Source organism: Homo sapiens, chromosome 4 (assembly GCF_000001405.40).
Source record: "Homo sapiens chromosome 4, GRCh38.p14 Primary Assembly".
NCBI classification, from domain to species: domain Eukaryota; kingdom Metazoa; phylum Chordata; class Mammalia; order Primates; family Hominidae; genus Homo; species Homo sapiens.
In genome coordinates, this window is record NC_000004.12 from 25,690,870 (window position 1) to 25,963,152 (window position 272,283).

General features: G+C 43.9%; 2 protein-coding genes, 3 long non-coding RNA genes and 4 pseudogenes across 17 annotated transcripts, besides 15 other annotated features; 2 read left to right on the plus strand and 7 right to left on the minus strand.

The window, feature by feature from the left end:
* Positions 1-23,094: 23,094 nt before the first annotated feature.
* Positions 23,095-172,697, minus strand: SEL1L3 (SEL1L family member 3). 9 transcript variants are annotated; one of them, XR_007096387.1, is made up of 25 exons: positions 172,565-172,697; positions 156,425-156,995; positions 144,328-144,454; positions 142,579-142,700; positions 142,126-142,241; positions 139,229-139,287; positions 131,127-131,259; positions 128,939-129,071; positions 127,269-127,409; positions 113,672-113,883; positions 111,414-111,593; positions 99,586-99,705; positions 97,355-97,495; positions 93,359-93,421; positions 91,373-91,549; positions 88,207-88,334; positions 85,408-85,491; positions 76,871-76,961; positions 76,656-76,740; positions 74,457-74,566; positions 68,072-68,199; positions 66,819-66,921; positions 66,665-66,737; positions 30,956-31,112; positions 23,095-23,997 (listed from the first exon to the last, which is right to left on the minus strand). XR_007096387.1 is itself a non-coding variant. In NM_001297592.2 (24 exons), the coding sequence occupies exons 1-24, from the start codon at positions 172,641-172,643 to the stop codon at positions 57,556-57,558; spliced, it is 3,294 nt and encodes a 1,097-aa protein (NP_001284521.1). In that variant the 5' UTR covers positions 172,644-172,697; the 3' UTR covers positions 56,564-57,555. The 9 variants fall into 9 exon arrangements, 5 of the variants coding, with proteins under 5 accessions (NP_001284521.1, NP_001284523.1, NP_056002.2 ...); XR_007096388.1 differs by lacking the exon at positions 172,565-172,697 and adding an exon at positions 171,806-172,119; XR_001741182.3 differs by lacking the exon at positions 23,095-23,997 and adding an exon at positions 24,975-28,306.
* Positions 27,213-28,876, minus strand: MTND4P9 (MT-ND4 pseudogene 9; annotated as a pseudogene).
* MTND4LP22 (MT-ND4L pseudogene 22) lies at positions 28,886-29,161 on the minus strand (annotated as a pseudogene).
* On the minus strand, positions 29,230-29,562 carry MTND3P5 (MT-ND3 pseudogene 5; annotated as a pseudogene).
* Positions 29,647-30,187, minus strand: MTCO3P44 (MT-CO3 pseudogene 44; annotated as a pseudogene).
* Positions 34,166-35,365: an enhancer, noted in NCBI's record as "CDK7 strongly-dependent group 2 enhancer chr4:25726657-25727856 (GRCh37/hg19 assembly coordinates)". NCBI's record gives its function as "activates an origin of replication core promoter dependent on BRD2, BRD4, P300/CBP, MED14 and CDK7 cofactors, with strong dependence on CDK7, by STARR-seq in HCT116 cells {active_cell/tissue: HCT116}" and the evidence as "EXISTENCE:reporter gene assay evidence [ECO:0000049][PMID:35650434]".
* Positions 104,311-105,082: an enhancer, noted in NCBI's record as "H3K27ac-H3K4me1 hESC enhancer chr4:25796802-25797573 (GRCh37/hg19 assembly coordinates)". NCBI's record gives its function as "activates a minimal SCP1, AML or CMV promoter by ChIP-STARR-seq in naive H9 embryonic stem cells {active_cell/tissue: H9 hESC(naive)}" and the evidence as "EXISTENCE:reporter gene assay evidence [ECO:0000049][PMID:30033119]".
* Positions 119,859-120,423: an enhancer, noted in NCBI's record as "H3K4me1 hESC enhancer chr4:25812350-25812914 (GRCh37/hg19 assembly coordinates)". NCBI's record gives its function as "activates a minimal SCP1, AML or CMV promoter by ChIP-STARR-seq in primed H9 embryonic stem cells {active_cell/tissue: H9 hESC(primed)}" and the evidence as "EXISTENCE:reporter gene assay evidence [ECO:0000049][PMID:30033119]".
* Positions 152,664-153,432: an enhancer, noted in NCBI's record as "H3K27ac-H3K4me1 hESC enhancer chr4:25845155-25845923 (GRCh37/hg19 assembly coordinates)". NCBI's record gives its function as "activates a minimal SCP1, AML or CMV promoter by ChIP-STARR-seq in naive H9 embryonic stem cells {active_cell/tissue: H9 hESC(naive)}" and the evidence as "EXISTENCE:reporter gene assay evidence [ECO:0000049][PMID:30033119]".
* Positions 155,038-155,332: a silencer, noted in NCBI's record as "tiled region #8438; K562 Repressive non-DNase unmatched - State 15:Elon". NCBI's record gives its function as "represses a minimal TATA promoter and a strong SV40 promoter by Sharpr-MPRA in K562 cells {active_cell/tissue: K562}" and the evidence as "EXISTENCE:reporter gene assay evidence [ECO:0000049][PMID:27701403]".
* Positions 170,258-214,819, plus strand: LOC102723733 (uncharacterized). Its single transcript, XR_427503.5, has 2 exons — positions 170,258-171,284; positions 213,419-214,819. It is a non-coding gene; the product is annotated as an uncharacterized LOC102723733 (long non-coding RNA).
* Positions 171,118-171,412: a silencer, noted in NCBI's record as "tiled region #7924; HepG2 Repressive non-DNase unmatched - State 4:PromP, and K562 Repressive non-DNase unmatched - State 1:Tss". NCBI's record gives its function as "represses a minimal TATA promoter and a strong SV40 promoter by Sharpr-MPRA in HepG2 and K562 cells {active_cell/tissue: HepG2 | K562}" and the evidence as "EXISTENCE:reporter gene assay evidence [ECO:0000049][PMID:27701403]".
* Positions 171,683-172,142: a silencer, noted in NCBI's record as "silent region_15326". NCBI's record gives its function as "represses an Ori minimal core promoter by ATAC-STARR-seq in GM12878 lymphoblastoid cells {active_cell/tissue: GM12878}" and the evidence as "EXISTENCE:reporter gene assay evidence [ECO:0000049][PMID:35858748]".
* Positions 172,193-172,352: a silencer, noted in NCBI's record as "silent region_15327". NCBI's record gives its function as "represses an Ori minimal core promoter by ATAC-STARR-seq in GM12878 lymphoblastoid cells {active_cell/tissue: GM12878}" and the evidence as "EXISTENCE:reporter gene assay evidence [ECO:0000049][PMID:35858748]".
* LOC124900688 (uncharacterized) lies at positions 174,339-179,205 on the minus strand. Its single transcript, XR_007058092.1, has 3 exons — positions 179,117-179,205; positions 178,842-178,900; positions 174,339-174,537 (listed from the first exon to the last, which is right to left on the minus strand). It is a non-coding gene; the product is annotated as an uncharacterized LOC124900688 (long non-coding RNA).
* Positions 187,965-188,044: an enhancer, noted in NCBI's record as "active region_21380". NCBI's record gives its function as "activates an Ori minimal core promoter by ATAC-STARR-seq in GM12878 lymphoblastoid cells {active_cell/tissue: GM12878}" and the evidence as "EXISTENCE:reporter gene assay evidence [ECO:0000049][PMID:35858748]".
* On the minus strand, positions 209,941-223,224 carry LOC105374538 (uncharacterized). Of its 4 annotated transcripts, none has more exons than XR_925502.3 (3): positions 223,142-223,217; positions 215,811-215,965; positions 209,941-210,366 (listed from the first exon to the last, which is right to left on the minus strand). It is a non-coding gene; the product is annotated as an uncharacterized LOC105374538 (long non-coding RNA). The 4 variants fall into 4 exon arrangements; XR_001741633.2 differs by lacking the exon at positions 209,941-210,366 and adding an exon at positions 221,864-222,198 and having other exon boundaries at positions 212,735-215,965; positions 223,142-223,224; XR_925500.3 differs by lacking the exon at positions 209,941-210,366 and adding an exon at positions 212,735-214,633.
* Positions 222,638-223,187: an enhancer, noted in NCBI's record as "H3K27ac-H3K4me1 hESC enhancer chr4:25915129-25915678 (GRCh37/hg19 assembly coordinates)". NCBI's record gives its function as "activates a minimal SCP1, AML or CMV promoter by ChIP-STARR-seq in primed H9 embryonic stem cells {active_cell/tissue: H9 hESC(primed)}" and the evidence as "EXISTENCE:reporter gene assay evidence [ECO:0000049][PMID:30033119]".
* Positions 222,638-223,256: a biological region, named in NCBI's record as "H3K27ac-H3K4me1 hESC enhancer GRCh37_chr4:25915129-25915678".
* Positions 223,077-223,256: a silencer, noted in NCBI's record as "silent region_15328". NCBI's record gives its function as "represses an Ori minimal core promoter by ATAC-STARR-seq in GM12878 lymphoblastoid cells {active_cell/tissue: GM12878}" and the evidence as "EXISTENCE:reporter gene assay evidence [ECO:0000049][PMID:35858748]".
* Positions 223,297-223,396: an enhancer, noted in NCBI's record as "active region_21381". NCBI's record gives its function as "activates an Ori minimal core promoter by ATAC-STARR-seq in GM12878 lymphoblastoid cells {active_cell/tissue: GM12878}" and the evidence as "EXISTENCE:reporter gene assay evidence [ECO:0000049][PMID:35858748]".
* On the plus strand, positions 223,351-238,943 carry SMIM20 (small integral membrane protein 20). Of its 2 annotated transcripts, NM_001145432.3 has the most exons (3): positions 223,351-223,553; positions 237,444-237,500; positions 238,285-238,943. In NM_001145432.3, exons 1-3 carry the CDS (start codon positions 223,445-223,447, stop codon positions 238,320-238,322), a joined length of 204 nt encoding a protein of 67 aa, NP_001138904.1. In that variant the 5' UTR covers positions 223,351-223,444; the 3' UTR covers positions 238,323-238,943. The 2 variants fall into 2 exon arrangements, with proteins under 2 accessions (NP_001138904.1, NP_001381059.1); NM_001394130.1 differs by lacking the exon at positions 237,444-237,500.
* Positions 223,467-223,596: an enhancer, noted in NCBI's record as "active region_21382". NCBI's record gives its function as "activates an Ori minimal core promoter by ATAC-STARR-seq in GM12878 lymphoblastoid cells {active_cell/tissue: GM12878}" and the evidence as "EXISTENCE:reporter gene assay evidence [ECO:0000049][PMID:35858748]".
* Positions 235,044-235,093: a silencer, noted in NCBI's record as "silent region_15329". NCBI's record gives its function as "represses an Ori minimal core promoter by ATAC-STARR-seq in GM12878 lymphoblastoid cells {active_cell/tissue: GM12878}" and the evidence as "EXISTENCE:reporter gene assay evidence [ECO:0000049][PMID:35858748]".
* Positions 238,944-272,283: the final 33,340 nt, after the last annotated feature.

Below are 272,283 nucleotides of genomic sequence, written 5' to 3' on the forward strand. Positions count from 1 at the left end.
ATATATTTTATATTGAGTACATGTTAAAATGGTATTACTTGGGATATATTGGGTTAAATAAAATATATTAATTAAAATTAATTTTACCTATACTATTTTATTTTTTGAGACAGAGTCAAACTCTGTCACCCAGGCTGGAGTACAGTGGCACGATCTCAGCTCACTGCAACCTCCACCTCCCAGGTTCAACCAATTCTCCTGCCTCAACTTCCTGAGTAGTTGAGAGTACAGGTGGATGCCACCATGCCCAGCTAATTTTTGTATTTTCAGTAGAGAGAGGGTTTCACCATGTTGGCCAGGCTGGTCTCAAACTCCTGGCCTCAAGTTTGGCCCTCAATGCTGGGATTACAGGTGTGAGCCACCGAGCCCAGCCATATCAGGGGAACCAGCCCCCAGTATTTCAACGTAGTTTCTTTTCTATTTTCCCTAAGTGTCAGCCGGTCCGGGAAATAAATGAGAATGAGTACAAAGAGAAGAATTTTACAGCTGGGCCACCGGGGGTGGCATCACATATCGACAGGTTCCATGATGCCCACCTGAGCCGCAAAACCAGCAAGTTTTTATTAGGGATTTCAAAAGGGGAGGGGGTGTACAAATAGGGAGTGGGTCACAGAGATCACATGCTTCAGTGGGCAACAAAAGATCACATGCTTCAGTGGGCAATAAAAGATCACAAGGCGAAGGGCAGAGCAAGATCACATGGCAAGAGCAAAATTAGAATTACTGATGAGGGTCCATGTCCCGCTGGGCACGCATTTCTTAATAAACATCTTAACAGGAAACAGTGTTGGAGAGCAGACAACTGGTCTAACTAGAATTTACCAGGCTGGAATTTCCCAATCCTAGTAAGCCTGAGGGCACTGCAGGAGACCAGGGTGTATTTCATCCCTTCTCTCAACCGCATAAGACAGACACTCCCAGAGCAGCCGTCTATAGACCTACCCCTGGGAATGCATTCCTTTCCCAGGGTATTAATTATTAATATTCCTTGCTGGGAAAAGAATTCAATGATATTTCTCCTACTCACACATCCATCTATAGGCTTTCTGCAAGAAGAAAAATATGGCTCTATTCTGTCCTATCCCACAGGCAGTCAGACCTTATGGTTATCTTTCCTTGTTCCCTGAAAATTGCTGTTATTTTGTTCTTTTTCAGGGTGCACTGATTTCGTATTGTTCAAACACACGTTTTACAAACAATTTGTACAGTTAACGCAATCATCACAGGGTCCTGAGGTGACATACGTCCTCAGCTTACAAAGATAATGTGATTAAGAGTTAAAGACAGGCATAAGAAATTATAAGAGTATTAGTTGGGGAAGTGATAAATGTCCATGAAATTGTCACAATTTATGTTCAGAGATTGCAGTAAAGATAGGCATAAGAAATTATAAAAGTATTAATTTTGGGAACTGATAAATGTCCATGAAATCGTCAAAATTTATGTTCTTCTACCATGGCTTCAGCCAGTTCCTCTGTTTGGGATCCCTGACTTCCTACAACATGGCCACCTTTTTATTTTTTTAATCATGGCTACTAGAAAATTTTAAATAACATATGTAGCACAAAGTAGATTTCTCTTGGCTGTCAATGGTACAGAAGTTCTGAAAGATATAATTAACAGTTAATTTCATAGATATATATTTAACTCTCATTTTCTTCAAACATAACATAAAGTTTTGCCAGGCGTGGTGGCTCAAGCCTGTAATCCCAGCACTTTGGGAGGCCGAGGCAGGTGGATCACGAGGTCAGGAGTTCTAGACCAGCCTGACCAGCATGGCAAAACCTGATCTCTACTAAAAATACAAAAAATTAGCCAGGTGTGGTGGTGGGCACCTGTAATCCCAGCTACTCAGGAGGCTGAGGCAGGAGAATTGTTTGAACCTGGGAGGTGGAGGTTGCAGTGAGCTGAGATTGCGCCACTGCACTCCAGCCTGGGCGACAAGAGCGAAACTCCATCTCAAAAAAAAATAAAAAATAAAAATAAATAAAGCTTTTCTATACTCGTAGATCACTTTAATTATACAGTTGACCTTGAACAACACAAGTTTGAACTTCAAGGGTTCACTTACACGCAGATTTTCTTCCACCTCTGACACCCCTGAGACAACAAGACCAACCCTTCCAGGGCTGGGCATGGTGTCTCATGCCTGTAACTCCAGCACTGTGGGAGGCTGAGGCAGGAGGATTGCTTGACCCCAGGAGTTTGAGACCAAACTGGACAACATAGCAAGACTCCAATCTCTACAAAAAATTAAAAATTAATTGGGTGTAGTGGCTCATGTCTGTAATCTCAACTACTTGGGAGGCTGAGGTGGAAGAGTTGCTTGAACACAGGAGTTCGAGACCAGTCTAGGCAACATAGTGAGACCCTTTCTCTATAAAAAATTTAAAAATAACTAGAATTAATGAAAAGAGTGTTGGATTAAAAACAGTGACAAAATAGATAACATTTTACTTGTATAGGAAAGAAAAAAAAGTGAAAAATCTCAAATGCCAAATATTAGATATACAAAAATAGCCCACATTTACCAAATATTTCCTCTTTGCCAGGCACTGAACTAAGTACTTGTCTTGCCCTAGCTCACCTCCTAGTTCAGTGTCCTTATGTGGTCCGAGTATTATTATCTCTGTTTTACATTTTCCATTTCAGGAAGCCAGGCACAGAGAAGCTGCAATAACTTGTCTAACCAAGCTCATCATAAGAGTGAGTGGTAAACTGAGATTTTAACCCAGATCCTCTGGATTTAGATCTTGCCATTTTAAATCTATACACTGCAGGGAGTAGTAGCTAAAATTACACATACAGGCCAGGCATGGTGCCTCACGCCTGTAATCCCAGCACTTTGGGAGGCTGAGGCGGGTGGATCACCTGAGGTTAGGAGTTCCAGAGTAGCCTGACCAACATGGTGAAACCTCATCTCTACTAAAAATACAAAATTAGCCAGGCGTGGTGATGTGCACCTGTAATCCCAGCTACTTGGGAGGCTGAGGCCGGAGAATCGCTTGAATCCGGGAAGTGGAGGTTGCAGTGAGCTGAGATAGCACCACTGCACTCCAGGCTGGGCAGTAACAGCATACAGATGGGCCGGGCATGGTAGCTCACGCCTGTAATACCAGCACTTTGGGAGGCTGAGGCGGGCTGATCACTTGAGTCCAGGAGATAGAGACCAGCCTGGGCAACATGGCAAAATCCCATCTCTATAAAAAAAACACAAAAATTAGCCGGGCATGGTGGTGTGCACCTATAGTCCCAGCTACTTGGGAGGCTGAGGCAGGAGAATCTCCTGAGCCCAGGAGGTGGAGGCTGCAGTGAGTCGAAATTAGCCAGGTGTGGTGGTGGGCACGTGTAATCCCAGCTCCTCGGGAGGCTGAGGCAGGAGAATTGTTTGAACCACGGAGGCAGAGGTTGCAGTGAGCTGAGATTGCACCATTGCACTCCAGCCTAGGCAACCAGAGCAAAACTCCGTCTCAAAAAAAAAAAAAAAAAAGGTGGGTTCACTTCATTATGAACTTGTCCAAACCCACAGAATGTACAACACCAAGAGTGAACCTGATGTCAGCTATGCTCTTTGGGTGATAATGATGTGTCAGGTAGGCTCGTGGATTGTAACAAGCATGACTCCCAGGAAGCATGTCAACTCGGAAGCTGGATTTTGCTCAGAAGTCTCCTCTGCTCAGGGGAAACACATCATCTCCTTGTATCTTATCTCAGTAATCAGGGGCATGCTTCTAGGAATCCAAAGAAACATCCCAAGTGATAGTGTGTACTCAGGACAGGAAGTTCCTGTGGTTTGGGGCTGCTGAGGTCAGAGCCTGGAAAGGGAAAGTGTACTAGAGGTTAAAGAACATTTGCTTCCCAGGTCTGCAGAGCAGGTCATTTTCTTATCATTCCCTGTCCTTCCCTCTCTATCTCCCGCCTTCCTACCCTCTCCTGCCCCACCCTCCAACACATCTCTGGGGCCTTTCTGGCCTCCTGTCAGTTTGATCCTACACTGCTTTTCTCTTAGCATGAAGGCAAGACTCATTATCAGTGCTCTCTCCTGTGAAATATAGAAGAAGAATAATCATATTTTCTACAGAAGGGTGTTGGAAGAATTAAATAGAAATGCTTGTGTGGCTGGGAGCGGTGTTCACACCTGTAATCTCAGCACTTTGGGAGGCTGAGGTGGGAGGAATGCTTGAGCTCAGGAGTTCGAGACTAGCCTGGGTAACATAGGAGACACCATCTCTACAAAAAATTAAAAAAAAATCAATCAGGTGTGTGGCTCATAGCTGCAGTCCCAACTACTGGGGAGGCTCAGGTGGGAGGATCACTTGAGCCCATGAGGTCTAAGGCTACAGTGAGCTGTGATCACACCACTGCACTCCAGCCTGGGTGACAGAGCAAAACCCTGCCTTAAAAAAAATAATAAAATAAAATAGATAAATAAATAAAGGCCGGGCACAGTGGCCCACGCCTGTAATCCCAGCACTTTGGGAGGCCAAGGCGGGCAGATCACCTGAGGTCAGAAGTTCAAGACCAGCCTGGCAACATGGCAAAACCCTGTCTCCACTAAAAATACAAAAATTAGCCGGTCGTGGTGCCGCGTTCCTGTAGTTTCAGCTACTCAGGGAGGCTGAGGCAGGAGAATCGCTTGAACCTGGGAGGCAGAGGTTGCAGTGAGTTGAGATTGTGCCATGCACTCCAGCCTGGGCGACAGAGCAAGACTCTATCTCAAAAAAAAAAAAAAAAATGCTTGTGAAACTGCTTTGTAAATTGTGCACAGACAAGCCACTGGTCCCTCCCCCTTGCAGTCATTCATTCTTTCTACAGAATCCTAGTAAGTGTGACTGTGTGCCAGCAAGTACTCTAAGCACTAGGAATCCCACAAGGCATGAGATATACTGACAATTAAGCACATTCTAGTGAGGAAGACAGAGAAGTAGACAGTTCCCAGGGCGTAAGTTTTGCTAGGAGACTGGGCAGAAGAAGCCACCCCAACTGCAGATCCTATTTATACCCGCCACTTAATGGTTCTGTATGTTTAGGAAAGTTATTTCACCTTTCTGACCCTTGGGTTTCTATCTCAACAATGTGAACAAGATCTCTATTTCACAAGGTTATTGTGAGGATTAAATGAGATTTCCCTAAATCTCAGGTATTAGCATTCTCCCTTAGAATGCTTGCTCTATCTCCCTGCAGCCTCTACAATTGATTAACATTGCCACCTACTTTTGCTTCATCTTGGGTAATAATATTTGTGAATCATGGAGTTAGTGTTCAAGTCCTCTTGTTTTCCTAATAAACAGTAAAGCAAATGCTTAGCTGTTAGCATTTTAACAGTTCAATAGGGTCCCACCTAGAAATAGCTCATGTGCCCCAAGGTTATAAGTACTGAGATCCATAATTAAAGCATGATCACATTGTATTGCTTGGTGTTGGTAAGGCTTAAATATACACAATTTTATTGATTCTAAGAAGTAAGAATGGAGTAGATGACAGGACCCAATGCATAGAAGGAGGATGAGGGGAGGGAAGAAAGAAAGCCTTCCATCGGGGGTTGGGAGGTGGCTTCGGAGCTTAGCCCTGGAGCCTGCAGATCACCTGGCAGGTAGAAAGGGGTTGAGGACTGAAATGGGTGAAAAGGAAGTGCTTTCTAAGAAAAGAACAAAGATCAACTGGGCTCGGTGGCTCACGCCTGTAATCCCAGCACTTTGGGTGAAGGATGAGCCTGGGGCTATAGATAAGCTGAGGTCAGATAAAGAAAGGCTTGCATGCTCTCTGGGGAGTTTGGACTTGATCCTGATGGATATGGTGAAATTCAGCAGGTGTTTGAGGCCTGAATGTCACGTGTTCCAGTTATAGCCTAAGAAGATCTCAGGAAAATTATTTAGAGTGGGTCAGCACAAGAGGTACACAAGGATGCATGTACCAAGGTTTCGAGCCTGATGCATTTGTAAAAATACCTCTTGTGCTTCTGATTCTCACTTCTTTGTGTTTTCGCTCCTTGTTCTTTAATAGAGTCTTCCAAATAAATCAGTCCGTATGGAGGTATACATTTATTTCAGTAGAAATAAGCACTATGTTTCTGATATAAGCCTCTTATCAGAAAGATAGAGGCTTTCTGATAAGCCAGAGCTCTTTGAGAAATCGGAGGCTGATGAAAGTCAGAAACCTGAGATCTGTCTTCAGTTCCTTCCGCTGCCCACCCTCCTGGGGAAGACCAGGGTTGACAGGCCTATCAACTACACCTCTCTTTTTTTAAATTTTTTTCTATTTTGAGGTGGAGTCTCACTCTGTCACCCAGGCTGGAGTGCAGTGGCGCGATCTCGGCTCACTGCAATCTCCGCCTCCCAGGTTCAAGCGATTCTCCTGCCTCAGCCTCCCAAGTAGCTGAGATTAGAGGTATACACTACCACGCCTGGCTAATTTTTGTGTTTTTATTAGAGATGGGGTTTCACCATGTTGGCCAGGCTGATCTCAAACTTCCAACCTCAAGTGATCCTCCTGCATTGGCCTCCCAAAGTGCTGGGATTACAGATGTGAGCCACCGAACCTGGCCTCAACTGCCCCTTTCATTACCGATCAGTTCTAGTCCTTCCTCACTGCTCACTACCCCTGCAGTTCCTACCTTCATTGTCTCTTATCTCAATGCTTTGTAATGATCTATGAACCAGTCTCAATGCTGGTTTTATCTCAATTCCTCGACTTAATAGCTAAGAATTCTGAGTAGCTAAAGGATCCTAAGCAAATCCTTTAATCTTACTGTCTCAGCTTCCTCGTCTGTCAAATAGAGATAATAAATGAATATATCTGCCTCATGGGTTGTTGTGGGGATTGCCAAGACCAGCTTGGCTGGGGAGACCCAACCCAGCGGCGCCAGAGGAATTAAAGACACACACAGAGAAATATAGAGGTATGAAGTGGGAAATCAGGGGTCTCAAAGCCTTCCAAGCTGAGAGCCCAGAATAGAGATTTACCCACGTATTTATTAGCAAACCAGTCATTAGCATTGTTTCTACAGATGTTAAATTAACTAAAAGTATCCCTTATGGGAAACAAAGGGATGGGCTGAATTAAAGGGATAGGTTGGGCTAGTTAACTGCAGCAGGAACATGCTATTAAGGCATAAATCGCTCATGCTATTGTTTGTGGCTTAAGAATGCCTTTAAGCGGTTTTCCGCCCTGGGCAGGCCAGGTGTTCCTTGCCCTCATTCCTGTAAACCCACAACCTTCCAGCTTGGGTGTTAGGGCCATGATGAACATGTTACAGTGCTGCAGAGATTTTGTTTATGGCCAGTCTTGGGGCCAGTTTATGGCCAGATTTTGGGGAGCTTACTCCCAACAGGGATTATGTGAACTACTGAGTTGAAACACTTACTATATTACATGGCACACAGTAGAAGTTCAGTAAAGGCTTGGTATTAATATTATCACTCCACTCCCACCTCCCATTCTGTTCATTAGAGCTGCCTAAAAAAATAAAATAAAATAACTGCCAGGCATGGTGGCTCATACCTGTAATCCCAGTGCTCTGAGAGCCCAAGGCAGGCTTACCTGAGGCCAGGAGTTTGAGGTCAGCCTGGGTAACACAGCAAGAACCTGTCTCTACAAGAAATAATTAAAAAAAAAAAAAAGCTGGATGTGGTAGCATGAGCCTGTAGTCTCAGCTACTTGGGAGGCTGAGGCAGGAGGATTACTGAGCCCAGGAGTTCAAGGCTGCAGTTAGCTATAATTGTGCCACTACACTACAACCTCGGTGACAGAGCAAGACACTGTGTCTAAAAAAAAATAAAATAAAATAAAAAATAGAACCAGTAAGCCAGTAGTATTATTAATTGAGTGTGTGGTGGCTCACACCATAATCTCAACTCTTTGGGAAGTCAAGGCCGGAGGATCACTTGAACCCAAAAGTTTGACACCAGTCTGGGCAACATGATGAGACCCTACATCTACCAAAAGAAAACAAAATTTAGGGCTTAAAACAACAATGATCATTGAATATTATTATCTCTCAGGGCTCTGAATGTTGACTGGGCTTAGCTTGGTTGTTCTATCAGGGTCTCAAGAAGTTTCCAGTCAGACGGTGGCTGGGATTGGAGTCAGTGAGTAGGCGAGTCAGTCTTGCTTGCTCACATGTCTTGTAGCTGATGTTGGCTGCTGACGGCCTAGAACCTTCGCTGAGGCTGTTATTCAGAAGTGAATGTGGCCTCTCCTTCTGGCCTGGACTTCTTCACTGCATGGTGCCTGGGTTTCAACAGACAGTGTCCCAAGAAAGAGAGTCAGATGGAAGTTGTATCACCTTTTGTGACCTAGCCTCAGAAGTCACGCAATGCCACTTCTATTACTTTTGAAGACTGAGTTCTGATTTTTTTACCTTGCCCAAATTCCTACCTAAAGGGGTCTAGGGAGTCATGCCTTATAAACCATAAATTCTCATCAGAGGGGTTATTTGACCCTATATATCGTGACTTAGTTTTCAGTCTGACTCTGGCATAACATTATGAGACAAGGAAAAATATTTAACCCCAAAATATATTTCCTTGCCATACCTTGAAATTGCCCTGCAACGTCTCTTGGGGGAAATATCCACATTCTATAGAGAATCCCCTTTCCCCTTTGTTTTTCTTCCTTTCTTTCCAGATCCAGGAGATAATCAGCTAAGAGCCAGGCACCCTTTTAGGTTCCATAAGAAATATTTTACGGCTGGGCGCGGTGGCTCACTCCTGTAAGCAGACTTCAGGGAGAAAGCAGGTTGTAAAATGTTTCTTTTGCTGGGCACAGTGGCTCATGCCTGTAATCCCAGCACTTTGGGAGGCTGAGGCGGGTGGATCACGAAATCAGGAGTTTGAGACCAGCCTGGCCAACATGGTGAAACCCAGTCTCTACTAAAAATACAAAAATTAGCCAGGTGTGGTGGCATGTGCCTGTAATCTCAGCTACTCAGGAGGCTGAGGCAGGAGAATCACTTGAACCCAGGAGGCGGAGGTTGCAGTGAGCCGATCTTGCGCCACTGCCCTCCAGCACCCGAGTAGCTGGGACTACAGGCGTGTGCCACCATGTCCAGTTAATTTTTGTATTTTTAGTAGAGATGAGGCTTCACCAAGTTAGCCAGGATGGTTTCGATCTCTTGACCTTGTGATCCACCCGCCTCAGCCTCCCAAAGTGCTGGGATTACAGGCATGAACCACCGCGCCCGGGGAAAAGAAACATTTTACAACCTGCTTTCTCTCTGAAGATTGATATCTGAGAGATTCCTCTACACAGTAAAACTTGGTCTCCACAATCCTTTATCTTAACTTGAACATTCCTTTCCATAGATCCCAGGTCTTCAGATAAACTCAACCAATTGTCAACCAGAAAATGTTTAAATTTACCTATAGCCTGAAAGCCCCTGCTTTGAGTTGTCCCACCTTTCTGAACCAAACCAATGTATTTCTTAAATGTATTTGACTGATGTCTCATGCCTCCCTAAAATATATAAAACCAAGCTGTGCCCCAACCACCGTGGGCACATGTTCTCAGGACCTCCTGAGGGCTGTGTCATGGGCCATGGTCACTCATATTTGGCTCAGAATAAATCTCTTCAAATATTTTACAGACTTTGATTCTTTTCATAGACACTTTCTTTCTCTCTCTTTTTTTTAATTGAGATGGAGTCTCAGTCTGTTGCCCAGGCTGGAGTGTAATGGCATGATCTCAGCTCACTGCAACCTTTGCCTCCCGGGTTCAAGCAATTCTGCTGCCTCAGCCTCCTGAGTAGCTGGGACTACAGGTGCACACCACCACACCCAACTAATTTTTTTGTAGTTTTAGTAGAGGTGGAGTTTCACCATGTTGGTCAGGTGGTGTCGAACTCCTTACCTCAAATAATCGGCCCACCTCAGCCTCCTAAAGTGCTGGGATTACAGGCGTGAGCCACCGTGCCCCACCTTCATTGACACTTTCTATTCACTGGTGGGTAAATCACTAAAGCCAGCCCTTATTCAAGGGAGTGGAAGTAGACTCTAGTGCTTTATGCAAGACTGTCTACAAATTTGCAAATATGTTTTAAAACCACCCAAGTTCACCCTCTGGTCACAATTTATTTACATTCCTCCCACATGCAAAATACACTCATGTCCTTTCAAGACCTCTGTAAGACCCTTGTACTACAACATCAGGCCAAGGGATATAGTTCAGGATCTTGTTAACTAAACCAGGACCAGGTGTGGATGCAGCGCCTTGGGTGTGATTTCTTGGGTATAGCTCCTGGCATATCATTCCTCTCAATCTGAAGTTCTGTGAGCTAAATAAACAAGTTGTCTGCCCTTTACACACCCAATATACAATGACAACACAGGCATACATTTTTATTTTTTTGAGACAGAGTGTCACTCTGTCACCCAGGCTGGAATGCAATGGTGTGGTCTCGGTTCCCTGCAGCCTCTGCCTCCCGGCTTCAAGCAATTCTCCCGCCTCAGCCTCCCTAGTAGCTGGGACTACAGGCACATGCCACCACACCTGGCTAATTTTTGTATTTTTAGTAGAGACGGGGTTTCACTATGTTGACCCAGGCTGGTCTCGAACTCCTGACCTCGTGATCCGCCTGCCTCGGCCTCCGAAAGTGCCAGGATTACAGGCGTGAGCCACCATGCCCGGCCAACACAGGCATAAATTAATAGACCCTCCCATTCGAAATGGGGGAAAACAGGAAGCACACACAGTCACTGATCCACAGTAACTCTGAAATTCAGCTGGTTACATGCTGCTGGTTTGTTGATCAGGGTGCAGTTCCCCTGCTGGGGAGTTATTCTCCATAGGTCTTGGCTCCACTTTCTGAGCTCATGCTTCTGTCCTCTAAATTAGTTTTCCTTTTCTTTTTCTTTTTTCTTTTTGAGACCGAGTCTCACTCTGTTGCCCAGGGTGTAGTGCAGTGGTGTGATATCGGCTCACTGCAATCTCTGCCTCCCGGTTCACACGATTCTTGTGACTCAGCCTCCTGAGTAGCTGGGACTACAGGGTATGCCCAGCTAATTTTTGTATTTTCAGTAGAGACAGGGTTTCACCATGTTGGCCAGGCTGGTCTCAAACTCCTGACCCCAGGTGATCCGCCCGCCTTGGCCTCTCAAAGTGCTGGGATTACAGGCATGAGCCACCTTGCCTGGCCTAGATTTCCTCTTCTATAAAACTTAGCTTTGGGTTGAGAGCAGTGGCTCACACCTGTAATCCCAACACTTTGTTTGGCTGAAGTGGGAGGATCACATAAGGCCAAGAGTTCGAGGCTGCAGTGAGCTATGATAGTGTCATTGCACTCCATTCTGGGCTATAGCACAAGATCATATCTCTAAAAATAATAATAATAAATAAAACATAGCTCATTTTTGCAACTGAGTATGCTTCCTCCCTGAAGATATTTGACAGACCATAGTTTTCTCTTTTTTTTTTTTTTTTTGAGACAGAGTCTCACTCTGTCACCCAGACTGGAGTGCAGTGGTGTGAGCTTGGCTCACTGCAACCTCCACCTCCCTCGTTTCATCAGTTCTCATGCCTCAGCCTCCTGAGTAGCTGGGATTATAGGTGTGCGCCGTGATGCCCAGCTAATTTTTTGTATTTTAGTAGAGATGAGGTTTCACCATGTTGCCCAGGCTGGTCTTGAACTCCTGACCTCAGTCAATCCACCCGCCTCAGTCTCCCAAAGTGTTGGGATTATAGGCATGAGCCACTATGCCTGGCTTTCTCTTTTCATTCCCAAAGTGGGAGGATTGCTTGAGCCCAAAAGTTTGAGATCAGCCTAGGAAATATAGTGAGACCTTGTCTCTTAAAAAAAAAAAAAAAAAAAAAAAAGTATAAATAAATAAAACAATACAAAAACAAATTTCTTCTTTTTATAAGGACACCAGTCATATTGAATTAGGCCCAGCCTAATTACCTCATTTCAACTTGATTGCTTTTATGAGGACATTATGTCCAAATAATATTACATCCTGAGATACTAGGGGTCCGAAGTTCAACATATCTATTTTTTTTTTGGTTGGTGGGGTGAGTGGGGAGGTGGATAAAAATTCAACCCATGACAGCTACGCTCAGTTAGGTGGTTCTCACTCAGCATCTCTCAAGCAATTACTGTCAGATGCTGGCTTCAGCCGGCATCATCTCAAAGGCTTGCTTACTCACATGGCTCGTGGTTGATTTTGGCTGTTGGCTGGGATCTCAGCTGGGCTTTCAACCAGAATTCTTACATGTGATCTCTCCACATGGTATGGGCTTTTTCAGAGCAAGGCAGCCGGTGGCAAACAATCAGACTCTGCCCCTTGAGGGGAGAAGTGTCAATAAATTTGCAGACAGATTTTAAAATCACCACATCCTCCATCTCCTAATCCTTTCACGGTGCTGCTGACAGCAAGAGCCTGGTTTTTCTGAAATGCAAATCTGACCATGCTATTTTTTTTCTTGTAACTCTTTAATAGTGCCTGATTTCTTTTTCTTTTCTTTTTTTTTTTGAGACGGAGTCTCACTCTGTTGCCCAGGCTGAGTGCACTGGCGCAGTCTCAGCTCACTGCAATCTTCGCCTCCTGGATTCAAGCGATTCTCCTGCCTCAGCCTCCTGAGTAGCTGGGATTACAGGTGTGCACCACCACGTCCAGCTAATTTTTGTAGTTTTAGTAGAGATGGGGTTTCACCATGTTAGCCAGGCTGGTCTCCATCCATTCGGCCTCCCAAAGTGCTGGGATTACAGGCGTGAGCCACTGCGCCAGGCCTTGTTTCTAATGAGATAGAGGCCAACCCCCTCAGCATGAGCTTCAAGGCCTTCATTTCTGCTGTCCTCTCTACCAAGAACCACACTGATACCTGGGAGCCTGTCAATATGAGGCCTCCTTTCAGGGCATTGGAAGCCATGGAGTATGATTGCTGTTCAAGAAAGGTAAATTTGCAGATAAATACAAAATGAAATTGAAGCAGAGATGTGCAGTCACCCAAAAGAGACAGATTGGCTTCCAGGCCCAAATACTTTGCTGTAAAACCAACTGAAAGGGTTGCCATGTCCAAATTGAGATTGTGCTTATCAAAAGTGGAGCTGGGCAGCCACAGAGGCTGTCAGCATCCACTCCAGCTTTGTCAGGAGACAGGGAGCCCTGGCCTGAGGGCCTGGCCTGATGATTCTGAAATTTCTACTGTGGAAATAAACTATTTGAATACCCTAACTCATTGGGACTAACTTCCTTGTTCCAAATATGCATCTAGCCACTCTTTGATTATGATCTGGCTTCCCATGTAGCTTATTATGGGAGAGAATTAGACTGCTATGATGGTTCACATCCTTCTATAAATGAATAAACTAGCCTTCTGGGGTTAGTCATCAGCTTCCGAGATTGCATTAATGGGAGTCTGTCATGCTCTGCGTGCTCAGCTGATTTCTGAGCTCATGTGGCTAAGGATAAAAAAGGGTGAATGTAGGGTGGGGCAAAAGAGGCACCTTGGACACAAAATTTAAGAAGGCACTCACTCTCAGGGTCTTGCAAGTGTGTTTTACTCTGTTTTCCGTTGCTGTAACAGAATACCTGAAACTGGATAATTTATAAAGGAAAGAGATTTTTTTTAGCTCATGGTTTTGGAGGCTGGGAAGTCCAAGATTAGGCACCCACATCTGGTGAGGGCCTCAGCTGCTTCATAGCACAGTAGAAAGCAGAAAGCAGAAGGGGAGAGAGGGCATAATGCAAGGGAAAACAGGGCTGAACTCCCCATAACTAAACCCATTTCCTTGAGAAGGCATTAATCCCTCTTAACGACCTAATTACCTCATAAAAGCCCCACCTTCCAGCACTGCCACAGTGGCAATCCAATTTCTACATGAGTTTCAGAGGTGACAAACCATATTTAAACCATAGCAAATTGCTTTCTTAAACTTTGTGCCCTAGGTGCCTCTCTTGCCTCACCCTAGTCTCAGCCTGATATATTCAGAAAAGCAGGTGCCATTTTAGGGAATCACCTTTATCTGATCAGAACCTAAGTTCCTAGTTCCAAAGGTGACATTATAATCTGCTTGCTTTTCCTCTAGGCGAGTGTTCCTATCTTTTTTCTTTTATTTGAGGCAGAGTCTCGCTCTGTTGCCCAGGCTGGAGTGCACTGGTGCAGTCTCAGCTCACTGCCATCTTCGCCTCCTGGATTCAAGGGATTCTCCTGCCTCAGCTTCCTGAGTAGCTGGGACTACAGGCATGCACCACCACGTCCAGCTAATTTTTATAGCTTTAGTAGAGACGGGGTTTCACCATGTTGGCCAGGGTGGTCTTGAACTCCTGACCTGAAGTCAGGTGTGAGCCATCATGCTGGCCAGGTGGTCCTTTCAATAGAGAACCAGACTTTCCAGCTGTGAGTAAAACGCAAGCAAGCTCTAAGACAGCCTCCCAGCGACATGAGACCCAAGGAGATAGGAGCAAGAGGGGAAAGCATAGGGGAGGTTTAGGGTAACAGTAACACTACTTTAGAGGGAGTAGGGTTTATGCTGATTGGGGAAGAGATTAGTATCAAAGTCCTAGGCATCCTAGGACATTGTCCCTGTGGACACTGTTCAAGGATACGAATTTGCCCTCAATCCCATAGACACAGGCTGACTAATAGACTGGTACCTTTCAGTACCAAAATATGTATCATATTTTCTCCCACCTCCAGCTCAACCTTCTATTAATAGCAAGCAAGTAACCGCTCCCTCTCATCCCTTGGTTAGCCCTGGCCCTAAGAAACTAAAACATATGCTGATTAGCTAAGGTCATTTTTTCTGTCCCCTGCCAGCTTTATATTGCTGATTACACAGGTAACTCTAGATCCCACTGGGCAAGATATTGGGATTTGGGGGGTTAGCAGAGAGCAGGGACAAGGCATCATCCTATCAGGGGCAAAACAGCCACCTCTATCTTGAACCCCTCACACCCAGCATAAATAGCATCCTCTTATGCAGTGCTGGAGATATCGCAAGCTTGAGTTAGGAGTGGGATGAAAGTAAAGGACAGAGACAGGTCTCAGATTTCCCACGCATCTGTGCTGGCCAATATTTTAGAACTCCTTTCAAATCAGTAGGTTAATGTAGCAAGGCGAGACCACATCAGGTTGGTCCCAATCTGGTACTTGGGATTAATGTATCATGAAAGGAATAAGGCATGTGGCTGTGGCCAATTAGAAAGCCAGTGATGTTGGGAGTACTAGTTGGCAGAGTTCGCACTCCAAGCGAGCGGGGCTTTCCCTTTGTCCTGCAGTTTTTCCTTCTGTCTTCACCTCTCACCCTCGGCCCCCTCCAATAGGCTTGGCCTAGAAAGTTACTTTGTGCAGAGAAAGCAATGCAGTAGAGTGAGGGACTCCAGTCTTGGTAAAAGCCAGACCTGGCTTTGAACTCTCAATCTGCCACTGACCATCTGTGAGGTATTGGTCAAGTCAGTTAACCTCTTTGAGCCTCAGTTTCCCCTGCTGCAAAATGAGGACCATATACCTACCCACAAGTGTCACAGTATTTGCAAAGTATTTGACAGGTAGTAGAGTCCAGTGATACTAGTTATATTGAGGTCAGTTCTTTTGCATCTTTTTTTTGAAATGAAAAAATCATCTGAAAAAAAGATTTCATTTTTTTTATTGATTTTTACAATCTTAATAGGATTGAAGGAGAAAGTGATTGCATTAGAATTTTTTGAGAAAGCTTTCTAGTGGGTTCTTTGGGCAAGAATTTATAACAATGATGATAGATAACATATATGGAGCATTCACCATATGTATGGCCCTCTTCTAAGTACAATGCATGGGCCAGGCACAGTGGTTCATGCCTGTAATCCCAGCACTTTAGGAGGCTGAGGCGGGCTGGTTACTGGAGGTCAGGAGTGTGAGACTAGACTGGCCAACATGGTGAAACCCTATTTCTACTAAAAATACAAAAATTAGCCGGGCATGGTGGCGGGTGCCTGTAATCCCAGCTACTCAGGAGGCTGAAGCAGGAGAATCACTTGAACCCAGGAGGCAGAGGCTACAGTGAGCCGAGATTGTGCCACTGCACTCCCACCTGGGCAACAGAGTGATACTCCATCTCAAAAAATAGTAATAATGATAATAATAATAATAATAAACTAAGTACATTGCATGAATTAATCATTTATTATTCTACCAGATCTGTGAAGCGGGACTACTGTCATCTCTATTTTACAGATAAAACAAAATACCAATGTCTCCTAGACAGCATGTTTACCTCTTTACTCCTTCTGTATTGTTTGTTTGCTAAAGAATAGCTTTGTCCCTTTCCTGATTAAAAAAATATATATATTGAGGGGATGGCCAGGCGCAGTGGCTCACGCCTGTAATCCCAACAATTTGGGAGGCAGAGGCAGGCGGATCTCTTGACATCAGGAGTTTGAGACCAGCCTGGTCAACATGGTGAAACTCATCTCTACGAAAAATACAAAAATTAGCCAGGTGGGGTGGCACACGCCTGTAATCCCAGCTACTCGAGAGGCGGAAGCAAGAGAATTGCTTGAACCCAGGAGGCGGAGGTTGCAGTGAGCTGAGATCATGCCACTGCACTCCAGCCTGGGCAACAGAAACTTTGTCTAAAATAATAATAGTAATAATAAATACATATATATGAAATTTCGTAACACAAAATTAACCATTTTAAAGTGAAAAATTCAGGGGCATTTAGTACATTCACAACGTTGTACAATCACCACCTTTATCTAGGTTTTATTTTTTTATTTTTATTTTTTTGAGACAAGGTCTCACTCTATCACCCAGGCCGGAGTGCAATGATGCAGTCTTGGCTCACTGCTGCCTCAACCTCCTGCGCTCAGGTGATTCTCCCCTCAGTCTGCCAAGTAGCTGGGATCACACGTGCGTGCCACCATGCCTGGCTAATTTTTTTTTCTTTTATTTTTTTTTGAGAAAGAGTCTTGCTCTGTCGCCCAGGATGGAGTGCAGTGGCGCGATCTCGGCTCACTGCAACCTCCGCCTCCCAGATTCAAGTGATTCTCCTGCCTCAGCCTCCCGAGTAGCTCGGATTACAGGCATGTGCCACCACGCCCAGCTAACTTTTGTATTTTTAGTAGAGATGGGGTTTCACCATGTTGGTCAGGCTGGTCTCAAACTCCTGACCTCGTGATCCGCCCGCCTTGGCCTCCCAAAGTGCTGAGATTATGAGCATGAGTCACAGCACCCTGCCTATCTAGTTTTAAAACATCTCCATTACTCCAAAGTGATACCCCTTACCCATTAAGCAGTTTCCCCTCATTACACATTTCCACCTCCTCGCCCACTGGCAACCACCAATCCATGTCTGTGTGTATGGATTTATCTATTCTGGATATTGCATGTAAATGAAGTCAAACAATATATGACTTTTTGTTTCTGGCTTTTTTCACTTAGTATGATGTGCTTGTGTTTTTGCTGTTGTTGTCTGAGACAGAGTCTCACTCTGTCGCCCAGGCTGGAGCGCAGTGGTACGATCTCGACTCACTGCAACATCCGCCTCCCGGTTCAAGCGATTCTTCTGCCTCAGCCTCCGGAGTTGCTGGGACTACAGGTGCCTGCCATCATGCCCAGCTAACTAACTATAATGTTTTTATCTACATTTGGATAATAATAATAAACTAATTACATTGCATGAACTGTCATTTATTATTCTACCAGATCTGTGAAGCGGGACTACTGTCATCTCTATTTTACAGATAAAACGAAATACCACTGTCTCCTAGACAGCAGGGCCATTTGCATATATTCTTCGGGGAAATATCTATTCAAGTTCTTTGCCTATTTTTTAAATTGGATTGTTTGTCTTTTTAAATTCTAAGAGTTCTTTAATATCCACATTTGGATAAAAACATTATATTAAAACAAACAACCCAATAAAAACATTATATTAAGTGAAAAAAGTTTAATGTTCACCTAGTATAATGTGTTTATCCACATTGCAGCCTGTATCAGTACTTTTTTTTGGCTGAATCATACTCCATTGTATGCATATACAACAACTTGCTGAGCCATTCATGGGATGAGGAACATTTGGGCTCTTCACACCTTTCGGTTATTGTGAGTTGTGCTGCTATGAACATCCATGTTCATGTACTCGTTAGAGTGCCTGTTTTCAATTATTTGGGGTTTAGATCTAAAAGTGGAATTGTGAGATTTAGATCTAAAAGTGGAATTTAGATCTAAAAGTGGGTTGGGCACGGTGACTCATGCCTATAATTCCAGCACTTTGGGAGGCCAAGGCAGGCAGATCACCTGAGGTCAGGGATTTGAGACCAGCCTGGCCAACAAGGTGAAACCCCTGTCTTTACTAAAAAAAAAAATACAAAAATTAGCTGGGCATGGTGGTGGGCGCCTGTAATCCCAGCTACTTGGGAGGCTGAGGCAGGAGAATCACTTGAACTTAGGAGGCAGAGGTTGCAGTGAGCCGAGACTGCACCACTGCACTCCAGCCTGGGTGACAGAGTGAGACTCTGTCTCAAAATAAATAAATTAATTAAAATAAAAAATAAAAATAAATACATAAAAGTGGAATTTTGGGGTCCTGTGGTAATTCTGTGTATAAATTTTTGAGGAACCCCTAAACTGTTTTCCATGGTGGCTGAGCCACTTGACATTCTCACCAGCAATGTATGGGCATTCCAGTTTCTCCACATCCTCCTCGACACTTGTGATTTTTCTTTTTTTTTTAACACCATCCTGGTGGTGTGACGTGGTAACTCTTTGTGCTTTCTATTTGCACTTTTCTAATAATGAATGATGTTGAGCTTCTTTTCATGTGCTTCTTGGCCATTTGCATATATTGTTCGGGAAAATATCTATTCAAGTTCTTTGCGTATTTTTTAAATTGGGTTTTTTGCCTTTTTAAGTTGTAAGAGTTCTTTATATATTCTGGATACTAGACTCTTATCACATATGCAATTTGCAAATATTTTATCCCACTCATAGATTATCTTTTCACTTTCTTGATAATGTCTTTTACTTTTTTTTTTTTCTTGAGACAGAGTCTTACTCTGTCTCCCAGGCTGGAGTGCAGTGGCACAATCTCAGCTCACTGCAACTTCTGCCTCCCGGGTTCAAGTGATTCTCCTGCCTCAGCTTCCCAAGTAGCTGGGATTACAGGCACAGGTCACCATACTTGGCTAGTTTTTGTATTTTTAGTAGAGATGAGGCTTCACCATGTTGCCCAGGGTCGTCTTGAACTACTGGACTCAAGTGATCCAACTGCCTTGGCCTCCTAAATTGCTGGGATTACAGGCATGAGCCACTGTGCCCGGCCATTTTTTTTTTTAATTAAAAAATTTTTATTTCTTTTTTGAGGCAAGGTCTCACTCCATCTCTCAGGCTGGAGTGCAGTGACATGATCACAGCTCACTGCACCCTCAACTTTCAGGGCTCAGGTGATCGTCCCACTTCAGCCTCCCAGGTAGCTGGGACCACAGGCATGCACCACCATCCCCAGCTAATTTTTGGTATTTTTTAAGAGACAAGACCTTGCCATGTTGCCCAGGATGGTCTCAAACTCCTGGGCTCAAGCCATCCACCCACTTCGGCCTCCCAAAGTGTGGGGATTACAGACATGAGTCACCATGCCTGGCAGTTTCTATTTTTCATAGTGATGAGGTATGGCTTTGTTGCCCAGACTCTTCTTAAGCTCCTGGGTTCAAGCCATCCTCCTAACTTGGCCTGCCAGAGTGTTGGTGAGGCCAGAGAATAGAGTCTGGAGGCAGGGAACTTGAGAACAATTTGTGCTGACTTCCTAAAGCTGAATCAAGGGAAAACATCAAGTTCTGGGGGCCAGGAATCTAAGCCCAATTCATGAAAATTTCCTAAGGTGAAATCAGAGGGGAAATACTTGGGTCTGGGAGCAGGAACCCTAAGGCCAATTGGCAGGAACTTCCTAAAGCTACACCAAAAGGAAAAACTCAATCTCCCCAGGCCCAAGTAACAAAGGATCAAAGGCTACTTACTCTCCTACAACTTCCCTCCTTCCCCCAGGATAGAGAGGGAGAGTGCCCTGGAGCGGAAGGGGACTGAGGAAGCACTACCCCTTCATCTGCATAGGGCATCAATCTGCTCCAGCCTTGGGTTAGCCACCGGCCAATTCACCTCAGCCTTTAATTAGCCACAGGCCAAATCTTTCATCCAGATAAGAGGTAGCTGATAGGAACCTCAAACGGACTACTTAAACCCCCACAAACTTTGTAGGTGGGGTCCTTGAGCTGCTTGCTTCATTCTACTCCTACCCTATGGAGTGCTTTCTTTTCTTTTTTCTTTCTTTTCTTTGAGATGGAATCTCGCCCTGTCGCCCAGGTTGGAGTGCAATGGTGCAATCTTGGCTTACTGCAACTTCTGCCTCCCGGATTCAAGCGATTCTCCTGCCTCAGCTTCCCAAGTAGCTGGGATTACAGGCATGCCCCACCACACCTGGCTAATTTTTTGTATCTTTAGTAGAGATGGGGTTTCACCATGTTGGCCAGGCTGGTCTCAAACTCCTGACCTCGTGATCCGCACACCTCGGCCTCCCAAAGTGCTGGGATTACAAGCCTGAACCACCACTCCAGGCCAGAGTGCTTTCTTGCTTTAATAAATCAGTGTTTTTGCTGGGTGCAGTGGCTCACACCTGTAATCCCAGCACTTTGGGAGGCTGTGGCAGATGCATCACTTGAGGTCAGGAGTTCAAGACCAGTCTGGCCAACATGGTGAAACCCCCATCTCTACTAAAAATATAAAAATTAGCTGGGCTTAGTGGCTCATGCCTGTAGTCCCAGGTACTCAGGAGGCTGAGGCAGGAGAATCGCTTGAACCCGGGAGGCAGACGTTGCAGTGAGCTGAGATCATGCCACTGCACTACAGCCTGAGTGACAGAATGAGACTCTGTCTCAAAAATCAATCAATCAGTCCCTGCTTTCGCTGTTTCATTCTTTTGTTACTTTGTGCACTTTGTTCAATTATTTATTCAACCTGGACATCTCACAATGAATGGCTGCCTTCCGGTAATACTGGGATTACAGCTGTGAACCACCATGTTCAGCCGATAATATCGTTTGATACGCAAAAGTTTTTAACTTTCATGAAGTCCAATTGATCAATTTTGTCATTTGTTGCTCATGCTTTGGTGTCATATCTAAAAATTCTTTGCCAGCCGGGTTCATGGTGGCACACACTTATGGTCCCAGCTAACCAGGAGGCTGAGGCAGGAGGATGGTTTAAGCCCAGCTGCAGTGAGCCATGATCACACATGGTACTCCAGCCTGGGCAGCAGAGCAAGACACTGTCTCCAAAAAAAAAAACAAAATGAAACCATTGCCAAATCCAAGGTCATGAAGATTTATTCCACTTTTCTGCTAAGAGTACTATGGCTGTTATATTTAGGTTGTTGATCCATTCTGAGATTTATTTATTTATTTATTTTTTAGACAGTCTTGCTCTGTCACCCAGGCTGGAGTGCAGTGGCATGATCTTGGCTTACTGCAACCTCCGCCTCCCGGGTTCAAGAGATTCTCTTGCCTCAGCCTCCCGAGTAGAGTAGCTGGAACTACAGGTACACGCCACCACGCCCGGCTAATTTTTGTATTTTTAGTAGAGACGGGGTTTCACCGTGTTGGCCAGACTGGTCTCGAACTCCTGACCTCAAGTGATCCGCCCAGCTCGGCCTCCCAAAGTGCTGGGATTACAGGCATGAGCCACCGCACCTAGCCCTGAGATAATTTTTGTATGTGATATGAGGAAGGGGTTGAACATAATACTTCTGCATGTGGGAATTCAGTTGTGCCAGAACCAATTGTGGAAGAGCCTATTCTTTCCCTACTGGTGGAGAAAGATCCTTACATGATTTTAATCTCTGTGGAATATGCATGGAGGCAGGTAAAGAAAAGTCAGCCACTCCAAACCCTGGTCTGGAAACAAGCAGGGAGCCCAGGACAAGTTGATCAGTGCTTCAAACAAAGGACAGGGAGGAGGAAAATTTCCAGAGTCGCAGCCCTGCGTGTAAGTGGAGGAGCTGTTCTCTGTTTATGATTTTATCAAATGTAAGTTGAGTGGCACTTTCAAAATAATTTAATTTATAAAATGCAGTCAATAGAATGAATGTTGCAAACCATGTGGTAACATTTAAATCCCATAGTTGGAGCTCAGTACATTCAACATACCCACACACAAGGCTAATCTTTGTATAGGGGAGCTGAAAGATTTCTATCATTTAGGTAATTTACTTCCTCTGTTTGCTTTTTTTTTTTTTTTTTTTTGAGACAGTATCATTCTGTCACCTGGTCTGGACTGCAGTGGCATGATCTCAGCTCACTGCAACCTCCACCTCCTGAGTTTGAGTGATTCTTGTGCCTCAGCCTCCCAAGTAGCTGGGAGCATGTCATCATGCCTGGCTAATTTTTGCATTTTTAGTAGAGGCAGGGTTTTGCCATGTTGGCCAGGCTGGTCTCCAACTTCTGACCTCAAGTGATATGCCCGCCTCGGCCTCCCAAAGTGATGGGATTACAGGCATGAGCCACTGAACCGGGAAACTTAGTAGGGTTTTTATAGAGATAAATTAGTTAAAATATGTGAAGTCCTTTGAGTAGTCCTTGGCTATATAAGTGGTAGCTATTTGCCATCAAGATGATGATCATGATGATGAATGATGATGATGATGATTATTTTATCATCTTCATCATTATGTTCTCCTGACTCTTTAAGGAAGGGGAGAAAAGAACAGTTTATAATATCCGCAAAACAGCAATATATCAAATAATAGTTTTTTTGTTTTTTGTTTTTTTTTTGAGACGGAGTCTCGCTCTGTCTTCTAGGCTGGAGTGCAGTGGCTTGATCTCGGCTTACTGCAACTTCCGCCTCCTGGGTTCAAGCAATTCTCCTGCCTCAGCCTCCCGAGTAGCTGGAACTACAAGCGCCCACCACCACACCCAGCTAATCTTTTGTATTTTAGTAGAGACGGGGTCTCTCCATGTTGTGCAGGCTGGTCTTGGACTCCTGAGCTCAGGCAATCTGCCTGCCTCGGCCTTCCTAAGTGCTAGGATTACAGGCATGAGACACCGTGCCCGGCCAAAGAATAGATTTAACAAAATATTTGTTAAACCTTTAGGATAGAAATTATAAAACTTCATTAAAAGCCTTAAAAAAAGATGAGGATGCAATTTATCTATTTATTTTTCCCACACGTGAACCACCAGTGATGATGCAATTTAAATGATTTGTCTGATAAGGCAAGTCACTCCTCTTTGTCTTTCTCCAAAGTTGTCTTAAGTACTTTTTGTCCCTTTGCTCTTCCAAAAAAATTTTAAAATTAGGTGAGTTTACAGATGAATTTTGGGGGGACTTGAAATCTTTATGAGATTGAGTTCATGTCATAAAGTGAGGGGGCCTGCAGTAGCTGAAGCCCCATGGGACCACCAGCCTTTTTCATATACTCCAAAGTACCTTGCGAAGATGATCATTTTCTATGTGAAAATGATGTACAAAGGTTACTAAGCACTGGAATGGACCAGAGGGCTAGAACAGGGAACTCAGAAATAGAGCCTCATATACATTGCAAATTTCATCATCTCCAAAAGTGCCATTACCAGTCTGCTGGGATGAAAAGGATTATTCAATAAATGGTACAGCTACTTATGTATATGGACAATAAAATAAAATTGCTTTCTTTCTTTCTCTTTCTTTCTTTTTCTTTCTTTCTTTCTTTCTTTCTTTCTTTCTTTCTTTCTTTCTTTCTTTCTTCTTTCTTTCTTTCCTTCTTTTTCTTTTTTTTTTTTGAGACAGAGTCTTGCTCTCTCACCCAGGCTGGAGTGCAGTGGTGCAATTTTGGCTCACTGCAACCTCCATCTTCTGGGTTCAAGAAATTCTCTGCCTCAGCCTCCTGAGTAGCTGGGATTACAGGCATGCACCACCATGCCCGGCTAATTTTTGTATTTTTTAGTCGAGATGGGGTTTCTCCATTTTGCCCAGGCTGGTCTTGAACTTCTGGCCTTAAGTGATCTGCCTGCTTCAGCCTCCCAAGGTGCTGAGATTACAGGTGTGAGCCACCGCGCCCTGCCAAGAATGCAAAATATTACAAAGTTTTTTGAAATGTAGGATAATATTTTGATGACATCAGATCAGGAAAAAACCTAACAAAAGCAGAGAAAGCTCAAATCATAAAACAAAAACAAATAAGTTGAATCATATGCATGGGAACAACCACTACAACTTATGTCACAGACAAAGAGCTAATTTCAACAAGAAAGAACATTTTCAAATCAATAAAGTAGCAATAATTCGATAGAAACAGATAGATCACAGAAAAGTATACATAAGTGGTCTTAAGAATCTAAAAATACTAAATTTTTGCACCCTATGTTCAACTTCGTTAATAATAACAGAAATACAAATCAATGGTCAGGCATGGTGGCTCACACCTGTAATCCCAGCACTTTGGGAGATTGAGGCAGGACCATCACTTGGGTCCAGGAGTTGGAGACCAGCGTGGGCAACAGAGCAAGACACGCTCTCAATTTTTAAAAATTATATTTTTTAAAAAAGAAATGCAAATAAAAACTACATTGAGATCCCATTTTTCACCTATCGGGTTGGTAAAAATCCAGAAGTCTGACTTATGTTATTGTCCATGGTAGAGGAAATAGACCCTTTTACAATGCTGTGGGGAGCAAATTTTTACAACCCCTATGGTGGAAATTTGGCAATATCTGTCAAAATTACAATTGTACCTACTCTTTGGCCATTTCCATATCTAAAAATGTTTTCCCTAGACATCTACACACGCGTGTGCCATGATAAAAGAACAAGGTTACTCAGTGCACCATTGTTTGTAACAACAAAATATGGGAAAGAAGCCACTAAATATTAATCTTGTTAAATATAAATTATAGTACATTCATATTATGGAATATTATATAGCTATAAAACAACAAAGAAACTCTCTTAAATATATTACTGGTGTGGAATAATCTCCAGGTTATATAGTAAAGGAAGAAAAAAAAACCCAAGATGCATAACAGTGTACACTAATATTTGGATTAAAAAAGTGAAAATATTTATTGTATTTTGCTTTTATGTGCATAATTCTGGGAGGACACTAAAGGGAATTGGGTGATTTGAAGAGGCAGAGAATAGACCTTTTACTATATGCTCTTTTGTACCTCTTGAAGTTTAAGCTATGTGCTGTATGCATTATCTTTCAAAAGAAAGAGCAATATATTAAAATTGAACACATTTGCTACATTGAAGTTAAAATTTTTGATATAATAAAAGGTATCATAAGAGGTTAAAAGACAGTAGGAGAATATATTTTCAATACACGTAACTGAGAAAAGATTCGTATCCAGAGTTCCAAATCAATAAGAAAAAAAAATCCAATATGAAAATGAACAGAAAATATGATCAAAACACTCACAGAAGAAGAAATGTAAATGGCCAATTAACATAATAAGAAAGGCTTATTATAGTGATCAGGAAACTATATATTAAAATGAGCTATCATTTTACTACAGTTGATTGGGAAACGTTTTAAATTCTGACACATTCAAGTATTGGTGAGGATATAGAACATAGAGAACATTCATAGCTTGCTGGCAGGAATGTAAATTGGTATTACCACATTGGAGAACTACATGGCAATAAAGTAGAAAATATGCATGCCCTTTGACACAGTAATTGCACTTTTGGGTACATAATCTAGAAAACTTCTAGAACATTTGCTTTAAAAGATACGTACAAAATATCCATTGATATATTATTTGTATTAACAAAAATCAACAAGAAAATGAATAAATAATGTTATTACAAAATTGAACATTATATAGCAATATTCCTATTCCAAGATTCCTATATGTATCAATGAGAATAAAGTGTAAACACGTAAGCTGGAGTTGAAAAGCAAATGGTTTAAAGAATATTACTTAAATAAAATTTTAAAACATTCAAATAATTCTATGTAATTTTTGTGCTAATCTACATATGTAGTAAGAGTATGACAAGTACAATGGAATTAGAAACACTAAATTCAAAAAAAGGCCAGGTGCGGTGGCTCATGCCTGTAACCCCAGAACCTTTGGAGGCCAAGGCAGATGGATCTCTTGAGCCCAGGAGTTCGAGACCAGCCTGGTCAACATGGTGAAACCCTGTCACTATTAAAAATAGAAAAATTAGCCGGGCATGGTAGTGCATGCCTGTAGTCCCAGCTACTTGGGAGGCTGAGGTGAGAGGATCACTTGAACCCAGGAGTCAGAGGTTGCAGTGAGCCGAGATCACACCACTGCTCTCCAGCCTGGATGACAGAGTGAGACCCTGTCTTGAAAAACAAACAAAAACAAAAACAAAACTCATGTAATCCATAAATATATACACCTACTATGTAGCACAAAAATTAAAAATAAAAAAAACCCCATTAAATTCAAGTCATGGTTACCTCTGGGCATAGAGGGAGGATGAACCTTTTCCTGGCTGTGTGACAAGAACTAGGTTTTTTTCTACCACGATAGGAGTAGGGAAGAATGGTTATGGGATATTTTTTGTGGCTATAATATTTTGTTTTATAAAAACCAATGATTGTGCAGGGCACAGTGGCTCACGCCTGTAATCCCTGCACTTTGGAAGGCTGAGGCAAGTGGATGACCTGAGGTCAGGAGTTTGAGACCAGCCTGGCCAACATGATGAAACCCCATCTCTACTAAAAATACAAAAAATTGCCGGGCGTGGTGGCAGATGCCTGTAGTCCCAGCTACTTGGGAGGCTGAGGCAGGAGAATCACTTGAACCCGGGAGGTGGAGGTTGAAGTGAGCCAAGACTGGGCCACTGCACTCCAGCCTGGGCGACAGAGCGAGACTCTGTCTCAAAAAAATAAAATGAACAGAGGAGGAATTTAGCATAGAATGCTAAGAAGCAAAGATGTTTTTGCCAGGGTTTACTTTCAGTTCTACCATTTGTAAGCACTGTGACCCTGGGCAAGTCACGTAATCTCTTTAAGCCTCATTTTCCTCAGCTGCAAGATGGGGATAATTATAGTAGCTAGAAGATTAACTAAGATAAAGGTTAAACAATCTTATGAATGCATGATCCTTGTACATAGTAAGTGATAAGTCCCTAAGACCAACGGATGACTCTAATCCTTTAAAAGTTGAGAAAACCATATTATCAGGCATGGGGGCATGAGCTGTCAGTTCTTGCATACTTTCTTGATAGGTAAGAAGTTGCAGGCTTCTATTGTTAGATCCACAATCTAATGTTTTGGTTGAACTATAGCTACAGCATGCAAACCCTATAATAATTTTAGGGTTTAAGGATAATAGGAAGATAGGCTCAAGATGTATAAGTATTAATGTATTTTCTCATGTAAAGGAAGGTTTAATACTGTTAATATAATATGCAAGTGTCCCTCATTGTGTCTTGATTAGCATATACAGGGAGGAAAGGGCTGTAATTAGTATATTAAGTCCTATAAGCATAATAGTGACATTTGATCAGGAGAATGAGGCCATAGTCACAAAGAGTTCTCCTGCTAGATTAATGGTAGGGAGTAAGGCAAGGTTAGTAAGATTTGCTAGAAGAGGCTATTAGTGGGAGCAGTGTTTGAAGCCCTCGGGTAAGTAATATGGTTCATCTATGGACTCGCTCATAGTTTGAATTTGCTAGGCAGAATAGTAAGGATGAAGTGAATGCGCGAGCAATTATAAGGGTGATTGCACCTATAAAGCTTCAAGGGTCTGGATGAGGATAGGCATAATAACAAGTGCTATGTGGCTTACGGAGGAGTAGCCAATACGTGATTTTCGATCAGTTTATCGTAGACAAACAGAGCTATTCCTCATAGGGACAAGATGAGGAACAGACAGGCTATCTATTCTGTTAGGGGGGTGAGGATAAGAGTAAGCTGTATCATACCGTAACTGCCTAGCTTTAGGAGTACTGCTGCAAGAACTATTGAGCTTCTATATGAGCTTTGAGGAGTCTTAGGTGAAGTCCATATAGAGGTATTTTTACTATACAAGCCATGATACATGCTAGTCATATAAGATTATTGGATCAGGAGGTTAATAGCTCTTGGGTAGTAAGTATTATTACTAGGCTGGGCGTGGTGGCTCACGCCTGTAATCCCAGCACTTTGGGAGGCTGAGGCAGGCAGATCACCTGACGTCAGGGGTGTGAGACCAGCCTGACCAACATGAAGAAACCCCGTCTCTACTAAAAATACAAAATTAGCCTAGCGTGGTGGCACATGCCTGTAATTCCAGCTACTTGGGAGGCTGAGGCAAGAGAATCGTTTGAACCCGGGAGGCGTAGGTTGCGGTGAGCCGAGATCGTGCCACTGCCCTTCAGCCCAGGCAACGAGAGTGAAAATCTGTCTCTTAAAAAAGAAAAGAAAAGAAAAGAAAAGTATTATTACTAGCATATTTAGTGACCTTGATATCTTTTGAGTATAAACGAGTGTTACAAGTAGAGGAAGGGATCCTACTAATGTGTAAAATAAGAAGTATGAGCTTGCATTGAGGCGTTCTGGTTGGTTGCCTTAGTGGGTGATGATACTTAGGGTAGGAACTAGCGTGGCTTCAAAGAGGATATAAAATATAATTAGTTCTGTGGCGGTGAATGCTATGATTTAAAAAGTCTGTAGGGAAATCAATATAGAAATATAGAGCTTTTTTTCGGGGGTGTGATTCATTGGACAGGTGATATTGGCTTGCTAGAATTTTAAGAGGTAGTAGTCAGGCTGTTAAGATTAGAAGAGGTGATGTCAGCGGGACAGAAGAGAAGACTAATGAGAAATTGGATGAGGTATTGTTGAATTGGTTAAAAAATAGTAGGCTGATGAGGCTGATGAGCAGGCTGTGGATAACCAGTTGATTCAGATTACAGAATTTTTAGAGAATCATGTCATCGGTAACAGTGTAATTGTTGGAACAATAATATTTAGCATTGAAGCAAACAGATTTTGTACATAATCTAGGCCATACGTACTGGAGATTGAAACTAGTAAGGAAAGGCCCACGGCAGCTTCGCAGACAGCAAATACTAGGAGGATAATAGGTATTATGGATGCTAGAGCGAAATGTATATTTAAAGTTATGAGAGGATTTATGATAAATATTGATAGTATTATGCCTTTTAGGCATCATAGGGATATTAGGTGTGATTGATAGACTAATACTCCTAGTAGTGATATGGTGTATGCTAATATAATATTAATGTAAATAGAGGGCATTTGGTAAACACGGTCTATCATAATCTAATGAGTTGAAATCATTTATTTTGACTTAAACTATTTACCAATTCAACTCAGTCTAACCCTTTTTGGGCTCATTCATAAGTCAAGCCTGGGATTAAAATGGTAACTAATATAAGGGCTGTGCTGATTATTAGTGTCAGATTGGTTGTTTGAAGGGCTCATGGCAGGGGTAGTAGTAGAGTGATCTCTAAGTGGAAGAAGAGGAATGTGGTGGCTACTGGGAAGAATTTTAAGGAGAAGGGGAAGCAGGCGGAGGTTATTGGGTCAAATCCACATTCATAGGGGTTGGATTTTTACATATAAATATTAAGTTGTGGGATCCACAATGCTATTATTAGTAGTAATAGGGCCAGTGAGGTGTCGGTTACTAGGCCTAGTGTCAGGTTGATTACTGTCTTTCAGATAGTATCGAAACTAATTGATTGGAAGTCAATGGTACTGTTTATGCTAAAAGAGTAGGATCCTCATCAGGAGATAGAGACGTATAATAATAGTCATACTACATCTACGAAGTGTCAATACCAGGCAGCGGCTTCAAAGGGAAAGCGGTGGTTGGATGTAAAGTGGAATTTTAATTGGCAGAGGAGACAGTGAGAAATGTTGATCCAATAATAATGTGAAATCCGCGAAAGCCTGTGTCTGTAAAGAATGTTGAGCCGTAGAGCCCATCAGCGATAGTAAAGGGGGCCTTGAAATATTCCTAGACTTGTAGAAAGGTAAAGTAAATACCTAAGGCAATTGTGATGGATAGTGCTTGAAGTATCTGCTTTTGACTACCTTCTATCTGTCTGTGGTGAGCCCAAGTATTTGAAACTCCTGATGCAAAAAGTACAGATGTATTTAGGAGAGGACTTCTAAGGAGTAGAGGGGAAAAATGCCTGTTGGGGGTCAGCGTCCCCCTAATTCTGGGACCGGGGCTAGACTAGAGTGGTAGAATGCCCAGAAGAAACCATCAAAAAAGAATACTTCTGAGATAATGAATAGAATTATTCCATATTGGAGGTTGCAAATTAATCAGTATTAGTATAATCTTCATCTGACCAGGAAAAGGACATTTTTGAATCACTTTGACTCTCATCTCTTGACTCTCTTTAGAAGGTGAGATTTTGGTCTCAGATTTGCATGAGAAGTAACTGAACATAAGGATATAAGCTTGGAACTTTTTTTTTTTAATGTCTAGTATTAAGAAGCTGAGTTCTGATAAGGAGCTGCTAATTAAGTCTGCAAGGATATGGTGCGGATTAACCCAGCTGTACCTGCTGGTAGAAATCCTCTGAAATAATGAAGAGCTGTCAAATTCCTCCAGCAATGTGGGGCCACAGGTACAAGCTCAGCTCTTTTGCGTTTGTTTTCATGTAATCTGCCAGGATACCCACAGCGGCACTTACTGCAGGCTTCTCGGTAGAAAGATAGAAAAAAAATACACCTGACCAGTCCTTCCACAATGACTTACCGTGTACTTTCTCTGTGTCAGCATTGTACGAATGCTGGGGGTGTCTCAGAATTGCCCTTGCCTTAATAATGCAAAAATTCTATTGGGGAGACAAAGCAAATACCAAAGAACTAAGACTTGGACAAGATGACAAAAGTACATAACTGTTTCATGGAGTGGTCAAGTCAATGAGCCAGGGAAATTCACAGGAGGAAGGCTTCAGCGAAGGCTGCAAGGCGGCAGCTCCAGCTTTGGTGTAGACAAATGGAGGTTGAAAATAACCCACCTCCCACTTCCATGGGAAGCCTACACTTCTCTGTCCCTTGACTTTGACTTACCCATGTGACTTGCTTTCGCCAGTGGGATCTCAGTGGAAGTGACATGATGGACGTCTTCAAATGTGTTTGCACAGTTGTGCTTTCGAGCCTTTTTGCCATGAGATTGCTGGAGAGGACAAACTTTTACACTACTCTGTTATATTTTGTTCCTGGGGGTCTGCGAATTAAAGTAACAAAAGACAGGGGAATGGGAGAAAAGGCATACAATTTTTATTAATGTTTGTGTGCACACGAGTTTACAGGAAAAAAGTAAAACTGAAGTGGTTAGACTCAGGGCCTTATATACCATTTTAACAAAGGAAAGGGGCTTTGAGCTTTGAGAAATAATGAATCATGGGGAAAAAAGTGACTAGGAAATATATGGCAAAGGTAATGGAAGATGAGTTATTTTAGCAAAGTTTGTTTATGCAGACTCATTTAGGTGCTATCTCTGATGATAAGAGTCTCTCTTCTCTTGGTACGAAAGAGGACGTTACCTTCACAAGATAAATTTATATCCTACTTTTAGGCAGAAAAGGGGAGAGTAAGAATTCTTTTGCAACTACTGAGTCTTAATCATCCTTATGTCAAGGTGCATTTTTTGGTGTGGCATACTCTGATCCCATTTAAGATGAACATGCCTCACTTGCCCACTGATCCCAGAAGAATAAAAATACATAGAGCAAGTGTGGATGTTGTGAGCTGCGCAAAGTCAGACATAACCAGGTCCACACACATCTGAGTCTTTCCATAAGGTAAGACTTTTACTGACACCATTTCGATCATAAGAGCCACAAGATACATGCAGCTCCAAAGGAGGCTTTTTTTTTTTTTTTAGAGATAGGGTCTTGCTGTATTGCCCAGGCTGGTCTCCAACTCCTGGACACAAGCAATCCTCCTTCCTCAGCATCCCAAAATGCTGGGATTACAGACATGAGCCACCGTGCCTGGCTAACAATTCTCTTGAGTATTACCTGTTTACTCAGTAGTCAGAGCTGTGGGCACACAGGTTCAAGCTATTCCACAGTCAGTCAATATTGCAAACCATAAATAATAATAGTATGCTTAATCAATATATAAATGTTCTAGATTAATATTTCACACAAAACAGAGTAACATTTAACATGAAGAGAAAAAGGAATAGGAGAAGGGGTTAATGAACCAGTCCAAGGAGAGTTACGTGGACAAGGAGAGTGTCCCGGCCTGACCCCGACAGTCATCAATGTCTGGCAAGAACAGTCCTTAATGTGGGCAGAGCCTTCAGCAGCAGATGCCAGGTGCTAATAATGAGTGACAGCAAGACAGAGTCTGTCAAGAAGGCCATTCCTAGCTGGTGATGTTCTGCTCATTTTATGGCCCTGGAGTCCTCTGCTGAGGACTGATAGTAAAAGGTTATGCCCTTATCTTTTTGGGTGTTATCTCTGTTGATTAGGAGAACATCTGAGCCCAGCTGGCTTGATGCCTTTTGAAAAGTAAGTTGAAGTATTTTTCTAAGATGGAGTTACTTACATCAAGGGTGCTGTATACACTGGACCTACTGCAGAGCCTGGAACCCAGCCCAGCTGAGTCCAGCTTAGATGAGCTAAATCACAGCCAACCTACAGGTGCCCAAGTGAAATATAAATGTTTGTGACTCTGAGATTTTGTGGTTGCTTGTTCCACAGTATTATTGTAACAGTAGTTTATTTATCCATAAAATCAGGAAATGTATACCTCAACTTGCAGTGGTATTATAAGAATTCAGTGAAATAGAAGCCTAAGGTCTCAGATTTCAATACCCTGAGAATGCAATTGTGGTCATGTCAATATTGCTATCTGATTTGCAATGGTTCCTGTACTCATGAGGAAATTCCCTTCCCAGAAGAGGGTTTGTAAATAATCCTGATGTTGCTTAGTGTTATGGCATGCCCCTCATCACCACCACCAGCTGCTGGTCCTCACAGCTCTGCCAGGGCCCCACTCTAAGTTCAGGCTCAGCACCTATTGATCGACTCAGGCTGGTCATCTGGGGAACTGCAGCGGAGATTCACCAATAAATAACAGTGAACTTGAACTTCATGATGCAGGACAGCTTGACTTATTTATTCACATAGCAAACATCTATCATGTTCCTATTACTCGCCAAGCAGTGTATTTAGTGTACTAAGCAAGGTTCTGACTTACAGCAGTTGCTTTCACAAGAGGAATGAGGATAGAAAATATTCTCTCCCTCATTTATACTCAATTAGTGAACTCCACAGCCCGGTAGGGCCCCAGAGAGTCACAATTTAGTGAAACAGTTCTTTCAATTTTGAAATGTTTCCAGAATGGCAGGCTCAAGAAAAGATCCTCTGGACTGGGCCCGGTGGCTCACACCTGTAATCCCAGCACTTTGAGAGGCCGAGGAGGGTGGATCACTTGAGGTCAGGAGTTCGAGACTAGCCTGGGCAACATGGTGAGAACCCATCTCTACAAAAAATGCAGGAATTAGCCAGGCATGGTGGAGAACGCCTGTAGTCCCAGCTACTTAGGGGGCTGAGGTGGAAAGATTGCTTGAGCCCGGGAGGTTCAGGCTGCAGTAAGCTGTGACTGTGCCACACTACACTCCAGTCTGTGTGACAGAGGGAGACCCTGTCTCAAAGAAAAGAAAAGACAAGGTAAAAGAAAAGAAAAAAAAGGCCAGGTACAGTGGCTCATGCCTGTAATCTCAGCACTTTGGGAGGCCGAGGCAGGCGGATCACGAGGTCAGGAAATCGAGACTATCCTGGCTAACACAGTGAAACCGTCTCTACTAAAAATACAAAAAATTAACTGGGTGTGGTGGTGGGCACCTGTAATCAGCCACTCGGGAGGCTGAGGCAGGAGAATGGCGTGAACCCGGGAGGCGGAGCTTGCAGTGAGCCAAGATGGCGCCACTGCACTCCAGCCTTGGCGACAGAGCCAGACTCCAACTCAAAAAAAAAAAAAAAAAAAAAAAAAAAAAAAAAAAGGAAAAGAAATTAAAAGGAAAAAAGAAAGAAAAAGAAAAGATCCTCTGGTAGTTATAACAGTAAACCCAACAGTTCTCCCTTGCAGCCCTCAGGGCTGGTGGATCAGCATGGGTCACAGCTCCCTAGGGTCAATATCCTCCTCAGCTCCTGTAAGCCCTTCCCCACCAGTGGCCCTCAAATCTGTCGGGCATGTCTGTGCATGAGTCCCACTGAACAGCAGTCAAGATATCTTCCCAGAGGACATTTCAGCCCCTGTGCACATGCTAGTCTGCAAATGGCTTCCTGGGAGGTGGAGTATTCTCCGACTATTTCCGGTGCATAGATGGGGACTTGCTAGGATCCCTGCTTACAGAATAACAAGGAAAGTGTTACCAGAAAGGAGTCCCAATCCAGACCCTAAGACAGGGTTCTTGGATCTTGCGCAAAAAAGAATGCAGAGCGAGTCCACTGATTAAAGTGAAAGAAGTTTGTTAAGAAAGTAAAGAAATAAAAGAATGGCTACTCCATAGGCAGAGCAGCCCAAGGTCCCAAGGACTGCTGGTTGGCTTTTTTTTTTTTTTTGAGACGGTGTCTCACTCTGTTGCCCAGGCTGGAGTACAGTGGCACAATCTCGGCTCACTGCAGTCTCGGCCTCCCGGGATCAAGCAATTCTCCTGCCTCCGCCTCTTGAGTAGTTGGAATTACAGGTACGTGTCACCACGGCTGGCTATTTTTTGTATTTTTGGTAGAGACGATGTTTCACCATGTTGGCCAGGCTGGTCTTGAACTCTTGGCCTCAAGTGATCGCCTGCCTCGGCCTCCCAAAGTGTGGGATTACAGGTGTGAGCTACTGCGCCCGGCCCTGGTTGGCTATTTTTATGGTTATTTCCTGATTATACGCTAAACAAGGGGTGGATTGTTCATGAATTTTCTGTGAAAGGGGCTTGGAATTCCTGAAACTAAGGATTTCTCTTCCTTTTAGACTCTCTTAGGTCTCTCTTCCTTTTAGTTCCATGTGGGGTAACTTCCGGAGTTGCCATGGCATTTGTAAAGTGTCACAGCACTGGTGGGAGTGTCTTTTAGCATGCTAACGTATTATAATTAGTGCATAATGCACAGTGAGGACCACCAGAAGTCACTTTCATTGCTATCTTAGATTTGGCGGGTTCTGACTGGCTGTTCTACTGCATCCTGTTTTATCAGCAGCGTCCTCGTGACCGGTATCTTGTGACCTCCTATCTCATCCTGTGACTAAGAATGCCTAACATCCTACGGATGCAGCCCAACAGGTCTCAGCCTCATTTTACCTTGCCCCTATTCAAGATGGAGTCCCCCTGGTTTGAACGCCTCTGATGAAAGTACCAGGTCAGAGTATCAGTTCTCATCCACTTCCTGAAGGAGAGGAAACCTGAGCTGGGTTTTGGAGCATTTGGAATGAATAGGGAAGGGGCAGAAGTTTCTGTGCCCATCTTGGGTTAAAAAAAAAAAAAAAATTTGGCCTGGCACGATGGCTCACACCTGTAATCCCAGCACTTTGTGAGGCCAAGGCGGGCAGATCACGAGGTCAGGAGTTCAAGACCAGCCTGACCAACATGGTGAAACCCCGTCTCTACTAAAAATACAAAAATTAGCTGTGCGTGGTGGTGTGCGCCTGTAATCCCAGTTACTTAGGAGCCTGAGACAGGAGAATCACTTGAACCTGGGAAGTGGAGGTTGCAGTGAGCCGAGATTGCGCCACTGCACTCCAGCCTGGGTGACAGAGCAAGACTTGGTCTCAAAAAAAAAAAAAAAAAACCCAAAAAAAAACCTGTTGTACTTCAGACTCTGAAGACAGCCTGAGATGACAGATTTAGGCCAGTGAAGTGAGTCTGGCTTCTGAGAGTTACACGATGCCGGGAACGGGCCAGGTTTCCCTGCTCTGTGGACTTTCAGACTTCGAAGTCCCAGATACCCTTTGGGTGGTGAAATTATTACAACAAGCCTTCACAGAATTCCTAGAAACATTCCCTAAGTCTTAATAAGTACTATTTTTTCGCCTACATTTGTGATTCTGTTATTCGCTTGTGAGACGTGCTACAACAAAATACCACAGACTGGGTGGCTTTTCCATGGCAATGGAAATTTATTTCCTCACAGTTCAGGAGGCTGGAAGTCCAAGATGAAGGTGTTGCCAGGTTTGGTTTCTTCTGCAGCCTCTCTCCTTGGCTTGCAGACAGATCTTTCTCTCTGTGTTCTCATGTGGTTGGTCGTCCCCCAGCGCCCTTCGTGTCTCTCTGTGTGTCCAAATTTACTCTTCTTTTTAATTTTCTTTTTTTTTTTGAGACGGAGTCTCGCTCTGTCACCCAGGCTGGAGTGCAATGGTGGGATCTCGGTTCACTGCAACCTCCGCCTCCCGGGTTCAAGCAATTCTCCTGCCTCAGCCTCCGAAGTAGCTGGGACTACAGGCCTGTGCCACTACGCCCAGCTAATATTTTGTATTTTTAGTAGAGATGGAGTTTCACCATGTTGGCCAGGATGGTCTTGATCTCTTGACCTCGTGATCCGCCCTCCTTGGCCTCCCGAAGTGTTGGGATTACAGGCATGAGCCACCATGCCTGCCCCAAATTTCCTCTTCTAATAGGGCCATCCTGTTGGAATAGGACCACCCTAAAAACCTCATTTTATAATAAACCCATCTTTGAAGGCATTGTCTCCAATGTAGCCCATCGCACTCTTGAAATGTTAATCGACATTATTCATCTAAAATGGTTACTGATCCCTTACTAGCTTTTGGTCATTGCATTTTTATTTGGAGGTGAAGGCAGGACCTTCATATATAACCAGTGTGGAAAACCCCCTTGCAGGCTCCTGGGCTTGTCCTGGCTGCCTTTGTCTGTGATCCTGCCCAAAGTCTCCTCTTCCTGCTTTTGAAAGCTGTGAGTCTGGCATTTACAATCTCTGCGCCATGTTGGGGAAGAATAGGACAGGGGCTTCACAAACCAGCATTTCCCTGAGACACGCTGGCACTCCAGGTGCAGACAGGACACCTGGGGTGCATCCCAGGATGGGAGGCCAGAGTCAGAGGGGAGAGATTGGGTGCCTGTCATGGCTAATTAATTAAAAACAGTGTCGGGAAACAGGCTGTGCCCACGCATCACAGCCCACTAGTTAACACCCTTCCTGATTCTGTGGGCCCTCAGCAAGATGTTCTGCCTGGCTGAGCGGCTTGGCCACAGGAGGTGACATGAAATATGAACTAGGCCGGTTCTCAGAACTCAATCCAGTACGTAGTCTTCATGGAATGAACAGACACTAGAAAATAAGAGCTCTCCTTACAGGGTGCCAGCCATCTTTTGTTTGAAGTCCCTCGTTTTCTTATGTTGACCACAATGAGAATGACCATTAGTGTTTCTAAGGCCCCAGGTTTGTCCCCTGAAGAATAATCTGGGTTTCCGTAAGTGATGCTCAAGCTGTTTACTGCTCTGCAAGCTATCAGATGGCCACTTTCAGTTTCTTGACCCATGGAGAAATCAACTGACATTCGTTCTGGTGGCCACATTCTCTGGCTTTCTATTTGCAAAGTTTCCAGAAGGCAAGTCCAGGCCTGTAGAGAGGCTGCCTCTTCTGAGCTCCTTCACAGATAATTTCCTGGGTCATGCTAACCACCTGGGCACCATGGGCCATTCTCATCAACAGCAGCCCTCTGCTCCTTTCTGTCTCCCACTGTTCCCTGAAACACCATAGGCACATCCTCACCCCCATGCCCTTGCTCATCAGTTCTTCCCACCTGGCATGCCCTTTCCTACCTACCTGTCCAAAATCCTGCCCGTCCATCAAGGCTCAGCCCCCATACCTAAGGCTATCTTGCACTTAATACTACCAGTCATTCCCCTTGTGAAATAAAAGTAAGATCCAGCCAGGCATGGTGGCTCATGCCTGTAATCCCAGCACTTTGGGAGGCTGAAGCGGGAGGATCACTTGAGGTCAGGAGTTCAAGACCAGCCTGGGCAACATGGCAAAACCCCGTGTCTACTTGGGAGGCTGGGGCAGAAGAATTGCTTGAGCCCGGGAGGCAGAGGCTGCAGTGAACCTGCCACTGAACTCCAGCCTAGTCAACAGAGACTTGTGTCAAAAAAAAAAAAAAAAAAGAAAAGTAAAATCCTAAGCCCCCTGATCAACTGAACAGACTCTTACTGGCCAAGGAGACCTTAGAAAAACTCTTCACAAATACTACGTTTCCAACCATGACAAGATGGAAGGTCAGTCACACTTCAGTGAGTCCCCTTCCTCACTGTCACCAGACGTTTTTTTTTCCCCAACCATTAAATGCAAAGAAGCCTTGGAAAAAAAAGAATGGATGATTCCTCCACTGACTTCAATTAACCTCTTGATGCCAAGGCTGGACTCCCCTCTCGTTTTGAGATTTTGACATGACAGCTGACTGGTTTACAAAGCATTCCTTCCTGATAAATGACCACCAACCATGCACTGGTTCTGGCTGGTCTATGGAAGCTGTGCACAGAGTGTCTTTGTTTCACCTTTTGACATATAGACCTAATTTTACTGCATTTTAATGTTAAGTCTCCACCCCAAAGTGAACATGGAATGTATATAACACATGTTTGCTTACCACGCATGCACGTGACCACCCTTCATGAGTATTTGTAGCTTCTCCTATAACCTGTTAAATACATATATTTAGGCTGGGCACGGTGGCTTGCACCTGTAATCTCAGCACTTTCGGAGGCTGAGGCGGGCAGATCACCTGAGGTCAGGAGTTCGAGGCCAGCCTGGACAATGTGGTGAAACCCCTTCTCTACTAAAAATACAAAAATTAGCTGGGCGTGGTGGCACATGCCTGTAATTCCAGCTACCCGGGAGGCTGAGGCAGGAGAATCGCTGGAACCTGGAAGGTGGAGTCTGCAGTGAGCCGAGATCGCGGCACTGCACTTCAGCCTGGATGACAGAGCAAGACACCTTCTCAAAAACAAAAACAAAACAAAACATATATTTAGCCAACCCATTTAGCATAAAACCCGGTCCACCCTTCCTCTGGTGACGTGCCTGTGTTCAGTATCAATCGGAGGCTCCACTTCTCAGCTTGCAATGTTGCAACCTATCATAAGAAATCAAGTTCTCCTTTATAAATTCATAAATCTTGTGATTTTAAGTTGACATCTTTCTTCTTCTTCTTCTCCTTCTTCTTCTTCTTCCCCTCCTTCTCCTTCTTCTTCTTTTTTTTGAGACAGAGTTTCTGTTGCCCAGGCTGGAATGCTGGAGTGCAGTGGCATAATCTTGGCTCACTGCAACCTCCACCTGCCAGGTTCAAGTGATTCTCCTGCCTCAGCACCCGCCACCATGCCTGGCTAATTTTTGTATTTTTAGTAGAGACGGGGTTTCACTATGTTGGCCAGTCTGGTCTCGAACTCCTGACCTCAAGTGACCCGCCCACCTCGGCCTCCCAAAGTGCTGGGTGAGCCACCGAGCCCGGCTACTGAATGCCTTCAAATATTTCTCGTATTATGTTGGTAATGGGGTTGCAAATTTATTTCCACTACACTTGGGTGTGCATTTGGAATGCATTTCCTTTATTTTGTCTATGAACTAACTTTTATTATTTTTTTTTTGAGTGAGCATCTTCTGGATATCGATGGGGATGCATAGAGGAGTAGGGTGAGGAAACTAGTTAGTCCGATATAATAAATTTACACAGTGCCTTTGGCTAATGCTCCATTTCTCTAGGTAAAATGCCATCTCTCTCAGAATCCCTCCAACACATACGCACAATTCCTCTGTAAGTAGATGTAAGGGTAGAGCCTGCCAGCTGCTTGTGGTGATGTGTATAATGTCTTTATACTACCTAGTCGTTGGGACAGCCTCTGATGCTAACATCTGCGCTCAATAAACCTGTAGTCCCTTCTCTTGGTTTTGACTTTGCTTCTGAGCACTTTCACCCATTTCCTCTCTCTCACAGGCCCCACTTCCGGCTTTCATGGGTGTTAAAAGATTCCTCTACGGCCAGGCACGGTGGCTCACGCCTGTAATCCCAGCACTTTGGGAGGCCGAGGTGGGCAGATCACCTGAGGTCAGGAGTTCAAGACCAGCCTGGCCAACATGGCGAAACCCCATCTTGGCTAAAAATACAAAAATTAGCCAGGCGTGGTGGTGCATGCATCTGTAATTCCAGCTACACAGCAGGCTGAGGCAGGAGAATCACTTGTACCTGGGAGGCGGAGGTTGCAGCGAGGAAAGATCACACCACTGCACTCCAGCCTGAGCAACAGAGCGAGACTCTGTCTCAAAAAATAAAATAAAGTCAGGTAACAGATCTTTTCAGCTCTCTAGTTACAAGTGTCAGGGCTGTCTCCAAGAAAGCTGCAAAGGAACATGAGTTCAAAGGGACATTAAAACACATTGCTTTAATATTTACAAATATTATCTCCTGTTTCATCTTGTTTAACACTTGTGCTTTTATTTAGCTTTTAGATTTGTTGGCCCTATCTCTTTAAGTGAGTAAGATGTTTGTTTTACTGGCCATGGAGTTTCACAAACTATTGTATACAGAGTAAACTCATACAAGAACATTACAAATAAAATTGTACAGCTTCATTAAGGTACAATTGACCCACCATAAGCTGCACATATTTGAAAAATATGATTTGATGAGTTTTGGCATAGGTCTATGCCTATAAAATCCTCACCACAATCAAGATGGTAAGTGTATCCATCACACCCAGAAGTTTGAAAAGCATCCTTCCCTCCCTGCCTTCTACCCCCACACTTCGCCCAAGCAATCATTGGTCAGCTTTCTGTCACTATAGGTTAGTTTGCGTTTTCTAGAATTAAATAGAATCAATTGATAGGTACTCTTCTTGGTCTGGCTTCTTTCACTCAGCATAATTATTCAACTGTGTTACGTGTGTATTAATAGTTCATTCCTTCTTATTGCTGAATAATATGCCATTGTATGAATATACCATAATTTTTTTATCCAGACTTCTTGTTCATGGGCATTTGGGTTAGTTCCAGTTAGGGACATATTACAAAGAGAGCTGCTATGGGCTGGGTGCAGTGGCTCATGCGTGTAATCCCAGCCCTTTGGGAGGCCGAGACAGGTGGATCACCTCAGGTCAGGGGTTTGAAACCAGCCTGCCCAACATGACGAAAACCCATCTCTACTAAAAATACAAAAAGTTAGCTGGGCATGGTGGTGCGTGTCTGTAATCCCAGCTTCTTGGGAAGCTGAGGCATGAGAATCACTTGAACTTGGGAAGTGGAGGTTGCAGTGATCGGAAATCACAGCACTGCACTCCAGCCTGGGCAACAGAGTGGGAGTCTGTGAAAGGAAGGAAGGAAGGAAGGGAGAAATAAAGAAAGAGAGAGAAAGAGAGGCTGCTGTAAACATTGGTGTACACGTGGACATATTTTTATTTCTCTTGGGTAATTACATGGAGGTGAAATGTCTGGGTTGTATGGGAAGTAGATTTGCCAGATTTAGCAAATAAAAATACAAGGCATCCATTTAAACTTGAATTTCGGATAAATAAGAAGTAATTTTTTAGGATACATATATCCCATGCAATATTTAGAGCCTATATTGACAAGTTATTCACTATTTGTCTAAAATATGTCCCTTATCTGACAATACTAACTTGGGAAGTGTATGAGTAACATTGAAGAAACTGCCAAACTCTGTTTTCCAAAGTAGTTGTGCCATTTTACATTTCCACCAACAGTAAATGAGAGTTCCAGTTGTTTTAAGTCATTGCCAACGCTAGTCTTTTTAACTTTAGCTATGATAATGGATATGTAGTGGTATCTCAATGAGGTTTTAATTTTCATTGAATGATGACGTTCAGCCTACTTTCAATGTACTTTTTTGCCATCCTCATGGCTAGTTTGGTGAAGAGCCTGTTCAGTTTGTTTGCCTCCCGCCCCACCACATTTTTTTTTGTACTGGATTGGGTCTTTGGTCTTTTATTATTGAGTTTTAAGTGTTCTTTGTGTGTGTGTGTGGTGGGGAGTCGGACAGAGTCTTGCTCTGTTGCCCAGACTGGGGTGCAGTGGTGCCACCTTGACTCACTGGAAGGCTTACCTCCACCTCCCAGGTTCAAGAAATTCTCCTGCCTCAGCCTCCCAAGTAGCTGGAATTAAACAGGTGCACACCACCAAGCCAGGCTAATTTTTATATTTTCAGTAGAGATGGGGTTTCACCATGTTGGCCGGTATGGTCTCAAACTCCTGACCTCAAGTGATCTGCCCTCCTCTGCCTCCCAAAGTGCTGGGATTACAGGCATGAGCCACTGCGCCTGGCGAGTCCTCTAACTTTGTTATTTTTTTTTTTTCCCAACTGGGCTTTAGCTATTCTAGGTCCCTTGTATTTCCATATAAATTTTAGAATCAGCTTGGAAACTTCTACAAAATAGAAAAATTTTGCCAGATTTTCACTGGCATTGCATTGAATCTATAAAATCAATTTGGGGAGAATTTACATCTTGAAAATATTAAGTATTTTGATTTATGCAGATGATATATCTCCATTTTATTTAGGTTTTCTTTAATTTTTCTCAGTAATACTCTCAGTTTTTAGAATACAGGTCTTGTAAGCCTTTTGTTATCCCTCAGTATTTCTTATTGTGTGATGATCTAGTAAATAGTTGTTTTCTTAATTTTTCCATTCAATGGTTTATTGCTAACATATCAAAACATAATTTTTTTAATGTTGACTTTGGATTCTACAACATTGATAAGATCATGTAGTTGTTATAGTATTTTTTTTTTATATTCCTTAGCTTTTTTTTTTTTTTTTGAGATGGAGTCTCACTCTGTCACTCAGCTGGAGTGCAGTGGCGCAATCTCGGCTCACTGCAACCTCTGCCTCCCAGATTCAAGTGATTCTCCTGCCTCAGCTTCCCCAGTAGCTGGGACTACAGGCGCGCACCACCGCGCCCGGCTAATTTTTGTATTTTTAGTAGAGACGGGGTTTCACTATGACTGGTCTCGAACTCCTGACCCCATGATTTCCCTCCCACCTCCGGCCTCCCAAAGTTCTGGGATTACCGATGTGAGCCACCGCGTCGGGCCAGTTTGTTTGTTTTTACAAAGGACTTCCAGTACAATGCTGAGTAGGACTGGCCATAGCAGACATCCTTGCTTTGTTCCAAATCTTAGGGAGGAAGTGTTCAGTTTGTTGCCATTAAGTATAATGTAGCTGTAGGTTTTGTTATAGATACTTTTTATCAGATTGAGGAAGTCCCTTTCTCTTCCTAATTTGCTGGAGTTTTGTTTTTTGGGCTTTGTTTTTTTTGAGACAGAGTCTCGCTCTGGCTGTCGCCCAGGTTGGAGTGCAATGGCGTGATCTTGGCTCACTGCAACTTCTACCTCCCACGTTCAAGCCATTCTCCTGCCTCAGCCTCCAGAGTAGCTGGGATTATAGGCACATGCCACCACGCCCAGCTAATGTTTTTTGTTTGTTTGTTTGTTTTTTGTATTTTTAGTAGAGACCGGGTTTCATCATGTTGGCCAGGCTGGTCTCAAACTCCTGACCTCAGGTGATCTGCCCATCTCGGCCTCCCAAAGTGCTGGAATTACAGGCATGAGCCACCGTGCCCAGCCTGCTATGTGTTTTTAATATAAAGGAACATTGGATTTTGTCAAATGCTTTATCTGCGTCTATTGAGATGAAGTTTTATCCTTGTTTAGTCTGTTAATACAATTAATTATATCGATTGGTTTTAAATGTTAAACAACCTTTATTCCTGAGATAAACTACACTAGATCATAACGTCTTCTTTTCATTAATTGCTTGTTTCAATTCGGTAATATTTGGTTAAGGATTTTTGTATCTTCTTTTTTTTTGAGACAGTCTCACTCTGTTTCCCAGGCTGGAGTGTAGTGGCCTGATCTCGGCTTACTGCAACCTCTGCCTCCCGGATCCAAGTGATTCTCATTCCTCAGCCTCCTCAGTAGCTGGGATTACAGGCGCCCACCACAATGCCTGGCTGATTTTTGTGTTTTTAGTAGATACAGGGTTTCGCCATGTTGGTCAGGCTGGTTTCAAACTCCTGACCTCAGGTGATCCGCCCGCCTCAGCCTCCCAAAATGCTGGGATTATAGGTGTCAGCCACGATGCCCAGCCTTTTGTATCTATGTTTATGAGGAATATTGATCTGAGTTTGTTTACTATTTTTGTAATATTTTGTCTGATTTTGACATTAAGGTAACACTAACCTAATAAAATAAGTTCAGAAGTATTTTTTTTCTTTTTTTTCTGAGTTTGTGTACAGTTGGTATATTTTCCTAAAATGTTTCATAGATTCAGTTTGTGTACAGTTAGTATTATATTTTCCTGAAATGTTTGATAGATTCACTGCTGAAGCCATCTGGGCTTAGAATTTTCTTTTTAGGAAAAGATTTTCATAGATTTTAACTATGAATTCAATTTCTTATAAGCTATAGGCTAGTCAAGCTATCTATTCTTTTTTTTTCCTTCCCTATGAAGACAGGGTCTTGCTATATTGCCCAGGTTGTTCCTGGACTCCTAGGTTCAAGCAATCCTCCTGCCCCAGCCTCCCAAAGTGCTAGGATTACAGGCGTGAGCTACCACATAATATTCTCTTATTACTCTTTTAATGTCTGTGGGATCTGAAGTGATGGCTCCTTTTTATTCTTGATATTGGGAATTTTGTGTCTTTTCTCTAGAGCTTTTAAAATCAATGTTACTGATTTTTTTCACAAATAACCAGTTCTTGATTTTATTGATTATCTTTATTTTTTTCTGGTTCCAATTTCACCAATTTCTTCTCTTTTCTTTATTATATTTTCCTTCAGTTTTCTTCAAGTTTAGCTTAATCTTCTTTTTTTATGGTGGACGTTGTATCATTGATTTGAGATATAACTTGTTTTCTTATAAACATTTAACGTTATAAAATCCTACAAACGTTGATGTTGTTTTTATTATCTTTCAGTTCAAAATATTTTATTTTTTTTTCTTTTTAAACCCAGAGACAGTTCAGAATATTTTCTAATATCCTTTGTGATTTATGTTTTTGACCAGTGGATTCTTTAGCAGCAAGTTGTTTATTTTCTAACTATTCTTTTTTTTTTTTTTTTTTTTTGAGATGGAGTCTGGCTCTGTCGCCCAGGCTGGAGTGCAGTGACCCGATCTCAGCTCACTGCAAGCTCCACCTCCCGGGTTCATGCCATTCTCCCACCTCAGCCTCCCAAGTAGCTGGGACTGCAGGCGCCCGCCACCACGCCTGGCTAATATTGTGTATTTTTAGTAGAGACGGGGTTTCACCGTGTTAGCCAGGATGGTCTCCATCTCCTGACCTCGTGATCCACCCGCCTCGGCCTCCCAAAGTGCTAGGATTACAGGCATGAGCCACCGTGCCCGGCCAGTATGTTCTAACTATTCTAGCTGTTTTATTTTTGTTGATTTTCAATTCATTTCCGTTGTGGTCAGACAATATATGCCATAAGATTGTGTGTCTGTGTGTGTGTGTGTGTGTGTGATGGAGTTTTGCTCTTGTTGCTCAGGCTGGAGTGCAGTGGTGCGATCTCAGCTCACTGCAACCTCCGCCTCCTGGTTTCAAGCAATTCTCCTGCCTCAGCCTCCTCAGTAGGTGGGATTACAGCGGCTCACCACCACGCCTAGCTAATTTTTGTATTTTTAGGAGAGACAGGGTTTCATCATGTTGGCCACGCTGGTCTCGAACTCCTGACCTCAGGTGATCCACCCTCCTCGGCCTCCCAAAGTGCTGGGATTACAGGTGTGAGCCACTGCACCTGGCCAGATTTCTATAGTTTGAAATTGAATGAGACTTGTTTTATGGTTCAAGATATTGTCCATCTTGGTGAGCGTTCCATGTAACCTTGAAAAGAAAGTGTATTTTGCAATTGTTGGGCATGATATTTTATAAATGTTAGTTAAGTTAAGGATGTCAATAGTGTCTTTCAGATCTTCTGTAAACCTACCATTTTTTTAAGTTGTTCTATTACTGAGAGAAGTGCATTAAAATCTCTAACTTTGTAGGTTTGTCTATTTCTTCTCATTTCTATCAAGTTTTGCTTTATACATTTGTCATACGTTGTTAGTGGGCATATATATATATTCCATCCTACTGCCCTTTTCCTTTTTGTCTCTTGTAGTACTCCTTATCTTGAAGTCTATTTTATCTAATATTAATAGCCACTGAAGCTTTCTTATTGACTATTAGTACCTTTTAATAATATGCTACTCTTTTTTTTTCTTTTTCTTTTTTTTCTTTTTTTTGAGACAGAGTCTCACTGTCACCCAGGCTGGAGTGCAATGGCACAGTCTCGGCTCACTGCAACCTCCGCCTCCTGGGTTCAAGCGATTCTCCCACCTCAGCCTCCCAAGTAGTTGGGACTACAGGCACACGCCACCACGCTCAGCTAATATTTGTATTTTTAGTAGAGATGGGGTTTCCCCATGTTGGCCAGGCTGGTCTCGAACTCCTGACCTTGTGAACTGCCTGCCTTGGCCTCGTAAAGTGCTGGGATTACAGGCGTGAGTCACCACGCCCAGCCTCAGACTAGGTTTAAACAACAGAACTTTATTTCTTACACTTCTAGAGAATGAGAAGTCCAAGATGAAAGTGCTAGCAAGGTACCTTTTATCCTGAAGCCTTTTTTCTTTGTTTCTAGGTGGCTGCCATCTTGCTGTGTGCTTGCATGGCCCCTTCTTGATGGATATGTGGGAGACAGAGCAAGCTCTCCAGCCTCTCTTTTTATAGGGGCATTAATCCTGTCATGAGGGCTCGAACCTCATGAACTCATCTAACCCTAGGCCTCTCAAAGGCCCTAGCTCTAAATGCTATCCCATTGGAAATTAGGGATTCTACATTTGAGTTTTGGGAGGACACAAACATTCAGTCCATAACAAAAATACAGTAGTGTCTCTGTATCTGTGGGGATTGGTTCCAGGACCTTCCTCAATTCTTTGCATGCTCAAGTCCCTGATATAAAATGACATAGTATTTACACACAATCTATGCATATCCTCCCATATACCTTAAATCATCTCTAGATTACTTATAATACCTAATACAATGTAAATGCTGTGTAAATAGTTGTTACACTGTATTGCTTAGGAAATAATGATCAAAATAAGTTCGTACATGTTTAATACAGTTGCCTTTTTTTTTGTTTGTTTGAGACAGAGTCTCACTCTGTCAACCAGGCTGGAGTGCAATAGCACCATCTTGGCTGACTGTAGCCTCCCTCTCCCAGGTTCCAGTGATTCTCCTGCCTCAGCCGCCTGAGTAGCTGGGATTACAGTTACGTGCCGCCACACCTGCCTAATTTTGTGTTTTTAGTAGAGATGGAGTTTCACCACGTTGGCCAGGCTGGTCTTGAATTCCTGATCTCAAGTGATCCCTCCGCCTGAACCTCCCAAAGTGCTGGGATTACAGGCATGAGCCACCACACCCAGCTTGCAATTTTTTTTAATAATATTTTTGACCCAAGGCTGGTTGAGTCCAGAGATGCGGAACCCATGGGTATGGAGGGGATGACTATACTATTTATTTTTAAAGGCATCTTTCTGGCTGTTTCTAATTGGAAAATCCAGGTTAAGTCCCTTGGGGCTAATCTTGTTTTCCAGCAGTGTTTGCTGTCTGCTTTACTGAACGCTGCAGTACAGGTTTTGTCTGTCTGTTGGTTAATCCAACACAGTCTTCCTGACACTAGAGCTTTTGCACCCTTCAAAAATTGCTTTCATACATCTCATTAAAGAAACACCAAGGCTTCTTCACTCTATCTAAAGTCACAGTGAAAGCAAAAGTGCAAAAGATTATATTGTGCACTAAATTTCTTTGCCTTCAAAGACACTCAGGTTGTGGCTGACTGAATACCAATAAACATTCACCAATTCAGAGGATTAAGGCCAATTTTAGTTTGCTTTTATTTCTTGTATTTGGACCTCAGCTACCCATAGTTGAGGTAATCATTGTCTTCAGTTCATGGCACATCATAACCATTGTGTGCAAGACTCTGCTCTTGTTTTATTTTAATATTTTTCCTTTCCTCACACAGTCCCTCTCACAACCCCTGCCTCAGAACCTAAGTGGTCACACTAATGCATTTGACATATGGTTTAGATGAGTTGTTCTTAACCAGGGCAGTTTGGCTCCCTCTACCACAGGAGACATTTAACAATGTCTGGAGGTTGGCTGGGCACAGTGGCTCACGCCTGTAATCCCAGCACTTTGGGAGGCCGAGGCGGGCAGATTACAAGGTCAGGAGTTCAAGACCAGCATGACCAACATGGAGAAACCCTGTCTCTACTAAAAAAAAAATAAAAAATTAGCCAGGCATGGTGGGGGCACACCTGTAATCCCATCTACTAAGGAGGCTGAGGCAGAACCATCACTTGAACCTGGGAGGCAGAGGTTGCAGTGAGCAGAGAATGTGCCACTGCACTCCAGCCTGGGCGACAGAGCGAGACTCTGTCTCAAAAAAGAAAAACAAAAACAACAACAACAAAAAAACAATGTCTGGAGGCATTTTTGGTTGTCACAACTGAGTGGGTGCTACTGGTATCAGGTAGAGAGAGGCCATAGAGATGTTGCTAAACATCCTACAATGTACACACAGCTTCTCACAACAATGAACTATCTGGTCCAAAATGTGAATAGCACCAACGATGATTTAAAACCATGTGTGTATTCTGGCCAGGAGTGGTGGCTCACGCCTGTAATCCCAGCACCTTGGGAGGCCGAGGAGGGTAGATCACGAGGTCAAGAGATCGAGACCATCCTGGCCAACATGGTGAAATCCCATCGCTACTAAAAATACAAAAGTCAGCTGGGCATGGTGGCACGCGCCTGTAGTCCCAGCAGCTACTCGGGAGCTGAGGCAGGAGAATTGCTTGAACCCAGGATGCAGAGGTTGCAGTGATCCAAGATCGCACCACTGCACTCCAGCCTGGTGACAGAGAGAGACTCCGTCAAAAAAAAACAAAAAACAAAAAAAAAACCCATGTGTGTATTCTGAAAGAAAAAATAATGTGTGTGTGTGTGTGTGTGTGTGTGTGTGTGTAGAAACACAAATCTGTATATATACATATAAGCGTACATTCACACATGTACATATGTAGTATCCTTTAGGGGGTTGGTTTTTAACTTATACAACTAGTATTGAGATATAGCTCTGATTCAGTTTCTTTTTTTTTCATTCATCAATGTATTTTTTAACTGAATTAATTAATTAATTAATTTATTTAATAGAGACGAAGGTCTCACTATGTTGTCCAGGCTGGTCTCAAACTCCTGAGCTCAAGTGATCCTCCCCGCTCAGCCTCCCACTAAGTGCTAGAATTACAGGCGTGAGCCACCAAGTCTGGCTATTTCTAACCTTTTCAACATATCTGTTGCTGTGCATAAATCTAGTTCCTAGTGGCCGGGCATGGTGGCTCATGCCTGTAATCCCAGCACTTTGGGAGGCTGAGGCGGGTGGATTACCTGAGGTTAGGAGTTCAAGACCAGCCTGGACAACATGGTGAAACCTCATCTCTACTAAAAATACAAAAATTAGCTGGGCATGGTGGCCACACCTGTAATCCCAGCTACTTGGGAGGCTGAGACAAGAGAATCACTTGAACCCAGGAGGCAGAGGTTGCAGTGAGCTGAGATGGTGCCATTGCACTCTAGCCTGAGCTACAGAGTGAGACTCCATCTCAAAAAAAAAAAAAAAAATCTAGTTCCTAGCTTTCTTACTGGTGCATGGTTTTCTATGACAACCATCGAGCACATCCGTTCTCCTACTGATGGACACATCCAGGATCCAGGCTGCTCCAGCTTGCTCTCTCAAACAGTGCTGTTTGCATCACCCTCCTTCATCCATAGCACCTATTGGACCTGTGCAGAGTTTGGGAAGCTCATACTTGGGAGTGGGCTTTCTGACCCCTAAATGCTTTATTTCATTAAGTACTTTACTGCCACATTGTTCACCTGTTTACTCTGCCACCTGTGCAGTGAGACTGGAGAATTTGTTTCCCCACATCCTCAGGGTATTACATACATTTCTTTTCTTTTTTCTTTTTTTTCCTGAGATAAGAGTCTTGCTCTGTTGCCAGGCTGGAGTGCAATGGTGCGATCTCGGCTTACTGCAACCTCTGCCTCCTGGGTTCAAGGGATTCTCTTGCCTCAGCCTCCCAAATATCTGAAATTACAGGTGCCCCCCACCACGCCTGGCTAATTTTTGTGTTTTTAGTGGAGATGGGGTTTCACCATGTTGGCCAGGCTGGTCTTGAACTCCTGACCTCAAGTGATATGCCCACCTTGGTCTTCCAAAGTGCTGGGATTATAGACATGAGCCACTGCACCTGGCCATATTACCTATATTGCTTTCTTTCTTTTTTTTTTTTTTAGATGGAGTTTTGCTCTTGTCACCCAGACTGGAGTGCAGTGGTGCGATCTCGGCTCACTGCAACCTTCACCTCCCGGGTTCAAAAGATTCTCCTGTCTCAGTCTCCTGAATACCTGGATTACAGGCAGCCACCACCACACCCAGCTAATTTTTGTATTTTTAGTAGAGACGGAGTTTTACTATCCCTAGGCTGGTCTCGAACTCCTGACGTCAAGTAATCCGCCCGCCTCAGCCTCCCAAAGTGCTGGGATTACAGAGGTGAGCCACTGAGGCTGGCCATATTACCTGTATTTCTAATGTTTATGATGGGAGTGAAGTGACATCTTTGTATTTTAATTTGTATTTCTTTGACTTCAAGTTAGGTTGAGCAGCTCTTCATCTACTTTAAGTCTTTAGATTTTCTCCTTCCATGGATTGTTCCTGTGCTTTGAATATTTTTTCTACGAGGTTCTGCCCCTTGTTGTGGTTGATTAACATACATTCTTTGCACATTCTAGATGTTGATACTTCAGGTGTGGGATGTTGCAAATCTCACACCTAAATGCACCAACTTTGACAGTGGTGTTCTTTCTTGAACAGAAATCCTTTATTTTTGAAGAAGAGAAATCTGTATTTTTATATACTGCTTAAGAAATCTTTTGTCATTCAAAATGTATAAAATCTTCTTACATTTTCTTTGATTTATTATATTATATTATTATTATATATATTTTTTTTGAGATATTGCCCAGGCTCAATTGCAATGGCGTGATCTTGACTCACTGCAACCTCTGCCTCTTGGGTTCCAGTGAGTCTCCTGCCTCAGCCTCCCAAGTAGCTGGGATTACAGGCACCTGCCACCATGCCCGGCTAATTTTTTTTGTAGTTTTAGTAGAGATGGGGTTTCACCATGTTGGCCAGGCTGGTCTCGAACTCTTGTCCTCAAGTGATCTGCCTGCCTCGGCCTCCCAAATTGCTGGGATTACAAGCGTGAGCCACCGTGCCCGGCCAAATCTTACGTTTTCTATTACTAGCCTTGTAGTTCTGCCTTTCACAGTTAAGTCTTTAATTCATTTGAAGTATTTATTTATTTATTTATTGAGAGACAGTGTCTTGCTCTGTTGCTCAGGCTGGAGTGAAGTAGCACAATCTTGGCTCATTGCAGCCTCGATCTTCTGGGCTCAAGCAATTCTTCCACCTCAGCCTCCCGAGTATCTAGGACCACAGACATGCACCACCACAGCCGGCTAATTTTTGTAGTTTTTGTAGAGATGGGGTTTCACCATGTTGCCCTGGCTGGGCTCCACCTCCTGCACTCAAGCAATCTTGGTGCAATCAGGTGCGTGCCACCACACCTGGCTAATTTTTGTATTTCTAGTAGAGATGGGGTTTCACCACGTTGGCCAGGCTGGTCTCAAACTCCTGACCTCGTGATCTGCCTGCCTCAGCCTCTCAAAGTGCTGGGATGATAGGCGTGAGCCACCGCACCCGGCCAAGGAGTAGACTTTTTAAATTTCCTTGATAAACATCTAATGAGTTCATAGTTTGGTTAATTTCTAGACACTTTACAACTGTGTCATTACTGTAAATGAAATCTTACTTACATTTAATATTACTTAGTATTTAATTTTCTAGTTATTGCTGGTGTAGGAAAACACTAATTTTTTTAAATTGGCATTTTGTCTTGCAACTTTGTTGGATACTTTACTGAGACTCCAAATGACCTACTGCTTGGCATCTCCCTCTATCAGGCAGCAGAAAGAAAGACTACCAGAGTACCGCTTCCCCAGCTCCCAAAAGCTTGGAAATGATTAAGCAGTAAATGAATTTGGAGATCTCTCTCAGACTTGTCACAATGAAGTCATTAAGAATGAAGAGAAGGAGTTTCAAACCACGAGTTATGAACCCAAATGCCTGCATAAAGGAATAAATGGACTAGGTGTAAAGCAATAGGGAATGGTGGTGACTGCGGCAAATCGGAAAGGACAGACTCTAACTAAAAAGGGCAGACCTAGTCAGCCTCAGCTAACTCTTGCCATGCAACAATGAAAGCCCAGTTTTTTCACATCATTAGAGTTTTTAGGAGAAGCCCCAAATCCTTGATTTTACAATGTTAGCAATTAATTGAAAAATTTAAAAATATTGAGTGGGCCAAAAAAATTATATCTGTAGGATGGATTTGTTTCAACCTACTGGTCTGCAACTTATGGTCTAAGAATGTCCAAAGTGGAGGGGACAATAGGGAAGTAACTGAATATCACCTCTGTACCCTACCCTCTGTTAACCCAAAATATCTGAGACAGGTCTCAGTCCATTTAGGAAGTTTATTTTGCCAAAGTCAAGGATGTGCACCATGACACAGTCCCAGAAAGTCGTGACGACATGTGCCCAAGGTGGTCAGGGCACAGCTTGATTTTATACATTTTAGGGAGACATGAGACACCAATCAATATATGTAAGACGAACACTGGTTCAGTCTGGAAAGGCAGGACCACTCGAAGTTGGGAGGGGGCTTCCAGGTCACAGATAGGCGAGAGACAAACTGTTGCATTGTTTTGAGTTTCTGATTAGCTTTTCCAAAGGAGCCAATCAGATACGCATTTATCTCAGTGAGCAGAGGGATGAGACTTTGAATAGACTGGGAGGCAGGTTTCCCTTAAGCAGTTCCCAGCTCGACTTTTCCTTTTAGCTTAGTGATTCTGGGGTCCCAATATTTATTTTCCTTTCACACCTCCTACTTCCTTTTTCCTTCCCTCCTACCCCACGTTGCCTTTACTGTGCAGGGTTCTATTCCAGCCAGCTTGGACACTAGGCTTGTGGAAATTCAGTTTAGAATTTAAAGAGAGAAGAGGGAGCTTGGGGCTTGAGAAGGTGTGTGCCGGACCCAGATCATACAGCCTTGAGAAATCCCCAGAGGACAGATGTCTAAGGTGGGACATGAATTGACAATTAGCTTACCAGCTTCACCTGAACCCAGGTTTGACCCTAGAACCATGTCAGCATTTCCCAACCTCATTTGGAGCTGAGCAGACCAGGATGGCTCCCGTGAATGAGTCCATATGCTGGACCAGAGCCAGCCTCCCATGGTGTAAGGGCTGTTGGTGGTAAGGGCTGAATTGTGTCCTGCCACCAAATTCTCAGACTGAAGTCCTAACACCGAGTACCTCAGAATGTGACAGTATTTGAAGATAGGGCCTTTTAAGAGTTAAGAGTTAATTAAGGTAAAATGAGGTCATATGTGTGAGTCTTTTTTTTTTTTTTTTTTGAGACGGAGCCTCGCTCTGTCACCCAGGCTGGAGTGCAATGGCATGGCACGATCTCAGCTCACCGCAACCTCCACCTCCCAGGTTCAAGCGATGCTCATGCCTCAGCCTCCTGAGTAGCTGGGATTAGAGGCGTGCACCACCACGCCCAGCTAATTTTTGTATTTTTAGTAGAGACGAGGTTTCACCACGTTGGCCAGGCTGGTCTCAAATTCCTGACCTCAAGAGATCCAGCTGCCTCTGCCTCCGAAAGTGCTGGGATTACTGGTGTGAGCCACTGCGCGCTGGCACCCATGGCAGGCATTCATTAATTAGAGGCCAGGGGTACTGTTTAACATTCTGCAATGCACAAGACAACCCTGCACCCCAACAAATGTGTGTGGGTCTTAATCCAATGTGGCTGGTGTCCTTATGAGAAAAGACTAAGACACAGACACACGCAGAAGAGACACCAACCATGTGAAGACACCGAAAGGTGACGGCCATCTACAAGCCAAGGAGAGAGGACTTAGAAGGAATTAATCCTGCTGACGCCTTGATCTTGGACTTCCAGCCTCCAAAAGTGTGAGAAAATAAATTTCTGTTGTTCAAGCTACCCAGTATTTGGTACTTGGTTATGGCAGCCCCAGCAAACTAATACATTAGGGTTTTTGTTTGTTTGTTTGTTTTTTAAGAAATTGAGGTACAGAGTTGGGTGTGAAGATTTCTGGGGATCAGTGTTGGAAAATCCTATAAGAACACGAGGAAAGGCCAGGCGTGGTGGCTCAAACCTGTAATCCCAGCACTTTGGGAGGCTGTGGTGGATGGATCACTTGAGGTCAGGAGTTCAAGCCCAGCTTAGCCAACATGGCGAAAACCCACCTTTATGAAAAATACAAAAATTAGGTGGGCATGGTGGCACATGCCTGTAATCCCAGCTACTTGGGAGGCTGAGGCTGGAAAATCTCTTGAGCCTGGGAGGCAGAGGATGCAGTGAGCCAAGATCATGCCACTGTCCTCCAGTTTGGGTGACAGAGCGAGACTCAGTCTCAAAAAAAAAAAAAAGAAAGTGAGGAAGGCAGAATTGAGCAGAGTGAGAAGCTGCATTCAGTGAGGTTGCAACCAACGTAGAGTTTTGGAGCTGGGATGCCCTGCCGTTCAGCACTGTTCCAAATTGAGGCAAGGGACCTTTGTTTTCCTACATCAGTCATTCTCAAGGTGAAGGGAGTGTGATTTTGCTCCCAAGGAGGTGTTTGGCTGTCACACTGGGAAGCAGGGGTGATGAGTGCCCACTGCAGCATTCATTAGAGGCCAGAGATGCTGTTTAGCATCTACAATACACAAGACAACCCTGCCCCACAACAAAGAACCATCCAGCTCAAATGTCCATAGTGCTGAGATTGAGAAACTCTGCCTACATCAAGGAGCCACTGGCCACGGGCTGCTCTTGCAAGGGTATGCCCTTGGGCAGATCCCAGCAGCTTAGGGCAATTCCCAGTGTGGCGTGTGGCTGTGAGCAGTCAGCAGCTCATGTTCCCAACAGATTGGAAATGGGTGTGTTTGCCATGGAGAGAGGATCTCAGCAGAGCAGAGTCACTCTCTGGCCCCTCAGACTGCTCTTTCTTATGTTATAAAAATAATGACCTACCATATTTAGGACCTGATATAGTTTGGATATTTGCTTTGCTCAAATCTCAGTGTTGAAATGTAATCCCCCATGTTGGAGGTGGGCCTTGGCAGGAGGTGATTGGATAATGGGGATGGATTTCTCATGAATGGTTTAGCACCGTCCTGTTGATGCTGTCCTCATGATAGTGAGCTCCCATGAGAGCAGGTTGTTTAAAAGTGTGTGGCAAAAAATATAAAAAATAAAAATAAAAAAGCATATAATAGGCCAGGCGCGGTGACTCACGCCTATAATCCCAGCACTTTGGGAGGCTGAGGCAGGCGGATTGCCCGAGCTCAGGAATTCAAGACCAGCCTGGGCAACATGGCAAAACACTGTTTCTACTAGAAATACAAAAAATTAGCTAAGCATGGTGGCACATGCTTGTAGTCCCTGCTACTCGGAGGCTGAGGCACCAGAACCTAGGAGGGGGAGGTTGCAGTGAGCCGAGATCGTGCCACTGCACTCCAGCCTGGGCGACAGAGCAATATTATCTAAATATATATATATATATATATTTAAATATATATATTCAAATGTATATATTTAAATATATATATTCTTTCTATATATAGATAGATATAGATCTCTATCTATAGAGAGAAACAAAAATAAAATAAATAGAAGTCTGTGGCACCTGCCTCAGTCTCTCTTGCTCCTGCTCTAGCCACGTAAGACATGTCTGCTTCTCCTTCGCCTTCTGCCATGATTGAAAGTTTCCTGAGACCTTCCCAGAAGTCAAATAGCTGTCAGCGCCTTGTTTCCTGTACAGCCTACAGGACTCTGAGCCAATAAAACCTCTTTTCTTTATAAATTACCCTGTCTCAAGTATTTCGTTATAGCAATGCAAGAATGACCTAATACAAGACTCTATCCTGTAGGCTTTACATATATTATCTCGTGTAAGCCTCATAAAAATCCCAAGAGGTAGTTTTCATCGCCCCATTTTATAGTATGGGAATCTGAGACTTAGAGAAGGTTAATCACTCACCTAAGATTACTGAGCTTGTCAGTTACAGGACCAGAATTTGAATCCAGGACTGTCAGCCTTCAATCTCTGGCTTTTTTGCAAATAGGAGGGACAACATTTGCTAAAACAAGAGCAACACTCATAGGAGAAGGAGGAGGATGAACTACAAGCTTAGCCTGGAATGAACATAGAGCCCAGGCTCAGAGCAGCACAAAGCCCTGAAACAATGTCTGATACTGTGCGAACATTCTAAGGCCAGACCTGAGCTCAGGATTCCTGGAGAGAAGCCTCCTGCCACCTTCCTATCCACAAATATTAATGGGTTATGAAAAATAAGCCCTCTCACCAGGAGGACTTTTCTTTTTTCCCTCCTCAAGGAGAATATATGGACCTTTAGACTTTATATGGTGACAGTAATTATAAAAAAGGGGAAAAAAAACCACTTTCTGGTAGTCAATTGTATAAAAATAATTTTATTTACTACTGTAAATAAAGTAGTGCAAAGAGTAGTTTGGACCCACAATATTGCATTACTGATTTATTCACTACCTTAGCAGCATGTAGTATACAGACATTCTGCTCTTCCTCTTCCTCTCTAACACACACACACACACACACACACACATATCCCTGTACAGACTCACGCAGGCATGAGGGGTAGGGATGAAACTATAAGCTAGAGGCTTACTTGCTGCATATTCCGTTGCTGCCAGTCTATTCTAACGTGTAATTCATGGAGAAGACTACAGTTAAGTACTAAGAATCTTCTAAATGTAATTTCATGGATTGCAATTGAAATGTAAAAGATATCCGACAATGCCATTAAATGATTCGGAAGCACTAGGACCCTAGAAAAATTCAAGGAGAAAAATGTAAACCAATTTACAAAGCTATTGCCCTCCCTGCATTTCCAGGCACAAACAATTTATTTCAAGGTGCCTTATAACTGCTAGGTCTTGGAAGTCAAAGAGAAATCTATCAATTCAGCTTTGAGGAACAGGGCTGTGGCAAGCACAGGTACCAAAATATTATCCACCTTGTAGAGTAGTCATAATTTTCTGTTCTTCAATAAAGGGATGAAGCACGCACTGTGATTCTTAAGACACATCTTAGTGTATAAGAATCCAGATCTGCCGTAGGGCATGCTATGACTCCTAATACATACAATCACTAGAACAAAAGTCTGTGATGGCCCAGTAAACTTCCCCACATGCCCTATGATCAAGATGTTCCTTGTATGTGTTTGATGACCTTTGGTATTACCACTGCCTGATCTGGGTACTTCCTTGTAATTTGACTTTAAAAAAAATGACACCAATTGCAAAATTTGCATCCAGTTGACAAGACATTTAAGGTGTTTATCAGGATCATGCCCTGGCCCCAGCTTCCCAATACCAGCTGTTGAAAAGATTCTCTCTCATCTGGAGAGAACTGGAGTGCACAGTTCACCCACGTGGCTCCGGGTTATTAGTTACTGTGGGCTGGTCTTGGTCAGAGGCATCTGCAGCTGGAGTCACAGCTGGACTTGCAGTGGACGTGGCAGTGTCTGGGGAGGCCTGGGATGGTCTTGGAGGGGGATCGCTTGCTGCAGAGACACATGCACAACAGGTGCTGAATACTCAAAACAGTGCATTCAGAATGTACAACCACACCTAGAGACTCTGGCAAGCCAGGAGAGATGCATCTAGTCTAATGAACCTGACACTAACTAGCCAGGCAACTCTGGACCCGTTATCTAAGTTTAAGAAGATGCCACCACATGCTGACAATCTGATTTCTAAATAAAAACCCTTCAAGAGTTTCACCTCCAAGTGCCGATGCTCATTCCTAAGGGGACATTCTAGGAAGTTTAAGAATGGGTCCCCAAACTTCTGGCTTTTCTGGATATATGCGGGAATTCTTCGGGCCCCTTCCAGTACCTACAGAAGAGGTCGTGGATTCCAACACTCTTCTGAAAGAATAGGAGAGTGATGGGGAGGGGCAGGATGTTGTAGAATGATGTACCCTTTCTAAGGTCATTAAAGCCACTACTCTGGCAGGTGATCTAGTGATTAGAGCCCCAGTGATGAGGTACAAAGACCATTTTGCAGCAGTCAGGAGAACTGGGTTGGACAAGCCTCATTTATCTGCTGCTAACAAGGGACCTTGGGATAGGTACAGATGGCAGACATTTTGGTTGTAAAATGTTTGAGTCTCCCGGGCCTCGGTTTCATCACTTGTGAATTGAGAGTCTTGGATTAGATGATCTTGAAACCCACTTTGATCCTAAGATTTACCTTCCTGATGATCTCTGAGGAAGTTAATGAAGTACTAAGGCATGTATTTTCAAGCTCAGGGAAATGTTTAAATCACCATGGTAACAAGATAAATCAGCAATGAGTTTTCTGATTTAAAAAAAAAAAGTGCCAATGTGTAAATGTAGAAAGAATGCATAATTAGCATTGCCACCATTTAAATCTTTGGTAAGAGCATAGTAAAAATGTTTGATGTTTCTACAGGAAGTTAGTCATTATCTGTGTGAGGACTCCCCTTCTTCCACTGGGGGGTTTGCAATCACTGCACAAGCCCCCCACAGCCCGGCCTAATTTTAAAGTGGCCTCTTTGTCTCTGCTCATCTGGAATGTGTGCTAATTTTATTATTGGACTAGAATCAAGGTAACCAGGACAATAAGCATGTTGTTTAAAAAATTACAGAGTATATTCCAGAGCCAAATAGGAGTGATTTGTGAATTATTTGCTGCCTGGGGGACCATTTTCTGTACATTAGTGAGAAATATCACGAACTGGCCCAAACTGCAGCCCATGGGCCAAACGTAGTCATTGCTTGTTTTTGTACGGCTCGTGGTTTAAAAAACAGTTTTTACAATTTTACACAGTTGAACAGAAAAAGAGTAATATTTCGCGACATGTGAAAAATATATGAAATTCAAATTTTGCATCCATAGTAAAGATTTATTAGAAACCCAGCCACAGGCCGGGCGCCGTGGCTCACGCCTGTAATCCCAGCACTTCGGGAGGCCCGGACGGCCGGATAACCTGAGGTCAGGAGTTTGAGACCAGGCTGGCCAACATGGTGAAACCCTCTCTCTACTAAAAATACAAAAATTAGCCGGGCGTGGTGGCACGTGCCTGTAATCCCAGCTACTCGGAAGGCTAAAGCCGGAGAATTGCTTGAACCTGGGAGGCCGGAGGTTGTGGTGAGCTGAGATCTTGTCACTGCACACCAGCCTGGGCGACAGAGCGAGACTCCATCTCAAAAAAAAAAAAAAAAAAAAAGAAAGAAAAAAGAAACCCAGCCACAATGGCTGCTTTTCAGCTACCGGCTGAGTGGAGTAGTTGTGACCAAGACAGCCCCGAGGGCCCAAAATATTTATTATCTGGTCCTTTACAGAAAAAGTTTGCTGATCTCTGCTGTTAGGAAGAACATCTGCTTGCCGACTGACCAGATGGAAGCAAAAAAGAAAGAATACGTGGGACTATGTTGGATTCACATGTGAAATGAGAGAATGTTTGCACAAAGGAGGTATACAGGGGAAAACCCTAGAAATTGTATGCTATAAGTAAGATCATGCCTACTTCATCTGGGCCTCTGGATCTAGCAGGGACCAGATTTGTGTCACTGAAACACTCTTCAGGAGTGGAGATACTGGTAAGATGTCAAGCTAATGAGACAGGACAGAGTACAACCTCCTCATGAAATCTCTCTGACTATAAGGCTACTGCTTTCTTCATAAGCACTACTTTGTGACATTTTACTATAATTTTAGTAGAAACCTCATTAGCTGGAAATGTAGATGACAGGAAACAGCAGGAAAAGGTTTAATTAATCTTATACATATCACCATACTCTTTTTAAAAGAACATTAGGCTAACCACTTAGCTGGAAGGAATGAGTTGTCTTAAATTATAAATGTATTGAATAGGCTGACGTTGGTTTAAAACGTTACCTAGTTGTACCGAGGAGCTAGCAGTTCTGCAAATCTTGCTCTATATGGTGTATTCTATTGAGACATAAAGTTGACATGATACTAGTAAGACAGGGCTCTTTCTTTGAAATAGTGACTTCTATTTTCCACTTCTGTTCTTGCCTTTAGCTTCCTTCAGGCAGCTGACGGTCAGGCTCTGTGATTTTTTGGTCTCAGGGGAGGTTTGTGGCCAGGCAGAAGTGGAGATGGCTCCAGACATATACTTTGGGATTTTTTGTTTTTCAAAAGCCTGATCCATTAAGGCAATTATGCTTGGTGTACCCTCCCAAAGAGTGGACAAGGAGAGTGCTTTTGAGATGCAACAGGTGAGGAAAGGAGCTTTTTGGAGTCCTTGGGTTGTACCCACAGTACCCTTGGGTGCCCCATCAGCAATCAGAAATGAAGACTTGGGAGAAGAAGGGCTAATGACGCTTGGCTTTGGCAAAGATGACGGAGTTCCCAGGTGACCCAGAAGCTGCAAAGCCAATGGACCTAGGGGAACAGTGTAGGCCCAGGGTGATGTGTGTTCTGCTATCAGGCTGGTGACTATCTGAGTGACCCTAGGACCACCCAGACCCAGGGACCTTTCCACCACCGTGGGAGGTATAAGCAGCAAGAAAGACTGAGCTGCCTGGTGGAATGCGAGCCAGGAGTCAAACACAAGTTCCCTTGAAGGAAAGAATACATATATTTATATGTATTCTTTATATATATAAATAAATATATGTTCTTTATATATAAGTATATATTCTTTATATATATAAGTATATATGATGAAGATCAAGACATTGACTAATCTATTGAAAGTATCAATTGAGCTATCTTGGTATTTTTTATTGATCAGTCAATGTTTTTGTTGAAATGCTTTAAAAAATAGTTGAATGGGCTGGGCACGGTGGCTCACGCCTGTAATCCCAGCACTTTGGGAGGCCAAGGCAGGCAGATCACGAGGACATGAATTGGAGACCAGCCTAACCAACATGGTGAAACCCTGTCTCTACTAAAAATACAAAATTTAGCTGGGTGTGGTGGCGTGCATCTGTAATCTCAGCTACTCAGGAGGCTGAGGCAGGAGAATCGCTTGAACCCGGGAGGCGGAGGTTGCAGTGAGCCGAGATCATGCTACTGCACTCCAGCTTGGGCGACAGAGTAAGACTCCATCTCAAAAAAAAAAAAAAAATAGTTGAATGGGCAAGGTGCGGTGGCTAACGCCTGTAATCCCAATACTTTGGGAGGCTGAGTCGGGCGGATCACTTGAGGTCAGGAGTTCAAGACCAGCACAGCCAACATGGTGAAACCCAGTCTCTACTAAAAATACAAAAATTAGCTTGGTGTGGTGGCAGGTGCCTGTAGTCCCAGCTACTCAGGAGGCTGAGGCAGGAGAATGGCATGAACCCCGGAGGCGGTGGTTGCAGTGAGCCGAGATAGCGCCACTGCACTCCAGCCTGGGCAATAGGGTGAGACTCCATCTCCGAAAAAAAAAAAAAAAAAAAAGTTGAATGTTTTAGAAAGAGTCCTAACAGCAAAGAAAAACATACTAGGCTTTGGTCATTATGTCTGTTTCTGAGGTAAATCAAGCTATTTATGTGTGGGTATTACCTAGTGTCAGCATGCTTTAATTACAGGTCCAGTGCCCCAGAGGACATACTCCTTGAGAACTACCAGCTAACATTTGTGGTTTTGTTTTGTTTTTGAGACAGAGTTTCACTCTTGTTGCCCAGGCAGGAGTGCAATGGAGCAATCTGGGCTCTCTGCAGCCTCTGCCTCCCAGCTTCAGGTGATTCTCCTGCCTCAGCCTCCCAAGCAGCTGGAATTACAGGCATGCACCACCATGCCCCGCTAATTTTTGTATTTTTAGTAGAGATGGGGTTTCACCATGTTGGTCAGATTGGTCTAAAACTCCTGATCTTAGGTGATCTGCCTGCCTTGGCCTCCCAAAGTGCTAGGCGTGAGCCACTGCGCCCAGCCCATTTGTGGAGTTTTAAACACTTTACATTGTGTTACCTCATTTGGTTATCTCAACTACAACAGGCAGTGGATGTACTACTATTTCTGCTATTTACGGAAGAGGGAACTGAGGCACAGATAGGCTCCTTCCTTTGCCCAAGGTCACATAGCTAGCTACTGGCAGGGCCAGAATCTTAGCAGTGTGCCTCCCACACCGATGCTGTTAACCACCGTCCTGCGCGGCTAGCCTTCTGAATGCAGGACAATTTAATGTGGCAAATGCCATGATGTGTCAACTATATATCACAGAGCATATAAACTCAGGAGGAAAATGAAGGTAGTTGGAGCTGAACGCAAAATGGATGGACAGCTCAACTGCAAGTCTTGACTATAAATCATTAATTTTTAAATACAACTGACTGGAAAAAATGCAAATCACAAAATGACAAAGCTCTCTAACTTATAGCAACAATCCTCACCCAAAGCTGCTGACGGGAGGCTCCTAACTCTCAAATACATTTCCTCTTTTTTACAGTCAGTCAGCACCCAGAGTTCATTATTAAGTTTGTTTCACAACGCCATGGCTGCTACATGCACCCATCCCTGTCTTCCCCCAGCTGTGGGGCAGGTCTCAGGACCTTGTGCACCAGCTCACTGGGGAGACACCAAATGGTAGAAACTTGGTCTCTGAGCAGCATCGCCTTTGCAGCAGCTTCTCCTCACCTCCTCCATGCCTCGATTTCCCTGCCCCATCATCCCATCAGCTTCACTGTACTGCTGGAGTAACTTCCTACTTAAAAATTATTGATAGGCCAGGCACAGTGGCTTATGCCTGTAGTCCCAGCACTTTGGGAGTCCAAGGCAGGTAGATCCCTTGAGGTCAGGAGTTCAAGACCAGCCTGGCCAACATGGCGAAAGCCCATCTCTACTAAAAGTACAAAAATCAGCTGGGGGTGGTGGCGTGCACCTGTAATTCCAGCTACTCAGGAGGCTGAGGCAGGAGAATCACTTGAATCCGAGAGATGGAGGTTGCAGTGAGCTGAGATTGTACCACTGTACTCCAGCCTGGGCGACAGTGAGACTCCGTCTCAACATAAATAAATAAATAAATAAATAAATAAATAAATAAGGTCAGTTGCAGTGGCTCACACCTGTAATCCCAGCACTTTGGGAGGCTGAGGTGGGTGGATCACCTGAGGTCAGGAGTTCGAGACCAGCCTGACCAACACAGAGAAACCCTGTCTCTACTAAAAACACAAAATTAGCCAGGCGTGGTGGCGCATGCCTGTATTCCCAGCTACTCGGGAGGCTGAGGCAGAAGAATCACTTGAACCCAGGAGGTGGAGGTTGTGGCGAGCTGAGATTGCACCATTGCACTCCAGCCTGGGCAACAAGAGCGAAAGTCAATCTCAAAAATATATAAAATAAATAAATAAATAAATATAAAAATTATTGACAACTTTTTTTTTTTTTTTGACACAGGGTCTCACTCTGTTGCCCAGGCTGGAGCGTGGTGGTGCAATTTCAGCTCACTGCAACCTCCGTCTCCGGGGTTCAAGCGATTCTCATGCCTTGGCTTCCCAAGTAGCTGGGATTACAGGAGTGAACCACCATACCCGTCCCATATTTCAACTCTTAACATTAGTTCTAACAGGGCTGGCAGGTACCACTGTCGGGGCACATTTTGGAAATGTGTGGAGTTTTTTTCTTTTTCTTTTTTTTTATACTTTTCGGCCCTTACTACTCAAAGTATGCTCTTACTAAACAGCAGTGTGGGCATCATCTAGGAGCTTGCTAGAAATGCCAAATCTCAGGGCTTACCTACTGAACCAAAATCTACTGAACTAGAATCTGCATTTAATAAGAATGCTGGATGATTCATATGCACATTAAAATTTATAAGCACTGGGCTAGAATGTACTTATTGAAATCAATATTATTTTATTACAATTAGTTTCTTTTTATTTCCCCTTTATATTGCTGTTAGGGCCCTATATTGATTTTTAAAAATGTGTGTAGATGGGTTAATTATCATGAATTTCATTTCAAGGTACTAAAAAATATGTTTCAAAATATTTCCTATGTGAGAGGCAATGGGTTTGAGGCAGATGACAATCACTGTTTTAAAGTATTGTGATGCTGAAAAGAAGTTCGAAATTCTGCTGCCCTACATCTATTCTTAATCTTTTTTTTTAACTTCTACTTTTTTAGAGACTGGGTCTCATTCTATTGCCCAGGCTGGAGTGCCATGGTGTGATCATAGCTCACTGCAGCCTTGAACTTCTGGGTGCAAAAAATTCTCCTGCCTCAGCCTCCCTAGTAGCCAGGACTGCAGGCATGTGCAATGACACCTGGCTAATTTTTATTTTATTTTATTTTATTTTATTTTATTTTAGAAATGGGGTCTCGCTATGTTGCCCAGGTTGGTCTCAAACCCCTGAGCTCAAGTGATCCTCCCTCCTGGGCCTGTCAAAATGTTGGAATTATAGCAGTAAGCCACTGCGTCTGGTCTCCTGGTCTTTATTTCTTTATTTGGGCAAGCTACTTCGCCTCTCTGCCTCAGTTTCCTCATCTGTAAAGTAAAGGGCATAGAATTAAATAATTTTTATGATTGATCCTATCCAGACATAGCCTTCTTTAGGCTGGTCAAGCAGGAAGTAGGTATGTGCTGGAGAAAGCAATTGAAAAAGTTTGAGAAAATGACGAAAATGTATGAAAGAACTATGGGGATATAGGAAGAGCAAAACATCACAGGACAGGAGAGACACGGAGACAAGAATGTGGAGAGACTGATAATGAAGGCATGGAGACAGAAAAAAGAGATGACTTCTGATCAAAGCAATTCCACCCGCCCATGAATTTTCATGGCTACCAGCTGGCATAAAATCACAAAGACAAATTTCAGCTCCTCTAACGGAACTGCATTTGTAATAATCATCACAATATTTCTACAGAGTAAAAATGACAAAGACAATTTGAAATGGAAAACACTGACAAGATGCAAAATAAATGACTATACCTGGCAACAAATTTAAGGATGGGACAGAATTTGCATGAGTGAAGTTTATTAACCAGCAGACTATGGGGCATCAAGCCTGGAAGGTTTTGATGGGTCCTTGTTAACCTCCTCAGGTAAATCAGAGAGAAATGATTTCGCATTAGCTTCTTGCAACAGTGACTTCCTTCTCACCGTGGAAGAGACGCTGACGTGCACCCCTTTCACTTTCCATTATCTGCTACAGAAATAACAGCTACGCAAATGCTCCAATGCCATGTCCAGTCCTAATCTACCCATTTGTAAATGTCTCTGTTTGCCTTCATGAGTTATTATACCCTTTTGTAGCCGTCCGAGATGGTAAAAAATCAGTTTTCTTGTCTCTTGAGAGACCGGAGTCGTCTGTGGGTGTGAGTACCTACTATGCATGAGTTATCACAAATGACACGACTGGGGCCTTCCTCTTACTCAGCTTATGGTCTAATAGAGGAGTAAATGTAAGAGCTAACATTTATTGAGAAGGTTTTATATGCCAGATAAATATAACAGCTAACGTTTAACTACAGCCGTCATTTTGGTAAGTATCTTACGTGCATTTTTTTTCACTTAATATTTTTTTCATTTTATGTTCCTAGGAAGTAGCTACTCTCATAACCTCATTGTATTGATGAGAAATTTGGGGATCAGGAAGGTTAAATAACTTGCCATGAGTCATACAGCTAATGAGTAGCCAAGCCTGGACTCTAAGCCCAAACAGAAGCAAGCAGGGCTCCCTTGTCCTTAACTATTCTATACTGGCTCAGAAAAATAACAATGATTAGTGGAAACCATGCTCAGCTAAATGCCCACTTTACGATTCCTGCTCAGTCCCTCCCTCTGAGTCCGTGTGGCCGAGGATTTTTATTCATTACGAGTGTTTGTTTATCCTCTTACACATCTGATTGCTTGACTGAAATGAAAGGGAAGACTTCATGCTGCCAGGAGCTTTGGCGCTGTGTTTTCAGGCACACAGAGGCAGAATTCTGACAGATAAATTTTCAATGGAAGAAATTGTATTAGGTCAGTTTCTTAGGCTTTTTAAAGAAAGTCCTTATTTTGAGGCTGGGTGCAGTGGCCCACGCCTGTAATCCCAGCACTTCAGGAGGATGAGGCAGCCAGATCACCTGAGGTCAGGAATTCGAGACCAGCCTGGCCAACATGGTGAAACCCCGTCTCTACTAAAAATACAAAAATTAGCCGGGTGTGGTGGCGCACACCTGTAGTCCCAGCTACTCGGGAGGGTGAGACAGGAGAATTGCTTGAACCCAGAAGGCAGAGGTTGCAGTGAGCTGAGATCACACCACTGCACTCCAGCCTGGGCGACAGAACGAGACTCCATCTCAAAAAAAACAAAATAAAATAAAAAATAAAATCCTTATTTTGAAAAATACAATAGTAACTTTGTGGCCTCCCACCGGCCAGGAATTTCATACACCTCTAGAAGGATTCCCACCCTGTGAAGACCACCCTAGGGATAGGAGATAGCATGACCAACAGCACCAGGAGGGAAAACACAATTTTTCCAGTAGACCAAAAAAAAAAAAAAAAAAAAAAATCCCTGCTTTTTTTTTTTTTAATATATTGCTTTCGCTTTTTATAAATCTTTACCTGAGACAGACTGGAAATACTGCACAGTCCAGGCGATCAATATGGATAGCAGAAAGGTTCCCAGAAAGTAGATCTGCAAACATCAGAAGCACGCATTAGTGACTGACAAAGGGCAGGGGCCACAAGGGTGGGGCCGGTGGGACATGAAACCTACCAGGGCTGAGTGCAGGATAGCACCCCAGAGAAGCCGCAAGTGCAGGTAAAGCCAGGCCAAGGAGCAGGGGCTGAAGGACTCCTCGTTACTGTGGCTCCAGCACCTGCAGACAAAGCCCAGGGCATCTTGACGTGTCAGCCAACTTTGGTGGCACGACTCAGGACTGGCATTTTCAGATCCACAAACCTACATTCTTCTGCTTTTGGACAAATGAGCACACTCAACTGACAAAGATGAGAGACAAAGAAATAAAGCCAGTGGCCAAATAAGTGGTTTGGCCTGATCTGAAATTCTAGAATCCCAGTAGAAATTTTAGAAAAAGGTCAGTTTTGTGCTTAATTAAGAGTCAAGTCTGTTCTGCTGTGATGACAGCAAAAACTTAAAAATAAATAAAATAAAAGTCAAGCAAGACGCTGAAGAACAGGACCCACTAGAACAGTATTTCTGTTTAAAGCACAGATGTAGGAATGCCTCATCTTTCAAAAAAGCATTGGCTATTTACGCAGGGCATGGTGGCTCACACCCGTAATCCCAGCACTTAGGGAGGCTGAGGCAGGTGGATTACTTGAGGCCAGGAGTTCGAGACCAGCCTAGCCATCATGGTGAAACCCTGTCTCTATTAAAAACACAAAAATTAGCCTGGTGTGACAGTGCACACCTGTAATCCCAGCTACTTAGGAGGCTGAGGCATGAGAATCACTTGAACCCAAGAAGTGGAGGTTGCAGTGAGCTGAGATCGCACCACTGCACTCCAGCCTGGGTGACAAAGCAAGGCCCTGTCTCAAAATAAACAAACAAGAGACAAGCATAGGCTAATCGGATTGTTATTCTTTCCATTCTCGTGGAAATTTCTGGTCAGCCCTTGAACTTCCGATCAAGTACCTTCTATATCTTAAACTTCAGATATTAGAAAAGAGAAATACACTCGGGTCTGGCTGAATGTTTTCTAGTAGAAGAAAATCCTGGGCTTTTTCTTTCTTTTCTTTCTTTTTTTTTTTTTTCTTTTAGTAGAGATAAGGTTCTGCCAGGTTGGCCAGGCTGGTCTCGAACCCTTGACCTCAAGTGATCTGCCCGCCTCAGCCTCCCAAAGTGCTGGGATTACAAGTATGAGCCACGGTGCCCTGCTTTTTGTTTTTGTTTTTTAAATAACAATTTACATTACAATATAAGGGTAAAGCTAACTTTAACCAAGAAGCGAACATCATCTACTTGGGTTCCCTCAGATTCCACAGTTCTAGAGGCTCTGAGCTCACCTTTCGTACAGTTCCTGGAGAATGGAGATGTTATTAGAATGGAGAGTTGAGTCAATTTCCAAGAAATCCAAGATATGGTGTGGGATTATCGTACCTTCCTCGATTAGCAGGGCCAGGTTAAAAAATCCCTAAAAACAAGCCACAAACCAAACTCATCAAATCCTTGAAATAAAACCTAGACACACACTCTTCATCAGAATGTAAATGTTTACAACCTCTAAAATTTTTTTTAAGTCTCTAGAGCCAGATGGTTTTGTCATCTTCATTGATGAATTGTTTCCCTAAATATATGCATCTGAGAAATTTATTTGCAGGAGAACCAGGAGGCTTTCAGAAGCTGCTGTGTCCCATCTGCTCCGAAGCCAGTCAACCGGGAGATCCGTCCTTTCTCGCTCACTCTCTCAGAATAGAACTTACTGGAAAACGTGCCCTTGTATCATAAACGAAACAAGAATACTGAGTCGAATACCATGTCCATTGCCTACAGACTATGCCCTCAGTTGCCATAGCCCTGTTGGAAATCTGACAAAATATTTCTGTGGCTAGGGCGGCTTCCAATGACTGACAACCCAAGGCGGTGCCTCCCTTGCACGGGATCACCTAAGGGCACTCATCTCAACTTTCCTAGGCTGGTGCAGAAACCTCTTCTCATGACTCCTCTTGGCACAGATTCCCACTATGGTATATTTTCCTACCTCTTCCTCTGACACCTTGTTCTTGATCCTTAGAGGTAAGACCTGTCTTATTGGGCTGTACGGATCCAATAAAATAAACACAGTTAGAGGGCCCGACCAAAGACATGCTTCATAAAGGATGGGTACTATTACACTGCCTGGAGAATGCACACCCTCCATCACAAGCCGAGCAGGTGGCCAGATTAAGAAACAAGCAATAAACGATGTGGTACTTACCATTAGAACTTGACCAATTAAACTGGATTGTTGCCATTGAAAGAACTCAGGATCATGTTTTTTGTGTTTTGTTTTTAACTTCTGTTTCAACTTTAGGGGTACATGTACAGGTTTGTCATACAGATTATTTTGTTACGTGTTATGGGGGTTTGTTGTACATATTATTTTGTCACCCAGGTACTAAGCCTAGTACATATTTGCTATTTTTCGTGATCCTCTCCCTCCTTCCAACCTCCACCCTTAGGTGTAGTGTCTGTTGTTCCCTTCTATGTGCCCATGTGTTCTCATCATTTAGCTCCCACTAAGCGAGAATATGTGGTGTTTGGTTTTCTGCTCCTGCATAGTTTGCTATGGATAATGGCTTCCAGCTCCATCCATGTTCCTGCAAACGACATGATGTCATTCTTTTTTATGGCTGCATAGTATTCCATGGTGTATATGTACCATGTTTTCTTTAACCAGTCTACCATTGATGGGCATTTGGGTTGATTCTATGTCTTTGGTATTGTGAATCATGCTGCAATGAACATACATGTGCATGTGTCTTCATAACAGAACGATTTATATTCCTTTGGGTATATACCCAGTAATGAGATTGCTGGGTCTTGAGGAATTGCTACACTGCTTTCCACAATGGTTGAACTAATTTATACTCCCACCAACAGTGCATAAGTGTTATTTCTCTTTGCAACCTCACCGGCACCTGTTCTTTTTTGACTTTTTAATAATAACCATTCTGACTGGTGTGAGATGGTGCCTCACTGTGGTTTTGATTTGTGCTTCCCTTATGACACGATCACATCTAATGGCTTATATCTTCCCTCTGACCTTGCCTCTGACCGCAATCTAAATGAAAATCATCATTTACCAGGTTGCATACTCCAGGACTTTCACAACCATCGTATGTCGCAATCATGATAAAAATACCAGCAGCTCACGTTTTGAGTGCTTGCCATATGCGAGGCATTGTTCTGCTTTTTATATTTATTCATTTAATCCTCATAACAACAAATCGATATAGGTAGTCTTATCCTCCCTGTTTTATAGATGAGGAAACCGAGGCACAGAGTGGTTAAACAACTTGCCCAAGGTTACACAGCTGGAAAGTGGCAGAGCTGGAGCGTCAAACACAAGAGGACAGGGTGCAGAGTCTCAAATCTTAAACTCCACCATGGTGCCAAGAATAACCTCTAAATAGATGAAGCGTTAAGTATCTTTAAGATGCACACACACACTCACACAACAGCAGAAAATAGACTATTTCTGCACTCTTTGAAAGGAAGGCACTCTTAAAATTTGAGATATTAAGAGAAAAGAAAAAAATGGCTTTATGATTTTTTGTTTTGTTTTGTTGAGTGCAATGGTGTGATCTCGGCTCAGTGCATCGTCCGCCTCCTGGGTTCAAGTGATTCTCCTGCCTCAGCCTCCTGAGTAGCTGGGATTACAGGTGCCCACAGCCACGCATGGCTAATTTTTGTATTTTCAGTAGAGACGAGGTTTCTCCATGTCAGCCAGGCTGGTCTCGACCTTCTGACCTCAGTTAATCCGCCCACCTTGGCCTCCCAAAGTGCTGGCACTACAGGGTTGAGCCACCGCGCCCAGCCAGCTTTATGAAATTTTAAAGTCTCTAATCAATGGAATAATACCAAGATTAAAATAAGTGGGAAAATAGAGTAGGGGAATAGTCGTATGCAATGTAATAGCTTAAGGTTCCTTATCTGCTAGATAAATATATAAAGAACTAATTATGGTTTAAATTTTCAAAAGTGTCAAAATTCCAACAGATAAATAGGCAAAGAATAAGAATACAGAATTTACAAAAAAGAAAATGTAAAAAGTAAATTATCACAAGCTAGTATATGTAAAAGTGTCCATCATCACTAGTAATTAAGTAAATGCAAGTTAAAAACAGTAAGAAAGTATCAACATATCATTATTCAATTAGCAAAATTAAATCATGAAAGCATCCACTTGCTGGAAAGATTTCAGTCATCCTTCTCTACTTAAACACTGATCGGTGAGGTATTAAATGGAAAGCCCTTTCAGAAAGCAAAATGGCAGCATGCTATCATGTAGTCATAAAACCATTTATTTTTTTTTAATTTTTACTTCTATTTTTTGAGATGGAATCTCACTCTGTTGCCCAGGCTGGAGTGCAATGATCTCAGCTCACTGTAACCTCCACCTTCCAGGTTCAAGAGATTCTCTTGCTTCAGCCTCCCAAGTAACTGGGACTACTGGTTTGCACCACCACGCCCAGCTAATTTTTGTATTTTTAGCAGAGATGGGGTTTCACCATGTTGGCCAGGCTGGTCTCAAACTGCTGACTTCAAGTGATCTGCCTGCCTTGGCCTCCCAAAGAACTGGGATTACAGGCATGAGCCACTGTGCCCGGCCTCATAAAACCATTTAGACTGTCTGACTCAATAATACTATTTCTCAGATTATAAGGAAAGTATTCAAACTAAGAGAAAATATGGAAATATAAAAATATTCATTGTAGCACTAGCTGTAATTCCAACACAAGAGGAAACCACCTCCAAGTCTTCCTTGGTAGACTATAAATCCCATATAGGCAACAGTATGATCTATCTTTTTATCTTATGTCCCCACCACTAATCACTGTCTAAGACATGGTAGGACTCTATAGATAAATATGTGTCAAATCAATAAATAAGTTAGTAAACAAAAGGATAAGCATCCACCAATAAGGTAAAGCTTAAGAAATTATAATGTATCAGCTCAACAGAATATGGGGCAGCTATTAGGGTTAATAATTAGAGACTATGTAATAAAATGCACACAATCCTACAATAAATGATAAGACAGATTTTAAAAGTGACCGGTGGCCAGGTGCGGTGCTCACCCCTCTAATCCCAGCACTTTGGGAGGCCAAGGTGGGCGGATCACGAGGTCAAGAGATGAAGACCATCCTGCCCAACATGGTGAAACCCCGTTTCTACTAAAAACACAAAAATTAGCTGGGTGTGGTGGCGCGCCTGTAGTCCTAGCTACTCGGGAGGCTGAGGCAGGAGAATCACCTGAACCTGGGAGGCGGAAGTTGCAGTGAGCCGAGATCATGCCACTGCACTCCAGCCTGGCGACAGAGTGAGACTCTGTGTCAAAAAAAAAAAAAAAAAGTGACAGGCACACTATAGATAACATGACAGATACATCTGCTTGTGGGCAGGGACTGCAAGGGAACATGAAGACATAAAGGAGTAAAACCCCTGCCATAGAATTGTCAGTGCATTCTTTGGTTTATTTTTCTTGAAAAAATTATCCTTTATTGTTTTTGTAACATTGGCTTCCCAAACAGTAAAAATAAAAATTGAAAAAAAAAAAATCCAGGCCCAATTTTAAGTGACAGGAAATATGACCTAAGGGAGTTTATTTCTATAGCAAATGCCTTTAGCAGTAACTCCTTCTTTTCAGAAGAAATGATAACAGAATAGATCATGTCCACTGAGTGTACTTGGCACTGGGCTTAGAGCTTTACACTGAACATCTCATTTAATCCTCACGATCTATGAGGCAGATGCTCTTATTACCCCCATTTACATTTACACATGCACAAATAGAGATTCAGAGATTTAGTGACTCGCCATGAACAAAGAGCTATGGAGTGAGAGAGATGTGGGATTTTAACCCAGGTACATGACCACTGCGATGTTGTACCTCCATTAAAAAAATAAAATAAAAATAGAAAAGATTGGCTGGACACAGTGACTCATGCCTGTAATCCCAGCACCTTGGGAGGCCAAGGTGGGCAGATCACTTGAGCCCAGGAATTCAAGCCCAGCCTGGGCAACATGGCAAAACCCCATCTCTACAAAAACTACAAAAATTAGCCGGACATGCACTTGTATTTCCAGCTACTTAGGAGGCTGAGGTAGGAGGATCGCTTGAGCCTGGGGGACCAAGGCTGCAGTGAGCTGAGTGTGCCACTGCATTTCAGCCTGGGTTACAGAGTGAAACCCTGTCTCAAAAAACCCCACAAAACAGCAACAACAAAAAAATCCCACCAAAGATTGATACAGGGATAAGTTTCCAGTTTTTGCTCAGTGGTCAGACTGTAAAGCACAACACCAGAAATACGTTGCAGCAGAGGGTAACAACTATCCAAACCTCCATCATGAAAATGATTCTGAGGTTCTCAAAAGAGGATTCCAAGTAGCAAATGTAGAAGGAATAAGGGAAATTGAGAATCATCGTTAGAACAGCATGGTAATAATCGTAATAGGCAAAATTCTTGCCCAAAATGTATAACCTCAATCTATTCAAGAGAAAACAGAAGACAGACCCAAATCAACAGACATTCTACAAGGTACCTAACAAGCATTCTTCAAGTATCAAGAGTCATGAAGATGAGAAAAGACTGAGGAACTGTCATAGATTGGAGAAGATTGGAAAGAAATATACAACTCAATCTAATGTGGGATCCTGGATTGAATCCTGGAACAGAAGAAGGATATTAGTGGAAAAACTGGTGAAATCTACATGAAGTCTGAAGTGTAGTTAATAATACTGTCCCAACATTAATATCTTAGTTTGACAATGGCATTGCAGTTATGTCAGATGTGAACATTAGGGGAAGCTGAATGAAGGGTATACAGAAACTCTCACCTCTTTTTGCAACTTTTCTACAAATCTAACATTATTTTCAAATAAGAAGTTTCCAAAAAAAATCACTGAGGGAAAAACTCTGTCGCTTAAGCAAAGCCCAACAGTACAAGCAAAACACTTCCTACTGTGGATGCACTGCTAATTTCTTGAGTTTCTACCTGGTGAGTGAGTTTGATGTAATTTGGTAGAAACACCCTTCTGTTTGGAGCCAAAGATCCAGGTTTAGGAGCTGGGCATTTTGCTTACCATTTGATTATTTGGTCTTGAACAGTTCATTATCTTTGATTATAAATAGGGTATAATAATCCGCACCCCCACAGGATTATGTGAGAATGGCGTGGGGGACACAGTAGGTGTTTAATAAAGGCTCACCCTTATTGTTAGTGTCCTCATAGAGTTGTTTGAGGGGCATGTGAAAATGGATGAACAATGGCTTTGTAAACTGTGTAGTGTATACACACTGAAAGGACGGTTAGGAAGAATTCTGGTTTTGCAAATTCACAAATGGATGTCACCAAGAGCTGAGTTTTTTTCTGAGACAGGGTCTTGCTCTGTCACCCAGGCTGGAGTGCAATGGTGTGATCACGGCTTGCTGCAGCCTTGACTTGACAGACTCAAGCAATCCTCCTGCTTCAGTCTCCCAAGTAGCTGGGACTACAGGCGAGCACCACCACACCCAGCTAATTTTTGTATTTTTGTAGAGATGGGGTTTCGCCATGTTGCTCAGGCTGGTCCCGAATTCCTGACCTCAAGTGACCCGCCCCCGTCGGCCTCCCAAAGGGCTGGGATTACAGGCATGAGCCACCGTGCCCGGCCAAGAGCTGGTTTTTGTTGCGGTTGCTGTTTACCTGGGAGTCTCCATCCAGGGCGGCTTGGGCGTACATCTGCACAGACAACTCCAGGTCTTGTGACTGGTTTTGGTGGCCATAGTAGTAAAGGTCTCCCATCTTCAAATATGCTGCAGGAAATAAAGCACAGATCCATTTGTCAAGTGGTTTTTTTTATACCAACATTTTAAATTATTGGCGCATTCACATGAATGCAAGTTTTTCCTATTAGTATCTGAATACAGAACATCTTTATGTTTCCCTGATGTGTCAAGAGAGAAACAAGCAAAAAGGCTTTTTGCCCAGAGCATCCCTATTTCTAGACATATTTTTTTTCTTTTTTTTCTAAATTTTTTGCGATAGGGTCTCCGCTGCCTAGGCTGGAATACAGCGGTGAGATCAGGGCTCACTGCAGCCTTGACTTCCTGGGCTCAAGTGATCCTTCCACCTCAGCCTCCCATGTAGCTGGGATTACAGGAGTGTGCCACCACGCCCGGCTAATTTTTGTATTTTTTATAGAGACGGGGTTTCACCATGTTGTCCTGGCTGCTCTCGAACTCCTGGACTCAAGCAATCCTCCCACCTCAGCCTCCCAAGGTGCTGGGATTACAGGTGTGAGCCACCGTGCCTGGACTCTAGACAGTTTCTTATTTGGCCAGGTAGCTCTCCTGAATAGCTAAATCTCAGTCTACAACCTTGCTGCCCAAATCAGCCAAGGTTGTTTTGGGTGTTTTACTTCACATCTGAAATTTTGCTGTTCATCTTTGATGTCTGTTTTTGGTAACTCTTTGCTTTAGCCATGTATTTTATTTTTCCTCTGAAGAAAAACTTGTGTTTAAGAGTATATGTATCGGCTGAGTGCCGTAGCTCACACCTGTAATTCCAGCACTTTTGGAGGCTAAGGTGTGCAGATCACTGCAGGTCAGGAGTTCAAGACCAGCCTGGCTAACATGGTGAAATCCCACCTCTACTAAAAAATACAGAAATTAGCCAGGAATGGTGGTGCGTTCCTGTAATCACATCTACTCAGGAGGCTGAGGCAGGAGAATCGCTTGAACCTGGGAGGCAGAGGTTGCAGTGAGCCGAGATAGCACCATTGCACTCCAGCCTAGGCGACACAGCAAGACTCCATCTCAAAAAAAAAAAAAAAAAGGGTGTATGTATTAGTCAATGTCCAATAAGGAAAACAGAACCCGTTTCAAGTGGTTCAAAAGAGGAATTTCATCATGGGGAAGTAGTTACTAGGATGTTGGGAGAGCTGAAAAGGCAAATGGAAAACAATAGGCAGCCCAGAGATCAGCAGTGAGAAGGCTACTATCATCCCCAGGACTTGGGGACCAGAGGGTGCCTGTGATGTTACCAGAGACCCAGAGCCTGGTGCTGAGATCAAAGAGGGTGGAGCTGCCAGGCAGGGGCTGGAACCATGGAAATGTAGCCACTGCCAGAGACACAGTCCAAAGCAGAGAGACAAAGGTAGAAGTACTTGGACTTCTTCTCCCATCCTGCAATCTTCTGCCAGTGCCTCTTATTGCCTGAAAGGAATCAGAAGCCGGTGGGTAGAGGAGTCCAGGAACTGTAGTTCCTGGAGGCCAGTCCCCCACCATGCAGAGCAGCGTAGAGGAATCCGCACAAATGACTGGCCCAGAGAATTGCTCCATAATAGCGTTCTCTTTTACATTTTCATTGACTCAGAAGAAATGTTGGGGGCCAGGTGCAGTGGCTCACGCCTGTAACCCCAGCACTTTGGGAGGCCAAGGCAGGTGGATCACCTGAGGTCAGGAGTTTGAGACCAGCCTGGCCAACATGGTGAAACCCTATGTCTACTTAAAAAATACAAAAATTAGCTGGGCGTGGTCGTGGGCACCTGAAATCCCAGCTACTCGGGCAGGAGAATCACCTGAACCTGGGAGGTGGAGGTTGCACTGAGCCCAGATCATTCCACTGCACTCCAGCCCGGGGAACAGAGTGAGACTGTCTCCAAAAATAAAAATCAAAAAATAAGAAATGTTGGGTCCAAGCACTCCACGGGACAATGGGTGAGGAGTAGTGCATTGTGTGAGGCTGAGAGCAGAGTTTAGCGATCTTAATAGCAGAGATTTTTCACTTTCTTTTCTAATTATTTAGAAATACCTCACTTCACACAAAGCTGTCAGATGTTCCCTGTTACTAAAGATTAAAAACACCTAATGCTTCAATTTTGCACCGTTTTTCTATACATACCAAAGGAAGGAGCATCGATTTGAAAAACAGAGAAATTATAGTATCTCCAAACACAGTTAACACCCAAGTATCTCCTGGCCAGGTCCTAAGGGGTAAAGGGAAGAAAAAGTTAATTCATTAATATTTCGGCCAAGTGACCAACGTTGCCTCCATAAAACCCAATTCATTATCCTTAACCTCAGAGCTTCTACTCTGAGAAGAATACATTTACTTACTGGCCTCTCCTCACAGATGTGTGCTAAATTTGTCTGTGACACTTCAATTCCAGTTTCTGCTGCTAAAACATAATACAGCAAAGCTTCATGCCTAAAAATAGATGATTAATAATAAATTTCATATAGTGGCTCTTACTAATATTCACAGAGAGCTTTACATTCAAACATAAGAGGGCACAAAATAAGCAGTTTTTTTAAAAAAACCACAAAATCGTGAGTTTTTTTAAAAATAAATATTGTTAAAAATACTGCATGCACTGATTTATTTTCTGTCTTAAAGGCTGAACTCACAGACAAGGCTGGGGAGCTAGTTGATGCAACAGCTACCTCTACTGGCTGAAGGGCATGTCGGATGTTGGCTGGGGAGTTGTCTACTAGCCTTCAGTTCTTGAATCCTTCTTGCATCCTCGCTTAGAGGAGATAAATGGTGTTAAGAAAAACCCCTGTGCTTTGGAGTCCTCTGTTTTATAAAAAGCTTTATAGGGCTTAAGATTCTGAACAAGCTTAATTAAAGCTGAGCTTTTGTTGTGCATTAGAAGTTTGGCAAAGGAAAGGCAGTTCACAAGGGAGTTGATACATCAATGGCCAAAACACGTATGAGAAAAGAAACGTTTGACACCACTAGCAATCAAATAATCCCAAAATGAGTGACCACTTTTCATCTGTTGAAAGATTGGTACAAGATTCATATTTGGAATAATGGCAAAAGCTTGGGGGAATGGACATACTCTACAACTACTGCCAGCTTGAGGGCCAATTAATTCAACGGTTCTGGAAGGACAGGCGGGAGGAGTCTTAAGAATGTACATACCATGTGGCCCTACAGTTCTCCCTTGTGGGGGTTTATTCTAAAGAAACAATCAGAGATATGTGCAAAGATTCTGTTGCCACGGAGTTCATGGTAGAGCTGTGTATATGAATAGCAACAAAAAACTGGAAACAAATGTCTGAAAATCAGAGACTAGTGAAATTAACCCATAGTGCAGCCACTTTCAGATGTGGCCATTAAAATGATGTGTGGCAGGGTATTCAAAAACATAGCAAAATATTTATGCAAAAATTTCCATTCAGTGAAAAAAAAAGCAGAGTATAAAACAATGCATCTTATTTTTGCAAAACAAAAATATAACTGAACACACACATGCACACACATATACATGCAGATACAAATAAGCAGAGAAAAAAAAAACCCTAAAAATTATCACTAAAATGCTAACAATACTTATTTCTGGGTGGTGAGAATGCAGGTAATTTTTATTCTATTCTTTTTACTTATCTGATTTCCTCAATTTTTATACGTTACCTAGCTTAAGAGTAAAACTCTATTTTATCCAGAAGTAGTTTCTTACATCTTATTTTTCATTTTAAGGAGTTGATATTAATAACTCTTTTTTAATTTTAGCTCCACCTAGGAACTGGTTTAGGAAACGGTGGGGAAAGGTTCGGTGAGGGGGAGTAAGGGAAGCAGATTCTGAAATTATCTTTTCTAAACTGCTAAAAGCAGCTTCTGGCAGGCAATCCCTTGGAGACCGAGAGGTGCTGGGGGACAAATTAGGATAGTTAGACCTTCAGTCAGACATGCTGCAGGTCACAGGCCACGTGGCTGCTGAGGGAGCCAATTCGCAGGCTCTGAGATACCTAAGGCAGCTGACCAATTAGCCATGACTCAGGCTAAAGAGGGACAAAGTCAGCTAAGCAGCATCCCTTGCAGAGGCAAGCCAGATAACAAGCCTCCAAGTGCAGCTGCAACAACGTCCCAAAGGATGCTTGGGGATTAGCTAACATAGCCTGCAAAATCTATGTTTGGCTACAAGAATCCTCAGAGCAGACCCAAGGCCCCAGACAGAGGGCATGCAAGGGAGGCCCAGCAGAAAGTCCCCCTCATTCTGACACAAGGTCCTCTTCCTAAGGTCTTAGAATTCTCAAGTTTCTTTAGAGACACTCTGGCCTGCACTGGTGTCTCAGTTTCCACCAGGGATTGATGAGGAAAGGAGACAGTGTAGACCTGCAAACCAAGGTCAAATATTGGACCAGTGCCCTCTAACCGTAACTGGCTGGGATGTGGCTCGTGTTTACTAAAATGTAACAAAATGAGGTTTTTTCTGGCCAGGCGTGTGGTTGCTCATGCCTGTAATCCCAGAACTTTGGGAGGGTGAGGCGGGAAGATCGCTTGAGCTCTGGAGTTCAAGACCAGCCTGGGCAACAGTAGAAACCCTGTCTCTACTAAAACACAAAAAAATTAGCTCGGCATGGTGGTGCATGCCTGTAATCCCAGCCACTCGGGAGGCTGAAGCAGGAGAATCGCTCGAACACGAAAGGTGGAGGTTGCAGTGAGCCGAGACTGTGCAACTGCACTGCAGCCTGGGCGATAGAGCCAGATTCTGTCTCTAAAAAAAAAGAATTTTTTCTTAACTGCAGAAACCAATAGGCTGGTTGTCAGAATGGGTGGGGGAGATGGAGGTTGATACTCTCTGCAAGAACATTCACAATGATAAGCTTTATAAAGATAATATCTTGTGTCTAAAGTGATCTGGTGGTGGGGAAGGAAGGGAGGAACAAGTTTTATAGACTTCTATCGTCCAATCATTGTGTAAACCAGGAGGAAGTGTTACAGAATTCTCAAACATTTCCATTGAGGAAACACTGAAATCCATCAGAAAGAGATGTCTAAAAAGGCATGTGAGATCCATAGAAACACTGAACAGAAATCTACCTCTGGGCCGAGCACAGTGGCTCATGCCTGTAATCCTAGCACTTTGGGAGGCCAAGGCAGGTAGATCACTTGAGGTCAGGAGTTCAAGACCAGCCTGGCCAACATTGTGAAACCCTGTCTCTGCTAAAAATATAAAAATTAGCTGGACTTGGTGGTGGGCGCCTGTAATCCCAGCTACTTGGGAGGCTGAGGCAGGAGAATCATTTGAACCCAGGAGGCGGAGGTTGCAGTGAGCCGAGATTGCACCACTGTACTCCAGCCTGGGCAACAGAGTGAGACTCTGTCTCAAAAAAAAAAAAAAAAAAAGAAAAGAAAAGAAAAGAAAAAAAAGAAAAAAAGAAATCCACCTCTATTTTTCATCTTGCACAATCAATCACCCAATGCGTGTACCACCACCATCCATGTTCACATCTACTGAGCAGTGAGCTCTAGGTGGGGGCTAGCCACTCAAGACCAGATTTCTTTAGCTTATTAAAACTTCTGAGACAATGCCTCTGCAGAAACCCTGTCCACATTTAGCCTTCCAGCACTTTGCTCTTGCTTAACTGTGTTTCAACAGCTTATTAAAACTTCTGAGACAATGCCTCTGCAGAAACCCTGACCATATTTAGCCTTCTAGCACTTTGCTCCTACTTGTGTTTCAACAGACGCTATCTGAAAGTATTAATTCCAGATATTCCTACACTTACATTCATAGAACAAACATTTACTCAGCATTTTTTAATTGCAGGAAACCCAAAGACAAGCTGCAAAACTATTGTCCTTCCTTGAATTTCCTCAAGCTTTAGAAAGTCAACCAGAGCTTCAAGCTTTATTTCCAATGCACTCAAGTAAAATTGTCCCTTAGACAGCCATTTTGACAGGGAGAGGGGAATGGGTGCAGAGAGGAAGGGATTGAGAGAAAAGAAAGAATTTAAGGACACATTTGCTATCCTCCTTTCAGACCCAGCAAATGCATTTCTAGAACTTTTATAATGATACATCTTAATAATCAATCCTTTGGCTGCTTGCTGTGAATTACAAATTTGAGTACCCCTGAGCAGTTTCTCCACAATTATATTATTTTGCACGTGCTCTTTTCTGCCAATGGCTGAAGCAGCTCAGACTATAAGGATGAAAAAAAAATTCCTGGGGTCTCAGTGGAATTCAGGACCCCAGCTCTATTGCAAAAAGGTGAATTTCTTTCACCTGGAGCTATGTATGCTTACTTGCCTTGCCTCAAGCCCACTATAATCTGGCTAACCTCCTGGGTTAAGTGTTTTTGGTATACTTAAGACAAAGGACAATAAAACATGTAGCTTGCAGATAAAATAGATAAAACACATGTAGGGGTAAGGCAGAGAGAAATGAAACATGACAGCTGGTCTTTCCTTGGCTAACTTCTTCGAGTGTCCGAGGACAGCCTCAGGCATGACAACATTATCTTCTGTATTACGCTGATATAGCAAAAAGCCCTTTCCTTAATCATGCTCCTCTTTTAAACTATCCCATATAAATCTTGGAACAACATAGAAAAGCACAAGCTCATCAAACTGACACATGTAATTTGAAAATAACTTCTAGAATAAATTCACTCACACAAAAATGAAAAAAGGGGAGGGACTGGGACATCGATGGATGATTTAGTTCTATTACAGCAGAATAGATGGTACCAAAAAAATGTCACGTTGGACGGTGAGGAGGCCAGCAAACATACATTTCCTATTTAACCCCTGGGGAGGGCTTGAAAGCTTGGAGAGCAGGAATGGATGGAAGTACTTTGTCCCAAATATCTTTTGAAAAAGATTTCCTCATTGTAATAGATACAAAACGTTTCTTCCTGTTGATACTAAGAGGTTTCAAATCCAGACTGAGACATACCTTTAAAAATAATTAGCTTCTGTATCAAGATTAGCAAAGATATGGAGAAATAGAAATTTATATATGGTGGGCAAGAGAGTAAATTGGTGAAACTACTTAAGAAAACAATTGACATTGTCTTGTAAGTTGAACATGTTCTCCTATGACCTAGAGTCCCCACTCCTAAGTTTACATTCTAGGGCGACTCTTTCTATTTGCCCTATGAGATACATAAAAAATGCTCATGGCCGCATTGATCTTAAAAAACAAAGGAAAGAAAAGGCAAGGCAAGGCAAGGCAGAAGGGAAAAGGAAAGGAAAAGAAAGAAAAAAGAAAAGAAAAAAAGAAGGGAAAGAAAAGAGAGGAAGGAAAAGAAAAAAAGAAAAGAAAGAGAATCCAAATATTCATTAACAAGAGAACTGGGAAATAAATTGTGATCTGTTACAGCAGTGAATATGAATGAGCTACAGGTACATGCATCAAAATGTGTGAATCTTATTTTTATTTATTTATTTATTTTTTTTGAAAGGGAGTCTTGCTCTGTTGCCCAGGCTGGAATGCAGTGGCTCAATCTCAGCTCACTGCAACCTCCACCTCCTGGGTTCAAGCAATTCTCCTGCCTCAGCCTCCCGAGTAGCTGAGATTACAGGTGCATACCATCACACCCGGCTAATTTTTGTATTTTAGTCGAGATGGGGTTTCACCATGTTGGTCAGGCTGGTCTCAAACTCCTGACCTCAAATGATCCACCCGCCTTGGCCTCCCAAAGTGCTGGGATTACAGGCGTGCACCACCACGCCCAGCAAGATGTGTGAATCTTAGGAGCATTATGTTAAGTAAAAAAAAGCAGTTGAAGAATTATATGTTATATAAAGTAATTATAATCATATAAAGGTCAGAAATAAGCCAAACTAAATCCATTTCTTAGGAATATATTCATATATAGCAAAAATATAAAGAGGGCAAGGGGCAGATCAACAAGAAGCTAGGATGATGGTTACTTCTGGGTACTGGGGGTAGGATGGGATTTAATCTGGGAGGGACAGCAGGGGCTTCACTAGCACTGGCCATGTTTATTTTTTTAAGTAGAGTGATAGCTTTATGGCTGTTCATTTTATTGTCACTCTTTGGAGGTTATGTATGTATCATATATACTTCATACATATCAATGATTACATGATAAAAGAAGAGAAAAGCCACCCTACTGACTCATGCCACATCTTCCGTTCAAATGCTCGGCTCCTTTTGAACTAACTCCCCTTTCAGGCTCTCCCTTCTATTCACCATACACAGCTGTTTGATAAGCATCTAAGAAACAGGCTCTGTCATGTAACTACGCTCTCCAAAATGATCAATGCCTCCCCACTGCTTCATAAATTAAATAAAAAACTATTGATGGCTCCCCACTGCTTCACAAACGCATAATCTGCCATTCAAAATTCCATGAAGTAGCACCTCTTTGGTTTCATTATATATCCCTCTCAAGTTTTACCCACATGGCATAGTATTTTGTAGACTCTCTTTGCTTTTGTTCCTGCAATTCCCTACACCATAAATGCTGTTCCCTGCCTGGCTAAGTGGAAATTCCACCCATCCTTCAAGACCACCTCATCCATTACTTCTATCATGAAGGCTGTCCCAAGCTTCCCAAACCAGGCATCTTTTCCTCCTAAGTACCCCCAGTGATCTTTACATACTGCTCACGGCCCTTGAGCTATAATTGTTCCCTCTATTCACCTTAGTTCATTCAATCAGTAGTTTCCAAACACTTTCCAGGCACCCCAGTGTGTAAGGAACTGGGATAGAAGTTATCAGGCAATTGACATGTAAAAAGCAATCATGATCCATGGAAGAACAAAAGGAAATAAGGAGTTAGGTAGGATTCCGGGGCAGAGGAAAAAGCCAGCGCAAGGGCTCAGAGATCAGATAGAATATGGGCCACATGAGAACCTGCCTGCAGAAGAGATGAGGCAGCAAATTTCCCTAAGCCCTATTTGAGGCATCTCTCGAAACCTGTGGCCAGGCAACCTGCATTTAAATGTACTCAGTAAAATCTGCGGAACTGAATCCAAACTCACAAAGGGTACAGGACACACTTCAGGTCTCCTTTCTCCTTCCCCCAACCAACCAACCAACCAATCAACCAACCAACCACCCAAACAGAAAACCATGATGAGGCTGAGTATTAAGAAAGAGAACAAGCCACAGAAATCTTAATTCATCTAGGCCTTCGCAGCAGCTTTTACAATATGCTAAAGTGCTTTGTGATATTAAATTCAAAAGCAGGGCCCAGGTGAGGTGGCTCATGCCTGTAATCCCAACACTTTGGGAGGCCAAGGTGGTGAATCACCTGAGGTCAGGAGTTCAAGACCAGCCTGGCCAACATGAAGAAACCCTCTCTACTAAAAATACAAAAATTATCTGGGCGTGGTGGTGGGCACCTGTAATCCCAGCTACTCAGGAGAATTGCTTGAACCCGGCAGGCGGAGGCTGCAGTGAGCCAAGATCGTGCCACTGCACCCTAGCCTGGGTGACAGAGTGAGACTTCATCTCAAAAAAGCTTCAAAACAACAAAAGTAGGCAAGAAAGCTAAGGAACTAACAAAGACTCTATGAGAAAAACAGTGTCAGACATCATGGGGGCAGGGGTGGGTTGGGGAGGAGTGTTTACAGGAGTGCTCTTCCTTTGGGAAAACCCCAAAAATAAACACTCCGATATCTGAATGTTTAGTTCATCCTAAGAAGTTTGTAGGGAGCAGAGGGTGGGAGGTTGGGAAAGCGAGAAGCAGAGAATGAGTTAAAGTCAAATTTGGGAGTTTTATGAACTGAAGTTCACTTGAGAAACAAGATAAAGCATCACAAAAATTGTAAGGTACATTTACGATGGGGAAACAGTAACTTTCTGAAAAAAATCTCTTTTTGATTGTGCAAAGTGAGGCCACAGGTAATAAACTTTCACAGGATGATGATAATAAAAATTTGCATTTGGTGCTTTCTTCATTGGCCTCATTTCTCCTACACTTTCTAATTTAAGATTCTTACTCATTGAGATGCTATCTGTTGGTTGCGTGTGCAGCCATGGACTAAAAGGGAAAATGTCATTCTTTTGAACTTACACTTTAATTTTTAATTAAGGTTCAAATCAGAGTATGATCAATGCTGAGTCTCAGCTAATGTCTTTGAGGCAGTGGACTGAGGACTTTTTTTAGTTATTACTGAAATATCCACATCATTTAAGCAATAAAGCAGCCAAGAAAATGTGACCCAAGTTAAAACAACAATGGAATGCTAGAACTGATAGAAAAAAATAAAAGAAAGAAGACTGGTCAAGTTAGGAGAGGGGTCCCTTATTTGTAAAATCTATGAGTAACAGCAAACAGGGAACATTTGTGGGTCCTCATACACCATGTTTCATCCCATAAAGAACAAGATGAGATTTGCTAACTCCACCAGAAGGTTAGGAAGGAGGGCATCTGTTTGTTTGTGCCATTGGATACTGGACTTCCAACAATCCCAGGCTCCTAGTCATGGCAGATGCAGTAAAACATCTATGGAAGAGGTGGCCTGAACCTTAAACACTGATCTCTCTTCTTGCTAGGAACAAGGTAGAAATTCTGGACTTTCTGTGGCCTGGAAATAAAAAGCAGAGAGTCTCACCTAAGATCCCCTATGCTGTCTCCAGACCAGACTCTAAAACCAAGAGGGGCAAGCTTAAAGGAAAGAGAAATCAATGTATTTGTATATCTTTCTCAACTTGATGAGTGTGAACAATTCCCCTAGAGAACAAATTTTTGTGTATAATTAAACATGGAAATGCTATGTTTTCCAATCAACAGCCAATCAGTCCATGATACTCTGAATATCATTACTGGGAGCTGTGATTTCCCTGCAAATTGCTTTCTCAGTTGCATTTTAAGACTCCATTTCATAAGACTATACTGACAGACAGGGAAAAAAGTTTGCTCTAACGTGGATCCCAAGCTTACCATGAACCTTCCAGGTAGGCATTGAGGCCTTTGCGGATGACATGGCCCAAGTAGCCATTTTTCTCAGCTACATGTTTTGCCCATCTGAAAAAAAAAAGGGAAGAGAAAATACGCAAACCATGGCAAATTTAATAAAATGTTTTTCTTCATATGCTCTCAATAAATCCCACTTGGGGAATATTTTGCTAGTTAGAATTTTTATAGAGCAACAAACCAGAACTGAATGTTAAGGTAAAGAAAATGCATTCTGAGAGCTTTTCATTTAGTGCCCTTTCTTATGAATGATTAGGAGTTGTCTTTTATGGAAACAAAGACATGTAAGATACATAATGAAATATATCCACCAATATGAAAAAATATAATCTCTACCAAGAGTTCTAGTACTCTATTAAGTCATGTTTACTGACTTATTATTAGCTTTCCCTATTTTGCTTTGTTCTCTAATTTATTAGGGGTTTATTAGTAATGAGCTAGTCTGTTATAATCTTTAGATTTATAACTACTAAAATAATAGTTTAAGAATGCATAACTAAAAAGCTAACAGAAGGGGAAGTAGAATAATTTTTTTAAATACTTGATTAATACAAAGGAAGGGTAAGAAAAGAGATTAAAAAAAGGCACAAAAACCCCCCCACAGATGTGACAAATAGAAAATAAACAGGAAAATGGTATATTTAAAACCAAACATATCCATAATTACATTAAATGTAAATGGACAAAATACACCAATTAAAGATGAAAATTTAAAAATACAAAAAATAAAAATACAAAATTTTAAAAATTAAAAAATACAAATACCCAATTACATGCTGCTTACAAGAGCCATGCATTGACATTTAAGAATGAAGAAAAGTTGAAAGCAAAAAAATGGAAAAAGATAAATCATACAAACTCTAACATTAAAATCAGGTATAACTATATGATCATCAGAAAAAATAGACTTTAAGGCAAGAACCATCAACAGAGATAAAGAAGACATTGTAAAATGATAAAGGGATCAACTACAAAGACAAAACAATTCTAAATCTATGTGATCTAATAGCATAGATTCAAGATATATAATGCAAAATTGACAGAACTAAAAAGAGAGGTAGGTAAGTCCACAAATATAGTTGGAGATTTTAATATACTTCTTTCAGTAACTGAACTAACAAGCAGAAAAAGAAACATCAGAAAGGATGGGGAGGCTCTGAATAATGTAATTAACAAACTTGATGTAACTGATATATATGTAGATGTTGATCCAGCAAGTTCAGAAAGTGCACTCTTTTCAAAAAGCCATAAAACATATACCAAAATTGACCATATACCAATCATAAAGCACACTTTGACAAATTTCAAAGGATTGGAATCATTCAGAATATATTCTCTGATCACAGTGAAATTAAGCTAGAAATCATTAACAAGAGGATAACAGAAAATCCACAAAACATGAATATTCATGTCAAATATACTAAATAACAATGATAAAAAACTTCAAGTCAGTCTAAGTCAAGTTTATCACCAAGGTCAGGTCAGGTTGAATTTGAACCCAAATGTGTTATGAAGAACAATCTTTTGGAGAGCCAGGGTATCAGTGTGAGGGTGGCCTAAAACAGAGGTCGACAAACTTTTTCTGTAAAGAGCAGGATAGTAAATATCTTAAGCTTTGTGGGCCACATATAGTCTCTGTTGCATATTCTTCTTTATTTGTTTTATAACTCCTCAAGAATGTAAAAAGCATTCTTAGCTCTTGGAGCCATACAAAACAGGTACCAAGCTACATTTCATCTATGGGTCATGGTTTGACAACTCCTGTAAAACATTTTCAGATCTGCAAGACCTCAAAAATGTGCCTCCCATTCACCATACCTCAGGAACCTACTATTGGATGTGCTCCACCAAAATTTAAGTGCAGACCAAGAAAGAGAAAGAAAGGGGTCTGACAAAGAAGAGAACCAAAAAAGACACAGATGGAGGGAAAGTAAATACCCATAATGATGACAGTTAATCTCAGCATGACAGCATTGTCCTGAACAAAGACTCCAGGATGGATGTCACCAAGAAGGTTAAATTAATATAATATTTAGATAGGTCTGGACATACCAAGAGGAAATTCAGGCACCTGGAGGAGAATTTGGAGATCAAATACATAGAAAATGATAAGTATACAGAAAGCTTAGCAAATAAACAATAAAAAATAAGTAGCAATCCATAGAAAAGAAAAAGTTGTGCAAGAAAGGAAAAGTAATCAGAGTATACTACATGGTTCAGTTAGAAATAGCATTTACATGGTCATAATAATGTAAACCCTGATACTAATGTAACCAAAATGATATACTTATTGGGAAGATGAAAGATGGCAGGAAGTATGAGTGAGCTGAGTAGTGGGAGGTGGCAGAGTCAAAGAAAACTACATCTTTATCCTTCGCAGTGGGACATCATTAGACAATGCCTCGGATGAAAATACCAAGAAATAGTGGTATAAGCATGTTATTTAGAAATAGAGACAAATAAAAAATAAATAAAATAAAATAAATCTTTCAAAAAAGATTGAAAGTGATTCATTCTAGGGAGCAGAAAATAGAGTCTAGGGGTGGGATGAAGTGAGGTAGGCAAGGATTTCTTGTTTAGCCTTTGTCAAATTATTTTTAAATTTTTAATTAAAAGTTTTAATTTTGTCTTGTCAAATTACATGACTTTTAAAACTACATGCATGTACAACTGGTAAAAATAAAGAACTCAACTTAAAAAATGCTCAGGCACAGAGAATATAGGATATGGCTTTCCCTTCAAATGCAACGTTTGACAGAGTCTTACACAACAGCTTTCTCAGGATCTCTAGGGAATGTCTCCAGGTTGCCTGTGATATAGTAGAGAGAACACCACAAGGTCCCTTCCATGTGTCCACCTTGCGCAGCCTTATGGAAATATTCACCAGCTAAAGTCTGTAACAAGAGATGAACAAACATCGAGTCATCCTAGCTGGGCTGGTTTCGCCAGAGACAAGGTGATGAGATGCTTTAAGCCTGATATGATTACAGGCTTATAACTTCTGATAGCTTTAAAACCAGGGCAAGCAACAATTCCAGGAAGACAGCCAATCACAGAAGTCAGCCTCTGAGATGTATGACCTTGCCTCATCTATTCTGTTGATTAAGTTTACCCAATAAATAAGACAACATGTAATTATGAATACCATTGCCATCTCATTTGATCCTCACATAACCCCCTGAAGGCTAGATAGAAGACTATATCAGAAGTCAAACCAGGTGAAAATCCAGGCATTTGCTTTCCTAACCCTGCTTAATACCTTTCTTCAAACTCATGTGCGAAAACTGCATTTCCAGTAGGAAGGTGAGAATTAGAATGTGACAATAAGAAATCTTCACTCACAGATGTCTTGGGAGGGTTAGCACACATTTGCTATGCATAAAAATATACTGCCTCTTATGTCATCAGAGACAGGTAGAGGGAAAAAATAAGACAAACATGTAGATGGGTATATTTCCACAGATTACTCTTATTTTTCTGAGGCAGTTGGCTATTGTTTTTTGAAAGCATGGGTGTTGAAGTTAGGCAGGCTTGGTTCAAATCCCAACTCTGCTCCTTACTAGCTGTGTGGACTTGGGCATGTTGGTTAATCTCTCCAAACCTAATTTCCTTCCACTAAAAAATGTGCCTTCAGATAGCACCTAGAGTGAAGGGTTGTTGTAAGGATTAAATGAGATAACACATTCTCAAGGTTTAGCACAGTGCTTCAAAAAGAATAATCTTCCAATTCTTCCCCTCCTACCCCCAAATCTGCTGCTGCCACAATCTTGTTCCTCCCAATAAATGCCACTTCCATTCTTCCAACGCAACAAATGCCAAACACCTTGGAGTCACCCCTGACTCTTCTCCACCTCTCACACCCCACATTCAACCCCTCAGCAAATCCTGCTGCCTCGACCTTCCAAATACATGTAGAACCCAGTTTCAGCCCCTCCACTGACACTGCCCTGGTCTCGCCCACTGCCCTCTCTCACTTGGATCCAATGCATGAACCCCCTGCTCCTGTCCATGTCTCCGGTAGGCAGGATCCAGGAGGAACCTTTTAAAATACAGCCCATCGTTGCCCCATTGAACATTGCCCAGTGGTTTCCCATTTCATTCAGAGCAGAAACTGAGTCTCAGACTGGTCGGCTTCCTCCCTGGTCCTATCTCCCACCCTCTCCATCTCTTCTGCTTTCCACTCCACTCCCCTGGCCTCCCTGCTGCTCCTCTAGCACACCAAGCCTGCTTCCTTCTCAGGGCCTTTGCACTGCCTGCTCCTTCCTTCTGGAATGTTCTCCTAGATATCTGTAAGATTCCTTTAGGAGTCTATACAATATCACCTTATGAGAGAGGCCTTCCTTGGTTCCCTGGTTTCCCTTATAAAATAGCATTTCCCAATCTCCACCCCCTCATCCTACATATATATAAAATATATAAATAATATATATAAATAAAAAATTATATATAAACTATATATAAATAAAAAATAAAATACACATAAATAAAATATATATAAATAATATATATATATTTTATATATATATATATTTTTGAGATGGAGTCTTGCTCTGTCGCTCAGGCTGGAGTACAGTGGCACAATCTTAGCTCACTACAACCTCTGCCTCCGGGGTTCCAGTGATTCTCCTGCCTCAGCCTCTCGAGTGCCTGAGATTACAAGCATGCACCACCACACCTGGATAATTTCTGTATTTTTAGTGATGAGGGTTTGTATTTTTAGAGACGGAGTTTTAAAATGTTGGCCAGGCTGGTCTTGAACTCCTGAGCTCAAGTGATCTGCCTGCCTCAGCCTCCCAAAGTGATGGGATTACAGGTGTGAACCACCACTCTCAGCCCTCCTGAACTTGTTTTAGTTCTCTGCATAGCACTGATCTTCACCTCCCCTCCTATTATATATTTATTTGTTTATTGTCTTTTCCATCTGGTGGAATGAAAGCTTCATAAGATCAGGGACTGTTTTGCCTGCTACTATGTCCTCAGTGTTCAGAAGGGTGCCTGGCACTGGGTGGGTATTCACCACATTTTGTTAAATGTAGCGGAGCTCAGGACCAGGCACAGTGGCTCACACCTGTAATCCCAGAACTTTGGGTGGTGGAGGTGGGCGGATCACTTGAGGCCAGGAGTTCAAGACCAGCCTGGACAACATGGCAAAACCTCATCTCTACTAAAAATACAAAAATTAACCAGGCGTGGTGGTGCACGCCTGTAATCCCAGTTACTCCAGAGGCTGAGGCATGAGAATCGTTTTTATTTTTAACGATTTTTATTATCAACATTATTATTAATAGAGTGGGCTTCCACTGTGCACTAGGCCAGGTCCTCACTCCACTAAGTGTGTGACCCTACGTTACTTAACTTCGCAGAACCTCAGTCACTTGTCTGAAAAATGGACATAACCAGAGTATTAATAGCTATTTCAGAGGAGAATTAGGATTACATAAGAGGGCACATGGTAGGGTGTTTTGCATGGTGCTTGGCACAGAGGAAATGCTTAATCAACACTAAAGATTGCCATTGTGTTTTCATTATTATTAAAACTGGTTTCACACCAGGCAATCCTATCTGGACTTAGTTCTCTTTGCTTCTAGCAAGATCAGTCTCTGCTCCATCTCACGCTTATTCCTGTCCTGCGTCATCTCCCACTCTTCCCTCTAGCTCAAGCCTCCCTCCTCCAAGAAGCCTTCCTGGCTGCTTTGGCTTTCACTGTTTCCCAGCTCCAGAGCTTTGGGTCATGCCATTTGCCACACACTTGGCACTTGGCTAGATGCCACCCTTTCCTCTTCACTATCTTGTTTTCCTACGAGACCCTCTGAGCTCCTCGAGGACAGGGACTGTGTCTGGGGTTGGGTCTGGTGCACACAGTGTACCTTCAACAAATGCTTCATGATCAAGTGACTGACTAGTTGCAGAGTGGGTCTCAAGTCCTACTCACTTGATTCCTTCCAGGAACTCCAGGGAAGATGCCATCCAAATGCAGGACTCCAAGATTGTATGACGCATCTGGGTTCCCCATTTCTTCTGCTTTTAACCAGTACTTTGCTGCTTTGGCGTAATTTTTCTTGAATTTGTGGTAATACCATCCCAGGCCATTGACTGCCTGATGCAATCCCTGAATTTTGGAACAAGAAAGAAATTAACTTTAGAAAAATGAAATCTAGAGAGCTCTGGAAGCAATTATTGTGGAAGCATTCTGCCTAAGTCTGAACAAAACCTTCCCTTTCTCTTATTTTGGAGCAGATGGCATTAAAGAAAAGCTAAGTGCTAGAAAACACAAGCCTGCCTGAGAGTCTTCCCAGGTGTGTTTCACCCGACTGCTGCTGGGATTCTGCCTTCCATCTCTGCAGCAATGTTATCCCCCAAATCATTGTTCTGCTCCTTTGGGCTCTTACGCAACACGCTTGTCTACAAAAGGCCTCTGATTGCCCTGCCGCATCAATAGTGCCCTTGAAATTCATGAACGCTCAACTGAGGCCTGAAACCTGCCCTGACTGGGATGGTTTCTAGGTGATCCGCCTGCCCATCTGTTGATTCCTCTGCCCTGAACACCAACACGCACTCTATGGCAAGCAGCAGCAACATCCTACTTGCACAGCACAGGTGCTCTCTCTTTGCATGGTTCTGACAGTGGGTTCAGGGTCTGGGAGAAGCAGAAGCAGAAGGGGATGGCAGCGAAGAATGAGAATCATATAACACTTTTCAGGCCATGACTATTCCAGATCAATAAAACTGTATTTCCTCATTACTTACCTAAGCTCTGTTAAAATTGATACAGAATAAAGCACATTAGACATCAATTCACTACTAGGATGGCTACAGAGATGCAAATTTCACAGCTTCCAAGAAGCCCCCTTATGGCCCCATTTTAGGGTGCTCTGGAACCAATGATTTCCATGACTACCATTAAGTTACTTTTCTACTTCTGCCCTAGAGTTTCTGTTGGGGTCAGGAGTTGGAGTACAAATCAGGGGGTTCCCTCTTCCTGGGTCATGTGTCCTCTTGACAACACACAGATGGAGGAACAATCTTTTAGGTCTCTCATTCCATGCTACAACTTCCTGCTGTATGCAACTTTGAACTCCTCAAGAGACAACAATGAGGAAGAAAATTCAGCATGGTCATTTTAGGAGTCTTCATCGTTAAGGCAAATATTGGCAGCCTTGGGAGGCACATCCAGCTGCCAAAAGGGCTACAAGGTGCCTTGTCTAGGTGTAGATTTACGGTAGTTTCTGCAAATCTATTTATTTGGACATCGGTATGCATGCACACATGAGTGTGCACATGTGGCTGTGCATGCATTGGGCATATGTGTGTATGTATATGTGTGCATGTATGTGCATGTGTGGGTGGGGGCCCCTCGAAAGCAACATTGTAACCTCCATTCTGTAGAGCTGTATAGGAACTAGCTGACTTGAAGATACCACTTAAATGTAGTGACAAAAGCAAAATAATTCCCAAACCTAGCAATAAACTTAATAAACAGCCCTGTTATCAATGCACAGGAAACAAATGGGAAACGGGCACCACAGAGTTAACCTTCAAAGGAGTTAGGCTTCTGGTTTCCTGAATTCAATGGCATTAATACCCATCCAATTTCCAGGGGTCCTGCTGCTTGTTATCAGGGCAGCTCCTGATTATAATTTTAGCCTTCAAACAAAATCAACCCGAATGCTATTGACTGGAAGGTGAATTCAGCTTTTGAATTTTGCTGCCCCCATTGTGGCAAGTTTCTGTATGTATTGTAACTAAAAAGTGACTAATCACTGCAGTGGGGGTGCCGTGCTGGCGACCAACTGCTCACCACCCCGTTTCCACCTTAGGGCTTTGTAGGAAGAGGCTGGCCATTTCCTCTTTTAGACGTGCGAGAGCGTGTGGGAGTGTGTGGTGGAACTGTTTCCCTCTGACAATATGCATGTGTTACCTTGGAAGCTGCTTTCTTCATCAGCTCTAAGGCAAGCCGTCTGTTCTTTTTTACTCCTTGACCCTAAACATTGATAAACAGCGATGATTACAAAGAAAATACAACCAGACTGCACACATACAGACACTTTAGTGTTGGATATAAAATACTTAAAAATAAAACCCTAACTTTCTTCATTTAAACCCAAGCTTAGGGATTTCTATAGGTAGTGCTATTTCATTATCATCATCATTATTATTTTGCTTATATTTGTGGAGCAGAAGCAACAAACCTCAACTTCGCAGCTTAGCAGTAATCGCTGTGTCAGTTGCAACCCTGTCAATCCACAGGTACTACTGGGGGAAGATATGAATCAGGTTAAATGAGTTTGGTCATCCTGGATGCTTTCCTCTTGGGATTACCTAATTTGCCAGCCAGAAAAAGCACTTTATCTGTGTTGGACAGTCAAGAGTTACCAGGTTGTCGCTTGCAGGCTTCATCAGCCTTGGCTGGGATCTCCAGGGTGGAACATTGTTGCTTCAGAATCAGCTCAAGAACTGGCTCCACAGAAGATAGAAGGCAGCAGAATTGGTTGCCTCAGATGTAACTAACAGAAACTAACAAGGTTCTTCCAGCAAAATCAAGATTTTCCAGATGAGGTGGTTTGTCCACTACAGAGAGACATGGGCTTTGGGGTTCTTGTCATAAGAGAGAAACTCTGTGGAACACACTGAAATGTCTGGAGGACAACTGGGGAGATGGTGTGCTCAAGGGTAGAGTGGAAGGAGGTCCTTGAGTATCTCTTGACATAGATCTGAAAGCAAAGATGCCAGGCAAGGGGGTGGAGGTGACTGTAAACCACTGCTGCTTCCAAACTCAGAATTACTGATACCCCCAATCCCCATGTGCCACATGGGGTCCTCCTGGACTCAGACAACAGTTGACAGGATCGCCTGTGATTTGGATGGGAGAGGGTTTTGCAACAAACACATCTACAAACTCTATTTAAACGCTTAGCTCTATAGTAAATGGAAACAGCGCTAGTTACCGTTCCTGTGTGAATTAACGTTGGCCAAGCACTGTCTAAGTGCTTCATCAACTCTACCTGAGGTGCTGCTGTTATTCTCATCTGAGAAATATGCCCTTAGTCACACAATGGGAAATGGGGGCAGAATTTGAATCCAGACAAATGGACTCCAGAATCCAAGCTTGTAACCACCGCTCTCTATTTTCTTCTGCCTATTTCAGTTCATAACCTCCTTGTAGGATCCAGGAACCATGCAGGATATGCTTGACTGTGTATCTTTCAGGACCCCAAATAAAACTGAATCCAACTAAAGGTTAAATTACATATGCCAAGTTTCTACTTGACTTTAACTTGCTTATTTAATAAAACCAATGAACTGAAGCAAAGTGGAAGATGAAAATATTTTTCAGAATGGCACCACTGCTTCATTTAATTAGGGAGGAAGAGGAGAGGGAAAAGGACATAGAAGGACACTTGGAGTAACTGGAGAGGGGAGGAGACAAGCTTTCTGGACTTCTGGAAAAGCATCAGAAAGACCAGAATCACTGAACGTTAGCGCCTGGTTGAAGTATAATAAGTTTATCTTCTCCAACTCTTTTTTGTTTTGAAGAAATAAAACGGGGGCCCAGAGCAGTTGACTTAGCTAAAGTCTCACAGTTAGAGCTGCAATGACAACCCACACACTCTAGAATAGGGATGTTTACACTATACCCGCTATTGAGTCAAAAGTGGGATGACTTTTCTTGCACAAAGACGATGTACTCTACACGAATCTGAGTAGTATTAAAAGTTGTTAAATGAGAGAAATGTGAAGCCTGGTACATCGTAAGTACTCAGTAACTATCCACTGAGTGAATGGATGGAGGACAGTTGCTGCTGTCAAAGTCAAAGCTTTATCCTCATGTGGCTGCAAGATAAGATGGACTCAACTACCTGGAATGAACCACAGCTGCCATCTTGGTACCATCTTTGCATAAAGCCCAATGCCCCCACACAGTCAAATGCACGTACTGTTCTTTGCATATGGAAAGCCCATTTTCAGCGTGGGGTTCTTTCACACAGAATACACTTGAGGATATCTTCTAGCCACAGGCGGAAATCTTCCCTGAGATGCTAGTAAAGGGCTTCCTTCCTCCCACCCAGACAAAACTTAGAAAGAATGCAGAACCCCCCTCTCTGCAAAAAAGTCTTACGGTGTGAGAAAGCAAACCCAGAGAAGGCATTATATCACTCCCAGAGTCATTTATTTCTGGATTTGCCTCTCCCTGTAGGTTGTGAGATCTTGGTAGGCAGAGATAATGTCTGATTTGTGCCTTTATCTTTGGACAGCGATCGGCCTCCACTCTGGTGGACAGGTGCTGCTCCTCTGTGCTTATTGATCTAGGTCCTCTGCCTTCCTCTCTGTGTATGAGCTCCCTGAGGTCATGGACGTGACTCATGCATCCATATGCCCCTCCATCTAGCCCAGAGCCTGGCATTGGTCAGCCCTGAATGGAATGGATGCTTATTGAACAAACACATGAATGCATTCACATATGGCTCAGATTCAAAATATTTCTATGTTTATTTGACAACTGGAAAGAGAAGGTCTGGGACCTCAATTTGGAAACCACAACAACCAATAGGTTTTCAGGCTTTGATAGGGTAGGGAGGGTTAGAAATGTAGCCACAGTCATGGTTAATTACTGAGTGGCCACAGCTGTGTTCTGGAGATGGGCCTGGCCTTGTTTGAAGATGCTTGCTTTTTGGGGGCAGCTGCTTTCTTTGGATATGGACATAAGTCCACGAATTTCCTTACCAAAGCCAAAGCTTTTTACTTTTCCAAGATTGATGAATTGATGTCTCTGTATTTGGGGATGATGAACACAGACTGTGAAGCCAGATTTCCTAGATCCCAGTCCCAGGTCAGAAACATACCAGTTGGGTGACCTTGGGCAAATTACAAAACCTTTCTCTGTGCCTTTGTCTCCATGTAAATGAACAGCAATCATAATACACCAAGGTACCAACCTCGTAAGTTGGTTGTGAGGATTTAATGCACTAATACATGCAAAGCAGGTAACAACCACTCAATCAGTGTGAACTATTACTAATTTTTTTTTTCTGAGATGGAGTGTGGCTCTCTCACTCAGGCTGGAGTGCAGTGGCACGATCTTGGCTCACTGCAACCTCTGCCTCCCAGGTTCAAGCAGTTTTCCTGCCTCAGCCTCCCAGGTAGCTGGGATTACAGGCACAGCCACCACACCTGGCTAATTTTTGTATTTTTAGTAGAGACGGGGTTTCACCATGTTGGCCAGGCTTGTCTTGAACTCCTGACCTTAGGTGATCCACCTGCCTTGGCCTCCCAAAGTGCTGGGATTACAGGTGTGAGCCACCGCGCCAGGCCATACTATTTTGTATAAAGAACACGGCATTTTATGGTCCCCAAAGTTCATTGGTCCTATTATCTCACTCAATTTGTGGTCATTGCCACTGTCCCATGAGATGAGGTGACTCCAAGGACATACCTGATGGTTGCAGAGGTGGGACTTTCACGCTTGTCTCCTAGGCTCTTCCCACCCCTCTCCTGTTGGCTTAAAACCAAGATCTTTATTTTCATCAGCAGGATTGTTGGGATCCAGCCCAATTACACACTATGTTTAAGCTGTAATTAAAAGAGAACTCTGCCTGGTGGCAAACTTGCAGTGCCTGTGGGGGCTGGCGGCTGAGCGCCAATCAATAAAATACGGGTGTCTCCTCCAGAATGCCGTGGTTCTTGCGAAAGCACAGAGAATCCAGGTGCCAAACATAAGACTAATGATTAAAAATGAGAACAGGGAACTGCTTCTGACTCTGCCTTTTTAGCCAACATTCTTTTCCATCAAGAGTGACAGAAGCATATACTAAATTTCTTCAGTTATCGACTCCCTGTTTGCCAGCCCGCCCACAGGAAACTGCTCAGGAGTCTGATAAGAATTGCACAATTTCAGCACGAATTAAGTGATTCTTACCTTGAATAGCACAATGGCATAGTCATAGATTAACGCAGGATCCTCCGTCTCCAGGGCGCCCTTGGCGTACCACTCAATTGCTGCTTCGGGATTCTTGGCCACACCTTGCTGCCCCCAGAACAGCATCTGGGCCAATCGTTGCTTAAAGATAATAGCAATTTAGAACAATGACTTTTCCTGTATAATGCTTAACACAAGATTTTGAAAGGTGGGAGAGCAAACCTACTTTACGATGTTTTAGATTGAGAACCAAGGATTAGATACACTTTATCTTCCAACTGGAGGCCAGAGCCCTGAATGTGGACTTATGTAAATACAAGCCCTTAATGCAAGCCAGAAATGGTTCGTGTGTGTGTGTGTGTGTGTGTGTGTGTGTGTGTGTGTGTGTGTGTGTGTGTATCTACTGTACCCAGGACCAGGGCTAGCTGGAACTTCGTCAATAATCAGAACTCCTCAAATGGCACTCTTTTGGGAGGTATTGCCCTTTCTTTTGGCCCAGCGATTGGCATGGAGGTCTCTGCACATCTGTATCATTAGGGCATCCTTCTATAGCACTGATCTCTCATCTTATCATTTGTCTACATGGCTGGCTCCAACATCAGACTGGAGGCTGGAAGCTCTTGGGAGGGAGGAACCTCAAGATGTTACTTATCTTTGTCCCTGTCTGTTAGCCCCCCAACCCAGCAGAGCTCAGCAGGTCATAGAAGCTGCTGAACAAAGACTTCTTAGTGAACAAAGGAAGAAAGAAGTGCCTATGGTTAGAAAAGTTAATGCAAGCTCTGGCACACCCAGGAAATGGCTCTGGCAGAGTCATTCCCAGAGCTATACATTGGAATTCCTTCCTGTACTAGAAAGACTGCAGACCAAGGACATATGCCCAGGAACGTGGCCAGAGCAACGTGTGTTAACATTCTAGTTCCACATGGGTCCTTTGTTTTCCTTCCTTCTTTCTGCTTCTCCTCTCATCTCGTTCTCTTCCCTTTTCCTCCCCAATACTTATAACTTCCAGCAAAGTATCGCCTGAAATGTGAGGAAGACCCCTATAGAGAGGAGGGAGACCTGTTATAGAAGAGCCTCTTGGGCCAGGTGTGGTGGGCCTTAATTCCTGCACTTTGAGAGGCATAAGCAGGAGAATTGCTTGAGGCCAGGAGTTCAAAACCAGTCTGGGCAACATAGCAAGACCCCATTTCTACAAAAAAATTAAAAATTAGCAGGGCATGGCATGGTGGCACATGCCTATAGTTCCAGCTACTCGGGAGGTTGAGGCTAGAGGATCACTTGAGCCCAGGACTTTGAGGCTGCAGTGAGCTATGATCACGCCACTGAGCTTCAGCCTGCCCAACAGAGTGAGACCCTGAATCAAAAAAAAAAAAAAAAAAAAGCCCCTGTACTGTCTGCTTTGTCAATGCCTGTGACTCCTTTCTTTTTTCTTTCCCTTTCCCATCTCTGGGCTTCAGCCTCCTTAGCAGCCCCAGAGACTCTTCCCGATGTTGCTGCACTCACAGGGAGCACTAAGCCAAAACTAAATCCTTCCTATGGGAAGGAGGCTTCCTCCTGGTGCAATCAGCCTTCACAGGCTCCCACAAAGGGCTCCTCTTCATAGTGAAATCAAAGCAGGGAAGCAGAGAGGGTGCTTCCCCAGCCGTCTGCCCTTTCTCGTACCTCTTAAAAGTCCATCCAAAGACAAGAGATGTTCAAGAGACAAGGTTGATCCTTTTGGTCCAACAAGCCATAAATGACTTTCTATTGCTCTCCTAGCTGAGTTCATGGTCTTCTGGACGCTGTCTAATTTCCCCTGCACCCCAGGGTGCATCTTGTTTTTCTATCTGATGGATGCATCAGTGCACCTGATGGTACTCTTTAGAGCTGGTCATAAATATTGTGGCTTTCCCTCTTTCTGGGTGAGTGGCAGAACTTGAAGTCAAGAGGGGCCACGTGATTTGCATTGGCCAGTGAAATATCCCACTTGTGGGCAGAAGCGTTAGCCAGCTGGTAAGGCGCTATGGCCATGGCCCGACTGTAATGGTTTTGGAAACCTCTGTCAGCTTGGACTCTTAAGGGACTGTGACAACTATGGCCTGCCCCTGACAACCCCTATTGGACATGCAGTGTGAGTGAGAAATAAACTGGCATTATTTTAAGCCACTGCAGTTTGAGATGTTTCATTACCACGGTATAACCCAGTCTATCATGGCTGACAGAATCCCCAAGACAGTAGCCTGCGTTTTTACCTGAGCTGCTGCATTGCCTCGGGTAGCTTCATGCTTCAACCACATAAAGACATCTCCATCTTCTTTGGTTTGTACCTTGAGTATTTCATCATCTTTTAGTCTAATTGTTTCAACATATGCCTGAGAAGGAAGGAGGGAAAGAAGGAAGGAGGGAAAGAAGGAAGGAAGGAAGGAAGGAAGGAAGGAAGGAAGGAAGGAAGGAAGGAAGGAAGGGAGGGAGGGAGGGAGGGAGGGAGGGAGGGAGGGAAGGAAGAAAAGAAGGAGAGAGGGAGGGAGGGAAGGAAGGAAGGAAGGAAGGAAGGAAGAAAGGAAGGGAGGAAGGAAGGAGGGAAGGAGGGAGGGAAAGAAGGAAGGAAGAAAGGAGGGAAGGAAGGAAGGAAGGAAATATCCAAATGATATAAGCACGCAAAAGACATGACATTATTCTTAAACCAGCAATTGCTCAAGAAAAACTATATGAATAATTGAAATATGAGGTGTGCCTACAATGACATAAGGTCAAATTCTTTTTAAAGGAATGTATCACATCTTCTATATCTAAACGGTTGTTTGTTCCTATCAAAGTATTTGCCTTGAGAAACCGAAGTTATTTCCACATCTACTTCTATTGCTCAGGCTTGTTTCGAAGTCCACTTCGTGCAACTGATTTCAGAGCCAGATTATACACATGCAAAATCAAAAAGGCAAATCAATATTTTCTAAGTATAACCTTATTTTTGATTCTAACGTATTACTATCCTGCATGACTAACCTCTTTTATTTCGCAGGTTCTGCTTCAAATATCTTTTGGCTATTTCCAAAAATTAAATCTACCCTGAAAAGAAGAGGGCATGTTAACTCTGAGGATGCAAGAAAGAATATGCTAGAGGCTTTAAAGAAGAACCCAAAGGGAAAGTTCACAAAATGTTTAGAATTTGCACACAGCCTCCCAGGTATCTGACTCCTTTGAAGAAGATAAAATTCATTTTGATGTATAAACTTTCACTGTTTATTAAAAATCCAGTCCTGTTGTTCCACGGTCTCTCTTTATACATAATGAAGTCGCTCTAATAGTGCCATAAGGGGGATACTAGAGAGGGCTCCCCATGCCCAAAGCCATGCCACAGGCAGATGGTGAAAAAATTGGGTCTGCACTAGTTTGGAAAAGAAGCCCCAGAGAAGAAGGAGCCAGGCCTGATTTTCTTTGTTAGTTAATTAAGAAGAGTATTGAGCACTTTGGGAGGCCAAGGCAGGAGGATCACTTGAGGTCAGGTGTTCAAGACCAGCCTGGCCAATGTGGTGAAACCCCATCTGTACTAAAAATACATAATTTAATGGGTGTGGTGGTACACACCGCTAATCCCAGCTACTTGGGAGGCTGAGGCACGAGAATCGCTTGAACCTGGGAGGCAGAGTTTGCAGTGAGCCAAGATCACACCACTGCACTCCAGCCTGGCGGACAGAGCGAGACTCAGTCTAAAAAAAAAAAAAAAAGTACTGAGAGTCACAAACTTGAGTCTGCAGCCCCGTTCCTCAGAATGTCTCTCAGCTGCCTCTTCTACTGGCCTCGTGAAGCCAGGGGTCCTTTCCAGGGGGACTCGGGGGCTGAGATTTGGTGATTGTGCTAGGCTCAAAACCCAGCCAGCAGCCATTCCTGCTGGACAGCTAACCTGAGGAGGCCACCAAGTTAACAGTAACACTTAGAATAACGACTTTTATTGAAACCAACTATATGCTCAGTGTTTGAGATACGTGGTATTTTTTTCCTTTTTTTCTTTTTTTCCACTTAATCCTCATAACAAAGCTTCGATCCAGGTATCACTGTCCCCAGTTTACAGGCCAAGAAACAGGCTCAGAGGGTGAAACCATGAACTCCAGGTGAAACTATAGAACTGGCCTTGCCAGGTTGGCTTGACTCCAAAGACACAGCTCTCTGGCGCTCCCATGGGATGTCGCCCTCTAGTGAGAAGGTGCTGAAATCCAATCTGGGCACAGACCACTCTATCTGGTCCACGCTTGGCCAAGCTTATGGCCAGTGTGTATGGAGGGCAACCCATGAGCGGGTGCTTCAGCTTAAACTCCAGAGGACACTGTCCTGGGTGGGGAGCCTGGAATTGTGCTGAAGCCTGAGCTGCCCTGAGAAGGAGTTCTCAGCTGAAGGTTTTCTGTTCATCTGTTTGGCAAATGAGTGGTGGAGCCTAGTTTTGAACCTAGGTCTTTCTAGCTTATTGCACTGTAAAAAAGAATGGCTAAAAGGTTGGGTGCCTTTGATGTAGCAGATGCCATGCTAAACTCCACTTATGGATGCAGAAATTGAGTCTCAGATAAAGTAGCTGGCCCAAGGCCCACAGGTGGTTAGTGATCAGTTAGAATTCAGATCCCCTCAGTCTGATATGGAAGGTGCTCTTAATGTTTTGTTTTGTTTTTTATTTTTGGTTGTTTTTCTTTTTCTCCTTGTTTTGTTTCCTCCTTGAATAAAGACATAACTCATGAAGACACAGTTCCTACCCTGCAGTGATTGATATTCTTAGGTCTTTCTGTCAGTGATATTTCATAAGAACCATCATGGATGATGTGCCAGGCACTGTCCTAATTGTTTTGCCCAGATTGACTCATCAAATCTTTGCAACCTGATAAGACAGTCACCATGAATATCCTCATTTCACATATGTGGAAACGGAGGCCCAGAGAGGTTAAGTAACAAGCCCAACATCAGATAGTTCTTCAAATTGAGGAGTCAAATCCAAGCCGGCTGGTTGTGGGGCCCACATCCTTTGCCCAGCCTTACCATCGTGAGAAGTACTCATGTATCTGGGTGGTGACGTAAATGGTGACTGTGAAGAGGAAACATGTTTGTCCTTTTTTCTGAGACAGGGTCTCACTCTGTCACCCAGACTGGATTGCAGTGGCACGATCATGGCTCACTGCAGGCTTGACCTCCCTGAGCTCAAGTGATCCTCCCACTTCAGCCTCCCGAGTAGCTGAGACCACAGGCATGCACCACCAAGCCCAGCTATTTTTTTTGTATTTTTTGTAGAGACAGGGTTTCTCCATGTTGCCCAGGCTGGTCTTGAACTCCTGGGCTCAAACGTTTGCCTTTTGTTTCTGTGTCCTAACCTGGCCTGCCCCACTGCCCTGCTGGAATCACTGAGCTTTGCAGCAGGGTGGGACCATTAAGAGCACAATTTTTCATATCAGATGGAGGGGATCTGAATTTTAATTCACCACTACTTACCTTAGGCCTTGGGCTCGTTACTTTATCTGAGACTCAGTTTCTGCATCCATAAAATGGAGTTTAGTATGGCATCTGCTACATCAAAGGCACCAACCTATGAGCCATTCTTTTTCACTGTGCAAAGAGCTAGAATGACCTAGGTTCAAATCTAGGCTCCACTACTCATTTGCTGTGTGACTTTGGGCAATTTCTGACCTCATAAGGTTGCATGAGGATTAAATGAGATTGTTTGTCTGACAAAAACAAGCAATGGAGAAAGGATTCCCTATTTAATAAATGGTGCTAGGAGAAATGGCTAGCCATATGCAGAAAATTGAAATTGGACCCCTTCCTTATATGTTATACAAAAATTAACTCAAGATGGACTAAATACTTAAATGTAAAACCCAAAACTACAAAAACTCTAGAAGAAAATCTAGGCAATACCATTCAGGACATAGGCATAGACAAAGATTTCATGTGAAAATGTCAAAAGCAATTGCAACAAAAGCAAACATTAACAAATGGGATGAATTAAACTAAACAGCTTCTGCACTGCAAAAGAAACTATCATCAGAGCAAACAACAAACCTACAGAATGGGAAAACATTTTTGCAACTTACCCATCTGACAAAAGTCTAATATCCAGAGTCTATAAGGAACTTAAACAAATTTACAAGAAAAAAAACCAAACAACTTCATTTAAAAGTGGGCAAAGGACATGAACAGACACTTCTCAAAAGAAGACATTTATGCAGGCAACAAATGTAGGGGAAAAAAAGCTCAACATCCCTGATCATTAGAGAAATGCAAATCAAAACCACAATGAGATACCATCTCATGCCAGGTAGATAGTGGTGAGTTAGAATTCAGATCATGCCAGTCAGAATGGCGATTATTAACAAGTCAAGAAGCAACAGATGCTGGTGAGGCTGTGGAGAGATAGGAATACTTTTACACTGTTGGTGGGAAGGTAAATTAGTTCAACCATTGTGGAAGACAGTGTGACGATTCCCCAAAGACCTAGAACCAGAAATAACATTTGACCCAGCAATCCCATTACCGGGTATATATCCAAAGGAATATAAATCATTCTATTACAAAGATACATGTGTGCATATGTTCACTGTAGCAATAGCAAAGACATGGAATCAACCCAAATGCCCATCAGTGATAGACTGGATAAAGAAAATGTGGTACATATACACCATGAAATACTATGCAGCCACAAAAAGGAATGAGATCATGTCCTCTGAAGGGACATGGATGGAGTTGGAAGCCATAATCCTCAGTAAACTAACACAGGAACAGAAAACCAAACACTGCATCTTCTCACTTGTAAGTGGGAGATGAACAATGAGAATACATGGACACAGGGAGGGGAAAAACACACACTGGGGCCTCTTGGGGGGTGGGGGGGAGGGAGAAGATCAGGAAAAATAGTGAATGTATGCTGGCTTAATACTTAGATGATGAGTTGATAGGTGCAGCAAACCACCATGGCACACGTTTACCTATGTAACAACCTTCACGTCCTGCACCTGTACCCCGGAACATAAAATATAATATTTCTTTTAAAAGAAGATTGTTTGTGAAAGAGCTTAGCAAAGTGCCTGGGTCATGGCACACTCTCAGTAAATGACAACTCATCATTTTTTAGGGCCTTAACTCATACTAAAGTGTAAATGGCTAATTGCTGTTTAGAACGTTAACCCTATTGGTATTTGCAGTTTAGTACAACTCAAAGCCTTAGGTTGTGGGGATGAAGATCTAAGAGAATTTTATGCTTTAGAAAACAGAAGGACTAGAACTGGGGGAGGGTGTGTTGGGGCCAGAAACAATTTAGGGAGCTCATCCTGTGTGCTTGGCTGTACTGGATTGACTTATCTGTGCTGTAACAACATGACAGGTGCAGACCATCATGGCTCCCATGTTACGGGTGAGAAACACACAGAGGTAAGCAGAATGATCCTAGAGTCCACAGCCAGTGAGTAGCAGACCCAGGACCTGGACCCAGGCAAATCTGGCCCTGGAGCCACCACACGCTGCCTGCCACACCCAGGTGGGGGTTGCCTTCTCCATAGTTCTGGGGTCACTACAATAGCAACCAGCATCACATCATGGTCACATTCCTGAGGCCTTCTGTGAAAGCAGACCACCTATTAACACAAAGACTTCGGAGGCAGGAATGACCTTTAAAAGGAAAGTGTTCAGTTGTCCATTCATTCAAACAGTTTTGTGGGCAGGAAAAGCCGGGAAGAAGCTGTGGACTGGGAGAAAAAAAAAAAAATCACTGGGCGGGTGTGTGGGGTAGGGGCAGAGCTGGTGGACACTGGCAGGAACCAAGCGTCCCAGCCTGACCAGTTCTGGGATCCTCCATGGCATCTGGGTTTTCATTGTTGTTATTGTTGCCGTTTTATAAAATCCACATCTCTAGAATGAGCAGCTCAGAAGTTTGTATCTTAATACTGCTGAGCAAGTCACAGGAGGCCCAGTGTCTGGAGACAAAGCAATCCTCAGACCACCCAGGACCAAGCCCCAGAGAAGGCTCCACACTGTCCCGGGGATGCTGACATGCCTTTCATTCCAGTCAGCCTGCAGGCCACAGAGGGCGGTGCTCACAACATGTCCTGTCTGTGTGTCATCAACTTCAGGAAAGCTGAAGGCTGGGGCGCAGTGGCTCACGCCTGTAATCCTAGCAGTTTGGGAGGCTGAGGCAGGCATATCACTTGAGCCGAGAAGTTTGACACCAGCCTGGGCAACATAGCAAAACCCTGTCTCAAATTAAAGAAAAAAAAAATATGTGTGTGTGTGTGTGTAAAATTTTAAAAAATAAAATAAAGAAAACCTTAATCAATACAGTAAGTGTGGCCAGGTGCTCATGCCTATAATCCCAGCACTTTGGGAGGCCAAGGTGGGCAGATCGCTTGAGGTCAGGAGTTCGAGGCTAGCCTGGCCAACATGGTGAAACCCCATCTCTACTAAAAATGCCCAAAATTAGCCAGGCATGGTGGCTCACTTGTAGTCCCAGCTACTTGGAAGGCTGAGGTATGAGCCCGGGAGGTGGAGGTTGCAGTGAGCCGAGATCACACCACTGCACTCCAGAGGGACTCTATCTCGAAAAAAACAAAACAAAACAAAAAAACAAAAACAAAACACAGTAAGGTTTTGTGTTTGTTGGAAAATATTTCCTTTCTAAGTCCAACAGAGCATAAAGACAGAAAAAAAAAAAAGAAGAAAGGTAAGATCTGGGACAGTGACGCGGGAAGGACAGGGAATGGAAGAGAGGTAATGAAAGAAAGAAGAAAGAGGGAGAGAGAAGAAGGGGTAGGAAGAGGAAAGAGAGAGGAAGAGAGGAAAAGGAGAGAGGAAAAGACAGGGGGAATAGACAGGTAGTGGAGAGAGAAAGAGGAGAGGGAGGAGAAAGAGAAAGGAAGAGAAGAAAGAAAGGAAGTGGAAAAGAGAGAAAGAGAAGGAGGGAGAGAGGAAGGGGAGCAGGTGAGGGTGAGAGAGGGAGAGAGAGAAAGGAAGGAAGAAAGGAAGACCAAAAAAAAAAAACCCTCTAGTTGTTGCAGCTGAGGAGCGAAGCCTCTCGGCAGCCCCACATTTTCCAGGAGCCTCTGCCTTCTGCCAGCACCCCTGGGAACTCAGGAGCAGGCTCAGCTGGAGGAACAGGCAGTTGTGGAGCCTGCACTTCAACCGCTCACCTCAGGGCCTGGCAGAACCGCCACGAGGAACTTGCCTCTTAGCGTGTTTAAAATCAGCTATAATGTTAGGCTCCCAGTAGGAGTGCGTGTGTTTTCTTTGTAGAAATTTAACACTTTAGGGACTTGTAAGTCGGAAGGGGAAACATCAGCTGTAAGGGTGGAGAGACAGGGAAGCAAACTGCCAAGATTCCCCAAATATGGGTGTCACATACGATGGTGGTGCTGCATGCAAGAGAGGCAGGGGCTCATGGCAAGGGCTCTGGGTACCTGCCATCAAGAACGAAACACGGGTCCCCTCGAAAAGCACCAGCATCAAGACACTGCAGTTGACTTTCTGTTCATCACTGGGTAACCTCTGCACCCACTTCTAGCCATCTTTCCATCAGTAAACACTGAGCGCCAACTATGTGTCAGGCAGAGTGCTGGGCCCCGGGACACAGAGGTGAACAGATGACGTCCTTGCCTCAGGCAGCTCATAGTCTACTGGGGAGCCAGCTCTGTCACCCTGCACACAACACCCAGTGCAGGAGCAATGGGAGAGATGTGCCTAGATGTGACGGTGGCACAGCAAGGAGAGACCCAGGAAGGCTTCCAGAGGGGGTGACATCTGAGCAAGAAAGAATCAAAGTGGGAAGTCAGAGGGGAAGTGGGAGGGGCATGGAGAAAGCAAACCAGTAAGCAGACAGGCAAGGTCAGGAGGTGGGAACAGCCAGGCCTGGCCAAAAGTTTGGTGTTGCGAGTTTGGTTGGGGAGGTAGCAAGGAACCAGATCGAAGAACGTCTCATACGGCATCCGATGAGCTAGACTTATTCTTCTGGGTGAGTACTGCTCAACCCTGGCTGCAGGGTACAATCCCCTGAGGACTGTATTTTGTTGTTGTTGTTGTTGCTGCCATTTTATAGAATCAACATCTCTAGAATGGGCAGCTCAGAAGTTCATCTCTGATACTGCAGAGTTAAAGCCTGCTGAACAGCAGGCTTATTTTAAAATATACACATACACGTACACATGTATCTGCATATCACATGTATGTGCCTAGGCCACACCCCACATCACTTTCATGAGACCCTCCATGGTGGATTCCGTGCAGAGATGTTCTGTAAGCCCCCAGGTGATTCCAGTGTGCAGTGGTGAACTTGGCCTGAGGGAGAGGATGGGAAGGCACAAGACTGGTGACAGAAAGACCAGGACGGCTGGGCGAGGTGGCTCACACCTGTAATCCCAGCACTTTGGGAGGCCAAGGTAGGCGGATCACCTGAAGTCAGGAATTCAAGACCAGCCTGGCCAACATGGTGAAATCCCGTCTTCCCTAAAAATACAAAAATTAGCCGGGCGTGGTGGCACATGCCTGTAGTCCCAGCTACTCGGGAGGCTGAGGCAGGAGGATCACTTGAACCCAGGAGGTGGAGGTTGCAGTGAGCTGAGATCGTGCCACTGCACTCCAGCCTGGGTGATAAGAGTGAGACTCTGTTTCAAAAAAAGAAAAAAGAAAGAAAGAAAGACCGGGGAGGAGGGGGTCTCCATCTGCTAGGGCTGCCATAACAAAGATCCACAGCCTAGGTGACTCAGAAATTTTCTGATAGTCCTAGAGGCCGGAAGTTCCTAATGAAGGTGTTGGAAGGCTTGATGTCTTCTGAGACCCCCCTCCTTGGCTTGCAGATGGCTGTCATCTTTCTGCATCCTCATGTGGTCATCCGTCTGTGTTGCCTGTGTCCTACTCTGTTTGTTGTTGTTGTTTGAGACAGAGTCTTGCTCTGTAGCCCAGGCTGGAGTGCAGTGGCATGATCTCAGCTCACTACAGCCTCCGCCTCCTAGGTTCAAGTGACTCTCGTGCCTCAGCCTCCCAAGTAGCTGGGATGACAGATGCGCACCACCATGCCTGGCTAGTTTTTGCATTTTTAGTAGAGATGGGGTCTCACTATGTTGCCCAGACTGGTCTTAAACTCCTGACCTCAAGTGATCTGCCTGCCTCCTCCTCCCAAAGTGCTGGTATTACCGGGGTGACCTACCATACCTGGCCTCTAATCTCTTTTTATAGGGACACCAGTCCTACTGGATTAGAGGTCTACCTTAACAGCCTCATTTCAACTTAATCAACTCTTCAGAGATCTGATTTCCGAGTATAGTTCCATTCTGAGGTACTGGGAATTGGAACCTCAACATACGGATTTTGGCAAGACACAATTCAGCCCATCAGCTGTTGTAGGAGCTCAGAGGGGAGACGATGAGCAACAAATTCAGGCAGCAGCAGGGGTGCACGTGGGGAGGAGAGAAAAAGTGGTATGGAAAGCTGTTGGGGGTTGTTGACTGGTGGGATGATGGAGGATCCAAGATGACTCCCCAGGTTCTAGCATGAACAATCGTGCCATCTGCTGAGGTGTTTGCAGGGAATGGAGATGAGGAGGGATGTGTTTCTTTTGCAGTATGTGACAATGACGGCAGATGGGGATTTGTAAGAAAACAGTCAGAGATTAAGGTCTGAGTATTATCATATGCGGAGTGCAGCTGAAACCAGAGGTGTAGATGAGATCTCTGTCCAGAAAATGTAGAGAGAGAACAGAATATTGGCAACCAAACCTGGAGGAAGAGCAGCTTTTGAGGAGTGGGCAGAATGCGAGGACTAATCATTTGTAATTAAGCTGCAGAAACAAACAGAAGTACTAGCCATCTTCTTTCTGTCTATCCTGAAGCAGAGTCCTACTAAAGCATAAAGAAAGCGATGTGAAGGGAGAGCACTAATAAAGATGAAATGATGTGAACCACGAGTTACGCAAAAGAGAGAATGAAACAAGAATCAAGAAAGCAGTTATTGATGGGTCCTTGGTTTGTTAATTAGAGGTCTGGCTTTCTCTGTCTTCTCATTTACTACATTACGCTGGTGAATTAATAGATTTCTCAACAAAAGGACATTTAAATCAACATATGACACCTGTTTAAATTCTTAAGAAGCCATTAATTACCCATTCTTAAGAAAATGAGCTATGACACAACTCTTCTAACTGTATAATTCCTATCTGTGATTCTTAATCAGGTGACTTTTCAGCTGCAAGACGGATCTTTTCTATTCATCTCCTCTGGTTCTGACCAATTAAATGTTTTCTTTCGCAATCATAACATTTCATATGCCAAATCTTCAAAAGAAAAGGAGCTTGTTAGCAACATATCATTTCCTGTTGCTAATTTATGCTGAATTTGAATTCTTAAAAGTATAACATATACATGTAGAACATTATTAACACATCCAGGCTTAGTTAAAAAAAATAGTTTTTTTTGGCTTGGCTTTGTGCAAATTTTTTTAGAACAATTCTTTTTTTAAAAAAAACTTTACCAATTAATAAATCTATTCCTGTAAATTGAGGTTAAATTATACAGACAGAAAATACATGTATAAATTATAAGGGTGTGTAAGTTTGTTCAGAAGGAATCATTATTTTCAAAAGGAATTAGAATGCCTACATAGACAGCCTTTTGGTGTTTTATAGCTTGACTCATGTTCAACATTTACTGACAGCATATCTTCAAGTCATTTACTTCATAGCCACCCAGTAGCCACTCTAGATTTCTTTTCCAGAAACCAACCATTCCCAAACATCAAAGCTTGAATTTTCTGCATTGAGGATTTCTGAGCCCAATCCAGGGGCAGAGCTGGGAACCAGGGGTCTGGTTCCCAGTCAGCCACGCAGCCTAAAATTCAACAATCCTAACCTGGCTAGGCCTGTCTCTCAGAGCTGCTCACTAAGCAGGGGCAAATCAAGTTTATGGCACTTGCCAGGCACAGTGGCTCACGCCTATAATCCCAGCACTTTGGGAGGGTGAGGCATGCAGATCACCTGAGGTCAGGAGTTCAAGACCAGCCTGGCCAACATGGCGAAACCCTGTCTCTACTGAAAATAAAAAAATTAGCTGGGCATGGTGGCACACGCCTGTAATCCCAGCAACTCAGGAGGCTGAGGCATGAGAATCGCTTGAACCCAGGAGATGGAGGTTGCAGTGAGCCAAGATTGCGCCACTGCCTTCCAGCCTGGTGGACAGAGTGAGACTCTGTCTCAAAAAAAACCAACAACTTATAAGAAGCAACCACTTTATTGTCTACCACCATTCGATGCAGATCTGTATCAAGAGGCAGCTTTCTTTTATTCTTACACTATCACCTTTTAGTTGGACCCTATTACTCCCTGTCCTCTGAAAGAAGTCTGGAAGCAAACCATCAGTTGGTGTAATGTAATACATTATGGTCTTTTGGGAGATGTGAGTCACTGATTTTTTTGTCCAATGAATCAATAATATCTGGGAGCCTGCAAAATTGGGGGCTGGAGTTAGTGTCCCTCATCTAGTCCTTCATCTGGGATAGGGTGGAGTCTTCAATCATCACACCCTGTTGTCAGTCACCTGGGAGCACTGGTGTAGCAAGGCTCATGGCATGGGGACAGACATTTCTCAAGCACCCAGCAGGGGGAACATAGCTGGGTAGGAAGCTTGCCTGTGTCCATTGTAGACATTGCTTGCTCATCACACATTGAAAGGAGCCCTTACAGCTTCCTGCCTCCACTGAATTTGACCCAGTCCCACCTAACATCTCCAGACCTCACCATCTCATAGGGTATTGGCACAAAGACAAGATGCCTATGTTTCTGGTAGGTACACACTTTTTTGCAAAATCAAAATCTGCCCAAGGCCAAGTTGACTCTTCACATACCAGTCCTCTCACAAATGAAAAGCTTTTCATGCATAAATGTAGGGCTGCCCCTGCATTCAGCCTGAGAACACAGCCAGGTAATAGGAAATGGAGAGCGCAAGACAGCTCCTCTCTCCATTTGATTATGTTCAACCTCTGAAGGCCAACTACAAAAGCAACCACAGGGGCAGACACTTCATGAAAGCAGGTAAACAGGGCCATAACCATTCCCAACCTTTTTTCTCTCTCATACCTGATCTCCTTGCAGTGTGTGCTGGTCAAGGGGTGTCTTGGTGGCAATGTTGCTGTAGTAGGCATACGACAGTTCCCAGTCCAGGGGGTAGTTGTCAATACCCTGGTAGTGTTTATACCCAAGATTCATTGAAGACAGCCTCTCACTCCCCTGGCCTCCAACCAAACTATACAACATGCCCTGTTAGGAAGAAATTGACAAAGCGTTCATGAGATTGTAGATAGGGTCATAAAATCCTAACACTGAAAGGTTGTCAGGCCCAATTCCTATATACAATCCTAGCCATTCCAGAAATATGTTAACTTGCCTTTTTTTTTGAGACGGAGCCTTGGCCTGTCGCCCAGGCTGGAGTGCAGTGGCACACTCTTGGCTCACTGCAAGCTCCGCCTCCCAGGTTCAAGTGATTCTCCTGCCTCAGCCTCCGGAGTAGCTGGGACTACAGGCGTGCACCACAATGCCCAGCTAATTTTTTATGTTTTTAGTAGAGATGGGATTTCACCGTGTTAGCCAGGATGGTCTCGATCTCCTGACCTCATGATCTACCCGCCTCGGTTTCTCAAAGTGCTGGGATTTAACTTGCCTTTTTAAAAAAATAATAAAATGAAATGGGAAAAAAGCCAATCTAGCTTTCTATTGGTTTACAAATTTCCAGCTAGCTGCCCTTCCTAATGTCAAATAGCTTAAAATGCCCTGACTTTTGCCTCTTCCTGGTACAAACGGGGATCTTTCATGACTTCTATTGCAGCACCTTTTTGGGCACCAGCCAACCATCCTAAGTCCCCTGTTCTGTTTCAGTGACATCATCGATGGACACGGGGTCTGGATGGCGGGCCCATGTCCCATCCTCACACTCTCAGAATGTTTGTGCTGGAAGGGTCTTTGGAGATTGACTGGTCTGACCACCTCATCTCACAGTTGGGAAAAGAGAGGCCCAGAAAGGGGAAGTCGATTGTCCATGGTCAACCAGCCACTTCGTGGCAGAGATGGGACTAGGCTGTTTTCATTATTCCACCCTTGTGGGGACTGCTTCCGGGACTCAGGAAAACATGCTGTCATTCAGGAGCATCTGTAAGCCAGAGGCATCATAAGCAAATAACTGGAAGGGAACATGGAACCATTTGGGCACATCTCAACAGTCTGAGCCTCCCCAAACCACGCATACACAATCACCTATGCAAATTTGAAAACGAAAAGCAATCAGGGAACATTTAGCAGTGCTTATTGCGATGGTTCATTTGGTGTGTCAACTCTACTGTGCCATCGGGTACCCAGATGAAACATCATTTCTGGATGTGTCTGTGAGAGTGTTTCCAGATGAGATGAATATTTGAACTGGTGAGGTAAGCTACACAGACGGCCTTCTCCACTGTGAATGGGCATCATCCAATCTCTTGAGGGCCTCAATAGGACAAAAAGGCAGAGGAAAGAGAAATTGGTCCCTTTTTGCTTTCTGCCTGCCTGCCTGCTTGAGGCAGGAAGACATCAGGGTTTTTTATATGTTTTTTTTTTTGTTGTTGTTTTGGTTTTTTTCCTGCCCTTGGACTGGAATTTATGGCCTCATCTCTCCTGATTCTCAGGCCTTCAGGCTTAGACTGGAATTACACTATTGGCTTTCCTGGCCCTCAGCTTGCAGACGGCAGACTGTGGGACCTCTCAGCCTCCATAATTGCATGAGCCAATTCTTTGTAAGAAACCTCTTCCTATATATATCTAATCCCATTGGTTCTGTTTCACTGGAGAACCCTGACTAATGCACTATGAAAATGTAATTCTAAATGTTAGACTAGTTGCATAATAAATTTGGATTCAAAACCAGAAATGAAGCCGTCTGGTATGGCGTTTATTTTGATGACAGACTGCTGGATGCAGCAATACTTTGCTTCAAGGTCCAAGTGACTTCACTTAGCTAAAAAGTGATGTGGGATAATGGTCTCACAGGCAGAGTAATTACAAGAATTTGGTAAGGAGCACCTGTTCTTGAAGAACTGGTGTTCTGGCAAGCACTGACACTGTTCCTTAGCTGGTACACCAATCATCCCCCCAAGGCCTGTCTAGAAATGGATGAAGTGCCCTTTTTCACTCACTGAAAGCAAAGGATCCTGTATTTAACACAGCCCCAGGACATTTATCTTGAGTGTAAAGATTTTTAAAGGTCTCCAAGGAGCTGCAACATGTCCAGTTCTACCAGGGGCACGAGAGCATTGCTTTGCAAATATAATGCAAGTGACTGATGTTAATGGAGCAATGAAATACTCTACCTGCAGCTGATCCCGAGGAACATTTAATCCAGTCTCATAAAAGACTGCAAGGTAGTAGGATGCTTTATGGTATCCACAGCAGCTGGAATCCGTCAGAAAGGGGACGATAGAGCTAATTTGGTGAAGACCATCAATGCTAGAGAGTCTCTTTACAGCCTTCTCAAATATCTTCCCACCGATTTCTGATACAGATTCATTTTGGTTCCTTGGCACTGTAAATAACACAATTCAGAGCACACACAATTAATTACCATGGGATCGATGTGGCTTTAGAAAAAGAGGAAAAGCCAATTAAATCACCTGAGTTATTGATATGGTCGGTCCTGCAGTGCCTCAAAATATACCACCTTCCAGGGAGGTAAATGAAACCCTTTGGGGATGCCATGGTGTCATTCTGTAAATAGCTTTTTCTTTGGCACTATATGACAGCCTAGTATCCTGGGGAAATGATGTGCTGTATGTAGCTTAGAAATCGCCTCAAGAGAGTAATTTACTCAGTGTAACTCATCACCAAATCAGGACCACTGAAACTTCCAGAGGGACCTTTTCCCCCTCTAAGACTCCCTAAAGAAGAATGTGTTTTATCTCACAAACAGTTCTTAGGTACTGCTCTAAAAAGTTGAGCAAAAGAACCTTAGTTTTAGATGCTTTCTAGACATCTTTTGTCCCCAGTTTTTCTCATGGGTCTCCAAATAAAAAGAATGAGTCAACTTTTATTGAGAGCTTACAACATGCCAAGTACTGGGTTAAGTGTCTTATGTAAATTATGTCATTTAATTGGTACACTTTTATAAGGTCGGTACTATTTTCAGCATCCCCATTTTTTACACGAAGAGACTGAGGCCTGGAGAAGAATAACTTGTCTAAAGTTACAAAGGCTGGCAAGAGGCAGAGCCAAGCAGTGAGCCCTGCTTCAAAGGTCACTAAAGCCAGAGTTCACAGTCACCCTGATGCACGTACCCTCAATGAAAAGTCAATCAGTTGCCTTAATAAGTACTTTACCACGCGGATAGAGACTTGTTTACACAACTGCTTTAAGCTATATGATGCTTCCTTTTACATAATTCTCCCATGAATCTATAAGCTGATCATCATTTAAGCCCAAACAAGCAAGTTTTATGGCCCTAGATGTACTGTTAGAGTCTTCTAAAGTCTATCTTTGTTATTCATATCTCTTGTTAATTCAGCCAACGAATGTTTACTTTCCATTATGTGCAAGGCACTATGCTAGATGCTGTGTTACAAAAGGCCATATAGGATTGCAAAGATACTATTTACATTTAACTTAAGACTTAACTTTTAACTTAAGACTTACATTTAACTTAGGATGTGAGTTAAATGTAAATGTACATGTAAATAACGTTGATGTAAATGTTAAGTTAAATGTCAACTTGACTAAAATTTCACCTGCCTAAAAACTATGTCCAACATGATGTTTCTTTTTTTCTTCATTCCGTGAAAAATTAAAATGTTGTGGGTTTTTTTTGTTTTGTTTTGTTTGTTTTTTTTTTTTTTTGAGATGGAGTCTTGCTCTGTCGCCCAGGCTGGAGTGCAGTGGCGCGATCTCGGTTCACTGCAAGCTCCGCCTCCTGGGTTCACGCCATTCCCCTTCCTCAGCCTCCCGAGTAGCTGGGACTACAGGCGCCCGCCAGCACGCCCGGCTAATTTTTTGTATTTTAGTAGAGAGAGGGTTTCACCGTGTTAGCCAGGATGGTCTGGATTTCCTGACGTCGTGATCCGCCCGCCTAGGCCTCCCAAAGTGCTGGGATTACAGGCTTGAGCCACCGCGCCCGGCAAAATGTTTTTTTTTTTAAAGCTCAGGAGGCAACGAGAGAGACTCACTCTTATCAGCCCTTCATCAGGATTGAACACAGAAGAGTATCCAATGTGGGAAGGCTGGGGATGGGTTTATTTAAGGGCAATTTCCTTGCAGAGGTCCATGCTAAAAATGGAAGTTGAGATCAGAAGGACCCACAGATGAAATTGTGAATGCTGACACGTTGTCAATGAGCGGGAACTGGTGCCTGGGGGTACATGGGTGGGTTGGGTGTCCCTGAGATGGGGACACTGTGCCTGTGCTGGCAGACCCTGAGCTGTGGGGAAGGATGCAGCCACCACCTCCACCAGCTCTAAGGCATCCTCCAGTTACTAGCTTCTGGAACTCTTCCCTGCCTACCTCCTGGTTCTGCTTTTGCTTTTTTGATCCCAAGTACCTGGCACAGGAGGTGCTGAAAACATTCACTTTACTGAACGAATGGAGTTTGTTCCTTTTTCTGTATTTTTTTTAAACTCCCCAGAGAAATAACAGCTTGTCGTAAAAAAAAAAAAAATTCAAACAATGCAGATTTGTATAAAATAAAAACAGAAATCCCATCTCCCTCAATCTTTCTTTAATAACGAAGATTAAAAACTATTAAAAGCGTGGTATGTAGGCTTTGGCACTCTTCCTTCGTATATACAATAATTCGTATCCAAATCTATTTACATATCTACATACACATTTTCTTTACCAAAATGGCGTATTATGCCATTGTAGAGTCTGACTCTCGACTTTCTTTTTTAAATTAACTACACATTATGAATAACTCTCTGGGGCTGTCAGAAGCTCATTCTTTCTAATGCTTCAATAGTATTGCATTCCGTAGCTGTACCATTTTCCCTACCAGGCCTCTATTTTTAGACTCCTGTGTTGTTTCCAGTGGTTTTGCTATAACCAACAACGTGGCATTGAACATCCTCGAACATTTCCACTTCCCTCTGCTAATCTGTTAGGATGACATCTGCATGATAACACCCCTTTTCACCAGCAGCCTGCGGAATCTTGTCTTGGATTTTCCCTTTGCATAGTTAAGAGAAGTCCGTTCTACCCAGTCTTTAGTTGTAATAAGAACGTGGAATACACTGAATTCAGTAGACACTGTAGCACTCAGAGTTGCAAAATAAATTCTACTGCCACTTATTCATGTGTTTACTTTTAAATGTGTGCTCATCTTGGATGCCCCTCTGCACATTCCCAGCAAAGCAACATTAACATTTGTTAAAGATTCATCCCTGCCTCACCTATTCTGCCAAATGCCTAACTAAGATGATGAATTTTGCCAGAGTACCCGTGGACCCGAGCTTTGTAGGCTCAGAGGAGGAAGAGACTCCAAACCAAATGAAGCTTCAAATGAAACACTTGTCCTGCCGACCCCTGGCACGGAACCCCAGAAATCATTAGCAGGAGCGCCCAGGTAGCTGAGATTGCTGGAGAAGAAGGAACAAAAAGGGAATCCTTCACAAAGCTCAAATCTTTAGCACAAAAAAAACTTTGCAGGTTGAAACACAGGCAGTTTGAAAGGGCTGTGTTATTTCTTTCGTATGTGAAATTCAAAACTCCCCCCAAAATATAACCAAACAGTATTTTCTCTGAAAAAGAATCAAATAATTTTCTGCAGTAGTAAATATAAATAAAAATAATAATCCTAAGGTAAAACTGCTCATTTTGCACATTTGGTAAACTTTGAATTCCAACTGTTGCTCAAAAGCAAAGGCATAATGTCTTGGGTGATATTGTGACACTGGTGATTTTAAAGTCAGTTTAATGAAACTGTTAATTTCACCCATCTGGCTTAGCATATGCATTTTTTTCTAGTCAATCTGTAACTAAAAACATGCCTTGTTTATGGAGATTAATGGTTTAATGAAGAAACAAACAAACAAAATAGAAGAAGCAGCCATTTTCCCATTTTCTTTCTTTCAGCGCCCAAAGCTAAGGAACAAAAGCCACCACCACCACTAATTACCCCTTACTATTTTCCATGTAGCCCAGAATCATTTATTTTGCTTTTTTCCCCTTTTTCACAGTAATATCATAAGGTCACCGTTTGTGTGCTCATCTTTAGAAGAGGCAAAAAGCAGAATGTGAGAAGGTAACCACTTGCTAAAGGCCCCGGAGCTGGGACCAGCGTCTGTTCGAGAATTCAGGAGCAGAAAGGCACCTCATTCCCTGTGACAGGAATGTAGACATCAATAGGAAAGTCGTTTTTAGTTTCAAGCTTCTGAAAGGTGTAATGCATCCAAGGTAGAAGTTTGAAAGGGGAAAAAAAGGAAAGGAGAAAATGTCACTTAACTATTAAAAGGAATGATCTACACCAAGTTGACTGGTTTGTAAAAACACAGGGCATTCCTCATTTGCACTCTGACCTGGAGATCCTCATTGGGCTCACAGCCTGCTTTCTTTTTCTTTTTCAAAAAAAGCCTATTTGGGCCATGTGCAGTGGCGCACGCCTGTAATCCCAGCACTTTGGGAGGCCGAGGCGGGCAGATCACGAGGTCAGGAAATCGAGAACACCCTGGCTAACACGGTGAAACCCCTATCTCTACTAAAAATACAAAAAAAAATTAGCAGGGTGTGGTGGCGAGTGCCTGTAGTCCCATCTACTTGGGAGGGTGAGGCAGGAGAATGGCGTGAACCCGGGAGGCAGAGCTTGCAGTGAGCCGAGATCGCGCCACTGCACTCCAGCCTGGGCGACAGAGTGAGACTCTGTCTCAAAAAAAAAAAAAAAAGCCTATTTGTATCTTTCTATGTACTGGGTAAATTTTCTTTTCTTTCTTCTTTTTTATTTTATTTTATTTTATTGAGACAGAATCTTGCTCTGTCGCCCAGACTGCAGTGCAGTGGCATGATCTTGGCTCATTGCAACCTCCACCTCCCAGGTTCAAGCAATTCTCCTGCCTCAGTTCCCGAGTAGCTGGGATTACAGGGATGCACACCGTGCTTGGCTAATTTTTTTTTTTTTTTTGGTAGAGACAGGATTTTGCCATGTTTGCCAGTCTGGTCTCGAACTCCTGGCCTCAAGCAATCCACCCACCTCTGCCTACCAAAGTGCTGGGATTACAGGCTTGAGCCACGGCGCCCAGCCTATTTTATTTTATTTTTTAAATAGAGACAGGGCTTCGCTATGTTACTTAGGCTGGTCTTGAACTCCTGGCCTCAAGTGATCCTCCCGCATTGGCCTCCCAAAAGGCTGGAATTACAGGTATGAGCCTCCGCTCCTGACCCCGTATAAACTTTCTGATTTTACACGTCATTTTTCTCCCTGCCTTCTTCTTTTCCTTCCCTCCTTCCTCCATCTCTCTCTCTCTCCTTTCGGAGCTGTTATTCTCTGAGCAAGAAAAGCATAGCCCATTGTTTGTTTTCTTGGTGTCTCTGTGTATTTTTTTAAAAAAACTATATGTATGCTTTTTTAAAAAAGGTAATAAAGATGATGGTTCTTCAACAAACAGGGAACACAGCTCTTAAAAGGAAACAGTATCCCGATGTTATTATGTAACATAGTTGTATTTCTAACATCTCCACTCTCTGCGTTTTAAGGTCTCCAAATAAACATCGCAATTGTTGGCAAAAATAAAGTCAAAAGCAAGGTAGAGCTTCGCTAGTGCAGCCAGTCACTCCTTGGCGTATTGTGTGGGGACACCTCTGCCCCCACACTCAGCACTCCGGAGCCTGGGGGCAAGAGGCAGGCAGTGGTCCTGAAAGGGGCGCAGATGGTGTCAGCCCAGGGAGCCGAGCCCAACCTTGGACCTGGCCCCATCCCAGAGAACCATTTGTTGGCAGACTTTGGACTTCCTTTAGCCACAGGCACCAACTCCCTTGGTCAGAGGTGCCCAGTGCAGATGAAAGGCAGGAAAGGAATAAATAGGCCTGGCCTTAGGGCAGATGTCCCTGGGGCCATGCTGCCCAGCTCCCCCCTCCCCTCTCTGCCTTCATGTCACCTGTTCAGTGCCTTTGTGTCCTTCCTCATTGCTCCCTGCCACAACCAAGAGCCCGGACTGCCACTGCCATCCCTGCAGCCTCTCACCAGCCCAGTCCTCATCGCATCTCTTCTCTGGATGCCAGAGCCCCATTCAAAGGGTTTTTGAATTCAAACGGCTCAGTTTTGACAGGTAAGGTGTGACAAGAAAGTAAAAGAAGGAAATGGCCAGCACAACTCTTAAATAATGAAAAAACATGCATACTAAAACACCACCGTACTAGCATTAGAAAAAGCCCAAATGCTAATAGGGCAATTTCTACGCTCTGGCAGGAGCCATTTTCCTAGAGAATTGGAGGTTCCCCAGGAAACAACATAGAATTTGACCAATCAGAGTCCCCTCTTCCGGAGTCCTGAACGTGGGGTCTCATGTTGGATGCCACCCCAGAGTCTAGACGGTGGTGAACTACGGGCCACAGCAGCACAAGAGAATCCCTGTGCCAAGCAAGAAAATCAGGATGCAGAGCAGAGGCCCTGGAATGCCCGAGGCAGCAAGGGGACTCGGCCACATCTATATGCGCTGCAGTTGGGCACCCCGAGTAGCCCCGCCATGTTTAATTCAAAGGCGTGCCCGCTCTGGGAGGCGAGGAACGGGTCCTGTTATACATCAGAGAAGAAAACACCAGTGGGAACAGCTGTGTCTTATACCAGGTTAGCGCATCAGCTGTCAACTCTCAATGAGCCTCCCTCCTCTGTACACCCTGGCACTTGGCACAGAGTTGTGTGTGGGCTGGTCCACAATTCTCACTGTGGTCGCCCCAGGGCCTGGCACCATGTGGGATGCACCCAGTACATGGGTCCTGAATTGGGTTTACAGGTACCTCGTGGCTGCTTTACGTCTTGGAACCTGTATATCTCAGCAACTAGATTACAGATCATATGAAAGCAAGAACTATGACGGCTACATTTCTGGGATTCTTTTGTAAATGAGTGTGCACAGACCTGAGCAGGATTCTGGTCTACTGCTGTTGACAGCGGAAAGCTGGCAAACAGCGTCCTGGTAGACCTGAGAAACAGAACGATGTTTTACAGAAGTGTCTACCGAGAAAGAGCAGCCGCTCCTCAGAGGAAACAGGCTGAGGGAGAGTGGGAGAAATGAGGGAAATGTGGAAGGAAGCAGAGTAAGTCCATAGAACTCTTAGCAGTCTGGATTGGAGCTGCAGCTTGGCTAGCGCAAACCTTGAACTTGGGTCTCCTGGAAGTCAAATTCCTCATTCCTTCAGTGATTCATTTACCCAACAAAGATGTTTTGAGTACTAACAGTGAGATCACTTATTCATTTGGGCTGCCGCCATTCAGTTGCTAAACAAATATTTATTGAGGCAAGAGTCTTAAAAAACAAACAAACAAAAAACAACAAAAAAAGCAAAACCCTAGATACTGTTCCTATCTTTGAGGAGTTTTCTTTTCCTGTTTTTTTTTTTTTTTTTTGTTGTTGTTGTTGTTAGTAGCCATCCTCATGGCTGTGAGGTATAATTTATTTTTGTGCAGTAATTTATATATTGGAGAAAGTCTGGTTTAACCGGAATTTAAAATGCAATGCTTTTATAAAGTGACATAATGTCTACGACAGAACTTAGTGAATAGAAAGATAACATATGGACCCGGAGGATAGGTTCGCCTGAATAGAGCTCATCTTACTCTGCCTTGAGTTACACCATTCGATCCTACATGTGTCTCCGTCGCTCACTCCGTGGCAAGCTTGTTAAGGCTGGTGTAAGAAGTGGAAGGATCCAACTTATACTTTGAATTCTAGACAGTGCCTGCAACAGTGCTAGGCATATGTTAGCTGCCTATGCCATATGTTAGTGAAGTGATCCTTCTTCTATATGACCACACATGGCGTGTTTGTGCCCCATACTCACCAAAGAACATACCTCATCCACCCACACTCCTCAGTTTGCCTGCCTGGCAAACAGCTGTTATGTTCCCACTCAGATACCTCTCCTCACGTCATCTCTCCTGTCTCCCCAGGCAGATGGCTCTTCTCTGATGCCCCCCTTGCCACAGTGTAGGCATCCCCTTTACCAGAACTACCATCCTGCATAATGACTGTCGACTTTCCTGATTTCACAGTAGAGCTTGGATGTCCTCAAAGACAGGGTTGGGCACAGGGGCTCACACCTGAAATCCTAGCACTTTGGGAGGCTGAGGCAGGGAGATCAACTGAGGTCAGGAGTTTGAGACCAGCCTGGCCAACATGGCGAAACCCTGTCTCTACTAAAAATTAGCCAGGTGTGGCTGCAGGCATCTGTAATCCTAGTTACTCAGGAGGCTGAGGCAAGAGAATAGCTTGAACCCGGGAGGCAGAGGTTGCAGTAAGCCAAGATCATGCCACTGCACTCTAGCTTGGGCAACAAGAGTGAAACTCTGTCTCAGAAAAAAAAAAAAAAAAGGGTAGGTGCAGTGGCTCATGCCTATAATCCCAGCACTTTGGGAGGCTGAGGCAGGTGGATCACTTAAGGTCAGGAGTTCAAGACCAGCCTGGCCAACATGGCAAAACCCCATCTCTACTAAAAATACAAAAATTAGCTGGGTGTGGTGGCGTGCGCCTGTAATCCCAGCTACTCAGGAGGCTGAGGCAGGAGAATCGCTTGAACCCAGGAGGCAGAAATTGTAGTGAGCCGAGATCTGCCACTGCACTCCAGCCTGGGCGACAGAGCCAGATTCTGTCTCAAAAAAACATACAAACAAACAAAACAGGAAATAACAAGTGTTTCTGAGGATGTGGAGAAATTGGAACCCTTGTGCACCGTTGGAGGGAATATAAAGGGTCCAGCTGCTGTGGAAGACAGCATGGAGGTTTCTCAAAAAATTAAATGTAGAATTACTATATGACCCAGAAATTCTGCTTCTGGATACTGTATATATCTAACAAAAAATGAAAGCATGGTTCTAAAGAGATATTTTTAGGCCTATATTCTAAGCAAAGTTATTCACAATAGTCAAGGGGTGGAAGCAACTCAAGTGTCCATCGATGGATGAATGGATAAATAAAGTGTGGTATAAACATGTCATGAAATACCATTCAGCCTTAAAATGAAAGGAAATTCTAACACACACTGCAACAGAGGTGAACCTTGAGGACATTATGCTAAGTGAAATAAGCCAGTCACCAAAAGACAAATACTGTGTAAAATACCAAGTGGTATTAGATATGAGGTATCTAAAGCAGTCAAACTCATCGAAATAAAAAGCAGGATGACGGCTCCCAGGGTTTGGGATGGGGGCAATGGGGAGACGTTTACTGAGTATGGATTTTCAGTTTTGCAAGAAAAAAGTCGTGGAGCTCTGTGGCACAATGTGAATATCCTTAGCACTGCTGAACTGTGTACACCTAAAACTGGTTCAGATGGCAAATTTTGTTATGTGTATATTAGCAAGAATAAGAATTTTAAAAAGATAAATCACAGCCCTTAAAGAGGAAAAGTGTAAATATTTGGCAAGTCTCTTTTGTAATAGAATAATACGGTTATTCTGGGAACAACTCAAAGGTGCTGACCTCACTGGACGGGAATGTGGAGGACACTCTTTTCCACTTCCCACTGGCTGTTAATGAAGCCAAAGCCTCCTCACTCTCTACCCCCTGCAATGTTCTCATCTCTGCTTTGAAGTGTGTTGTTGGCTGAGATAGTGAGCAGATGATCCACCTAAAATCACACAGTGTGGGGGAAAGAAACGCTTTCAGGTCTGAAACGTGCATATGTAGCGGCCTGGAAGTGGAGTGCTGGCTGTGTCTATGAAGAAAAGCTGCTGGCAGGGAAGAAGATGACTCTCAGACAGAACCAGAAATTACAGCCCATTTTCTCTTGCACCATGGTGTCATCTTATTTGTTAAAAATTCCAGAAAAAAAAAATCCACAAATTAATGCCCTTTGGGGAAACTATGGAAGCTGATGTTTTCTTTTACATTAGCCTAAATGACTCTCATTCAAAACACAGCCCCATTTTGATTCTATCCTGGCTCGTAGGGGGCACTCAGTCAATGCTTGTTCAGTAAATGAATGAATGAAAGGTTGTGAGTGACTTCAGAACACACCCACTCAGTTAAATTCCTTATCTTTGTTACCACGCCTATTCAGTGCCTACAATAAGAATTCCAAGCATCAAACATCTCATGCTTGAATCCATTCTTATAGCTTATCTCAGATATGAAAAATGTAATACAATGAGGATGTTCTAATAAAGTCTATTAATCAACAGGACAGGACAGGTCAGGGCAGCAGCAGAAAATAGAATGCAAACACAGTTCCTGTTAACTAGAGTCATCTGAAGCCCGCCGGAGCCAGCTAGGGCCAGACGCTGTGGGCAGGAAGAACTTGGAACGAAGGGTATTTGAGGAACTGGGAACGGCGATAGCGTCACACTCGTCTTACTACGGTTCTTTTTATAGGAGATCAGAGTAAAGACGTGTTGGAAATATAAACTCATTTTTTTTTACCCTCAATTTACAAAATCAAGGTTTTTTTTTTTCTCAGCCTTGTTAGGAAGCTGGGTGCAACATAAGACACCAGTCTTTCTCCCAGGGTTGCTGGAAGATGTTATGATAGCCCCAAGCAAGGGCACTGTGCCAGGTAGAGAGATGACCTTAAGGAGTGTATGCCCCACCTCTGCAGAAGGCTCCCCAGTCCTTCCAATGTGACCTAGAGAAAGAGGTGCTGAAGGCAAATGGGGCCCAGGGCTTGGTTCTAGAAATTCACCTAAACTTCGGTTCTCCCTCCCTGCCATCTCCTAGGCCAGGGAAAGGCAGGGAGAAGAGGAAGGCAGCTGGCCATGTGCCTCTGGAAGCAGAGGCTGTGGTGGCCGGGGAGGCTGGCAGGTATGGTCCCTCGGGGGAAGCTCCTTGGTGCTGTTCTAATTTGGCACCAGAAGACCCCAATGGCAGGTTAGTCATGAACGGTGGGTCCTAAAGTGGCAAATCCAGCTTTGGGTCCCCCTCTCTCCCCACTGATGGGGGCCCCAGAAGTCTAACGGAGGTCAGCAGAACAGGCTCACTGTGCGGGAATCTAGCGGTTCTGCAGCGCCCATACCCAGGGAGTCTTAAGGTAAGGGGACTTATGATTGGGGTTTTTAATTAGATTTCATTGCCAGGCCTCCATGGAAAACAAATCATTCTAAATTCTTATAAACAGAATTTTGAGCTGCAACAATAACATGAAAACATTCTCATAGACAGTATTTACTTAAAAAAGAATGTTTTGTGGAAAGGATGCACTCCTGTTCCCAATCAGCACAACTATTTTTAAGTAGGATCAGAACTCTTGTAAAGACAATTTTGGTGTGGATGTGGTCTTAGTCCATTTAGCCTAAACTGTCCAACATGCGTCTCCCTCTCCTGTTTGCGGGTCTTGGGGCATGGGGCTTCGTCACCTCCAGACAACCATCCAACGGAAACCTGGAATTATCTCTGCCCAGTAATAAGAGCAATAACATTGACATAGCAGTGGTTCTCAGCTGGGGGTGATTTGGCCTCCCTGGGGACTTGGGAGCATTTGGCAATACCAGGAAATATTTTTGGAGAGGAGGGATATTGGGGGGGGTGCTTTTGGTATCTAGTTGTGGAGTCCAGAAATGCAGCTAAACATCCCGTAACACACAGGACAGCCCCCAACAAAAAAAAATTCTACAGTCCAAAATGTCAATATTGTGAGATTGAGAAACCCTGCTTATGTAGGGCTTACCATGTGCTGATACTGTTCTAAGTATATTGTATATATATGAAATACTTATATAATAATCTATATTATATACTTATATATTATATATTTATATATTATATATTATATGATATATTACATAATATAATATACATATATTATATATGTATATTATATATACATACACACATATGCACACACATATACATACACATATATACCTATATATACATATACATATATAGATCAATTTATTGAACCCAATACTAGAAGACAGATACTATTATCATCCCCATTTTGCAGATGAGGAAACTAAGGCTCAGAGAAATTAAGTAACTTGCCCAAATCACACAGCTAGTGAGTGTTAAAATTGGACCCAGGCCAGCTGGCTCCAGAGGCTACGCCACTCATTACACAACATGACGCAGCCTCCTGCCTACTTGTCCTTTGTGCCCACATCCAAGCAGCCATGGAGTCCCTCAGAGCCCATCTCTACATCCTTCAGCTCTGTTCCTGTCACCATGTCCCACTCAGGCCTGCATCCACTCCTCAAGGGACCATGGCAATATATTCCCTTCTTCCAGCTCCACCCGCTTCTAATTCACCTCCCTGCCATTCACTGCCACCAGAGTGACCTCAAAATCCCAGATCTCACTATGTCTCTTCTTCTTGCTTGAAACCCTTCAGCAGGTCCCTGTCACCTGAAAGGTAAAGCCCAAACTTCAGGATGGTGTCTGAGCTCTCGTTGGAACAATCACTTTGCAGGGCTTCTCCTGCCTCCCCATTGTCACAGCACCATCATGCGACATGCTGTGCTGTTACCACCTCTCAGGGTCTGCTCTGCCTGCAATTCCCACCTCCAACTCTCTTATCTGGCAAACACCTGTTGGCCTTTCAAGAATCAGTCCCAGTGTCTCCTCTTCCAGGAAGCCTTCCCAGAACACCTCAGCCCTCCAGGTAGAACTGACCACTCCCTTCTTTGTGTCTCCACCATTAGCTTCTATATCTTTAATAAAATCCATTACTATTTTTCTTTGCTTTCAAGTCCATTCCTCAAGGACAGAAGCATTGTGTTACTTCACATATCTCTGAAGTCTAGCCAAGCAACTGAGTAGTCACTGAGTAAGCATCAGAAGAATGAATGATAAAATATCCTATATGACTTGAATTCTTTGCAGGATGGTCACTATTTGCAAAGGAAATCTATGCTGTTAGACACTGCCATTCTTAGGCGGTGGGTACAATGTAAGACACCAATCTTACATGAGGCAGAAGTCAGTTTCTGCATCGCCTCAACTCAGGATCTGGTTCTATGCCCAGGACTACGTGGAGTTGCCTCCCACCACTAAGACAGTTGGCAACTCCCTGCTAGGATCCTCTTCACCAGACCGAACATCTCCAGCTGCCTTTCCTCTTCCTAACAGGCATAGTTTTAAGATCCCTCACGTCCCTAGAATATGCACTGAATTACTAAGCAAACCCAAATTGCACTGGGCCTACAGAGAAGCTGGTGGCATCTGGGAAGTTTATGCAGATTCCTGAGATGATGCTTAAAGTGTACTTCAAATCGGAGGTCCCACGTTCAAGTGTCTGTGGGCTCAGACGGGTCAGATCCATGAATGAAGTAAGCAGGAGATGATGAAACAGACAGGAGGGGCTGTGGGTGGACAAAGTATGCCTGGTCTCAGCCTCACCTCCACAATTGCTGCCACATAGGAGAAAGGCCCAGTCTTGCCAGATCTTTGTTTTTTTCTTCTTTTTTTTTAAAAAGCTAGAAATTTGCATTTTCATACAAGCTTTTTAGATAACTGATTTTTTTTAAAACATATACAACAAGGTATTTTCCAAATCAACTGCATCTGGGGCTGGCTCTGGCTGCGGCCTATCCATTTGCCGCCTTGGCTTTCAATAAAGAATTGCTTGAGCGATTCCTAAATTTAAGTTTTTGCATTTAGTGTTGGAAGTGTGCACAGATATATCGAGAGTTGTGGACATACAAAGGCAGAATTTAAATCTGAAATTAAACTAAAACACTAGGGTTAAAAATAACTTTAAGGCATAAATCACCAAAGAGGGTGAGTGAAACAGAGAAAAACAAGGAGCCTTTCTAACCAGCGCCTAAAGCCGAGGCAAAGACTCAATTACCGGTCAGCAGATCCATCTCCAGCAATGCCTGGAACAAGCTGGGGTGTTTGTCTTTCAGCTCCTTCTCCCAGGGGAAGGCTCTGCACATCGAGGGTCTCCCATACCTGCGCTGGAGGTCCAGGTAGGAGTTGTGGAGGTGGCCTACACAGAAGAGGGAGCAGAAGATATCACACCCTTTAGCAGAAGATAAGACTCACCTCCCTAAAGCCCTTCTTCCTAACAGGAACTAGAAAGACTTGCCATTACTGGATGTTGGTTTTGGTCCTTTTGGGATTTGAAATTGGCTATGATGCTTTTGCCTCCAGGTCACAAATTCAGAGCCAAGTCCATGAGAAATGTGCCAAAGTTGCTGATGGCTGTTGAATAATTCTACAGAATGAGCAGCTGGCCTCTGACCGGTCCCCAGGAGGCCAATATCTAGGCCATTTTTTGGCATGTGAGTTGAGGAGCAAAGCACAAAGACCCTCAGGGAGGCAAAGCAGTTCAAGATGATAGGAAAATCTTCCTAATGCCACCAAACAGATGGGTGTGCATGCCTGGCCTTCTATCTCAGGGTATGTCTCCTGAGAGTACATAAGTTACCAAAGTCAGTTTCTTTCCTCTTTGGGTTATTACTATTCCTATATATCTTCCCCCTCCTGTTGACAGCATCATATTTTCCGGATGATTCAGCAGTGAGAGCAGCAGCTGGGGACCAGTATAGCCTATTCTTAAATTGAATTGCAGAAGCACTATCTTTCCACACTCACCTGTCACCATCTGTAATCACTACCTGGGACCATTTCATGTGAACCCTATTGGACTGGGGCATGTTTGAGATGCATCCCTCCCTCCACGACCTGGAATGAGAAGTTCCGCTCTGGAGATAGAGACATATGGGCAGGACTGAAATACTCAATTCGCTTTTGCTGATGGCAAAGGTCCCACAGGAATTTCTCTTCCAGAAGGAACATATGTGAGTAACTCTAGTGCCACCATATCAAACAGCAAGATCCACAGCACAGAGAAATGTGTAAGTGCTAGATCCAAGCTGGAACACTGGCGAACCAGACAGGACCAAGTTTTGTAACTGATAAACACCCTGTGTGAGTAAAAGGATGTCTGTGCAAATATGAGCATGCATGAAAGCAGTCTATTTGAAATTCATTCCTTCTGTTAAAAATTACCGATGTCTTCGAGAATGAGTCAATTTCAAGGATTTAAAAAATAAAACCAAGCTCCAAACAACAAAGTCACCATTCAACATTTCTGAAAGCTAATATTCAGATATCAATGGCCCAAAACAAAAGTGCACTGATGGGGAAACATTTCTAATGATTAATTTATTTTCCAGTTCATTTTTATTTTCTTAGGCTGGCCTTATGGTTGGGAATAACGCCATGCGAAGGCACAAAACACTCGCTTTCATTTGTACTTGTAAACTAGATTTTTATGGTTGGAGCTATAAGATGTTTTGGTTCTTCTTGGCTGTCATTGGTCTTGGTAGAATCCAGGTGGAATGTACAATTTCACCTGTATCCACCAGTGGAGGGCTCAAGGTCACACTTGTCCCATCTGGTATCTGAGCCAAGTCATATATGTTTAATTTTAATCCTGTTATGGAGAAGCCAAACATGTGTTTATGTAAATGCACAGAGCTTAAAACAGCTCCCCTGAAGCTCAACACTTACATGCTTCTTGTCTCTCGCCCCCGTGCTTTGCTGCAGATGCATACACAGATACTATTTCTTGAACCTCAGCACACCTTTCATAATATAACTTGATTTGTTCAGCAAGTTGCTTCTCAAGGAGGGGATTAAAAATCTACAAGAAGGCAAGAAAGTCAAATGAACAACAATTGTCATCAAATATCCATCCACCTCTAGGAGGATGTGTTTGGGTTGACTTTGTTCTCCCATTGACATCTCCAGGTGGCTCGTTTGTACACATATCATCCACTCTGGATTTGCAAAGCAAGGTCATTGGTACTAATTCAAGGACATGCCAGCTCTGATGGCTTCCCTTCAGCTTCTCTTTGTGTCCAGCTTCTTAAATGTCAGAATTTCCCAGAGACTGGGACTCTTCCCTCTTCTTTTCTCTGGCTGCACTCTGTCCCTAGAAAATCACACTCACCTCCCCCTTCAATTCCCACGAAAAGATGCAAGGGTACCCACGACGTGCCTGCTGCATCAAAGAGAGCCCTCCTCCCCTCTTCTGCAACCTCCAAGAGCTGGCTGCAAGGCCATGGCTTCAGGACAGGCCCCCCTAGTGGCTCACCCCATCTCACTTACGGGCCGATGTATCCGTTCCTGCCTCAGCACTCCCAAACACATCTGAATTAAAGCATGTACTGTATTCTTTCATGAATTCCCTGTTTAAGATCCCGAAAGGGAGCGCCTCAGGAACAAGGGACTTAGCTCAGTGTGCTTCAAAATAGAGGCTGGGACCCATTAGAGGGTCACACAGTTATTTCAGTGGGTGGGAACCTCCAGAGTTTTGGTGGTGTTTTTTGTTTCTATAAAGTAGAACACAAAATATCAGCGTGCACTGAATATAGCAAGGGTATGTATTCTTAGAATAATTTTGTTTCCATTTTATGTGTGAATATATGTATGCATATGTATATGTACTGTTCATGATATTAAACACATTTCTTTCTTTCTTTTTTTAATTTTTTTTATTTGAGACAGTCCTGCTCTTGTCACCCAGGCTGCAGTGCAGTCGCACAATCTTGGCTCACTGCAACCTCTGCCTCCTGGGTTCAAGTGAGCACGTCCAGCTAATTTTTGTATTTTTAGTAGACACGGGGTTTCACCTTGTTGGCTGGTCTCAAACTCCTGACTTCAAGTGATCCGCCTGCCTCGGCCTCCCAAAGCGCTGGGATTACAGGTGTGAGCCACCACGCTTGGCTGATATTAAGCAGATTTCTTATTGTGGACAACCTTCAAAACAATTTTAAACCTATCCATCTTGCTTGTCTCAACACCTAGTTCAAAGCCTGGCATACAGTAGGTTCTCAATAAGCATTTGTTGCACAAATGACTATTTCATTTTTTTCCCTTTTCACAAAAGTGTCTCACAGAGGCTGTAAGATATCACCCATGGGCAGCAGGACTCCCCATTTTTCCTGATTATGACTTTGCCTAGTGACCCCTGTTTTTCTCAGAATAAACCCCACAGGGTGAAGGGAATGACAGAATGTTTCTCTTTCAGGTATCAGGTGGGGTTCTTGATCTCCTTAAAGCAGCCCAGAAAACAAGTGCCCTGAAGGCTCCCTCATAGGGAAATAGCCCTCTCCCCCGACCAGTCCAGCTGTGTTGGCTGGAAGCGTTGGACAGTTCCATTCGGGGGCGGGTTATGGATGTGGAAGGCACTGTGCAGAGGATTCAGCCCTGAACACAATGCCCTTTTCGATCCATACAACTGCTGCCAACCGACCCCAGCGTGAGCTGAAGGCCTGTGTTTCTGAAGAGAGCAGCCAATGGAACCAAGATTTTAATTTGCTACAGTATCTCTTCTGATACTTTAAATAATATTATATAAAAGAAGGTTTACCAAATAACTAAGATTCTCTCCTTTCATTAGCTTAATCGCTGGATAGGCAACAGCCTGATGAAAATCTACTCTATAATTAAACTAGTAGTTATTAAAACAGAGGAAGTCAATGGTTTCCATTTTATGAGTACTAAATGAACCAAATGTTAACAGAAATTTTTATTGCATTTGCTGGGGGAAAAGCCTCAATATTAATGATGTCTGATGACAGAGGCGATGCATGGTCTGGCTTGGGTAAACTTTTATTTACACTGGGTGGCACACCCCTGAGGCCCACACCCATCACCCAGGAGTACCGCAATCTTCCTGATCCCCTGGACTCACCTGGGCGGGGTGCAGACTGCGAAGGCGATAGTACTTCAGGGGTCCAAAAAACCCTTCAATGCCAGCCACATACCTGCTCCCTCCAATAATGAAGTACCCAGCTGTGTCATTATAATGGAAATCCTCCCGGAAGCTAGAGAAGAGAATGAAGGATTAAGAGAGCTCCATGCCGGAACTAGATGATTTAAAAACAGTCTCTTTCCTAGACCCTCCTTGACTTAACCCAAATTGCCCCAAGCCCTTCACTCTGAGTTTTAGCAGATGAGACCAGCGTAGGGTCAGGTGGACTTCGGCTAGGATCCCAATTCTGCTGTTTACCAGCTATGAGACCTCAGCCCAGTCACTTAACCTCCTCTCCAGTGCTGTCTTCTCCTGTGTCAAATGATAGTTCTCCACTTACTGGATGGTTAAGAGGATTACGTGAAGTGTAAAGATGTCAAGCATCTAGCAGAGTGCTTGGCCCACAGTAAATAGTCAATATGTGGTATTGATAGTGGTGGTATTGTTCAGAATCAATGGAATTGTCTGGAATTGTTGGTTTTCATTGGAAATATTTTGCTTTAAAAGAAAATAACAAACCTTGTTGAATGAATAGAAGGTGGCTGTGGGGGAAAGCCAAAAGCGTAGACTATTAGATAAGGACTGAGGCAAAATTCAGTTAGGAGGAGGAGGAGGCCACAGCCAGGTCAGAGGGTTTGGCCGGAGATGAGAGGTGAGCACAGGTGATGAGTTGGAGGACCACACTGTCCTGAAGGGCTTGAAACATCAGGAAGGAAAGGGAGGACAAAGTGGGTTGGCATTTATAGAATGCATGAAGGTGTTCCTTGCAACATTGTTTATATTCGCCAAAGATGGGAGAACCCCGGTGTCTGTCAGCGGGGACTGGCCCATCAATTTAGTGTACCTTGAGCTTTTTCACTATGCAACTAAAAAAGGGACAAAGGAACCTGGAGGGATCTCCAAAATATAGTGTTAAGTAAAAAAAATAAAAGTACAGGACACAGAGCATACCTTTTATCTAAGAAAGAGGCTAACAGATTTTTTTCATATTTGCATAAAGAAACTCTGGGCCAAAGTGTATACAAGAAACCAATAGAATTATCTCCCCATGGGGTGGTGGGGGGTTGGGATGAAGTGCATGAGGGTAGGCTTGGGAGCAAGATATTTAACTGTATTTTTACAAAGTTTTGATTTTTTAAAACCATGTGCATCTATTACCTATTAAGAATTTAAAATAATGCTGGGCATGGTGGCTCACGCCTGTAATCCCAGCACTTTGGGAGGCCAAGGTGGGCAGATCACCTGAGGTCAGGAGTTCAAGACCAGCCTGGCCAACATGGTGAAGCCCATCTCTACTAAAAATATAAAAATTAGCCAGGTGTGGTGGTGCGTGCCTGTAATCCAGCTACTCAGGGGGCTAATACAGGAGAATTGCTCAAACCTGGGAGGCAGAGGTTGCAGTGAGCTGAGATTGCGCCACTGCACTCCAACCTGGGTGACAAGAGCGAGACTCCATGTCAAAATAATAATAACAAAAATAAATAAATAAAATAAAAATAACAAGAATTTAAAATAAGAATGGGAGGATTCTTATTTTAAAGAATAGATCACAGCATATGTGTGATCAGAGCATATGTGAACAGTGAGGGGAGTGAGGGCTAAGACAGGTATCAAGTGAGAGGTCAGGCAATAAGATGGAGCCAGGAACCACAAGGGGCAGATGGAAGCAGAGGGAAAGAAAACAAAGTGTCAGGCAGGCTGCCAGGAGCCCAGGGAGCCGAAGGAGCAAAGGGCCGGAGTGACGATGGATGGGGACAGGGCAAGCTACCCACAGTTGGATCAGGGAAACCAGGCAACCCAGGGTTATTTCAGAACGAGGGATGGACTGTCTGTTAGCAAACAACCCAAGCCCTAGCAGGTGCACCTGGCCAGGGAGGAGGCATGAGACAATGAAGCAAAGCACACAGCCTGGCAGCAACAGCTGACAGCAGCAACATCGAACGTCTAGAGATTAGTCTCGTCTAAACACAACCAAAATGGAAAAGAAGTGCTTCAGCTCCTGATATTTTTCTTTTCAGAATCTCAGTCTTGTAGGACTGTGAAGATGATGGTCTCTCCTGCCTATTTAAGGAGAGGCCATAAAGTTATTATCTCTGAGAGTTGCGAACTGAGTCTGTTTTCCAAGACCTTGAAAAGACATGAACATTCCAACAACCCTCATGAGACAGCACGGGGCACTAGATGGATACAAAGCAACACTTCTGCAGTAGGAAGCCCTCTTAACGGAGCTGCAGCTGAACCAACTCCCCAGCTTACCTGACTGTCCTCATGCAAAACCGACTGACTGATGCTTACAGCATCCGGGATGCTCACCGCCTCACTGCCTAGAGCTTACTGTCTAGAGCCTTAGTCTCCCCATTTAAAAAACGGAAATAGTAATAGTACCTGCCTGTATGGTTGTTATGAAGATGAAATAAACTAATATGTAAACAAAGCATTTCAAACAGTGTCAGGCACAGAGCAGACACCATAACCATCAGCAACAGTGATTATCATCCTTAACCTAGCCCTCTGTTGGACTTTGGCTCCCACATCTTGAGTTTCATGCTTAGCAAGAATAAGATGTGCATACTCTCAAGCCAGTTAATGTTGGCCTGGTGCAGTGGCTCATGCCTATAATCTCAGCACTTTGGAAGGCCGAGGTGGGGGGATCACTTGAGCCCAAACAGTTAATATCAGTAGTATATTTATTGTAATCATACCATTTACTTACATATGTAATTCAATAAAACATGAGTGGGGAAGAAAGAGCTCTTCTTTCTATAAAAACTAAGTTGATTATTTTGGGTAGACGCAATAGAGCTTACTAAAAAATTGTAAAATGTCATGGGAAAAAATTGAGAAAAATCTAGATGGCTTTTGGGCTCTGATTATTTTCACAAGTATCTTTGCTTTCATTTGGAAGAAACAGAAATTGGGTGTTGTTTACAAGTGTGAAAAAAGCCCACAGCAAACGCTAATCTGCAGATTTGTACTCAAAAGAAGGCCCTCTCTAGAAAGATTGGCAAATGAATATATACATATATATGTTTTAATTGAAATAAAATGTTTAAGGGAGTTATCTGTTTTAGTGGATCCTTGCATTAACTGAGTTTTTCAACAAAAAACAAATTACTTGGTCCCTAGGGCACTGAATCGTAATTTTTAAATTGTCATTATTATCAAGCAATAGGATATATGTCCAGCTTGGTCTCCATGTACATTGATGTCTTCATATTTTTCTCCCGCAAAATTCTCAGTGTCTGCACAAAGATTGCAAGAGATTCCTTGTACTGTGCACTGTTTGATGGTCATCAATTTCACTGACATAAAAGCTGAGCTAGACTCTTCCAAAGCCCAAGCCAGCCCCTTTTGAAAACCCGAGACATGCTGGCAAACTATCTTTACTCTTATCTGGACATAGGAGAGTGCCCTGGTTTATTACCGCAGAGCACCAGAAGCCTGAAAGAATCACCGACGTTGTGAAACAGGCCTCTCTCAGAATTAAGAAATAGCTCCAGCTTGAAGTTTCTGTGGTATGAGAACTTAGAGCTTCAAATTGGCTGCCCCCATGTCCCACAGAGTAACCATCATCTTACAAGTCACTTCTTCAGGGCCTGGTCTAAATTCTATTTTTTTTTTTTTTTTTTTTTTTTTTGGAGACAGAGTCTTGCTCTGTTGCCAGGCTGGAGTGCAGTGGCGCAATCTCAGCTCACTGCAACCTCTGCCTCCTGGGTTCAAGCGATTCTCCTGCCTCAGCCTCCCGAGTAGCTGGGAATACAGGCATGCGCCACCACGCCCAGCTAATTTTTGTATTTTTAGTAGAGATGGGGTTTCACCATGTTGGCCAGATGGTCTCCATCTCTTGACCTCATGATCCGCCTGCTTCGGCCTCCCAAAGTGCTGGGATTACAGGCATAAGCCACCACGCCCGGCCGGCCTGGTCTAAATTCTGACCCCCTTGTTCTCCTCAAGCTACCTTATCCATTTCTTTCCTAGCACTCACCACGATTTGTAATTTTAAATTTATTTGTGAATTTGTTTTCTGTTTGTCTCCCCATCTCAATATTTTAGCTCCATGAAGGCAGAGTCTGTATTCTTTGTGTTCATCATTTTATTTCCAGAGTTGAGTGCTGTGTCTGGCATGTGACAGGTGCTCAGTAAACAGGTGTTGAATAAATGAATGAATTTAACGCTATAGAGGCCTGAAGCTGTCACCTGTCATGGGATATTATTGACAGCCTTTCATTTATGCGTTGCACTGCAATCCCGAGCACTTAATTCCTGATCTTCTCACACTATCCTTGTAGGACAACAGTCATTATGTTTACGTTACAGGAACAAATAAAAAGGAGGGGTAAGAGCCTTGCCTGGGAACACCTATAACCAGTAAACTGGAAATATCTGATGTTTAGTTCACTGACTTGGCCCACTCTAAAAGTGGGGTTCCTGGCAGGGATGAGATTCCAAATACCTGACTACAGGAACCCCCGGGGGACTCTGGACAGCTCCCTCTGGGACTAGCTTTACCTCTGCTTATTTCTCTGATGGGGAGGTCTCAGGAGTACAGGCAGGGCAGCTGGGGTGGTGGGGAGGGGCACTCCTGCGTCTGAGTACGGCTAGCTTTTTTGGTTTGTTTTGTTTTTTGTTTTGTTTTGTTGTTTGTTTGTTTTGTGGCAGGGTCTCGCTCTGTCGCCCCGGCTGGAGTACAGTGGCACAATCTTGGCTCTCTGCAACCTTCACCTCAGCCTCCCGAGTAGCTGGGATTACAGGTGCCCACCACCATGCCCGGCTAATTTTTGTATTTTTAGTAGAGTTGGGGTTTCACCATGTTGCCCAGCCTGGTCTCAAACTCCTGGACTTAAGTGATCTGCCTGCCTCAGCCTCCCAAAGTGCTGGGATTACAGGCGTGAGCCACTGTGCCAGGCCAGAGTACTGCCACTTTTACTAAGAAATTGTTTCAATGCTTCAATTGGGATGTAGAGTTGGTGTGTGCCCCCAAATCAGTCTTGATCCCTTGATCCTTCTATGTTTACACTGATTATGTCTTTACTTAAAATTTTAATATTTTGTTCATCATAGATTCTCTGCATTCATTTTGATTTTTAAAAACATCATATTAATATGTTACTTATCATGATTACTGTTGAGTTAAATTGTGTACCCCTCCTCCCACCAAATTCATATGTCAAAGTCCAAATCTCCAGCCCCTCAGATTGTGACCTTATTTGGAAATAGGGTGATCGCAGACATAAGTAATTAAATTGAGGTGATACTGGAGTAGGGTGAGCCCCTAACCCAATATGACTGACATCTTTATAAAAAAGTGAAATTTGGACACAGACACACCCATGGGGAGGATGCCATGTGAAGACTGAAGTTATGCTGCCACGAGCCAAGGAGCTACCAGAAGCCAGGAGAGACCGGGAGCAAATCTGTCCCTTGTACCTTCATGGGAGCACGGCCCTGCCAGCCCTGTGATCTTGGACCTCTGCCCTCTAAAACTGAGATAATACATTTTTGTGTTTAAGCCACTTCATTTTGGCACTTGGTTCTGGCAGGCCCCAACAAACTAATGCAATCCCTGAGCTTTCTGGCACCCCCTTAAGTTTTAGGCTCACTTGCCTCACCCCGGCCCCAGCCCTGGATCATTCTGTGGCCACTCTTTCTCCCATTCACTCATATCAGCCTCTAGATCTCTGGGATTGAAGAGGAAAGGAAACTCTTACAAAGAAAATGAAAAGGAGCCTATGAAATTCAACCAGTGGTCGAAAATGTCCTGGAGCTGGACGTGGGTTTCAGGGGAGAGAGAGGAAGCTCTTATTTTAAACTTCATGTCCTGAAACAAAAACCTTTAATTTCTGGCCAGAGCCCATTTCACAGAACATGGAGATCTGATCTCCAAAGCTGACTCAGATCATCTGTTTCTCCAAAGACAGCTCCCAGGCTTCACTGTCCTTGAACTTTTCAGAGAAGATCTCCTAGCCACCTGTTATATAACAACACTCCTATGTGTTGAACGCCTTCTGGCTGATCTGAATCTACCTCGGTGCTCTTGAAGACATGTGCTCTCTCCCTAGGCCTCAGCCGCTATGTTTCAATGCAGCTATTAAGCCACCCGCACCCTCTCTTTGCAGGCTAATAACACTTCTTTAGCCTTTCTATAAAACTCTAATCCTTTAATCCAGCCATGAAAATAAGAATTGTTCTATATGCCCAGAGCCTAAAAGAAATCAGATGGACTCAAGTGAAAACAGGAATTTTTTTTTAATTTTTTTTAGTTTTTTAATGCAGATTCTGATTTAGAAGCTCTGGAGCAAAGCCCAAGATTCTGCATTTCTTTTCTTATCTTTTCGTTTTTTTTTTTTTGTTAAGATAGAGTATCACTGTCACCTAGGCTGGAGTGCTGTGGTGGGATCTTGGCTTACTGCAACCTCCAACTCTCAGGTTCAAGCAATTCTCGTGCCTCAGCCTTAAGTAGCTGGGATTACAGGTGCGCACCACCATGACCAGCTAATTTTTTTATTTTTAGTAGAGATGGGGGTTTCACTATGTTGACCAGGCTGGTCTTGAACTCCTTGCCTCATGTGATTCACCCACCTTGGCTCCTGAAGTGCTGGGATTACAGGTGTGAACCACCTGTAAAATGCCGGGCCAAGAGTTTATTTATTTTTTTTAAGTAGCATATATGGCCCTCTATTTCTGTGTCTGCCCCTCTTTGCTTCCCTTTCGTTAATAATCAGCATACAAGAGAATTTGGGTTGTGCGGGACTCTGCGTATCCCCAGCCTGTTTGGAGAGGCAGCATTCTGCCTGCTGCAGTGAAATAACAGACTCGAAGAATAAAACACTCCTCATCCCAGACAAAGTGCCTAAAAGTTCTGATGCATTTTTTAAAATTATACATGCGAAATTGGTTAATTTTTATTTCTGATCTTTACACTTATTTTTTTATTTTAAGACAGAGCCTTGTTCTGTCACCAGGCTGGAGTGCAGTGGCGCCATCTCAGCTCACTGCAACCTCTGCCTCCTGGGTTCAAGCCATTCTCGTGCCTCAGCCACCTGAGTAACTGGGGTTACAGGCATGCGCCACCACGCTAGGCTTATTTTTGTATTTTTAGTAGAGACAGAGTTTTGCCATGTTGCCCAGGCTGGTCTCAAACTCATAGCCTCAAGTAATCCACCTGCCTTGGCCTCCCAAAGCGCTGGGATTACAGGCGTGAGCCAACACCCCTGGCCTACACTTGTTCTTAAGCCTTCAATTTCAGATGTTCTTTGACATACAATGGGATTACATCCTAATAAACTCATTGTAAGTTGAAGGTATCATTAGTACAAAATGCATTTATTACCCCAATAAACCCACTGTAAAGTCAAAAAATTGCAAATCAAATCATCATTGGGTCAGAGACCACCTATATACATATATTATCTAGCTATGGCAAGGTATCCTGAATTCCTAATGAAGGTTGCCCCATGGTTCTGACACTATAAAACCCACGATTATACGTGGATGTAGAAGTAAATTAAAAAATTATGAAACACAGGCAGGAAACTCAGTTCTTAGTTTCTGTAACTCTTGTAGAGAATGGTTATATAAAGATGAAAAGTGACACCAATATCAATAGTTGCATACATTTCAAATCCAGATTATAAACATAAATATGAAGACTGTCTGCTTTTATGTCTTATATGAGGCCAAAGTTACCAACCATTCTCAATAAGCAACACTAATACTTTGATTTATTTTTCAGAATCCTTCATAGAAGATAATTTTCAAAGAAAATGAACTATAAAGTGCCATGAAAGGAAGAATTTACAATGAGATCTGGAGAGAGGACTAGTTTTTCTTGCTCAGAAAAAAAGGTTGTGGGGGAAGCAGAAAGAGTTTGTGCATGGTAGGAAAAAAAAAGTACAAAGACTAGCTACAGGGCAGAGAATAATCCATGCTTGGAAAAGCTGAATGAAGAGATGTGGAATAACATTAGGGCTGAGGGCTAAAGTATGAAGATTCCTTAACTCGCATGCAGGCAAATTTTGAATAAAAAGAAAAATCGCACTTACCTAATGGTCTGATTGTGGTAGCTTTTCAAATCCTGTCCAATGCTAGTGGTTACTACTATCTATGATGGGAGGGATACACAAGAATCAGTTATGCCTCATCACCCTACATTACCTATGCAGTCCTTTGTGTAAATTACTCATGATATGTGTTGGAGAGTCTTTTACCTGATCAGTTTCTGCAAAAATAAAATTAACAGTTTACTAGCCCTGTGCATATTTTAAGATTTCATACATTTAACTTCCCCAAATGTGACTTGATGTGATTAAAAATATCTACAATGCAGTTTCCACCAAGTTTCAGATACTTCCAAACTCCAAGCCAAAGGCTCATTTGATGTATTTGTCCTTAAACGCTTGTTGTGTAGAAAGACAAGGAAATATGTATGACACTACAAGGAGTGTTTAAAATCTTGCTCTGATTCCATCAGAGCCTTAGGGGGAAAACAAGATTGGTGTTGTATGTTCTTCACACACTGCTGTTCCCACCTCCCTTTCCCTAAGCACTGGGAATCATCATTCTCATTTTAACAGGGACACTATTTTTTGTCATGAATGCTGTTAGCTGTCTCATATGGGCTCTTCTCATGTCTTGGACTCCAACATAATAAGCCTCTCGACTCAAGGGGCCACTTACATTCTGCTAGTGCCACCACAGAGTAAGTGTTAGGGCGTGTCTCAAAGACGTGGCTACGACACTTGGTCTATGAAAGACAAACTAACCCACCAGAAACCAACCCAATTCAGCCATACAACATGTTGGTTCAGAAAAGAAAATGTCTCACGCCAGTTGTTTGCCTAAACCAACCATTTAAGTCACTTATACATTCAGTCAAGGCAGACTATGCTAGTCCCATCACAGAGGTGGATTTTGGGTGGGAAGCATTATGTGTTGTTTGGGACCTGTATATATTAGACCAGATAGAATAGAAAGAAGAAGGACAAATGGGCTAAAGTCTACACACACCAAAAAAAATTTTTTGCCCCCACTTATCTGGTCTTTCTAATTCTCTCCTGCTTTACTCAACTATGTACTCCACCACTAAGTTTATCTCCTTCATTAAAGGACTACTTTTAATCTTCTGCTCAAAAATCTTCTATGGTGCTTTGCAAGTTGATGTCTAAACTCCCTGATATCCAAGATTCTCTGCATTCTACTCCTAAATACGTATTTTCCCTTCTATTAGCTTTCTATAGTCCATAAATTTTTACTCCAGTCAAACTAGTTTGTCTGCTAACCCCCAATAACATGCTGAAATACCCTCTTCTCCGTTCTCCATCTAAATCCTGTCCAACCAGAGAAATCTTCTCATGATACCTCCCCTAAGCATTCCAGCATAAAATGCTATCTCCCTTCTAGGAATCAATACAAATCATCTGGCAATTAATTATTTTTAAATAATAATAATAATAATAATTATTATTATTATTATTATTATTATTATTATTGAGACAGAGTCTCACTCTGTTGCCCAGGCTGGAGTGCAGGGGCGCCATCTTAGCTCACTGCAACCTCCGCCTCCCGGATTCAAGCGAGTCTCCTGCCTCAGCCTCCCAAGTAGCTGGGATTATAGGCACGTACACCACGCCCAGTTAATTTTTGTATTTTTACCAGAGACGGGGTTTCACCATGTTGGCCAGGCTGGTCTCCTGACCTCAGGTGACCCACCCTCCTCAGCCTCCCAAAGTGCTGGGATTACAGGCATGAGCCACCGCACCCAGCTATCATCTGGCAACTAAGCTCGCTTTGTGACAGTCCTTTACCTGCTTAATGTTACTTCCACAAATAGTCTACAAGCAACTCGAGCATAGTGCCTTGCATACAGTAGGTGCAAAATAAGATCTGTGAATCTGCACTGATGATTTGTTGTCTCAGGGACAACAGCACTGAGCTGACCTTCTCCGTAAGAGAAAGCATCAACCAAGCTATTATGGCCATCATAATTCTCACATACATAGGAAGCTAAAATGTGGACCACCGCTATGTCACTGAACATTTTTAAGTAAACAAACACACATACTAAGAATCCCAGCTAACATTTTACAGACTCTTCTCAGGAAAGCAGCAAGGACTGACCTGATTTCTTTTCTCTTACAGAAAAAGGAAATGTGATCAACCTAAACACCAAGGGAAGACTGTGCATCATCTCATCCACAAGACAAACAAAATGCCTCTTCCAGTTTTGTTACAGGAAAAATCACAGATCAATAAGAAAAGCTGATGAGAAAACAAAGCAACCAGAAAAAGGTGGCAAACCCACACTGTGTATATTGAGAAATAGAACTGTCTTCAATTAGAACAACAGATTTGCCATAATCCATAAAATTCATGTTATGAGAGTTTGAAGCAGTTATGTACAATGTTTTATACTACAAAGTAGATAAAGACCCTCCATCCCACCTGAATTATCACTTATGTGTGTTGGTTATTATGGTCTGTTTAATGCCAAACATAAGCAATTGCTTCACTTGCCAAAAGCAGTCAAATCATTTCTTGGCTGAACTAACCAATCCATTTCCTTAAAAAAAAAGTTGTACATCTGATTACACTATATAAACATGGCCAATATTGTTTTAACATTTATCTCCACAAAGCCTATCTCCCCAGGAGAAAAGGACTGACTTGCTCAGATCAGTATGGCTGTAGAGCTGCCTGTATGCTTTATTCATTCACCCTACAGTCAAAAGCAGCACTTTAAAAGTTAATTAAATGGGATGGGATTCTTATGATTTAAACTTCCATCTATGAAAGTTTGATTTAGCAAGCGTGTAGTTGTAACGAGTCTATCATTTACCACAAATTTGCTTTTGCAGATTTTGTTGCTCCCCGGCTTTATAGCAATGCTTAACTTTAAGCGAAAATGCTCGTATGTCGTGTGATGAAGCGTGCATACAGATACCTGGCCTCCGTTAAAAGAGATATCCAGTCGAAACCACTCCTTCAAAGGTATGATGAATTTAGTTTTTACAGCAAGGTCTTCCCCTTTGACAAGATGCATCTGAATATGCAAATAGCCTAAAAGGAAAATTCGAGCACATGAAAATGAGCAAAAAATATCTACGAGTGAATGAAGTAGCTAGGCCTTTTCAACAATTGTCCTAAGAAGCTACAATACTCCACGAAAACAAAGCAAAACCCAAACACGCATTTATAAATGCATTTCTTTGTAAATAAGACATTGGGTTTAAGCTTCTGGGAAAGAAGTTAAATTTGAAGCCCACATTTGGAAGTCATTGCTCTTGCTGGGCTGCCATGTTGACAGGATCTTCCTTATTCTAGACAGACATATCTGTCACTAGGCAGAGCATTACAAAATTACAATATCATTTTAAAGGTTCTGTTTTATACTCACCCTCTTCCGTAAGAAATACAGAAGGTGTGCCGTACATCTCATTAGAGTCAACAAAGTACAGAATCCCACAGAGGTTGGCCTTGCAATAATGGAGTAAATAAAGCCACAATGAAACAGTAAACCTATAAGAGTGAGGGGGAAAAAAATTCTGCAGATTGATATCATCCAAGAACAGGTAATTATGGTTAACAATGACCAAGTAAATTGCTTTCTTTCCAATGAATGGATGAATTTGCCTTCGCGTTCATCATGGGAGATCAGCTTGCAAAGCTTGATTTTTGAAACAAAGGAGGTAGTTAAAGTAACTGCAAAAGACAGGAGTTAAGCTTCATTGTACAAAACTAGCAGACTTTCTACCTTGCACCAAAAACTCTGTTTCTCTGCCTCTTTGAGAATCTCACATGCCTGCTATTTGAATTCTTGATTAAGGCTTACAAAGTCAGACATAGATTAAAAAAATCTGGATTTTAATAAGAGGTGATATGATAAGAAGCTATTTTAATTTCTATGTTAAAAGAAAAAACATAATTAGAGCCTTTTGAGCAATTTTGTTCCTTTCACAGATAAAAGCCATAAGGTAGAAAAATGTAATCATCTACAAATGGCATCACTATGTGATAATAGGGACACATATATGCTATTTTCATGCTCAGATTAGGTTATTCAGTATCACGGTCCTGGCTGACCAATACGGAACAATTAATCTAATTATCCCATTCCTGGACTGGGGCTATTTTAGTCGAAAAAAATATTGTACATCTGTGACTTGTAGAGTGAGGATAAAATACCAGTAGCCAACTTAACCAGGACACATTTAGCCAAGATATGTGATCCATCAATCATTCAGAAAAGACTTACTGAACACCCCTTGATACCGCACACAATGCTACTGACCAGTAGTTCAAAGATGAGGAAGTGGGAATGATTACATTTTGTATGTGAAACATGGATCAAGGTCAAAATGAATGCATTGATTTCTCTTCATTTACCCCAGTAACCAATTTACAGTTTGGGTTAAAGTGACAGTGGCCCCAGGTTCTTTGCAGATACACACAAGTCCTTTCTGGTCTTTATAATCTGGCCTCAAAATCAGTGGTATGATATGCAAACAGATGGTGCCACACAGCTCCCTCCTGACCCACCCAGCTGAGCAAGCTCATGAAGATAAGTTATTACAAGGAAGCTTAGCAAGAACATACGCTCGGTAAAGTGACTCAAGATCTTTCTACAGCCAGCAGCATGGGAAGAATTAAATCACTCTGCTAAATCCATCTGGTATGAGGTGAACCAGGAACCATTTTCAGCATCTTCAATTCAGCAGAAGGAAAAAAAATACATATATCTGGGTCTTGCTGAAATCAATGGAGGAGATCAGAAGTTGTGAGATTTCAAACAGCTCGTCCAATCTTCCACGACAGAAAGGCAAAGCCAAGGCTGCAATGTGTGCTGGCTTTGGCTGGCTGCACCTGAGACCTTGCAGGGCCTCAGGCTTCAACACCTTGCTGTCTACTCGTTGTCATGTAAGGAGGCTAAGGCAAATTGAGGATTGTTAAATGCCAAGAATAATTCAAGACTCATTTGAGGTTTTCAGGTCCACCAATTCTGTCTAAGCCATGGAAATCTCAACATTTTTGCAAAACACCTTACCAAGAAGGTGTGTCTTCCTAAGGAATTCTTCCACTAGCCTGCTCTGGTCCTCAAATAAAACAAGCACCGCCCGATCAGCTCCCTTCTGCTACCCATCCTTACACTGGGTAATCCATCCTCTGGCGTCGAGTGGCCTCCAGCTCTCGGTTCCGAAACCTCGGGAACTTCTTGACAATGCCTGTGTTTTCTCCACTGGAGGCATAAGGAAAGCCAAGCAGGGCAACCACATCTGCAAACAGCAAAATGGCTCCCTTTCAATTATATCCAGAAAAACATTCCTTCCCAAACCACATTCATCCTGAAAGCCTCTGCTGAGCTCCAATCAAACATTTAAGTGAGATACCCTAAAAATATTAGCAAACATCTGTTGAATAAATGCCAAGCACCATGCTAAGCACTTTACAGAGACCATGTCAATTACTTTTCATAACAACTCTGTGAAGTAGATTCTATTATTAGTTCCATTCTACAGATGAAAAGCCCGAGGCTAAGTTCACAAAGTTAATAAGTGATAGAACCACAATTCAGGTTCTGAACTCAGGCTTCTGTGTTCATAATCATTTCACATCTTGCCCTCTGAATGCTAAGAAAAGTATCTGAATTTGTGTTACAACAGTAAGTTAACACTTCTGTAGTTCTCACTATGGTCCTGACATTTCTGTAAATGTGCTACATAAATTTGTTCATTTCATTTTCATTATTATCCCCAGTCTACAGATGAGAAAACAGAGGCACGGTTGCCAAAATAGTAAGTAATATTTAGTGTACACCGGCAATATGCTAAGCCCAATTCAGGGATAATCTCACTTCATTTCACAACAAACTATGAAATAGGTTCTTTTATTATCCTCATTTAACAGATCGAAAACTGAGCATCAGAGAGGGTTAAATAAGAGATGGAGCTGGGATTCAAACTCAGGCTCTTTGGTTTCAGAATCCATACTCTTAAAATTGCAGTTTTTTTTCTTCTGTGCAAACTTTCCACAGTAAATTCAACATACTACCCTACATAAAAATTACTAACCATATACCTTAACATTGGAAAGTCTTCCATTTTATTTCACAAACACGAAAGAATTCTTCTCTATAGCTCTAAAAAGCATAGGGATGTTCACAACAAATCTTAAAGGGAGAACTGAGTTATTTCATCTATACTTAATACCTAACACTTTCAACAAGCCTAAGTATGAATTTTTGGTTTTCCCTATTCTCCCCAACTAAAGAAAAGAGAATCCACTTAACTCAACCTAGGAATAAGAATACTTTTCTTGGCTGGGCGTGGTGGCTCACACCTGTAATTCTAGCACTTTGGGAGGCCAAAGTGGGCAGATCACTTGAGGTCAGGAGATCGAGACCAGCCTGGCCAACATGGTGAAACCCCATCTCTACTAAAAATACAAAAAAAAAATTAGCCGGGCATGGTAGTGCGTGCCTGTAAACCCAGCTACTAGGGAGGCTGAGGCGAGAGAATTGCTTGAAGCTGGGAGGCGGAGGTTGCTGTGAGCTGAGATGGCACCACTGCACTCCAAACTGGGCGACAGAGCAAGACTCCATCTCAAAAAAAAGGGATACTTTTCTTCTGCTTAAAATACTCCTTAGTTTAGACATTCATGATTAAATGGTGGGAACAGTCTATTTTCCTGGGCCTCTTGGAGAGAGAAGAGTTGATTTATGTGCAATCCATCAAACACCAATATCGGCACAAATTATGGGGGCTTCAGCTTAGGATGCTGGACATCCCAGCTCTCATTTCCCAAAGGAAATAAAAAGTTTTATTATATAGAGAGGTACCTCTGGTTTACTACAATTTGGAAATCGTAAGAGCAGTTTTTAGAATCACAGGCCCTTGTGTATTTTAATAAGATTAAATAAGCCAATTTCTCCCCAGTAGCCACAAATCTTCATGGTTTGTTACAAGTAGAGATGCATTTGGAAATCCAAAAGAGTGGAGTTATCAATTTCAACAGAAGCACTTGAAACCCTTTGTTTTTTCAATTTGAGCTCAATTTGGGCCCACTGGACTTGCTGGTCTATGACGGGGGTGGTGAGAGGGGTGAGAAATGGAAGTACTGCAAAGGTTTTCTTTGGAATCTGAAGGAAAAATTCACCAAGGAAGTTGACATCAGCTCAACTTTGGTTTGGCTTCCACTATGTTGAGTGGAGCAGAAGAGACCAGATGGCCACGTTAGACCCCTAGGAAGCCTTCTGCTGGTGATGGCTGTTGAGTGATCTAGTGTGCAGTGGAAACATTTGTCAAAACAAATGGGATTCAATTCTGCCCAACCTGACTCCAATTAAAAAAAAAAGCTTCATAAAGGAGGTTTCTAAAGTGGAAAGAGTTAAACGTGAATGACAATGAGCTCTTCCCTGTCCAAAGACCAAAATAAAGCAGGTCAAACGGGAGAACTTGCCGCAATAGATTATGAAGGAAAAAGCTCAGCCCCAAAGATCTAAAATAATTTTACAAGAACACATACCGTTTGTACCCAACAAAACCAAAGTAATGGTAGTTTTCTTTCAAATCTGTAGCTTTGCGATGTGTATAATTTGGATTCCTAGTGCAGTTTGCCCTCAGTATGATACTGTCTTTTGATTACAATTAGAGGTAATGAACAAGAATTAATTTTGGAGCAGGAGAAGACTTTAAAATTCATCTGAATAACATATAGGATATGTTATTTATCCTATATGTTATTTATCAGGATAACATATAGATCTATTGTCTAATAACTGGTTATGGCTGAGTGCAATGCTATAATTGACTAGTGATGTCTTGTCATGGGCAGTGGAATGGGTAGCAACAATACCAGTGCCATCCACCACTAAATAATTTACAGGTAGGAAAACTTAGGTCCAAAGAAGTTTACTGCTTTGCCTCTAGGATGTACTCATTAAAGCAGGGGCCTTACTTATTCACTATTCCATCCCCAGAATCTAGAACAGTGTGCAGTACTTGATAAAGACCCCATAAATATTTGATGAATGAATGAATATAGGTGTGGCCAAGTCAGGATTTGAACCTGTCTCCCTTCCTCCTAGTACTGTCCACAATTCTGTAATGTGCACCACACTGCGTAAGCCAAAGAATGACCTTTCTTCTTTCAAATCCTTTCCCCACATTCATTTCTTTAGCTTATTTTGCATGAAGAGCTTAGGTTAAACAAACAAACAAACAAAGACACCATTAAGACATAAACATAGAATGCCAGGAAAACAGTTGATGTTAGGAACCCTTTGCTGTTTTGCTTGTATTATTTCCTCAAATTTTAGAGCAAGAAGAGGCAACAGATATTATATGGTGCAAACCCCTCCATTTGGAGACAAGAAAAGTGTGAGTGTCTTATTGAAGATTTCATAGCTAGAAGAAGCTCTAATATGACTCAAACCTGGCCTCCCCACTGCAAACCAATGGGCTTTTCTTCTCACAAGTCCTCCCAGAGAGAACCTCGGCTGATATTCAGTGGGCATGACCTGTGCGGATATACTGGTTGCTAAAACACTGAAATATTTCTATTTTGGTTTGATAATTGATGTCACCTTGAACCTCCAAGGCCCCGCCACCCACCCTGGCCCCTCCTTCAAGTTAGAGCCTGGCCCAACAGCGGCCTCTGGAGCCGGCTTCAGCACTAAGGCTAGCACCCACTGGAGTTCACCGAGGCCCCCACCCCTCACTGGTTGTTAAATATGTTAAATCTCATCCCTGGGTCAGGTGGGGTTAAGGGACGATTATGTAGCCCATTCTCTGGTTCAGCTGAGTGATCAGAACCCTGACACAGATCCCTTGCTTGGGAAAAGGTAACACTTCCACGTAACAAAGGTAACACTTCTGTGTAACAAAACCCCACTCCAGATGTGCTTCGAACACACAGCAATGAAGCCACTGAGATCATCAGCCCACCTTCAGAGAAGCTGAAGATGGTCTCAATGCAAGGAATCACAATGACTACAAGTCTGTAAGCAAAATCTGCGGGGAAAGAAGCGAAGATTTCTCAACCTGGAGAAATAAAGCCAGAGCACAGGCAGCTCAATAATGCTTTCCAAACACAGGACATTCAAAAGCCAGTGGCCAATAAGGTGTTTAATTTTCTTTAAAGCCAAAGTCTGAGAATAAAAACTCGATTTTCTAGCAGATATGATTTAGGTCAGAACTTCCTCCAGAAAGGATACTAGGCAGTGAAGCAGGTTCCTAAGGAAGTCTGTGGAACATTCGATGGCAGGAATCTTAAGAATAAAACCAGTTCTACTCCTAGTAATTTATCCTCCAAACATGCTTATGAGTGTGCACAGAGATACATGTACAGGGATGTTCAGTGAAGCCTTGTGGTTAAAAGCAACAGCATGATCATCAGCAAAAGATAGGTTAAATAAATTACGGTCTGTCAGGCGATGCAACGCTAAGGAGCTGTTGAAAAGAATGAGGTCGGCAGCATGTCCTGGTACAGAAAAATCTACTGTATTGTTAATGAGCGCAGGTCTGTTTCTAGAATCCTCTCATTTGTGCAGGAAGAAAACGGGACACAACTTAACGCTTGTATGTGCAGAGAACATTTCTAGAAGGAAACACAAGAAACTGTTGCTAATGAATTTACTTCTGGGAAAAGGACCAGAAGATTCGAGGGGGAGGGGTGTGGAAACTTACTCGTTCCCCTAAACCTTTTCACGCTATTTAAATTTTTTTATTGTTACCGTGTACACGTATTACTTTTTCGTCTACGAAAGAAAAGAACAAAAGCTCTGAGCACTTCCGGGCAGGCATATAGAAGGAGCCAGCTACATCCCAAGGCCTCCCCACCCTCGGCCTCCAAGTCTGCCCAATCCGCTTCAAAGACACAAAGTCCAGTGGGTGAAGAAAACAGGATGATTCACATCGATAAAAATTCAACTTTAAAAAAAGTATTCTTTCTAATTTAGAACCTGGGTTAGGACTGTATTAGCATATTTCAGAGAGGCGGCATAGCAAAGTCAAAAGAATCAGGAAGTCTGGACTCCAGTTAAACAAACTCCCTGAGCCTCGGTTTTCCTCTTTGTTAAAGAAAGGTTGAGAATAATACTGTCTTTCCCATGGTACTATTATGAGGATTAAATGAGACAATGTGTGTGAAAAAAGTGTTTCGAAAAATCATAAAGGGGAATGTAGATGCTAGGCATTAATTAGTGTTATTACTGAAAAATTCAGACTACCATGATTAACTGGAAAAAAAGGAACTAGGTCTGTTTTTTTTAATGCCAAATATATAGTTTATAACTACTAAAAGTACTATCATGACATTGACTTGAATAGTCCTGCTGCATAAACCATTTTTTTTCACAAAGACAAGTCAAGGCTGGTTCCAACACTTGACTTAACTTTCAATCATTTTGTTGTAATGAAATTTTGTTATAAAAAATCATACTTCCAGTCCATTGGATCTGAAGATGAGAATGCATTTTTGAAACGAAAAGAGTGGAGAAGAAGAAAACTGCCATGTTGCCCCAGAGTTTCTTATTTAAGAGGGAAGATCAGAGAAGTGTTCATAAAGCTAAACATTAGGGCATTTAAGAACCTTCCAAGAGTGTTCCTAAACTGCTTATCCAGTCTTACTTCTTGAATTGCCCATGTCACACCTGAGATTATACCTTGGAAAATAAACCACAGCAAGTGTGCTGCTAGTCCACATTTCCACTCCATGGCAGACAGTAACTGATGGACATGGCACTCTTTCTCAGTAAGTGCAGACTCATCCTCAGAATCCTACTCAACACCATGCTCTAGGCAGCCACCCCCAAGCAACACAAGCTAGCCTGTGAGATGAAGCCCTTGTTGCCATCTTTCCCGTCAAGGAACAAAGGCTTATCACCATTTCCCAATCCGGAATTTTCTCCTTTGTGTGCCACAGCTTATGCCTTCCCCTCTGCCTGAAAGCTCAATGTCCTTCTTTCATTCCTTTTTTTTTTTTCCTTCTTCTTCTCTTTTTTTGAGACAGAGTCTTGCTCTGTCACCCAGGCTGGAGTGCAGTGGCACCATTTTGGCTCACTGCAGCCTCCATCTCCTGAATTCAAGCAATTCTCCCACCTCAGCCCCCCAAGTAGCTGGGACCACAGATGCATGCCACCATGCCTGGCTAATTTTCTGTATTTTTAGTAGAGATGGGCTTTCACCATGTTGGCTAGGCTGGTCTCTAACTCCTGGCCTCAAGTGATCTGCCTGCCTCAGCCTCCCAAAGTGCTGGGATCACAGGCGTGAGCCACTGCACCCAGCCCCTCCTTTTTGATCCATGAAAACTCTACACATCCTTCAAGTCTCTGTCAAAATGTCACCTCCTCTGAAGAAGCCACACAAAGTGCTTAACACACACAGATTGCTCAGGAACTTTTTTTCAGTGAATGAATGACTTAAAATAAATAAATAGCTTCATGACATCACCTGGTAGTTTAGCCTAATGAATAAGTGTGGGGTTTGGGAACCAAACTATCCAGGTTCAAACTCCAGCATCTTCATTAATAGCTGTGCAAACTTAGACAAACTACTCTATCTCTCTGAGTCAGTTTTCTGTTTTCTCCTTGGTGGAATATTGGGCATATTAAATTAAATAACAGCGGGCCAGGCGCTGTAGTTCACCCAGCACTTTGTAATCCCTGCACTTTGGGGGCCGATGCAGGCAGATCACTTGAGGACAGGAGTTTGAGACCAGCCTGGCCAACATAGCGAAACACCATCTCTACTGAAAATACAAAAATTAGCTGGGTGTGGTGGCACGTGTCTGTAACACCAGCTACTCGGGAGGCTGAGGCAGGAGAATCGCATGAACCTGGGAGGCGGAGGGTGCAGTGAGCTGAGATCGCGCCACTGCACTCCAGCCTGGGTGACAGAGCAAGACCCTGTCTCAAAAAAATTAGATAACCACGTAAACCACATAAAGCACTTTGACAGTGCCTGGCACATAGCAAATGTTCAGTAGCAGTAAGTGACTGTAACTATTGGTAGCCATGTTAAAGAGGGTGGCTTTGTCCTCATCTTTAAGCCTCCACACTCAGTAAAGAAATTGATACATAGTAGGTGCTCAGTCAATCTTTGTTTAATTGAATGAATCATGATACGTGTCATAGGAGCAGTACCAACACAGCATTCTGATGGCCAGCATTTATGAAGTTAATTTCTGGTTGTGGAAATTAAAAAAAAAAAAACTCAACAAAACTTCAGGGTGGGGGCTAGAAAAGTGTTAGAAATTTGAGCAGGCTGTTGAAATAGGGGCATGATTTTGCCAAGCAGACATGGAAAGTGGCAGTGGGGGGCGGTGTTGCTTCGTGGGCAGGGGGAGTCGGGGCGGAACAGGAGCTATTCTAAGGAAAAGAAACTGCTTTAGCAAAGACATAGGGGTGGGGAATCAAAGACTTAAACCACAAAGGGGAAGCTGAGCTTACCTGTGGCTGCAAAGGAGAATCCCTGAACAGGAGGAGCCTGCAGCCTTAACTAGCGCAGCCCTGGTGGGTTTGTCTGGGAAGCTGTGGAGTGTGTGCAGTGGCCCTAGGGAAGGAGCACTGCCACCTCCACCCCCACACCCTCCCTCATGTGGCAACACAGCCCTGCAAGGGTATCAGTGTGTGATGTTCACAAACTGTCCTTCCCTCTTGGTTAAGAGCATTCATTCAATCAACAAGTAGTCATGAGTGCAGGGGCCTATGATCAGCATCAGAACAAAGCAAACAAGTCCCCTGGCCTCATGGAGCTTGTGCTCCAGTGTGGGCCAGGAAATAGGCACATAGGCAACTAAAGATATTTACTGAAACTGTCCAGTGGTGATCAGGCCAGGAAGGAAAATGAAGGTGGACAATGACAGGCAGGGCGGTGGGGGTGGGCCTGCTGTCTTAGATAAGGAGATGGCATTGGAGCAGAGGGGTAGGTGAGGTAAGGAAGTGGCCATGTGGTGATCTGGGAGAAGAGCATCTTAGGTGGAGGGAGCAGTCACACAGATGTCCCAAAGTGAGAATGAACTTGGTATGCTCCAGGAGAAGCAAGCGGGCCCCTGTGGCTGGAAGCAGTGGGGAAGGGTGTGCGTGGTGGGACACAAGGCTGCAAGGGGACAGGGACAGATTCCCACAGAGTAAGGGGCATGGGTTGATCTTAACTGGGATCAGTGGATTATGGGAGGAACTGGGGGGCTTAATCAGGCAGTGATGCAATCACCTTGCACTGGCTGCTGGTGGGGGGTGAGGAGGGTACGACGGGCAAAACTGGGTGGCCACTTGCAGGCAGTGCCAGGAGTCCAGACAGGAGGATGACGGCTTAGACCAGGATGACGGCACTCCACGTGGTGAGAAATGCAAGAAGGGACTGAATATGTGACACATACAGCCAGCACTAGGTGACTCTCAAAATAGAGTATGACAGGAAGAGAAGTCCAGGTGGGTCCCCAGGTCTGGGGCCCAAGTCACTGGCCTGCATGGCTGATTCCTTTCTTTCTGTGACTCCAGCGTGAGTCAGGCACACATGTGATTTGGGAGGGACAACAGAAACGCCCAGTCCCCTCCCTCAAGGAAATAAGCCACATTAGGTAGATCCACAGTCTGCCTATGGCTACATATGCCCCCCACACCCAGAATGCAGCAGTAACACGTGCACCGGGGGCATGTGGCCGAGTCGTGGCACACACGTGTTCCCAATGGCTACCGACTTCTCATCTGGGTTAGGTTTTCCCTGCAGGGCTGGGTAAACGTCTGCTGCGTCTCCACCAAAAATCAGCCTCATGGCCTGGCCGGGTCTGGCCTGGCAAAGGAGATAAGCTGCTGAGAGCCGTGTCTGGACACACGTGGCCCTCGCCTCGGGAGCCTTGGCAAAGCCAGCGATGGAGGCCCTCCAAGCACACTTCCAGAACGCCCGGGCACAGGGACTTTGACTCTTTTTATACATGAAAAGGAAAATGAAAGCAAGTCAGGGAGTACTTCAGTTCAGAGGCAGGGCCATCGTAGGACACCAGGCACTTGACACAGAAAACCTTCCCTGAAACCCCACATCAGTGCTGGCTGAGACAGGGACCATACATGACAGGCCCCCTGTGGCTCAGCTCGGAGCCTCACTAATGCCATCTTGTTCTGACTTGATTCTTGTTCATCAAGAAGCCCCTGCTAAGAACAAACCAGAGGCTTGGCCCCCTTCTATCCCCACAGCCCAGATCCAGAACAAAGGTCATGGATGTTTTCCATGGGACTGCTGCAGACCCTCTTGTGATCTGTCTTTTGGAGAAGGAAGAATGTGTGCCCCTTTTTCGGTAAACAAATCACAGCCTTGTAATCAGAGCTTATTTTGAGGGTGCATGGAGCTCCCCACCATTTTCAGTGACTTTAACTCTTGGGAAAGGGTTTTCTCTGCGTTATGGTTTAATTCTCACTCCTAAGGTAATGCTCTGAAGCAGGTGAGGAGAAAAATCCCACTGTGCTGTTCCTAAGCCTTGTGAATATGAGAAGAAACAACAAAAGAAGGAAAAGACGTTTCACATTTTAAGGGCATATTCAGGTGCCCTAAGAACTGAGCCAGTTCGTTAAATGATTTCATTTGGAAACTTCCAGCTTGCAATTCAGTCATTCTTCAATCAGAAATACATGATTTGTCAAATATGAAATGGAATCATTAATCCCTGACAAAGTCGGAGGTACAGCAAATTGTGGCTGTGTGTGCCCCACGCTATCTTCCCCTTAACAAATTAGGTGGCCCTGTGGAAGGTATTCCAGACAGATGCCTGCATGGGGCTCTGCCTGGAAGAGGGAGGCACACTGATCATCAAAATGATTGACTTGACTGCTTTCAGACATTTAACTACCCATCCCACCCTCCCCACTATGTGCACACACACAGAAAGGGAATTTACTTTCATCTTCTAGACATCTTTTCATTTAAAGCACTGCACAAATGCAGAATAAACCAGACAGACAGGGTTATTAAAATGTAGGTTAAAATTGTATAGATCTACACAAACACAGGACCCCCTGTAAAAAGTGGTAAAATCTGAGTAAGGTCTGGAGTCCAGTTAACAGTATTAGATCAGCATTACTTCCCCAATTTTGATTTTGCACTGTAGTTATGGAAAATGAGGAAGCGGGGGTGAGGATACACAGGGACCCTGTACCCTTTGCAACTTTCTGTGAATCTATACTTATTTCAAAATAGTTTTAATTCAGCACTTTGGAAGGCCAAGGTGGGAGGACTGCTTGAGCCTAGGAGTTCAAGACCAGCCTGGGCAACATAGGAAGACCCCATCTCTACAAAAAAATAAAAAAATAAACTGGGTGTGGTGGTACATGCCCATGGTCCCCGCTACTCAGGAGGCTGAGGTGGGAGGATTGTTTGAGCCCAGGATGTTGAGGCTATAGTGAGTTATGATCGTGCCACTGCACTCCAGCTTGGGTAACAGAGTGAAACCCTGTCTCAAAACAAGAAAAAGTTTTGAAAAATATCAAATGTGCCAGTTCTAGGGTAAGTGGCTTCTGACCAACTATCATGTATGGTGACACAGGTCCTTTCAGTTTTCATTATATGCAGAGCTGTTTTGGGACAGTACCAAGAAATCGCCACAGTCATTATTTCCCCCAAAGATAGCCCAACAGAAATCACATCCCAGAGATGACAAGAAATTGATCACTAAAGGAAAAACTTAGAGTGCATGTCCTTAAGTCACCTTGTCCCAAACCCATCCTGTTGATGAAATGTCAGGCACTTCCTGTGGAAGGGTCTGTTGCCACAAATCCATGGATGTCCTCTGCCTGCCAAGCCTGGCTGGGGGTCGGGACACGGGAACCATAGCAATCCTAAGTCCAACCAGCTCTGTCCCTGGCCCACAGGTTCTCAAGTTTTAGGGTGCATTAGAGTCGTGAGGAAGGTGTTTAAAATGCCGATTCCAAGCCTTCCCCCACCCCCGCAGATCCTGACTAAGTAGATGAAGGACTGGGCCTAGGAATTTGCATTTGCAACAAGCATTTGTGATTCTGTCACAGGTGGTCCTAGGGCCACAGTTGAGGAAACAACTGGGCGCATGTGTGGGGAGGGCTCCCCACTGAGGGGGCAGAAGAAGAGCTGGCAGGCACTCGGCATCCACAGAGCAAGGCGCTCCTTGCACCAATGGAGAGAACTTCAGAGTGCCGCCTCTCAGCACATGCCTGAGATCTCCAGCCCCACGGCTTAAGGGAGGCTGCAGAAGGGCCTTGGAGCCTCCGGGATTGGTCCTGCTGAGGCTGTGACCATGTGGCATTTAGGATAAAATGCAGAGTGTGGACTCTATCATCATCACAGCTTCTCACTGAGTGCTGATGATGTGCTGAGCAATCACATCTCATTTAGTCCTCACAGCACTGCTCTGAAGGAACTGCTTGTTATCCCCATTTTACAGATAGGAAAACTGAGGCTCAGAGACTTCCAAGGTTACAGAGATAGAAAGTGGCAGGACAGGAATCAGGCCCAGCCAGAGGTTACCATTCTGTGGTACAACCTCCCTTTCTGTTGGAAGGGTTCCTTTAGGTTCTCATCTCCTCCAGGATAAAACACTCTGCTTAAAAATAATAGAGGCCCCGGCATGGTGGCTCACACCTGTAATCCCAGCATTTTGGGAGGCTAAGGCAGGCAGATCGCCTGAGGTCAGGAGTTTGAGACCAGCCTGGCCAACATGGTGAAACCCCATCTCTACTAAAAATACAAAAATTAGCCTGGCATGGTGGTGGGTGCCTGTAATCCCAGCTACTCGGGAGGCTGAGGCAGGAGAATTGCTTGAACCTGGGAGGCGGAGGTTGCAGTGAGCCGAGTGAGATCTCGCCACTGCACTCCAGCCTGGGCAACAGAACAAGACTCCATCTCAAAAAAAAAAAAAAAAAAAAAAGAGGAAACTTTAGCAGGCTTGTTGGAAGGTGAGTGGGAAGATTTTCCCAATCCTTGTTTCGGTGGCATGAATACTCCTTTCCAGCTTAAAGCAGATCTAACCCTCTCAAAGTCCACCTTCCTCAGCTCCTCTGTTCTGTTCTTTCATCTTTGGTCCTGCTCTCTCCTAATCTTTCTCCTCTCTTCCCCTTTTAATTTTTCTCCTTTTGTCTTCAAACTCCAAAGTTACAGACTCATTGTGTCCCTCCATCTTCCCTGTATCCCCCTTCGCTAATAGAAGAATTTTCTCTTGCCATTCGATCATGATACAGGCTATCTGAAAAAATGAGAATTAGGTTCCTAGCAAGATAGATGACCTACCATTTTCCAGAGGACACTGTGGAATCCTGTTTGCCCGAAGGTTCCAAATATAACCCATGTTCCACTCAAGGCACACTTGATGATCTTTGAAAGGGCGTTCAAAAGGCGGGATGGTCTGCAGGAGGGTATAATTCTTTGCTACAGCATGGAGCAAGTTTTCCTCCCATTTAACATTCCAGTCTCTGCCACTGTATTTGTGAGTAATCCAGGCGCGTACTATCACTGCAGATACAGAGATGGAATGTCTGATGAAATAATCATCTCTGTAAACCATAATGCTTGGAAATTTCACATGTACTATTTGTGTCCTGCTGGTGTGAAGATGTTTCTCATTCTTCCACCTTTTTTTGTACACGGGAATGCTACTTCTGAACTCAGATGAAACAACTGCTTCCAAATTGACAACACAAGGCTGAGAGCATAAATACTCAACCGAGACTTCAGAAACGTTGCGAACGTTTCCTTCAAAGACAGTAAAATAAATAAAGTCTTTGTAAGCCACGCTCTGCTCAGCTTTGGGTATCACTGATGTCGTCAGGGAAGTCTGCCTACCCAAAGATGGTACAACATTCTGAAAAAAAGAAAAAGAAAGTAAGAAATACAGAAAGTTTAAAAATCCTCATCATAACAGATACTTGAATCATTATTTTCCTGGGATAAAAAAATATCAATCTACATAAAGCAATGAATGAATGCGGGAGATAAAAGATGTCAAAACCACTACTGAAGAATTGGGGAAAAACCAACACACAAATACAAAGGAAGATGAGGCCACATTAAACTCTCTCCCCAGACACAGTAACATCTGCTGATCAGAATGTGACTGTCACATCTACATGGCAATAATTCCAGAGTTGGTTTTCAAAGGCAGAAGTTGGTTCACAACAAATCCAGTAGCAAGGGAACCTGCCTTAGAATAAAACAGAGACAATGCAGCTTCAGACATTTTCAAACCATTGTCCTGACTTTAAATGGTGGGTCAGACACTACCAAATCAAAGGGTGGCAGAAAAGTGAAAAGTGCACCCTCGAGGGAACATAACAGGGATGCCAACCTGGCCCCTTTTTCTCCCATAAGTTTGAAGCCAGGGCAAGCCTGCATGATATATGGACAGGCAAGAGGCTTCTATTGCTCCTGGTCACACACAAGTAAGCTCAGACGATGGGCTGTGTTGTCTGATTCTTTCACCACAGACAATGCTACATGCACCAAGAAGGATTTTAGCTGAATGTTTATTTATCTGGTCATGAAATCAATGCAAGGTTTTGAGCATGAGGTGCTGATATGTGAGTGCTAAGAGCTCTCCTAAATATGACTTTGTGATTCAAGTATCCAAAACACAATAGAAAAAGGTCACTTTGGACCACTGCATATCCATTAGGGTGGCTATTATTAAACACACACAACGCATACACACAGAGAGAAAATAACAAGTGTTGGTGAAGATGTGGAGAAACTGGAACCCTTATGCACTCTTAATGAGAATGTAAAATGGTGTGGCTACTATGGAAAATAGTATAGCAGTTCCTCAAATAAATTAGACACAGAATTATCATATGATCAGACTGGGCGTGGTGGCTCATGCCTTCAATCCCATAACTTTGGGAGGCCCAGGTGGGTGGATCACTTGAGGTCAGGAGTTCAAGACCAGCCTGGTCAACATGGTGAAACCCTGTCTTTACTAATAATACAAAAATCAGTTGGGCAAGGTGGTGCACACCTGTAATTCCAGCTCCTTGGGAGGCTGAGGCAGGAGAATCACTTGAACCCGGGAGGTGGAGGTTGCAGTGAGCCAAGATCACACCACTGCACTCCACCCTGGGCAACAGAGTGAGACTCCATCTCAAAAAAGAATTATGGTATGATCAGACCCAGCAATTCCACTTCTGGATATACACCCCAAAAATTTAAAGCAAGGACTTGAAGAGATGTTTGTACACCCGTGTTCATAACAGCATTACTCACGCTAGCCAAAAGCAACCCCAAGGGTCCATCCATGGATGAATGGGTAGAAAAAATGTGGTATATACATGGGATGGAATATTATTCAGCCCATAAAAGGGAATGAAATTCTGATGTATGCTGTAAAATGGATGAACTTTGAGGAGATGAGGCTAAGGAAAACAAGCTAGACACAAGAGAACAGACATTATATCATCCGCCTACATGAAGCACCTAGAGTAGTCAAACTCACAGAGACAGAAGGGAGAAAAGAGGTTACCAGGGCCTAAGGGAAGAGGGGATTGAGGAGTTAGGATTTAATGGGTCCAGAGTTTCAGTTTGGGACGATGAAATAGTGAGACAGAAAGTGGTGCTGGTTGCAAAACAGTGGGAATGTCCTTAACACCACTGAACTGTACACTTAGAAATGATTAAAAAGGTACATTTTAATGCTTGCATATTTTTACCACAATTTAAAAGAAAAAAGTCACTTTGGTCTCCTCTGAGGAAAAAAATAAGGACTCCTTTTTTCAATTCTGACTTAGAGCTGCGGGAGAGGCAAAGATGGACAAGACATGAAATTTGGTATCAAGGAATCGTGTCTATAAATAATGGCAATACAGGCGAAACGTGGTCAGTGTTCCCATCAAACTGTAAACAAGCCCAAGGGTGCATAGCACTGAGAGAGAATAATTCTAACTGGAAGGTCTGGGATAGGCTTTATGGAAGAAACGGTATCTCAGTTGGGCTTTGAGGGACGAAAAGAAGTTCTTCACGTAGAGACACAAGGGAAAGGCACTGCAAGGGGTGTGAACAGCATAAGCCGGGCAAGAGGCAGGGGAATGCAGGTGTACTTGGGGAATAGCAAGCAGCTATGTGGACACGCAGGTATGAGGTTAAAAAGAAAAGTAGAGTTTGGCCCTGGAGAACATTGAGTCCCAGCCCAACGAATGTGAACTTTTATTCTACCGACAGCAAAGAATCAACAAAGGTTTCTGTACAAGGGGGTGGTGTCTCCCTTTTAAAGCAACTGATAGTCAATGTCAATTAGAAACAAGGCTAACAATTCATACAAAAATGAGCAAATGACATAGCTAATCAACAAGTAAATGCTCATTCATAGTAAGATAAATGCAAACTGAAACTGCACTGAGATACCATTTTTTCCCTACTAGATTTGCAAAGATCAAAAAGTCAGATAACACATCGTACTGACCAGAGTGTAGGAAGCATGCCCTCTTATGTATTGTTGGTGGCAGTAATCTCTAATCTTTATGAGGCCAATCAAGTAATATCTACTAAAATTATAAATGCACTCACCCTCTGGACCAATAATTTCACTACTAGGAGTTTAACCTACTAATACACTGAAAGTTGTGCAAAATGATGTTTGTGTAGATTTTCACACCAGTACAGTTTGCAATTGCAGGAGATAGGGAAGCCTAAACTCATCAAGAGGGAGCTGGTTAAATAAAAATAGTACATCCACTCATGGAGTACCATACAGCTATTAAAAGGAGGAAGCTCTTCACGTACAGAAAATGGAATGATCGCAAAGGGTTTTCTGTCTGGTTTTTTTGTTTGTTTTTGAATTTTCAGGGTTTTCTTTTTTTTGTTTGTTTGTTTTTTTTTTTGAGTTGGAGTCTCACTCTGTCATCCAGGCTGGAGTGCAGTGACGCAATCTCGGCTCACTGCAACCTCTGCCGCCCAGGTTCAAGTGATTCTCCTGCCTCAGCCTCCCGAGTAGCTGGGATTACAGGCACCTGCCACCACACCCGGCTGATTTTTGTATTTTTAGTAGAGATGGGGTTTCACGATGTTGGCCAGGCTGGTCTCGAACTCCTGACCTCAAGTAATCCACCCACTTCAGCCTCCCAAAGTGCTGGGATTACAGGCGTGAGCCACTGTGCCCAGCCCAGGTTTTGAAATTTCAGGTTTGTTGGAATATAATTCACACCACACAATTCACACACTGAAAGTGTAAATTGCAACGTTTTCTAGTAGATTTACAGAGTTAGTCAACAATCAATCATTACAACAATCAATTTTCAAACATTTCATTGCCCCAAAATGAAACCCAGTACCCACTGGCAGTCACTTCCCATTTTTTTGCTTGCTTTTAAAAAACAGACTCAGAAATACCATTTGGATTAAATACACACTCACACCACACACACACATATATATGTACATGTGTATAGTCACTTGAATACACATATCACTGGTTGCTTACACGGATAAGAATGAGGTGACCAGGAGACAGAATAAGAGAGAAAGATGCACTGTATATCCTTCCCTAACTTTTGAATTGTGTACTACACAATTTTTTTTTAAGTAGGTGAGGAGAAAGCAACTGTCCTAAAAGGTCAAAGTGGGCCGGGCATGGTGGATCACGCCTGTAATCCCAGCACTTTGGGAGGCTGAGGTGGGCGGTTCACGAAGTCAAGAGATCGAGACCATCCTGGCCAGCATGGTGAAACCCCGTCTCTTCTAAAAATACAAATATTAACCGGGCGTGGTGGCACATGTCTGTAGTCCCAGCTACTGGGGAGACTGAGGCAGGAGAATTGCTTGAACCCGGGAGGCAGAGGTTGCAGTGAGCCGATATCGTGCCACTGCATTCCAGCCTGGCGACAGAGTGAGACTCTGTCTCAAAAAAAAAAAAAAAAAAAAGGTCACAGTGGAAACTATGTCTTCTGCAAATGGCAGAGGGAATAGGAGAAGAGCTGGTGATTCCTTTTGACCAGTCATGGGCAACCTGTGGGAAGAGATATATAAAGAAGGGGGTACAATGCAAACTGTCCATGCCACCCCCCCCAGGAGAGGTTTAATTGTTTTATGTTCTCGTTTATGCTGCCAGATTACAGGGAGGAAACACATATAAAAATCATCTCATAATTAGAAGCAGAGAATGTTACAGTGGATGAGTCTGGTGACAAGCCAGTCTACTCTCTTATTCTGCAGACGAGGAAATGACAATCAAGAGGTGACATTCTCCAACACCACCCAGCTGGTGGGTGAGCAAAGGCAAGCCCAGAAACCTGGCTCCTTTTCTAGCCACCCACCCACTCCCACCTTCCCCACGCCATAGCAAATGATATCAATGGTGACTAATGGTCACCATTCCATGGCCTCCTGGAAACTCTAGACTAAATTCTGCTTCCACATGAATAGGGATATACCCAGCATTTGTCCATAAGTGCTGGTTTATTAATTCAGCCAGATATGCCAAGATGTCGCCCCCATTCTCAAGATGCAAATCACAGTGTTAAGTCCACAACAGAGTTTCACCCAAGGCCAGGGATCGCTGGTGCTGGCGGAAGCCGAACCAGCCAATGGGTGGCCAACACGCCTTATTCCAAAGCAATGCCCCGAATGTTTCCCTCACTAATCCCACAAATAAGTCAAATGTCAAATAAGACATTTGCTTATTTTGTGAGACAAAGGGCAGCCCAGCACCCAGGACATGCAGAGGTGTATTAAATATCACACTTTGTTCTTTCCCAAAGAACAACTTAAAACCTCTTCCTCATTCCTTTCATGTATACCTTAAAAACTCACCCAGGCTCAGCTCTCCCACTTTGATAATTTTTTGAGTAGGGATAAGGGGTGTCAGATTTTTAGTGCTGATGCTAGGATCTCCAGTGAAAACCTCTTTTAAACAGAATGCCAGGGTAATGACCATTTGATTTTACTAGAAAAGTGCAGTTCATAATAACCGTGTTCATTATTTTACATCTTACTGCTAAAAATGCAACAGTCCACTTTTCTTCATTAATTAATGCAGCACCCTGAGTGTGGTTTCAGTTTTGTTTGATGGTCCATGCTTATAACATTGTGGATAATGGACATACATACACGCCAGGTGTTGTGGCTCATGCTGGTAATCCCAGTGCTTTGGGAGGCCAAGGCAGGAGGATCACTTGAGCCTCAAAATTCAAGGTTACAGTGAGCTATGATAGTGCCAATGCACTCCAGACTGAGCAATAGAGTAAGGCCCTGTCCCCTCCAAAATAAAAATAAAAATAAGAAGGCATATACACATTTCACCGTGTACTCTCCACAGAGCCGTCCCTTCAAATTCTGTTTCAAAAAAACTCTCCATATACTTATATGAAGATTATTTCATTTTCACCTGTTTCAAAGTCTCAGGTGCAGTAAAAGTTACCCCAAGGTATATAGGTGTTAGACATATGTTATCCAACATGGTAGTCACAAGTCATATTAAGCACTTGTAATGTGGCTGGTCTGATTTGAGATGTCCTGTAAGTGTAAAATATTCATTGAATTTCAAACCCTTTGTATAAAAAAAAGGGCTGCAAAATATCTCATTAATAAATTTTATATTAATTGTATGTTGACATGACAATATTTGGATACACTGAGTTAAATAAAATACATTAATATTCATTATGCCTGCTCTTCTTACCTTTTTTTTTTTTTTTTTTTTTTTTTGAGATGGAGTCTCGCTCTGTCGCCCAGGCTGGAGTGCAATAGGGCAATCTCGGCTCATTGCAACCTCCGCCTCCCGGGTTCTAGCGATTCTCCTGCCTCAGCCTCCTGAGCAGCTGAGATCACAGGCATGTGCCAACATGCCCAGCTAATTTTTGTATTTTCAGTAGAGACAGGGTTTTGCCATGTTGGCCAGGCTGGTCTCGAACTCCTGACCTCAGGTGATCCACCTGCCTCGGCCTCCCAAAGTGCTAGGATTACAGGTGTGAGCCACTGCCCCCGGCCTCTCTTTACTTTTTTAACATAGCTACTAGAGAATTTAAAATGATATATGTGGCTTGAAATTTGTGGTTCACATTGTATTTCAACTGGATAGTGCTATTCTAAATTTGAGGTCAGCTGACTTTCTTGGGAAAAGAAAAATAGCCAGATGGTAAATATTTTAGGTTTTGCAGGGACACTTTGAAACAGCCATAGGGACAACACATAACTGAATGGGTGTGGCCGTGGTCCCATACAACTTTGGTTACAAAAACAGGCAGCTGACTGGACAGGCCCACAGGCCTATAGTTTGCGAACTGCTTTTCTAAATTATCAAGCTTTTTTTTTGAGACTGAGTCTCCCTCTATCGCCCAGGCTCAAGTGCAGTGGCACAATCTCAGCTCACTGCAACCTCTGCCTCCCAGGTTCAAGTGATTCTCGTGCCTCAGCCTCCTGAGTACCTGGGACTACAGGCACGTGCCACCACACCCGGGTAATTTTTATATTTTTAGTAGAGACCGAGTTTCACCATGTTGGCCAGGCTGCTCTCGAACTTCTGACCTCAGGTGATCCACCCACCTCGGCCTTCCAAAGTGCTGGGATTACAGCATGAGCCTACAGCGCCTGGCCAATTATCAAGCTATTATCCCAGATAGAGTTTTGAAGAACAAAAGGTGACAGAAGATATGCTTTGTTAGGAGTTCTCATATAGGAGAAACGGGGTGAATAGCTCAACTGGGCATCATTTCATATGTGTGTAGTTGATGGGGCTTGATTCTGTATTTTTCTAAAAGGTTCCCTGGTGGAGAGTGTTGACATTTTGCTATTGTTTCTTTCAGAAAAGATCTAAGTCAGAGGATAACATGAAGTTAAGCTAGGCAAAGAGATCAAATTTTAAGGACTGAGATGGATTGTTTGACAAGTAGGAGAAGCTTGAATGACAGCTGGAGTACAAGAGAAGAGAAACTTCGGGGTGGGGCAATGTTTCCTTAAGTTAATGAGGGTGTGTTGGCCCCAAAGAGGGCCTCAAAATCACCCTGCATGGCCTGTGCAGAACATGGTCTAAACCCTTCAAGAAGGTGCTTTGAGGCACCCATGCAATGAAGGAAGCTGGCATCCGGTGGCTTGTAGCAGACCTGTGGGCAGCTGATTCACCACGAGTCGTGGCTACCTTTCCTATGCACAAAACCAACACTGATTAGCAACACATCACACTCTAAATATTGATTAAGCTGAAGCTGACTTCCTGGCTCAAGTCATGTGTGTGGTTATAAGCTGTTTCCTGCCAGGAAAATAAGGCAATTAACTTGAAGAGTTCCAGCTACAGGCATGACACGTGTCCAGCCTTCATAGGTATTTTCACATGCCAGGTTGCATTAACACAAGCTAAAAATTTATCTGCATGTTCCTTTGTTTAGAAATTATGAGTTCAGAGTCCATGTCATTGTTATGTTTCCAGCTTCTAAGATAGAGTCTGACACACAGTAAGAATTTAGTAAGTGTTTCTTGCTGAAATAAAGCACTGGGGCTGGGCACGGTGGCTCATGCCTGTAATCCCAGCACTTTGGGAGGCCGAGGCGGGTGGATCACCTGAGGTCAGGAGTTTGAGACCAGCCTGGTCAACAAGGTGAAACCTTGTCTCTGCTAAAAATACAAAAAAAAAGTTAGCCAGGTGTGGTGGCGGGCACCGGTAATCCCAGCTACCTGGGAGGCTAAAGCAGGAGAATCACTTGAAACTGGGAGGTGGAGGTTGCAGTGAGCCGAGATTGTGCCACTGCACTCCAGCCTGGACAACAGAGCGAGATTCCGTCTCAGGAAAAAAAAAAAGCACTGGGCATGGGCATTTCTGCCAGGTGCCTCAGTGGCCCTGAGGGCACTTGCATATAAACCAAATGACTTGATCAGTTTTGAGTCCCCACTGCCTTCTTCTTATACTCGTAAGTTCTCTTGTAAGGGGCCCCCATCATTTCTCTATTTTTCTCCCAGCCTCGTTAATTCCTTCCAAAGAGCCCTTACCCTTTGGCACCTCATTGGTCCCTGGGGATCAGAGCTGAGCTGGGGAACTGTGAGGTCAGAGAAGGTGGCACCTTGGCACCCACCTTAACCATTTGGGGCAAACTTCTCCCAGCTATTTGGTCCCTCTAGACCTTTTCAGACAACTGCCCTACATTCTAGACCGTTTCCATTTCTCCACACCAAAAATACAAATTAAATTTTTAAGATTTCTCATCCCTCGACCCTCTGCTGAATTCCTGTTCATCTGGCAAGTTCATCCATGTTACTGTGATAATGAAAAAATACTGAGGTAAGGTCACGTATCTGTATTTCTACACCAGCTTTGTGGAGATAATGCCTTAAAAGCACAGTCTAAATGCACCGCAACTCTAAGCAAGATATTTGGGGTGAAGAGGGGCATCTGTGCCCCTCAAATTATGTGGTTTAGGCAGCTACAATAGATGTTCCACCTTGAAAGCAACATACTGATCCATTTTGCACGCAACAGAGCTGGGCCCTGAAAAATGCTTGAGCCCTCAAATATGTTTATACCAGATGTGAGCCCTCATCAAAGTCAAATTTGACAACGTCATGCACAGTCACAAAACACAGATTCTCTTGCTTTTGTGTAAATGTGCATGTATTGTAATTAAAAAAAAAAAAAAAAAAAACAAAGAAATGGGCCAGTTAATGTGTGTTCATGATAGAAGACCCCAAATAGGAGATCTAAATGCATTGAACTCAGCCTGGGAATCAAGAAACAGATGAATTTATGTATATTCTGGATGGAAAAATAAAACTATCAATATGACCTAAACTTCTTTTAGGATAACTGCATTTGATTCCTTTAAGAAAATCAATAAGAAGAGATGCTATTCAAATAACCCTCCCTTGCTCAAAGAGCTGAGAAAACTTGGCTTTGTTCTCTATCTGGTCTCCACTTGGTATTTAAGGAAGGAACAGAGAGATTGGGAAACTTTAAATCATCCACATCTTGCTACGGGAAGTTCATTGGCATGTACACATGTCTGTGGGTGGGTATGACAAGAAAACAATAACTGTTTTTCTCATTCCTGACCTTTCTGCCCCATTCTTCTAAGAAAACTGTGGCTCATGAGGGCTTTCTCTTCAAACTGGCTGGATCACATTTTCCCTAGATCAAAAAGGTAAGTGTCTTGCCTTAAAGGGCCTATTTTTGTAATTTCTGTCTACTAGATATAAGCAAAAATTCTGTTTAGGTCAACAAAGCATGCAATTAAGCAAAATGGATGATGATGTCAATACAGACTTCAAAATCAGCATGTGCTTAGGGAAGAACTTCCCAGTTGAGTATTATTCCCTCCTAAACCTGAGAGCTGGCCAGAGCCACACCATCACAGTCATGATCAATATTCCTGGTTGTGTAAGATTCTCCCCCATACTATTTAATATGCTGTTTCTTCCCAACTTACATCACACAAAGCTACCTAAGCTTGGTTTGCTCTTATTTCATTGAGTACCTACTGTGTACTGAGCACTGGGATGGGTGTGTTAAACCTTTTTCTCTCTCTGACTTCTAACCTCCACCTCTCACATGGGACCTCATAGAACTTCTCACTTCTAACCCAATCCTCACAACAACCCACAGAGGGAGACAGCATCCCACTGTTACAGCTGAGGCAATGGAATGCCTTCAGAGAGGGTAAGTAACTTGCCCAAGGTCAACCAGCTACCAAAAAGCAGAACCAAAATTCAAATCCACATTGGCTGACTCCAAAGCCAGGGAAGGTGTGCCTCTTGTCTTCTAACAACACCCAAAGATGATGCCCTCAACTCACGTCCTTGCCTTTATACACCTGTCACCGCTTTCTGGCTACAGGGTTGGGGAATCTCATGACTTTCCTTATTCCCATCTTGAAAGGGTTGGGGCTAAAATGCCATTATGCCGGCATGCCTTGAGTTTGGAGGAGACAGATATTGCCTTAACCACAAACACACAAACACCAGACTCAGCCAGCTCCCCAGTATAACTAAGCCCTTCTCCAGGTAGAGACTGGAAACAAGGCCTGCCAAGGCAGAATCCCATCAGCCATTCCTCATGGGCCGAACACGCCTCCTGCCCCTCGGCTCCTTTCTCAGGGGAATGGCATGAGCCATTAAACAGGGTAACTGAATTCACTTTAGGCTATTTACGGTCTACTCCAGTCTATCCATGTTTCCAGCGAATTGCCTGGGTTATTCTCTCCTACCTGTCCTCTAGCTCTGACGCTTTTGCCAACAGGCAGCCAGAAGAAATAGAAGGCAAGAGGCCAACACCATGGCTTGGGAAATTTTAGGAGCTCCAGTCAGGATGAATATGGAAGCTATTGGTTGATGTGAGGTTTGGGGATGATCTCTATTTTCAAATATTCATAATACCTCTCCCTCAAGCTAGATAACTGCAGATCTCTTTACCTCGTTTTGATCTTCTCATGCTCTGCATTGCACACATAGTGAGGGGTTAATGAATACTCTTAGATGGATGACCGAGGGTGTGTGGCCACTTACAGGGAATCCTGTACAAGGCTCTGTCACAGCCGCTGTCTGCTAACTGTCCCACATGTATCTGTTCTGTTTTTTTGTTGTTGTTGTTTTGTTTTTGTTTTTTTTGATTTTTTTGTTTGTTTGTTTGTTTGTTTGTTTTGAGACAGAGTCTCACTCTGTCGCCAGGCTGGAGTGCAGCGGCGCGATCTCAGCTCACTGTAACCTCTCCCTCCTGGGTTCAAGCAATTCTCCTGTCTCAGCCTCCCAAGTAGCTGGGATTATAGGTGCACGCCACCACACCCAGCTAATTTTTGTATTATTAGTAGAGATGGGGTTTCACCATGTTGGCCAGGATGGTCTCGATCTCCTGACCTCGTGATCCGCCTGCTTCGGCCTCCCAAAGTGCTGTGATTACAGGCGTAAGACACCGCGCCCAGCCTCTGTGCTGTTAATGTCCTCTTACTTCTTTGTCCTCAGTCTGATTGTCTAACAAGTGCAGCTATCCACTCCGAACATTTCAACTGACAGCTGACATCAATACTGGCCATCCTGAGATTTATCTTTTCATATAAGAAAATATTATACTTTGGAGACCAGAGCTTAGAACGAACAAAATTGTTTTCTGGAAGTGCCATTATCACAGATAGAGAGCTGGGGCAGCCTCAGGCTGGTTCTAGCCAAGTTGGAAGAAGGTAAGAGTTAATGGTGTAAGAAAATAGCAAGAAGGCCCGTTGGGCAGGGAAAGTTCTGCGTGGGGCACAGTACTCAGCACCCGCGACCTCAGTGGAAGCAATTTCATTATCTTTTGCTTTCGAGGCCCTCTCCCTCTCTGAGGAGGCTCTCTGCATCTTGGCCTTTGGTGACCTCAGAATTTTCTGGCAGCCACTGGAACCAGGGATCATCTTTTCAGAAATCTGTTTGGCATCGTTCCGTGACTTATCTTTCAGCCCTCATCACAATTATTCATGCTTTGGCAGTATCCTAGCTACAGACACAGTACTCTTTTTGAGCTGATACTGAAGGTTACTCCGTCCCAGCCTATGGAGACGGAAGGCACCCACTCCTCAGGACCCTGACTCCAGGAAGCATGCTCCCTGTGAGGGCAGGTGCTTAAAGGCATCTATTCAGAAGCTGCTCTCAACCTCCAGCCCTTGTGAACAGGCAAATAGGTGAAGATAACACAAAACAGGAACTGGTCCCCAAATCATAGGCAATTTGGCTTTGGAATGCATTCCAAGGCACATTTGCTGTACACTTGTATGCACATTCATCCAAACTCAAATGCTAAACTCTACCAGCTGCCTCTGGACTACATAAAAACCCCAAACCTTTATCTCTTCATTAACGATGGCAAATATTTTCTGGCTTTACCTTTCTTCCCCACTTTAACATCCTGCTTCTATTCTGTGGCCTGCGCTTCCTGCTTTGTATATTTTAGATTACTTTAGACATGACCTCACATCCTGGCCAATTGCACAGTAGCTGCTAATTGCTAGAGCTCTGCTAATGGCCCGTACATCGATGAAGAATGAGTTACAAGCAGCAAAATCCAGAAGACAATAAGCTAGTGTGGTTTAGAGCTGGGGCTCTGGAGGGAGACAGATTTGGGTTTCAATCTCAGACTGTATGGCCTGGGGCAACTAACTTAACCTCTCTGAGTCTCTGTTATCTCATCTAAATGGAGATTATAGTAGCTCCTACCTCAGAGGGCTGTTGCTAAGATAAATACTGGATAATGCCTATAAACGATTTAGCACAATGTATAGCACAATGTAAGCTATCGTTATTACCATGTAGGCTTTCAAATTATGAAAGACCTTTCCTCCTCTAGAGTCTACATATTCCTGGGATCCTGCCCAGCTATTCTGCTCCATCTCTACCCTGCACCTGCCCAGCCCCATCCCCCTGACCAACCACTTCCTCCAGGTAGCATTCCTTGATTGAGCAAAATGCACACAATTATACATTTGCGTTTTCTCTCTATTGTTTTATGTTTTTCAAGTGTTTCATATGGATATTTACATTTTCCCCAATTCTCACACCAAGCTTCTCCAAGATCAAGAAGCCTTGCCTTCAGTAGTATCTTGGGTAGTGTAGACCCAAGAGCAACATCCCTAGTAAACGGCTAGATCTTCAGAACAAAATGTGGAGACTACCTTTTAAGTCGGCCTTTTGTGTCCTTTGCAAAATGGCTCTCTTGTTTATCAAAGTCTGTCTTGTACAGTAAGCGTATCAGAAGTCCATCTGAAGGAAGCATACAAAGGCAGGAAGCACTGACATTTCCCCCCACCATGAGGTCCCCAAATCCATTCCTTCCCCATCTGCCAAGACATTCATCCATGCTCTAGTTATTTTCCACATCACAGTATTTTCTAAAATTACTCTTTCCGGAGCCCTTCCTCACTCCTTCACTATCTCACTTGAGTCTATCCATGGCATCATTTTTCCCTCTGTTCTCTTAATCCCCCTTGGTGTACACAGAACTTTCACAGGAATACTTGCTCCATCATTATCTGTCTCTGTTTCCAGAGTCCACTTAGGCCCTTAGGCTTTGCTCTCCTGACTCTGACTTCCTGAACTGTCCAGAAGTAGTCCCCCTCCTTGCCAGGTCTTGAGATGTCCACGTGGAACTTTTCGGCCCGGCCCATTTGTATATGAATGTTTCACGCAACACTCTACTACATCACTTCTGCTTCTGTGGGTAGCCAGCAGGGCCCTGTGTACAGGGATCATCTGTTTAAACTGAAATCTTGTCATTTGTTATGGCAGTTTTATTTATGAGCCTGTGTGTTGTAACCTTGTGGCATAAATATTAAATAATAATATCTCTTGGGCAAAAAAATATCATTCATGTTAACTGACAACTTCTTATGAAAATATGAAGTAAGCCCAACCACACAATTTGATATTGGCTAATTCTGAAATATGAGTAAAAGCACGGATTGCTCAACAGGTAGATGCACAGGCAGAATTATAATTTGCATTTTTACACCTTCTTGCTTCAAGAAATGAAACATTCAAGAAGTAAAAAACGTTAAAAGAAACGGGCTGAGTGGCAAATTTCTTCAGAATCAAATTCTAATTTCTGCCAGTATCTCCTAAGCAGTTTTTAGCTTCCAAAAAGAAAGACTCCAAATAATGACAATGCCACATAAGTGAAATGAATTCTGGACAATGACACTGCTCTTTTTTTTTTTTTTTTTGGCATTCTGTGAATTTCCTATTACATCAGTTTCATGATTCAGCATTTTCCATTTCATTTATTTACAGTAATATATGGCGAGATAACCCAAGGTTTCTGCAGGATTGTGGAACATAAGTTACTCTGGGCAGGAAGGGTGTCGCCTTCTGTAAATTTACTATTGTTTAGGAGAACTCAAAACAGAAGCAAGCAAGCCCTCAAAGGAACTGAGAAAATTTCTCCCCACTTTGTTCTGAGGGGTCTCAGCTACTCTGGTATTTAAAATAAATGGGTTTTGAAAAATAGGTTACTGCCCTTTAGTTGATGACTAAAACAGAAGCCAAGAAGTGTGCAAATTGCAAACTGACATGCATGAGCCAAACATATTCTCTGAAATGACAATGTTCAAGACGCAGCTAAAGTCACCACTCTGGCGGTAAGCGTGTTACAGAGAACTAGATTTCTTTCCGGCATCCGCAACTTGGCTGGAGTGACCAAGGAGGAGTTGAAGAGCGCTGGAGATGCGAGGTGCGTTGGCAGAAAACTGTCCGGGCCGGGAGGACCCGGTGGAAACTAAAAGGAGGGTCGACGCGGGTGGCGGGCGCCGAGAGTAAGAGGCGAAGTTGGGCACGGGAAGGAAAGGAGCTGCGAGAAGATTGAGAGGGAAGCCCAGGAGGGGTGGGGGGTTGGGGGGTGCTGGAGACTGCGCGCGGCGGGGCGGGGAGCGAACTCCGGGCGGCGAGGCTCCCGGGTGGAGTCGAGGACAAGAAGGGGTCTCGAGGGTAACCCGACCCGGGTCTAGAGAGAGTCCAGGAGGGAAAGGAATGAGCACGAGCGAGAGAGCAGCTTGGCAAGTCCGGTCCAAGCGCCCCTCTCCACGCCCGGGGTACCTATCCCAGGTGCCGGGAACGCCCGGGGCGCAGCGACGAGGAAGAGAGAAAACTAGCAGCGGCGTCCCCGCCCCGCGTGGCGGGTGTCCCCGGCCGCCCCCACCCGCGTCCCCGGGGCCCCGCGCGGAGGGGAAGACCCGGGCAGGGTCCGGCGCTCACCAGGTAGCAGAGCAGGAGCAGCGCGCAGGCAGAGCGGCCGCCGAGGCCCTGGGGGACGCCGCCACTCGGGACCATGGCTGCGGCCCGGGGGCCGACCGCGAGCGGCGGGGGTTGCTGCTGCTGCTGCCGCGGCCACCCGAGCCCCGCGCCGCGCCGCTGCATGGCGAGGCCGCCCGGATCCGGGCCGGAACAGGTCACCTGGTGCAGGGACCGGCCCCCGCCCGAGGCGCCACCTTCCCGCCCGCCCCCGGCCGGGCCGGCCGCCGCGCGCGGGGCCACCTGCCGCCACCTCCGGACCCGCCGCCGCCGCCACTGCCGCTCCCGCCGTCGCCGCCCCCGCAGCCCCAGCCGAGCGCCGGCTCCTCCCCGCCTCCCCGTCCCCGTCCCCTCCCTCCCCTCTGCCTCCCTGCCCAGCCCTCCTCCCGGCCGCTCCCTCTGGCCCCCGGGCTTCCACCCCTCGGAGCAGCGGGCGCCCACGCAGGTGGGCACCGACCCGGGTCCCGCCCCTTGGCCGCCGCCACCCCCCGCCCGGGTCGCTGGGCCCCGGCGCACCCCCCTTTCCCTTTCTCTCTGCTCCTCCCCCGCCCCCCTTCCGCGCTCCTGCTCTCTGCGATCCCCCTCCTCTCCCTCCGGCTCCCTCTTCCTTCTCCCCTCGCGCTCCCAAACCCCCTCTCTTTTTCACTTTCTCCTTTTCCTCCCTTTCCTCTTTCTCCCTTCCCATCCTCTTCCTCGCTTCCGCATTCTTCCTCTCCCACCCACCCCTTTTGCGGGTCGCACAGACCAGTTCCCGCCCGTGCAATGGGTTTTTGTCTGGTTGCTTTTTTGGCCGGGGCGCCATTCCCGCAGGGCGCAGGGCGAGTGTGCCCCCTGGAGTTGTGCCGCGCAGCTGCCCGGCTCCCAGGCCTTCAGGATGGATTTTGACCCCTGCCAACCTCCACCTGTCCACCTGCGGGGTTGGGACTGCCTCCTTGCTGGCATGTTTGCAGCCGGGCTGCGCCCCACCCTGCCGGCTGGTTCGCGGCACGTTCTGGATGTTTCCCGAGGGTTTTGTGTGGTGCCGCCGCCACCGCCACCACTGCGCTCTTTGTTTTAATTGTCCAGAGTATTGGCACCCAGGACGGGTTTGTATTTGATTTGCATCCCTGTGCTCCGGCTTCCACTTTGGACTGAGAAAAAAATGAATTAATTAGGTCAATACAGTAATACTGGAGCCCCAAATGAAAGGGGTGAGGCCCTGGAAGTGCGCAAACAGCTTTTTAAAAAACCAGGACACATCCTCGGCCTTGGGGACGCAGGTTGAGACTGGCTGCTCTCCGACCCGGGTTCTGCGGCCTGGCGGGGAGGGGCCTCCGGCCGGCGGGACCACCAGCTCGCCGCCGGCCTTGGCTTTCAGGGAAGCGCTTGGCTGTGTCTAGCGGCTCCGACAACTATCTGGGCCCGCAGCTGCTGCTCTGAAACAGTTAATCCACCTTCCAAAGTTCGCAGAAGCTTCCCTTTAGCACTGGTAGATTTGTGCGGATTGGAACTAATAATAGCCTGGGAGCCTGAGAGGCCACAGCCCTTTCCCTGTGCCACGAGCATAGGTCAAGTCACAACAGACGTCGGGGAGAGGCTGGTGGTGAGACGGGGTGCCCGGGATGGTTTGACGGGCGTGGACGCGCCCTCAGCTGCTTCAGTACAGGCCTGGCCACACCAGGCATGGTGGCTCCTCAGCTGTCGTCCACTTTTTTTTAGGTCACCTAAGAGCTGTGGCCTTGTGTGAGTTCCCTGGCCTTATTCCACCGGTTCTCAAACTTCAGAATTACCTGGAGGGATTGTTAAAACACAGATTCCTGGACTTCAGCCCTAGAATTTCTGACTCAGTTGGTCCTGGGAGGGACTTGAGAATGTACCTTTCTAACAAGCTCCTGGGTGATGTTAACGCGCTGGTTCAAACAGCCCTCCTCCATTTCCAGAACTATTGGCTTTTAGGGAACTGGGCTCCTGCTCCTCCCAGCCAGCTGCCACCACATTAAAGCATTTTGGGGGTTTTGACAGATGCTCCCACTATCTCTGTTCCACTTCTGCAGAAACAAAGCACTTAACATTCTTCTGTGTGACGTGGAAAACATTTATTCTATCGAGTGTCCAAGGGAACAAAAGATTTGGTGGCTTTGTCCCAGATCCTGTCTATATCTTTTCCATCAGGTCAAAATACAGACTATGCTTTTAATGTATATGGAAGGAAAATTGTCGGCCAGTTCAGGGGGAAGGGGCTTCAACAGGCATTGCAGCATTTCTAGGGTTGCCACCTGTCTTCCTGGGCCACGCTCCGGAGTTTCTCTCCTCCCACATTGTACACAGATTCTGTTGGTCTTCGGGGAGCTAAATGGTTCCTCGGGGTTGTTTGTAATCAGGATTCATGGAATTGGGAGTTTTCAAGGCCTTGTGAGCTTTGAGGATTTGGGTTTACCTAAGTGTAGGTAAGCAGAGTGCCCCACTGGAGGCTGGACTGTTTCTAACTTGCCATATCCAACTGCTCACTTCTCCCCTACTCACTCATCTCCTATTGTGTTCCTACTGTGGACTGGGCACCACCTGAGGCCCCAGGATTCCAGAGGTAGGCAGGAAGGCTCTGTTTCTGCAAGGAGCACCAGGCATGCAGAAAACCGGCCAGAGTTTGGTCTTCTAAGAGGGATGTGTGAGTTGCTCTCTCATCCTGAGCTAGAGGTGGTGGGATTAACTGCTTCATCCTGTGTTGGAGAGGGGGAGAGAAAAAGTCAAGATTTCTTTTCACGGGGGAGTGGGACGTTTTGATCCAGAAGACAGAATCAGCTCTTACTTTTGCGTCTCTCCAGCAGTTTGTGTCAGTCATTGAAAGGGCGTGGTCTGATTTCAGAAGAAAGCCCTTTATTTAAAAAGAAATATATCTTCCCATTGTCCCATGGAAGGGCTTGAAATCTCACCATTACAATTCATCAGTTTAAATTAAGTTTTAATACTCCACTAAAAGTCGAAGGCCCCAGGGGGAGATTGGCCTCCCTTATTACTGCCTTGGTGTGAGTCAGTTTATCACATGCCCTTGGAAAGGGACCAATTCCACACCTCAACACGGGAAAGGACAAAGGCACAGAGTCCTGAGCTCATCATGGCCCGCCCCTAGGAGGAGACTTCAGAGGCCTGGAGGGAGGGGCTGGAGAAAGGACTGCATCTGCATGCCTAGGTGGCACATCATAGCATTCCAGGTGAGATGTTCTGAGACTCTGAAATTTTTTTTCTTTTTTTTTTCTTTTTGAGACGGAGTCTCACTGTGTTGCCCAGGCTGGAGTGCAGTGGCGTGATCTCAGCTTACTGCAACCTCCACCCCCTGGGTTTAAGCTATTCTCCTGCCTCAAGCCTCTAGAGTAGCTGGGATTACAGGCACCTGCCACCATGCCCAGCTAATTTTTGTATTTTTAGTAGAGATGGGGGTTTCACCATGTTGGCCAGGTTGGTCTTGAACTCCTGACCTCGTGATCCACCCACCTAGGCGTCCCAAAGTGCTGGGATTACAGGCGTGAGCCACCATGCCTGGCCCAAAATGGTTTAAGATCAGTCACGTCTCGGGGACCAATGCACTTGGTCAACTATTACTTTACCAAGCAAAAATAGTTTTTATAAACCAACTGCATATACTATCTTCTGTCAGTATCATTTCATTAAAAAGACAAGGCCTTTTGCCATCAAAAAATTAGGAAGGGCCTAACATCCTAAGAAAAGACTGGTTTGGGTGCCATGGCTCATACTTGTAATCTCAGCACTTTGGGAGGCCAACACGGGTGGATCACTTGAGCCCAGAAGTTTGTGACCAGCTGGGCAACATGGTGAAACCCTGTCTCTACTAAAAATACAAAAATTAGTCAGGTGTGGTGGTGTGTGCCTGCAGTCCCAGCTACTCAGGAAGCTGAGATGGGAGGATCGCTTGAGCTCAGGAGGTCAAGGCTGTACTGAGGTCTAATCACACCACTGCACTCCAGCCTGGGCGACAGAGTGAGACCTTGTCTTAAAAAAAAAAAAAACAAAAAACAAGCTGTTCTTTAATCTGAATATTTTATTTCCGTCTTGTCTTTATATGTTGCATTTTGCTGTGGATCAGTAAAAACTTACCTTTGGAGTGGCCCTGTCCATGTCGGCAGTTGGTAACCACATTTCTATATACTAAGGATGTCTGGGGCAAAGAGATCTGCCCCTGCGGAGACAAATGACCTCCAGATTACAGGAGGTGGGTAGGAAGGCATTCTGCAGGAGTAGAGAGTGTTCCTTCCATCCACTTACCCTCCCACATAAATCTTTGAGGCCGAGGCAAATGCTGCCAGTTTTAGGGAATCTTCCCTCATGGCCTCAGGTCGAAACGCAATGGGTCGGTTCTCTGTGCCCCCAGCAGGCATTGCCTGTAATCCTAAGTGGCCACTGGCTAACTCTGCCTTATATTGGGTATGTTAGTTGGCCTGTTCTCCTCCAGTAGACTATATGCCCCCCGAAAGCAGGGGTTATTTCTTAACCGTTTCTCTGTACCCCCATGCCTTGTACATAGAACATTTCTGACATATTCACTGAATAAAGTTGAATCCAACATCTTCCTTTTTCATTTTTTCCTCTCCATCTTTCTTCCTCCCTCCCTTCCTTCTTTTCTTTTTTTATTCATTGTTGTCTCCCCAGTCTCTTCCTGTTAGAACATGGTTATTTCCACACTCAGGTTTCTCTGTAATTCTGCAGTCTTCTCCTTTCTTCCCCCTCCCTCTTTCCTGTAATTTCAGTTATTCAGAATGAAGATGAATGAACCGTGACATTTGCCTTTTATATCAAAATAAAAGAGAAGAAAGCAGAAATAGAAGAGAGGAAAGCAAAAATAGAAGATTGCTGTCAGGCAACACACTCCCCATCCCAATAGGAAAACCATGGTCTTTCTTTCTGCCAAAGGTGACCTCTGGGATCTAGACAAATCCTGCATGCCATTGTTTTATGGGCAGTATTTCCATTTTTCTTGTGGCCCCCTAGCCATTACATTCCCTAAATCTATTTCCTGTCTCTGTTTCTCCTTGTTTCAAATCCTCCATGTTTAACAGTTACTTCTTGCTTCTTCCTTCCATAGAACATCCCATCAGATACCAGCCTCATCTCCTCATCCTCAGACCCCATCCTTTGAGCCTCAAATCCCTGACTCTGCAGACTCTTTCCCTATGGGCCACAGAGCCCTTGCCTTGGGAAGTTGTGGTAAAGGAGGAAAAGGAAGCATCTGTGTAAACTGAAAGCTTTTCCGTGTATTTTTATGGGATGCTGAAGGTCTTGGAATCACTCGGTTTGTAGCCCAGGCATGCTCCAAAATGAGCTCTATTTCTGGGCCTGTCAGATGAAATGCTGTTGCTCCTGGTTATTTTTGGCTCTTTGCCCTTCTGAATAGGTGCATATTCAGCTCAATTCTTTCCCCCACCCTGAGCTGGGGGAAAAAGCGGGCAGCTTCCCTTAGCCAAGCCCTCCCCTGTGTCAGGAGCGCTTTCCCCCTTAAGCAGCAGCTACTGACATAAGCTCTCTGGACAGCGCACGACTTATTTGTGCAGTGTCCAGGTGGGCAGCAGGGAAATCCATTCTCTGGCTCTCTTGGGCCATTGAGGGAAAGCTTTGTGAGCTGAACATTTCCAGGCAGGTGCAACCAGATGTCCAGGGCCTCCTTATTCATACCCAGGTCTGCATCCTGCCCCACCGCCATAGTTGCAGAAACTTCTGCCATCCTTGGGGGGTATCAGGATAAGAAGCAGGGATTTCAGGCTCAGCGACCACAGAAGTCCCTGTATACTGGGTGTTTGGGGAAGGAAAGTACACAGGATGCAGAAGATCAAGGGCATGTGTCCATAGATGTAAGGACATCTTGGGGTCCAGGTGCCGTGGCTCACGCCTGTAATCCCTGCATTTTGGGAGGCCGAGGCAGGTTGATCATGAGGTCAGGAGTTTGAGACCAGCCTGGCCAGCATGGTGAAACCCCGTATCTACTAAAAATACAAAAAAATTAGCTGGGAATGGTGGTGTGCACCTGTAGTCCCAGCCACTCCGGAGGCTGAGGCAGGAGCATTGCTTGAACCCGGCAGGCGGAGGTTGCAGTGAGCCGAGATCGTGCCACTGCACTCCAGCCTGGGTGACAGAGCGAGACTCCTGGAAAAAAAGAAAAAGAAAAAGAAGAAAAGATGTAAGCACATCTTCAATCTTTGATCTTTGAGTGAGGGTGTTGAGAAGAACATGTGTTTGAAAAATGAATAAAGCAGAGAGAAGTTAGGGGTGAATGTGCATATCCAGTTGGGACAATGAGTAAGAGAAGAGTGAATGGGCACCGAGGGAGAGAATGTCACTATAAATAATTGAAAAGAGAGTGAGTGCACATGAGAGCTTGGGGAAAGGCAGGTTGTGCCTATAAGTCATAGGCATATTTTATAACTGCATTCTGCAGCTCAAATCGCAATCTTGGGCAGGCATTAACATTGATTTCGGGCTTTTAGTCCACCTGATACTATGTAATATCGAGCACAATGAAACATCATGATCAGCTGGGATGCTTAGTAAAGTCCATATAAAATCAAGAAACACACAGAGAAGAGGCAGCTAGAACGGGGTCCTCTTAGTAGCCACTTACCTCTACAGCTTTTCACGGAGAGGTTTCTTTTTGAGTTCTTATCAAGTATTACTTTGAGGCCTTCATTCATGTAATTCTCTTGGCAACCCGGAGAGGTAGACACTGTTACTACCATCAGCCTCATTTTACAAATGAAGAAACAGAGACGTAGGAAAGATCCCAGGCCCACAGCCAGGAGGTGGCAGAGCCAGTTTGGATTCTGGTAATTTTGCTCAAGGACTAGTGCCCGTGTCACTACACCAAACTTGCTATGAAGGGCCAATGGAGAGGCAACCAGGTGCATGCTGGTGGGGAGGGGTCACATTTGAGTTTTAGGTTTAGGCCTCTGCCAGCACTTCACCAGGTGCTTGAGAACATAGATTTCTATGTCAGACACATTTGTCCAGGGCAACCCACCTCATCATAGCTGGGCTTGCTTGGGAAGATCACTAATCTTCAGTCCTCAGTCTCTGTGTCTGTAAAAATGGGACAAAGTTAATCTACCTGTTTACACAGTGTTGTGAAGGCCAGGTAAGGTAGCATAGTGAGGGTGGTGGTAAATTGTTGAGCCCTAGACAAGAATAAAGCATTGTTTGTGTATTATTCATATTTCCTAACTTCCAAAAAAGGCTCACAAGGAAAGATATAGCTCTTATAAGACCATGAAAAATTTTAAAAAGATTTATAAATACCTGTGGTGATATGTCTCTAATGATGACCCCACTCGTGAACCACATCTCCCATTATGACCCTAAGGGAAGTGTTTCCTCAGTATTTCCCCGGGAAGTCAGCCACCATACAGCTACCAGCATGTTGTGAGAGGGCCCAAGCTATCCACGTGGATGGAGAGAGAGGTGCTCAGCCAGCCTTCAACCATCCAGGTCAGCCCAGCCCAGGTACCAAACATGAATGAGCAAACCATCTTGAACATCTGTCCCGGTTGAGTCTTCAGATGACTCCAACCCTAGCCACCATCCCACTGAAACTGCATGAGAATTTGAAAGCAAGAAGTGCCCAGCTGAGTCCTGTCAGCTCACTGAACCATGGAAGATAAAAATAAATTGTTGTTTTGAGCCAGTAAGTTTGAGGGTAGTTTGTTTATAGCAATAGATAACTGAAACAGTGCCCTGAGTATTTTAACAGGACAGTATAGTTAGCTCTGAGCTTCTTACTATTCAAAGCAAAAAGGGGAGTAGAATGGATTATAGGCATTTATTATCTTGAGATTCTGTGATTTACCTTAATGCAGGGTTCATCCAACTGTCTCTTTGCAGTCACATCAGAATGAAAATTAAACCATCTTCCTTACGTGAGAATTTCTCCTATCTTCACCAAAACTATTTGTGCAAATTCTATAATCCGCCTTGCCAGAGCAAAACAAAGAATTACAGCTATCACTAATAAGAAAACATCCCTTGTATCTGGCCCAAATCTTTCAAAACTCCAGGTCGAGCCCATTTTCTCCTGTTTGGTTCTCAGCACATCCTCTCCTCCTGCCTCATTCCCATCCCAAATTAAGTCGCAAACGGGCTCGGTGACTCCGGGGTCCTTAGCAGTCAGAATTAATGATTAAAATAGAAATGCTGAAAATAGTTGAAACCGAAGCAGATTGGATGATTTATTCAAACCTTCAGGAAAAATTACTATTCAGGCCAGAATTGAAATTTAGACCTGTGGTTCATAACCAATTAGAATGCAACTCTTCCCTGATGCTACCCACTCCCCCACCCCACACAAAAAAGGAAAAAAATATATAAAATTCATGCATGGCTATCCGGGTGTCCCTTAGAACCCACACTCTGGGATGTCAGAAACCATGTCTGTCTTCTGCGTAGTGTGGTGTTTATGCATTACTGGTGCTTATTAAAGCTTTTTTTCATTAACAGCACCTTCACAGTCTGATAATAAAAGACCTAAAAATGAGGGAATCAGTGATTCCCATTCTCTACAGTGTGGCATCAATAAGCAGGCAAGGCTGGTCTCCTAGGACGTCTAAATTGTCACATGGGGTATTTGCGGTCACCTCCCTCACTTGGGACCCACAGTGGGCCCAGGCAACTCTTTGAAGGTAATGAAATTTGTCTTTCATGACTTGACCTCATTTTCTATACTCTTTCTCCCTCATTAGTCTTCACACCCCTAAATTGGGCTTTGGAGGCTTCTATGCTGAGAGTCTGCAGGTAGCCTGATCATTGGGAGACAGGGCCAGACTCAAATCCCAGCTGAGTTCCTTCTCCTACGTTTGCATAAACACTTTCCAGTCATCAAGACATTTCACATTTCAGTTCATGTTTGCAACAGTTCTGTGAAGTAGGCTGTTATGGGTTGAACTGTGTTCCCTAAAAGGATATGTCAGAGTCCTAATCCTCAATACTTGTGAATGTGACTTTATTTGGAAATAGGGTTCATACAGGTGTCATCAAGTTAAGATAAAGTCATAAGGTGGGCCTAACATGGTGGCTTAAGCCTGTAATCCCAACACTTTGGGAGGCTGAGGTGGGTGGATCACTTGAGGTCAGGAGTTCAAGACCAGCCTGACCAACATGGGGAAACCCCGTCTCTACTAAAAATACAAAATTTAGCGGGGTGTGGCGGCACATGCCTGTATCCAGCTACTTGGTAGGCTGAGGCAGGAGAAGCACTTGAACCTGGGAGGCAGAGGTTGCAGTGAGCTGAGATCGTGCCACTGTACTCCATCCAGCCTGGGTGAAAGAGCAAGACTCTGTCTCAGGAAAAAAAGAAAACAAAAAGGCATAAGGTGAACCCTCACGCAATATGACTGGTGTCTTTATAAGAAGATGGAAATTTGGGGCCGGGCACGGTGGCTCATGCCTGTAATCCCAACACTTAGGGAGGCCGAGGCTGGTGTATCACTTGAGGTCAGCAGTTGGAGACCAGCCTGGCCAACGTGGTGAAACCCTGTCTCTACCGAAAATACAAAAATTAGCCAGCATAGTCGCATGTACCTGTAATCCCAGGTACTCAGGAAGCTGAGGCAGGAGAATTGCTTAAACCTGGGAGGCAGAGGTTGCAGTGAGTCAAAATCGTGCCACTTCACTCCAGCCTGGGCGACAAAGTGAGACTGTCTCAAAAAAAAAAAAAAGAAAAGAAAAAAGAAGAAGAAGAAGATGGAAATGTGGACATGGACATAGACACGTACACAGGGTATGACAGTGTGAAGAGCCAGAGAAAAGATGGCCATGGGAGGCAGAGACTGGAGCCAGGATGCCACAAGCCAAGGTGTGCTTGGGGCACCTAGAACCTGGAATAGGCAGCAGGATGCTCCTCTTGAGGTTTCAGAGGGAGCACAGCCTTGCCAGTACCTCGGTGTTGGGCTCCTACCTTCCAGAACTGTGAGACAATAAATTTCCTCATTTCAAACTGCCCAGCGTGCGTTCATTTTTCTCAGCAGTCCCAGAAAACGAATACATAGATAGTTGTTATTTTCCCGTCCTTTTCCATCTAATGTTATTGGGCCCTTATTGGGTTCCAGGCTCTATGCTGAACTCTGCAGCCTAGACCCAAGGCTACAGGCTGATATAAAGCAATTCAAAGTTCCCGAGCCTTCTCATGAATTTCCGTGCTCATTCTGTTGTGTCTCAGGCTCCCGCCATCATCCTCATATCTAGGCGCCCCCCCGACCCATCACCATGGTTGTATCTGTGCCCCTTCCCACAACTATCAGAGATACACAGTGCTGGGACAGGAAGTGATGTTGGACATCTGCTGATCTAACGCCCTGGTTTCCTGGTGTGCACACTGAGGTTCAGAGGAGTGGGGCAGCCAGTAGAAAGGCAGCCTTGCACTCAAGTACAGCTTCCCACTCCCTGCCTCTGATCAATGCATGTCATGTGTCAATCCAACAAACAACAAATATTTGTCAATGCATGTTATGTGTCAATCCAACAAACAACAAATATTTGTACTGAATTACTAATGACTGGTAAACACAATATAATGTACCTCGCAGAGGTATTTGAATGTGGAACAACGGCTTAACTCAGAGAAGTGAATGTCTAATAGTGGAACGTGGTGCTGCAGGTGGGGTGGGCATGGCAGGGCAGGAAGATTTGAGAGCAAGTGTAGGGTCTTTAGCTGACCGTTTATCTCATATCCCTAGAGCGACTTCTGTGTCTGCTAAGTATAGGACTGGCTACCCTGGAGAATTGTGGAAGTGGGCCAAGGAGGAGCTTGCCCCCTTCTGTACTTTGAGAGGCCATGCGGGCTCTCTCAAAGTACAGGTGGCCAATGGCTTCCTGGATGCAGAAGGAAGCACTGGCCTCATTATATGCAGGTTTCACGACTGCTGTTTTAAACTCCAATACTGCTGAACCATTCAGAAATAGATCCATTATAGGTCTGCTTTAGCCCCAGGGCTTTCACACAGGTCACTAGAAAATCCAAGATTGCACAGTAATTCAAACTCTTAGGAAGGAAAAAACAAATTCTCTTCAGCGCTTCCTCCCTCCCCTCCCAGCTCCTGGCCTAAAAGGAAGCACCTCTTCATTTCTGTAGTGCTTTGGAATAAGTAGCTCTTACATTGAACTTGAAATCTAAATTTTTCTTCAGCTATTAATTGATAAGAGCAGCTCATTTTACTTCTCATGCTCTGAAGTAAGATTACAGTGTAAATAAACTGGGTCAGGTTTAGCAGGATGGACGTGAACTGTTCTCTAATTCCCCTTAATCTCCGGTAAAGGAATAACTAGGATTTGGACATCAACATTCAATAAGCAATTATGCTGCTCCTTCATACTCGATCTAAATTAGTCCACGTTTCCCTCAAAGAGAATCCAACGAACCTCCAAACCCGGCTCTTAAATTGCAATCTCTTTGTATTGTTCTGGCTGATGAGAGACGAGTCGGCATTGTGGGAGGGGTTTGATTTGATTTATATTAATTTTTAAACTATCTGGGATCTCTCGTTTTACTTGAAACAGATCAGGGAAAAGGGGTCGGTAAACAAGGGTTTCATCTACTGCTGATAACCACACCACGCTCAGCATTTCATGAGCCTGGCTTCTCATTTTCTTAGCACATTAGAATCATTATCTAATTATTAATCTCACCCTAGAGTTCCTAGGAGCTTATGATGCCTGTTGAAGTTAATGAAGGCTTTTACCTATAGATCTGGCGTTAAATCATTGTGATTGCCTGAGTGCCCACAATATGGTAGGCACTGACAGGGCTGACAGAAAGGAAAGAGAATTAAGCAGAAGGAAAATAAGGAGGGGAAGAGGGAGAAGTCACTGGAAAGAAGGAGGGGCAAGATACCAAATCTAGATAGTAACTTCAAAACACCTCATTAGGAAAATGGGGCAGTTAAAGAAGAACTCACCAACTAATCTGCTTAAACTTTAATTAATAATTCATTTATATATATTTATGTGGCACGCTTTCTCTAGGGAACCCAATGTGCTTAGCAAACATTTTAAATAATTAACTCTCTCATATCTGAGTGAAGTGGAGAGGCAGCAGAGTTACTCTATAACTCGTTAAGCAGATTGGCAGGTGACAACTAGATGTCTTGCTTGGGAGAGGAGAGACCGACCATCTGTAACTTACCTGATGCCACAAGCAAATGATCTCTCTGGGGGCCTAGTACTGTAAGGCTCTGTCTTAGCACCTTCCCAGAAGAAGCAGTTTTTGTTTAGATAGATAGATAATGAGGATACATAGATGGAGATAAATAGGTATGAATGACTGTAGCAATCAAGAATATTTTGAGGGGGGGATGTTATTAGAAGAAAGTCAAACAGGGTACATTTAAAAAAATACTGCCTTCAAGATAAAAGGAAGTATTTCAAATCAGGAATATTGGTTATGGCATTAAATGAAATGAATTTGCAGAGGCCAAATGCCAAATGATGAGACATAACATTTGCTAAGTTGTGTTTAAACACATTTTGAGTTCCTAAATTGTATCCTCAATGTACTGTTGACAGGACACCATTTAAAAAAAAAATACCTTTAACACGAATGGTATAAATATCTCTCCAAAAAGTACAAACGCATCTGCCAAATCAGGGGAAGGTAAAAACCAAACAAAACTTAGGAAATTTAAAAATAAAAAACAAGAAGCGAAAGCGGCACCTGCTCAGATGCAGTGAGCATGGCTTCAGCGTGAGTTAGGGGGTCACGTACTTAAGATTCACACCTTCGTGGCCTACATCCCCTTGGTCAATTACAAGAACAGACTTTTGTTCACCACATCTTAAAACCAGTAAATTGGAATCGCCATACACAGGAGGACAGACACAATCCTTGGAGACATCATGCTAATTAAAACCACAACCTGCATTGCTTGGACACACATAACCTGGCAGCTAATGTTGAGATTTGGTCAACTAGCCTACAGGAAGTTTCAATGCTGGAGAGAGGTTTTTTAAATCTTTTTTTTTTTCCCTTATGAGACTGTCACCCTAGCTGGAATGCAGTAGTGTGATTACAGCTCACTGCAGTCTCGAACTCCTGGGCTCAAGTGATCCTCCCACCTCAGCCTCCTGAGTAGCTAGGACTACAAGCATAGCCACCATACATGGCTTTTTAAAAAAGAAAAGAAAAGAAAAGAAAAAATGTGAAGACAGGATCTCACTATGTTGCTCAGGCTAGTCTCAAACTCCTGGGCTCAAGTGATCCTCCCACCTCAGCCTGCTGAGTATATAGGATGACAGGCACAGCCACCATGCCAGGCTTATCTTTCTAAAATGAAAAACGAACTTACATCAAGACCACTGTCAGGAAAGTATAGAGGGAAGGGTGGTGAGGTGGAAGAGAAGAAACTTTTAAAAAGCAAACGAAACTACTCTGTTGATTCTTAACTCTCCACCTGGATTCCTGACTGCTTTCTATATTTATTTTATTCTACCTTTTTAGGGGAATTTTTTCTCCTTTTTTTTTTAAGATAAGGAACTTGGCATGTGGGGTAGATTGCTTCTAGCCTAGACTCCACAAATTATCAATCAAAGGCCCTTGAGTAAGGGCCCTTCTGAGCTTCTTGACCCTTCTGAGCTGGCTTTATCCATTGAAAATAATGGTAGCGACTTTCAGGATTGTCCTGAGGATTATTTGAAATGGTGGCCGAGAAAGTGCTTTGCAAACGACACAAGTGTGTAGGGTTATTGGTATCAATTTTGGACAGGGATGAAAGTCTTACAGCTTATTGCGCAGACACTTCTGAGAGTCGGGTCTTCATCCGCCTGCCCTCTTCCTGACAGACACCCCATGCTACTGCCACTGGAAAGTTCCCAAATCACACTCCAGTTTAAAAGATGTTGGTCTTATTTTATTACTTTCTTTACCCTTTGGACTAACCCAAGTTTAGCTGGCTAATTTCAACATTAGTCAGGGATCAGTCTTTAGCCTTAATATAAACCAACTGACATTTTCCTGCTTAATCCTCCTGCTTTAAGTAGCACCGAGCCACAAAGACAAAACAAGATCCCTCTCTCTGTGTTCCTTCAGGGGCTGTAGGTAAATTCTCCTTCACAAGACACACATGCAGGCCGCCTGGGGGGACTTTTCTCTAGAGCTTTCTGACCAACTAAGGTTTTCTAACTCCATTCACATTTTTAGTATACGCTATGGTCTGAATGTTTTTGTCCCTTCTCTGCAAAATTCATTTGTTAAAATCCATTCCCCAAAGCGATGGTGTTAGGAGCTGGGCCTTCAGGAGGTGATGAAGTCATGAAGGCTCTGCCCTCATGAGTGGGATTAGTACCCTTATAAAAAGAGTCTCCAGAGAGCTTTCTCCTCCCCTTCCACCATGTGAGGACACAGTGAAAAGGCACCATCTGTGAACCAGGAAGTGGGCCCTCACCGGATACCAAATTTACTGGCACCTTGATCTTGGACTTCCCAGCCTCTAGAACTGGGAAATAAATTTCTGTTGTTTATAAGCCACCCAGTCTATGGTATTTCATTAGAGCAGCCCCAGTGAAGACAGTAGATAGTTTATACTTTCTAATCTAAAATACCAAAAGCTTTTTCAAATCTTGTAAGCCATGGTTTTAGTGATATTTTTAGGTAATATTTTATTATTCTCATCATGAATCTATTCAAAGATTCATATCCTTATCTACATAAAAATATCTATTACATATGTTATCTATAGCTATATGAATTATATCTCTACATCTATCTATATAATGGGTTCAAATTCATTAATACCTAATCTCAACTCACCAGACTTAAATTTATGGTGTTTAGTGTTTCTGTGAAGCATCCTGCATCTCCAATTATATAAAAGAAATATCTGCAGACCTAACCAATTTACCAAAAGAAATAGGCCAAATAGGCCAGACATGGTGGCTCACGCCTGTAATCCCAGCATTTTGGGAGGCCGAGGCGGGTAGATCACAAGGTCAGGAGATTGAGACCCTCCTGGCCAACATGGTGAAACCCCATCTCTACTAAAAATACAAAAATTAGCTGGGCGTGGTGGCACGTGCCTGTAATTCCAGCTACTCAGGAAGCTGAGGCAGGAGAATCGCTTGAACCAGGTAGTCGGAGGTTGCTGTGAGCCGAGATTGCACCAATGCACTCCAGCCTGGTGACAGAGTGAGACTCTGTCTCAAAAATAAAAAAAGAAAAATAATTAGACCAAATACTGGGAAAGACCTGATAGCCTCAAGGTGAAGTCACACTCCTCAAACCATAATGCCGGACCCCCAGTTGCAATCTCATTAAACCTCACCACAGTCTGGTCAGGGATTCAGCGACTGCTTTTAGTTTTATTTTCAGAAAAAAAAGACCGTGAAGATCCAAGGAGATCTGGCCATTTTTCAAGGTCAGACACCTATAGCATGGCAAAAAGGCAGGAAGCTGAGTATCTTCAGCCCACACATTTGCAACAGCCCCAGTTGGATGGTGATTTCTGTCCGAGCAGAAGACACCGGGCAGTTGACCCCTGTCAGAGAGCTTCACTCTCTTGGGAAATTTTGCAAAGCTTTTCCAATTCCTCCAGACTACAGTTAAGCATCCAAATGATTCTATTCTAGCTTTTAATACCTTCCCATCTCCCACCAAAACTGAGGTAGGAGAAATATTTAAAGTCTCAAGAGCACAGGGAGCAAACAACCGTTTCCTTTTTTGTTCCTCTGCAGATGAAGAAATAGCAAAGCTGTTTTTGCATTTCAAACTTTAAATTAAAAAGTTGACTTGCAGAATCCTAAGCTCCACTTTCCTCACTGAATGAAATGAGGTCTGCCCCTCAGCTGGGAGTTTCTAGTGAGGCTGGAATGGAGGCATTTTAATGTACATGCTAGGCTTTTCAATAGTTTGGAAAGCAAAACTGATCTTAGGTCGAAAACCTCTAACCACATGGTACAGAACTTTTTTCTTATTTAAAACAATCCTCGAATTATTGGCAATGCTTGTTTTTATTTCGCAAAACCTTCTATACCAGGTGTACTAATTACGCATCCTCTACACAGTGTTCAAAAGTCGGGGGGATTTTATCCCCCAGGAGACATTTGGCAATGTCTGGAGACACGTTTGGTTGTCACAACTGGGGATGGGGGAGGTGTGTGTTAGTGGCATCTGGTGGATAAACGTCAGGGATGTTGTTCAACATCATACAAGGCACAGGGCAACCCCCACAACCAAGAATGACATGCCCCAAAATGTCACGAGTGCCAAGGTTGAAACCCAGCTCTGTGACGATCACAGTTAATAATAAGGACAGTTTCCTTCCCCCTTCCTACCCCGTGGCCCCCAGTTCTGCCCCTACGAGTTTTATTGCTATCTTAGCATGCTGTGAATTACAATAGCTTGACCCAAAAAGATTTTTTCAGACCTTTTAAATCTCTAAATGTTGAATATCTGGAGTATGAAAATGCTATTATGATGTATTTTATTATTAGAATTATAAATGGAATCAAGAGCATTTACATTTTAAATTTATCTATATTTAATCCTGGTTGTAAATCGAAGGCCCGGCACGCAAAGGTCACACATCACCTCTCAGGAGAGAGATTATGCCAACTTGGTTGGGTGCCTTGTGTTCTATTAAAGTTGAAACCAGGCTTCCCTGTCAGACTGTTACGGCTAAACACACTTGGATCTGCAAGCAGCAAGCACAGGCTGTTCATTGCATGCAGACATGAGAACCGAGCCAGACTACTGGAGTGTGTCCCTCCGCCACCCCAGCATCCTCCCCATTATCCACTCGGGACTGGGAGACCAGCCGGCTAGGCAGCCAACAGCTATTGGGGGACACCTGTAATTGAGTCAAGATGCCAACCAGGGACTCTGTTGAGGCAAGAACAAGAAATTCTAAAACACTTTCCGGTATGCTTCCGAGTATGCTTCCACAACCCACCCCGAAAAACTGGCTCCTTCCCAGTCCTCCACTGATTCTTCCACGTGGGTCCACTTTGCTGTTAGGAAAAGGACAACACTCCATAAGGGCCCACAAGGCCCTGCCCACACCCTTTGCTCTCCCCCATCCTCCCACACTGACCTTCATGCCAGTCCTTGTGTGCATTATGCTTTCCCACCACAGGGCCTTTGCACGAGCTGTTTTCATTTGTTTTCCATTCCCGCCGCCCACTTCACTTAGGTAAGGCACTGGCTCATATACAGATCATCACTTCCTCAGTCATCATTCCTCAAGGACACTTCCCAGACCTCCCTGATAAGGCAAATCCTTCTAATACACATTTCCACTGCACCAACTTGTTTCTTCAGAGCACTCCCACTGATGCACTTTTACAGTTGTGTACTTAATTAAATAATGTCTGGCTATGACATATCATTGTATCCTAAGCACCAAGCACAACACTTGGCATATAGTAGGTACTGGGTACGTATTTGTTGCCTGGCCATTTAATTTTTTTAAATGAACAAGTGAATGAAAGAACAAATGAATGAATGAATGAAACTATCCTAAGATCTAAAACCTGGGCCAATGTCACAGGTATGAAACTGTGCGTGTGCTTGGGTCCAGCTAACCATTCAGACTGTCAGTTTAGATTATTGAAAGGAACAGAAGAGAAATCTTGCCTATAAAACACGGAACTGAGAAAAAAGTGTATACCTCACTTAGAGCGTCATTAAGTTAGAGAACAACTCCCACACTCTGCTCTAAGATGAGGCCAACATCCAGATTCTCACTGCAAACTTGGCTCCCCTAGAATTCTGTTCTTCTTTCCCCTGTCCCCGCTGCTTTCTAAACGTGAAATATCCACAGCTGCACCGTTTCTTTACTTTTTTTTTTTTTTCTGGAGAGGTTAACCTTCCTTCTTCAGTTGTATGTTGTGCAATACCCAAGAGGCCAACACTACCATTTGAGATATTTAAATATGACTTTGAGAAATGAGTCTGTCTTAGATATAAAAGCCCACAGTCACCATGATGAACATGACTGTAATGTTTAAAATTCCTAAATAAAGAGATGCAGCACTTTCTGCATATTCTTGCTGAAATGAATATTATATATGATGCCTGTTTTTGTAAGCATTCAAATAAAGCAGTAGGAGAGAATGTGGATTTACGTATTTTTATCAATGAAAACAACTCCACTTGACCAAAGGAAGAATTGTTTCCTCTAGTATAAAGAGCAATATGTACACGGAAGGCAGTTCTGTGTATTAGTCTCTGAGCAAAGCTTTATTTTTATATTATTGTGTCATTTTATGCACAGACCCCAAGTGCCTTGTCAGTGACAGCCACTCATTAAATCATTTAAACTATCATATAAAAATAAAGATGGATTTTGAGCTACACTGAGCCAGGCAGTCTGTTAGCAAATACTGATTGCTCCCCGTGGGGTCTCAAGTATTTTTTCAGGTGATGGAAGTACATATGAAAGAAGTGCATGGTCTGTTACCTTGGAAGGACTTAGGCACTAGTCAAAGCCACAATCAGATGAACCTCTAATCAAAGTAACATTATCCAGATAAATGCTGTCTTTTCAAAATGGATTGAAAGTCAGCAGTGAATCAGTCTTCAGACTCAGTCAATAAGATGGCAGGCACCATGCTGGACAGAGGAGGTACGCTGTTCCATAAGTGGTAAACAGTTTAGCAAAAGGTTAGAAAGTCAAGAAACCGAAAGAAGAACCTCCAAGAGGTCAATGTGGTTGATGGATAACTGAACTCCAACTTGGGGCAGCTGAAGGCACAGGAATAAACTCGGTACATCTTCCACAAGATTCATTTCCCCTTTTTGGCAAAAAAATTCTATAAATTTTCAACATGGAAATGAACATGACTGTCTCGTGGAGAAGAATTTAAAAAAAATTCTGAAAATGTGGAACAAGAAAGCATTCCCATAGACTGGAGATGGAAGTGCAGGTTGGTTCAACCAAGGTCTTTGAACTATCAAAGAGTTGAAATACGTTGAAATATGTAAAACCATCATCCAGTAATTCACTTCTAGATATATATGGCCCCAAATTCATGCTCACGTGCACCAACAGATATTTGTAAGACTGTTCATGGCAGGATTATATAGAATAACCAACAACTGGATACAACTTAAACGCCCATCAACAGTGATATGTATAAACAAATGTTGATGTACTCATATAATGGCATACTATACAGCATGAAAACGAGTGACCTAAGACCACGCATGGCACCACAGATGAATCTCACAAACATTATGCTGAATGAAAGAAATCATATACGAAGGAATCTGTAGTGCTTAATTATATTTACATAAAATTCAAAAACAGGCAAAACCAAACAATAGTATTAGCAGTCAGAAGAATGGTTGGTTTCCTTTGGGGAGAAGATAGTGAAGCATTTGTTTATCTGGAAGTTATACATTTTGTGATAATTTGTTAAGCTGTATGTTTATTTTCTGTGTACTTTTTAGAAGGTACGTTATACATAAATAATATTTCAATGATTAAAACATTTTCTCTAAAGCATGTGACCTTTTGAAAATAAAAACACTACAATTCAAATAAATATATTGCTTGTCGGTGGGACTTCTGCCCCAGATTTGCTGAAATATGTGGTCATCCTTTGTGCTTAAGTTCAAGAGCCACTGGCGTGGGTGGCGGGAGTGGGAAGAAGCAGTTTTCATCTAAGGTGCAGGTCAGGGATTATCATATAAGATCCAGGAGCTGGAAGGCAGGTGGCAATTGACCAGATTGTTTTTCCAAGCCCAAGGGTGACTCCATCAGGGACATTATTTTCTGGGGATTGTGCCAAATATAAGCATGAGAGCAGGGATTGCCTGAAGAAGCTAGAAACAAGTTAATCAGAGACAGGAATTGGAGTTAAAGAGAGAAGCTGGAGAGCAGAGCCAAACAAATGGCACCAAATGACAGACATCTTTGGTGTTCAGTAAAGGGGAAGCGACTGGAGACACATTACGGAGCAATCCAGGAGCAGGCTAGAAAACAGAAATAAGGGTTGAAAGTTGGGGGTGGGGTGGGACGAGGGGCTGCTCTCCCACGCTGCCATGTTACAGCATTAAGACTCCAAGGAGTCAGAGAATTCTGATCTTGAACCTGGACTTCCAGGTGGTGAAGAAGTTCTATTTGTCAAGGTAGGAGGATAAGACCCATTTTGTTTAGCTTGTTGACTTGATTTATAACTTCCAGATATTTGGATGTATGGCAGGCTGGTCTCCATTTGTACTCTTGCCCCAGGATCTGAAAATATCAGATATTTTGCTAGAGCCCCACATTCTTCATTTAGGAGAGACTGCTTCTGTGGCAGAGAGTACATTCTGACCACTACTCTAGTTCATCTAGATTTCTTTGGAACATGGATTCTGACGTATCAATGCCACTTTTAGCCATCCTCCATCCTGTCGCTATGGGCAAACTCCGCATTGAGAAACATGGTTTCTGGTTCATGTATGCCAGTAAGAATGCCAAACAGGACAGAAGTAAGTCTGCAGTCTTATAGGAGCACATTAGATATTTCCCTAAGATTGATGTCAACCTATTCATGCGCATGCTGTGGGGGCAGCTGTTTGACTAACACAACTACCTAATCAGTTCTGTCCTGCCAATGAGAATATGATAAAAAGGTTCTTGAATGCTGCTGTAGTCAGTATACTTGGGGTCATGGAAGGCTGCTGACCTCATACATGGGGACTCTTGCAGAGAAGAGATGGAGTGGCTTGACAGGACTTGCCCGGTTTCTAGAACTCACTGTCTCTCTGTCTCTCTCTCTCTCTTTTTTTTTTTTTTATGTGATCCTCTACCCTATGCTCCACAACTGACTTTGTGAGAGCTGTTGAATTTGACCACTTGATAAAGGCAGAGGTAAGCAGTACAGAAGGTAATGAGGCAAAGCTTCCAGGTTGTCTTCCAAGTTTCTGGTCTGGCAATGACTTTGGAGAACCAGAAGTCAAGGGTCAGCAAACTTTTCCTGTAAAGCACCACATCATAAATATTTCAGGTCTTGTGCATCTGTCTCTGTTGCAGCTATTCAACTCTGCTGTGAAGTCAGTCCTAGTGCAATGATCAGCCATAGATAACATGAAATGAATGGTCATGGCTGTGGTCCAGTAAAACTTTATTGACAAAAATAGGTGGTGGGCCAAATTTGATATGGCTATAGTTCGCCAACCTCCGTTTTAAAGTGTAATCACTCCCTGACATTAAGCAAAGGACATTAGGAAATGGGCTAATCTTCTGAGTTAGTAAGTAAAACAATGACAACAACATGTATCATATTAAAGATGGCCCTCATTGAGCTGCCCTGCTCTGCAGCTCAGAGACCATCAGAAGAATCCATGTAAAACACCAATCTCCTTGCACCTTTCCTAACCTGAGAATCTTCTGGGCTCCTTTTCACACTGGCTCTGCCCAAACACTCCTGCTTTCTTTCCCAGCCTCACCCCTTGTCCCTGTCACATACACCATGCTGTCCAGCTATACAAAGCTCTTCTCTGATCCCTCATTAGCTGTGCAGAGTCATGCCTCCAAACCTTACTCCGTGTTGCTCCCCCTGCTAAAAAAACTCCCTTGCTGCTTTCAAACTGTTACTCATCCTTCAAGGGACCATTCAAATGTCTCTGCCTTGAAGTTTGCCAGGCATCCTCAGGTTAGCTTAATTTTCCTTCTTCCATGTTCTCATAGCACTTTGTACAGAACCATACTTCATCAACACAACTTCAGAGTGACCCCTTCTAATTAATCTCCAATAGTTTAACCTTCTTGTGTATAGTATTTAAAAAATCTGTTTGCTCCTTTCTCACTGGGATGTGAACTCTTTTCAGACACAGGCTACACTTCATTAATCTTCGTTCACCCCAGGGTTAGCACTGACTCAGGCACAGACAGGATGTGGAGCACACGTTTGCACAATTGTTTAACTCATGGCAGAATCTGCTTGTGCTCACACCACTGGGGCTCCGTGGAATGATTCACAGTTTAGATTGTCTGCTATTTTTATAAGACACTTTCAGCGGCTTAATAACTGGCTCTTCCTGATAAGACATTTGGGAACTGTGCATAAGTGACAGAATAATATTAAAATCAAATCAAGTTCAGAGATAAATACACAAATCTCTGCTCTACCTACGTGATATGCGCCCTATGAATCACAAAAGATAATTGTTTTAGTTGATACAGCTGTTGTGTGTTTTGTACAAGCATTTTCTCTTTCAAAGACATCTCATGAAAATCTCATTCTCTTATGAGATATGAGACCATGTTACACCTTTTCCCATTTTAAATACATTTCCTACATGTTGTTGATTTGATCCCCAGTTCCATTTAGAACACTGAAGGGGTAATCTATGCAGTGGGATCCCAGTGGCCTCAAAGTATGGCTGCAGTTTTTCAAAGTGCCTGTTCGAAGATCGTTCATAGAAGTAAATCTGGGCAAGATCAGGTTCATGAAATGACACGTGTCCCCGGGCCTACTTCTACATTGTTTATCCAAGGAGAAGGTCAAATGTGTGTTTGAGATGGACACCCTGTTATGAGTTGAAGTCTGCCACATCCTCAGGTTTCCAGCAGCACCCACTTTCCAGATACTGCTCTTCCTGCAAATGAGTGAGTAAGACAACAGGGCAAACAGAACTAGGGATGGGGGGGGCAGATGTGCAGTTATGAGGCCCTCACTCCCTCTAAAATGTGTGAGTGGTGAACCCTCACTCCCTCTAAAACTTCAGACAGCCTCATATATTTTTCCTTATTTACTCCAAGAATTCTTGGGGAAACACTAAGCTTATAAGAATCTCTCAGGCCAGGCACAGTGGCTCACACCTGTAATCTCAACATTTCCGGAGGCCAGGGTGGGAGGACCACTTGAGCCCAGGAGTTCGAGACCAGCCTGGGCAACATAGCAAGAAGTAATATCTGTTATATATATAAAAAAAAAATTAGCTAGGCATGGTGGTGTGTGCTTGTAGTCTCAGCTACTCTGAAGGCTGAGGTGGGAGGATTGCCTGAGCCCAGGAGGTGAAGGCTACAGCAAGCCATGATTGCACCCCTGCACTCCAGCCTGGGTGATGGAGCAAGACCCTATCTCAAAACAAAAACAAAAACAAAAAAAAACCCATAACAAACAAAAAGAATCTTCTCGGCTGGCAAATCCCTGGTTGGGCAGTAGCATCACTGTTTCTTTCCCTGCATCTCAGTTCCTTCCTCTCTGGTCTCGCCTGCTCCTCCAGAATCTGCCTACGTGGACTCCCACATTAGCCTGAAGCACTCCTCGAGGTTAACGAGGCCACGAAACAAGAGAGAGGAAAAGGAGAGGTGGTCAAAATTAGTTTCTTTTAGACTGGATTGATTTCCTCTGGGCCCTGGAATTGGCAGGACATAAATAGATAATCAAAGATTTTTACTTGCCCAGGTAGAAATTATATAATCAGAGGCTGCTTCTTCCTTTGGTTTTTTTGAGACTTCACTGGAAGGAAATTCTCCTTGAGTTCTCAATGACATCGAGCATTCCTCCTCTGCTTTTACTTGGAAATCTTCATTCTCTTTAAGCCAACAGCCTTCAAAGCTAATCAGGTTATTCTATGTAAGTTAATGTACACACTGGGGCTTTAAAAATACATCTTTTATGATCTTTGGCGTGTATGTGTCTTGTGTGTGTGACAAGAGAGATCATACAATGACACAGATAACCCATTTCAGAAATAACCTTGTTTCCTTCTTCAGGATCCACGGAACCCAGGAACATGACCCCCATCCCTGTCCACCGCAGAGTTCAAAGATGAGAAAGCGCTCTGCCCCTACCTCCATTCTGAGCAGGTGAACCTTTCAACTCCTGTTAGCAGAGGGAATGATTTCTTTCCAGTCTCCCCCGTTTCAGCCCCCATCGCAATGACTCCCAACTCTGCACCTGGCTCCAGAGCCCAAACTCTTTTCTCCACTCTCCTCCACCTACTTATGCCCCAGGCATCTCCAGCTCAACTCATCCAAGCTGATCATCCCCTCTGTCCCACACTCAGTCCACCAGACCTGCTGTTCCTCCAGCATTTCCTGCAGCACTGTAAATATTTCCAATCATCCACATGAAAAACCTGCTGCCCGTAGCAGCCAGGAATTCTTTTCTGCCAGGGGAAACAAGTCTTTTGTGCCCACAGCCACTAGCTCAGGCCCGTGACATACTGGATCAGCCAGAGAAGCCTGGCCCAGCAGGACGCCTCCTTCTTGCTTGTCTCCACATTCGGGCACTTTTGCCTGCTCCATTCCCTCCCCTCTTGACCTAGTTTGGCCCTTAGTTTCTTCCTTGGACTTCTGTAAACACCAGGTGGAAGTGGGCTCAGAGCATTGGGCCCCAGTCCAGACAACCTGCGTTCAAGTCCTGCCTCCACCCAGTCTTAGTTCTGTGACCTGAATGACATCATTTCATCCTCCCTCTGCCTCAGTTCCCTTATCCTTAAGAACAATGCCTAGCTGGGCGTAGTGGCTTATGCCTGTAATCCCAGCACTTTAGGAGGCCGAAGTGGGCAGATCACTTGAGATCAGGAGTTCGAGACCAGACTGGCCAACATGACGAAACCCCATCTCTACTAAAAATACAAAAATTAGCCAGGCGTGGTGGCAGGTGCCTGTAATCCCAGCTACTCGGGAGGCTGAGGCAGGAGAATCGCTTGAACCCAGGAGGCGGAGGTTGCCATGAGCCAAGATCGCTCCATTGCACTTCAGCCTGGGCAACAGAGTGAGACTCCATCTCAAAAAAAAAAAAAAAAAAAAAAAAAAAAAAAAAAAAAAAAAGGAAAGAAAGAAAGTAAAGAAAAGAAAGGAAAAGAAAAGAGAAAAGAACAGGGCTGGCAAGTTTTTGCTACAAAGGGCTAGATAGTACATATTTCTGGTGTTGCAAGTCAAGAAGCAAAATTGAGGCTACTATGTAGGTATTTATAAAACTAGAGAAAAAATAAAGATCCACAATGTTTTTACTGGTAAAATTCAAAATACAATAATAATTGGAACTCATAGAGAGTAGAAGGGTGATTGCCAAGGGCTAGGAGTGGGGGAATGCTGAGATGTTGGTCGAAGGGTCCAAACTTTTGCTTATAAGATGAGTAAGTTCTGGGGTTCTAGAGTACAGGATGTACTGTAGCTAATAGTACTGTATTGTAAACCTGAAATCTGCTGAGAATAGATCTCTAGTATCACCACTACACACACAAAAAAAATAGTTACTATGTGAGGTGATGGACATGTTAATTCGATTGTGGTAATCATTTCACAACGTATACCAAATCGTCATATTGTATATCTTCAATATATACAAGTTTCATTTGCAAATTGTACCTCAATAAAGCCAGAAAAAAGTATTATTAATTGAGGACAATTTTATTCATTTATTTATGGAATAGAGGTGGGGTCTTGATATGTTGCCCAGGCTGGTCCCAAACTCCTGGAATCAAGTGATCCTCCTGCCTTGGCCTCCCAAAGTTCTTGGATTACAGGGGTGAGCCGCTGCACCTGACCAAGGACAATTTTTTTTTTAATTCAGGCCTACTAATGAGAACAACAGAATTCTTTGTGAGGAGGATAACATTTTCTTTAATTAGTGTTTGAAGTTAGTATTCCCTATCATCAAAATCAATTTCGAGTGTTACACCTGTAAAAATCATTCTTAGCTCACCTGCCAGCAAAAACAGATGGTGGGCTTGATTTGGCCTGCAGGCCACGGTTTGCCCACTCCAGGGAAAGAATAGAAGTGATATTGCTAAGTGCTTAACACATCATGACTACTGAAAGGGTGCTAGCCACTACAATGATCTCTCACCATCCTACCCACCTCCACCGGTGGCTTCAGATGTGTACATGCTCAGGGTTTTCTTAGGCTGTCTCATACCTGAGCCTTTGCCCAGGCTGTGCTCTCAAGATCCCACCTCCCTAGAAAACCTTTCCTGCTCCCCTCCCTTCTTCCACATCTTTCCATCCCTAAGGGACTCACTTAATCCCTCTTCAAGCTCCTGATCCTTCCAGAGCCCCCCTCCCTTCTCCTCTCCTATTTGATTAATTTATTCTTCTTCCCCTTGCAACTTCAAGGTGACACCACGCATCACTCACGATGTCTCCAGCTCTATGCTTAATTGTACTATGTGCTCAATAAATATTGACTGTAATGAATGAACCTCCTACCTGCAAATGGAAGACTCAGCAGAAGCCCTCCTCCATTGCTTCACTTCCCAAGGAGCTCTTTGTTCTCAAAGTATCTGAAACACTTGGTCCTCATTGGTTTTCTTATAAATGACACATTATAGAATAACAGCTAAGTGCCTTGGCCCTGGTTACAAATTCCAGCTCCATCACTTCCTGGCCTTGTGGTTTTGTAGAACTTACTTAACTTGTCTGAGCCTCAATTTGTTGGTAAAATGGTGATAATGGTGGTACCCACCTCATATGTTGTTTGCAGATTAGATTACATAAAGCATACAAAGCACTTAGCACAGTAAATACTCTATAAATATCTGTTGCTTTCTTCACAATTATTGAGCAATGGCCATGTTTTAAGCTCTTTCATTAATTTTTTTTTCTTTTGAGACAAGGTCTCACTGTGTCACCCATGTTGGAGTGCAATGGTGGAATCACAGCTCACTGCAGTCTCGAGCTCCCAGGTTCAAGCGATCCTCCCTCTGCAGCCTCCTGAGTAGCTGAGACTACAGGTGTACATTGCCACGCTCAGCTAATTTATTTTTTTATTTTATTTATTTATTTTTTGTATATTTTGTAGAGACAGGGTCTCAATATGTGGCACAGGCTGGTTTCAAACGCCTGGCCCCTAGCGATCCTCCTGCCTCAGCCTCCCAAGGTGCTAAGATTACAAGCGTGAGCCACCATGCCTGGCCATTAATTTGTTATTTTCTCACAAATATGCTGTGAGGCAGGTATTACTGTCATACCTATTTTAAAGATGAGAAAACTGAGGCAGAGAGACATTGTTTGTGTAAGGTGACACAGCCAGTGTGGTAGAGCCAAGATTCAAATCCAGGCCATCTGGTCTAAAAATGTGTTGCTAACCACAGTTGCTGGGTGTCTTATAGAGATATGCCCCTTCAGCAAGATTTGAGGCTCTTTGAGGGTTAGGAATGTGTTGTAGAATTCTTCATACCCTTCCTAGCGGCCGGCACGCACCCTGCACATGGTGCTCCTTGATACAGATCTGCTAATTCATGTACTCATCCCTCCAACACCCTAATCCAGAAGAGGGTAAGAGTGTTCCACAGAGATTTCCTCCCAGCCAGGCCTGACTGCCCATGAGCACCTTTGTGTCTTATAGAAGGGGACACAAAGGGAAGCAGAAAAGGAGGAAAATATAAGAAAAGAGTGCAGGTGGGGTGTCTGGGGAGAATTTCACCTGCTCAGAAGGCGACAGTGGAATTAGAGTCGACCTCAATGAACTCCTATTTCTTGCTGTTCCGTAGAGCACCAGCCCCATCATCAGTGAGCGGCTGTGAGGACACCAACCAGCACAGGCTGACTCTACTGATTGTCTGTAACATGATTGTCCCTCTTAATCAAAGTGATGTCATCCTCTGATTTTAGAAAGTGAAGGATAGCAAAATTAATGTTGGCTCAAGTGGGCTTCTAATGGCCGTGGGCCGCCGAGGGGCTGCAGGCCTGCAGGCCTGCTGCATCTCAATGATGTGCACTGGGATTTCTTTGCTAACAAGGGTGCCATAAGTCTTAATTATCCAGAACCAAGGCCTCACCTTGCTGTGTGTCCCCCGGGAGCTCCCTGTGAAGTCAGTGGTAGCTTTGCCTGCGGTTCAGCCCGGTGAAAACTTGCCTACAAATGTTTGCAAATTACCTCGTGCACCTCTGAAGGAAACAGGAGGGAATTATTTATTTTTAGAAGGTTGGCGCAGCCTTGCCCCTGCCTCGCCTGTCACACTCTGTGTTACTCAAATCCTACTCCCTTCCCTCTGATTAATTCTGAACCCTGGGTCTCTTTTCTTTACAGTTGATGGATACACCTCTTAGGTCTTGCCCTCAGCCAAACTGCTGGTAATGTCCTGTTGCTCTTTCTCCTTCCTTAGGGGGCTCTCTAGAGAAAGCCTAATGCATTTTCCATTAGAGGAACTGATTTGTCCTTTCCTTTCCAGCAATGGAAAGCAATCTCCCCCATGTGGAGGATGTCAAGAGCCCCTTAAATGGCTCTTCCTGCCTGGACTGAGGCACCCATGCCCCCGCTGCTGTGAATGCTGCCTGTTAACAACACAGCTGTTCCCTTCTCCTGAGACTTGCCCTGGGAGAAAAGCACCACTCACTTGGAAAAGCTGGGGAGGTTTGCCTTCCCGCTGGGGCCAGCACAAAGACTAGCCCTCTTGCCTCGCTCAAGAGGGCAATCTGTGTCCCCATACATGCCCCAGAGCTACCACAGGATCAGGCTGAGGCCAAACCTCCTCTGAGCCTGTCCTATTTGCGTTTTCCTCACACCCTTACAGGTTTCACTTGAAAGCACTCCCTCAAGAAATTGCTTGCCCAAGGAGCCCCGTTTCTGGCTCAGCATCTTGGCAAACCAATCTAAGCCGCCTCGCTAAGCCATCCTTCCCACTGCAAGCAGAATAGTCTTTTCAAACTGCAGCCTGATCATGCCACTTCCTTTCTTAAGCCTTCAATGCCTTCCATTGTCCAAACTCCGAAGCTTGGGTCTTAATCCCCCGAGACCTGGCTCTCCTTCCACCTTCATCCTCACCTCCCAGAGAGGTCACTTCCTCCAGAGATGCCTATCCAGACCCCCTACCATAAATACTATCGTATTGAGACTGCCCGCTTGCTTTTCTTTCTTCTCCTCTAGACTGTAAACTCCTCTGGAATTCCAGAAACCTACCATGCATGCATGTGGCACATATAAGACCTTCAGTAATTATTTGTTGATTGACAAAATTGAACTGATGAATGATTGAACTAGATACTTCATACATGTTTAATAATAACAGCCAAATGCCAACTTCAAGTTAATGTTATATCAATATTTGCCTCCTTGTGATTTATCTAAAGTTCTCCTAAGTGGCAGAATTCACTGGGAATGTATTAAAATAATTACATGTTTTAACACATACATATATGCAGGTTGATTAGGGTGTCCCGTACAATCAATGTACAGATGTTCTCTGATGTTTCAGGTTTTCATTTCTTTTGGACACTTAGTTTGTCAATCAAAGCCTTCCCAGCCCCCACTGACCAACCTCTGACTTTCAGCAATTCTCTGTCGAATGTTAAATACCCTTGCCTTCTCTCTGCATGTTCCCAACAACAACAAAGAAACAAAACAAACAAACAAAATACTCTGCAATTTCAAGTGCCAGAATAGCTCTTCTTATCGGAGAAAGAAAGCCTTGAACATCAGTGAACCATGCTTATAATCTGCCATTTCACTGCTGACTTTTCAGAAAAGCATCACCCTGCAAAGAAGCTGCTCTTGAATGCAGGCCTCATGATTGCCAGAGTCATCGAATGTTCGGACTTGCCTAGTTCTCACTTTGGAACTGGGTGTATCAGCTAGTCGAGTGCATTAATTCTGGGCATGACCACAGACTGAAACACAAGCAGCATTAACAAATTACCAGTGATAGATATGCAAATGGGCCAAGGACAAGTGTTAAAACAGCCCTACCTCGCTTTGCCGCTACTTTGTCCTGTCCAAAATTTGTAGAATTATTAATCCTCCTGGAACGCTTAGTAGTGCGTATAGGGTAATATTCTTGAGGAAGCTAATAATTATCTCTTGTTAGTAACATCAGCTTACTACAGTCTTTCACTGCGGGGACAGAAAAATATTGTGACTTTGTTATGCTAAACGAAACACAGTGGCAGGATAAATTAGGACATTTAAACTAACAATAATAACGTCACACAGCTATAGTTCCCCTCTACATATCATTGATAAAATTAACAGAAAACAGGCACGGTGATAATAGAAGAATATGCATTATGATAAGACACAAAGGGACAAACTTTCTTCTGTTGCTTATGTTGTTATAGCTAATATTTATTACGCACCCACTTTGCAAGGCATAACTCTTATCAAGGACAATGATAATAATAAATTACTATCTGTCAACCATAGTAACTTCATTATGTAACCAGGCAGCACTCTTATTAAGGCTTTAGAACCTATTAAAAGTTTCATTTTGAAACAATGAACCAAGAGGAACAAATTTATGAATTGTGCATCTGCGATATTAACCCAAAGACTGAGCCTTGGAGACAAAAAAATTCTAAAGAAAAAAATTAATTTCTGCCAAAGAAAATCTAAGAACGTAAGTTAGCCGGCCCTACCAGCTGCCTCCAGCTGTGCTGTAGCAGAGATGAGGCAAATATCTAATTTCGCAGGAAAATATTTGTAGACTAGACTTTGAATCAGGCAGAGTCCAACAAGCCTTCCCTGCCCGGTTCTCAATCAAATGGTATAATAAACAGCAATGTCCTCACATGTCCAAGATTCCCCTCTGATCTCTGGATCTGATCACGATTGTGTTCATCACCTTCCCTGATATATTCAGACATAACTCACCCACTGCATTTGCTAGTTTAATTTGCTTAGTGTGCATGGTAGACCGTTTACAAAGTTGGCTGTAGTAAATCCTCACATCAGGTCGAACATCTCTTTGCAACGTGACTTTGTACTGCTTCCCATCAAGTGATGGAATCTATTTCTCCTTGCCTTTAATCTAGGAAGGCTTTGCAACTTTCTCTAAGAAAAGAATACAACGGAAGTGATATTTTGGCAACTTCCAAGCCCAGTCCTTAAGATACCTTGTTGCAGCTTTCATTTCTATCATCTTAGAACACAGGGCCACCAGGTAAGGAAGCCAGGGCTAACCATCTTGAAGATGAGAACTCGCATGGAGACAGGCGGCCCAGCCAATAGCCAGTACCAACTGCCAGACATATTGGCCATCCAGAATGATGGTTCCAGTTATACTCCTAGGTGACAGTAGCTGCATAAGTTACTCCAAAAGAGACCAAGCAGAAGAACCACCCCGTTGAGCCCAATATAAATTGCTGACCCTCAGAATCGTGAACAAATAAAATAGTTATAATTTTAAGCCACTGAATTTTGGAGCAGTTTGTTACACAGCAATTGGTAACCACACATGAACAACGTGATAGACACTTTAGAATTCTACGCAGTACTTTAGAGGAATGGCTCTAACTCCTACACAACACCAGCCTCCAGGACTGTGTTAACTTGGGAAGCTAAGGAATTCTTCTTGTTTCTTTCCCCTTCATCTCTCAAAGCAATTCACACTGAGACTGAACTGTTCAACCTTCCTTTGCCAAGGGATTAATAAAAAATTGAAGGCTCAGAAATGCTTCTTCAGTGGTTGACTGATAGTTTGTTTACAGTAAGGTGGGTGGAAAGGCAACCCCAGCTATCCTCCTCTGTCTAGGGGAGAAATTGCCTCAGCTCTGGCACCACTGCCAAGACCCTGAGGCCTAAGGGAGGACCTCTGGTGACTGGGACCAATGAATGGTGTATTATAATGCCAGCGCTGGCCGAGGGCTATGGCTCAGGCCTGTAATCCCAGGACTTTGGGAGGCTGAGGCAGGTGGATCACCTGAGGTCAGGAGTTCGAGACCCAGCCTGGCCAACATGGTGAAATCTCGTCTCTACTAAAAATCCAAAAATTAGCCAGGCTTGGTGGTGGGTGCCTGTAATCTGAGCTACTTGGAGGCTGAGGCAGGAAAATCGTTTGGACCCAGGAGGCGGAGTTGCAGTGAGCCGAGATCATGCCACTGCACTCCAGCCTGGATGACAAGAGAGAGAATCCATCTTAAATAATAATAATAATAATAATAATGATGATGATGATGCCAGGGCTCTCCAGAGGAACAGCACCAACAGGATGTGTATATGTAATCTGTAGGGTAGGCTGGCAGGCTGGAGACCCAGAGAACGGTTTCAGCTTGAGCTCAAAGGCAGTAAGTATATTGGCAGAATTTCCTGTCCTTCTGGATTAGTCTTTTTCCATTAAGGCCTTCAACTGATCGGAGAAAGCCTGCCTAGATTATGGAGAATAATCTGCTTTATTCCAAGTTTACTGTTAATCTTATCTAAAAAATACCTTCACAGAAACACCTAGAACAATGTTTGATCAAATTTCTGGGTACTGTGGCCTAGCTAATTTGACACATTTTTTTTTTTTTTTTTTTTGAGACAGGGTCTCGCTCCATCGCCCAGGCTGGAGTACAGTGGCATGATCACTGCTCACTGCAGCCTCACCCTCCAGGACTCAAGCAATCCTCCCCACTCAGCCTCTCAGGTAGATGGGACTACATGACTGGCTAATTTTTTTATCTTTTGTAGAGACATTGTCTTGCTATGTTGCCCAGGCTGGTCTCGAATTCCTGGAATCAAGCAATTCTCCAGCCTCGGCCTCCCAAAAGTTCCAAGATTACAGGTATAATTACTGAGCCCATCCTGACACATGAATTAACTATTACAGATGGTTTTATGAATTGAATTGTGTCTCCTCAAAGAAAGATACGCTGAAGTCCTACCCCTAGTACTTCAGAATATGACCTTATTTGGAGATAGGGTCTTTACAAAAGTAATCAAGTTAAAATGAGGTTGTTAGGATGGGTCCTAATCCAATATAATTGATATCCTTATCAAAAAGGGGAAATTTGGACACAGAGATAGACTCACACAGAGGGAAGACGATGAAGACACACAGGGAGGAGGCAGCCATGTGACTGATGTAATGTGTCTACAAGCCGAGGAAAGCCAGGGGTTGTCAGCAGAGACCAGGAGCTAGAAGAAGCAAGGAAGGAGTCTCCCGTGAGCATTCAGGGATAGCGTGGCCCTGCTGACATCTTGATTTTGGACTTCCAGACTCTAGAACTGTGATGCAATAGATTTCTGTTTCAAGCCACCCAGTTTTGGGTCCATTGTTAAGACAGCTCTGGGAAATGAATAGAGGTGGAGAGCTAAGAACCTCGTTTCCAGGTCTGAGAGGGGACCACAGGCACCTGCCCCGCTGGCAGGGGGAGGAGAGGGAGCTGAAGAAACCTTAAGTGGGTCTTCCCTCCTTGAGCTCCTGACCTCACAACATGGACCTTTGAGGAGCCCTAGGAGACAGGTCTGAGGGGAGTTGGGAAAGCGTCTACTTCCTCCCAAAGAAGCAAGTTTTCTCCTTCGGTACATGGATCACCAAGTAGAGTGGGAGGATGGAGGTTCTTGGCTGTGAACTTGTGGGTGGAAGGGCCTCAGCCCAGGTATTTGGCTGCTGGTCCTGTGTCCCATTACAACAGCTCACTCCATAGAGGACAGCCCTGAAGAACAGTCCAGCAGAAGTCACACTGAGCTTCCGAAATGGCCCCTGGAGCTAGAGAAACCTGGGTTAGTTCTGGCTCTGCCAGTCACCAGTTCATAATAATGGCTGGCTTTTTATGGAATGCTAAGCACTTCAGTTACGTGGTCTCATTGACTCATTTAAACAACTCATTTTGCAGAAGAGAGACTAAAGCTCAGAGAGGTTAAATGAGCTCCCCCAAATCACACAGCCAATGAAGATTCTAATTGAGGTAGTCTGACCACCAACTCCCCATGCCCAAATTCTTAATCACCATACCTGATAAAAGCATGCTAGGGACACTATGGCCTGGAGTAAACCCCTATATTTAATCATGCCAACTAGCAGGCCAGAAGCACTCTCTCTGTTAGACGCTATTAAAGGTGGCCGGGCATGGTTGCTCACACTTGTAATCCCAGCACTTTGGGAGGCCGAGACGGGCAGTTCACTTGAGGTCAGGAGTTCGAGACCAGCCTGGCCAACATTGTGAAACCCTGTCTCTACCAAAAATACAAAAAGTCAGGCATGGTGGCAAGTGCCTGTAGTCTTAGCTACTCGGGAGGCTGAGGCAGAAGAATTGCCTAAACCCAGGAGATGGAGGTTGCAGTGAGCTGAGATCACGCCACTGCACTCCAGCCTGGGCAACAGAGTGAGACTCCACGTCAGAAAAAAAAAAAAAAAAAAAGATGTTATTAAAGGTTCCAGAAAAAGCTAGACTGGGGCCTTGTCCTGGAGGTATTGATGGTCTAGTTGACAGGACACCCACTTGGGGATAATTATGACTGGCATTGCCTCCTTCTTTGGGAATATGGAAAGTTTAAGTTTATCCACAGGGAGGGCTTTAGCTACTGGAGACCTCACCATTTTTAATGAGTTGGCATTTTGCTCTCCAAATACATCAGCAGGTGAATGCATTTTATCAGACTTCTACTGGCATAGCAACAGAGTTGAAAACTAAAGGAAGTTGGACCATTGCTCAAAATGCTAGGCAGCAGGCCCAGATTGTAGCTAATCAGTACCCTAGGCAAATCACTGATTAATTCAGACTTGCTTCCCCTCATTGTGTGTCTTCTTCTGCATCTGTGCTACCTACCTGACTCAAAGGAATGGGCAGGGTGAGGGCTGGTAGGTAAAAGTGCTGTGACGGTCAGCAACCAAAGACTGTGTGATATTAAGACAGTACGTCAAGAGATGGCTTCAACATTAATCACAAAGGAGAAATCATGAGACTTTTATCCTGGAAACAGAATGGCCTTGGAATGAATATTAAGAAAGGGCAACACCCTGGTATTAGCTGCCTGCTGTCTCTGGGTACTTGCCTGTCCAAAGCAAACAGTGGAGCAAACACCAATAGCCACCGGGGCCAGAGTGTGTTCAGAGGAGAGTGTTGTTATATAGGGCAGGTCCTGGTTTCAGGTATGCCAAGAACTGGCTGCATCACACAGCTGTGGGGTTAGAGAGTCAGGAGCTGCGTCCAAAAGGATCTCCTCTGCAATGTGTCATAGATGGGGAGGGCAGGACTCTCTGGCTGCAGGGGGTTGTTCAGCGGGTAGCTGCAATTGTAGACAAGATTTAAACTTGCATAGGTTCCTGGAAGCATTACCCTGGATGACTGTATTGATTTTCTAGGGCTGCCATAACACAGTAGGAAAAACTAGGTTGCTCAAAACAATACAAATATTTCTGGAGGGTAGAAGTCTGAAATCTAGATGGCGGCAGGGTTGGTTCCTTCCAAGGGCTCTTAGGGAGTGTTTGTTCTGTGCCTCTCTCCTAGCTTCTGGTGAAGGCTGGCAATCCTTGGTGTTCCTTGGTTTGTAGATGCATCACTCCAGTCTCTGCCTCTGTCTTCATATGGCATTCAAACAGTGTGCCTTTGTGTTTAAATTTCCCCCTTCTTATAAGGACACCAATTATATTAGATTGGGGCCTGCCCTAATGACCTCATCTCAAATTGATCACATCTGCATAGAACCTATTTCCAAATAAGGTCACAATCACAGGCACTGAGGATTAGGGCTTCAATATATCTTTTCGGGAGGACACAATTTAATCCATAATAATGACCCTGATGGAGCCATTAGACCCCATTGGATTGAAAGCATCTGAAAATTGGGCACTATTTTATTCATTTCATATCCTCGTTGCCTAGAACCATGCCAGGCAAATAGCTAGTGCCCAGTAAGTGCTGACTGAGTGAATAAGCAATAATCTCATCCAGATCTGTATAATGTGGGTTATTTGGCCAAGACTTTGAATGCAAAATCTTGGCTTTACTAATTCTTACCTGGGTAGTCTTTGGCAAGTCTCTTAGCAACTCCGAGCCTCAATTTGCTCCTCTCTAAAATGGGTGTAATGCAACATGCAGGTTGGTGGCCAGGTGCCAGGAAGACAGCACACATAAAATGCCTGGCACATAGCAGGTGCTGAGCAAATGGACATTTTTTTTTTTTTTTTGAGATGGAACCTTGCTCTGTTGCCCAGGCTGGAGTGCAGTGGTGGGATCTCTACTCACTGCAACCTCCACCTCCCGGGTTCAAGCAATTCTCATGCCTCAGTCTCCTAAGTAGCTGGGATTACAGGAGCCTGCCACTATGCACAGCTAAGTTTTGTATTTTTAGTAGAGACAGGGTTTCACCATGTTGGCCAGGCTGGTCTCAAACTCCTGACCTCAAGTGATCTGCCTGCCTCGGCCTCCCAAAGTGCTGGGATTACAGGCATAAGCCACGATGCTCGGCCAGAAATTTTTATTTTAAAAGGTGATATGGTTTGGCTCTGCATCCCTTCCCAAATCTCGTCTCAAACTGTAATCTCCGCCAGTCAAGGGAGGGACCTGCTGGGAGGTGATTCGATCATGGGGGCAGTTCCCTCATGCTGTTCTTGTGATAGTGAGTGAGTTCTCATGAGATCTGATGGTTTTAGAAGTGTTTGACAGTTCCTCCTTCACATGCACTCTTTCTCGCCTGCTGCCATGTAAGATTTGCCTGCTTCCCTTCCACCATGATTGTAAGTTTCCTGAGGTCTCCCCAGCCATGTGGAGCTGAGTCAATTAAACCTCTTTTCCTTATAAATTATCCAGTCTCAGGCAATTCTTTATAGCAGTGTGAAAATGGACTAATAAATATAAAAGGAAAAGTTAACTCTACATGCTACCATCTAGTTTATATTTATACCATATTTATTTCATCATATCAATTCTTTAAGATTTTTTTTTAAAACCCTAATACATATTAGGCTAATCTAACCATATTAATCAGAAACGCATTCAGTTCACAGTAACATAATCCTCATTTAAACATCATTCAAAAATAGCAGGGTGGAGGGCATTTATTAGCTCACATAATGCCCTGCAGTTCTGGCATCAGGGTTGGCTTGATCCAGAGTCCAGACAATGCTACTCAAGTTTGCCCTTTGTCTCTTGGACAGGCCTTCATCGCGTGGCTACTGGTGGCCTCACTGAATTTTACCAACCTAACAACCCTAGGGGATAGAGATAGCCTTTTCTGATTGCAACCTCAGAAGAGATCCAAGGAAGATACTGATTTGCTTGACTTGGATCATGTGCCTATCTTGGAATCAGCCACTACGACCAAGAGCATAGGATAGGTGCATTGCCAGTTCTGGGTCATGTGAATAGGGAAGGGCAGAGTCAGGCTCCCGTGGAATGGGTTCCCTACAGAAAAAAAAGGGGTCTATTTCAGAAAGACATGCTGGAGAGGTTTAATAAGAAATGCCTCTGGCCCTTGAAATGGCCCACAGGACAGAAGATAAATGAGGCTTAAAAAACATCAGGTTTCTAGAAAAGTACTCAGTGTAATTTCTGCAAAAATAAAAACAGAAGCTATATCTTATAGACAAGAGCTTGCTGCTCCAATTTTTAAAAATGCCTCACTGCCTTTATGGTCCTTACACCTACATCAATTATTACAAGAGATGAGGAAGGCTGGCGGGAGTCACGTGGACTGAGAGGGCCTATCATTATGTCAGCTGATAACACTGGGATGTCCCTGCAAGGAAGACCGGAACATGGCCAAGTGAGGTAACTCTTTATGGATATACCTAGGTCCCACTATGTACAAGTGGGGTAAAGTGGGAGTGAAAGCGAGTTTAGGGGCAGGAATGCCAATGTGCAAGGGGCCCTTCCATTGAGAAGAACCCTGTTTAAATCCACTTAGGTTCATGTCACAGTAGTTTTTTCTTTTTTCGCTTGTTAGTTTTATACTCTGATTTTATGAAAAATACCCCACAACTCAGGTTTAATTTCCCTGGGGGAGATAGCTTTGAAATAACTATTAAACCTCTTTTTCCCTCTTTTTGCTACACTAAGCAAACTGGGAAATATTTTCCCTGAGGACAATAGCCCAGTCATTCATGCAGTAATCATTTTAATGCTATTTGTTTCTTCTTCCTTTTTTTAAAAAAAACTTTCCAACAGTGTTTGCATATAGCCCTCCCAATTTTATATTTCTACATTTTCTTTTTTATGAGTAAGACAGATGACATATTCATGTGTAGGATTCTGTGAGAAATTCAACTTAATTTCATGGCCAGGGGTAAATGTGAATGACTCATTGATGAAATTAGTAAGCCCTTTGCACAGCAATTGAAAATTTATCTATCTGGCACATTCATTTCATTGTCACACAACCACAAGAGGCATTATCCTCAATTTATAGATGAGGAAACTGAGTCTCAGAGAGATGAAATCTTGTTAAGGTGCCGCAAGTAGATTTGAACCCAAATAACCTGACCCAAACAAAAACAATCAACATTTCCTGTTTAAACCCCTTGCGTGCCGTGTGCTATTTAATCTCAAAAAAAATCTGTGAGCTAGGTTATGATTATCATCTTTATTTTACAGATAAAATTGAGGTTTTCAGGATTAAATAAATTGATGATTCAAACCCAGATCTGCCTTATTGCAAAGCTTTGTCCAAACACAGAACTTTTCCCGAAGCCTCAGTTAGCTCTGAAAACTCCAAATCTGGTGGAGGTAAGAAGTGAGGGCTGGATCCGAGGCCACAGAAAGGAGAGCAGGCAGATCGAGCCCCCTGCTTGGGCTGAGAAGCCTTCGCCTGCCAAGCCAGCTCTGTGGATGAACTATTTGCAGGCCATGTTCATTCAAAAGAGCTGAGGCAGCCTGGATGGAAGCCCAAATGCCAAGATAAAGGTGCCCGACTGACAAAATGCCAGTGTGAGCTGTTGCCTGCTGGCTTCACCCGCTGAAAACTTGGGGACCCCCATGTTCACAAAGGCACTGCAGACAGAAAGAAATGTCTGGTAAGCAGAGAGGTCTCCGCAAGCCCAATTATCCACTCTAGCCCATAATCGTGATTGTGGTGCATACCCAGCCCTACCACGTCGGGGGTGGCCCCATGCAGACATGGAGGCGCCAGCTGGTGCACCGCCAATTCTTCATCAGCAACGAAGGGCAGCCCTGACATCTCTCATCTGCCCCAAGCACCCTCCTTTAACCTCCTTTACATGACAAAATTTCCACTTACAAGTTAATCAAAACCCTGACCATGAATGAGAAAGAAAAAAAAATACTCCGTTAATTAAAAATCTCAAAAGATGCCAATGGTAACAGTCTGCAGATGCCTTCTTCCTCTGCTAATCCTACAGGAAAACCAGACATCAGTGATCAGTTTAAGAATCACAGGTGCTGTGATTAGGCCTGAGAGCATTTAGCTGTGACAAGTGGAATGAGAAAGATTTTTAATCTTCCTGAAATCCCAAGCTTTGAAAGTAATTAAATAATTAATGAGAAGCAGGGCTTCCCCTTCCTTCCCAAGAGAAGTTAAGTTCCCAAGTTTCTTCCCTGTGCAATACTGTCTCTTAAATGCATAGACGAAGTATCTCCAGTCATTCAACAAATATTTATTGAGCACCTACTCTGTGTCAAGTCCTCTGGAAGGTGGTGGACACACCGCAGGGAGGTTGACAAAGTTCCTGCACTTACCTTCTAGAATGAGGGACAACAATTAACATGTAAATGGGTAGTTTGAGGGTGTTGGAATAAAAAGCAAGATGCATACAGCGTGAAAAGGGGGAGGACCCCTTTAGACCATGTGGTCAGGTACAGCCCTATGAGGTAGTAGTACCACTTGAAGAGATACTTAAATGACAAGTGTCTTTGTCTTCTCTTGCTTATAACTGAATACCTGAAACTGGGAAATTTGTAAAGAAAAATACTTCTTATGGTTATGAAGGCTGAGAATTCCAAGGTCAAGGGGCTGCACCTAGGGTCTCTGCAGTTTCAAGGCAGCTCAGGGTATCGCGTGGCAAGGTTGCCGTGTGTGCTAGCTCAGCTGTCTTCCTTTTCTTGCAAGGCCACTAGTCCCACTCCCGTGATAACCCATTAACTCATGAATAGATTAATCCACGCATGATCCAATCACCTCTGAAAAGCCCCACCTCTCAATACTGCAACATTGGGGATTAGGTTTCAACATGAGTTTTGGAGAGGACAAATATTCAAGCCATAGCAACAAGTAAAGCCAGGCCAAGAGCACAGAGCATTTCAGGCAGAGGAAACTGTAAGTACAAAGTCCCATAGGCTAGATCAGACCGGATGTGCTCAAGAACAAGCATAATACTTGTGTGAGGTAGAAGAGGTCAGCAGGGACAAGTCCCCTAGAACCTTCTAGGACATAGTAAAATGTCTGGATGTTATTCTAAGCGATCGAAAAGGCTTCATTACTATTTTTTTCGTGTGTGTGTGTGTGTGTGTGTGTGTGTGTGTGTGTGTGACAAGGTCTTGTTCTGTCACCCAGGCTGGAGTGCAGTAGAGGAATCATAGCTCACACAGCAACCTTGATCTCCCAAGTTCAAGCGATCCTCCCACCCTCCCACCTCAGCTTCCAGAGTAGTTGTGGTGGCACAGGCATGCGCCGCCATGCTTGGCTAATTTTTTTTTTCTTTCTCTCTTTTTTTTTGGTAGCGATGGGGGTCTCAATTTGTTGCTCAGGCTGGTCTCAAACTTCTGGGCTCAAGCAATTCACCTGCTTCATTCTCCCAAAGTGCTGGGATTACAGGCATGAGCCACCAATCCCAGCCTGAAAAGCCTTTTATTGGGATGTCTTAACAAGGGATCATAAATCAGATTTCAATTTCTAAATGTTTGCCCTGGCTGCAATGTGGGTAATGTTTATGGGGGTGGGTGGTGGGCAAGGAAGAGGACAAAAATATTCAATAGGACCCATAGTCCATATAAAATAATGCTGCCTTTGATAAAGCCCCTGTGACATTTTTTATTGACCTTACACACATAAGCACACTCATGTGTCACTTAACAAGGATACATTCTGAGAAATGCATCCTTAGGTGATTTCACCATTTTCTGAGCATCAAAGTGTACTTACCCAACCTACATGGTATAGCCTACTACACACCTATGCTATATGGTGTGGCCTATTGCTCCTAGGCTCCAAACCTGTATAGCACGTGATTGAACTGAAAACTTTAGGCAATCATAACACAATGGGAAGTATTTGTGTACCTAAACATATCTAAATATTAAATAAAAAGGTATAGTAAAAATAGGGTAATCTTACGGGACCATCATCATATATGTGGTTCGTTGTTGACCGAAACATTATTACGTAGTACATGACTGTACCTGGTATTTTCAGAATGGATTTATATTAGACAGGGTTTTCCAGAGAGACAAAACATAGATGGATGGATGGATAGACAGAGATGAGAGGGGATTGATTAGGGGAATCAGCTCACACAATTTGGAAACTGAGAAGTCCCATGCCAGGCATTTGCAAGCTGGAGACCCAGGGCAGCTGGTAGTGTGGCTCAGTCCCAGCTGAAGGCCTCAGAATTAGGGAAGCCGATGGTGTTACTCTCAGTCCAAGACAGCAGGTCTGAGAACCCAGGGAAGCAACGGTTCAGATCCTGGAGTCCAAAAGCTGAAGAACTTGGGAATTCTGCTTCCAAAAGCAGGAGAAGAAGGGTGCCCCAGCTCCAGAAGAGAGAGAAAAAAATTGTCTCTCCTCTGCCTTTTTGTTCTATCTGGGCCATCAGCCAATTAGATGGTGCCACCCACACTGTGTGAGGGCAGATCTTCCTCACTCAGTCCACTGCTTCAAATGCCAATCTCCTCCAGAAACACGCTCACAGACACACCCAGAAATAATGCTTTACCAGCTATCTGTGTATCCCCTGATCCAGTCAAGTTGACACCTAAAATTAACCATCACAGGATTTCTCTATTGCTTGGCAGAGTTCCAACATTTCAGACTTTCTAATGTCTTAAAGTAGTACTTTTAATAAATGGATGTATCGTTTTACTCTTCTAGGAGCTAAGGACTGGCTCAATTGACTATAAAGAATCGAGAATGTCAGCTGACCAGGCAACCAGGAGACGCTTTCCTGACTTCCACTATGCACGTGGGCTGCATAATTGTGTCTGTGAAGTAATGAAGAACGTGCTTGCTCTGTAACATCCAAACGCGTGGCCACCATTCACAGATAGTGTCCTTTGGGAAAGGTGTGGGTATAGATGGGGAATGGTCAGTCCTATGAATATGGGGCTATAAGACAGCAAGGCTAGAAAGTATCTGTGCTTTCATTTTTTAATTTTATCTATTTTTTTTTTTTTTTTGCACTAATGGTTTGCATTCACATTGAGGAACTGAGACTGTTTTCAGACTTTTGGCCTACTGATGACCTTATGTTCATAAAAGGATAGAAGTATAATAAGTTGTTTAATATAAAACATACTGAAATTTTATTTTCTGTCTCCTTGGATATAAAGTTTCCACTTATCTTGGGTTTAAGTACCTACTCCTCCACAGAGAGGGACCTTGTGCATGTAGATTGATATTCTCAGGATGAAAGCAGTACCTACTACAACTAGGAACTCACAGAACAGGAAGACGATGCTTGTTCCTGATGGCATGTAAATCTAGATTCACTTCTAGCTGGAAGGAGGCAGGCCAGAAATTCAGAGTTGTAGGTCCTTGGCCTGGGTGGATGTGCTACAACATGAACCATAAACCTCCATCACTTATCTTGGCGGATAGAAAATTGGAACTTTGGAGGAAAGTTTCGCATCAAGCACTCAGACCCAATAAATACTCCCACTCCTTGCAGAGCTACCGAACATTCTGCACTCCATTTATCAGGCTACCCAAGGATGCTTGGAATGTGCTGGCCGGAGCCACCATCAGCACTTGCTGATGACTCTTTGTGGTACCGCCACTCACTTTCTGTACTGTGTTCTTTCTTCTTCCTTCTCTTTTGTTCTTCTGCCCAGCGACACACTTGTGCAGACTGACTTGGTGCCTTGGTGCCTGTTATGGACTGAATGCTCGTGTCCTCCCACATTCATATGTCAAAGCACAATCCCCAATGTGATGGTATTTGGAGATGGGGCCTCTGGGGGGTGATCAGGTTTAGCTGTTGTAAAGGTGAGCCCTCCGCGTCTGGATTAGTGCCCTTATAAAAAGAGACACAAGCGAGCTTTCTCATTCTCCTTCCACCATGTTAAGATACAATGAGAAGACGGCCATCTGGAAAACAGGAAGCAGGCCTTCACCTGCTGTAGGCAATCATAACACAATGAGAAGTATTGTGTTGGCACTATCTGGTCCAGGAGCAGCTGGACCTCCCAGAAAGACATGGGGTCAGCCTCCACCTGGATCCTGAACTTCCCAGCCTCCATAAGCATGAGAAATAAATGTCTGTTGCTTAAGCCATCCAGCCTATGGTAACTTTTTATAGCAGCCTGAAGCTACTAAGATGGTGCCAAGACTGTGAGATGGCACTAGAAGAGAGAGAATAAAAACACAGGCTCTTAAGTGGTTCAAATCCTGGCTCTGCCACTTGTCCATTATGTGGTTTTTGGGCAAAGCTGAATCTTTCTGTGCCTCAGTTCCCAATCTGGAAAATGAGACGTCTATTCTATCAGGGTAGGGATGAGATAAGATCATGTGTTCAATTAGATGGGATCAAACACATGGTAGAGGAACTTAATACATCTTTATTGTTATTATAGCTATGTCACTGAAAGAATTGGGTTAAATAAAATGCAATCTCTCGGCCGGGCGCAGTGGCTCACACCTGTAATCCCAGCACTTTGGGAGGCCAAGGTGGGTGGATCATGAGGTCAGGAGTTCGAGACCAGCCTGGCCAAGATGGTGAAACCCTGTCTCTACTAAAAATACGAAAATTAGCCGGGCGTGGCAGGCACCTGTAATCCCAGTTACCCGGGAGGCTGAGGCAGAAGAATCGCTTGAACCCGGGAGCGGAGGTTGCAGTGAGCCGAGATCGCTGCACTCTAGCCTGGGTGACACAGCAAAACTCTGTCTCAAAAAAAAAAAAAAAAAAAAAAATGCAATCTCTCACCAGAAGTTGAAAATCTAGCCTGTGAGATAAAGAGACACTTAATTGTAATACGTGGCGCTTGGCAAAAGGTGACAAATACTATTATATAATCAGTATATGGAAAAAACACCATGAAAGCTGCAGTAGATCAACTAGAACTGCAAATTCCTTATCACTGCTTTCATCAAGAGCTGGAGTCTAGTTCCCCTCCTCCTTGAAACAGTGACCTGTTGACAAACAGAATGAGGCTGAAACAACTCTGGGTGTCTTGTAAGGCAAAACCATGAGGAACCTTGCAGCTGCTTCCTGATTCTCATGCGGCACTCCCTCTTGGAACAGAGCTGCCATGCTGGGAGATGTTACCTATGGGGGCTCCAGTTGACAGCCCCAGTTGAGCATCCACTGTCGTAGGAGTGAACCATCCTGGACAGTCCAACCCAGTCAGCTCCCAGGTGACTTCGGCTGTTCCAGTGCCCAGCCACACCTTGTGATGCAGAATGCCCAGTCAACTCACAGAACTGCAAGAGATAGTACAATTGTTGTTTTCATCTTTAAGCACTAAGTTTTGGATAGTTAGTTATGCAGCCATAGATAAACCAAACAGGAGTTTAGGAGAGGAGAGTTCTTTCAAGTCAAGTGATCATGGAAGGGTTCCTAGAAGAAGTGGGATTTGAAAATATCCTTGGAAGGAAGGTCTGTGACAAGAGACTCACAGGAGAAGGTCATTCTAAAGAGAGGAATGAGTTGGAGCAGAACCCAGAGTGGGGTAAAGATAGGTTGCGGGCAGCACCTGGCAAATGGACCAGAGCTGCCTGTGCAGGGGGCTGGGAGAAATGGGCTAGAGCCAAGCTGAGATGGTTGCTCATTCCCAATCATGGCGGCTTTGGGGGCAGGCTCTTTTCATTGCCAGGAAGGAAAACTCATTTCTGCTCTTCCAGGTAAAGGGGCTTTATGGGAAACAATGGGATTTTTATGAGTTAAGGAGACAAGAATCTGTGGATAGAATAAAAACTAAATTGCAGCTGGACCTCCCAGAGAGACGCTGGAATTGGAAGTTGCTCAAGATCCCCCAGTGGCTTCCTATCACAGGCACAGCAAAATCCTAAGCCCTTCACATGGTCTGCGAGGCCCACAGCATGGTGCCCTTGCCCTGGCTACCTCAATGATCTGATTTCCTTTCACTGCCTCCTTCACTCACTCTGTTCCGGCCACACTGGATTCCTCGCTGATCTTTGAACAGCACCCTGGGCTCAGCACTTTTGCACTCATAAGTCTTGCCACCAGGATTGTTCTTCCAGATATTTACATGGCTCCCTCCTCTTCACTCAGGTCTCTGTGGTCTCCTCAAGAGTGACTGCTTTCTCCTGCCATAGTGCTCTTGCCTGCTCTATTTTTCTTCCCAGCATGGTATTATTGCCTTTTAAAAAAATCTGGCCGGGCATGGTGGCTCACAACTGTTATCCCAGCGCTTTGGGAGGCCAAGGGGGGCAGATCGCTTGAGCCCAGGAGTTCAAGACCAGCCTGGGCAACATGGCAAAAACCCATCTCTAAAAAAATACAAAAAATTAGCCAGGTGTGGTAGCGTGCACCTATGCTTCCAGCTCAGAGGCTGAGGTAGGAGGATGGTTTGAGCCCAGGAGCTGGAGATTGCAGTGAGCCATGATCACACCACTGCCTTCCAGCCTGGGTGACAGAGTGAGTGAGATCCTGTCTCTTTCTCTCTCTCTCTCTCTCTATCTATCTATCTATCTATCTATATATATATCCCGTCTCTACTAAAATACAAAAAATTATCTGGATGTGGTGGCTGATGCCTGTAGTCCCAGCTACTTGGGAGGCTGAGGAACAAGAATTGCTTGAGCCTGAGAGGCGGAGGTTGCAGTAAGCCAAGATCTCGCCACTGCGCTCTAGCCTGGGCAACAGAGTGAGACTCTGTTTCCAAAAAAAGAAAAAAAGAAAAATGATATATATAATTATCATTTGCCTCTCCAACTACAATACATGCTCCATGATAACAAAGATTTTGTATAATGCTTAGAAGAGTTCCTGGCATATAGTGGGTGCTCCACAAAAATGGTAGAAAATAGTGAATGAATAAATGAATCCCAGGCAATCGTAGGGCTTGAGGTATCTTGTTACTTCTCAGCAGGAGGAGTTTGTGGATCTTCATTTTAATTCTCCTCCAGTGTTCTCTGCTTCCTGTATTCCCAGGCAATTCCCACCCCATCTACTCGCTAAGAGCTTTCCTCTCACAGCTCCTGCTGACTCATAACCACGGCTTACTCACAGCTCCCCTCGAGCTGCTACTGTGTTTTTTTGTGCATCTGTCCACCGTCTGTTCCTTCTGCTGACCTCCTGATTCTCCCTGGTTTTCCAGTTGAAGTTCCAGAAACAGAGAATCTGATTAGGTCAGCCCATTCTCCATTTAGGCAGAGGTTTTGACCTTTAACTCTGGTCTGGGTCAGACATCCACATGGCTCCATCAGCTGTGACCACAGGCACAGAGCACAGCAACCTAGACACAGAGACCCATTGTTTCACTCAGCAGAGGCGCATGGATGCAGTGGGTGCCTTTAATGACCTGTTGACAATAGCTTGAGGCTCTGGTCAGGGCAGTGATGGACCAGATCTATGTCTTCAGAAGGTAATTTAAATCACCCTGTGTATTAGTCTGTTTTCACACTGCTGATAAAGACATACCCAAGACTGGGCAATTTACAAAAGAAGGAGGTTTAATGAACTTACAGTTCCACGTGGCTGGGGAGGCCTCACAACCGTGGCAGAAGGTGAGGGGCTTGTCTCACATGGCAGAAGACAAGAGAAGAGAGCTTGTGCAGGGAAACACCCCTTTATAAAACCATCAGATCTTGTGAGATTTACTCACTATCACGAGAACAGCACAGGAAAGACCCGTCCCCAATTACCTCCCACCAGGTCCCTCCCACAACATGTGGGAATTGTGGGAGCTACAACTCAAGATGAGATTTGGGTGGGGACACAGCCAAACCATATCACCCTGTGAATAAGACAGTTTACTGATGGAAGAGGACAGACAAGACCAGTTAGGAAGCCATAGGAAGGGAGAGCTGATGAGGACTCAAGTCAAGCCAAGGTCAACGACAGTGAGGAGGAGTAGGAGCAAGTGGGCCTTGAACCTGAAGCTGTCCACCAGGCAAGTGACGCTGGAGTTCAGCAGAGCAAATAGTCTGGAAGTCATAAAGACATGAGTTAAAATTACGGGGTGCAGAGCATAGCAAGAGATTAGCTGAGATGGACATTTTGGGGAAATCTCTTACATGGAAAGAGTCAAAGAAGAAAAACCTATATATACTTATACAGATGGGCAGAGACTCAGCAAGTCACAGAACCCCATAAAAACAGAGAAGCATTTTCCCCACTTACTCTCTTATTCTCAGCAGCACCAGCCCAGAGGTTCTGCATGAGATCCCACTCTGTTCCAAGCCCCAAGCTTCAAGTCTGTTTTTCTACAGCCAGTAACATTATTTCTTGGGAATCCACAACATTCTAAAAATACATTCGCTAGGCTGCAGTGCCACAATTAGTAAAGCTGCTGTCCCAGGAAACCCTCATCATCATTTTGCTTAGATCAGACAGCGGATTAACTTTGATGTCTGTCTGAACCCTGTGCGATACACCACTGGCAGTCTGCTCCCTGCAAGCATTCAATCTTCACATCCAAGGGAAGAGGGAGAAAGTGCCAGAGAGGAGCCCAACCCAATTCTTCCCCCCAGTGATTGAGATGAAAATATGCACCCTAGGACTGCCGACATATCTGACTTGCATCCTGTCTCCCTACATCCCTGGAGCTCTCTCTCCCTTTACACAAATACGTTCCCCCAAACTCAAACTTCCTTTGCCTTTCCCAAACATTAGCACAGTGATGAAGCCCCAAGTGCTTTCATCCATGCCATGTGTAGGAGGTAATTGTGTTAATTTCTGTATCTATTAGCACTCCTGGTGGCATGCCACTGAAACTGACTCTAACTTAAGTCCAAAGGGACTTTATTGGAAGCATATGGGGTGGCCTGCAGAATATAATGAACGCTCAAGAATCAGACTGCAAGGGGAAACAACCAGGGAAGCTCCAGGATTACAGGCAAGTGGGAGGTATACGATGATCACATCAGAACATTAGCAATGGAAGACAGCTACTCCAACAATGCTGTCCGTCTTTGCGTCACTGTCTTCATCGTCCTTATTTCTGGGAGAAAAAGAACAATTGGACCAAATGATCCAGCTGGATCATCCCCACACCCAGGCAACCAAGCTCCCTGACATCATAAAACATTGTAGATTGGTGGTTAAGAGCAGTATCTGGAACTAGCCAGGCTCGGTTTGAATCCTGGCTCCACCATTTACCAGCCATGTGATCAAGTCATTCTCAGTATGCCCCAGCTTCCCCCTCTGAACATGAGGATACCTATCCATAGGTATTGGTGAGCACAAAGTGAGCAAACCTGTGATACTGACTATAGAGGGCAAGTGTTCTACAAATCTTGATGTTAGCATTGATTAGGAATACACAAGGCCCCTGAAATTGCAGTCTATCCAAAAATGCCAAGATAAGAGGTCATTCTCCAAAAGACATCAGTTTTTATCAAGGCACAGTGGGTGGCCAAAAAACAATTACTATCCTCTACTACATCTTATCCCTCCACCAGACTGTGGACACCATGAGGACAATAGATTCTGCTGTTTTCCTCACCGCTGTGTTCACCAGCACCTGAAAAGCATCTGGCATATTGTGCCTGGCTCAATGAACCATTACTGAATTCACAAATATTGAATGATTCCTTCTGTGTTCCCAATCAACTAGTACAATGTTTTGCATGGGAGTAGGCACACAATAAGTATTTGCTGATTTAATTGATAGGTCAGAGGGAAAAGAAAAACTGGAGGAGTGTGGTTTTCTCAGAAATGGGGAAAACACGGGAATCAAAGAGATGAGCTTGCATTTGGCAGGACTCAGTGGCAAGTAAGTGATAGGTAACTGTTTTCTGGTGTGTTGATGTCAATTACCTATACAAATGATCTAGATGGCCTAATCATTTCTGCTGGTCAACTAACGCCTTTAGATCAGCATCAAGGAGACAAGAGAAACCACGAGTCACTTGGCACATCACCTTGGAGAGGGAGAGGCTCATCTGCCACAATGGACTTGTCCTTGCCTTAGAGGCACTCCCAGTACCTCATCACGATGCTCTGTTCTCCTGGCAACGCTCCTTACTGGCTTGCAGGTGCCCGTGAGCAGGGCTTGGCTGGCCATCCTGCCAAGCTTGCTCATGGAGACAGCAAGATCTCATGGAGGAGCATTTCAGATCAGACATCACAAGAGCTAAGACCTCGGCCAATGCTGTGTGACCTCAGGAGAGTTCTGGTCTCTGGCTGTCAGTGACCAGATCTATAAAATAGAGTAATCCTTGCCTTGCAGCTCAGTAATCCTTGCCTTGCAGCTCCAAGTGGAGTCACATCCTCAGAGATTTTATCTGGAACTCCTTCTGTTGTAAAAGACAGAACCCAACTCAAACTGGCTTCAGAGAAAGGGGGACTCTATTGCTCATGTTACTGAGCAGTCTAGGGGTAGAGCTCTTCTGAGATACAGCTGGCACAAATGCAACACTAGCATCTGATTTCTCCCCACCTCTCAGCCCTCCTTCTGCTGTACTGACTTCCTTTTCAGTTCCTAAATGATGGCCCCCAGTAGCTCGAGTCTCATTCGCTCAAGTTCAAATCCAACTTTCCAGTAGCTGGAATAGACTATGGTTGGCTCAGCTTGGGTCATGTGGCCAGGAGGATGCAACTACATTAGGTGTTCAGGACTGACTCCTAATCAATACTAACCTCAAGACTGAGTCCTGGGTGCCAACCAATCCCTGTGACGAGGAAGCTTGGTCAGGCCCTTATGCTTAACTTTCAGAGCTGGGAAGAAGTAGGATGAGGATGGGGAGTCCTAGGTTATCTCATGGACCAAGAGTGGGAAAAGAGTGGGTCCCAGAAAGATACTTGGGGTACTATTCACAGAAAAAAGGGAAGTGGCCACAGGGCTGATAAAACGACGATGCCCACTACACCTGGGTATTTTCTTTCTTTTTGTTTTTTGTTTCTTTTGAGACGGAGTCTCACTCTGTCACCCAGGCTGGAGTGCAGTGGAGCGATCTCAGCTCACTGCAAGCTCTGCCTCCCAGGTTCCAGCTATTCTCTTGCCTCAGCCTCCCAGGTAGCTGGGACTACAGGCGTGCACCACCACGCCCGGCTAATTTTTTTGTATTTTTAGTAGAGACGGGGTTTCACCATGCTGGCCAGTCTGGTCTCGAACTCCTGACCTCATGATCCACCCACCTCAGCCTCCCAAAGTGCTAGGATTACAGGCGTGAGCCACTGTCCACAGCCCTCACCTGGGTATTTTCTATCGTGTGATATAAAGCTGGTGTCACAGTTCCCTCTGTGCTATGAAGTCTTCTGTCCTCATCCTAACAAGCTCCTGTAAGTGCCCGAGGAGCAGCTGCCACACTGCAGTCATCTGTCTTCCTCCTCTGAATTTCTGTAGCCCGCAGGACCATAACACGTGTCGGCAGCACGCAATGTCGGTCATTAGTTATCTTTTTATGGATATGTTCTATCTCTTCATCTATGCGACAGGATCCTAGAGAGCAGGGGTCACATCTTATTCATCTTTGTGTCCCCTTAGCACTCTGCCTGGTGTTTGGGGCATGGCAGATAGTCCATGAATCTGGGGAGAGATTGAATAACTGATTTACATGCTTCTAGAGCCACAGAGGTAGACAGTAGCTTGATGCAACTACAAGATTACAAAGAAAGAGGAAACCTGTCCTCTCCAAGCTATTTTGAAACGCTTGTAGATCTGTTGTGGCCTAAATAATGCTGCTAGGGTCAAGACAGATATCCTCTTTGCTCCCCAGGCCCAGCTGCTGGCATGATTCCTATTTATAAAGGCATGGAGGCCCAAGGAATCTGTGTCTCAGCTGCCCAGTATCCCTGGGCAGGTCATAGTCAGGCACAGCCCACTTGTAAGGGCAGTGTGGTGCAGAGGGCGGAGGATGGCAACTTGAGGAGGAGGAAACAGGTATCTGTTCTCGGTGGCCCCCACCCAGACAATACGGAAGCGCCCCGTGGCCCCATGGATGGGACCGGATGCTGGCTCTCTGCCTTGGCCAAGGCATCCCAGCACAGGGAACAGGGAGAGAGGATGGGATGGAGGGAGAGAGGATGGGATGGAGAAAGAGAGTAGCTCGGATGCTGAAACAACGTTCCTCCTAGGCTAGTCTTGGTGCAGAAGCCCCGCAGCTCCGGTTTTAGAATCCCCCAGCAGGCCCTCTCGGGCCAGAGATTTGCCCCTTTGTCTCTGATACGTACAAACCTCCCTCAAGAAGGACGAGTGACTCGTCCAAAGCCGCGCAGCGGAGCCGCGGTTCCCTCTCCTGTAAACTAAGCAGACTGATAAAAGGATTAATTGCGCGAGCGACAGAGAGCATCTGGCGCACGGCGGACAGTCGCTAATTAAGAAATTAACGGGGGATGGACGAGAAAGCTGGCTGGTAAAGAAGGCGATGGTAAAGGAGGTCTGGAGGGTGCTGAGGGAGGAACCGGGCCGAAGGAAGGAAAGTAGACAGAACAGGGCCCGCGGGAATCGAGTGCAGCAAAACAGCTCCAACCTCAATCCAACGCCAGCGCCCGGCCCGCACAGCACGGAATCCCGGGGAAGGCGGAGGGCGGGGTCCGAGGCCCCGCCTGTGACCCCACCCCTTTCCTGGCCCCGCCCCCAGCCTTGAGGCCCCGCCTCTGACTCCACCCCTGTCTCTTTCTCCGCTCCGCCCCTCCTCCTCGTCCCTCCCTCAAGGCCCGGAAGCGAAAGCCTCTCCACCTCTTCCGAGCGGGGTCACGGCCCGGCCGTCGGTAACCTGGTTTCCGAGAGTGCCGGGCGGTCGGCGGGTCAGGGCAGCCCGGGGCCTGACGCCATGTCCCGGAACCTGCGCACCGCGCTCATTTTCGGCGGCTTCATCTCCCTGATCGGCGCCGCCTTCTATCCCATCTACTTCCGGCCCCTAATGAGATTGGAGGAGTACAGTGAGTGATCTCTAACCCCTTGCGGTGACCTGACTCCCCAACACACACACCTCCCCTCTGTGAGCTCCACGTGGTGCCGTGGAAAGAACTTGGCTCGAGGGTTAGGGAGAGCCGGGTTCGAATCCTGCCATGTGCAGCTTTGTGACCGTGGACAAGTTGCTCAACCTCTAGGACTCTCAGTATCCTCATCTGTGAATGTTTGTGGCTACGTCATCTATGCTAAAATGCCGAGCCTCCTGTGAGACTCAGGTGATCATGTATATGAAAGCAGTCCTCACATAAGTCGACGCTAAGTACCAGTTCATATTTACAGTTAAAATTCACTGAATGCCTATTACACGTCAGGTTAGGCATATGTTGGATCGTTTCATTTGCACAAGCTCACCTTGAAGTATATATGTAAAACATGCCCATTTTACAAATGAGGGAACTGAGAGGCTCAGAGGTTTTATAACGTTCCCAAGGTCACACAGCAAGTAAGTGACAAGGCAAATATATCCAACCCCAGGCCTCTGTCCAGAGCCTCCTCCAAGCACCCAGGCTGAGAATGGTGACTGGGGGAGCCAGATGGAACCCTGATCCTTCTGAGTGGAAAGGTGCTTTTACTGCACTTCATTTCCACTCCCCAAGATGTTTTTTGAGTGGGACTGTTTCAAACCCAAACTGTTAACCTGGGGTTTGTAGTGTTTTCTCTTCTTTTTCCTCAAATTGTTTTTCCGATTCTGCTTGTTTCCTTCGTTTTAAGCCGATTGCTCACATGGTAATGGTGAAATCCTGGGAGTAATTTTCCTTCTTAATCATTCCAGTCCTATCATTCTAAAAGCCAAACTCTTCTTCCTTGAGACCTATACCTCAGCAAGGATTAGCACTTTGATACATCTGAAACCATCTGTCAGACAGAAAATATTAGGCATTAGAGGCTCATTTTGTTCACCAGGAAACCCGAATCATCTTGAAGATGGAAGAGGGCCAACCCTGTCCCTTGGGAATATTAACGGACACTGAAAGCTTGGCGAATTGAAGGCGAAAGCTCCGTGTAAATGTTCTGCCCATTACAAATGTTGCAGCAGTCGATTTCTGGAGGCAGAGCGTTTTAAGTGCACACTCAGATTTCCTTGTAGCTTCTTTTCATTAGCCAAGACTGAAATGGCCACTGTGTTCTGCCTTCCAGCTTATCTGCATGCACCATGCGTGGGAGTAAGGTGGGCTGTGTGAAGCCCTGCGGGATCTGTTTCCACCATCCTTCTTCAGCGGACGCCTGCCCCAGCGATTATATTGAGGCCACTAGAACTTGGGACAAAGGGTCTGCTTTGCATCCCATTGGAAAAGTCAGTTCTGAAAACTAGAGCTGTGGTTCTCATCTAGGGGTGATTTTGCCCCGCAGGATATTTGGCTCAATCTGGAGACATTTTTGCTTGTCACAACTTGGGATGGGGCGGGGGGGGGGTCGAGTGTTGCTACTGGTTTCTTGTGGATAGATGCCAGGGATACTGCTAAACTTTTTGCAGTGCATACAAGACAGACCCCCATGACAAAGAATTACCCAGCTTAAAATTCGAGTGGTGCCTTGGTTGAGAAACCCTGCTTGAGATGAAATGGTCAAGATGGGGACTTGTACTGTGTATCCCAGCAACAGTCTTTTAGGGATACTCCAGAATCTGTGGTTGTCTGAATGTCTTGAGACAGACAAATCAGGTGATGTTCATCTGTGGGTGAACATTTAGTGAATGTAACTATAATATCTGCATTTTTAACTAGAAGGCAGGCAGTCTGTGCCTTCCCACTTTTCTGGTTCCTTTTTGTTTTTTTTTCTTTTTTTCCGCTGTCACCCAGGCTGGAGTGCAGTGGCCTGATCTCGGCGCACTGCAGTCTCCATCTCCCAGGTTCAAGCAATTCTCCTGCTTCAGCCTCCTGAGTAGCTGGAATTACAGGTACCTGCCACCATGCCCAGCTAATTTTTGTATATTTTAGTAGAGACAGGGTTTCACCATGTTGGCCAGGCTGGTCTCGAACTCCTGACCTTAGGTGATCCACCCGCCTTGGCCTCCCAAAGTGCTGGGATTATAGGTGTGAGCCACCACGCCTGGCCTCTGGTTCCATTTTGATTAATTTGGCCAACTCTTTTCTGGGGATCGTAACTGATTCTTTTTTCTGAGACAGTCTCCCTCTGTCGCCCAGGCTGGAGTGCAGTGGCATGATCTCGGCTCACCGCAACCTCTGCCTCCCAGGTTCAAGTGATTCTTGTGCCTCAGCCTCCCAAGTAGCTGGGAATCCAGGCATGCACCACCAGTCCTGGCTAATTTTTGTATTTTTAGTAGAGACAGCATTCTGCCATGTTGGCCAGGCTGGTCTTAAACACCTCACCTCAAGCGATCCTCCTGCCTCAGCCTCCCAAAGTGCTAGTGTTACAAACTGACTGCTGTAACATTTGTAATGGGCAGAGCGTTTACACAGCTTTCGCCTTCAGTGCCAGCAACTGATTCTTTTAAACAGGTAAATATTGCTGAACAGGTAATATTTGTGGGAAGTTTACTATATGTTTGGCACTCTTCTAAGCACTTCCTATATATTAACCCATTTAGTGTTGATAACAGCCCTTTGTGGCAGCTGCTATATGATCATCATCCCCATTTTATATGTGGACAAACTGAGGTGTGAAACAGTTAAATTACTTACACAAGGACCTACAGCTGATGAGTCACAGATCTGGGACTTGAATTAATATCCTTAATCCCTAAACCAAGACAGCATACTGCTTGTCTAAGGGGGCAAGAAAAGGCAATGGGGGAGATGAGTGTCTGCATAGCCTACTAGATGAATGACCCTCATCTAAGTTACTTCACTTCTCTGAGCCCTGCCTGTTTCCTCATCTGTAGCAGTGTAGTTCACTGGATTGAATTTACAGGGTTTGGGGTGAATTAAATGGGGTAACAGGTGTGGAAACACCTACTATAGTCTTATATTAGATATTTTATTAAAATGTTTACAAAATAATGAGCCACAAGGGCAGGAATGTGAGACATGGAGATTTTAGCAGGTGGATAGGCCTGGAGCTGGCTGACCTAGCAGTAAACTGGGATGAGGTGTTCATGATCAGGTCATGGAAACCCACTGTGTGGTCGGATCTTCAGCTCATTCCAACACATTCAACTAGCATTTATTTAGCACTCTCTTTTTTAGAAGAAACCTGGATTCTAGCAATCGCTGGGTGCCTGGCACTGTGCTGGGTGTGGACTGCACCTAACCAAACAGCATGGTCAGTCACTTCCTTCCATCATGCTCTTCCTACCCTTGTCCTGTCCACCTCGCTCCACCCATTCCTGGGACTGAGCTGCTTCCATTGTGTCCCACCTACTACCCATTCTCTACCTAGCAGCCACAGTGGTCTTTTCTGGTGACTTTTGGTTGCTGGTTTCTATCTTATTTGCATTTATGGTCAGAGAATGTGGACTATATGATTTTGATTCTCTGACACTGGTCAAGACTTGCTTTGGGGCCTGGTACAGGTCAGTTTTTTTTTTTTGTTTTTTTTTTTTTTGAGACAGAGTCTCGCTCTTTCGCCCAGGCTGGAGTGCAGTGGCGTGATCTCTGCTCACTGCAAGCTCCGCCTCCCGGGTTCACGCCATTCTCCTGCCTCAGCCTCCCAAGTAGCTGGGATTACAGGTGCCCGCCACCACGCCCGGCTAATTTTTTGTATTATCAGTAGAGACGGGGTTTCACCGTGTTAGCCAGGATGGTCTCGACCTCCTGACCTCGTGATCCGCCTGCCTCGGCCTCCCAAAGTGCTGGGATTACAGGCGTGAGCCACCGCGCCTGGCCCAGGTCAGTTTTTGTAAATATTCCCTGTGTGCTTGGAATGGTGGCTGTTCTCTTGTTGGGTACAGAGTTCTGTATCTGTGTATGTTAATTACAGATCAAGCTTCTTAATTCTGTTTGTATTTGGATGTCCTGTGGCCATGTTATTAGGTGCATACAATCTAGAAAATTCTGGATAATTTTTTCTAATTATCATTATATAAGAATTATCTTTATCTCCACTGTTCTTCCCCATCTCTATTTTATCTGATTTTATTGTGCTACCAGATTCCTTTTTTTTTTGAGATGGAGTTTCGCTGTTGATGCCTAGGCTGGAGGCTGGAGTGCAATGGTGTGATCTTAGCTCACTGCAACCTCCGCTTCCCAGGTTCTAGTAATTCTCCTGCCTCAGCCTCCCAAGTAGCTGGGATTACAGGTGCCCACCACCACGCCTGGCTATTTTTTTGTATTTTTTACTAGAGACGGGGTTTCACCATGTTGGCCAGGCTGGTCTCGAACTCTTTGACCTCAGGTGATCTACCTGCCTCAGCCTCCCAAAGTGCTGGGATTACAGGCATGAGCCACTGCTCCCAGCCCAGATTTCTTTTAATATTTTCCTAGCTTATCTGTTTCTCTCCTTATACACGCAGACTTTGTCCTTATGTGAATATCTTTTTTTTTTTTTTTTTTTTTTTTTTGAGACGGAGTCTCGCTCTGTCGCCCAGGCCGGACTGCGGACTGCAGTGGCGCAATCTCGGCTCACTGCAAGCTCCGCTTCCCGGGTTCACGCCATTCTCCTGCCTCAGCCTCCCGAGTAGCTGGGACTACAGGCGCCCGCCACCGCGCCCGGCTAATTTTTTGTATTTTTAGTAGAGACGGGGTTTCACCTTGTTAGCCAGGATGGTCTCGATCTCCTGACCTCATGATCCACCCGCCTCGGCCTCCCAAAGTGCTGGGATTACAGGCGTGAGCCACCGCGCCTGGCCTGTGAATATCTTAAAACCAACATAAACTAGATATTTTAATCCAACCTGATAAGCTCTTTTAACTATTGGATTGGATTAATTTTCATTTATTCTATTTACTGATATATTTGCATTTATTTTTCTCACCTCATTTTGTGTCTTCTTTTTTTTTTCTTGAGACAGTCTTGCTCTGTCACCAGATTGTTAGTGCAGTGGCAAGATCTCGGCTCACTGCAACCTCTGCCTCCTGGATTCAAGCAGTTCTCCTGCCTCAGCCTCTCAAGTAGCTGGGATTACAGGCACATGCCACCACGCCCGGCTAATTTTTTTTTTTTCCTGTATTTTAGTAGAGATGGGCTTTCACCATGTTGCCCAGGCTGGTCTCAAACTCCTGAGCTCAGGCAATCCGGCTGTCTCAGCCTCTCAAAGTGTTAGGATTACAGGCATGAGCCACTGCACCCGGCCTTCTGTTCTATTTCTATGCTTCCTTTTTTTCTTCTTTTCTGCCTCAAGCCTTCTTTATTCTTCTCTTCCCGCTACTAGTTTGAAAGTTTTAAATTCTATTTTTGTTCTTTTATAAAGTTTAGAGTTAGTCAGTGTCTTTACCCTTGAACAATACAAGGTCCTTATAATGCCTTAACCTTTGTCCCATGCACCTGACATAATATATTTGTCCTGCCTGGTGCCTGTGACTCAGCAAATCAGTTAACACCATCACTATTGTATATGGTCACTGACTGTTTATCTTCACCCGCGTTCTTTACTCACCGACGCTGCTTACATTTCACTCCTTTCTAGCTTCAGTTTTCTCCCTTCTGACATACATCTGTTACTACTTCTTTGGTAAGAATTTGTAACTGGGAACCTCTGTTTTTGTCTATTGGAAAATGTATAGAACTGCAGGTCTTCTGCCATGGTTTTTGAAAAGTTTGTCACGCCATCCAAATTTAATCATCTCACTTGCTTAATTACAGTGCTCCAGTAACCCTTTGGTGTCTTGGAAGTCCAGCCAGTGGAGGGTTATTGAAGTATAGTCATGTGCTGTATCATATTTTGGCCCGCGATAGACCATGTATGACAGTGGTCCCATAAGATTATCATGGTGCTGAAAAATTTCTGTCGCCTAGTGATGTCCTGATGATCCTGACCCTGTGTGGGCCTAGGCTAATATATATGTTGTATCTTAGTTTCTCACACAAAAGTTTAAAAAGGAAAAAATAATAATAATTTTAAAATAGAAAGATGTCTATAGAATGAAGATATATAAAGAGAAAATATTTTTGTACAGCTGTAGATGTTTGTGTTTTAAGCTAAATGTTACTATAAGAGTCAAAAAGTTTTAAAAATTTAAAAGTTTATAAAGTAAAAAAGCTAGCTGAGGTTCATTTATTACTGAAGAAAGAAATTTTAAACAATAAATGTAGTGTAGCCTAAGTGTGCAGTGTTTATAGAGTCTGTAGTAGTGTACAGTAATGTCTTAGGCCTTCACATTCACTCACCACTCACTCACCCAGAGCAACTTCCACTCCTGCAGGATTCATTCAAGGTAAATATCCTATTTGGGTACACCATTTGGAAAATCTTTTATACAGTGTTTTTACTGTACCTTTTCAAGTTTAGCTATGTTTAGACACACAAATCTTTACCATGTGTTACAGTTGCCTGCAGTATTCAGTACAGTACCAGGCTGTACAGGTTTGTAGCCTAGGAACAATAGGCTATATCACATAGCCTGGGTGTGTAGTAGGCTACACTGTCTAGGTTTGTGCAAGTACACTCTATGATGGTTGCACAACAATGAAATCACCTAAGGACGCATTTCTCAGAATGTACTCCCACAGATGAGTGACACAGGACTGTATGTTAGTAAGAGCAGTGATCATATTCACTCTTTACAAGCATCACTCTGATTGATTGTATGTTAACTAGAAGGTGGAAAAGTCAAATCTGGGGACAGGAAGGCCAGGTACGGGAAGGCTGTGTTTCCTGTGACCTCAGGGAGACCAGAGTGGTGGCTATGGGAGTGGAGATAAGTGACTGCATTTGGGAGCCATATTTAAGAAGCAAACTGGTGGGCATGGTGGCTCAAACCTGTAATCCCAGCACTTTGGGAAGCTGACGCAGGAGGATCGCTGGAGTCCAGGAGTTCAAACCAGCCTGAGCAACATGGCGCGACCCTGTCTCATTTAAAAAAAAGAAAAGAAGTAAACTCTACAGGGGTCTGTGGCTGATTAGCCACGGGGCAAAGAAGGAGAATGGCACCCAGTGTTCTGGCTCCAGCAGCTGAGGAGATGGAGATGCTGGTCATTAGCTAGAAAACACAAGAAGGAATTGGTTTTAGGGGTGAAAAGACAAGTTAGTTTGCTTTTGGGCATTTGGGTAGCTTTTGAGGCTGAGGTAGCTGATGTGCTCTTTGAGATTTCCCATAGACAATGGAATATACCGATCTGGGGCTGAGACGCCGGATGTGAGCTGCAGCTGGAGATGGGGCATCATCAGCACGTGGCTGGGAATCAGGTCACTGCAGTAGGTAAGGGTTCCCAGGCAGCATTCAGAGATTGTAAGGGGCAAGCTGGCCCGGGGCAGTGTGCTGGGGAACACCAGTGTCAGAAGGGCTGAAGCATAGGGGGTCAGAGGAAGAGAAAGGCCCTCTAAGGAGACTGAGGAGGAGTGGCTAGACAGGTTTTAAACCAGGAGAGGCTGCAGTCACAAGCCCCATAAAGACAGCTCTTCATGAAAAGGGAGTGTGGTCAGCAGGGTTAGGCTGCTTAGAGACAGTAAAAGAGATAAGTGAAAATATGAATTATATTTAACAGAAATAAGTTAGAAGTGATTGGTTATATTGTTAAACATGCTTTCAGTGGTTTGGAAGTAGGCAGAAGGCAGGTTGCAGTGGATTGAAGTGTATTAAGTTGACTATTAATAGTGTATTAAGTTGACTATTTATAGATGTTTAGCTGTATGGAGAGGAGAATGGCAAAGTTTCCAGCAGGTCACAGGGTCTGGGAAGAGTTTTCTTTTAGTTTTGGCTGGAAGAGATGGAGGGCCAAGAAAGTCTTAGACAGAGAAAGCTGCTGGAGAGAGAAGACAGTCCGTAGAGTGGGAGGTGACATGAGATCCTGAGCTCAAGTAGAGGAAAGAGCCTTGGACCAAAGGCAAGGCACCTCTTCCACCAGCTCAGGAGGAAGGATGGTGTGGATGCTGCCATATCTAGGTTTGATGTTGGCAAGTTGTGGGCACTTCCAGGTGATGGCGTCTATTCTCTTTGTGACACAGGAAGTCAGGTCATTTATGAGTAAGAGGCACCAACTCTAGGCCATCCTCTCCTTCCTTGGAGCACTGTCTTCCCTGGGCCTCTCCACCGTGGAAGGTCCTCCTGGGTTTGCTCTTTTGCTCCTGCCTTTCAGCCACTCCTGTTAGCCTTTCTTGTTAGGCCTTCTCTCCTGACCGTCCTTCATACATTTCATTCCCCAGGATCCTGAGACTGTGGGGCAGAAGCCCATCATTCTTGGATGGACAGGGCAGAAGCCTACTCCCTGAGAACTGGGTTACTGGTAAAAGCAAGACTTAGGGCTGGCAACTGGCAAGGCAGTCCATGTAGAGCCAAGTGTCAGATCAGTCCGGGCCCTTCACCTGTGCCAGCATGGATATGGGGACAGGTACGTTCCAGGGTCTCTGCTGGAACAAGCATACAGGCAGCAGAAAAGAAGGGGAAGCCTGCTTAGGTAAAACAAAGCCAAGGAGATCTTCCATGGTTGCAGAGCAGGCAGCCACTATCACCAGACTGCCTTATTGGATTTCATTTTGGCGTTCAGCATGATCTTCAGTTCTTTCGTTAACTTAGCAAGGCTTTCCTAAGTGTTATGTGGAGTACAAGGCAGTTCTGTACATGATACCTCAAGTACTGAAATGAGCGCTGGACAGATGATGGCATCAGTGGGTCAGTGACCCAAAACCAGAAGTCTGGGTACAGTTCTGCTGTACTTCTGGAGGGAGTCCCAGACACTTTTTAGCTTTCACCCTGTTGGCATAGCATGTTTGGTCTGAAGAGGCCACAGTTAGGGAAGAGTACAGATGGCTAATCTGTCTTTGTTTCCTAGAACTAGACAGTGACCCTGAATATGGCCTTTTACAAATAACATGCATTTGAGGCCAGCCTGTGAAATTAGACAGAATAAGATCATTTTCTGTGATCCTTTTCATTTGAAATTTTAATTGGATGTTCAGAAGCATAAAATCATAGGGTTTGACCAGAAGGGGCTTGAGCTCATTTCCGTCCCCTCATTTAGTGACTTGTCCAAGGTTACTCAGCACATTAGTTGCTGGGTGGACACTAGGCCCTAACTCCTTGACCTTGCCTGTACTTAATGCCCTGCCTCATGATGCCTTCAGACAGTGAAGAATGTTCAACAGCCAGCCAAGTGAAAGGCCACAGGGGAGAGCTGTGAGACCTCAGTTCTGCTGCTTCTCAGTCCTGTTGATTTCCGCTGCACCTTGCTGCCCCTGCCCAAAAGGAGGCTATGCCTAGGCAGCACACGGTACTGGAAATCACCTGATGCAGAAAGAATTCTTACCTTGTCAGGGCATTTTCCTTGTGACATGCCAGGTGCTTAGAATATGCTTTTCAGTCCTTTCACCACATAATCGAATGAAATGCGCAGGCAGACTGGGTCTTGTTTTCTAACTGGCATTACACAGTTCCCTGGATTCAACCAGGCTCTGGTGAGGAAACAGACCTGTTGACACTGTTGGGAGGAGTGCAGTGCTTCAAGTGGCTACTTGGTCCCCTTCAGCCAACTGGGTCACACTTGCTCCTGTGGTCATATGGCTTCCCCTCCGTCCCTGGTTCTTTCTTGTCACCACGTCCATTTGGTCCCCTTCAGCCAACTGGGTTGCACTTGCTGCTGCGGTCATATGGCTTCCCCTTGGCCCCTGGTTCACACTCACCACCAGTGAACCTCCAGTTCTGGAATACCCCAGAGGCAGATGGTGTATGTATCTAGGTAACAGCAGCAACAAAAGCAACTGAAAAGCTTTTGAAAAAAATTTTATATTTGCTACTTTTTAAAAGATAGCTTCTTTGAAATAATCACCATGGAAGAGTCAAAATGGTGTTGGACTTTTCGTATGCATGTTGTACAGTTATGTGGTTTTTGTTAGTGAAAAAAGAAACTCAAACTTGGGGAGGCTGAGGCAGCAGAATCACTTGAACCTGGGAGGCAGAGGTTGCAGTGAGCCGAGATCACGCCACTGTACTCCAGCCTGGGTGACAGAGCAAGACTCTTTCTCAAAAAATAAATAAATAAACAAAAGAAACTCAAACTGACAAAAGATCCAAGAACAGTGCAGTAAATTCCTATATTGTCCTTCACCTTGATTTACCAGTTGTTAACATTTTGCCACATTTGCTTTCTCCCCCTATATATAACATACAGATACATACATATATACAGATATAGTTATATGTACTATATATTATAATTATTACTGTTATTTTGTTGAACCATTTGAGAGTAGGTCAAAGACATTGTGAGCTTTCATTCCTAAACACTTCAGCCTGTATTTCCGAAGAACAAGGGCATTCTCTTATGTAATCACAATGCGGTTTTCCAATCTAAGAAATTTAACGTTGATACAGTGCTATTACAGTTGGAGCATTTCTAATCTGAAAATGGAAAATGCTCCAAAATCTGGAATTTTTTGAGTTCCAAAATGACACAAGTGGAAAATACCACACATAAGTACTTAATATAAATTTAGTTTCATGCACAAAATTATTAAAAACATTGTATAAAATTATCTTCAGTCTATGTATATAAGATGTATGTGAAACAAATGAATTTAATGTTTAGACTTGGATCCCATCCCCAAGATATCTTGTTATATATATATGTAAATATTCCAAAATCTGAAAAAAATCCTAAATCCAAACCAATTCTGTTCTCAACCAATTTCAGATAAGGGATATTCAACTTGTATGGAATATACAGCCCACGTTCAAATTTTGCCATTTGTCACAATTCAAGTTGTGAGTTGCTTTTATTTTATTTTATTTTTTTATTTTTCTTTTTTGAGACAGAGTTTTGCTCTTGCGCCCAGGCTCGAGTGCAGTGGCATGATCTTGGCTGACTACAACCTCTGACCCCCAGGTTCAAGCAATTCTCCTGCCTTAGCCTCCCAAGTAGCTGGGATTATAGGCGCCCGCCACCATGCCTGGCTAATTTTTGTATTTTTAGTAGAGATGGGGTTTCGTCACGTTGGCCAGGCTGGTCTTGAACTCTTGACCTCAGGTGATCCACCCGCCTCGGCCTCCCAAAGTGCTAGGATTACAGGTGTGAGCCACTGCGCCCGGCAGAGTTGCTTTTAAGTATTTATTGGCAGGAAGAAATAGGGAGGTAGGTTCCCAAGGTCATACCTTGCACCAGCTTTCATTTGCTTTTTTATTTTAGGTTTCTGTCTGCTGGTCCTCCACTAGAGCACCCTCAACGAATAATCCTGAGACTGCTGAGGGAGCTGGGGCTTGAGTATCCTGCAGTGTTTGCATTGTTGTGAATGTTCAAGTAACAAGTCACACAGTCGATGTATTTTCCGGTGTGGACATTTAATATAAGGATATGTTTTTGTTTTTAAAGACTTCAACATTATTAGGTAGATTCTTTTACTATCGTACAAAAAATCAGCCGGTCTGCATGTATTACTAGTTTTAATAATACACTTTGGCCCCTGGACCAGAGATAACGTCCTCAATTAAAACTACAAATCACACCACTGCCTTAGCACCAGGGGGCAGAGTCGGGCTTGCTGAGACACTGGAGTGGGGAGTTTTTTAACCCGGTGTGCCATATTTGGGTTTAAATTATTTCACTCCTGATAGAAATGTGCTCACTAGTGAAATTGGTAATAAGTTTATCCTGATTTGTTTACATAGTTAAACCCCTGACTTCTGCCATTTCCCTTTTCCTGAGGTTTATATACATTTGCTCTTTTCCAAAGATAGGGAAATAGAAGCTTACTGTCAACCTCAATCAAGATGCACTGCTAAATCGTGAGGGACTCGTTTCTGTTTTCCTTTTAGAGTATTCTGCATTCACAGATAAAGTGTCTTTGTGTTACATCATGAATTTACATAAGACTGCTTTGGCCTTAGAGTATTTATAAAACATTAATGGATTAAAGAACCAGGGGATGTAGATAGGATGCTAATACCTGGTTATCATTTGGTAGGAACTGGCTCAGCAAAGTGGTTTAAATTTCCTGACCAAGCCAAACTACAGAGGTGTTTGCATTAGGACAAGGATTATAAAGAGATTATGGTCTATTTAAAATAAATCTTCAGCCTTGCTTCAGCCTCATTAGCAATTAGCAAGAAAGTGTGAAGACAGGGATTTCTTTCTTTTCATTTGGTTCTCCGTTGCATCATAAGAGGTTAGAACCCAATTAGGCATTCGGTCCTTGCCACCAAAAGTCAGCTTCCTTTGATGCTTGGCAGTCTGCCAGCTTCTTTTGCCTTGCAGTACCTGCCTCTGGACAATGTGTTTGGTACACCAGGATGTCTGATTTTATGAAATCTCTAAGTCTAGAATGCTTTCTGATAGTGATTTTTTAAAACTCAAATCTTCCCTCTTCCATAGTATCAGAAAATAGACCTTTTAGTTAGATACAGAAAATTAATTCTATTTTTGTTCCTGCCAAGACTGATGACTGTGGGCTTTTACATGTTGGTATCTTCCAAGAGCATGTTCGAGACATCCATACTTTGAGACTTACATGTCTATAGGATGGTGGGGCTCAGTTCTACAATGATTTAATGTCTTAAGAAATGAGGACACCTTTTGTGTTATTTCAGAAAGTCTAACACTTTAGAGGCTCCATAATATCCACTCTAAATGGAAGAAATCTTTTGATATATCTTGAGAGAATCTTGGTTGCCATTCATCCGCTACTTTTCAGAGAGGAGCAGTGAAACCATCAGGCCGCTTGTTGCCTGGAATAGGCCTGAGTATCCTATGTGTTCTCTCCATCCCTCTTAGACTTGGATATCAGGATTCCCATAATCCCCATTGCCCAGTGTTTTATTTGCCACAGCAAAACTTAGTATTGATAAAACTATCAGGTCGGTCATTTAGGATTGACTTTCTGTCACATGACTAGAGAAGCAAGTTCAATGAATATTAGATTTGGCCAAACCCTGTTTCTTGTACCGTTACGTTTGTGTAACTTTATGAGAATCCAGAGGCCAAAGTAAAGAAAATGGCCTGATACTAAATAAGAGCTAAATGTGGATTTAAAGAAACACTGTCAGCCTGATTAAAACAAAGGTCCGATTATGACATTTCATTACTATAATTTAGTGGTAAACGTCCTTTGGCTCTAAGGCTTTCTCCTGAAAAGCTGTCATTTGTTTGTCAAGATACTTAAAATAATAACTCTTTGTTTTTACAGACCTTGGGTTTATTCTAAACCACTTAGAAAAATGTGTCAGAGTGCTTCAAGCCCACAGATATGAAATGCCCAATTTCTCTTGGCCCTTGCCTGTTGGACATCTCCAAAGAGACTGGCTTAGTTGCTGTCGCTACAATGTGCTAATTGGCGCAGCACCTGCAATCAATTAGGGAAGCTTCAATTATCCAAACCAAAGCCACCCACCCAAAGATTAATTTTCTGCTCTATTTCCTATCAAAAACATAGCATATTTAGCTCTGAGTCTAGTCCTTTGGTGGAGTGCATTTTAGACATATAAACTACATCGTTTTCTTAATTGTACTTGTTCCTTCAATTCAGCAGCTTTCCCCTCGTGATATCACGCCCACCAGTTCTTTCAAAATTGTTCTTTTTTTGTTGTTGTTTTCTTGTCTTTCCAAAATGCTGAGATCACAGAGAAGAGATGTTAGTTGGGGAGCTTTTCTTTTGAAGTATGGATTTCTTTATTCTTTTGAAAATACCCAATCTCTTTTGCATTATAGGATCTAACTTCCACAACCTAAAAGCTTTGCATAATAGCGTATCTGAATTTAACAGCACTCATAAATACTGTTTTCTAATTGTCCCATGTCATTGGCCCATGTAAATACAAATATTTCTCTCTCCCCGCCCCCCTTCTAAAGAATGATTTTTCTCTTATGTTTCTCAGAGAAGGAACAAGCTATAAATCGGGCTGGAATTGTTCAAGAGGATGTGCAGCCACCAGGTAAACTGAAAAAAAAAAATCAAAACCAAATCTTATTTGTACTACTGTGTTGTGCGGGTTTGTGTGTGTTTGCCTTGGCGTGGAGAGTGGGAAAATGCCTTTTAGCTTAGAGACAAGATTGTGATTTTGCTATTTATTTCTCAACAGTTGCCATTTATAGATGCCACCCAAGGCGTCATTCTAATATTTCACTCCAGAATACTTTTTGCACGTTTGCCAGGTTCCTCTTTTCCATTTTATAAGTGGGCATAAAAATGTTAACAAGTGCGTGATTCGATATGAGACGTGAATAGCTGTTTGGCAGACTTATTTACCAAGCACCTATTTAAACACTCCCCTCATGGGAAAATAGTGTTTACTTGTTAGCTGTTTGAATTGATGTGGGGTTCTGCTTTGCACAAGGGCTAAAAAGCTCCCTTTATGGCTGAATGGTTAGTTCCTTTCAGAGGATCCAAGTTAGCCAGGAATGAGAGGTTTCTCATTTATTAACCAAAGCTCTTATAATCTGTGGCAACATTCTTTTTTATTTATTTATTTTTTAACTAGGCCAGATGTCGGTCTTCCTGCTATGGGGTACAATTCCTGAGCCATTTAAAAGTCCCTTATGGCAGCCATGGCTTCCTGGCCATTTAATGCCAAGGTTCCGGCAGCCTGCTCACACCATCTCAAACTACACTGTAAATTGCACAGCTCAGTTCTGATGTCATTTTGTTTGTTTGGGGTGGAGGAAAGTGGAAGGACATTTAAAAATGAATCCTGTTTTTGTTCCTGTTTCTTTCCATAGGGTTAAAAGTGTGGTCTGATCCATTTGGCAGGAAATGAGAGGGCTGTCATCAGCTCTGATTAAGAAAGGAGATTTCTTCATGCTTTCGATTCTGCATGGGGTACAGCCAGTCACCTCACCAGAGAATGACGGCTGGAGAAGAAAACTCTGTAATACCATAAATAAGAGTGCTTGTAATAAAAGACTGTGCACAAGGATTAATATTTCCCTTCTTAAGTATCAAAAGAACTCTGGAACAAATTATACCATTAGGAAGGTTTTCATGATTCAGTTGATTTTCCAAAAATGAAGCTATCTCACCCAGCTGGGTTTGGAGGAGCAATCTGCTTATTATTCTGTCGTTACCACTTACTCAAGCGAGCTGTGATATGAATACAAGCAACCAGTGGGCTCGGGAAGGTCCGGGTCTCTTCTGCCATCTTCCAGATAAGAGATTTCAGTAAAAAACTGCCATGCTGAGCTGCCTTATAGAGCTCTTCGAAAATGTTCGAGTTGATAAAGCTCTTTGAGGACAAGGTACTTCGTGCACCTCATGCTGAAGATTGCACCGTGTTGGAAAATAAATATGAAGCAAGTCAAACTAGATGCATACACTTGTGTAGAAATCAATAATCAATTAATAGAAGTGAAAAAATAGACATTAAAATGATTTATTTCTACTTTGCAGTGGTGTCTTTTTGTAAATCATCTTTTGTAAAGCAATTAAAATTATAGTGCCGAGAAGTACAATTTGACTACATTATATTTGACTAGGTATCTGTGTGCGATTCATCTGTTTGTACTCAGGTAAACGTTTTAGAGGTAAATAACAAATTTGTTGAGACAAATATTGAATGGTGATTCTCTACCAGGTACCTCACTAGGTGCTGCAAAGATGAAAGTGAGAAGACTAGTTGAGTATCCCTTATCCAGAAAAGCTTGGGAACAGAAGTGTTTTGGACTTGAGATTTTTTTGGATTTTGGAATATTTGCATATAAATGATGAGACATTTTGAGGATGGGACCCAAGTCTAAGCATGAAATTTATTTGTGTTTCATATACTTTATACACATAGCCTGAAGGCAATTTGATATAATGTTAAAATAATTTTGTACATGAAACAAACTTTTGACTAAAACCATCACATGAGGTCAGGTGTGGAATTTTCCACTTGTGTCATGTTGGTGCTCAAAAAGTTTCAGATTCTGGAGCATTTCAGATTCCAGATTAGGGATGCTCAACCTGTCGTCTTTCCTTTCCTCCCTCCCTCCCTCTTTCTTTCCTTCCCTCCCTCCCTTTCCTTCCTTCTTCCTTTGCTCTGTCTAACCTCTTACTAGATGATACGCTTCTGAAGTGGCACACTTTTTTCATTTTTATATCGGAGTGTCTTGCACATTACTGTAAGCTGTCTATGAGCTGCCTGATGACATAATTTTATTATTGTGAACCTGGAGTTTTCTTAACAGACAGCTGGCCCAATTTTGTAATTACTGTCAAGAAGACTTAAGGTTGATAGTTCTAAAACCAAAGTCAACATTTTTGGTAGGCATTCCCATTCCCTAACATTTAATTGACTTACAGTTCACAATCCAGTAAAAGAAGTTGACTCATTAGGGGTACATTTGACCACTTCTTTTTTTTTTTGGAAAGGGCACCAGGAAGTTATATAACTTAAAGTCAAACATTCTTTGGGAGCATGATTGAGATTTCTTTATGACCGAAGCGAGCATGTGGTACCATCTGCTTTGGAAGATGTCCAGGCTAAAATGACTGTGTCTGAGTTCTGTAGAGAAGAACTGTGGGGACTCGATTGACTGTCTTGGATGGAACAGACCCAGATTTATCTCCTGAGTGGAGTCTTTGTCCCGGGCCTGTTCCTGCCCTCAGCCCACCTCTTTACAGAGATAAAGGGGCTGTCTGTCCTGCTCAGTTGCCTTGACATTTATAAAAGGATCACTCTTCATGTTGCCAGAGATGTTAACTTCAGACTCTCTGCTGTCCACACGTGACAGAGGCCAAGTTGTAAGAGATGCTATTTATGAGGACTGACAGAGGGCCTTGCGATTTATCCATGAGTTTCCCAGGTGTGCCCCTAAGATGATGACAGAGCACTTGAAAGAGGGGGTCCTTAGTCAAATCCATTTAAGAAACAAAGTTGATTATGTTTATTTGCTTCTAATTTTTCTGATTTCCAAGAAAGGCATAACATTTCCCAAATGCATTTGATCACAGGACAGTTTTTATAGATTATCTCTTGGGAGTTGGGAACAAGCAGCAACTTTTGGGGGAAATCTTCCTTTATGTCAGAGATTCTTAAACTTTTTAATCTCAGGACACCTTTACACTCTTAAAAATCAAGAAGTCCAAAGTGATTCTGTTTATGTGGGTTACATCTATAGATACTTACTGTATTAGAAATTAAAGCAAATTTGAAAAATGTTTATTAAGTCATTTCAAAATATTAATAACATATAGGTTAATATGACATTTTTGTGTGGAAAAATTTATTTTCCAAGACAAAAAATAACTTGCAAATCTCCTTAATGTCTGGCTTAACAGGAAATAGCTGGATTCTCACATCTGCTTCTGTATTCGATCTGTTGCTCTATCACACATCACATGGCCTCTGGAAAACTCCTCTGTACACATCCATAAAAGGAAGAGTGTAAAAAGGGCAAAAAAGCTTTAATCGTTTTCTAAAAATAGTTTTGACCATGCAGACCCCCTGGAAAGGTTTCAGAGACCCCTAGTGGTCCCTGGACTATACTTTGAACCCACTTTTTTTCCCTCTTTAGTCACGACTTTTGAGAATTGTGTATCTGGATTGTGTTGATTCCTTTAAGGAGTTAGTTGTAATGAACTGTGCTTGAGCATGTCCATATTCAGCGTGGTTAGAAGGGAAGGGGAGAAACTAACATTTGTTACTGCTATTACTGCAATGAAGTCGGGATCTTCGTTTTCAATGTCAAATAACATCCCCTGTAGGAATACTTGAATTTACATTTTTTAAATCTCAGAACCAGAAATAGCAACATTGCTGAACAGTTGGTACTTTTATCTTGTGAACATTTAATTGTGTACCTTCGTTCCCTCTTTGTACTGGCTGTCAGGAAGCTCAACCACACTTGTAGATTAGCTTTTATTTTTTATTTCTTTTTATTTGTATTTATTGAGACAGGGTCTTATTCTGTCACCAAGGTCAGAGTACAGTGGCTCAATCACGGCTCACTGAAGCCTAGACTTCCTGGGCCCAAGTGATCATCCCACCTCATTCTCCCAAGGAGCTGGGACTACAGGCTTGCACCACCACACATGGGTAATTTTTTTTTTTTAATTTTTTATAGAGACAGGGTTTCACCATGTTGACCAGGCTGACCTCAAACTTGGGTTCAAACCATCTGCCTGTTTTGGCCTCCCAAAGTGCTGGGATGACAGGTGTGAGCCACTGCACACGGCCTGTAGACCAGCTTCTTAAAAAGTGTTGAAGACCTTGTGGAATGTATCTTGGCCATTACCTTATGTTCACTTCATCCCCCACACCCCACCTCCCGCCCTTATTTTCCTTCCTGCTTTTCACTTCAGTTTTCTATCTTATATTGCATGTTAGACCCCTTGTTTTAAAATGAGGCAGGGCATAAATAATATGTACTCACTAAATCACGCTCTGGTAAGGAAAATGAAGTAAGTTCACAAATATGTTTAACATAATGTAGAATACTAAAAGTGCCTTTAAAGAGGTCAGAGTATCAACTAACATTGGACATAGGCAAACCCCATGTTCCTGCAGTCCTGCTTCTGGCTACGCAGCAAGAGTGCATCCACAAGTTTACCAACAGACATGTTCTAGAATGTTCATGGCAGCACTGGAAACTACCCAAATGCCCATCAGCAATACAACGTATGAAGAAACTGATGTATTCACAGGATGGAGTAGGATACAACAGTGAGAATGAACAATATAATCTCACCAGCAATGCTGAATAAGCTAAGCCGGTTGCAAGAATACATACTTTTAGGTTCTAGTTAGATGAAGAATAAAAACAGGCAAAATTAAACCCTACAGGTAGAGGTCAGGATAGTGGCTCTTCTGTTTTGTTGTTGTTTAGTTTTTTGAGATGGAGTCTCGCTCTGTCACCCAGGCTGGAGTGCAGTGGCGCAATCTCAGCTCACTGCAACCTCTGCCTCCCAGGTTCAAGTGATTCTTCTGCCTCAGCCTCCTGAGGAGCTGGGACTACAGGCACGCACCACCACACCCGGCTAAATTTTTGTATTTTAGTAGAGACGGGGTTTCACCATATTGGCCAGGCTGGTCTCAAACTCCTGACCTTCTGATCCACCCGCCTTGGCTTCCCAAAATGCTGGGATTACAGGCATGAGCCACCACACCTGGCAGGATAGTGACTCTTCTTAGGGAGGGATAGAGGTAGGGACTGGGAAGGGGTACGAGCAGGGGTTCAGGGTTCTGTTGGGTTCTATTTTTTTACCTAGGTGCAGGTTACATGGGTGTGTTGAGTTTCTGAATATTCATTGAGCTGTACAAATATGTTTACTTTTCTAAATGTATGTTACACTTCAATAAAAAAAGTTGGTTTTTTGTTTTTGTTTTTAAGTGCAGAGGCTGGGCGCAGTGGTTCATGACTCTAATCTCAGCACTTAGGGAGACCGAGGCGGGCAGACGGCTCGAGCTCAGGAGTTCAACACCAGCCTAGGCAAATGGCAAAACCCCATCTCTATGAAAAATACAAAAAAAAAAAATTAGCCAAGGTTGGTGGCTTGGGCCTGTTGTCCCACCTACTTGGGAGGCCGGGGTGGGAGGATCGCTTGAGCCTGGGAGACAGAGGTTGCGGTGAGCTGAGATCATGCTACTACGTTCCAGCCTGAACAACAGACCAAGACCCTGTCTCAAAAAGAAAAAAAAAAAGAAAGAAAAAGAAAAAAAGTCCAGAGATACACTTTAGAAGAAAAAGAGGTTGCATCTAATTGTAAAATCAGGGAACTTTCCGGAGAACCATGTTGTTTGGTGGCAGGAGGGATAGTAAGTAAGATCCTGTAGAGTTTTGGGGAAAATTAGGAATACTGTATGTAGGGTGCCTATTATAGTATCTGGAACACGGCAGGGGCCAGATAAATGACAGCTGATCATAGATGGAGTAGCTGACACGAACAGAGCCATAGGAAATGAGAGTCAGACATCCAGTGGGTGACAAAGGTGCAGAGTTTGAGAGCTGCTTTGGTTTGGATGCAGGTGTGGATGGGGAAATCACTATACCGTGGGCTTTACCTGTCCTGTGCACCACTGTATCCTGCCACCCGGTGCGGGCTTGGTGTAGAGTGGGCACTTGGTCAGTATTTGGAGGGATAGAATGATTAACTGATCAACTGAAAGAATGAGTGAATGGAGGAAGGGAATGTAGTTTAGGACTACGTGGCGGACTCCCTTAAATGTCAAGCTGATAATCCTTACTTAAGTTAGGAGACATGAAGCATTTTAAGTCGACGGTGTTCTGAAAACTTTAAAACAAAGCCAGCATGCTTTCCCCAGAGCAGTTCTAATGATAGTGGTAGCCGGAGCAGTTCAAGGCTGTTTGTTAACTGTCCACAAAGAGCTAAATAAAGAAATGAAGAATAAGCATTCAGAAATTTTGATTTCTGATCAGATTTTGATTCAGATTTTGAATCTGATAGAGCAAAACTCAGACTTGCATTTTGTATTTTTTGTATTGTCAAATTTCTAATAACGTTACTTTTTAGCATATTTTACAACGGTCAGCATGGATTGGTAGCTAGAAACAAAGAAAACTGTGCTCAGCCCCAGGTAGTTTGAGAAGCACTAACCTCAAGGATGGATCCCAGATGGTGTTTCCAGGTCCACGCCAGTCCGAGGCTCACAAGTCCTGTGTGCTCAGCTGGCTGAAAGAGTTCCCTGCCTCCTAGAGGCTCCTGTGTTCTGAAGCATCAGCAGAAGAAAACCCCTTGTTGCTTAGCCTTGGGTGGGACTTCATGGACATGCAGTTTCAGTCTTCGCGGCTTCACTCACACCTGCTGCGTGCAGTGAGGCCTTCTGCCATTCATTCTACCTGTTGGTAACAAAGCCTACAACTCATTGCGTCCCCTGTGCATGGGAAGACAAGCAGACCACCCAGGAGGCTGCAGTGCTGGTCCACGGACCGTGCCTGGCGGTGGCATTCACTCTCCAGGGAGCTCTCCTCCCTGGAGCCGAGATCTCAGCCAAGAGATGGCAGCCAGGTCATCCTTCCTGGGATCGCCAATTGATGGTAGCAGCTGGGTGACCCTCACTCTTAAGTGCTTCGGCTCTGCTTAGTGATCTTCCTCCAGCTGTGATCACCTGAACACACTGAGAAGAAACAAGGAGTCACTGCTCCCCAGGAGACCTGAGGAAGCCAAATACAGAGACTCCAAAGTCTTCTCCTCTCCCTAAGAGTCTCTCTGTCACCACACGTGACTACAATAAGATACCAAACAATGAGGTGAGTTTTCCAGACTCTTTTGGTTGCAAGTGACAGAAAACGCAACCCCAAAGGGTGCAAAAAAAGCGCATTTACTCATATGATTAAAAACTCCAGAGTCACGATCATTTTTTATTGTCACGATCAAACGTGAAATGAAAAAAGTAATTATATCCTTGTCAGTGGTCTTAAAATGTCCACATTTTTTCACTTCTGAGACTGTTTCATAAATTGATAATCTTGTTTTTTTTTTTAAAAAGCTTTGTGTACAAAGATGTTCATCACAGAATACTAACAACAATTTGGAAACAATTTAAGTCTAGAACTATGGTAAATGTGTTTGATGATCTATGAGAGAGTCATTTAAAATTATGTTTAAATCTTACTTGTACATATTTTCTTTTAAAATATTTTTAAATAAGTATGTATTATTTATAATGATGTGCATATATCCTAACTACTCCTAAAAGTATGTTTACATGTACATGTGTGTGTTGTACGGTGTTAGGCATCTCAAAACATTACCAAATACTTGTTCATTCATTAACCTATCTACTTCTTAAACATTTACTGTGTTTAATCAATCTCAAAATTGATTGATGAAAATCAACCTAAAAAAAGGGCTGGGCATGGTGGCTCACACCTGTAATCCCAGCACTTTGGGAGGCAAAGGCAGGCAGATCACTTGAGGTCAGGAGTTCAAGACCAGACCGGCCAACATGATGAAACCCCATCTCTACTAAAAATACCAAAAAAAGTTAGCTGGGCATGGTAGCGGGCACCTGCAATCCCAGCTACCTGGGAGGCGGAGGCAGGAGAATTGCTTGAACCTGGGAGGCGGAGGTTGCAGTGAGCCAAGATCATGCCTTGCACTCCAGCCTGGGCAACAGAGCAAAACTCTGTCGAAAAAGAAAGAAAGAAAGAAAAAGGAAGGAAGGAAGGAAGGAAGGAAGGAAGGAAGGAAGGAAGGAAGGAAGGAAGGGAGGAAGGAAAGAAAATAAATCAACCTTAAAAAAATCAGTAAAACGAATTATACCCAGAGCCTTCAAGAAAGAGTCATGCTGGGTATCCTAGATAGTCACAGGCTTGACCTGCCCTGGTAGACATTTTTCAGCTCTCTCTGCCCAACATCTTTTTCCCTCGCTCATGGACACATCTACTTCTACCCTCCACTCCCACTTTTGCTCATCCCTGGCCCATTCTATCTCCCTGCTTGGGTGGAGCTGACTTCACCCCATGCTCCAGGAGGAAGCATGTGGTCCAAGTTTGGCCAATCAGAATACTGCGCAGACTCCTGCCCACATGGATTGGATCCAGGATGAGCATGTGACTCAAACCAAGCTAATCAGGTCTAGCTAGAGTTAATGTTCCCTGCTGGCTTTGTGGTTGACTGGAGGAGCTCTTGTTTACCAAAATTTGGAGCTGTTGGCAGCTATCTTGCCACCATGAGGGCACAGCTAGTTTGAGACTAACATCAAAGTAGAAGGGAGATAGAAGCTGGGTCCTGATGTTATTCAGGCCTCCTGGATTCACTCGTGTCTGAAGCAAAGATATCTCTGAATTTAAAAACAAAGTCAAAAAGTCCCTTTTTGTACCAATTTGGATTTTTTGTCACTTGCAATCAAAAAATTATTGACAGGTGTCTTAGTTCATGTTGTGCTGCTATAACAGAATGCCTGAGACTGGGTAATTTATAATGAACAGAAATTAATTTGGCTCACAGTTCTGAAGGTTGGGAAGTCCAAGATTGAGGGGCCAGCATCTGGTGAAGCCCCTGTGCTGTATCATCCCATGGTGAAGGCAAAAGGGCAAGAGAATTTGGGTGGGGGACAGGGAAGGGGGCCAAACTCATCATTTTATGAGGAACCCACTCCCAAGATAACTAGCCCGCTCCCATGATAATGACATTAATCCATTCATGAGGGCTCTGCCTAATCACCTCTTAAAAGGTCCCACCTCTCAACGCTGTTGCACTGGGGATTGAGTTTCCAACACATGAACCCTAGGAGGCACATTCAATACACAGCAACAAGGCATCTCCATTTTATATTTTATTTTAACTATTTTTCTGAAATGTAATCCACATGGCATATCTACCTTAAATAAAAGATGTTAAATATAATTTAGTCTTCTCTTTATGACTTGGGCTTATTGTTATTGTACAGTGTGCCTAAGGGCTGTTGAGGTGGGTCAGACAGTTACCCCTTCATTCTGTGCTGGGGTACATTTCTGTGCTTGTGAAATTTCTGGCTTTTCTGGTTTTCTTATCTCTGCCCTGTCTCACAGCTGTAGGGAGCAGATTCTGACTTTCTCTGATTTGCTCTTTCTAGTCTGCAGTGAGATTGGAAAGCAGTTGGCCAAAATGCTGGAATCTGGCATCAAATGAAAGCAAATGCTTTTAATGCGGGTTTAGAGGCTCTGGTATGGGTAAACTACAATGTTTTTGTGATGTTTTGGCTGCCTTGAGGTTTTTTGGTATTTGCTTTCTGTTTCTGCATTGTTCTGGATAGATGAGGTTTCCTGATGTTTCTGTTGGTTGAGTTTTTTTATTTTTTTTTGTTTTTTTTTTTACCCTAACAAGATTTTCACCACTAATGGATTGTGCAGTGTGAACAAAACAGCTAGGGTTGAAATGTTTTATAACTTGGCAAAGTTATTCAGTTTTCTTCAAAGAAGGAAGAGTAACCCACAGCAGTTCTCTGAACATCAGGCTAATCTTTCACTTGTTTTTTACTTTCCTAAAACATCCCCTTTATTTTTCAACGTCTAATATAGCATACACTGTCTTGCAAGGGGAGAAAAAGCATAGTTGTATCAGAGGAAGCAGTCCGCTTAAGGCAGATGTGGAATCAATTTGGGCAAATGCAAGTTGCCAGCGTCTGTACTTTTCTGCTAGTATCTGTGCCCTGGAAAACATCGGAGCCACTTAAGCCTCATAAACGCGATGCTGGTAAACATGTATAAGGGGCACACAGCTTGCCACCTTTGCTGGGTTGAGTGAAAACCCAAAGGGGCACACTCCCTCTGAGCAGCCCTAATGAAGACAACTGTGTTTAGAAAAAAATAATAACCAACGTCTGGTTTTGAAATTACTAGGAAAATGGCAGCTCTGGTGATTCATCTTGTGAAATAAGCAAAATCTGCTTTCTAAGATGGATTTTTTTTATTTTTATTTTTCCTCTCCCTCGATATGGACTCACATTACAGACATAAAATGCCTGAGCACAAAACCATTCTTTGGTTTTTATAATCAAGAGAGCAGCACTGGTTTTTGATGGTCTCTGCCCTTTGAAAGTTAGGTCCGTGGGTTGTGGAATAAGTTAGGTAGTAGACTGAGAATCCCCAAAGGGTTGCTTCTGTTTCTTCAATGACTAAATGTGTGACTCGTTGTTCAGTTTCAGCTCCCCATTAACTCTGCACCAGCTCTTGCCAAACACAGTGGTTTTCAGGGACAATGTGAGTAATTGCAGGGAGTGAGTGTCAGAGGCCTTGCTACAGCTGGTCCCCAAGGCCCTGGCCTCCTGGATGTGTTTTCAGTAAAGGAACAGGAAGACAAATGAGAGCAGTTGCTTCTCTAGTCTCTAGAATCGCCTAACACGATCACACAAATATGGTAGGTATTAGGGGCTGAATTGTGTCCCCTCAAAATCCCTATGAATGTGACTATATTTGGAGATAGGGTCTTTAGAGAGGTAATTAAGAAAAGAAAAAAAAAAAAACAAGGTCATTAGGGTGGGCCCAAATCCAATGACTGGCGTCCTTATATGAAAAGAAAATTAGGACGCAAACACACAGAGGGATGACTGTGTGAAGACATAGAGATAAGACAGCCATCTACAAGCCAAGGAGAAAGACCTGAGAAGAAACCAACCCTGCCAATACCTTGATTTTAGACTTCCAGCCTCCAGAATTGTGAGAAAGTAAATTTCCATCGTTGAAGCTACCCCAGTGGTGGTTCTTTGTCATGGCAGCCCTAGCAAAGGAGTAAGTAGGTGCATGGCAATGTCTGTTGGTAACACAATCACAACACAACGTAGCCATGCCATTTCATGGGAAATGAACAGTATACACTTATAAAAAGCCAAAGGGGGAAGTGATCCCTCAAAGCTGGTAAGATCAGAGGAAGCCATTTGTGGAGGAAAAATTTTAAATTGGTCTGGAGGCCAGGCGCAGTGGTTCATGCCAGTAATCCCAGGTGGGAGGATCGCTTGAGCCCAGGAATTGAAGACCAGCCTGGGCAACATGGCGAGACCCTGTCTCTACAAAAAATAAAAAAAAATTAGCTGGTGTGGTGGTGCATGCCTGTAGTCCCAGCTACTTAGGAGGCTGAGGTGGGAGGATTACTTGAGCTCAGGAGGTTGAGGCCGCAGTGAGCCATGGTCATGCCGCTGCACTCCAGCCTGAGTGACAGAGTGAAACTCTGTCTTAAAAAAATAAAAGGCCTGGAAATAATTGTAGTGTTTAGCTAGGTGAAGAGAAAAGAGTGTCCTACAAGGATTGAAGATGGACAGAGGGATGGAGAGGTGCAGGAAGGCACTAATGGTGTTCTGAGGGCCATGCGTAGATACGCTGGGCTGACATTTCCTTCACAGGTTTATCTCTGCCCACCTTCCCACAAGGGTAAACCTGAGGAAGACGTTCAGCCTCTAGCTAATGCCATCGTCCTACGAGACAAAGAGATTTTATTTTAGAGAAACATTCACAGAAGGTGATAGAACAATTGTTAAAAGTAAGTAATCCCAGTACTTTGGGAGGCCGAGGCAGGCGAACCACTTGATATCAGGAGTTCCAGACCAGCCTGGCCAACATGGTGAAACCTCGTCTCTACTAAAAATTAAAAAATTAGCCAGGCGTGGTGGTGGGTGCCTGTAATCCCAGCTACTTGGGTGGCTGAGGCAGGAGAATCGCCTGAACCCGGGAGACAGAGGTTGCAGTGAGCCGGGATTGTGCCACTGCACTCCAGCCTGGGCAACAGAGCGAGACTCCATCTCAAAAAGAAAAAAAAAAAAAAAAAGAAAAGAAAAAGCAAAAGCAAAAAAAAAGGTAAGAACTCTGAAATTAAGACCACCCAAGCACAGATCCTGGCTCTGCTTACCAACTCTATGACATTGGAGGAACTCCTTAATCTCTTCTAATTCAATTTTCTAATCTCTAAAATGAGGAAGCCCCTTTCCTTCCCTTCCTTCCTTTACTCAAAAGAAAATAAAATGAGGATAACGCCTCCCCACTCCACACCCTTCTTTGAAGAGTCCATGAGCAATAGGGGAGGAGCACCCGGTGACTGGTACATGGGTGCGAGGGACGCTGGCTACACCCAGTCCCGGCAAGTGGTGACTCCCTCCCACCTTCAGCTCAGGCTAAAATCCTCACATCATCCTTTTTCTGCTTTTCCTCACACCTAAGGGCCAATCTGGCAGGAATCCAGGGGCCTCTACCATCCGAATCCACACACTGAAGCCTTCTCATCACCTCCACCATTATCCTCGCCACCTAAGCCCCCGGCTGCTCTCGCCTAGATTTCGACAACAACCTCCCGACAGAACTGTGCTTCTACTTTGTCTGTCCCTGTAATCGACAGAATTCTGTCATGGCCCTGTGTCTTGGCCTCCCTGAGTGTAGGGAGAACTTTTAAATCCCATGAATGTTCCATCCATGATTAAGTTACTAATCGGCTGACTTTGAGGAATATCCTGGTTGGTCTCTGCCTAGTCAGGTGAGCCCTTCAAAGGGACTCGGTCTTTTCTGAAGGAAGAGATTTGAGCTATAAGAGGAATTCCGTTAGCCTTGTTAACTGTCTATGGAGGGGACCACATGGCAACGACCTGAAAGTGGCCTCTAGGATCTTAGAGCCATCCTCAGACAGCAGCTGGCAAGAAAATGGGATCTCAGTCCTACAGCCACAAGGGATTGGATTCTGCCAACAGCCAGTGAGCTTGGGAGAGGATCTTGAGCCTTAATTTCAGTCTGGAGAGGCCTTGAGCAAGGACCCAGCTAACCCATGCCTGGACTACTGACGCAGGAAACTAAAACAATGAATTTATTATATAGTATGCTGCTAGCCCAGTGGTAATTTGTTATGCAGTATGGATTACTCACACATCCCACTTCAGCCCATTCTGTGCACAGTAGTAAGAGAGATCCTGTTAGAACACAAGGCAGATCCTGTCTCTTTTCCTCCCAGAAGCCTTCAATGTCTTCCATTGCCCTTGCAAGAAAAGCCAAAGGCTCAGAACATCTTCCATGATCTGAGCTCTACCATCTCTGACTTCAGATCCTATTACTGTCTCTTGTTCTCCCTGCTCAGGATGCAATGGCCTCTGGACTACTCCAGAAATTCATCCAGCATGCACATTTCCCCTCAAGGAGTTCGTTCTCTGCATCTGGAGTTCTCTTCTGCAGATCTCCCCACAGCTCATTCCATTACCTCCTTCAAATCTGTTCTCCAAGAGGCTCCTTAATCACCATATTTAAAATGGTATTTAAATTTAAATCACCATAGTTAAATGCCCTCAATCCGGAAACTGCCACTCCTGATTCCCTCAACCTCTTATAGTACTGTATAGTTTACATATTTAATGTGAACATTATTCTGTAACACTGTATAATTCACTTATTTATTGTGTATATTACTGTTTCTTTCTTCAGCTGTTAAAATGTACATCCCACAAGTTCAGGAATCCATGTCTCTTCTGTTCATTGGTGTATCCAAGACATCAGAACAGAGCTTGGTATTCAATACTTGTTGAATGAATGGATAGATACTCATCATGAATTTTATCAGTGAGATGTTTTCTGTTTAGACTCTCTGGAAAATGTTATTGATGTCCCACCCACATCCCCTCCACCTACCCTGGAGGTCATCTAGGGGTAGGTAGAGGGGATGTGAGTAGGACATCACCCACCAAGAAGATGCATCCTGGGTCTCTCACCATGTACTCATAGGGCAGGTCAGAATTGCTGGGGAGTTAACCCCAAGTGACAACCTTCAACCAGCTGGGATGGAATTTGATGGAGGAACACCCCAGCTTCCTTGCCCCTTGTGGGACTGAGCCCCAGTTGTGCACAGCGGCAGTCCTCTGACTTAACTGACTTTCTCCCCTTTCCTGTCCCTCCTCCACCTTTCTGCATCACCTCCCAAGTAAACAACATGGAACTCCAGCCTTGTTTCAGGCTCTGCCTTCAGCTCAAAGGCACCCAGACCAAGCTAGTCTCCTGGTTTGAAGTATTAGGATTGCAAGCCACGTTCTTAGAACTAGGCTTTAAGATTGACTAGTAGGTGAAACCTCAAATATTTACCCTGAGGAAGCTTGCAGGGTTCACTCACTTAAGAATTTTAGAACCAGAGGGACTATAGAACTCTCTTCGCCCAGTAGATCTCAAGACATCTTGGGGTGGGGTGGGTTATGAATGGTGTTCCTTCAAGGTAGTAGGGATATCTAAAAACTGTTCTCAATATTCTGAAAGGCTGAGGGAAATCATCCATTTGCCTATGACAAAACTGTGTGGGCTAAATGTTAAAATTCACTGTTTTGGGTTGGAGGCATATCACCTTCTTGTAGTATATTATTCTGATCAAAAGCTATTACAGTGGTGGATGTGTGATTAATTTTTACGAAGAAGCAAGACAGTGTGTTAATTAATCAAAGGCACTGGTGTTTGAAGGAATCTATAAGCAGAAACTTTCTGTGTAAGCACATTTAGAAACCGCTAAACTAATCCAATCCCATCATTCTACACAGGAGGCATCTGAGGCTGGGAAAGGCCAAGGGGCTTGGCCAAGGCCAATGGGCTGGGAGTGAAGGATGAGGCTAGAACTTGGACCTCAAGACTCTCAGTTTCATGTTCTCACTTTACACTGGAATGGAATGACATACTTTGGGGAATATGGGATTGTTGTTTCATCTGGAGAATATTTTGATAAAGCCAAAATTTTCCTTAAAAAGCACAGTGAATAGGATTTTATCCATTAGAAGATAAATTAGCTGCAATGAAAAAATGCTGAGTATTTACAACACCAAAAGAGCTTCTCTGTGGGAAACAGCTGTGTGGTATATGAAGAATAGTATGAAAGACATATTCACTCATTCTGGAAGCAGTGTGATGTAATTACACGCCAAGCATGGGACCTGGCATGTAGTAGATTCTTAGTGCCTAATTCTTCCATCATGGACCAATCTCATGTCCCCTTCTGGACCTCTTTCTCCTAATGTGTAAAGAGTGAGGGAGGAGAGGTCTTGATCTACTGGGAAGACCCCATATCAAGTCTCAACTTTGCCATGGGATCTTGGGTAAGTCCCTCCATCACCCTGAGCCTTGGTTTCCACATCTGTAAATAGGGGATTGATTATAAGCTCTCTATAATCCCTTTTAGCTAACAATTCCAAGTCTCATGGCCTAGATGTTCCCACATATCCCTTCCAGCTCTCACAACTTCTGATTTTATTGCATTTGGAATTGATTTGTTTTTGAGATTGATTTTTTTTAACCTAAGTAAAAATAAAATGACATCTTCCTTTCAGTCTAGCTAATCCTAAGCAAGCAGCTCAGGGAAGAGCAAAGAAGTGTCAACTAGACAAATAGAAGTGAGGGCAGCCTCAGCAGGGGATGTTCTAAAGCCTGTTTCCTTTCAGCCAAAGGTGATCCCTGGGCAATTACTCTCATCCATATGACAGCAGGTAGGAAAGAAAGATCAGGGCCTTGCTCTGACAAATCCAGGAAAGGTTATGAGCAAGGGGATGTTCAAACATGGACTCCTTCAAAGCCTAGTTCTTAGCTTCCCTTTTGAAGGGATAAGATTGTTTCAGGGGGTGTGCTGTTCTGACCATGGTCTTTCCAGAACTCTTAGCAGGACCTCATGTCACCACAGCCACCTGGTCTCTCTCCTGGTGGGTGTTCCAGGGGCATAAGCTTTTGAAAGAATGTTACCTACAGTAAACTCTGCATTAAATCAAGATTTAATTCTTGATCTGTTTTGCAACATATGTGTGCATATATATATGTGTGTGTGTGTATATATATGTACATATATATATATATTTATATGAGGATATGCTGATAAAACAATGCAATTGATTTCTGTTTTAAGCAGAACTTTTAGAAGTTATACATCCACATGATCAGGCACCCCAGACAGGCAGGTACATACACTGGCAAGGCCACCCCGGTGAGATAATTTTTAGAATTCCTCTCTCAGACTTGCTTTCAGAATTGAAGGCACAGTTTTTGGACTTTCCTGAATGACAGAGAATCAAGGTTTTTCAGGGGTGAATTTGAGTTTTGAAAGTAGCTTTAAGTCATTTAGAGCAAAGATTTGTGTATAAGGTGGGTTCTCTGGCTGTTTAAAAACAGGCAGGAGAATTCTGCCTGATATATGGGGATGGAATGAGAAAATTAGAAAATCACCATTTTGCAACTTCTAAAGAAACAATTGATCCAGACAGTGATCATCGATGAACACATTAGATGAAAGGTTAATGAGGAACTTGACCTCAGAGGGATCAAGCTGTCACTACCTGAAACGATGATCAATCTTAGCATCACTGAAAATAGGACATTGTATGTCTCCTGCTGTAATGCAATATGTAGCACAAAGTCCCACCCGGAGGTGTTTCTGCCAAAAATGCCAATTGTGCTCCTAGAGCTGGCTTCCATTCACAGGGAATATGGAGGAATGGGGGAGCAGTAAAATGACTTGAATGTCACATCAAAGAGGCAAAGACACAAATCCAGAGTGTGGGAAATTTTCCAGGACAACAGACCCAATTTCTCTAAGTCAGTGGCGTGAAATAAAGATGGCATTGGGGCTATTCAGGATTAAAAGAATGAAGAGTTGTAACTACCAAATGGAACATATAGGTCTTTTTTTTTTTTTTAACAAACCAGCTGTAAAAGGAATTTTAACTTTTTTATTTGTTTGTTTTTGAGGAGTCTCACTCTGTTGCCTAGGCTGGAGTATACTGGTGTAATCTCGGCTCACTGTGACCTCTGCCTCCTGGGTTCAAGCAATTCTCCTGCCTCAGCCTCCTGCATAGCTGGGATTACAGGCATGCACCATCACACCCGGCTAATTTTTGTATTTTTAGTAGACATGGGGTTTCACCATGTTGACCAGGCTGGTCTTGAACTCCTCACCTCAGGTGATCCCCACCATGGCTTCCCAAAGTGCTGGGATTATGGGCGTGAGCCACCGCTCCCAGCCTGGAATTTTTGCTTTTGAGGCAATTAGGAAATTTGTGTATGAACCAGGCATAAGACAATATTAAAGAATTATTGTGCATTTTGTTAGGTGCAGTCATGACTTTGTGGTTTTATGAAGACAATATTCACATGTTTTAGAGCTGCATATTGAAAAATGCAGGGATGAAATGACCTGATGCCTGGGATTTGCCTTAAAATACAAGAGCCATGAAAAAGAAATAAGGAGAACTTTTAAATGGATAAAGATAAAGTAAATGTCACAGATTCTTGATAATTATTGTATCTGGGTGATAGGTAAATGGGGCTCCATACCACCAGTCACCCTATTTGGGGCAGAAATTTTTAAAAAATAAAAAATAAAAAGAGAAGTAGCAGGGACTTAAAAGCTGGTCATTCTGAAGGTGGGCATCAGAGCACAGGCCCATGATGGTCCCTTGTCTTAGTCCATTCCTGCTGCTTCACAAAATAACTGAGGCTGGGCAATTTGTATGAGCAGAAATTTATTCCTTACAGTTCTGGAGGCTGGGAAGTCCAAAATCAAAGCACCAGCAGATTTGGTGTCTACTGAGGACACTCTGCTTTCAAGATGGCACCTTGTTACTGCACCCTCACATGGTGGAAGGCAGAAGGGCAAAAGGGCATAAACTAGTTCCCTCCAGCTCTTTTTAAGATCACTAATCCCATTAGATACCACACGGGGTTTGAGTTCCAACATGAATTTTGGATGGACACACACATTCAAACCACTGAACCCCCTTTACATGAATTAATAAATATATCTTTACAAGGGAAAGAAAAGGAGAAGAAGAGGTGGAGAAAGGAAAGGAAGTAGGCAGAGGAGGAGAAGGAGGGGGAAAAAGGAGAAGAATGAGACACATCTGTACATATACCAGTATCTAATGATCTCTAGGAGACAGAATAATGGGTTTAGAATGCTACCATTTAGGTAAAAGAAAAAAAAAGGTAGGGAAGAGGGGGTAAATCTACCTTTCTCTGGAAAGATGCAAAAGAAATCAGCAGTTATCACAGAGGAGAGAAGCTGGTAGCTGGGCTGGGGTAGGAGGGACGTTGACTTTTATGCCATATACTGTTTTATACCTTATAAATTTTGCACAATATGTATGTATTACCTCTTTAAAAATGCAATTTTAAAGAAAAACAAAACAACAAATGAAAAGAGCTGGGCATTCATTCCTCTATTGGTACTCAGGGCATTTCTAGTCTAGATCAGGTCCTAAGCTTTGAAAGATTTTAGGTTTGTTGAGGGGATGTTCACCTCATTTATACCTTTCTTTTTCAGGAAACTCCTCTCACAGAAAGTGTGTGCTGAAGGGACGGACCCAGGTGGCACCATTCTACACCCAAACTGTGGCTTGGCGTATGGTTAATGGCCCACCCTATTCCAGTATAGCTTCACGAATTACATCTGCAACCACCCTGTTTCCAAATAAGCGCTCACTCTGAGGTACTCAGGGTTAGGACTTTAACATATCTGGGGGGGGAGTACATTTCAACCCATCACAAAGAGCAATACTTTGTTGAACTAGAGAACTAAAAAAATGTATTATCTAACCATAATATAGCAGAAACTCACATTGGAGAAAGACTCAGCAATCGTAAAGCTGCAGCCTCTCTAAGCCTAGTAGTTTAAGGGTCTAGGAGTCAGAAGGATCAATGAAACTAGGAGATGAAGGCCAAAGGAACGCTCGATGAGCCCACTGTGAGGCTGGTTAAGGCTGAATGGAGGAACCAGTCTCCTCAAGGCCAGGAGCCACCAGGATTTTCATATTTTAATTCTTTCTTTCTCTCTCTCCACTTGCACACACATGTGCACACGCATATTGGTCACGTTTTTTCTTTCTTTGAAAAAAATTTAAAATTGTTGAAATTGTAGTGAAATATGCATAATATAATATTTACTATCTTACCAATTTTTTTTTTTTGAGACAAAGTCTCACTCTTGTCGCCCAGGCTGGAGTGTAATGGTGCAATCTCGGCTCACTGCAACTTCCGCCTCCCGGGTTCAAGCAATTCTCCTGCCTCAGCCTCCTGAGTAGCTGGGATTACAGGCGACTGCCACCATGCCCGGGTAATTTTTGTATTTTTTAGTAGAGACGGGGTTTCACCATGTTGGCCAGGCTGGTCTTGAACTCCTGACCTCAAGCTATCTGCCTGCCTTGGCCTCCCGAAGTGCTGGGATTACAGGCATGAACCACCACACATGGACTATTTTACCAATTTTTAAGTATGCTGTTCAATAGTGTTAAGTACATTCACATTGTTATGCAACCAATCCCCAGATTTCTTTTCATCTTGCAAAACTCTGTACCATTGAACAACTCCTCCTTCCCCTCTCCCCTCAGCCCCTGGTGATGACCATTCTCTTTTCCTTATGAATTTGATGTTTCTATGAATCTGACTATTCTGAGTACCTCATATAAGCGGAGTCTTGCCAAATGTGTCATTTTCTGACTAGCTCATTTTTCTTAGTGTAATATCCTCAACATTCATCCCTGTTGTAGCATGAATCAGAATTAATCTTCCTTTTTGGCTGAATAATATTCTATTGTATGTATATACCACATTTTAAAAATCCATTCATCCATTGATGAACCCTTGGGTTACTTTTAGCTATTGTGAATAATTCTGCTACGGATACGGGTATACAAATATCTCATTCAGATGCTGCTTTCAATTACTTTTGGCATACCCATAAGTGGAATTGCTCAGTTATATGATAATTCTATGTTTAATTTTGTTCAGAAACCACCATACTGTTTTCCATAGCAGCTGCATCATTTTACATTTCCATCAACAGCACACAAGGGTTCCAATTTCTTCATGTTCTTACCAACATTTGTTTTTTTGATAGCAGCCATCCTAATGGGCATGAGGTGGGATCTCCTTGTGGTTTTGCATTTCTATAAGTCATGTTTCTTCTTGGCTTGATCCTTTATCTTTAATCCTGTTCTCTTGCTACAGCTCTGAACAAGTCTGTCACTTTCTTAAGGGTTTTGTGTTTTTCAAGTGTACTGAGATATTCATTATTGACTTCTCTTTACAAGTTCTGGAGGCCAACAGCTTTTCTGATAGACATATTATAAAGTTTCCAATTCCAGACAGTCAGTTTCTGACACGAAGCAGTGCAACAGATAATCAAAGAGTGAAGGTGGTAGGGCCAATTCAATCTAGCTCTAGTGTGTATGCTCCTCAGTGATGTGTTTGCAGAAGGTTTGCCTTCTAGTGAGTATTTGTGGAGATTTTAGGTATTACTTTTTAATAGGCATTCCTTTTATATTGGGCAGAATTCATTAATTTCCAAGAGGGACACAGTCCCTGAAGGGTGAGTGTGTTCTTTAAAATGTCACCACCCCTCCCCCAATAAAAATGTATGACTAAGGAAAGGCCATGTGAACATAAGGGAGAAGAGGGCAAGCAAGTGCAAAGACCTTGAGGTGAGAACTTGCTTGGAACTCCACTCAAACCCCAAGGTTAAGGAGGCCAGTGGCACTGCAGAGCCGCTGTGGGGGGTAGGAGGAAAGGGTTAAGGGGAGAGAGAGAGAGAGCGCTAGCAGGAGAGGCCGTAACCATGGTGACGGAAGGTTTATTTGTTTGCTAGGGCTGCCAGAGCAAAGTACCACAAACTGGGTGGCTTCAAACACACATTTATCTCCTCACAATTCTGGAGGCTAGATGTCTGAAATCAAGGAATTAGCAGGCTTGGAGGAGAATCTTTTTCATGCCTCTCCCTAGCTTTTGATCAGGGCTGGCAACTCTTGGCATTCCTTGGCTTGTAGATGCATCAACCCAACATCTGCCTACGTTTTCATGTGACATTCTCCCTGTGTGCCTCTCTCTTGGTGTCCACATTTCCTTTCCCCCTTATGAGGACACCAGTAATATTGGGTTAATGGCCTACCCTACTCCAGTATGGCTTCACGAATTCATCTGCAACCACCCTATTTCCAAATAAAGGCACACTCTGAGGTACTCAAGGTTAGGACTTTAACATATTTGAAGGGGGAAATACATTTCAGGCCATCACAAAGAGCAATACTTGGTTGAATTAGGGAACTAAAAAATGTATTATTTAACCATAATTTAGCAGAAATTCACAGCGGAGAAAGATCCAGTGATCATAAAGCTGCAGCCTCTCTAAGCCTATAAGTTTAAGCATCTAGGAGTCAGAAAGATCAATGAAACTAGGAGATAAAGACCAAAGGAACGCTTGATGAGCCCACCGTGAGGCTGGGGCTCATGGTTCCAATGTGCCTGAGGGTCTGTTCTCTGTCCAGTGGGTTGGAATGCGGCCCAAAAGGATAGATGGTAAGAACAAGGGCTCTGAGCTGGACCACCTGGGTACAAATCCAAGTGCTCTCGTTCACGGCTGTGTGATCTTAGGCAGGTTACCTACCCTGTCTGTTTCTTTGTTTGTTTGTCTGAAAATTGGGGAAAATAATAGAATCTGTTGCAAAGGACAATCATGAGGATTAAATTTGTCAATATAGAAAAAGAGCTTAGAATGGCACTTAACACCTAGTCACAGCCCCACGGACGTTAGTGGTTATTATTATTGGGGTAGAGCGGGGGAATAGTCCTGCTCCAATGATCCTCTCCAAGCACAAGGATGGTTCATTCAAATGCAAATAGAAAAGAAGTTGATGAAGATCCTATTTTCAGAGGCTTGGGTGGAGTTCAGGGAACCAATAAAGGATGGTGAAGCAGGAGGGTACTAGCAGGAAGCCAGAAGGGGCATGGGGAGGAAGTGGAGTTAGCTGGATCTGGTGAGAGCCTGGGGAATGAGGCGCGTTACAAGCACCATAGCTGCAGCGAGAGGAAGCAGCTGCTGCCAAACCCAGGCTTAGCAGGGAGGGAGTAGGAGTCATGGAGCCTTTTTTTCCCCTGTTTTCCAACTTCCCATCCCTGCTGCTGATTTCCCAGTGTTCATTCTCCACTGACTGAACCCATCTGGAAATCAAAGGGCAGAGCAATCTAGCAGATTGCAAGTCCTAGAAGGACAGAGCGTGGATCTGAGGGGTAAGCAGAGAATGAACAGCATCCCCTTCCCCCAACACTGATCTTACTGGGGAATCCAGGGCAACACCATGAAAGTGGTGTCCATTCTCTGAGCCACGTCACCTGGGAAGGGAAGGTACAGCAGACAGTGCTCATCCGGAGTTCTAGGTGCTTCCTACAGTCACGCTGGGGCCACACCAGTGCAAGCCAATGAACTATGAGCAGAAATGACAGGGTCACTTACCGGTCAAAGCAGTTAGAAGCCAGTGTGCCTCCTCCACCCCTTTCTTCCTCTCACACAGTCACCTTGGAGGCTACCGTTTAAAGGTAGCACAACTTCAACATGGAGGAGGAATGCCCAGCTTGCATCAGACTTAACAGAAGTGGGAAGAAAACTTTGACTGGGTGAAGCCTCTGAGATGTGGGGCTGTGTCTGCTACAGCAGCATGGCCTGTCATGCCCTGACTAATGCAAGAGAGGACCTTGGCCTGGAGATGCCCTGGGCAGTGGAGAAAATGTCCCGGCTGAGACTTGGAAATATGTTTGAAATAATGTAAAAGGAAAAAAATGTCCTCACCCACCTCCATGTCTGGAGGCAGCTGGAGGCCGACTATACTTGTTTCCAAAGGGCCCCAGCTGTGTCATCTGAGTGAGTGGGTCTGTGGGAAGAAGCAGGTAAGGGGAATGAATGGGGAAACCAGACTGAAAACACAGCGCGGGTTGGCAGGGGGGGTGGGGTGCGGCGGAGCGGGGCTGTGCAGGAGGTCAGCCAGGGTCTGAAGCAGGGGAGGGGTGAGGAGCTGGGGAAGGAGATGGGGGAGGAGTACTTCTCACAGTATCCCCAGGCTGGCAAAGGCTCTAATTAGAAATGATGCATTTTTTATTTTAAGGAGCTGAAGTGCTAAGGTAAGTATTACACCCTTTGATGATCTGTTTATGTGGTGAACATCAAAGAATAAGGAGGCTTCCTTTCTGAAATTTAAATGTAAGGCTTCACCTTTCAGTGTCTTGCTGGTGTTTTAAATCCATCCCTAGCACATCACAGGGCTCACAGAGGGGCTGGAAAGAAGCAGAGGCCAGACTTGTGAACCAGGCCTGGGGCAAGTCCAAGAGGCAGCCCAGTGGTAGCCATGGGGACAGCTGGCACCAGGTAAGGGCAGAGCCTGGAGTCCAGGGGGTCCAGCAGTCAGTGACGGGACGCCTAGCCCTGGAAGCCCAACACAGACAGAGATTAGAACCTGGAGAGCCATCAGCAGGGAACCCACTGCCTCAGTCAGCCTTGGCCTGGACTTGGGGCTGAGCCTTTGGTTGATGGAGTCACAGCACCCAGATATGGCCAGCAGGAAATGGCTGAGGTGGAAAAAGTAAGGTGAGCCAGACAGAGGCACCCAGGAGAGGAAATTCTCAACTGTGCATGGGAGCTGGACTGTTTCCTCTCCCAGGAAGATGCATGGCTGAGCGGGTGGGATTCCTGATCTCCTAATGGGGATGTTGTGAGCGCTGTCCATCACCCTACATGACCATTAGAACCTCGGTTCTCCACTGGCTGCATGTGGGGAAAATAGGAAGCTTTAGAAAATGATGCAGGGCGTGCGCGGTGGTTCACGCCTGTAATCCCGGCACTGTGGGGAGGCCGAGGAAGGTGGATCATCTGAGGCCAGGAGTTCAAAATCAGACCGGGCAATGTGGTGAAACCCAAACTCTACTAAAAAAAAAAAAAATAGCTGGGTGTGGTAGCACATGCCTGTGATCCCAGCTACTCGGGAGGCTGAGGCAGGAGAATTGCTTGAACCCAGGAAGCAGAGGTTGCAGTGAACTGAGATCGCACCATGGCACTCCAGCCTGGGTGACAGAGCAAGACTCCATCTCAAAAAAAAAAAAAAAAAAAAAGACAGAAAATGCCAGTGCATAACCCACACCCCAAAACACTTCAACAGAATGCTGAGGGGGGTTATAAGCTCCCCGGTGATTCTAAGGTGTAGCGAGGGCTGAACACTGTTGCTTGAGAAGAGTGGTTCTCAAAGTGTGGTCCCCACACTAGCAGCATCAGTATCACCTGCCTGCTGCTGTGCTCTGGACTGAATGTGTGTGTTCTCCAAAATCCATATGTTGAAGCCCTCATTCTCAATGTAATGGTATTAGGAGGGGCCTTTGGGAGATGATTGGGTCATGAGGGTGCAGCCTGCAGGAAGTGGATGAGAGTCCTTATAAAAGGGACTCCAGAGAGCTCTCTTTCCCTCTTTTCACCACAAGAAGATATCATGAGAAGACAGCTGGAAGCCAGGAAGCAGCCCGCACCAGACACCAAACCTGCCGGTACCTTGATCTTGGACTTCTCAGCCTCCCACACTGTGAGAAGTAAAAGTGTGTGGTTGAAGCCACCCAGTCTAGGATACATTTGTCATAGCAGTTTGAACTAAGACACCTGGGAGCTTGTTGGAAATACATATTCTCAGGCCTCACCCCAAACCTAGTGCATCAGAAACTCTGGGGACGGGGCCTGGCAATCTGTGTTTTAACAAGCCTCAGGGGGTCGCAGGCACAGTGAAGCTGGGGCACCACTGCCCCTCCCCCATGCCGACTGGCCATCACTCGGAAGCAGCCATCCTAAGGGGCACAGCTCCCACTGACTGAGTGCCTGCTGTGAAGCCAGTGCTGTGCTGAGCACTTGCATGCTTTCTCTTGTCTAATAATCCTCCCAACATAACCAAAATGGAGATACTATGATCCCCATTTTACAGAGAAAGAAACTGAGGTTTCTAGATGCTGCCCAAAGACTTACCAGCTGGTCAAACAGGGAGTCAGGGTTTTCTGACTTTTCTACCAGGTCTGACTCCAGAGCTCCAATAGTCCTGGCTATTCTATGAGGCAGGGACTTTATTTTTCTCTGACAATCTGGAAGTACCCTGAGCTGGTGATGGTGCAGAAAAAGGAGAGGATGGAAGAGCTGGGCTGCTGTGGGCTCCCAGGATCTCCCTTCTCCTCAAGCCCCTGCTGTCTCTAAAGAGAAGTAACACTCTGTGAAGCTCTGGGCAGGTTGCTAAGAATGACTAAACCATTGTGCTTCTCCCTGATGGACCGCGCCTTTGAAAGTGAGCCAGCTGTGTCTTTCATCTCAGCCAGTTTCCCTCCCAGCCTTGCTGCAACCCTGCACTATTTGGAACAGGTGTTCCGGGAGCCAAGGAACTCTGCACGCCCCTGCAGGGCTCCAGGCCCCCTTTGCCTGCTGAGTAACCTTAGCATCATAGCATCATGTCCTGAGAAGTAAAGATGAAAGGCGATGCCTTAGAGATGAAAGATGATGCCTCAGAGCATGGGGAAGACCTGGAAAAAAATTCCTGTCAGTTTCTCCACACACTGAATGCACAGGGAGGCAGCGTAAGGGCTGGTAAGAGGGTGGTAGGAATCCACCTCCTCAAGGAACTCCTATCAGCACTGTGATATTACTCGGGGTTCCCTAGAGAAACAGAACCAATAGGAGAATACATAATATATATAAACTTCTATTGAAAGATTTATGATAAGGAATTGGCTTATGTGATTATGAAGCCTGAAAAGTCCCAGGATCTGCAGTCAGCAAGCTAGAGACCCGGGACAGCCCATGCTGTAATTCCGGTCTGAGTCTGAAGGCCTGAGAACCAGGAGGGGAATGAGGCGTGTTACAAGCACCATAGCTGCAGCGAGAGGTGTGAAGCTCGGGTGTGAAGTCCAGCATGCTGGAGACCCAAGAAGAGCTGGTCCTTCAGGCCGAGTCCGAAAACAGGAAAAGATGAGCGCAAGCAGTCAGACAGGGGGCGTTGCCTCGTACTCAACCTTTTTCAGGTCTATTAAGGTCTGCAACTGATGCGATGAGGCCAACCCATATCAGACAGGGCAATCTGCTTTACTCAGTCTGCTGATTCAAATCTCACCCAGAAACATACTCACAGATGCACCCAGAATAATGCTTAGCCAAATGTCTGGGCACCCCATGGCTCAGTCAAGTTGACACTTAAATTCACCGTCGCACAGATTGTAAGAGTTTTCCTGTGGGGCCAGTTTTCTTGATCTCAGCGCTGTTGACAATTTGGGCTAGATGATGTTTTGGTGTGGGAAGCCACTCTGTGCACAGTGGGATGTTTAGCAACATCCCTGGCCTCCACCCACTGGATGCCAGCAGCCCCCTACTCCCCAAGTGGGACAACCCCAAAAATGTCTTCAGACATTGTCCAATGTCTCCTAGGAGGGGGGCTAGATTTTGTCCCCTGGTTGAAAGATATCCACTGCTGTAGAGCTAGAGGCTGAGAACCCACTCCTTTCTCTAAGTGACATTTGTCTGCTCATTAGTGGCTCTCAGCCTGGCAAGGGGTTGCTCAGGGCAGAGGAGGATGGGTGCTTAGAAGATTGGCAGTACTTCACCAGCAAGCTACCTAAGGGAACTGGGCAATGATGTTACCACTAGATCACAGTGACAGTTCAGAGGTCTGTGTTTTGGAGGAGCTTGGTAAGAGTCAATTCTGGTGGTCTTTTAGTCACAAGGATTTTCCTGGGGCCATGATCTATGCTACCTCCCCGTCCTTTCCTCTAGTAATGGACCCCAGACCCTGGTTACACGGGGAGATACGGGATCTAAGCTGAGCCAACCAGAGCACTTCCTGCCTCTGGCCCCTTCCCTAGGTCTTTCGCATTGGAGCTTGCAAAGAGAAGTGGCTTCTCTTCCTGGCTGAGGCAGTATTAGAATGTGAGTGCAAAGTTTATAGGCAAATTTGTCTACTATATGAAGTAAGCTGGTCTGAGAGTGAGGAAAATGGAGAAGAGAAACAGAGTGTTTTGATAGTGTTGGAATTCCTGCTTCCAGGAGCTCCTAAGCCATTTTCCTGTCCTGCCTTTTCTGTGGCTTTATTATATGAGACAATAAATTCCAGCTTTTGCTTAATAAGTTTTGCTATTACGATTTATAATAAGATGTATTTATATAGTCTTTGTCCAGGTTTCCTGGCATGTGGCTTCTAAAATCCTTGGAATCTCCAAGGTGATAAGAGTGTCTTTTGTATGCTAATGAGATGACCGGTGGCTGGGATCCCCAGGTAGCTTCAGGATGGGGATAGGTCACGGAAAAGACCAAGGCATATTAGAAGGTTGGAACTTTCAGCCCCACCCCTCAACCTCCAGGGAGGGGAGAGAGGCTGAAGGATAAGCTGACCACCAATGTCCAATGATTCCATCAGTCATGCCTACGTAATGAAGCTTCTGTAAAAACTCAAAAGGACTGGGTTCAGGGATTCAGGGGGCTTCTGGCTAGCTGAACTCACGGAGGTTGCCGGAGGATGGTGTGCCCTGAGAGGGCATGGAAGCGCCGTGCCTCTTCCCATGTGCCTTGCCCTACGTATCTCTTCATCTGGCTGTTGGTTTGGATCCTTTAAAATACCCTGTTAATAAATGGGTAAACATAAGTAAGGTGTTTCCCTGAGTTCTATGAGCAGCTCTAACAAATTAATCAAACCAGAGGAATCATGGGCACTCTGATTTATAGCTGCTTGTTCAGACATTGCAGAGGCCTGGACTTGTGACTGGCATCTGCAGTGTGGGATATCTTGCAGGACTGAGCCCTGAGCCTGTGGTAACTGATGTTATCCAGGTAGATAGTGTCAGAATTGAATTGAACTGAATTGAGTTAGAGGACATTCAGCTGGTGTCTGCCAGAGAATCTGCTGCAGAACTGCTTGCTGGCTTGTTGGTGGAGAAAACCCCCACACATCTGGTCACAGAAGTCTCTGTGTTGTGTTGTGAGAGTATAGTAGGAGAAAAACTATTTTTTCCCCACACATAAGTATATGTTAGATTTCTTTTGCCTACATCGAGAGGCTTGAGTTATATAAGGAGGGAATGGGGACAGGCCTGGGATTAGGGTGAGGCAAGCGAGGTACTCAGGGCCCTCAATTTAAGGAGACTCTGACTTTCAGGCCTGGGTAAGGGCAGGGTTGGCATCCGAGGTGAATGACTTTTAAATTTTGTGTCCTTCACTGCACACGTATGTTTATTGCAGCATTATTCACAATAGCAAAGACTTGGAACCAACCCAAATGTCCAACAATGATAGACTGGATTAAGAAAATGTGGCACATATACACCATGGAATACTATGCAGCCATGAAAAATGATGAGTTCATGTCCTTTGTAGGGACATGGATGAAATTGGAAATCATCATTCTCAGTAAACTATCGCAAGAACAAAAAACCAAACACCGCATATTCTCACTCATAGGTGGGAATTGAACAATGAGAACACATGGACACAGGAAGGGGAACATCACACTCTGGGGACTGTTGTGGGGTGTGGGGAGGGGGGAGGGATAGCATTGGGAGATATACCTAATGCTAGATGACGAGTTAGTGGGTGCAGCACACCAGCATGGCACATGTATACATATGTAACTAACCTGCACATTGTGCACATGTACCCTAAAACTTAAAGTATAATAATAATAAATAAATAAATAAATAAATTTTGTGTCCTTGTCACTTGTCTTGCCTCATACTTCCTGGCCCTGGGAGGTAATCACGGCATTTGGCCACAAACGGGAGTCTTGACTTTCTGTAAAGTGCTTCGGGGAACTCAAAACTCTAATTGTCCACTGACTCCTTTGTTTGTTCACTTGTTAAAGAAACATTGAGTACCTACTGGACGCTCAATGCCATGATAGGTGCGGGGAGGGGCAGCAGATGAGTTTCCGTCTCCAGGAGGTGGACAGCCTGCAATAACTTGAGTGATGTATCTTAGGGAAGGGGAAGTATGTTTTGCGGTGAGCATGTGCAGCAGGAAGACCTGCAAGTGGATGCTGGAGCTCAGGGCTGGAGCAGAAATACAATTTGGATTGCTGTGTGTGTGTGTGTGTGTGTGTGTGTGTGTGTGTGTGTGTGTGTGTGTGTGTGTGTGTTGGAGACTGAAAAGAAATCCCAGACCGAGGGCCAGCACATGCTGAAACATTCTCCATATTCACTCAGTAGACACTGTTCAAAGCCCATCAGGAACCAGGGGATGAGTTAGCCTCTGGGGAAAATCACCACCCTACCCTCAAGGAATTCACCCTAACAGTGAAGGAACCAGACAAGTTAGCCAACCTTGACCATGCAGAGTAAGGCATTCTATGGAAGTACAGTCAGGCACGCAATTCAACCAAAGTGGGCAAAGGAAGGCTTCCAGGAGGGCTGATATTTGCTCAAGCTGGGTCTTGAAGGATGAGTTGGCATTAGAACAAGTGAAAGAAGAGAAATCAGGGCAAGCTGAGAAGAGACCAGGCAGCAAAAGGCACCTGGCCGCGGAGGTGAAAGAATGCGGTACGATGCTTTCAATGATGATTAGGTACCCAGGATAGCCCGTGTGATCCAATATGGCCCCGAAGTACTATACATTTACAAAGAAAAACAGTAGAAATAATAATAAGTGGAGTCACATCTATCTCATCTTTCAGGAAGTCCCACGCACCAGCTTTTCTTCCAGCACTGGAACAGATAGCTGTTTTTTTAGTTGAGCACAGGATGAAGCAGTTGGCTTGCATTTAAGGATTTGTGCTGCATGAAAAAATACGTATCTTTAAACTAGAATGAAATTCAGTGCACCAAGATTTTGCACCATTAGAGTCTGAGAAACTAGAAGAAATTGAGATGGACCAAGGCAGCTCAGATAGCACACTCCCTCCAGGGCATTGATAATTGAGGAGAATGGCAGACAACTGCCTACACTTTTAATTGTTTCTCTCCCTCTCTCTCTGATTACATAGATTTGAAAATTCACATATAACTCAATAGTACTATTTGCAGGGAGCAAAGCCACTTAGGAGAATAGATACTGGCACCAGAATGCCTGGGTTTGAATCACAGCTTCACTTTCTAACTGAATGCCCTTGGGCAAATTACTTCTCTTTGCCTCAATTTCCTTATCCATAAAATAGGGATAATAATACTGTTAGGAGAAATAAATGAGTTGAAGTATTTAAAGGGCTTAAATGCTTTTTAAATAAGAGTTGTTTCATTGTTTTTATTGGTTATATAGACTTAGAGCACAAGTCTTACCAACATTTCAGACTGTTTCTGTGGGAAAGGCAGGAGGAAGCCTGTTTCCCACCCACAAGGGCCATTGCTGAGGGGCTGATGGGGTGTAGGGAAGATGTAGGAGACCAAGGCTGGGGTGAGGACAGTTGGGACAGGGGCAGGGAGTATGAAGCTCAGGCTGAGATCTCACCCCCACACCACCTTTGCATCAGGCCTCCTGTACAGATACCCAAGTGTGCACCGTTCTTTGGTGCTAAGGAGAGCAAAGGGAGGGCTGGAGTGGGTAGGTGAGGCCAGACGCCTAGGGACCACCAGCAACTCTCCAACTGGCCCATAGCTGGCTGGGGCAATTCTGGCCAGAAGAAAACACTGAAAGCTTTGTCGGGGCTGGCCCAAGGTAACTGATGTGAGGCAGATTTGTCTTTGATTGGCTCCCCAGCCCCCCAAATCCTCTGATGTCCTTATTTCCTTTCTGCCTGGTCTTAGCCCCACAAGCCCAGGGTCTTTGTCCCATGAACTTAGGCCCGACTGCCCCAGACATGTTCTTCCCCCTTCCTAGGCCATCATGGCCCCAGGTCAAATCCTTCTTGTGCTCTTAGACTTCTTCAGCCCACAACTTTGCTACTCAAGGGGTGGTCTGCAACCCAGCAGCCTTTGCATCACCTGAGAGTTTGTTAGAAATGCAGAATCCAGTCAGTCATGGTGGCTCACGCCTGTAATCCCAGCAGGCATGGGAGGCCGAGGCAGGCAGATCACCTGAGGTCAGGAGTTCGAGACCAGCCTGGCCAACATGGTGAAACCCCATCTCTACTAAAAATACAAAAAAAAATTATCCGGGCATGGTGGCACAAGCCTGTAATCCCAGCTACTTGGGAGGCTGAGGCAGGGAAATTGCTTGAACCTGGGAGGTGGAGGTTGCAGTAAGCCGACATCGTGCCATTGCACTCCAGCCTGGGAAACAAGAGTGAGACTCCATCTCAAAAAAAAAGAAAGAAAGTAAGAAAAGAAAAGAAAAATGCAGAATATGGTCAGGCATGGTGGCTCACACCTGTAATTCCAGCACTGTGGGAGGCCAAGGTGCGTGAATCATCTGAGCTCAGGAGTTTGAGACCAGCCTGGGCAATATGGTGAAACCTCATCTCAGTAAATACATACATACATACTTACATACATACATAAATGCAAAATCCGATTGAATGGAATCTGCATTTTTCCAGAGTCCCCAGGTGACTCGTGTGCATGTGACAGTTTGAGGAACGCTGGCCTAAGCCTATTTGATGGCTTTCTCTTCAGACTGCCCTCCCGTGGCCCTCGTTAACCGCCTGAGAACTGACTTTATCAGCTGTACAGAGAGCATGGTCCTCCTATGATTGTTCTGATGGGTTTTGGGATTGGACTTGACCATCTCATGTTCCGTTCTCTGGCAGCTGTTCCCTACCAGTCTTGAAAACACTCCTCTCCTTTGAATTTCCCACAGCAGCACATACAAATTTTACTAAAGGCTTGGGCTGGCCGGGCGCAGTGGCTTACGCCTGTAATCCCAGCACTTTGGGAAGCTGAGGCGGGCAGATCACAAGGTCAGGAGTTCGAGACTAGCCTGGCTAACATGGTGAAACTCCATTTCTACTAAAACTAAAAAAATTAGCCAGGGCCGGGCGCGGTGGCTCAAGCCTGTAATCCCAGCACTTTGGGAAGCCAAGGTGGGCGGATCACGAGGTCAAGAGATCAAGACCATCTTGGCTGTGAGGGTAAAACCCTGTCTCTACTAAAAATACAAAAAATTAGTCTGGCGTGGTGGCGGGTGCCTGTAGTCCCAGCTACTCGGGAGGCTGAGGCAGGAGAATGGCGTGAACCTGGGAGGCGGAGCTTGCAGTGAGCCGAAATAGCGCTACTGCACTCCAGCCTGGGCGACAGAGTGAGACTACGTCTCAAAAAAAAAAAAAAAAAAAATTAGCCATGCATGGTGGCTCACGCACCTGTAATCCCAGCTACTTGGAAGGCTGAGGCAGGAGAATCACTTGAACCCAGGAGGCGGAGGTTGCAGTGAGCAGAGGTTGAGCCACTGCACTCCAGCCTAGGCGATAAAGCAAGACTCCATCTTGGGAAGAAAAAAAAAAAGGCCTGGGCTAGTACATTGCAGCACAGCCAAAACATTTTATATATATAATATATATATATATACACACACAGACAAAAATGCCTCTATATATGTGTATGTGTGTATATATATATATATAATGTCTATTTTTAAAAATCAAAGTATTTTATCTGAGTTTAAAAAGTCATTAGAAGCTAAAAATTACATCAATGTGTCAGTTCATGACAGGGATACGTGCTAAGTGCGTCACTGGGCAATTTTGCCATGCGACTATCGCAGCGTACTTACACAAGCCTAGGCTGTATAGTATAGCTTATTGCTCCTAGGCTAAAAACCTGTGCAGCATGTTACTGCACTGAATACTGTGGGCAGTTGTAATACAAAGGTATTTGTGTATCTAAACATATCTAAACAGAAGAGGTACAGTGAAAATATGGTATAAAAGATTTAAAATGGTACACTTATATAGGCACTTACCATGAACAGTGCTTGCAGGATGGGAAGTTGCTCTGGGTGAGTGAGTGAGTGAGTGAGTGAGTGAGTGAGTGAGTGAGTAGTGAATATGAAGGCGTAGGACATTGCTTTATAAACACGGTAGACTTTACAAACACTACACTTAGGCTACACCTAATTTATAAAACATTTTCTTCAATAATAAATTAGCTTACTATAACTTTTATACTTTATAAACTTTTTAGTTGTTTTAACGTTTTGACTCTTGTAATAACACAGCTTAAAACACACATTGTATACCTTTCCAAAAATATTTTATTTCTTTATTATATCCTTAGTCTAGAAGCTTTTTCCTATTTTTAACAATGTTTTCTTTTCAGAGACAAGGTCTCACTTTGTTGCCCAGGCTGGAGTGCAGTGATACAAACATAGCTCACTGCAGCCTCAAACTCCTGGGCTCAAACGATCCTCCCACCTTAGCCTCCCACGTAGCTAGGACTACAGGTGCACACCACCATGCCTAGCTAATTTATTTTTATTATTTTTAGATACGAGGTCTCACTATGTTGGCCAGGCTGGTCTCAAACTCCTGGCCTCAAGTAATCCTCCCACCTTGGCCTCCCAAAAGTGCTAGGATTGAGTCACCATGCTTGGCCAACACTTTTTTTTTTTTTTTTTTTTTAACTTTGAAGACTTTTTTCTTGAAAACCAAGACACAAACACACACATTAGCCTAGGCCTACACAGGGTCAGGATCATCAATATCACTGTCTTCTCCCCCCATATCTTGTTCCACTGGAAGGCCTTTAGGGCAATAACGCACATGGAGCTGTCATCTCCTGTGATAACAATACCTTCTTCTGGATACCTCTCAAAGGACCTGCCTGAGGCTGTTTCACAGTTAACATTTTTTAATAAGTGGAAGGAGCATACACTAAAAGAGTGAGAAAACATACAGTATAGTAAATACATAAACCAGTAACATAGTCATTTATTATCATTTTCAAGTATTATGTACGGCAGCAGTCCCCAATCTTTTTGGCACCAGGGATTGGTTTCATGGAAGACAATTGTTCCACTGGATGGAGGGAGGAGGATGGTTTCAGAGGCATTAGATTCTCATAAGGAGTGTGCAACCTAGATCAATCGCATGAGCAGTTCACAATAGGGTTCTCGCTCCTATGACAATCTAATGCTGCTGCTGATCTGACAGGAGGCGGAGCTTAGCTTCGCTTGTTTGCCCACCGCTCACCTCCTACTGTGTGGCCCAGTTCCCAACAGGCCACGGACTGGTACCAGTCCATGGCCTGGGGTTGAGGATCCCTGATGTACTGTACATCATTCTATGAGCTTGACTTTTATACAACTGGAAGCACAGTAGTATCATCACAGCAGCATCACCACGAACACATGAGTAATGCATTGCACTACCGTACAAAGGCCATAACATCAGTAGGCAATAGAATTTTTCTGATCCTTTATGATCTTATGGAACCATCGTCATATATGTGTAAGTCATTGACCGAAATGTCATTATACAGCTTACGACTGTACAAAAACAAAGAACAATAATCTCTTCATCTCGATCTTTTAGGCAACCATTCTTTTAGGTTTTTCTTCTACTGTAAATACAGTGCCAATTCTTGATTCAATTTTAGACTTTATCTCTTGGCTTTCTATTTTGGTACATGAAGATTTAGCTCTTTAAAAATGCCTTATGCCCCTTTGTTAAACCTCTAAATATAGTTTTATCACAA

Coding starts and splice junctions, on each gene's coding strand:
- SEL1L3 (NM_015187.5), bottom strand. CDS start 171,967: ATGCAGCGGCGCGGCGCGGGGCTCGGGTGGCCGCGGCAGCAGCAGCAG. Junction 142,242..142,578: donor TGTATTTCTTACGGAAGAGG/GTGAGTATAAAA, acceptor TTTTCCTTTTAG/GCTATTTGCATATTCAGATG. Junction 113,884..127,268: donor GGAGATGGATCTGCTGACCG/GTAATTGAGTCT, acceptor TGTTATTTACAG/TGCCAAGGAACCAAAATGAA.
- SMIM20 (NM_001145432.3), top strand. CDS start 223,445: ATGTCCCGGAACCTGCGCACCGCGCTCATTTTCGGCGGCTTCATCTCC. Junction 223,554..237,443: donor AATGAGATTGGAGGAGTACA/GTGAGTGATCTC, acceptor TATGTTTCTCAG/AGAAGGAACAAGCTATAAAT. Junction 237,501..238,284: donor AGAGGATGTGCAGCCACCAG/GTAAACTGAAAA, acceptor TTCTTTCCATAG/GGTTAAAAGTGTGGTCTGAT.